Raw genomic sequence first — 288,358 nt, 5'->3', positions numbered from 1 at the left:
CCGTGAACACTTGCACTACACTCCCTCGGACAGAGGGGAAGAATGCCTTCAGTGCTAGACGAATCGCCAGCAGCTCCAAAAGGTTGATATGGAGCGGAGACCAGAGGCCTCTGATCTCCGCCTCTCCCATGTGGCCTCCCCAGCCCTGGAGGGATGCGTCCGTCACAACCACGTGCTCCGGGTGGGGTAGGGAGAAGGATCTGCCACTGACCCAGTCACGGTCCGTGAGCCACCACTGCAGTTGTCTCGCAGTGCCCTTCGAGATCAAGACATGATCGGACAGGTTGCCCTGATGCTGGGCCCATTGAAACTTCAGGTCCCACTGCAGAGCTCGCATCCGCCACCTGACAGTAGGCCAAAAGCCCCAGAAGCCGCAGCGTCAACCTGACTGAGACTCATGATAACGGCTGAAAGATGGGAATCAGAGCCTGTATATCCCGAACCCGCTGTTCGGGAGGGTAAACTCGAAACTGCGCCGAGTCGGGAACCGCTCAGATGAAGAGGAGCTTCTGAGAGGGACACAGGTGTGACTTCGGCACATTGATAGAGAACCCCAGCAAATGCAGGAGGTCGGCCGTAGTCCGGAGGTAGCTGACGACTGTATGGGGCGAGCCCGCCTTCAACAACCAGTCGTCTAGGTAGGGGAAGACTGACACCCCTAACCTGCGCAGATGAGCTGCGACCACCGCCATCACCTTCGTGAACACCCATGGGGCGCTGGTAAGGCCGAAGGGGAGCACAGTAAACTGAAAGTGCTCTTGGCCTACCGTGAACCGCAGGTAACGCCGGTGGGCCGGCAGGACGGGGATGTGGAAATAAGCGTCCTGCAAGTCCAGCGCTACCAGCCAGTCTTCCGGGTCCAGGGAAGCTAGGACCTGAGCCAAAGTCAGCATCTTGAACGTCTCCTTCCGTAGGAAGCCGCTGACATTCCGCAGGTCCAAGATAGGGCGTTATCCCCCTTTGCCCTTCTTGGGTACCAGAAAGTAGTGGGAGTAACATCCACACCCTACTTCTGGCCCAGGAACGTGCTCTATGGCCCCCTTGGCCAAGAGGGCCGTGACTTCCTCTTGCAGAAGTTGCAAGTGATCCCCCGACCCGCGGTGGCATTGCGGTAGCATGGATGGAGGGGTCGCCTCGAAGGGGAGGGAGTAGCCCCTTCGGACGAGCTGCAGCACCCACCTGTCCGACGTGATAGTGCGCCAGTGGGAGAGGTGATGGCGAACCCTGCCTCCCACATGCGTCACATGGGCCTGAAAACTCGGACTAAGAAGGTTTTGAGGCGGGTGCTGTGGAGGGAGGTGTGGACAGGCCTCGCCGTTGTTCCCGACCGCCGCCACGGCGGTTTCCACAGCCACAGCCGCCATCTCGCTGTTGAACATTTTGCAGCGCGTGGCTGGCGGCACATGTGGGGGTGCCCCTTCTGTGGCCACGAAAGGAGCGAAAGGCACCCGTTTGCTGGCGTGGGGCCGCGAGGCCCAAGGACTTGGCCGTAGCCCTGGAGTCCTTAAAACGTTCCAGCTCATGGTCTGCCTTGTCGCCGGAGAGGCGACGGCCATCGAACGGCATGTCCAGAAGTGTGGCCTGGACATCAGCCGAGAAGTTGGCGGACCTCAACCAGGCGTGGCGTCCCGCCGCCACCGTCGTTGCCATTGAACTGCCCAGTAAGTCCATTGTATCCAGCCCACACCAGATGGAATAACGCGCTGCATCTCGGCCCTCCGCAAGGGTTTGGGCGAGTTTAGCCCGGACCTCCTCCGGGCATTGTGGCAGCACCCCCGCAACTGTGTCCCACAGAGTGTGGGAGTAGCGGCCCAAGAGACAGGCGGTATTTACAGACCGCAGCCCTAAGCTTACAGACGAAAACACCTTCTTCCCGAACTGTTCGTATCTCTTGGATTTCCAGTCGGGCGGGGCCGACGGGAATGCGGTCTGGGAATTGGAGGCCTGGATGACCAGGCTCTCGGGGTGGGATGGGTGGACAAAAAGCATGGGTCGCCCGGGGCCGGGCAGTAGCGTCTGGCCACGTTCCTATCCACAGGCGGGCCTGTGGCGGGCTTGGACCAAGTGCCCACAAGAACGTCACATAAGGCCTCATTGAATGGCAGCAGATGCTCGCTGGAGCTTGACTGCGGTTTGAGGACCTCAGTGAGGAGGTTAGTCCTCAAGGCCGCAATGGGGAGCTCAAGGTGTAAGGCCTTGGCTGCCTTCGTCAACACTACACTATATGTAGACCCCTCCTCCGAAGCCACAGTCGGAGGGGAGGCAAATGGCAAATCCAGTGTCTGGCGATGTGTCAAGACCACTGGACTCCCCAAGCTCATATGTCCAGTCCTGTTGAGACTGGCACTCCATTGCCAAAGGGTCCTCAGACCCCTCCCAATCCTCCTCGTCACCCGTTACCTGTAAAACAGGATTAGTAGACTGGGCCTCCTCGTGGAAATAAAAATCTTCAAAGACCGTCGGAAGCGGCACCCAGCGACGCCGTTCCGGCACCAGAGTCGGACCGTAGGGAATATTGGAGACAGCGCCACAGCGGGCGCCGGGGGCAACACCCATGGGGCCAGCGCCGGTGAGGTCGTGAGGTCGACCGGCGACGACCCGGATTCGGAAGCGGATCCAGTGAGGTCCTGCGGTGCTGGGACCGAAGTCGCCGGCGGCGCTGGGGCCGAAGCACCCGGCAGGGTCGGGGCCAAAGCACCCGACCCGCCAGGGCCTCCAGTCGGGACCGTTGTCCCAAAGGCGCCACGGAACCCGACTGAGGAGGGAGGGACCGCATGGCCATGCGGTACCGCTCGATCTCCTCCGGCGTCGCGCAGTGCCCAGGGACCCGAAGGTGTGGGACAGGCGGCGACGCTTGCGACTCCCGCGGAGCCGCGTGGGCGGTGTCGCCCGAGCCCCCGGCCGCATCGTGCGAGCGTCGGGGTGGGTCGGAGGAACGATGACGTCTCTCCGACCTCTCATGCCTCTTACCTGAGGACTTGGAGCCTGACGACCGGTGTCCACTCCCGGAGCTGCGATGACTGAGACGTCACGACCTGTCCCTCAACCTCCCGTGGGACCACGACCGGGACCTGGAGTGGCACGGGGCCGACTGACGGAGCTCGAGCCGCTTGCGGGACCGCTCCCGCCTAACCTTCGACGCCAGGGCCCGGCAGTCGGAGCAGGTGCGGTCGTCGTGATCGAGGCCTAGGCACTTCAGGCACCGGCGATGGGGGTCCGTGACAGACATCAGTCGGTCGCACTTTGAGCAGGGTTTGAACCCGGGCATCCCTACCGGCACCGATAGAGTCGAAGACTCGAAGAAAAAGAATGATCAAAGGTTTAGTAAAAAAAAAATGACTAGGGGTAGAGCTTATCCGGATCTGCGCTAGCTGGCGCGGAAAAAAGAAGAACTGACGTCAGCGCGCATGGGCGGCGTCTAAGTACTCCGACAACGTCATTCCGGCGCTAACGACGCCGACGACGGATGCGGAGCCACAGACGACGCCTACCGACGTGCAGGGGTATTGCTACAAAAAAAATTCCGGATCCAGTCTGACGCCTGGGGATATTCTAAGGTAAGGAATCCTTCACAAACGTGTCTCTTCCAGATATCGCAAAGCATATTTGTCTCTTACATTTCCTCATCATGTATTGTATTTGTATTTTGGATTTATAGAGCGCCTTATCACCCAGGGGTCTCTAAGCGCTTATCAGCGGATGCACCTGGAACGCACAAGGGGGCCACTAAAGCGTATCCCATGCTTCCTGAAACAAAACGGTTTTCAGCTTTTTTCTGAATGGTAGTAAACTCGTTTCCTTGCGCAAACTCGCTGGTAAGTTGTTCCAGACTATGGGAATTGTATTGGAAAACGCTTGCCCTCCAAGAGCAGATAGCTTGAACCTGGAACAAGTCAGAAATGCGGCATCTGCAGATTGTAGGGTCCTACTGGGAGCATAAGGAACTAAACGCTCCCTAATATATTTTGGGGCTTGCCCGTATAGGGCTTTATGCGTAATGCAGAGGCCCTTGAACTGAGCCCGTTGCCTGATTGGAAGCCAATGGAGCTCACGAAGGAGTGGGGTGGCATGTGTCCTTCTGGGTTTATTAAAAATTAATCTGGCTGCGTCGTTCATAACAGTTTGTAATCTAGCCAGCAGTTTTTGAGGAAGACTGGCATACAAGGAGTTTCCATAATCCAACCGCGCCAGAATCAAAGCTGACACCGCCCGTCTGTGCGTGTCCAAGTTCAGGAGAGGGGATAATTTACGCAATTGTCTCAGTAAGCCCACACAAGTGCCAACAACCACTGAGACCTGGGTAGACATAGTGAGTTTGGCATCTATGTATAGGCAGAGACTTTTCACTGCCACTGCTGGTTCCGGAGAAGGCCCTAGTTGGATGCAGTCGTAATCGCCAGCACCTCAGTCTTGTCCGGATTTATTTTCAGCGCGTTGGCCGTCATCCAATTGACAGTAATTTTTTAAATATTTAGCAGTTTCAGATGTGCTGTAGGTGAGTTGTCAATTTGAATAATCTGGGTATCGTCTGCATAATTGTAAATCCGGCAAATCATCTGATTTAATGCCGTAATTAGGGGCTGCAGGTAGGTGTTAAACAATAAGGGTGAGAGAGCCGAGCCCTGTTGGGACTCCACATGTAAGGTCCACAGGATCAGAGACCAGGTTCGCCAATTGTACTCTCTGAACCCGGCCGGCAAGGAAGAATGTCAGCCAGGCGTGGGCAGTGCCCTGGATATCTAGGTCCCTCAACCGCGACAAAAGTTGATCGTGATTGACCGTGTCAAATGCCGAGGAGAGGTCCAACAGCACCAGGGCACACGGGATTTTATTATCTGCCCTGAGTCTCAGGTCATCCAGCACGGAAAGCATGACCAATTCCGTGAAGTGATGAGCTCTGAACCCAGCCTGGTTGGGTTCTAGCAGATTGTTGTTTTCAAGATGACAAGAGAGCACTGGCAGAACATGTTGCTCAATTATTTTGGCTAAGAATGGCAGTTGTGAAATGGGCCTAAAATTTCTCAGGACCTTAGTGTCAGCCCCCCGCTTCTTTAATAGTGGGATCAAACGGGCCTCCTTAACGTTGGCAGGAACCTGTCCTGTTATCAAGGTGCTATTGTGGACAGAAAGTACATCATCCTCAAGCCCTGGCCAAGCTTGTTTAAAGATACTAGGAGGACAAGGGTCTGCTGGTGACCCAAACTTAACTCGACCCATCACTACTCCCAGCGTCTCCTTGGTGAATAATGGTAGTGCAGTTAACGGCTGCGTAACTACGGGGAGGGTGGGCACAATGCCTCTCGCACAGCTTAATCTAAGAGTACGCTGGATTTCGGTTAAGAGATCCGTTATTTTATTGGTGAAGAAAGACTGAAAAGGAGGGGGTCTGTTCTTTATTCTTCCTCAGCTCTGTCAGGACCTTAAAAATGTCTTTCTGCGGATTGATTGCCGCCGAAATTCTACCCTCATAGAACTCTGCTTTCCTAGCCCCGATTGCTTGTTTACAGATGGCAAACTCCTTTACATATATGGCCCGAGTGCTAGGATCATACCCCTTTCGTCAGGCTCTCTCACTCTGACGTAGGGAGCGTTTCAATATCCTCAGTGCCTCATTGAACCATGGGGCACTTTTGCCCTTGTCCACTATTTTTACTCTCCGTGATGGTGCAACTACTTCCATGACGTTTTTACGTTTGTGACCGCTTGAGGCTAGCACCCTCAATTTCATCCTCTGGTTGCATCTTAAGGTAAGAGGATTTTTCCCCCAAGGTGGATACTAGGGCGTCTGTACTGATTTTATTCCCAACCGGGGCAGATGTAATTCGCCCTGGGAGTGAAAGGCTCCCCTGCAGTAGGTGATGATCTGACCAGACGCAGGGAGAGATAGTAATTGGGCTCTGTAACGGAACGGATGTCCAGATCAAATCCAGGCTGTGACCTTTTTGATGCGCGACCCTACCACCCTCTGATGTAAATCTAACGAGGTCCTAGCCTCTTCTAGCTGTTTTGACTGGGTATCTTTAGGGGATTCCTCCCAGTGGAGATTGAAATCTCCCATTATTACCAGGCCTTCATACCGAGAGCGGAGATCATGAACTAGTCCCAAGAAGAGTTCAATAAAGCCTGGTGGCGTCCGTGGGGGGCGGTAGACTAACAACATCACCAAACATCTGGTGGCTGAGCAGACCTTGACCCCTAACACGTCCGCACCCTCCAGACTTTCTGCACAGATGGTTTCTGTCTTGAAGGAGCTGTTATAAACCAAAGCTAACCCCCCCCCCCCTTCCAACTGCCTTTCCTGTTACTAATGACAGAAAAATTGTGTGGAAGTGAAGCCACTAAGTCCGGGGTGGAAGACTCTTCCAGCCATGTTTCCGTAACCCCCTGCACATCTAGGTGGGCTTCTTGAAGCAGAGAGAACACCTCCAAGTTATGTTTTTGGAGGGAACGGGTGTTGAGAAGGGCAAAGCTCTGTGAGATCACCGTTTCTTCCCTCGATGCCACGATCTTGCCTTTTGATACCTTAGTAGTATATCTTAGCAACCCCTCCTGCCGGAGTCCCTCCACCAACTGCGGATCCAACTGCATGGTGTCATGATTTAGAGAGAGGAGGGTGTCCCTAGAAACCAGGCCCCCTGGCCAGGGGTCATGGCCCCTGGTCCCGGCAGGGCGCACGGACGGGCGCAGACGGGCTTGCCTCTGGCGCGCCTCCGGGGTGCCATCGGCGCGCCCGCTGCGCACGTACGCTGCGCGCCTGCATAGCCTTGTCTAAATAGGCGGGTGAATGCAGCCAGCCAGCCACTAGAGTGCGATAGCCAATGGCGCTCACTATTGGGCGGCAAATCCCCACACCCAAGATGGCGCTGGATGGCTATCGTGGGCCTTAAGGGTGTTCGAATCCCGCCAAACAGCAGGTGAAGTGCAATATTTTTTATAGTGCGGGTAAGTGGGCACAAAAACAAAGCAACAGTTTTCAATTAAAAGCGTATTTTAAAAAAAACTCTTCGCCCTGTTTGCTAGCAAGTATCTGGAGCCTACCGCAACTTCCCCACAATCGGAAGGTTAGCGAGATGTTTAGCAATTCCAGTCAGCAGCAGCATGAATGTGATCAAGCTTAGCAAAATACAATAAATGTGTCTTTGCAAACAAGAGAAAAAGGATGGAGGGATGAAAAGAAAAAAGGCTCACCGTTACTGGATGATGTTTTTCAGCACAGCTTCTCCCACCGTCGCATCTGACTCTGCGGCTGCTTCCAAGCAGTAATGCCTGATGAAGGTGTGCGTAGATGCCCAGGTCGCTGCTCTGCAGATATCCTGGATTGGCACTCCTCCAAATAACGCGGTGGATGTGGACACTGCTCTCGTAGAATGGGCACGAACGCGTGCGTTTAGTGGTTTTCCAGCAGCCTGATGACAGTAGACAATCGCACTGGAAATCCACCTGGCAATCCCTCGTTTTGATAAAGGGAAGCCTTTTCTGGGTGCGCTGAAAGCGACGAAGAGCTGTGAAGATTTACGAAAACTCTTAGTCTCTTTTAAATAGAATTTGAGACATCTAGCGAATGCAAAACTCTTTCTGCCGCCGTTGTTGGTTGAGGAAAGAAGCGTTTTAACACCAATGGCTCATTCAAATGAAAGTCAGTTGGCACTTTAGGAATACATTTTGGATTAGTCCCAAGAATCAGTGTGTCTTCTTTAAACTGTAGAAAAGGATCTTGAATTGTTAGAGCCTGCAGTTCTCCTACTCTTCTTGCTGATGTTAGAGCGATGAGAAGCGCCACTTCCATGTTTGGAATTTAAGGTCCGCCCTGTGTATAGACTCGAAAGGTTGTTTCATCAATTGTGACAGCACTATGTTGAGATTCCAGAGCGGTGGTGGAGGCTTTATTGGAGGAAACACTTTGAATAATCCCTTCATAAATTGTTTGATGATCCTTGAAGACCATAAGGAGGGACCTGAGGCAGACCTCCTGTAGCGGGATATTGTGGCTAAATGCACCTTTAGAGATGCATGAGCCAATTCAGACTTGGCTAAAAGTAAGATGTAGGGAATAATTTCATGAGGTGCCGCAGTCAGAGGATGGATCTTATTCCGCTGACACAGAGACAAAGTCTCTTCCACTTCCTCCTGTAGGTTTTGTTTGTGCTATCTGCTCTAGCTTTAGAGAGGATGTTTCTACATTCTGTTGAGATATTCAGATGTCGAAATTCACAGTGCTCAGGAGAAAGGTTGCTAAGCGCAAGGATTTCGGGTCCGGATGGAGCACTTGTCCCTGGGACATTGTCATAAGTGATGGCATCGATTGGAGGCGAATTGGTTGATTCTCCGACAGTAGCAGAAGCTCCGTAAACCAGTGTTGCCTGGGCCACCATGGGGCTATCGGGATGAGCCTGCACTTTTTTTTTTATCTTCGCAATCACTCGCGGCAGGAGGGGAATTGAAGGAAAAGCGTAGGCAAAGACACCGGACCATGCCATCGTAAACGCATTCCCCCAGGACCCCCACTGGGGAAGCCAGCTTGCGAAGAACTGGCATTTCTTGTTCTCCCTTGTGGTGAAAAGGTCTACTGTTGGTTTTCCCCATGTTCTAAAAAAAAAAATGTTGTCCACGACTTCTCGGTCCAACTCCCACTACTGGCAGGATGATTTGAGCCTGCTGAGAGTATCCGCTTTGGTGTTCTGATCCCATGGGAGATGTTCTGCTGACATGGATATCCCTTGCTGTAGAGCCCATTCCCATATTTTTGGGCTTCCTGAGAGAGGGAGAGCGATCTTGTTCCTCCCGGTTTGTTTAGGTAGTGCATCGCAGTCGTGTTGTCCGTTCTTATCAACACTGACGAACCGCTTATCCTTGTTAGGAAAGCCAGCAATGCGAAGCGTACTGCTCTGAGTTCTAGCAAGTTTATGTGTAATTGCTGTTCGTGCAACTTCCAACCACCGCTGACCTGAAGGTACTGAAGAAACGCTCCCCATCTTTCTAGGGATGCATCTGTAGTCACTACCAATGGGGCTGGCGCTACGAGGAATGAGAGCCCTTGAGAGACATTTAGTTGTTGTGTCCACCATGATGCTGCTTGTCTTATGGCCGGTGTTAATTGGATCACATCTTCGAAGGATCCCTCCGCTTGACGCCATTGTAGGTCGAGTTGCTCTTGCAAAGGGCGCATTCTTAGTCTGCAGTGAGGCACGAGGGGGAAGCAAGATGACATTATCCCAAGTAATGATTTGTACCTGCGTACTGAAAGATACTTTCTTTTTCGAAACTCCTGGAAGTGAGATACAATCTTTGGCTGTCTTTCTTTGGAGGGAAATGCCTTGTTTCTCTCGGTGTCCAAAATTGCTCCCAGAAAAGTGATCCGTTTTTTTGGTTGAAGGGATGATTTTTCCTCGTGTAGAGTCAATTCCAGCCTAGTGAACAAGTCTATGCAAGCCCTTGTTGACGTTATGGCTAGTGCTTCTGATGGTGCCTTGACTAACCAGTCGTTTAGGTAAGGAAAAACTTGATGTTTTTGTTTCCTTAAGACATCCGCCACTGGAGCCAGGCATTTTGTGAACACTCTTGAAGCTGATTTCAGGCTGAATGGCAGTACCTTGAATTGGTAATGTTCTCCGGCAACCATGAACCGAAGGTACGGGCTGTGGGAAGGATAGATGGGGACGTGGAAGTACACATCCTGTAGGTCTAAGGTAGTCATATGATCCCTCGGGTTCAATAGTAGAAGGATGTCCTGAAGAGAAACCATCCTGAAAGATTGCTTCTTTGAGATAGGTGTTCAGGAATCTGAGATCCAGAATAGGACGCCATTTGAAGATGTTCTTCCTGACTAGAAAAACTCAGGAGTAAAACCCCTTTCCTTTTTGGGAGTTCCGCACCAGTTCTATTGCTCCCTTTCGGAGCATTGTCCGAATCTCCTTCCGGATTTGATGCAAATGGTTGACCTTGTGATGCATCAGTGGCGTACAAGGGGGCGTTTGGAAAAATTCTAAAGTATGGCTGAATTGAATAATGTTGAGGACCCATTGGTCCATAGTTATTTCCAGCCAATTTTAAAGAAAATTTGCAATCTTTCCCCCCAGGGGAACATATGATCCCAGTAGAGTTGGTGTAGCCGGAACTGTCGTTGGAGGTTGTCTTTCCCCTGAAGACCTCTTCTACCTCTTGGAGTAGATTTGGTATAACCTCAAGATTGTCGCTGTGTATACTGCTGATGGCAGGGTTGTGAAGAGGTGGTGTAAGAGGAATATCTTCCTTGTTGATATCCTCCTCTGTAAGATGGCTGGCCCCTACCCTTAGAACCTCGAAAAGGAACCTTCCTGTATTGCAGAGTTCCCAATGCTTTAGCAGTATCAGTATCTTTTTTGATACTTTGTAGCGTGTCATCCACATGCTTGCTAAATAAGTCTTTGCCGTTGAAAGTAAGATCCAAGATTTTATTCTGGACCTCTGGTCTAAAAGCTGTCGCTCTTAACCACCCTTGTCTGCGCTGCACCGCAGCTCCTCCTAGAGACCTGAAAGCGGTTGTTGCTATATCCATAGTGCAATCTATGACTTCAGCCGAAGTCCTCTTCCCCTCCTAAAGAATCTTTCTGGCTTCCTGCCTCTCCGCTTCTGGCACACAATCAATATATGGTGACAGGTCGCACCACATTTGCCTGTCGTATCTTCCGAGGATGACCAGGGCATTTGCAGCCTTCACTAGCAGAGCTGACATCGAGGAAAATCTTTTACCCGCGTTGTCCAGCCTTCTTCCTTCTCTGTCTGTGGGTGCCGTAATCAGAGCAGACTGGTTTCTCGACTTTTGCTGCACCCCTTGTGTAATAACCTAATCCGGGTTGGAGTGACCCAAAAGACAGGCTAGAGCATCTGCAGGCGCTTTATATTTTTTATCCAGTCTTGCGAGTACTGGAGTCACTGTAGCCGGTGTTTCCATCACCTTTAGGCCTTCTTCCCAAATATGACTTACAATCGGCAAGGACCAAACAGATCTACAATGGGTTTCTTTAAAGTCATATAGGAAACACTCAGTTTTATCCTCCATCATGAAAAGTGCAAATCTTTTAGTGGCCCTTTCCATCAGGTTATGAAAACCACCAATGTCCTCTGGTGGGGAATCCACAGGTTTTGGTGAGGGAGACTAAGGAGAAGGAATGAGGTAATCGTCCCACTCCTTGCTAGGATCCGTAATCTCCCCCTCTTCATGTTCATCATCAGTAGTGTCAGGATACTGCTGAGGTCTTGGTGGCGGAGATTTAGGGAGAGGCTCTGGCAAGATCTCCCGCAGACGCACTGGCATACTTGGTGTAGAGCGTGGTCGAGGTGCAAACTCAGGAATTTCCTTAGAGGCCTGAGGTGCAGGATATCTTTTCTTATAATCTTCTAGCATGAATTGAAGATACTTTAATAAAGAAGATGGCACACTTGTCATCCCCTGACGTTGCTCCTGGTGGTGGTGTTGTTGGGGAGGATCCTGAAATCCTTCATACTCATCCTGCGAGTCCTCCTCCTGGTATTACACCCTCAGTTGGGATGGGCTACTAGCATATCCAAAAGGACCACCATCATCTTCGTCCTCTGAATCTTCTTCCTCCAGAAGGTGAGAAGGAACCAATGGCGACACCTTACTTGGAGACGTACTTTCTGGCATAATTGTTCTTTTCCAGACCCAAAAACGCTTTTCCTGGGTTTTTTCCCTCGTCGACAAGCCAGTCGACGAGATAGTCGTTGCGGCCGTCAACAAAATCATAGTCGTCGACGCTACCGTCAACGTTGTCGTCACCGTCGGTCCTGTGGTCGTTGCTGACGATCCAGTCAACGATAAGAGTAGTCATGGTCGTCGTCAATGCCCTCGTCGTCGGACTCGTCGTCGACGGTGGAAGTGCTGACGGCGATACAGCTTAGACACAGCCTTTACCTCAGGCTTCGTCAACGCCGTCTTCGTCGACTATGATGTGATTTTCCTCATCGACTAAGCAGATCTTTTCTCCTTCTCCTCAGAAGGTGTAGAAGACGACTTCTTGATGGTAATTTTGACTTTGGGAGGAGATTTTGAGGGTTCTGAGGCAGTTTTCTTTTCCTGGTTCACCTCAGAAGCATGACCCTTCTTCTCCTTAGCTTTACCTGAAGGAGATTTTGAGGGACTGCACCCCGAAGACCCTGGTGTGGTCTTTTTAGGGGTCTTCTCAGGTCTCTCACCTGAGGTATGGGCCTGAGGAGATCTATTCCTTTTCGGAGATCTCCTGGATGAGGCCGACTCCTCCTCACTATCACTTGAGAGGATCTCCTTCCTGGCCTTCACCTTCTGGAGCCAAAGTAGAAGCCTTCCTTCACGATCCCTCAAGGTTTTATTGGAGAACGTGCGGGATACCTTACAATCCTTCGCCTGATGGTCTGGATAAAGGCAGTATATGCAGTCTTTACGGGGATCATCTGTATAAAGCCTTTTCTTGGAGTTTGTGGCACAAGCTCTAAGTAGACCTTTCTTCTCCTGGTAAGCCATGTCAGAAGAAAAAGGAGCGTTAAATAATTAAATCTGGAAAAAGAGACAACCTTAAATCCCAGTCAAAGTGAGCAGATTGAAGACTTTGAAGAGAGCTCAAAGGAGACTCCCTAGCACAACGTGGAGTAGAAAATCTAAGGGGCAAAAGGTTCTCAAAGGAGTGATCTAGAAGGTGAGGAGCTCTGATTGGTTCAGGGAAAGGTTTGGGCCTATTTACATAACAAAGGCTATGGGTTGCAAAAGGGAAATGGGCCTAGGCCTCTTTTCAGTTTGCTAAAATGCTAAGCATTGCTTTTTTATGTACGGAGACTCCCGTCTCGACGACGGGGAATGATTCAGGCATGTGAATAAGTATACAGACCATCAAGTGTATGGACATAATGTGGGACTGTAGAGCAGCCATCTTGAGGTGCTATGGTGGGGTAAGGAGGGGGATGTGTTGAGGTAGTTTGCTGCCATAGTTGACAAAGCTGGTTCTGCAAAAGGGCAGACTCAGATTTGCTTCTGATCCATCTGGGTGAGAATAACCTGGTTTAGTTATCAGTTTTGACGCTGCTTCAGCATATGCCACAGGACTTGGAGGAGATCAAAAGGAATTTTTCTGGTTGGTTTGGACAAAGTCTGTATAATGCAGACACTGGAGGGGGGCCTTGAAGCACGCTGCGATTGATAAAGCTTGGAGGAAGCTTAACAGGGCAATGAGGGTTTTCTGCTTGGCAAAATACATTAACGTAATAGCTCATGAGGGCACTAAGGAAGAGGAGCAGTGTAATTTTTGGGATGATGGGACGCACCTTTCATACTTGGGGCATGCATATTATATGATGGAGTTATAGGACGTGGTAAGCAAATTGTGAAACAAGACAATCTGGTGCAGAACAGTTAAATGAAGAGAAAAAGGTGCATGATGGGCGGGGGGGGCAGAAAAACACCCTATGGAGTTTTCTTGGTTGGCTGTATTTTGGGGTGGGGTTGGGAGTCATATGCGGGCATATCCTCCGCTCGGGGAGGGAGATGGAACCACAGGTGTCTGAAGACGGTGAGCAGGATGCGCCGATCAGGGCAAGGATTTTCATTGGAGGATGTTAGGCAGGACAAGTGAGGGAGTGACTGGGCATATGAATCAAGGTCAGTAAGTGAAAGGGGGCAGAATGAAGCAAGGCTTCCGGGCTTTGGGTTGGAAAGAGGTGTGAAGTTGAATAACTGTTGCAAGAAGCGCGTCCTAATAAATAGCCTATTACGCTAAGTTAACAATACGGCGTGTGGTTATTGCAGGATGGACCTCATTGAATTTCAGAGAGACACAGGAGCAGGAAACTAGCATGAAGCGGACGAACGACATGGGAGGCAACTGTTTACTGCCCAAGGCCTCCTGCTAGACACGGGGACAGGACCTGTATTAGGCTCCCACCGCGTTCCCGGAAAAATGTTGTTCAGCCAGGTGGGTGCCACGGTATGGGTGGTGCTGTATATCTGAGACCTGGGCTTGCTCCCATGTATCGGAGTACAGAAGATGCATGATATACAGTAAGAGTGGGGGATTCTCAGCAGTTTAACTCTCCACCCCCCAGTTTCACCTGATCAGCTAGCATGAAGGCTGATAGGACGCCCTCTAAACAAAGCTTAACCAATCGCTCCTTGGACCTCTGCGCATCCTGTTGCAGTGATCATTTGTAAAAGGACTTACGTGAAATTATCTTAAACTCAGAAGACTAGCCATTTAGAGATTCATTGTGCAAAAACGTTTGTAGTGGTGTCCCTAGGCTCTGCTCAACCAGGTCCAGGGCCAGTGCTGTGGTGAAAACTCATTTAGAATACAGTGAAAACACCTATATACACTAGGGTACATTATAAGTTAGGGTACCCCTATGATAGGCATGACCTCCCTTAGTCATGGTATTTCCTCACAAATCCGTCCCCGTTTTTCTCGCTACGGGGACGGATTTGTGAGGAAATGCCATGACCTTAACTCTTGTGTAACAACTTATCATGGTTGCTGCAATACTAACTTCATAAACGCTGACTTATTATCCAGTGTTGGTCCACATGATAACTACGTAAATGACGTCTTTGCTGAATCGACCCACATATAGCTAGCAGACTAGCTGTACCGTAATTGACTGTCTTGATTATTGGACAGACTTGGAGGCATTCCCCACTCCCCACGTCGACTTACTACTATGCCATCAAATTAAATGGTTTTGCTTCATTCTAATTACAGTCTGCTTCTCTCATTTTGATGATGAATATATGCTGCGCTCCGCCTTGTTCATGCCTTGAAAAAGTCCTTGTGTAGGACGAAACACGTGTTGGTGATCTTTGTGCTGGGAGTATCTGTTTCACGAAATTGAAAATAAAGAAAAGACTGAAGAATACAAATTAATCGGACTGTACTTTGAATTTTCTTTGGAAATCCCCAATGAGTCCAACCTTGCTATTTGTCTCTCTGGAATCCTCTATAATAAGTAGTGTGTGTTACTTTTAGGGCCCGTAATAACCTATTGCCCAGACTGTTAAAATTGTGAACTCTCAGGAGTGCTGTAAATAGATTCTCAAATCTTCTCAAATTCATGTGACACACACCCAGTGTGTACTGATGGCACCTTTAGGTGGTAGGTGCCTTGAGTCTCTTTAGCATCCTTGCATTTAAAAATGTTCTCATGTGATTCAGACTATGTGTACGAATTGTCTGTAAAATAAGATTGCTCTGTAGAGTGTTGTGCGGTCGTTTCCCTTTGGGAACACTACTACCTATCTTTTTGTGCAAGCTTCAAAGGAAGAAGTGGACAGGCAAAAGAAGCGAGGTCAATCGCCAACCGTCCCCTCTCAACCCAGCCAGATGGCAGGCTTAAGGAATGAATGTGCAGATGCCAGGGGGAGGGGGGGGGGGACTATGAGAGGAGCCATCCAGGCAGTCGGTTTAGCTAGCTCTTGTCTCTCTGCTGAGACTTCGGCCATATTGAATTTTGGAAGAATAGTGCTTTCTGGGAGACCATTGTGCCACATTTTGGGGGAAATGGTGATGTTCTGGGGTGTTGTCCTGCACCTCATTGGACAGGAGTGCCACCCTGCTTGATCACACTAAATAAGTATCTGAGAGGAGCAGAGCCGCTCAGATCTGATGCTGGAAACAAGAGAAGAAGGGCCCATGCTGGAAGTTTGATTGCACCAACCAGGTCCTACATCTGTTGCACTATCTGGAACTACAGTCCTGTGGACCGAACTGGTTTCAAGAGGAAAGAAAGTGGACTACCTGCAAGCTACAGGTTAACAGACCTCACCTGGACCATATCCACCAATAATCCCGAACCTGGAGTGAGTCAAGTCGATTTGTAAGGGTCTTGTCCTAGGGGATTTATGAGAACTGAAATCCCAAACATTCAAGGACCATCTTGGAGCTTCCAGACCCTTGGAGTAAGTTTTAAACACGTCGGGACCTTCCGAGGAACTTCAGGAAGAAGTTCCAGAAGTTTGGAGCAACTTTGGAAAAAAGCTCCATATGTGGACCGACCCAACCTGGTCAGCCAAGCCGGCGACCCTCAACCGCAAGCCGGCCTGCCCTCCAGGTTCGTCCCGCTGAAAAGCTCCAGAGGTCTGAATTCCAGAGTTTGACCAGGAGCTGGTTGAAAGCCACGTAGGCGAACCCTAACCGAACCGGCCTGGTGAAGAGCATAGAGAGACCCTGTGCGAAAAATGTCTGCAAATGTTTCTAAGTCCCAAGGTAAAAGACTTGACCAGCTCTAACTGCAAGAGTCAAGCGTCCCACCTTCAACCGTGGTTCATCCCACTAGAAAGCTTCAGAGGTCTCACTTCCATAGTTTGACCAGAAGCTCGTCAAAATGAAAGCTAGCGCTCACTCACCAAATTCAAACTGGTAGAGGGCATTGAAGGACCCTGGCAGAAAAACCTCCAGAAAAGTTTGTAAGTTACAAGGTAACAATTTTCACAGTACCTAGAAACCCCAAGGGGTGACAAGCCACACTATAGAAGCCCTGATGATTGATTAGGGGCCTGGAATAGTCAGAATTGTCACACTTGTAAGAGTGTGACGGTTATTAGTTGTGTTGGTACTATCATTTGCTGGGGCAATGGGTGGGGCAAGCTGCAGTGGCCTCCTGACGCGGGTGCTAGCAGTTACTTGCTTTACAAATTAAGCACTACATAGGGGAGTTGTTGTTTTTCCATGGCAGTTATAATTTCCAGAAGACAGATTTCTAAGCAACTAGAAAGGAAATGGCATGCCAGCAAGGAATATTAAAACTCAACAAGGAGTCACCCCCAATATAAAGAAAAGGGATGGGATGTGTTTGAACTAGAAACAACAAAAATTTCCTTCTCTAGTCAGGACCGTAATTATTGATTACTCAATCGGCAGAATGGAAGCTTTATATATAATCACCCGGATCTAGTAGTAAAACGGCTCTTACTGTCTCCAAAAGCGACTTTAAAATCATGCGCCAGTCCGCCCCAACATTAATGGGCCAACCAGCACCCTTCTTTTTATAGAACAAATTATATTTACATGGATACTCGCATCGGTGGGCATTGTGACGAAAACTCAGCAACAATATATATAGGGATGACGGTGGCCATTTTGTAGTGGGGACCTGGTCAGCCCATCCCTCGTAAATCTCAATAATAGTTTTCCAGAAGAAAACGAGTTTTAAATAAACTGTAGGCATCTTGCATTTATTAACTCTTTCTCATAGTTGGTGAATTGCGAAGCTGTGGGATCAAGTATATTCCGAAGGGGACCCATTGTCAATAAGAACTGAGTCAAAAATGATTTCCTCCTGTGCTGACCGGGTTTTTGGTTCTATTTCTGAGTGATGGTGACTTTAAGCTTGCTACCATCCTAGATCCCTATTCTTAGCTTGTTTTGGTCCTTTTCAGGCCTTTTTCCAGACCTAGAAGCATAAACTAGAGGATAGCTGCTTTATATGATGATAGATCCCTTATTTCGTACTCTAATCCATCTATTGCCTATTGGCTTTGACATAATTATGTGTCCTTTCATCATTCTACATATAGTAGAGGGTGGATCCTGTAGTTCTGACTTTATATTACCTACTGGTAGGGTTTGTGTGTGGAGCTAAGTGTTTATTTCATCCTTTTCGGGCCAACAAGGCCCAGAACCAGAGAGACTCCATTTTGCTTTCTGCCTCTGCTGACTGAGGAGCTTGCAGGGTAAAGGTGATGTTTATAGTTAATCCTGTTGTGTGCTAGGGGAAAACCAGCGGAGACTGGATCTTATCGAAAGAATGTGTTTGTCTCTTGGGCCCAGACGTACCATGCAGATGGTCACTGCGGCTGCGCAGAGAGCCTCGGAGCTGGCACAGGAATTCGGTGGGAGGCAGCTCTCTGTTGGAAATTTCCATGAGGAGAGAGCATTCCATATTAGCGAAGTGCAGAAGAGGCGGAGAGGTCAGTTGGTTTTTGGAACAGTTCAGGTCAGTTGGTTTTTGGAACAGTTCAGGTCAGTTGGTTTTTGGAACAGTTCAGATCAGTTGGTTTTTGGAATGGAGAGAGAAGGCAGATGGTGTTTGGAGCTGAAGAGAGAAGTCAGATGATTTTTGGAGCTGAAGAAAGCAGTCAGAAGCAGTTACTTGTTAGAAGGAGTTGTGATCAGTTGGAGCAGGCAGTTAACAGCTGGAGTTTGGAGTGATGCCTTTTCGAAGAGACTGAAGTTATATCGTGGATTAGTCTGTGGGAGCAGCTGGAGTGAGTTGGACATTGGAGCTGGAACAATCAGACAGAGTGAAGAAGCTAGTGGAGCGAACGGTTATCAGAGCGGCAGAAACTATATCATTAGACTGAAGTTGGAAGGTGAAGACAGTTCGTGGGGGAGAGGAATCCAGTGCAGAGTGATCGGCGCAGATGTGTGTCCAAGAGTGCAGGGGAGAATCTGAGATGAGCCAAGGCACAGACGAGAGAGGAACCCAGATGACAGCTAGAACAAGACTTCATATTAATCAGGTGATATCTGTCCTGTTATATAGTGCCCATATACATTAATCTTGTCTTTTATTTCCTAGGCTAGATTCCCTACTGTATTGTTATACTGATTAATCCCTTTTCTTTCAGCGGTGTGCAGTCTGTTATAATCCATTTCCCTTTTTAGCTATCTACAGTTCCTGTCAGCTATATGTGGATGTGTTAGTAATAAAGCTTTATTCCTTGGATGTGTCTATTCCCCTTTACTTTTCAGGCTATGCCTAGATTGCTAGTTATTGTGATGTTACAATCTGCTATTTTTAATAAAGGAACCCCAGTTCTTAGTGAACTATTGTGTAACTGTTGTTTTCTTATAATAAAGTTAACCTTTCTTCTAGTCAGATGCTGTTATGTGGACGGATGTGCCTCCCGTCCGGGTAAATGGTAACTGAGCAAGGGAGTAGAGGAGCACTTGAATTAGGAAATAACCTTTGCATATTGTAATTTGGCCATTCTTGTGTACCACATAAAATATAACAATTGTATATGAGACATTCCCAGTAGATATTAGATATATAGAGAAACTTCCCAACAGAGAGAGAGAGAGCTGAAGGTATTCATAGGACAGTGATCGTCGTTGTGTAGCGGCGTTAATGAGAGCATTGATTGTGATCAATGTGTATACCCACAAGATTGTGGCTTGAGAGAGCACTGATTGTGGTCAGTGTGTAATTAAATCGCCGCTAGGGAAAGTGGCGTTAATGAGAGCATTGATTGTGATCAATGTGTATACCCAAAAGATTGTGGCTTGAGAGAGCACTGATTGTGGTCAGTGTGTAATGAGATCGCCGCTAGGGAAAGTGGCGTTAGTGAGAGCATTGACCGTGGTCAATGTGTATACCCACAGGATTGTGGCTTGAGTAAATACCCACAGGATAGTGGCTTGAGTAAATATCCACAGGATAGTGGACATACCCACAGGATCGTGGCTTGAGTAAATACCCACAGGATAGTGGCTTAAGTGAGCACTGATTGTGATCAGTGTGTAATGGTAAGTAATCGGAACTGCCCCCTTCACTATGAGTAGGAGGGTAGCATAGTCTGGGTCTGAGTTGCCGCGAGACTATAAGGTATGAGTGTGGTGTAGAGCATGGAAGTCCTTAGTAATCAGTGAGTATTCCTAGTAATCCTATACATTTAGTGGTGTTTTTGATGATATGAGCTTGTATATTGCTAATTCCCCATCCTCAGGTAGGTACCCAGGTGCCTTGATAAGTAGGTCCTGAGGAGGGAGGTGGTTACGTTTCGGCTGGATTGGTGGTGTCTTGGTGAGCTGATTCTATCTGGTCCGAAAATCCGGTCGTTACACCTCCTTATATAATTCTTTCCCATTTGTCCCCGTTATTCAAACCCCTTTTATGGGTATTGAATTTAGACATGTAATATTGTTCTCTTTCTTTCCTCTTTGTATCTATATTCCCACTTCTGGTACTTGTCTGGATTTGTTCTAAACTGAACCTAACTGTTATTAAATGTTTGTTTACACAATGATAGATAGTTTCTTTATAGATAGAAAGTCCTGTTAGGAATAAGCCACAGAGAATATAATCCTTTTTTAAATATAAAAACTATAAGTATTTTATGAATTTATATTATGTGTTAGTAAATTGTTTTGATATTTGATGTATAATTTGAATTGACAAATTGTAATTTGTGTACTGTGTGCAAATGCTTATATATTTTTAAATTAACTAATGATTTTTCATAAAGAGAACAAAAAGAAGAATATAATAAATAAATGTTTCTCAAAAAACAGTTACAGACTTGTAGATGTTAGTTATTATGGCAAAAGAACTGTTCTAACCCAGTGTTTGTGTAATAAAGTAGATCTATCTATATATTTGAACTTTATCAATTGTTTCAAATGTAATGTTTAATATGGTTTTTAGGCTCTCTGGAGATTACATATAAAGCTTCAATTTTACCGACTGAGTAATCAATAATTATGGTCTTAACTAGAGAAGGGAATTTTTGTTGTTTCTATGCCAGCAAGGAACACACAGACCGCAGCACCTTAAAGACATTGCTCAGCCACTACCATCATCTCCTGAAAAAGAATGCCCTAGTTGACCGCATCGTAGCCATCTCCAACCACAGCATAGACTTCTTCAGCATTGTCAAGGAGTTGTCCAACCCCCCAGCAACCAAAAACATTATCAGCCCTTCCCAAGATCTCTGTGACACCTTGGCAGATTTGTTCCATGACAAGATCTCCATCATCTACAAACACTACGAACCCCAACCCGCCGGCAACACCCTCAGCCGCATAACTCCGAGAGATGCAAGCTCTGACCACTGGCTCACTCCGTGGGTCCAGCTCCCCACAAGAAGCATGGGGTTGCTGGTTGACAGAAGAATGTACCCTGTCCAAGCAGGAGCCACCAAGGGTAAGCTAGATACGCACTAAGCAGTCATGCTTATCTAAAGAGGCACTGTGTATTTGTGCAACACATGCACACAGTAACACAATAAAAACACCACAAAAATACACCACTCAGGTTTAGAAAAATACATATTAAAACATGACCAAAACAATAAAAATCCAATACCTACTTTATGGGTGACATGCACAATAAAAGGGGAATTTAAGGCTTGGCAAGTAGTTTTAAATGCTAAGTGAAAGTGGTAGTAAACTGCACACACAGGCCCTGAAGTGGCAGGCCTTAGACAGGTTTGCATGGCTACTTGGGTGGGTGGCACAATCAGTGCTGCAGGCTCACTAGTAGCCCTTTGGTTACAGGTCCTGGGAACAAGGCATACCACTTTACAAGGGACTTACAAGTAAACTAAATATGTCAATTGTGTATACACCACAGTTGAAATGTGTAGGGGAGAATCGCAGGCACCTTAACACTGGTCAACATTGGTAAAGTGCTCAGAGTCCTAAGGCCAACCAAAAACAATCAACAAAAAGAAGAGGTAAGCAGGCTAAAGGTTTGGGAACTGACCACCCTAGGGTCATTTATATGTCTAACACATGCACCCCGCAGCTGAAAGTGGGGAGATCTACCCACCTTCTAGAGAGTTCTCATCACTAAGGTAGAAAAACCTGGATAGACCATTAGCATTGGGGTAGTCTACCCCTGGTCTGTGTTCCACCCTGAAGTCTATACCCTGTAGGGAGATGGACCACCTCAACAGTTTTGGATTCTCGCCCTTCATTTACATGAGCTACTTAACGTGTCTGTGGTCAGTCTGAATCAGGAAGTGGGCACCAAACAGGTATGGTCTCAATTTCTTCAGTGCTCAGACCACAAGAAAAGCTCGTCTTTCTATAGCACTCCACCTTTGTTCCCTGGGGAGTAACCTCCTGGAGAAGGCTACACTTTGGTCCAGACTCTCTTCATTTAGCTGTGATATAACTGCCCCTATGCCTTGTTCTGAGGCATCTGTTTGAAAGATAAACTCCTGGAAGAAGTCATGGGCTTGAGCACAGGGGCTGTAAACGGGCCTTCTTAAGGGATTCAAATGCCTTTAGGCATGCCTCTGTCCAAATTAAATTTCTATGCGGTTTCTTAGAAGTTAGCTCTGTCAGGGGGCAACAATGGTGCCATATCCCGATTTCCTGGAATACCCAGTGAAGCCCAAGAATGCTCGGACATCAGTATTGGCTTTGGGGGGCTCCCAGGAATGGGCTGCACCTTACCCCTGCCCACCAGGTGTCCCAAGTACACCACAGACCACTGCCCTATCTAGCACTTACTGGCCTTGATAGTCAGGCCTGTCTATGGCAGAGCCTGAAGCCCTTCCTGGTGGTGAAAGAGGTGGTCCTTCATGCTGCTACTGTAGACAGCTAGGTCATCCAGGTGGGCAGCTGAGAAGTCCCCCAAATTAGCAAGGACCTATTTGCTAACCTCTGGAAGGGACATTTTTTAGTTCAAAAGGCATCACACAAAATTGATAGTGGCCCTCTAGTCAGGCTTGGTCCTCTCCCGGCCGGGCCTGTAGCAGGGGTGGAGCATGGCCAGTATAAAACTGGTCTTCCCGGGCGGGAAAAAGCTTCGCATTCCAGTTGACGCGAATGCGATTCTTCCGCTCTCGCTGACTTACCTTTTCCGCTTCCGGGTTCTCCTAACGTTACATTCGACGTCTCCCCTGGGCTGCAGTTTGCCTGTCCTCATTGGATCTTGCTTGCAGTCCTCCTCCTTTTTCTCCGCTCTGGATCCTGTGTCTGAAACTACCTGAAAAACAAAAGGACAAGGCCATTTAAAGAATCACAACTCTACAAAGGCGGCGACACGCTTTGCGCCTAGACACCTTTTTATACTACGAGTCATGTGCCTATACTTATCTGATGTGCTCTTCTGGCTATTGGAGATCCCACTCTTTTGCTTTTACTTGCATTCTGGTAATAGACGAGAAAGAAAAAATATTGTTTTAGTACTCAGTTTCTCCTTTACTAAGAAACATATACTTAAAAAGACGAAAAGGCCCTATGCCTTTTTTTCTGTCCATTTTTGTTTAATTGCTAGAGAAAAAAATACAAGAAGTCATTGTATACACTATTCCAGGATTTGCAATTACTACATTTTTGGGCCTTACTTTATTGCGGATTACAGAAAACATTTAGGTATGTTTTTACTTTCTTGATTTTCTGTATAACACAATAGACAAACTGTTTACCACTCAAACCTATGCTCTCTATTTCTGTTTCATAGACTGTGTACCACTCCAGTGTATGCATTCACTTACTTAATTTACATAAGAGGGGATTGTTACAGGTATTACTATACATTAAAGAACCCCTGTTAGCTCTGTTGTATAATTCCTGTAGGCTCAACACATACACTGATGTCCCTATGCACCAGACATCTTTGCGCTGACTCCGTGGGACCTTGTGTTTTTCTCTTCCCTTTCCCTCTTCCCCGTTTCACCTCAACTAGCTTTGACATTTTTGGGCAGTTTTGGTGGTAGGAGGAAGCTGGGACCTTGCTTCAGTTTATTCCTATCACTCCTGCGGAAAGACCAGTGAGAACTGACCGAACGTGGAGCCCAGATCTAGTTTCCACCTGCACAATATGGAAAAATTCCAGATTGCCCTCACAGATGTAGCCCACTGGATAGGGAACTTTCAGAAGGAAACTCAAGCCCTTACTCTTAGACTTAAACACAGACACTATGCAGCAGAGTTGGATCACTAATCTGGCTACTGAGGCAACTCAGGGGGCAGCTAGAAACCTGTTTTCTCCCATGGGACATCACTCCAGTTATTCATGTTACTACCACTTCTGCTATTCCATTGGCACCTCCTGAACGGTTTATGGGAGAATCGCAAAATTTGCTATGTTCATTATTCAATGCCAGTTGCATTTTATGTGCAAGCCTCGTGTTTCCCTATAGAACAGGCCAAGGTAGCATTGGTCTTAGCATACTTTTCCGGAATTGCAGCGACATGGTCTATTCCCTAAGTTCAGAGGTCTTCAAACTTTTGGATGCCAAGACCCCCCTGTAAACATGTTCAGGTGTGAGGACCCTCTCCTGACAAAAATGTCTAAACCTGTAGGCCGGGCTACTGGAATTATTAGGCAGGTGAGGACCAAATTACGCAACAGGTTTGACTAGATTGCGTGGGAAAAAAATGTAAATAATATTATGTTATGCCACGTATTTTGGGATAGCATTACTTCATTATTTTGACATTTTTTACACACAGTAACACAGAGGAACGATTTCACCACATCAGTACCAGTTTATAACCAAAATACAGCAATTAACATCAGAAAGAGATCTAGTCAACCTTTGTGAAGGGCACTCCACTCTGCAGGAATACGTGCTACCACATTAGATGCTCACCTGGCCCTGGCCATGAGCAGCAGGGGTCCCTTAAAACCCTGGCGGTCTTGTGCAGAGTTAAGCAGTTTACCCATGCTGCTTTCCTCTCACCCCCTCCCATCCATGCCTCTCTTCTCTCGGCTCCCAACCCTGGATCCCTCTCTCACTTTGCAGGCCATTTTCTTTCACCCCTTTTTAAAACTTCTGAACTCTCCCCATGCAACCTCTCACTTCACCTTTAATCACCTCTTGCCATTCTGTATTTTCACTGCCCTCATCTCTAACAGACTCTTGCGTTTATCTCATCGTCTCTCTGGCCCCGTCAACTCTTGTGCTCCTCAGCACTTCCCATTCACCTCAAGTCTCTCCATTCAAATTTTTGTCTATTTGTATCTTACAACTCTCCAGTCCCCCATTCATCTTTCACATCTCCCCTTTGTTCTTCCACACCTTCTTGAACCAACCTCCCTCTCCCCTGTTACCTCATCAGCAGTGTCTAATTTGAGCCGGTGGTTTCCGGTTCTCCGTACTGGCACCTAACTGTGCGCACTGGCACTATGACAGACTTCCGCATGGTGGCTCTGCTCTGTCTGTGTAATTTAGAGATGAGCAGAACAGCTCTTTATTAATTCAATATACATTTAAAACTATAAACTCCTGACACTAATGCCATTCTAATAGCTTTCGGGGCTTGCAATAGTCTGAATAGTCACACTTGTACAAGTGTTATCGTTGGTAGTTGCATAGGTATTGTCATTGGTCACGCAGGCCAGGCAATGGGTGGGTGGTTAAAGTTGCAGTGACCTACTGGTGAGGGCCCTGGCACATGTTTTATTACAAATTAATCACTGCTCAGCACCCACCCCAGTACTCCCTATCATCCCCTATCACTGCTGTCCCTCAACCATGTTGCATCAAATTAACTTTTTAGGTCACAGATCATCTCTCGGCTATCTTCTCTCACGGTTTAACAGTAGCCCCCACCTTTCGCTCACACTCACTTCTTGCGTGTCCACACTTCCTTTCAGCACTTCACATTTCTCGATTCCCTGACCTCTTCAATCGAATTCTCTCTCTCCTTTGCCGTCCTCTCTCATTCTCTCATCTCTCCTCACAGAGCTTACGGGTCGGACCGGTATGCTCCTCCCAGCCTGTGCCACTCTGCTTATTGTTCCCTAATTCAGGAAGGCATGAATGGTCCGTCTCACTGCTTTGGTGCAGGCTGTGCAGTTATGGAACTTGCACCCTCCTTTGTTTCGCTCCACTAAGAATCTATATCTAAATCTGCATATTCATAAAAACTCCAGCTCTGGTCCAGGCAGCACAACAAGTTTTGGACCCAGAGCAGGAGTCCGCAAAAAGCCTGGATTCATGGCTCTACCAATGCCACAGGTTAACAAACGGTTCCCTAAGCCTACATACTCTGTGCTTTAACATTTATACAACTCCAACACATCCACAGGACCAAATTCTCACAAGTTGGAGTGCCGAGATGCAATGGGACTTGTAAATAATGTTTTTATAAGATAAATTATTCTTATAATAGAAATTGGCAAAAGTGGAAAACACTTTGTGTACAGAAAAAACCTTTTAAGATATATGAAGCCCTGGGAATTAGATGAAAGGTGGGATATTGGTGCTTTACAAATACACGGATAAATTGTTTCATTAAGGGACAACTTGCTTATGTGCCGTTTTCAGACAAGCAGTATCAATAAACACCATGTAGAATAAGTGTTTCTTCACACGATCCCTGCTAAATGGCTCTCTTTAATGCCCTCAGATTAAGGAATGTTGTGCAATCCCTCCGTGATTTGCTCACGAGACTTGAAGTCTGTATGAACATTTATTCACTTATTTGTGCAGCGCTATTCCACGCTTCTGTCACTTCTGAGCGCTAGGGAGTTTAACGATTTTTTTGTTCTTGGTTAATTCATTTGTTGTTGAATAGTGACATTCTTAACTTCCTGGAGTTTTATTCACAGCTGCATTTCATAGAACTGTTTGAATGTAAGGAATAGGCAGATGGGGGGGGGGGGCTCAGGGGGTACTGGAACCAGAAAAAAACTAAGCCTTCGTAAACAGTTTAAAAAGGCATGTAAATATGCAAATGGTCTTTAACGACATGTCAAAAACTCGGGACTGTCGGAGATAAGACTCCAGACACTGCCCAGCCAAGCCCACAGCTGCAGCAGCCTGGGCTGAGACACACCACGGGAGCAGGGGTGCTGAAGCCATTAAAGTTCGATGGGCCTGGGCAGCAGTGTGACTCTGAATGCGCAACTCCCTTTGTATCACTCCACACCCCTCCTGGGGGTCGCGCCCCACAGTTTGAAGACCCATGCCTTAGTTGGATATAATCACCCAATGTTATATATTTACACTGCCTGAAAAGATGAGGAGAGAAGACTTTGACCGGCATTCGTTTACACTGCCTGAAAAGATGAGGAGAGAAGACTTTGACTGGCATTCGTTTATGCAATCTGTAGACACAGAGTTGTTGAACTTTAAGCAAGGCACTAAAGACCTTATGACTTTTATATATAGTTTCAATAGACTCGTTGGAGAAGCCGGTTGAACAGAAGCCAAACGCAGTGCTTTGTTTTTTATCAAGGACTTAAAGATGACCTAAAAGTTTTATTAGCTCAGGTTGTAGACCTGCCTGAATCGTGTAGTGCTCTAATTGGTATAGTAGTAAACTGTATCACTAAGTGAGTGAGAGACGTAGAGAAAAGGTGCATACTGGCAGAGTTCTACTATATAAAGTAAAAAGGACAGATCCTGAAAAATCAACAGAAGAACCCGAACCAATGCAGATTGGTAACATTCAGGAGCCTTTAAGTGAAGAAGGGTGTCAGAGACGTAGAGACAAGAAGTTATATATATATATTTTTGGGGAGACAGGGGCATTTTTTACTCGACTGTCCTGTGAAACCTAACAGAAGAGGAGACTCAGGAAACTAGATTGACCGAAGCCTGTGGGACAAGTGCTTCAGGTAGTTCTGGTCGAACAGTCTCCCAAACTTCGGCACAAGACATTTTCTTGTCCCCTCATCACCATTTTTTTGTCATATGAGGTGAACATTCAGATGCACAGATCATGATAGATTCAGGAGCAACAGGGAAGTTCATGGACTTACAGTAGGCCAAAAGAATGAATCTCCCTTTTATGACCAAGGAGTATGTTGATGAAGTTAAAACCTTTATAGTACCATTAAGTCCGGTGCCATAACTCACCCCTCTGGTGATTTAGGTCTCATTATGCAAGGGTCTTATAGAGAACATGCGTGTTATGATTTGATTCAGTTGCCACAGTTTCAGGTCATACTTGGCATGCCGTGGCTGGTAAAGCACAATCCCGATATTGATTGGAGGAGTCACTCTCTTTCCTTTCATTCTGCTGAACTGTACATGTGGGATAATAGCAACAGTCCTGTGCAAAGAAAGTCAGAAGGAGATAGCTGTGATAACACAAAAGGTAATTCAGGTACAACTGTTTCAGTTATCAGGATTTGGCAGAGGTGTTTGACAAAAAAAGGTTTCTTCTCTTCCTCCTCATCGCCCATATGATTGTCGTATTGACTTAATTACTGGGGCACATATTCCCTACAGTAGGACGTATGCATTTACAGAAAAAGAAAACATTTACCTTCAGGATTACTTGGATGAAATGCTTCAAAACCAGCTTCCTCTCCTATTTTTTTAATTCCAAAAAAAGGGCAGTCTTAGATGTTGCATTGACTATAGATCCCTTAATATTACTATAAAAAAAGATACACATTGCAATTAATTCACTGCTTCATCAAGTCAAAGATACAAAAATCTTCACCAAACTAGATCTAAGAGTGATGCACCAACTGGTATGAGTACAGGAAGGCGACGAATGGAAACTAAGTTTGGGCTATACAACTACCCAGTTATGCCCTTCGGCTTTTGTAATGCACCTGATGCTTTCCAATTCTTCATTAACCCCTTCGCTGCGGCGGGAATTCCGCCGCAGCGCTAAGGGGGCGGAGGGGGGCCGAGCGGCGCTCGTATGCTCGTGATGGAGCCGCTCCGTCACGAGCTGCGGTTGAGCTGTGCTCATGACGGAGCGGTTCCGTCATGGCCCCACCCACTCAATGGAACGTCCAGCGCAGGCGCGCCGAGCGGGCGATGACGGAACCGCTCGGTCATGAGCACAGCTCAACCGAGGCTCATGACGGAGCGGCTCCGTCAAGAGCATAGAAGGGGTTAATGAAGACCTGAGAGTAGTGTTAGAAATATGTGCCGTTGCTTACGTGGACAATATTTTAATTTACTCGACATCTGTAGTAGAGCATACATAACATGTTGGAGCTATCCTACAAAAAATTAAGGGACAATAGGTTGCATGTAAAATTGGACAAATGTGAATTCAACACGTCTGAGGTTTTTGAGGTTTGTGGTGTCCCCAGAAGGGGTGAGCATGGTCCTTCAAAAGGTATCAACCATTACCCAATGGAAGTTACCCCAATCTGTCAAGAAAAGTACAACGCTTTCAGGGTTTGCTCATTTTTACAAACGCTTCATTGATAGGTTTTTCACTAAGCTTCTACATGAGGGAGTAAAATTCCACTGGACTCCCGAAGCGGAAGTGGTTTTGCAATAGTTATTTTTTTTTTACCAGTGCTGGCGCGCCGAGCAGGTCATGTCGGAACTGCTCGGTCATGAGCACAGCTCAACCGAGGCTCATGACGGAGCGGCTCCGTCATGAGCATGAAGGGGTTAATGAAGACCTGAGAGAAGTGTTAGAAGTATGTGCCGTTGCTTACGTGGACAATATTTTAATTTACTCGACATCTGTAGTAGAGCATACATAACATGTTGGAGCTATCCTACAAAAAATTAAGGGACAATAGGTTGCATGTAAAATTGGACAAATGTGAATTCAACACGTCTGAGGTTTTTGGGGTTTGTGGTGTCCCCAGAAGGGATGAGCATGGACCTTCAAAAGGTATCAACCATTACCCAATGGAAGTCACCCCAATCTGTCAAGAAAAGTACAACGCTTTTCAGGGTTTGCTCATTTTTACAAACGCTTCATTGATAGCTTGTTCACTAAGCTTCTACATGAGGGAGTAAAATTCCACTGGACTCCCGAAGCGGAAGTGGTTTTGCAATAGTTAAATTTTTTTTTACCAGAGCATCCATATTGAAACACCCAGATCTCTCCCAAACATTCATTGAGGCCGATGCTTCTCAGGTAGCAATTGAGGGGGTACAATCCCAAAGAAGTCATCAAGTCGTTTACATGCGGTCTCTTTCTATTCCCTTAAACTCGCTCACAGAACAAAACTATTCAGTGGGGGATAGAGAGCTACTTTCCATAAAAAGGACCTTTGAAGAATGGTGCCAGTATCTATTAAGAGCATTACACACTGTTGCAGATCTTAAAGACCACAGGGATCTGTAATTCTGAAAATTGCTCATTTTTACAAACGCTTCATTGATAGCTTTTTCACTAAGCGGCCTCTGACCCTGTTTACCAGGCAGGTCGCTCCCCTCACCGCCATGCAGCCCCCTGTGTGACCACTGACAGCTGCTGCATTGTGTCTGCCTGCGTTAAGATTGACTGTGCCCTCCTTCTCTTCTGTACCCACGAGTGAGTGATTCTCCCCCACTGTACCTGTGTATGTTGCTGCCTTGATTGTTCCCCTTTCCTTTGGTGCCCAGATTGTGTCCCTTTTTTTCTTCTGTCATTCCCCGCATCTCCCCCTCGCCGCCCGTTTCCCGCCGCCGCGTCCCGTAGCTCCGCCCCCTCACACCCTATTGGCCGCCGCGTCCCATAGCTCCGCCCCCCTCACACCCTATTAGCCGCCCCGCTCCCACCTCCCAGCTGCTCCTCCCTCCCTCTCCCACTCATATGGAGGCCGCGCAGCCCGCCCCCAGCGCCAGGACCCCTGTCTCCCGCAGACACCAGTCCACCCGCCGGACCTACGACGCCACCGAACTCTACTCACTCAACGCCGGCCGAATCCCGGGGTGCTATCGAGCCAGCCCGAGACGCATCCACGGACCCTTCTGCAAGTTCACCTGCTTCTGGACCTGCACTACACCAGCACCGACCAAGCCGAGCACCAGCAGCAACCACCGGAAGTGCATCCTGCTCAACACCCGCTCCATCCACAGACACGCCGTCGAGCTCTGGAACCTGCTCGACACCACAGCCCCAGACGTCGCCTTCCTCACGGAAACCTGGATGAACGCCTCCTCAGCGCCAGACATCGCCATCGCCATCCCGGACGGCTACAAGATCATCCGGAGGGACTGCGTCAACCAGACAGGAGGAGGCATCGCCATCATCCACAGGAACACCATCCGCATCACGACCAACACCGACGACACCCTCGCACCCGCCGAACACCTGCACTTCCAGATCCACATCAACCCCAAGTCCACACTCAGAGGCACCCTCATTTACAGACCCCCAGGACCACGCACACAATTCAGCGAAGACATCGCCGACTTCATCAGCCCGCACGCCCTCCTCTCCACTGACTACATCCTCCTCGGGGACCTCAACGTCCACCTGGAGAACAACAACGACCGCAACACCACCACCCTGCTGGACAACCTCGGTCTCAAGCAGCTGGTGACCACCCCCACCCACTACGCCGGACACACACTCGACCCTGTGTTCTCATCCAGCAAGGACATCACCTTCAGCCACGCCACCGGACTCCACTGGAACGACCACAGCTGCATCCACTTCAGCTTCAGAAGGACCACGATCCACCACCACCAACAACAGGTGGCACGCAGAAGCTGGAACAAGATTACAGCCGACCAGCTCACGAACTCCCTGAGCATGAACCCTCCCACCAGCGCAACTAACCCAAGCCAGGCGGCCACCAACCTCACGAAGTGGATCAGCAACTGCGCAGACAACCTCGCTCCTCTGAAGACCCCGCCTAGCAGACCCGGCAGCAAGAAAGCCCCATGGTTCACCAACGAACTCAAGAGCTCCAAGAAGAACTGCCGAGCACTCGAGAAAGCCTGGCGCAGAGACCCAACACCGAACAACATGACTGCCCTCAAGCTCGCCACCCGAAAACACCACCAACTGATCCACGCCACCAAGAAAACTGCATTCAAGGAACGACTGGACAACAACGCACACAACAGCAAGGAACTCTTCAACATCGTTAAAGAGCTCTCCAACCCCAACGCCGGAAACAACGACATCACCCCTTCGCAAGACCTCTGCAACTCCCTCGCCTCCTACTTCCACAACAAGATCGCGGACATACACAATAGCTTCAGCACTCAACCGACGCACGCCCCGACTGAACCACCGCCCCCCAATACCACCCTCCGCGCCTGGACCCCGATCAGCTCCGAAGACACCATCCGCACGATGAACTCCATCCACTCCGGATCTCCGACAGACCCCTGCCCTCACCACGTCTTCAACAAGGCCGACGCTGTCATCGCACCCCACCTGCAGGACATCATCAACACCTCCTTCAACACCGCTACCTTTCCCGAATAGCTAGAAGCACGCCGAACTCAGCGCTCTACTAAAGAAGCCATCAGCCGACCCCACCGACCTCAAGAACTACCGCCCCATCTTGCTGCTCCCGTTTCCTACAAAAGTCATCGAGAAGACCGTCAACAAGCAGCTGGCCGCCTTCCTCGAGATGAACGGATCCCTCGACCTCTCGCAGTCTGGCTTCCGGGCCAACCACAGCACCGAGACCGCCCTGATCGCAGCCACCGATGACATCCGAGCCCTGCTCGACAACGGAGAAACAGCGGCCCTCATCCTCCTAGACCTCTGCGGCCTTCGACACTGTCTGCCACCGTACCCTAGTGCGGCGCCTCAGCAACGTCAGAATCCAGGAGAAGGCACTGGAATGGATCATTTCGTTCCTCGCCGGAAGGACACAGAGAGTCCGCCTCCCCCCATTCAGATCAAAAGCCACCGAAGTCATCTGCGGCGTTCCCCAAGGCTCCTCGCTCAGCCCAACCCTCTTCAACGTCTACATGAGCCCCCTCGCAGCCATCGCACGCCAACACAACCTCAACATCATCTCCTACGCCGACGACACCCAGCTGATCCTCTCCCTCACCAACGACCCCGCCACCGCCAGAGCCAACCTACACGAAGGGATGACAGACGTAGCCAAGTGGATGATGAACAGCCGCCTGAAACTGAATTCGGACAAGACGGAAGTCCTCATCCTGGGATCTTCACCCTCCGCCTGGGACGACTCCTGGTGGCCCCCCGCCATGGGCAACGCACCCAAACCAACAGACCACGCACGCAACCTGGGCTTCATCCTGGACTCCTCCCTCTCCATGACCAGACAAGTCAACGCGTCTCCTTGTCGTGCTTCAACATCCTGCGCATGCTACGTAAGATCTTCCGGTGGACCCCCACCGAGACCAGGAAGACGGTCACCCAGGCCCTGGTCACCAGCCGTCTGGACTACGGCAACTCCCTCTACGCCAGAACCACCGCCAAACTCCAGAAGAGACTCCAGCGAATTCAGAACGCCTCTGCACGACTCATCCTGGACATCCCCCGACGCAACCACATCTCCGGACACCTGAGAGATCTGCACAGGCTCCCGGTCAACAAGAGAATCACCTTCCGTCTCCTCACCCACGCACACAAAGCCCTACACAACCAAGGCCCAGGATACCTCAAAAGCCGCCTCAACTTCTACGTCCCCACACGCCAGCTCTGATCGACCGGCCACGCCCTCGCCTCTGTCCCCCGCATCCGAAGAGCCACCACAGGAGGAAGGTCCTTCTCCTACCTGGCCGCCAAGACTTGGAACTCCCTGCCGACCCACCTCCGCCTGACCCAGGACCACCTTGCCTTCAGGAAGCAGCTCAAGACCTGGCTGTTCGAGCAGTAGCGGACCCCCCCCCTCCCCTAGCGCCTTGAGACCCTCCGGGTGAGTAGTGTGCTATATAAATGCTTTGATTGATTGATTGAAAATCAGTATGTGCCTTGTTTAAAAGACAATTGCGCTGAAACCAATATTTCAGTGAGTTTGATTTTGGAATTCAGTTTCAGGCTGGGAGGACCTACGGGAAGGTTGATGATCTCTCAGGTTTTGGTTATGATGTTCTTAAGACTCCTAATGATCATTTACCCATTATAACCAAAGAACACATTCTAGGAGTATTGTATTCAGAAGAGCAGTGCTTAGTTTGCAAATAATAAGTACCAGGACCCTGGTCAGAAGGCCACTGAAGTTTATATCACCCATTGCCTCCGTCATCCCTGCCAATGGCGGTGCCAAAACAACTGCTAAACATAACTCTCCCCTGCATAATGCGACGGTGCAGATTATTCCAGATCTCCAAAGCTAAAGGAATGGCTGGGGAGGCAGGTAATTTTCAAAGTATATTGTATTAATAAACAACCGTTGTTTTGCTCATCTTTAAAGTAGATGAGCTGTGCAACCATTTGGCAGCCTGTCATAAGTGAGGTTTTGACAAGTGCCGGTGCCGAGCACCCGAACCCACCCGCTCAAATTAGGCACTGCAGAAGAACAGTTTACAAGTGAAGTATTAAAGGCTCTACAATTCAAAGAAGTGGAAGTCCTTCAAAAAACACATTAGAAGCTGAGAGTACAGAATCTCCTACACGTACAAGGGTGTTTAGTTATCCCTACCGTACCTTTGCAGCAGCAAGCTTTAGCATGGTGCCAATCACATATACTCACTAGTCATCCAGGGAACAAAAAGACTATCAAACTCCTAAGTGGGTATTTTTGGTTGCTCACACGGTCAACTGGTGCTAAATAATATGTACAAAAAGTTCATATCTGTGCACAAAGCAAGAGTTCCCATCAGGCACCTGACCGCCTCCTAAATCTCATGCTCATTCCTCCTGCTCCATGGCATTTTATTTCTATGGACTTCATTGTAGAACTACCAAAAACTGAACAGGGTTTCACAGTTACTCTAGTGGTGGTTGATATGTTAACTAAGATGCCCTGCTTCATTCCCATGAAGGAATAGCCTACATCCAAGGGTTCTCCGCAGTTTTCTTACAGCATATTGTGTGCCTACATGGTCTGCCATCTGTTGTTGTTTCTGACCAGGTTGCGCAGTTTGTGTCTACATTTTTGGATAGGGTTGGGTGCCATGCTAAAGATAGACACCCATCTATCATCTAGCCATCACCCTCAAATGGATAGCCAAACCAAGAGAGTGAACCAATACATTGAGCAATATTTGCGGTGTCAGTTATTACACTTCTCCCTAGATTATTACATCTCTACAGGCAGCTGAATTTGCCTTTAACAATGGTATGCATTCTTCCACAACTTTTTCTCCTTTCTACTGCAACTATTGTTTTCATCCTCTGCTTTTTCACCCTCTTGTCACTTCCACCATTCCAGCAGCTCACGATCTAGTAGATCACATACATGATATACAGAAAACGTTACGGAAGAGAAGGATTGTTACAGGCATTACTATACAATTATACAGATTCAAGAATCCCTGTTAGATCCGTTGTATAATTCCTGTAGGCTCAACACAAACAGGGACGTCCCTATTCTCTTCTTTGCATGCAGGAGACGCATAGAAATTTCCTGGGCACCACAAATCTCCTTGCGCTGACTCAGACCATGTGTTTAGGGCTTGCCTAGGCAGCACGCATGCGCTTCTCTAGGAGATAACCTTTAGCAATTGGTCTGCTCCTTTTGAAGCACACTCATGCTTGTGGCGGCATCCACCTTGCGGGAGCGAGCAGCGGCGTGCATGGGCCATATGTTTGTAATTAACGTGGCTGCGCCGCTGCGCGCTCCCGCAAGGTGGATGCCGCCACAAGCACGAGTGTGCTTGAAAAGGAGCAGACTGCTTGTTCTAATGAGCTTTGACGCAGGCGCTTGTTTACATTCAGCGGCGCGCGCAGGGGCCATCTATTTTGCACTGTTTTCTTTAATTGCTTTTGTCCTGCCTGACAAGCTCATTTGCAGCTGAATGGGCCCATGCTGGCTTAACCCTGCAGGTTTGGTGAACCTGGTCTCTACAGCAGGCGCTTAGATCACGGAGTTGCATTGTCACAATATAATAGTAGAGGGACAGATCCGTGGGACAGTCGTCTGCGTTGGAATAGGGTGCCATCCTTCCGTGGGTGTTGACACAGTCGGCTGCGATGGCACGTGTTGTGTGTTTGCTGTAACCTGCATAAGCTTCACGAAACTGCACACATTCTGCCGATTAGACTAAAACTGAACCCAAACAGACCATACGGTGTCTTTAATCGGCTGCACCAGTCTTGTAATCTGCAAAATAGGCAGTAAATTAAAAGCCTGCCTGGTTCTTGGCTCAGATCCTCTTGTTTAATCAGTGTCTTGAGTGCTGTTCCCCACGACTTGCGAAGGTTGTGTTCCTTCCAAACTGTAGCTGAGTTTTAGTAACAGCTCAAACGTCACAAAGCCAGGAAATACACCCAACAATGTGTTTTCTAACTGGCTTTCACTTTCGTGCTGGTGCTTTTTCCGAGCAACACTGAATTCTGTAATGTTAAAAAAATGTAATTTTTTCAGGTTTAAGTGTTGCATACATTCCTACATCACCATGTGTGAAGATATATATTTGTGATTAACTGTTGTAGCTTTGCATGCTCACTTTGTACACAGATCATTCATTAAGAGGGCTTTTATTGCCCAGTGCACGGCTCGGAACTGAGACTGTGTCTGACACTGGGCCCAAGTTGTGAGACAAACAGCGGACTACAGTTCACAAATACTTCTAGAACTGGATATAAAAATCCAGCATAGATTTGGAGAACCAAGTCGCTGGAGAAAGAAGTTTCTGGGGTTTGCGTTTTTGGGGGACAGAGGTTTCTGGGCCTGGGGTTTCCGTTTTGGAGGGTACCACAGCTTTGAAATGTATTTGAGCCTTGCATTGGTACAGCTTCATTTAATTAATGTTGGGAATTATAAAGCAGCGGTCACATCTGTTGATGGGTTTACAGCCCCCCCCCTTTCATCCATGTACTATGTTCTTTCAGTCGGTGGTGGTTTGCTTGTATTACGTCCGCTCTGCTGCTCAGGTAGGATGTTATTCCTTTTGCAGTTTCAAATATGATTTGACGTGGTTGCTGTCTGCAAAGTTGCCGTGACAACCACAAACTCGTCTGGGTTTGTCTAAACAAGCAGTATATTTTTGAACGGGCTGCTTTTAATCAGTGTTTACCAACATGGCTCGTAAATACAACTGTGGCTGGCATTTGGTGTGGTCTGTGAGCTGAAGGGGAGGCAGAGATCAGTGCAGACCTTCCTTCAGTTTGTTCCTATTGCTCCTGTGGAAATACAGATGAGAACAGACACCTCTAGAGTAGGGAAGGCTGACCTCTCCTTGGAACCTTCTGTTAGGGTGATCTGTCAGTATTCTGACATAAGGTCAAAGGTACGCAAGTACTGGGCAGCCACCAACCAGTCATTCAGCTCATCAGCCCAGGGGATTGGAGGAGCATCAGTTTTTGTAACCGGGTTGAGACCTCTATAGTCCACACAAAAAAACAGTACAGGTGTGGGACCTGGTAGGGCAGCTTTAGGTACCAAAATCACAGGACTGGACTAGGGACTACTGGAGGGTTCGATCACCCTCAATTCCAGTATTTTAGAGACTACACTCTTAATACTGGATCTCACCTTATCGTACAACCTATAAGATTTATTCTTAACAGGGATTTTTGTCCCATGTCCACATCATAGGTACACAGGTGGGTAGTCCCAGAAATAAGGGAGAACAGAGAGGAGTACTGTCCTAACATTTGGTGGCAGTCTCTCTGCCATTCAGAACACAGACTCAGGGGAAAGGATTTCTCCCTCCATAGAATGATCTTTCTTCTTGGAGTCTAAGAGGTCTGGGAAAGGTTCACTCTCCTCCTCTTCTCCATTTGTTACCAACAGCATGGTGAGCTCAGGCCTCTCAAAGTGGGATTATTATCTTCTATCACCTCATAGGGCCCAGTCCAATGGTCCTGGAGAGCCCTGGGCTCCAACGGTTTCATTACCTACACTTTCTGTCCCAGAGTCAGTTCCACCATGGTAGAAATGTGGTCATACCACTGCTTCATTTCAGGCTTCTAACTTGTCAGAAGCTTACTTCCACAACTAGCCATTTGGCTTCTGAAGTCTAGCATGTAGCTCACTACATCCTGGGGAACCTTCCTGGAAGCTTGCTCGCATGCCTCCTTCACCAAACTCAGAGGTCCTCTGATATGGTGCCCATACAGAAGTTCAAAGGGGCTGAACACCACTCCCTCTTGCACTACCTCCCTGTAGGCATGCCAATGTGTCCCATGCCCTTCAGTTTCTTGTTTGAATCTCTCAACAAGCCCATTTGATTGGGAATTGTAAGGAGTAGAGAAAGCAGACATGAAGTTGGTGGCCGTGTCAGACACTGCTTCCTTGGGGAAACTCACTCAGGTAAAAATCCCCATCAAGGCCTTTGCCACTGCAGATGCAGTATGGTACTCTGGGTAGCTAGTGGCATGACCCACCAGGATAAACCTGTTGCTTGAAAAGTCTTGGGATCCATAGGCCCAACAATGTTGATGCGCACCTGCTCAAAGGGCGTGCCAACAACAGGCAAGGGATTGAGGGGAGGGGGCTTGAAGACTCTGCCCGGTCTTCGCATTGGCCTGGCAGGTCACACAAGTCCGACAGAACGCATCTGAGGAAGTTTTGATCCTATGCCGATAAAAGTGTGAAACAATCATAGACCATGTGATAGCACAGAGCCACTTAGATAACGCCAAAATATCCACATAAGCCTTGAGCTCTACTTCCTTCCAGGTAGTGTGCTCAAGGTCATTAATTACCAAGCAAACAGTCCACAGACTCCAGTGGCTCCTTCACACCTTCCTGTACACCACCAGCATGTTTTATTTTATGTTTTATCACACATCTTTCTTTATATCAGGAGTCCTAATCAGTTATTTCACATATTCCGGTAGTTCCCCAGGTTTATCTTGGTCTCGAGGAGAACCTGATAGCCACAAAGGGTCAAAACGCAGTCAACACCAAAGACAGACCTTATTTTTGTATAAATGAACACTGGGACACTTCCCGCTGTGTTTGAAAAAGTTGCAATGTTATTTGGCTGTCTTGCATGAAAATAACCAATATACTATTTATGCTCACCTAGATAGTCTCTTCTTTCATGGTTTTGGTTCTGGTCACTTGGGTTTTTTGCAGAACATCTCTTCACTAGTCACTAGACTTATTTTTTGCGATTCAGGATTTTATCAAAAAAATACAATTTGATTTGGCTGAATCAAATTTATTCCAAATCCAGGTTGGTTTTTCTTTCAGGATTTAATCAAAACAGAAATTATTTTCTGCAAAAATATTAGTGTTCTTCGTAAGATTAAGTCCATCCAGGATTTCCTGCATTACCATGGTGTCTTTTAGAGAATGAGTTCTATGTGAACACTTGTCTTAGGACATAATGTATATTCATGTTCACATGGACATTTGCATTGTGATCTTGTGATTGTGAATTTACTTTCTAAAAGTGGCATTTCTAAAACAGTAATGTTAAATCCAACCTTACCAGTAACAAGCATTGGAAATGCAATAGGTCTCGGATTTATTTGAGTTAGAGCTAATGGCATTGTAAATGGCAATGTCTTTTAGCCATGTGTTATGGAGTGTATGCATGTGGTGTGTAGTGGAATTACGTGGGTTGGATTGGAATTGTAGCAATGGTGGCATGCTGCGCTTTAGGTGAATATGTTTAAAAGTAAGGTGCACCATACTGCGATTGCTACAATAGTTAATTGTGGATGCGTTAACAATTGATGTGTGCACTGATGGCTGGTGGTGTGTGTGTCTGTAGAAGTTGTGCACTGATGGCTGGGGGTGTGTGTGCCTGGTGGAAGCGTGCACTGACGGCTGGTGGTGTGTGTGCCTGGTAAAAGCGTGCACTGACGGCTGGTGGTGTGTGTGCCTGGTGAAAGCGTGCACTGAGGCTGGTGGTGTGTGCGCCTGGTGAAAGCGTGCACTGACGGCTGGTGGTGTGTGTGCCTGGTGACAGCGTGCACTGACGGCTGGTGGTGTGTGTGCCTGGTGAAAGCATGCACTGAAGGCTGGTGGTGTGTGCCTGGTGAAAGCGTGCACTGACATCTAGTGGTGTGTGCCTGGTGGAAGGATGCACTGAGGGCTGGTGGTGTTTGTGCCTGGTGAAAGTGTGCACTGACGACTTATGGTGTCTGTGCCCGGTGAAAGTGTGCACTGACAACTTATGGTGTCTGTGCCTGGTGAAAGTTTGCACTGACGGTGTGGTTGTGCATGTGGTTGTGTGTGTGGTGGTGAGTGTGTAGTGGTGAGTGTGTGGTCTTGTGTGTGTGGTCTTGTGTTTGTGTGAGGTGGACTTAGTTTGAGTTTTCATACCCTGCACACTCACACACTGCTCACCCTACACACTCACACAATGCTCACCCTACACACTCACACAATGTTCACCCTGCACTCACACACTGCTCACCTTGCACACTCACACACTGCTCACCCTGCACTCACACACTGTTCACCCTACACACTCACACACTGCTCACCCTACACACTCACACACTGCTCACCCTACACACTCACACACTGCTCACCCTACACACGCACACACTGCTCTCCCTACACACTCACACAATGTTCACCCTGCACACTCACACAATGTTCACCTCTCACACTCACACACTGCTCACCCTACACACTCATACAATGTTCACCCTGCACACACACACACACACTGCTAACCCTACACACATCGCTCACCCTACACACACACACACACTGCTCACCCTATACACACACACACTGCTCACCCTACGTAATGCGAAAAGACCTAGCTCTGCCCTTTGAGCTGTGTTGTAATCGTACAGTAGGTTGAGAGTTGGGGCGTCCCCTCCTTGCTGCTCCCCTCACCGAGGGCCGGCTGCCTCCATGAAGCTCCCAAGACACGTGTTCAGCTGTTCTTTGTTTTAGCTCCAGTGTGTCAGTGCACCGTGTAAGCGCACAAGCACACCCTGCTCTCTCTGGAACACTCACACTGCTGAGTCACTCTCACACTGCTGAGTCACTCTCACTCTGCTGTGTCTTTCACTCTGTCTGCTGTAATTCTCACTCTGTCTGCTGTCACTCTCACTGTCGGCTTTCTCTCTCACTCTGCTGTCACTCATGCTGTCTCTCACACTCTGCTGTCACTCATGCTGTCTCTCACACTCTGCTGTCTCTCACACTCTGCTGTCTCTCACACTCTGCTGTCTCTCACACTCTGCTGTCTCTCATGCTGTCACTCTCACTCACTGGCACAACCCTTACCCACCCACCCCCAACAATGTGAGGGATCAGAAAAGGTGCGTTGAACGAGGATGATCTGGTGGCAAAGGCTCGATGACTTGTGTGCACAGGAGCCAATAAATGTATGGTTTAATTGCCCCAGTTTCCAGAGAGGATTCTCCAGACACAGGGGACTGCATAAACATAGTTATACAGTATATCAACCTCACTCCCTAGCTCAAACACATACATCCCCTACTGCCATTAAGATCACCTGATCAAATCTCACGCGCCTCTGAGGCGACCCTCCCTCCTACCCGCTGTGTTAAGTATACCAAGTGTCAGAGTGTCAGCCTTACTCTGAGGCACTGGCATCCGTGTGCCGTGTCCTTATTTTCAGGAAAATGAACAAAGGCAGTGATTTTGGGGCCATTGACACAAAGTGTGCAAGAGTAAGTGTGCATCGCACAAACCCCTAGCTGATCTGCGCGACTGCGAGACACGGAGTGAGGATACTTTCCGATGGTGACAAAAAGTTTACCTAGTGCATACAGGAAAGTAGGCTCCCGAAACACCTGCGTCACACATCTCCCCCTACAGCACAAAGTCAGCACCTGGGACACTTTCCTGCAACAACAAACTGTATGTGCGTGTAGTCTTGCCCAGCCCCTCGCTGCTGCCATGCAATGCCCATGGGTGTCTGTCGAGTGAGGCTGCACGGGTGCTGTGGCGGGTTTCCGTGTTTTGGATGTCATCTCAGCGCTTTAAAAACAAACCAAAAACACCCATGCTTCTTCCTGCTCTCCGCGGTTGCTCCTACGAGTGTGCATCGCCCCTCCCTCCTCCACTGTAAGATCACCTGATCAAATCTCACGCGTCTCTGGGGCGGCCCTCCCTCCTCCCAGCTGTGTTAAGTATAGCAACTGTCAGAGTGTCAGCCTTACTCTGAGGCACTGGCATCCGTGTGCTGTGTCCTTATTTTCAGGAAAATGTACAAAGGCAGTGATGTTGGGGCCATTGACACCAGTGTGCATCTCACAAACCCCTAGCTGATCTGTGCGACTGCGAGACACGGGGTGGGGATACTTTCCGATGGTGACAAAAGTTTACCGAGTGCATACAGGAAAGTAGGCTCCTGAAACACCTGCGTCACACATCTCCCCCTCCAGCACAAAGTCAGCCACGGGGACACTTTCCTGCAACAACAAACTGTATGTGCGTGCAGTCTTGCCCCACCCCTCGCTGCTGCCATGCAATGCCCATGGGTGTCTGTCAAGTGAGGCTGCACGTGTGCTGTGGCGGGTTTCCGTGTTTTGGATGTCATCTCAGCGCTTTAAAAACAACCCAAAAACACCCATGCTTCTTCCTGCTCTCCGCGGTTGCTCGAGTGTGCAGCGCCCCTCCCTCCTCCACTGTAACACAAGCCCCCCTCCCCTGCACGTCCCATCAGAGACTGGCAGAGGCTAGGCAGACGACAGGATTCACTTTAGTAACTGCTAGTGAATGCCCCGTTGTGTCCTCTCCAAAGCCACCCTCCGTGCGTGCCCCGCTCACGGTGGCTGTGAGTGGCGGTGCACTCCCTGGCCGCCTGGAACAATCTTCCAGATACTTTACTTGTGCGCCCTGGAGGAGGAGGGTAGAAAAATTGTGAGGGAGCTGATAGTGCTTGCCAGGCCTTCGGCGGCAACCAGGTGATCGCGAACTACAAAAAAAAAAAAAAGCCAGCGAGTGGTGAGCCCTCACGCGCCACTGCGAGCATATGTTTTGAATTATTGCGGCTGTCAAGCCACAGTAATTCAAAACATATGACCTCTGGTGCGTGTAACAGACACCAATAGGCCATGGGCGGAGCTACGCGACCGCCCATGGCCTATTGCGTGTTCTGTTAAAAAACAGCACGCACGCCAAGGCCAATGAAAATGGACCTTGAAAATAATATGCACGAACTTCCTGGAATTTCCAGGTCTATTTTCAATTCCCCGGGAAAAGGACTTTCGCTGCACGACACTGCATGCACAGTGTACGGCAGGCCCGAGCCCTAAAAAGGAATTATCATTGACATTCCAAAGATATAAAACATGATGCAGCTACTCCCTTCTATTCAGGAATTATAGCTTAAAAATTTATTAATTTCCAATGCTAACCTATGAGAGGAGTAGACCTCAAAGTAGTGAAAACAAATTTGGGTGTGTGTCACTACCAGGACATACAAAACATACCAGTACATGTCCTATGACCTAGCTTAGGGTTGACTTATGAGTAATATAAGGGGAGTTTAAGTATTGGCAAATAGTTTTAAATTTCAAGCCAAAGTGGCAGTAAATGGCACAACCAGGGGTCTCTAACGAGTAGCTACTACCTCTGAGTAGCCCAGCTTATTAAATTAGAAAGCTGTTGCTTGGTTGAATTAGTATACATACACAAAAATAAATTATACAACACTAATAATATCAGTAGCTCTCAATATGTTTCATTGAACATAAGTGGCTCTCAGTAGAGAAGGTGGGAGACCCCTGCTGCACACACAGGCCTAAGAGAGGTTTGAAAGGCTACTTTTGTGGGTGGCACAATCAGTGCTGCGGGCTCACAAGTAGCATTTAGGTTACAGGCTCTGGGTATATGGTATACCACTTTACAAGAGACCTAAACTTAAACCCAAAATGTCAATTGTGTATACACCAATTGTACCATGTTTAGGGGAGAACACGTACTTTAGCACTGGTCAGCCAAAAAACAGCATCAGCAAAAAGAGGATGTATGCAGGCAAAAGGTTTGGGGAAAGACCACCCTACGGAGGACAGGTCTAACGGAGAATTACAGCTGTCATGCACTCCGTCCACTCAGAAGCACCCAACGACCCATGTCCCCACCGCAAGTTCAGCCTTGGAAACAGGACTATAAGCAACAAGCTCACCGCCATCCATTACCACAGCCACCTTCCCAGAAGAATGGAAATACGCTGAAATCAAAACCCATCTTAAGAAACTGTCCACGACTCCCAGCGAGCCCCAGAGCAACCAGCCTAGCCCCATGCTCCCCTTCCCAGTCAAACTCCTCAAGAAAGCCATCAACTACCAACTCATGGAATATCTGGATAACAACGTCCTTCTGGACTCATCCCAATCCGGATTCCACATTAAATAGCACTGAAACCTTCCTGGTCGCAGCCACTGACATCAGAACCCTCGTAGACCAGGGAGAAACAGCCGCCCTAATCCTCCTCAAACTCTCAGCAACCTTCAACACAGTGATCAACTTCCACTTGTGTATGACCAGCGCCGCAGACTAGATGCATTACAACTGCCTCAAACTCAACAAAGTCAAAACAAAAGTATTTATCTTTGGGAACAACACCTCACCATGGAACGATTCCTGGTGGCCTGCTGAATTGGGACCCTTACCCACTCCTACAGACCACGACCGGAACCTCAGCATCATCCTAGATGGCAAACTCACAATGAAAAACCAGATCAACACAGTCTCCTCCACCGGATTCCTCACTCTTCTAATGCTTTGAAAGATCTGCAAATGACTCCCAGTCACCACCAGACGCACAGTCACTCAAGCCCTCATCATGGCCACTAGGTCTACAGCAACACACTACATAGGAATCACCACAGACCGCCTAATGAGACAACAGACCATTCAGGACTCAGAGGCCAGACTCATCCTATACCTTTCAAATGGACCCACAACACCTCACCCAAAGAAATTCCATTGGCTCCTCCTACACAAAAGATGGCAATTCAAGATGCTGACCCATGCCTACGAAGATCTACACAACCAAGGACCTGCATACATCAACCACTGCCCGAGCTTCCACCTACCCTCAGTGAAACCTGCGCTCAGCCACCCTTTCCCTTGCGTACATCCCTCGCATCAGCCAAAGCAATTCAAGAATTCAGAGAGGGGACTCAAGACCTGGTTGTGCAACTGATTCCACACTAGCAGCTTGCCTCTCAGAGCCTGGATACCCTCGTGGGTGAATAGCAGCGCTTTACAAATCCTGGTTCATTGATTGACTAAGATGCCAAAGATTTACTTAAAAGAATGTATCCTTACCTAGAGGTCTGTGGACTCAGGCAGAGAGGGACTAGGAAGTAACAGTGTGTGCTTACTCTTCTGTAATAAAGTTGCTTATTCAGCAACAGGCCAAGTGTCCTGAAGTGATTGTTCTCGCAAGTGGTGTAGGATTAGTCCCTGAAGTTCACTACTGCAAAGATGTTTTAAGACATAGGCAAAGTGGGCAATTTCCCAGGGCCTCACCTTCCAAGGACCCTTCAAGAAGGAGAACATGGTCTCTAAATTACTTCTGTACGTTTTTGTATCTTAACCTTTAACATATAAACCACTATTGTTAGGCAACATAGGGCATGAATTAGCAAAAAAAATTGGTAATAAAGTTCAAAGTTGTTCCAAACAGAGCCCCCCAAAATTCCTAAATTGGCACTGCACCACAATGGGAATCCTGCTGTGCAGGTTAAATGAGGGTCAACAATTGTTAAACAAAACCTCTCATATTCACTCTCAAATTCAGCAGGCCCATATCAACTTTCAAGCTCTACAACATTACATGGAAGTCCACATAGATTGTCAAGTCACTGAGAATGAAAAGTAGCAATAAGTCAACCCAATGCTTATAATGTGATTGTAACATCAAAGTTTTAACCAATGTGCTTTTCTCTATCGTTACAAAGGATGATCATTACATTTGAGAGAGCTACTTGTAATACTGTCTGGGCACGAGAGACGTTATAGTATATTGCACCGTAACCCATTGTCAACTATTGTCGCGGGTTGAGGATTCTGGGATCCAGGGTACGGCCCTGGCCTGGCTGACTTCTTTTCTAGAAGATCGCTCACAGCGAGTCCAACTATCTGACCATGTGTCAAGTCCAGCCAAATTGACATGTGGGGTGCCCCAGGGTTCAGCTCTATCACCCCTGCTTTTTAATATATACCTACAGCCACTGATTGCAGCCCTAAATAAGTTGAACTGTAGGGTTTACAATTACGCGGATGACACACAAATTCTGATCCAGACTGAACACTCTCCGAACGCCTATCTGAGAATGCAAGACATTCTCAAGTTTACGATTAACTGGATGTCGGATAATTGGTTGAAAATTAACCCAGACAAAACTGAAGTCTTGGCAGTCAACACAGCTACCGATCCATGGAACGATTGGTTCTGGCCAGCTGAATTGGGGCCATGTCCAGAACCTGCGGTAGCAGTAAAAAGTCTGGGAATCAAAATTGATGCTCTGCTGTCCATGACACTGCAGGTGTCGGCAGTGGTGGGCACTTGTGTCGGTCTACTGCGCCAGCTTCGGAAATTCTCCTTATTGCTGTCCGTCTCCACCCTTAGGCTGGCTGTTTCTGCCTTAATTTTGGCACGGCTGGACTACTGTAACTCCTTGTATCTGGGCCTACCTAACAATCTTTTAGCCAGACTCCAAGTAGTGATGAACGATGCGGCCAGGCTGATTTTTAATAAGCCTCGGCGCACAAGGGCAACGCCTTTACTTCAGGACCTACACTGGCTGCCAATAGCTCAGAGAGTTAAATTCAAGAGTCTATGCATCGCTCATAAAGCGGTCCATGGCTCAGCCCCTATCTATATCAAGGATCGACGGACTAAATATGTACCAAATAGGACCCTTCGGTCTGCTGACGCGTGTAATCTGACATGCCCTAAGTTCAGCCTAGTATCCAAGGGTGGCAGAGCCTTTTCCAGCATGGCCCCCCGAGTATGGAATTTGCTCCCAGTCAGATTGAGGAAAGAAACTAATCTCCTCATCTTCAGAAAGCACCTGAAGACGCTGCTCTTCTTGGAAGCTTGGGGTTCATCGTAGTGGGAGGTTGCGTGTTCTTACCAGTGTTATGTGTCCATCGTGAGCGCTTAGATACCTCGGGGTGATATAGCGCTTTATAAAAGAATAATAACATAACATAACATAACATAACATACATCTCAAACCCGATGGCCCCAATGATAAAACAAAACTGAAAAGAGCCACGATGGAACGTAGGATGTAATGAAGAAAATAATCACAAACATTTCTGTGCCTTTCGGCTACAGAATGGCGAGACTCCAATACAAGTTTCCTATCAGTTTAAGAATCTGTTCATCAAGTGGCTGCATACATCCACTCCCACAGTTGAAAATATGGGGACAAAATAGCCCTAGATCTATTTTTTGAGTCACCTTCAGCTATGATGCAACCATGGGTTAAACACTTCAGTCCACATCTCAAAAGCGCTATACAGGTGGCCCCAGGGCTTAAAAGAGACAGTATCTCTAAACCCTTAGAGTGTACCTTTTCAACCAGGATCACAACAACCATTATCTGTGTTAGGAGTTCATGCCAAGTCAATAGAAGTGAAAGCTTTAAGTGGTTGAAATCAAGGACAAATTGCGGAAGTCTCAAGAAAGGTGGCGGATTTGGAGCCAACCTGAAGGAGCAAGACTAGGAAAAAACCCTCATACGAGAACACCAGTGTTTCAAATGGGAAAATTGAGGCCACATCTCATACTTTATCCCTAGAAATACTCTCAAGAGCCAATAAAAGTGGGTGTAGTTCATACATATTAGACGGGGAAATAATCTTTGTAACATGTTAATGGTATCTTACTAAGAAACTGGCATATTGTGGGTGTTCGAAGACCATGGCGCCCTCAGATTTGTGTAGGGAATAAAAGGCTGTTCCTTAGACACCACAAGATTTTGCAGCACAAAAATGGAGATTTTGTAACTCCAAAATAGAAATTTAGCAGTATTTTATTTTACCTATGTTTCTTGACTTTTCAAAGCCCTCCGACTCACCATCTCCTGCCATTAACCTACCCTACCATCATTATGTGCAATTACCACCATTCCCCTTGCCATCACCATGCTCAGCAATCACCTCCATTGCCAATACCCTCCTCCAATATTCTGTTCCTCTGCCACCAGTCATGTCTTTACCTTCCTTTAACATCACTGTTATGTCGCCACCCCCACTTACCACAACCCTTTCCTCTCCTTCCTCTGCCATCACCCGCATGCATGTAACAGTGGACTATGACAGTATAGAGCATGGTAACATCATAAATGATAAGGTGAAGGTGACTGCTTTTGTACAGCAGCAGTACCCCCGCTGCGGACTTAGGGCCATAATTTATGTTACCTGAAAGTACTTTTTATATCACAGGCAACATAAAAACGTGTTTGATCTTTCTATTGGTTAAAAATCAGTAACTAACTGAAATTACCACCTACCCATTAATTACAGTACATAATTCACTGGTATGATATCATTTCTGTTTAAGGTGGACTTTTGAAATGTTTGTGAAGTAGCCATTGCGAAAATGGGATATTCTTTAACTTATTTAAAACGTATGTGCAGAATGAACCCTGCCAGGGAGTGCGCCAGAGCGAACCAGTCCCAATGCTACAAGTGTCCAATATTCTAATAGAAGGGTAGGGGTGCCAGTGGGGGGGGATACAAAAGAGGTATTAAAACAGGATACAGGCTGAGAGGACAGCGGATTTCTCACATCTAGTCATTAGAGTTCTGTAATATTAAAAATATCCTGGGTTAACCCAATCCAGCCAGGACAAATGCTCACTGTGTACGGGTGGTATAATACCTGTGGTGCCTTGGAGGCAGGATATGCCTTGAATTTTTACAGCCCTGACATTGGAGAAATCCCCAAGTGTGGAAATTGCTAGCAGCATCGGTGCATGATCCTTATAAATATGGAGCAGTAAATGCGCATTCATGCTGTTCACGTGTTGGTAAACGTCACAAATAGAAAATGAGGGGTTTACAGAGCCTGGCTAAGGGCTGAAAGGTGTGCTTGCTGGAGTCATAGGTACTAAAACTGACATAGCACAGGCAAGCGCTTTTTAACCTGCCCATAGGAGCAGTGGCAGAATGAAACTTGAGGGGGCCCCCTGCAAAGTACATGGAAAAAAGTGCTGAACAGCATGCTTGCTGGCGTTGTAGGTACTAAAACTGACATAGCACAGGCAAGCACTTTTTGAACCTGCCATTAGGACGCTGTGGCAGAAGAAAACTTGAGGGGGCTCCCTGCAAAGTATATGGAACAAGGTGTTGTCTCACCGGCTCACATAAGAACAAAACATTTTAGAACAATGGCATTATCATTGGGTGCTAAAAGCCATCACAAATGTGCCATAATGAATAGTTCATTCTGATAAACATTCTATTCTGGTTTATCACATAAGCTTGTTTAAACAGGCATCGGTAATGCCAATAAGTCTGACATTTCATATTTAAATTCTGAGCTATTGGCCTTGTTATTGCATATTTGCTTTACTGTATTAGATGGCCAAAACCATCATCTGGGAAGTCAGTGTATTTAAATGTCTTACTGCTTTATTTAATTAATAGATTAGGAAAATGTTTATAAAATGTAAAAGTGATTTTATTGTATAAATAGTAGCATAACGAGTAGTGGGTGCTAGTTTGTTAAATTTAATGCATGATAACAGAGATGAATGTCTGGGTGTGTGTTAAAAGGACAAAGGGCCAAATGTAAGGGCCGTTTGTACATAGGAAGAAGAATTTTTGCTGTCTCAAACATCAAATCGCAATTAGGTAACCAAATCACAATTTGTGTTTATGACCCAATTCAGATTCAGTATTTGGAAGGGGAGTGTTTAGGGCATCCCTTCTAAACACTGAATTGGACTGGTATGTATCATTGTTTGAAATCAGAATCCTGTTGTAAAACAAATTCTTCACAGACTACAGAAGTGTAGTGGTAATGCATTAACAAAAGGGAAACAGTACCAAATAGACCCCATCCCCTTTGAGAATGTTAATGAAAATATTTTTAAGGATAGGCAGTGGTTCCAGGAACCCCAGCCTACTCCTAAAAATGTAAGCTAAATGGGTTGCTTAAAAAATGCTTTATTTAAAAACAAATCGCACACATGGAGGTCTGCTGTTCCCAGCAGGTCACCATCTCAGTTATGGCTGGGAATCTTATTGGGTTACAAAATTTGAGACCTATCTTATTATATTCATAAGGTAAGTCAATTTGCAACCCAATAGGAACTGGTAATTTACAAATAAACCTAATATTTCAAAGGTCAGTTTGCAAAATAGCACTCTGGTCGCAAAATGCTCGTGACAAATTGTGACCGGTATTTTAGAACCAGAGTTTAGTACATCATGCCCTATGTAATTAAATCTAAATAGACATTTAATTTTGTATTGTCATTTAATTTGGTAGAGAATACTTGCAACTGAGAAAATATGAACAAAACATTTTAACCCCTTCAGCGCTGCGCGAATTCCGCTGCGGTGCTGAAGGTTCTAAAGAACCAATGGAACCATAACGGAACGGTTCCGTCATAAGCACAGGCCAACCAACGCTCATGACGGAACCGTTCCGTCATGAGCATGGAAGGGGTTAAAATGATCAAAGTTACATTTTCTAAATAGTAATAAAAAATGATTGTCAAATGTGTTAAAATGTTTTGGGTCCATTACAATACATAATGTATTTACAAATAAGTACATTTTACATCAAAGGATAGATATTTTGTAATTTCAATTGTGAAAAGGGTAATTTCTTTTATATAATCAGTGTAATTTTATTTTACATTTGTTGACTTTCAGATGTATTTAATACATTTTAACAAATGTAAGTGATCCAGCTGTTGCAACAAAAAACATCACTAGTAATGGCTAGATGTTTTATTAGTGCATTTCTACATTCTGCAACGGTAGCATCAGTGAGAAACCTATTCATGAGAATTTTGTGTTGATGTTTAACGATTAATGCATTTCTGAATTGGTATCTTGTGTTGTTAATTTAATTGTCTCCATACTTTCATTTCCAATCTCAAAAATGTAAAATTTTAAGTTGCTCAGACAGTGCTCTACGACCTGCAAATATAAAATAGAATGTTACTTAGGTCTTTTTTTATGTGTACGTTTTAACCTCAATTGGCTGCATTTTGTTGAGTTCAATATGTTGAACATTGTACTCAAATTTTTATATGCACAGTATTTATCCAATTTTATATTTTAAAGCAGTGGCTTGTCTCCATAGTGTGATTGTTATGCCATCACTTGTCTCTTTGAATTAACGGAGTCAATCCCAATTAGTTGTCCTCCAAAAGTCATCATTTTTGTTATTTCTTGATAAAAGATAAATGAGTAGTTGTGCGAATACTGTAATTGTGACATTGTGGTAGCTGAGAAAAGTGTTACACGGATGAATGAAATAAGACAACTCGATGTGGTATTTTTTAAATGTCATTACATGTATAAACACAACTGGAAGAGGTAAATTATGTAAATATTGCTTTAAATGCTCAGTGAATAATTACATGTACAACAATATTTTATAACAAATTGACTTGATCTTTGCCTTTTTTGCACATGCATGCCCATTGCATTTCATATATGCATAAATCTGAGTGCACATTTTTCATTTTTAACATGTGTTGCATCTAGAATTGAATGCACAAGTACAACATAGTTTGCTTTATTATAGGTTAATAGGGCATCAATTACTAATATAGACGCATTAATGCGATTTATAATGGGAGTTATAATTTAGTGAAGTTGTATCAGAATTCATATGCAGATTCTTACATTTTAGATCATTCATCACAAGGTCTGGTCTTTACAACATAATCAGAATATTGTATTTAAGCCTGCTAGAGACACATTAAGCGGAGCCATCATTAGCTTTCTGGGAGCTTTGAGAAAACTGTGCTGCAAACATCCTTAGCCAAGGCCACCAGCTCCACAGAGCAAAGAGGTGCTTATCAACTCAGGAATGCCATAATTAAGCCAGAGAGCGAGCTCCTGAAAGTAAAAAAACGAACTAAACAATTTGGTTGTTCAGCTATGGACCATCTAAGAAACTTGGAAAGGCACTTGGTGCTATGACAATTTAGTTCTGGGCTATAAGGGAGGAGTTGGTTACCAAAGTCTGAATTTCATCATTCAATGCAAAGAATTTTTGTAATATCAAAATGTTGCAATTTTTTATATTCTGTTATTCACCACTTATGTTTATTTTTATAGTTACATATTTTCGACTAAGACACTCATCTTAATAACGTCTTTAAAAAATATATAGTGTGGATTTCTTATGTGTTTCCATCCATGGGGAAAGGAGTTTTGGACTCACTAATACAACAAATAATCCTATAGACTCCTAGGACTGATCATTGCCTGGAATGCACAATCCGTGAGTAATGCATAGGTTATTTGCAGGTTACAGTTTGTCAGATTCCCTGGCTCCAGTTGGTAACGTGACGCATCGTAGCTTCAAACAGGGTTGCATCCAAGGATCTCATTTGTGTCCAATAGAGGATATGATTTATGGACACTCATGAAAAAATATAATGAATTCCATGTGGAGTAACTGATCAAGGATGTTACTATTAGCATACACTGTACTTTGATGTCTCTTTTATTCATGTGTTTCCTTTATTGTTTATAATACTGTGTTCTTACTTAATTTGTATATTGTGGAACTCCCCACAAAAAAGTTGTAACTGTTTTTTCTGGTGATACAAATATTTTTATTAAAATGCATTTCTTTTTTTATATATAAGTTGCTTAGGAGTATTGTACGTCATATTTGACTAGTAGGGTCCTAGATTGCTTATCGACTTAGTGATTGGTGATTATATCGGTGACTGAATAAGTGTGCATGGGAAGGACCAGGGTGAATGGTACATATAAGTGAATACTATTGATCTCAGTGTGTCGGAACTGTTCCCAAGAGAACATTGCTCTCTTTATTTACCTCTGGTACCCCTTCTCTTTGGCTTGGGGTCACTCCCCTTGTTTTTGAACCAAGGTAACTAGGATCAGCCTGCGCTCTGTGAGAGGATTTAAGGTTTCCAAAAGTTGGGAGGTATTTTGCAACAGTGTAAAAAAAAATGTATCAGTGTCAACAGAATTCATTTTGATTGTTTGAACAAAATATAAGATATGTACATTAGTGTTTAAAGGTAGCAGAGACATTAGTGTTCTAAACATTTTTTGGTTATTAATACGTAGATGAAATTGTCTAGTTGCAGTGTCGAATTGAGAGGCGGGCAATAGTTCATAGTGTTAATAGTGTTGGTTTTGAGTTAATGTTGTTTTCGTATATTTGCTAACCTGAATTGTATTTCCAGATACACTAGCAAGTCTTTGTTAGAACTAAGTGATAAATATATATTCACAGTGTTTTCTCCAGCTTGTGTATTGTAATATTGTACAAGAGTTTGATGCAAATCAGTAACTAGAAAGAGTTTTCCAACTAAGCCACCACCGGTACATAATGTATATCTTTTGATATGAGCGGTCATAAATGAAGAGCTAGAATGCTTAGTAGTCAGATTACGCATAGCATAGTATTGTATTGTTAATTTATAAATAAATTATTTGTTATGTTTTTCATGTATATTTGTTGGTTGAAAAGTAATTGGTATTTGTAGTGAGTTATGTGATGCTTGATTATCATTTGGTATTGTGAGAGAAAGGTTTGCTCATAATATATCATTAATATATTTTAAAGGAGTACAGATTACAATTTTAAAATGATATTCATTATGATAAGACTCCTAGATTTCTAGTATTTCTTTTTTTAACATTTCCACCTGTATTTATCCATATTTATTTTTTGACCATTCCATTGGTACTTATGCAGATTTGTGTTTTGAGAATAAATGGAGTTGCAAAATGGTACATTTCCACATTTATTGGATAAACATGTACTCATACATCAATATCATTCTCATTTTAGCACATAAAAGCATCCAAATATAACAAAAGCCTACAACCACAGGTAATTAACAGTATGTACATATTAACAGTATATACAAATATATGTTAACATATGTCTGTATTTACGAAAATCTTATCCTTTCCTTAATTCCCCATGCTGTCGATTAGTTCAGCTCTTACCCTGGATTTCACGATAGACAATATGGAGAGTCAAAAGAAGCACAATTGTCTGTATGTTTTCACTTTTAAAAGTAAATACAGAAGGACACAGTTTTCGGTCTGTATTTTCCTGTAAACACTGGTAAAAACGGAACAATGGGAGCCTTAATTATGATAGTGATAAACAGTTTTCTTATCTACATAAATTGTGAAGCATTTATGATTTCTATAGGAAAATTTTCACAGTCATTGACTTTATTGAAACAGATGTAGCGAACAAGTTACTTACCTTTGGTAACGATAGATCTGCAAGAAACATTAGTTAGTGATAGATTCCTTTCCTTAACTTAGAATAACCCCCAGGCGTCAGACTGGATCTGGAAAGCTTTCGTCACCAGTACCCCAGCGCGTACGGCTCCCCGTATGTCGTTGGTGTCGTAGTCTCCGAGATGACGTTGCTGGAGCTACTTAGACGCACCCACGCCAGCTGATGTCCGGTCTGTACACGACTTCCCACGCCAGGATCACTGACCACTGGTGCATTGAAACTAGGGCCCTGAAAGGGATGACCTTAACCCTAGAAATCAGCTCGGAGAACGGGGAGGATGGGTGGGGCAGTAAGGAATCTATCACTAACCAATGTTTCTTACAGATATATCGTTACGGACGGTAAGTAATTTGTTCATCTGAAAGAAACACGTTAGTGAAAGATTCCTTACCTTAGAAGAGATACCCCAGCAATACTAACCCCGGTGGTGGGTCTGCGAACAAAGATCACATCAGAAAGTCACGGATAACAGAACGACCAAAGAGGCCCTCTCCCCGGACTGAACTGTCAAGGCAATAATGCTTAGTAAAAGTGTGCAGCGATGCCCAAGTGGCTGCCTGACAGATGTCTTGCAGGGGGACACCATGTCCCAATGCAGTAGTAGCTGCTGTCGCCCTGGTAGAATGGGCGTGCAACCCCACTGGAGGTTCCTTTTTAGCCAAAGAATAACAGGCCTTGATACACAAGACGACCCAGCGGGAGATAGTCCTCTTGTGTACAGCCCGGCCTTTCTTGGCGCCCATGCAGCCAACAAAGAGCTGGTCATCACCCCGGAACTGTTGTGCGCGATACAGATAAAAGGAGAGCGCACGTTTTGGGTTCTGATGGTGGAGCCTCTCTTCCTCTCTGGAAGTTTGCGGAGGCGGAAAGAAAGTGGGCACGGTGATATTTGCCCGATGTGGAAGCAGTGACAACCTTTGGCAAGAAGGAAGGATGAGTGCGAAGCACAACAATGTCCGGATGGACGGACAGAAAAGGAGGCTTACAAGAAAGAGCCTGGAGCTCACTCACGCACCTAGCGGAGGTGATGGCAACCAGGGAAGCAGTTTTCAAAGTTAATAAACAAAGAAAACAGTTGTGAAGCGGCTCAAAGGGAGCGCACATTAAATAGGTAAGAACCAGATTCGAATCCCACTGTGGCATTAGAAACGGAATAGGAGGGTATAGATGAGTAATGCCTTTGAGAAATCTATTCACAACAGGGGACCTGAAAAGAGGGCTGATCAGGGAGCTTGAGAAAAGCTGAAATTGCAGAAAGATAGCCCTTAATAGTGCCCAGAGCAGAGCTCTGCTGGGACAGAGAAAGAAGGAACAAAAAGACTTCTGAAAGAAGGGCAGAAAGGGGATCCACAGACTTTGCTGTGCACCATGCCACAAATTTGTTCCACCTGCAGGTGTATTCAGATTTAGTGGAGAGACGCCTGGCTGCCAGAATGATATCACAAGCAACCATCAATTATTCAGTTACAAAATTCTCAAATAACTGATCCATCAAGCTGCCACTTCATAGACAGGCCAGAGTGGAGCATTTATCCGAACCCATGGATGTAAGCACATGGAAGTACTTTTTCAGTCTTCGATGGGGCACCAAAGAGTTGAGAGGTGAGCAACTGTCCACCCAAAAGTCTGATTGACGCCATTGGAGCTCTTATAAGAAATGTCCACATGGGATTCAATCTTGAAGAGTCAACCCAAATGTACTGAATGAAAATATTAGCTAGAAGAGCTGTTAGAAAAAGGACATGACTATAGTTTTAGAAGACTGATAATTAATAGCAAATTGCAAATGTTACAATTCACTCCTACAGGACTAGCCACTTGGGAAAAACACTCATGTACGTTTGTTTTTTTGCTATAGATATGAAGCGTCAATCCTTATGAAATAAAGGAATGTTAGCATCACACAAAGTAGTGGCTCCAAATACGTGGAGGCAAGTCAAAAGGAATCAACTGTCACCGCTTAATCTCCATGCATGTAGGTGGAGGCTGTACAGGTTCGGGTGGAGGACCGTCCTCTGCTGCTGCGACAGAAGATCTTCCAGTAGAGGCAGTTGGATCGGGGGATCCATGCTCATACTGAGTAGCTCAGGATACCAAACTCTTTGAGCCCAGTCCGGAGCCACAAGAATGACTTGGGCCCAGTCGCACCTGATCTTCTTCAGCACTCTGGGTAGAAGTGGTATAGGCGGGCCGAGCGAGTGCCGCCTTCGAAATTCCAACACGCAGAAGTGACGACATTGCGCGTTCTCTTCGGTGGCGAATAGATCTAATCAAGGCTCACCCCCACTGTTGAAAGAGACCTTGCGCCACTTCTGAGTGAAGACGCCATTTGTGATCCATCATGTACCTGCGGCTGAGTCCGTCCCCCCTGGCATTCAAAGAACCTGACAGGTGTTGAACAGTCAAGGAAATGCCTTGACGTTCCAGCCATGTCCAGAGGCGCAGAGTCTTTTGACACAGGGTCCACAACCCCACCCCGTCCTGTTTGTTGCAATATCACATGGCGGTGGTGTTGTCTGAACACCTACACCACCCTCCCCTTGACAGAGGGAAGGAATGCTTTTGGTGCAAGAAGGATCGCCCGAAGCTCCAGAAGATTGATATGGAGCCGGGACTCCGCCGGAGACCAGAGGCCTCTGATCTCCGTCCCTCCCATGTGGCCACCCTATCCCAGGCACCACTGTGTCACATGGCTGGGGAAGGGAGACGGACCTGCCGCTGACCCAATGCTGATTTGTGAGCCACCACTGCAATTGTTGTGCAGTGCCCTCCGAGATCTGGACGTAGTCCGACAGGTTCCCCTGATGTTGCGCCCATTGGAACTTCAGGTACCACTGCAGAGCCTGCATATGCCTTCGGGCATGGTTGGTTAGCAGGATGCAGGAGGCCCAGCAGCCACAAGGTCGTCCTGACCAAAACCCAGGACAAGGGCTAAAAGATCGGAATCATAGCCCGAATGTCCCGGACTCGCTGTTCGGGAGGATAAACCCGAAACAGGGCCGTGTCCAGAACCACTCCGATGAAGAGGAGTTTCTGAGAGGGAATCAGGTGCGAGTTCGGCACATTGATGGAGAACCCCAGCAAATGCAGGAGGTCGGTTGAAGTCTGGAGGTGGGAGATGACCATTTGCGGCGAGCCTGCCTTCAATAACCAGTCGTTGAGATAGGGGGGACGACTATAACCCCTGATCTGCGCAGATAAGCTGCAACCACCGCCATCACTTTCGCAAACACCCGAGGGGCGCTGGTAAGGCCAAAGGGGAGCACGGTGAACTGAAAATGCTCCTGGCCTACCGTGAATCGCAGGTAAAGCCGGTGGGCCCGCTGGACGGGGATATGAAAATACGCGTCTTGCAGGTCCAACGCTACCATCCAGTCTTGCGGGTCGAGGACTGACAAGACCTGAGGAAGTGTGAGCCTCTTTAACTTCTCCTTCCAGAGGAAGTGATTGACGTTCCGAAGGTCTAAGATGGGACGCAAGCCTTTGTCCTTCTTTGCCAGGGATATGAAAATATAGTCCTGCAGGTCCAACGCTACCATCCAGTCTTGTGGGTCAAGGGTAGACAAGACCTGAGGAAGTGTGAGCCTCTTTAACTTCTCCTTCCGGAGGAAGCGACTGACGTTCCGAAAGTCTAAGATGGGACCCAGGCCTTTGTCCTTCTTTGGAACAAAGAAGTAGTGGGAGTAACAACCACGACCTACTTCTGGCGTCGGAACGTGCTCGATGGCCCCCTTGGCCAAGAGGGCCGTAACTTCCTGCTGGAGAAGTGTCAAGTGATCCCTCGACATGCGGTGATACGGAGGTGGAGGTAATGGTGTATCCTGCCACCTACTGGCGTCTGTGTGCCTGAACCACTGGAATAGGAAGGTTTGTAGGCAGTGGCAGCAGGGGGGGTGGTGGACTGACCCACATGCTGGCCCCCTGACCCTCCTCTGGGGTCCCACGTCCGTGTCTGTGCTAAGACTGTGGCTGCGCAGGCCTGTGGCTCTGAAACCAACGTGCTTGGGTGCCCCTTCCTTGACCCCGAATGGAGCAAAAAGCAGGAGTACGTCTGGCCGAAAAGCCTAAGGACTTGGATGTAGTTCGTGAGTCCTTAAAACGCTCCAACGCGCAATACGCCTCATCGCCGAACAGGGAATTGCCTACAAAGAGCATGCCAATCAATGTGTTCTGGACAGCCCTAGAAAAGCCAGTTCTCAGCCAGGCGTAGCAGCTTAGAGCCCCTGTCGTGGAAATCACCCTGCCCAGAGAGTCAGCAGTGTCAAGACCACAACGCATCGTGAACTGGGCTGCATTTCTTGCCTCAGCAAAGCTTGGGAGAGTACTGTCCAAGCCTCCACCGGACACTGAGGCAGCACTTGCGCAACGGTATCCCACACAGAATGGGAATAACGGCCCAAGAGACATGACGGACCGCAATCCTGAACTGGCAAATGAAAAAAATCTTCTTCCCAAACTACTCCAGTTTCTTGGATTCCCTGTCCTGTGGTGCAGAAGGGAACACGCTCGGGACGCAGAGGCTTGGACAACCAAGCTCTAAGGGGTAGGGTGTTGGGAGAGGAAAATGGGGTTGCCCGGGGCTGGGCGATAGCGTCGGGCAATGTTCTTATCCACAGGAGCACCTGTGTTGGGCCTGGACAAAGGTGTCCAAAAGAACGTCAGAGTGCATCATTGAAGGCCAGCAGCAGCTCCGTAGAAGAAGACGCCGGTCGAAGCACCTCTGTCAGGTGGTTAGTCCGGACGGCAGGAAGCTCAAGGTAGAGAGCCCCGGCCACCCTACGCAACACCATAGAGTAGTAACCACCCTCCTCCGTAGCCACGGTAGAAGGAGACAGGAGTTCAGGAGTATAATCCTGGTCACCTGCATCCCCCAGATCATCATCCCAGTCCGGTTCTAACTCGCATTGTGCTGCGAGAGGGTCCTCGGACCCCTCCCAGTCCTCCCCAGATGTCGGTGGAGGTCATACTGGGTCAACCGACATGGACGGGGATCCGTGCGTGGATCAAGGGGGGTCTCTCGGCATTGAGACCGAAGTAGTCGTCGACAGAGCCGTTGAAGTATGAAGACCCCCAGTCATAGGGTCCGAAGACATGTGCCATGGCTGACAGGAACTCCTGCAGCTGGGCTGGAGTCGTCGATGGACCCGGAAAGGGCTGACAGGCCATCAGCAACTGCTGAGGCGGCGCCAACCTCAGCCGCGTCGTGCGACCAGCTAGGGGGAAGGCGAAGAGAGACAGCGCTTAATCGACTTCTTGTGCTTCGCCTTACCTGACTCCGAATGCGGAGACTTCGAATGGTGGTGATGGCTCTCCGGCCGGTCCCTCAACCGCCCACGGGACCAGGACCTGGAACAGCACGGAGCCGACTCCCGGGCCTCTAGCCACTTTCGGGAGTTTTTGGAGCCATGGCCCGGCAGTGGGGGCACAACTCTGAGTCGTAGTCGCGCCCCCGGCTGTAGAGCGACTACGGTGCGGATCTGTCACCAACATCGTGCGGGGACAGGCCGCACAAGTCTTGAAACCAGGCATCCCTATGCATATGGAGTGTAAGTACTCAAAAAACAGAGACATAAGTCCCAAAATAACTCGGTCAAAAAATTACTGGGGGTACCACTCTCTCCGGATCTGCGCTTGCTGGCACGGAAAAAGAAAGAACTGACGTCAGCGCGCGTGGGCACATCTAAGTAGCTCCAGCAACGTCATCTCGGCGACTACGACACCAACTACGTAGGCAGAGCCGTACGACGATGCCTACCAATGCGCAGGGGTAGTGCTGACGAAAGTTTTTCAGATCCAGTCTGGCACCTAGGGGTTATTCTAAGGTAAGGAATCTATCACAAACGTGTTTCTTTCAGATATGTATTTTTTCACGGTTTTGGTTTGAATGTGTTTGCATATGGTAATCTTTTTGTATACGGTTTTCATCAGCGCTGTAAGTATATATTCCGTGAATTCATTTTATTGTCATTCTTCCCCTTTTTGTGTATTTGGATTATGGATATAGAAGGATGCACAATCTGCTAATGTACTGCGTTATAATGTTTTAGGCCATCTATCACATTTTTCAATCATTTGGTCACATTTTAGGTTAGTTGAGGAGTTTGGTAACAAAAAAAAGTTGTATCTAAAGTTTATTAAATGCATTGTTTTTTTAGAGTATTGGTGCTGATAAATACGAAGAATTATCAACATTGTCGTAGGGCTATTTACAAGATGAGATTCACTGCTTCTTGAGCACTGATTTCTGTACTATGGCAAAATGTGTTTTAAAATTGCTCTTCAACACCTTCAGCGCGGCGCAGATTCCTGCGCTGTGCTGAACGTTCTAATGAGCCAACGGGCTCATGACGGAACGGTTCCGTCATGAGCACAGGCCAACCGACGCTCATGACGGAACCGTTCCGTCAATAGCATGGAAGGGGTTAAAATGTGGTTTGTGGAGTGTTTCTTTTGTACCTTTAACACTTATTGATAAGGTTTGTGATTTACTTATGTAAAAGATTATGGAAACTGCACAGGCACCTGTAATAAACTTTAAGTCAATGTCTGCCTGCCAAGCTTGTAGAAGTATAGGATTATAATTGTAAATGAACATTTTGATGGCTTTATTATACACGGTTTGCCATGTCTTTTTCCCCAGTAGATAGGCTCTTTGATATTGAAAACAAGAGAAAAAACATCCAATGGCAATGCTGAACATACGAACATCATAGATTGTACAAATCCAAAGTTCTTATGGTCTATCCAAACAGGCTACTGGATACCCTGACAAATAATGGGGCCAATGGACAACTAAATCTTCAATTGCCATCAAGTCTTGACATCATAAATTGTGTAATTCTGTTCCGTAGATGTCAACTTGATGAACCGCTTCAGTGATGGGATTTCCCTGCAACAAAAATACACCTAAAGCAAAGGATGAAGTATCCAACCCCGACAATGAAAGGCAGTGTGTATGCAGCATGCTTCAAAACAGGGACCACCGTGAAAGCTTCTTAACACGCCGAAAGCACATTGTCATTCTGTAACCCAGCGAAAAGTGGAACTTTTATTATTAAAATGTACAAAGGTTACCACAATCATAGAAAAAGCTTCAATAAGGTGTCTGTAAAAATTGGCAAAACGCAGGAATCTTTGTATCTCCTTCACACTGAATGGAATTGGCTATTGAGCCACAGCCGATACCTTTTGAGGGTTGAGGTTGAGAATCTTATCAGACAAGATAAATCCTAAAAAATAAAGATACTGTTGTAGCTTCAAAGAGAAATTTGTTTACCTTAGCATACAGAAAATGTTCCCGTAGTGTACACAATACTTCTCCAACATGTTGTCGATGTTCCTCTAAGGTCTGTGAAAACAATTGTATCTTTTCCAGGTAGATTATAATAAAGGTATCTGATATGTTATAGAAGATGTAATTGACCAGGTGTTGGAATGAAACTTTTTCCAGTCCTCTCCGGAGATTATATGCTCCTCTGAAAAATAACTTAGTGAACGCTTGGCCCTAATTAAGAGTTTAGCAGTCCAAGCGCCGGCCAGCCACTGCGGCAGTGGGGAGTAAGCCGCCAAGCTGGTGGCATCCAGACCACTACATTACAAGTTAACCGCTGCGCTGGCAGTTTTATGGCGGTGATGCCAGACGCAGCATTCTTCAGCTCATGGAAAAGGTTGGCGGAAAGGAAGGTTTAATCGCCATGGCAGTGCCGGCATTGGCACCGCCTCAATAGCCCATCACTTTCCCGATCGATGCCACAGGATTCAGGATCCAGGTGGTTGTGGCGATCTTGTGGCATTTCAACCACCTTTCTTGCAATCTGCCGGTCGCACCAATGAGGAGGTCACAATCGGATCGACAGTCTCAAGACCGCCCTACTTGTACTCCGTGCCAAAGTCGGATAATTCCAAAGTTCAAGGTAATGGATGCCTATTCTTTACTGTGACAGCAATTCATTTTCTACTGGCAACACAGTCTCTAAGATTTTCATTCTTCTTAGGGATGAAAGAGATCGGCGTTCGGTATAAACGCAGAATGACAGCTAAAATCTTTCTCCAAGTTCTTATCAATATACTCTGAGATGTTAATCCTCTTTCTTTGTTAAAGGATACAATTAAACATGTTGCATCTTGGTATCAAGTCTGTGGCACTATTGTATTCTCTATGAGGTGGCAGTGTGTCCACAACTTTACCAATAAATTAAATTCATCCGTAAGCTTCAGAAATATTTAAGTTCTTTTCTGGGCGAGTCAAATGTTTGTCACTCAATAAAGGAGGAGTTGGAATAGTGATCCTTTAGGTAAGCATCAGTTTTTACATTACTCAGTAGTAAAGTGAACCTGAGACGTCTTCCAGTCCACTTGTGGATCATGCTATTGTAGCGAAGATGTTCCAAACCTAACGTGAAATTTAGGAGTATCTGTAAGATGAAAACAAATATACTCACAGTATCCGAATTTAATAGCTATGACTGTTTTATGTTTCTTTGGACACTTCTTTTAAAGTAAGCGGGGGTACCATCAATCCCATTGGATGTCTCATGCCTTTTCTTTCCTCAAATTGGTATAACATGGGGTTCACCAATTTTAATGTCCATGAAGCAAGTCACTGTTCCTGAATGTAATAGGACACATTATTCAAATAGCCCATTTGGAGTCGCCAAAGTAACTTTCACCACAAAATGGACTTGACTTTCTCAAGACACTAGAAATCCATTCTCTCCTGGTCTTTTTTATGAAGCTTAAGACCGGGCTTGTGCATATCACTCCAACTTGAGGGCAGTGTCGTACAAAATGACGCGTTTGTCCAGAGTGCATTTTCTGACTCTTTTCAGTGTGAAAGAGGCTTGCATACATTGCCATGCTGCATCAGTTCTTCCTTGAGTCAAAACCAAAGGAGGCTCCAAGGAGCACTTGTGATCCACTGACAAGATATGTTTCCTCTGTCTGATTTTCTTTTCTTTTGTTCATGATCAATCTGGAGCACCAAATCAATCAATGAGTTAGTGAGGAGGAATGATTAGTGACCAGTGCAAGTGTGTCTTTTAGATCATCTCAAAGTCTGCAATAAAACATGGCTGCAGAGGTATCATTTGTCTACCCACTTCACTTTTAAGCTGGCTGAAGCAGCTGATACAAGAGCTATCATATTTGGAGCCCTCTCGTAATGATGCCAATAATCCGCCAGGTGCCATTTATGTGGTCTGTCTTCATCCAAAGACAGGTATAAAATGTTCTAAAAATACATTGCATTCTTGCAAACAAATCTGTGTTTGAGAAACCCAGGGCAGTCCCCCCTCCCCTGCCCCCTTCTCAGTTCTTTTCTTGTCTGTGGGTGCTAATTTCCAAGGATGCTTAGTTATCTGCGGACTGATAAAGACTATGGGCAAGTATCCATTCCCATTATAAGGATTCCATGGCCACAGGGCAGACAGATACCTGCCCTGCCTGGGTTACACTACAGATCTGTCCTGACCAATACTGTTTTGAGGAAACTAGCCTTACTGCACCATGGTCCGACACAGGTATCCCATAGAGCAGTAAAATAGACCCCATTCACTGCCCATATTTGGGTGGCTTCATGGTACATACAGAGTCTCTACTCATATGTCCTGTCAGTAGATAGTCATAACCTGAACCTGGTGTTATGGCAGCAAGGACTTCTCCCCACCAAAACTCCTTCTCCTTAGAAGTTGTCTGGGAAAGCTTCCCCTCAAAACTCTTGAGTCCTTTGGGTGAATTCTCTGTATTATCCAGGTCATCCGGTTCCCTCTGCAGACTTGAACCTCAGCCATCCTTCTTGGGGTCACTGTTGTGCATTTTCTTGGATATTCTGCTACTGAGCCAGAGGTTAGCTTCATTCCTAAGCTCTCTGGGCACAATGAACTTGGACTCGATGCGGTACTGCTATAACTCTGTAAAGCAATTACTCAAGAAGTGCTTCTTCATAATGTAATTATATTGCCCATCATAATCTTTTACTGAGCTGGACGCTGCAATCTTTGAGCGCAGGCTATGTGCCATGGCGTTTTAAAAACAGCAAGTCTCTGTTTGCCTCATACAATATGACAGAGAAACAGATAGGAATGGCACAGAGGGGAGCATAGTATACAATACTGCGCATTGGAAGACGGGACAGATTAGCATTCACAGTGGCAGAATCATCATCCACTGAATGGTTAATCCATGGACACATAAAACTGTTACTGTCACAACCTTTTAATTCCAATATTGCCTAGAACAAATGCAAGTAGGCAGATATGAAGAAATAGGTAAGGAATTCATCAAAGAATCTTGGAGATTGCCGTACAGATTTCGATGCCAGAGTGGGGAAAAAGAAGTGTTTCTAAGGGGTACCAACTGCAAAAATAGCGGGGCTTGAGTCAGGGTACCACGCGGGTGGACTGCATCCCCCCACTTATTTTACCAGCTCGATTACTGGAGCAAATGGAGCCACACATTCACTCTTTGGCCTCTCTGGGGCGAGATCAGAGCTCATTCAGAACGCTGCTCACGCGCTGGATTCTCTGATGCAATTGCATCTATGGGGGTGAGCGAGGGGAGACAATGAGTCTGATGGTGCAAGCCATCTTTCTTGACGTCACTTCATGTTGTGATGTCAGCGTCCCCCCCACTTCTTTTTTTAGGACTTGTTCCCTGGAGAATACCTTAAGTTGATCACTTATATGCTAGGGTATCATGCTTCATGGGTGTTGTGGAAGAGGTGTGGCGCAACGGCGAGGGTGCCTGACTCTGGACCACGGGTTTCACAGTTTGATCCCCAGTGCCGGCGGCAGGTTAGCCCAGCACCATGTGACTCTGGGCAATAGCTCGCTTAATCTTCCAGACGACCCCCCGCGCCAGGACACCCATCCGGAGGTAGCTGTGCACTTTACAAATGCTGGTATTTCATTTGTAATGGTTCAGTAGCAAACGGTCACGCAGAGGGTGCCCCATCTGCCGAGATCACTCCAGTATTCAGACTACTTTTGAATGGGAGTTACTTGATGTAGAATGATCAAGATTGCTGTGGGATGCTTCCAGGCATCGCATATCTGGTAATTGTAAGCTCCAGGGTTACTTGCTGTATTCAAGTATTGTTTCCTCCAACACATACACTCAGGGAGGCAAAAGCTATGGCCTTCATTAAATATTTCACTAATACGGCTTGATATTTAGAGCAGAATGAAAGCCATGCTTACACAGTAATCTGTGCCCTTAACCTCCGCTCGAGAGACCTTGCTACTCTCCAAGTAGCAACGTCTGATGGATAGTAGAGGAATTAGGGAGAGAGTAGTTGGTGGTTACAGCCTCTCCGTTAAATTTTCTTCGTATCGAAAAAGTGGTTTTAAAAAGGGCTTTAAAACCACCAGCGAGTCCTCCAGGGCCCTGTAGGCCCATATCAAGTCTTACTCACTCCAGTAGCGACAAAGCTTTCAGCATCTCAGCAGGTACCCCAACCGTGGACACTCGTGATGCTCCAATCCTGCTTGGTGGAGTCAGACTGCATGCAGGGGGCCCAGTAGCACCCAGCAGGTACGGGCACTCCATCAGCTGCAGTTCACGGGTGGCAGCCAGAAACCCAAAATTAAATTAGGCTGACCCATGCAGTGCAGCATCTGTCTCTTCACACCAAGAGTCCTCTTAAGAGTGCTCCCCACTAAACATCACACACTCCAACACTCTCCTCTCACACTGGTCTTGGTAAGCAGGCAGGTGGTCTTTGTTTCGCTGGGGGTTATCACCTTGCCCATCAGGGAGACTAGCAGGCATTGTCCCCTAGTCTTGGTTGCAGGCAAAAATCTTGCAGATCATCCCCTCCAGACACACCCATCCGACTGCTAGGCTGAGGATACATTTTTGGGATCTTAACCTCCCCTTCTTGTAGTCCATTTCCAGACACCAACTGTGCTTTAAGTTCTGGCTCTTATGTTTTATGTTGGGGGTTCTGCTTTTTACTTTTTGAAATGGCACACTTTTCTTCTCTCTTCTTCCTCTTATAAGGTTGTCACAGCAGGAGAGACTACGAAGTGTATACTCCCACAACACAGGCGATAACAGTGAATAGAGTTCACACTTCTATGTCAGTCACAGTGATACGTGCATCAAAAGGTTAATCTCAGACTACCAGCCCTACTCTTATTCCCTTATAAGACCCATTTCCTTTCTGAGATATGTCCAGGGCCCTTCCTTGTAATCTCTCACTGAATCAAAGAGCACCCTTTGAAGTGAACAGAGGGAGTTTAATCTCCCTTGTCCAGTGTGTCCTACCTAGCAATATACACATGTCTGGGGGTCCTTTACTCCTGTCATCATCATCATCATCATATCTTTATTCGGTTGCCATCATTTTTTAGGAACCACAAAAAGTACATATAGCAATCAACATACAATTGTAAAAGGAGAGCATAATTAGTTATAAAATCCTTAGAAGGAATATGAAACATTATATGTTAAAATGCAGACTGTACATAAGTCAGTAAAGTGCTAGGGTTAAAAAAAAAAAAAAGACAGTTTAGTCAAAATTACAGCTATATTTTATACACATTTTAAGAAAACAAGCGATACATTTAGCACTAAATTCGTAATCTAAATATTGTAGAGCAAGAAAAGCGGGGCGACAGCTTCTCAAGCCCATAGATAGCAATAGTGGAACACTCCAACGCTTACGTGGCGAATCATAGAATCTACAAAATAGCGTTACATGAATTGTGGACTGTTCCGAAATGTCTTCACATGGGCACCTAATAAGCGTTTTTGATCAATCTTTCTTCTTCGGAAAGGTGACAGTGCGGAAAAATATTTTGAAACGGAACCGGGTCAACAGGTGTTTTTCGTAGGAGTTCAGATAATATGTGAGATACGGTTGAATACCTGGTACAGTTTGGACAGATAGCATCTGGCAATTTGTGATTTTATGGATTTCTTATGATAGACGCAACTCCCTTAGATGAGATAGGCATAACATTTTTAGCTTTTTTCTTGAGATGGTTACCATAGTTAAAGGCTCAAGAAAGTAGGGAAAAAGGTCTAGGTCCTTCAGGAAGATGCTCATATATGTCAGCCACTGTATTTTTATCCAGTTTGCTAGGCCCAAGCAGCCTTGATTAAGGAACGAGTCAGTTTGCACTGTTCAGTCGTCCAAACACGGTGCCACAAAAGAATGGGCTGGATTTTGATGTTATCCATTATATAGTCCATACCCAGTTCGATGTGGCAGCCGTATGTCGGAGAGTTCTGCGGAACTGCCAACATATATCTGATGAAACCATTCTCTACTCTCTGAAGAGCATCTACGGCAACGTGGCCCCAAACCCCTGCACCATATACTGCTACGCTATGGCATTTTGCAAAATATATTTTCATCAATTCTTCAGGATGAGGCTTCCCTAGTTTTTGAGCAAAAGCGACCAGGGCAGTCGAAGCTCTTAAAAAGAATAGTTTCCTGCTGCAAATGGCCTGTTTCCAACATAGATTATTGTCAAATAAAATGCCTAAATACGGGTACGTATTTGTACATTCCAGCTTAGTATCTGCTATAAAAATAGGTTTAGGCGTCTTTATCCTTTTACCACAGTGCATAACAAAAGTCTTTTTAATATTCACCATAAGGTCCAGAGATGCCATGAATTTACAATAGCTATTAAGGAGGTACTGCAGTTCAATGGGAGTTCTCGCCATGATCACCGCATCATCCGCATACAGTAATGCGGGGATGGGGCGGTGATCAATAACCGGCAAGTCCTGGCTCCCTTCCAGCATGGCCAGTTCGAGACCATTGGTGTAAAGATTAAAAAGAAAGGGAGCCAGGACGCAACCCTGTCTGACTCCCTTGGTGACGGCGAATGGGATGGTAAGTTCACCATTCACCCCGTATCTGACTCTGGCCGAAGCATCGGAGTATAATTCACGGTGAAATAGAACCAAAGGAGGATCAACACCCAGTTCCGTGAGAATTGACCACAGTACTGAGTGTGAAACGCAGTCAAAGGCTGCGGTCAAGTCCACGTAAACTAAGTGCAGATTACCATTCTTTGCCCCAGCATATTTTCCGATTATAAGGGAAAGGTTTAAGGCCTGCTCAACAATTCCCAAACCCTCCCGGAACACATATTGCAAGTCGGTCAAAATGTTGCTTGCTTCGGCCCAATCCTGCAAGCGTTCGAGTACTAGCCGACCAGCGACTTTGCCAAGGGAATCCAGGAGGGAAATGGGCCTGTAACATGCAGGGTTGTTACGATCTCCCTTTCCAAAGATAGGAAGCAGATTGATGTTGACCATGATTTAATAAGCCCTTGCAATTTGGCAGCCTGAGGGGGAAGATCTAAATCCCCACTCAGCGTCATTGCACTCACGTGACTCGGGGCCCCACCCACATAGCCACGCCCACTCCAGGAAGTAGAAAAGCGCCGCGCTCGCTCTAAGCCGGTGTTGACTAGCTAAGTACCCTGAGGCGGAAGCCGGAGTGTCTGTGTTGCTGTTAGACTAGCGTTTTTAATATTTGTCTGCTTGCACTAGCGTTTTATGTTGATCTTAAAAACTTAAAACCTGATTTGTTCTTCGCTTTGCTCATTTGCACAATAACAGCGCCTGAGGGGGAAGATCTAAATCCCCACTCAGCGTCATTGCACTCACGTGACTCGGGCCACGCCCACCCACGTAGCCACGCCCACTCCTCTATCTCCTCTTTATCATGCTCATTTCTCAACAGCGCAGCGGTCGAGCGCAGCGGGCACACCATCAGCACGCCGAAGACACGCCAAAGACTAGCCCGTCTGTGCCCGTCCGTGCCAGGACGGGGCACGAGGCCGAGGCTCCCAATCCTACCTCACCCCCTAGGCTGGTAAGAACATCATCCGCTTTGAAAGCGCTGCGCCCTACCCCTAATCCGAGTTGCTCTATATTTAACCTCCACAAAGTCGGAACTCATGCTTGCTCCGAATGTAAACTGTCTACTACCATATATCAACCCCACCCGACCCATCTAGGAGACACAGGAAAAGTAAACTACTACGTAAAAACGAGCCGCCGACTTATGTTTTTTATAGCACAAATTGTCGATCACTGCCCAAGCATAAGCATGATATATTTAACCTCCTTATCGAAAAAAGTCCTAGTGCTGTTTTCTTAACTGAGACCTGGCTGCACGACAGCGCCTGCCCGGATGTTGCTACTGCCCTCCCCGATAACTACGCCATTGTCAGAATAGACAGGGAAAAACAGGTAGGGGGTGGGATAGCCATCATCTTTAACAGAGAACTAAAATGCACTTTGGAACCTGTATCGATCCCAGACTGTGAAGCGGGTCTTTTTAAAATCTCTTTGAACCCCAATTTTACAATGTCAGGCCTTCGGATTTATCGACCACCAGGCAACTCTTCTCAATGGGTATCCAATTTTGCCAATCTTATTACTCCCTACTATATGTCATCAAGCAATTTTTCCTTGCTGGGTGATTTAAACTTGCACCTAGAAGATCCCACCATCCCCTCATGCTCTAATCTGTTGGAAGATCTAGCGGCACTAAATTTGTTCATAATAAATTCTAGCCCTACTCATATAGCGGGCCACCTGTTGGACCCCCATAATATCCAACATCAGGGAACTTACGTGCATTGCCACCTTGCCCTACGGCTGGTCAGACCACCATCTTATTAATTTTAGCATTACTTTTCCACCCTCCCCCAGTTTGGAACAAAACACTGACGCCTCATACAGAAAAAATTGGAAGTCAGTAGATATTGATGCATTAAATGCAGCACTAAAACAAAACCCTCCAAGCCTTAACTCCAACATGGACTGCGTAGCAACTGAAACACATAACTGGCTAAGTAATGCAGCAAACAAATGTCTGCCTTCTACTTGCACCAAAGGGAATAGGCATCGCCCTCCGGCCCCATGGTTTAATGATAACCTTAAAATTGAAAAATCAAAATGCAAAGTACTAGAACGCAAATGGCGCAAAAATTACGACCCCAATGCTAAAAGAAGCTATCAAGAAGCCAGGAATCATTATCACGCTGCCTGCACAAAAGCAAGAGCTGCTTTTGTCTCAACGACAATTATCGAAGCAACTAACATGCCAAAAACTCTCTTTTCCAAAGTCAAGGAACTGGCGGGCGCACATACCACAGCTGCTGCACCCCCACTAAGCACACAACAGTGCCAGGCGTTAGCATGCTTCTTCACTGAGAAAAAGCGATAAAATTATCTCAGACATTAAGACAAAAAATTCTGATCTAGAATTTCCCCCTCTTTCTGACTCAATACTGACTCAACCCACTTCTCTGGGTGAAAATCTACTGGAATCCTGGCCTGCTCTTTCAATAGATAAATTGAAAGGAATCCTAAAAACTGTTAAATCTGGCTCCCCTAGGGACCCCATCCCCATTAAAATCATTAAAAAATTGGATGACCATTCTTTGGAAATTATTGCTAACCTCCTAAACTCATCCCTCGACCTCGCCACTGTCCCAGCCTTATGGAAGCATGCCATGGTGACACCCCTTCTGAAAAAGCCAACTGCTAACCCAGAAATACTGGCCAATTATAGACCCATATCTCTGCTCCCAGCTTTTTCTAAATGTCTAGAGAAACACGTACACTCTACTTTAGCCACTTTTGCAGAAGAAAATTCCCTACTCCATTCTTCGCAATCTGGTTTCAGGGCTGGTTTCTCGACTGAAACCGCCCTGCTAGGTGTCACTGAACACATCAGAAAACCTCGACCAAGGCCAGACTGTCGCACTCGTGTTATTGGACCTAAGTGCGGCGTTCGACACCATCTCCCATGAAACGCTTATCAAAGAGCTATATACTAATGGTGTAAGAGGAAAGGCTCTGGATTGGATCAAATCTTTCCTGGCAAATAGAACCTTTCAGATCGCATCTGCACAAGCCGTGTCAGACACCCTACCTGCATCACATGGTGTGCCTCAGGGGTCCATCCTGAGCCCTCTATTTTTCAATATTTATCTCAAACCTCTGGCCGAAAAGTTAGGTCTAACGCTTATGAACTACGCCGATGACACCCAAATCATCTTTTCCCTATCTGAATCTTGTCCCCACTCCCCTTCGTTACTTAAGGAAGGACTATCAAAAATTTTGAACTGGATGACAACAAACCAGTTAAAACTAAACGGCGACAAGACGGAAATACTGATTTTGGGAAAAGATCAAGATCTCTGGAATCCCGTACATTGGCCGGATCAGATGGGTGCTTTTCCTACCCCGGTGTCCCACGCTCGTAATCTGGGCTTTATACTGGACAACGCCTTATCCATGAACAAACAGGCCAGCAAAGTAACCGGCCTTTGTCTCACCATAGCTAAATGGCTGAGGAAGATCCTGTGGATGTTGCCAGTGTCAACGCAAAAGACCATAGTCAATGCCCTTATTACATCAAGGCTTGACTACGGCAACATTCTCTATTTGGGCGCTAACAAATCTGTGATCGGACGATTACAGGTAGCGCAAAACGCTGCGGTCAGACTCCTCTGCAATATCCCGATAAACGCCCGATAAACGCCGGAGTCTCGAACCATCGTCGAAATCTTCATTGGCTCAGGATCGAGAGCAGAATCCGTTTCAAGGCCCTAAATTACATGTTCAGAATAAAAGCAGGAACAGCACCAAAATATCTCCAATCTCTTGCCTGCCTCTATACGCCCAAGAGAAACCTCCGGTCACAGACAGCAGCCTGTTTCTGCATACCAAGGTTTAAACGAGCAAGAACAGGTGGCAGATCTTTTGCCTATCTGGGACCCTCCCTTTGGAACACGCTCCCCCCTTGTATCCGGAAGGAAGAAAACTACTGTAGGTTCAGAAAGCTTGTAAAGACCTGGCTGTATGAACAATAACCACTTAACAGTCACCTCCCTTTCTCTGCCCTCAATCTAGCTGTGTCTAGGCGCCGGGAAACCCTTTTTGGGTAGCTGTTGCGCCCTATAAATTGATAAAATAAAAATAAAAATATTCAAGAACACAGGTTAAAATTGGTGACCATAACTCCAGATTGTGGGTAAAAATATCCAGGGAAACCCCGTCCGGACCAGGCGCTTTGCCAGTCTAAGAAGTTGATAGGGCATTGATTACTTCATTATGGCCAAATACTAGTTGAATGGGATAAGTTTGAGGTTTGGGGGGGGTAAGCCCTCCCTGTCTTTACCACTATCATTCTGGGTTATGTTTTCTCCAGAGAAAATTTTCGAAAAATGATTAACCCAGCCCTCTGCAGTTATTGCCACTTCGATTCGATGAACAGAGTTTGAATACGAGAGGAAAGGAGTTTAAACCACTCGCCAAAAGGTGGAGCTATCCTTTTTACGACAGCTCTCGTGGAGCTGTTCCCACAGACCTTTTTTAATTTCCTCTCTACATTTATTTATGGACAGGTTATAAACCTTTCTCAAAAAAATGTTAACAAAAGGGGAGAGAGAGAATTACCTTGAAATGGATTTGTTCTCTCAGAGTTAGTTTTATAAACAAAAGGAATCCATTAGGAAGTGGGAAGGAGGTGTCCCTACGGTGGGTGGGAACACACTAGGTGTTTTTGGGTACCCCTCACACACCAACAGGCCCCTTGGTGTCATGCTTCATCATTGGGGTCCTCACACCCCTCTACGGGATGCGGCGTTCTGCGACCGACGGTTACATAGGAGCACTTATATTGGCTATGTGTGGTGCAGGTGAGGGAATTGTAAGTGAGTGCTGTGGTGGTGTTAGATAGTGAGTGGAGTTTAAAAACGTGCCTGGCTCGTGGGGTAGCAAAAAAACTTTAATTGGCCCCCGGGCTGGTACTAGTAAAAGGTGAGAGAGGAGTTATTGGCGTAACCTATGTGCGCCACCTCCTAAGTGTGTGTCAACATGTTTCAGTGTAAAAACACCTTCAGGACTGGGGTACACAAATCCCCACCTTACTCACGTTTTTCTATTTTTTAGATTTGTCCTGAAGAAGGTGTTTGGTGTGCGAGGGGTACCCAAAAACACCTAGTGTGTTCCCACCCACCGTAGGGACACTTCCTTCCCACTTCCTAATGGATTCCTTTGGTTTATAAAAATATAAACCTTTCTGACTTCGGCTTGATCTCTGATGGCTTTACGTAAAGCTGCCTTTAAAGACGTCAGGGCCTTTCGACATTCAGGGTTAAACCAGCCTTTATCAAGAATATTGTTACGCTTCTACTTACGGAATAGCTCCTCTCTGATTATATTAGTGATGTTAATAAAACTAGTTAGAATCAACTCCTTAGGTGACTCCAGGTTTAAACAGATTTCCAACAAGGGAAGAGCTCTTTTTATTACCTTAGCTGTTAAAGCATCAGGGTCTACTTAGGACCATTTGACCGAATATCCATTCGTCTTGTCTATTCTCAGGGCTTGTTGATTTAATAGACGGAGTATACCAGTTTTCCTAGTTGCAGTCTGGACTGAAACGGTAAAACTATTGGGGAAATGGTCACTACCAATATCGTCTCCAGTTTTAAATTTAGACGGCTGATCCTTCATATTATGTGATATCAGTATGTAATCAATAACACTAGAACAACCCCTTCCAAAAAATGTGGGAGAAAAAAATCAGTGGGTGGATCTACCAATTCATTTGCGAAACCCAACTCTAGGGAAAAAAGATGTTCGATAAGACAATTCCCATTAATAGAGTGTGAAAAATGGGTTAAGGGACATCCACATTCATCTAAGATACCACAATTGACATAGTGAAATGTTAAAATCACCACCCCAAATCAAGTTAAAAGGGATAGTGGAGTGTTTAATCCACTGCTCCATTAAAAAAACGAGATTTCATTTAAAACATAAACAGAGTCCGGTTGTGACAGGTTATTATAAAAATTAACCAAAAAATAAGTAGACCCTTTGTTCACTAAAGTCTTAAGGATTTGATAGTTCATGTTTATTCTTAATTCAGATATCTCCTTAAATGGGAGGTCATTTGATTATATATATATATATATATATATATATATATATATATATTCAGAGAAAAAACCATAGGTTATAGACCATATATAGTTCGGGATTATCATTTACAAAACCTTAATTTACTCGCACAAAACCATTGAAATTCGCATATATAGTTAGATGCAATAACTATATATCGCGCACCCGCAATCCACTGCTGATGATGTCACAGATTACATCATTCATGACATGGTCAGTGACATCACTGATGACATCATCCAGTGTTTGTATGTTTCTGTAAAGTTAAAATATGTCTTACATATTGAAGAATGAGTGGATGTATAAGTGTCTGGATGAAGCATTTAGTAGGTGCATGACTGACTGTATGAGAGAGTGATTAAATGAGTCTCACTGAGTGCATGGGTTAGTGACTAAACTGTCTTAATATGTGCATCATTATATCTGTTCTGTAAACTGCTACATATGTTGATCAGTAGCTATATGAGTAACTATATGGGTTATTGATTGGTTGCCCAAGTATTTGTATGGGAGACTGAGTGTGTGTGTGTGTGGGTGGCTGGGAGGTGTGCGACTCTGTGCATAGATGTGTGAGCAATTGATTCACTAGATGTATGGGTTCAAAAGTGAATGTGGAAACAGCTGCATGGGCGGTTGACTGTGTGCATGAGTGTATTGGTGAGTGAATGGATATCTCAGTGCTACATGTCAAAGTAAGTACATATGTAAAACACAGTACATGTGAGAGTTGACATATATAAATAACTGTGCATAAGAGCCAGTGAATGTGTGAGTGGCTGTATGGATCATTGTGAACTTGTATCAGGGATTGTATAAGAGAGTAAATATGTGTTAGTATATGTTTGAATATGTAAGGTGGGTATAACTGTAAATTTGAGGAAATGGAGGTGTGATTGATTCTTTGCATGACTGACTAGGTGTGTGAGTAATTCCATGGATGAGTGACAGTCTGTGAGTGTCTGTTTACACTGATTGTATCTAAGGTTATATTAGAGTCGGAAGAGGTTCATTGTATTATCACATGAATGATGTCATCAGTGATGTGATAACTAATGTCAAATGAGATGTCATCAGTGATGTCATTTGAGATGTCATCAGTGATGTCACTGACCATGTCATGAATGATGTAATATGTGACATCATCAGCAGTGGATTGCGGGTGCGCGATATATAGTTATTGCATCTAACTATATATGCGAATTTCAATGGTTTTGTGCGAATAAATTAAGGTTTTGTAAACGCTAATCCCTAACTATATATGGTCTATAACCTATGGTTTTTTCAGTGAATTTCATTGGTTTTTTAAAAGCTAATATCTATAGCTGTAAGATATATTTTTATTCTAACTCACAAATATATTTTATATATATTTGTATTATATTTTTTTAATTCAACTTATATTATAGTTTAAATTATTTTTCTTGTTTCGTTGCCGGTCCGCGAATCGGTAAACGTTCCGTTAGTGCAAATACCGCGTTAGAAAGGCACATCGTGACGCGTCCCGTAAACGCAACATATCGCGTTACTACGTAATGCCCCTTATGACGTGCTGCGTTAGCGCACCCGGAAGCGTTCTGGAACGCGAACCAAGGCGCGAAACGTAAAGCCCCGGAATTGATCCGAGGCGCGGCGCGGAACGTAAGCATAACAGGTCATGTGACTAGTTAATAAAACTTTTCATTGGTTGATTTTACTTTTAGTTTCCTAATGATGGAACGCTTGATCATATGACGTAAAACAAACACTTTTCATTGGTTTAGAACATTTTCTTTTCTCAAATGATGAAAGTCTCACCTTTTTTCCTCACTCCGACTTTCATTTTTATGAGAGAAAGACCTGTTTTTGTTTGCTAAGACATGGCATTTCTATTAGCTGCAGCTGGTGGATCTCCACCACCACCAAAGAAGAGAGGACCGACTAGCCAGGTCATCTTCGACCAGGAAGAAGAGGAAGAAGAGGAACAGGAGCAAGGGACAAGTGGCTTTCTGAAAGAAATGCCAAGAACGTCCCGTGTGAAAGTGAATTTTATCTGGCAATTTTTTTCTTTTCCTTCTCATGAAAAGAAAGTTAATGCCAGGTACGTTACCTGCCTCATCTGCAAAAAAACTCAAGAGGGACCGAAAAAAAATATAGCTTTGGTAATCATACCATGCATCGGCACATGGAGACTTGGCATCCTCTTAATTATTCCAAAGCGCAATTTCGAGATTTGGTGGATAACCCCCGACCGGCAAAAACATCCACCAATGACTTAGCAATAAGTGAGTCAGAGGCAAGGGAAACGGTTCCAAATCTGCAAAAGAACTTTGGGCAGATGAGATTGACTTGTGTAGAGTGTGGAAAATTAATTTCATGCAGAGAAATGAGTATTACTTTAATAAATAGATCATTTGAAAATCATCAATGTCCAAAACGTCCTAGAAAGTAATTTTTTTTTTGTTGCTCCTGTTGAGCCCTTTGTAGTAAATCATTTTTGTTTCCCTTCCTCAAAAAAAATTCAAAAAAATATAAAACATCAAAAATAATAAAAAAAAGTTCTTTTCAGAACTACCTTCCCTTTTTAAAAAAATTGTTAGAATGTTTAGCACTCTAGCATCCTCTATTTCTTTTGATACGCTTCCCGGTTAGCGTTCGGGTACGCGAACCGGGAGCGAAGTAAAAAAAATATTTTTTTTAAAAAGACGAATTAATAAACAGAGAGTAATGTGAAAAGAAAGAAAAATAGAGGGAGTAACACAGTTACTGTTGAAAGAGGGACTGATAAAAGAAGTGAAAAGAGTAGTATAAATAAGTAATAGAAAAAGAAATTAAGGAAGTAGCAGACAGGAAACTAAGGGTTAAAAAAAAAAAGAAGCAGAGGAACTAATAAAAGGTAAATCTGATAGACATGTAACGTAAAAAGTACTAAATGCTTACCTTATAATTGTCATTACCGTACTGTATTATCATTTTCATACTTTTAATCTGTGTAAGAAAGAACAAAAAAATTTAAATTAATACAAGATGGTAAAAAAAGAGTGAGCATAAGACAAAATGAATGTTAAATGTGGTATACTAGTAAAGCGTACAGCTGACCCAGCAAAGAGGCGTCCCGGCGCTGTATACCGCTGGGGAACCCATCCTGGCTTTCCCTGTGAGATGGTCCCTCCTGAGCATCCCCAAGGTGATGCCAGGCATCCCCGGCGCTGATGGGGCTGTTAGTTGAGATTAAGCAAGCTATTACCCAAAGTTGCTGAGTGGGACCCATGGTTGGAGTAGGCACCGAAGCGAGAATTATCGAGTCCGCTGACCAAGGCCCAAGATCCTGCCACGTCAGGAATTGAACCCTGGTCCCAGGCCGACCTCTGCTTCTGGGTCTGCCGCCTCTAATCAGTGAGCCACACCAATCCATATACATATTAGAAATCACAATTCAAAGTAGAAAATTAATTAAACATATTTAATGGTTTATTTTTGCTGTTATCAGAAAAAATCAAATTTCACTGAAAACAGTGAGTTGAAGGTATTCATCATATAACAGCGGGGAAAAAAAAACACAATCAAAATGATTGTGTTTAAAAAACCCAAATAATATAAATAAGCAGAAATAGGAACTTCTCCAAAGTAACTTACTTTCTATGACATCAAAGGATATCCTATGAACAGCTTATACTCAGTTGTGCTGTTACTATTTTCTGCCCGCAACTTTCTGAAAGATAAACTCAATTGTTTTAAGAAAACTGAGACATACAAAGCAATTTGAAACAGCACACTAAGTTATAGCAACACCTAGAATCATTGTAGTCCAATTACCTACCCTAAATTCTGACTTCAAAAATCAAGTTAAAAGGCAACATTGCTTCATACTCAATTAGTAATGTTTGCTGAAAGAATAGCCATTTTTTAAATTTTAAATAAGCTGTGTAATATCCAGATGTTGTCAAAGGACCAGCATATTATTTAATAACTGCAGTTGCAAATGTTCTTCCTGAAATCGATGACTGTGTAGCAAAACCATTTTTAATTAGACTGGACAACTTATTTATTTTCTTCCAGTTTATGTAGTTGAAATTGTAAAATTCATCCATAAGTTTTCAAAATTAATGTGGACAGCATTGCAGACTTACATTTGCTCTACTCCTTATTTTGATCTGCTGCTTGACTTTGCTTATAAAAACAAACAGTTTTCGCTCTGTACTACAATTATCCACAAGGCCATATATAGTAGGAGCCATTAGAACCTCTGTAAATTCCTCTAAACAAATCCCAAGCTTCCTTTCTTAAAATTTTGGTTGTAAGAACACCAGGTAAGAATTTTGAAGGTGAAAAGGCAATCTTTTTTTAAAAGTTAATACAGAATCATTGCAGAATGACCAACCGTTTCCAGATTTCAAATAAGCTGTGTAATGTCCTGAATTAGTTGAAGGACCGTTATGATATATATATAATTGCAGTAGTTTTAAAAGTCCTTCCTGATATTGACAACTGCGAAGCCACAAAATTATTAATTAAAGTTGTCAATTTAGTTCCATCAGGCCTACATCGTTGGAACATTAAAATGACATATTGGCCATAACTTCGTAAAATTAACGTGGACAGCATTCCAGACTTACATTGGCTGCACTCCATGTTTTGATCGGCTGCCTTTACTAGCTTATTGAAGGATACTGATTTACTGTCAGGCAAAGTTAAATATATAAATCTTTGAGTCTACACTATTAGTACTTGATAGCCTACAGTTCTCGCAGTCATGCTGCCATTGATAAGAAAGGCCAAATAGATAATCTACATCTACACCCTCATCTTGCAATACATCAAGCATATACATTAAAAACTCCTGACAATCCTGCTGAATATTTTCAGAGAATTCTGTTTGACCTAAACATTTGTCAAACAGAAAACGAATTTCAGACACACTTTCTACTCTCGTTTTATCAGCACTACATTTCTCTAACACAGAATTCAACAAACAGCATAAACTTTGTTCCGAATTGATCACAATCTGTTCTTTGAAAGTCTCTAGTGAAAAGAGAACATTAACAACTACATTAGCATAGCAGTTGACACCAGAACTAATTTTCAAATTTAAAACCAACAACATTTTCAACAGAATTCATTGTATTCCTGCTTCCACTTTTGGGTTCATCGACTTTTGGTCTTTTTGCTACAACCTCCCTACTATTGCTGATATTTCTTCGTTTCCGGCCTACTACACGTTTCTCAATCAAAGGATATTGAGGCAAATGTGGCGCATACTCTCTTCTTAACCTATTATATTCCTTAACACAATCTAGATCTGCACAAATGTTTGTGACATCACAGTCAATCAAGTACAAACCCGATAAAGTTTTGACTGGTGACAATGCTACATAAGCCATACCCTCTTTGAATACAGAACTGCCAATATTCAGTAAAGCAGTGTCTACCCTTAAACCTTGCGATTTATGAATTGTCACCGCATATGCCAAGCAAACAGGAAACTGCTTACGGCGAACATATAAGTCTTTAACAAGCAAAAACCTAGCAGAGCAACGACCAATTAGCTGTACTTCCTCAATGCCATCAAATTTAATTTTTAAAAATTCAATTCCATCTCTATTTCTGTATTTCTCAAAATCAACAACATTACCCATTGATCCATTTACCAGACCTCTTTCAACATGTAAATTCCTTCTCAAAATGATTCGGCAATTTAAGCACACATTCAAAGTCTTTTCAAAACCTGCAGTTTTAGATATAGTCTTCTCTAATGAATCCAATTTAGATTTCAAATTCTCTGACAAAATAATTGTTGCTCCCATATGCTCTATTTTGTCAATAGCTTCAAGTTTCACAATCTCTTGTTTTTCTAAATTCAACATTTTGTTGTTGAAGATGGAACATTCTGCAAGAGTTGGCATCAAACATATTCCAGATTTCTTCACAGTAATTTTCTGAAAAATATCCTCTGGCAAAACGTCTTCTTCTGGATATAAATTTGACAGTAAGCGTGCATGTAAAGCTTCTTTACCACGCTCAGTCACTCTCCCGATTCTAATATCTTGTAGAATATTCTTGTAATCTTCGTCCTTCGCCTGACGCATATTTTCACGCAGCTCATCATAACTGAAGTTTAACCATATGTTAACGTTGCCAATGCTCCCTAGGCACTTCTTGGTATCTTCATGTGTAAGCAGTTTAAACACTGGTTGTCCTTTCACTGGTGTCAGCTGCAGAAGATCACCAAAAACAATGATGTGTTTGCCACCGAATAACACATCATACTCTGTTTTAAGAACTTCCTGCATTCTTAAATGCACAAAAGCAAGCATGAGATTGGAAACCATGCTTACTTAGTCAATGATAAGTTTCATCTTCTTCAAAACTCGAGATACTTCACAACAAGCATCTCCAGATAACTTGTGGTATTGTAATTTGTTATCATGCTCATCTGGCAGCATCAGTAACCGATGCAAAGTAATCCCTTTAATGTTATGAGCTGCCAGTCCAGTTGGAGCGGTCACAACACAAGACAGCGATGAATCAGTCCTTTTCTGCATATAACATGAAATTGCTTTAATAAGGAAACTTTTTCCAGTTCCTGCTTCTCCACTCACGTACAGTCGGACAGGCTTCAAAGACGTACATGAGCACTCTTCCTTCTCATGATTTAATCCATGCTCAATTTGGTTGGTAACTTCGACATATATTTTCCTCTGCTCAACATTAAGTTGTCTTTCCAATTCTTCTAAGTTAACCGCATCTTTCTGAGCATGTGCCATGGCTCTTTCCACTTCAATCATGGCAGTGGCAGCTTCATTTTCAATAACTGGTTCTCCTAGTGGATCCTGACTCAATGAAACAGAACTCTGACTGTCCTGAGAACTGTCTCTAGCAATCTCGGCTGCAATTGTTGCTTCCTGCTCAATTTCTGCATTCAACATTTGTAGATATTTTGGAAAAACAGGACATTCTATGGACTCCTTGGCTGCATTGAAAGAGTCTTCGTAACAGAGGAAATCCCCAAGCAGTTCCTCTTCTGCACGCCAAGGCTTGAAAAGTTGAAAGAGCTAAATAGAAAAACTCTTTTCTTTCGGGAGATTCGCAATCCAATTTTCGATGATTTATCAATTGACATTTTTTTTGCTTGACCAGACATCCCTCACTTCCAATTACAGCATACACTCCTTTATCAATATCTTCTTTGATGTTCCTCTTGAAAACATCATTTTGAAGAACTTCATACAGACAAGCATTCTCCAGGTGACTGCTTCTATTTGGATAATATGTATCCAACATGTTGCTCTTTAAAATATCTGTACTGTTTGGCTCCTTCTCCGCCAAATACTCAATTTCCCGTACAGGTTTCAGAACTCGATTACGCGTTGCAGAAAGACCAAGACTCGCCCAAATGATACTCCTTGATTTGGCATAGAGACTTGTTGAAGATAACCGGTCAGAACATTCGTAAGCTCCAATTTCTCGATGCGACAACATCTTCAGACTGAAACTGTACAACTTCTTACTGAGGCTCTTTTCATGGGAAATATCCTCCCACATATCCTTCAGTTCTGTCTTTTCTTTTTTAGTGATGTAAGACGTCACATACCGAGCCACAACCATACAGTTGTCAGCCACAAACTGTATATCCATGTTAGCATTCCACATGGACAAAATCACTGGGTTGTAGTCGTTGATGTACTTGGACTCTTCGTTTCTTTTCAAATTGTATGTGTTTTTGGGTGATTTCCTCGTCACATTATGTCGCAGCGATGACATCAAATTGTTAACTCTTCCTTTTGATAACACCGACCGTGGAAATGCAAAACGACATTTGGTGTAGTATTTGTCCTTGTTTCTGAATTTACGACGACAGTACTTTCCACAACGATGGCTTTGAAACCGTAAAACTTGTTCTCTTAGACTTTTGTCTTCGTTTGTCTTTGGAACAGCACATGTAGCATACTGTTCTATGAAACTCATCACTAAGGCATCCGGATCTGTTCCAAATTTGGGTGCATCTTTGATCCATAGTAGCATATGTATATGAGGAGCACTTCTTGCTTGATACTCCTTTCTCCAGAAGAAATCCAACACCTCTCCAAGAGGTGGATTTTTCTTGTTCGTGATGAAAGACATCATAGCTTCAAATCTATGATTGAAGTACCTGCGAACATTCACAGGATCCAAAGAGCACAGTTCTCCGGGTGTCTTGAATTCAATATTTTTAATGTTTCCATTTACCTCTCGTAGAAATTCAAGTAAGTCTTCCCAGCCATACTCAGCACAGCTGAGAGTGAGGAACCATGTGGGAGTTCCTAAGTTCCTCAGCATACATTTTAAGTCACCATGACGGCGGTACCAATACTCATTAGTACCACGCTGACAAGCCATGAGATTAATCAGGTGAGAATCCAAAATACTGTCTTGCACATTGACTTTATCCATAAAGTCCCTTGCCAAGATATTTCGCAGTTTTATACCACTTTTCAAGATGTGGTTCACTGCATAAGACAATCCAGAGAGATCACTTTCAAACAATAGATGAAATAAATAGGGAATGCATTGTCAAAACCTAGGATCTTCTGTATACAATCGTAAAGTCCGGTATTCTGAAGCAGGAATTTGAACAGGTCGCTCATCATAACGTCCTCCTCTACCTGTGGGAAATAACTGTGGGAAACACCGAGCTTCGAAACTTTCCTCCCAAACACTAATAGGACTCCCTTTGGCTTGTTTCATTTGAAACAACTCAATAGCATTCCCCATGACTTCCTTGGAATGCAAAGGATGAACACTATAATGTTCATATATTTCTTACTTTTTAGAGGCTTCTACTTTCTCAATTTGACCAGGACACAAATCGCTGTCCTCTTCTTCACTTAATTCCTCTTCTGCAACACATACATTCTTGTAGTACTTAATATTTTTTATCAAATACAATGTTGCCGTTTTAACTTTCCTAACATCCACTAAATCTTGCCAGATTTTCTTACTCTTTGTCGGAACACCATTAACTATGATAACCAGAGGTTCCTCTTCCACTTTCTCTACTCCAATTGTATTAATGTTTTTCTTCAAATCCAAAGGCAAATAAACAACCCTTCCCTTTAATCCTCTCTGTAAATCTGATGGAGGCAACTTCCCTGTCTTTGGCTCCATTCGTACAATAGCCTGGAAGGGATGGACACTTTGAATCAAAATAGATTCATAAGTATTTAAATCCTTCAATTCAGAAGGAATGTCATCTAATTCCAGATTATTTTAAACCGCTCTAGCAGGCATCTGGTTTTGGTTTAATTTGTTATAGCAATAAGTACACATACGTTGGTCTGCTCCCAAATCAAAAAAATGTTCTACCATCAAGTATGTGGCAAAATCCTTCCATTCACTATTGTTTTCCATATCACTCTTTGCATATATATCCACTAACTTAGTCTGAATCTTATAATAAGCCCGTCGACAACACACACAAGTGAAATTAGGCCTCTCACTTGATTTCACCATAAACGTGGAAATTTCCTTTTGAAACTTATCTGTACTGAAAATCTGTTCACTGTCTTCCACATTACCATCTTCTAGTGGTTCAATATCAACATTGTTCTCTTTACCAGCAAAATAACAGAACTCAATTTCTTGACAAATATTCTTCACATCTACTTCAGAACCATGCAAAAGAGCTTTGCTTAATTTTTTAAGCATAATTGCTGGACTCTTAGCATAATACAACATTCTAACTAATTTCCTCACTTTATTATGATGCACTGCTAGCATCCTGAAATGATGAAATACACTCTGGCATACTCTCCTAGAAAGACAAGCCAGTGAATGACCACGCAAACCTGTCACTTGTCTCACTCTGCAAGGATCTAATTCTTGCAACAACTTTATTTTTTGCTTTACACTTTTCTTATGAAATGTCCGTATAAAATCACAAAGCAAATTGATGGAATCCTGTCGCACACTGCAAATAGAACTACACTTCCAGGTGTACACTGGTCCCTTAGGACGTCTCCCTAAAACCTCATCACTTAGCGCCTCTTCTGCATCTGCAGACACAAGTATTTCTTTTTCAACCGGATGACCATCTTTTACCTCATATGCTCGACCACTGCTGTCAACTGCATGCACCAAAACATTGTCCTGAAAATAACTCTCCTCATTAAAAAATGCCTCACTATTTGAACTATGCATCCATTCTCCTAAGAAAACTTCACAAAAATTATTTCGAGTAACTTCTCTCTTCCATCTACTATTAGATTTGAAAACATAGATTACCTTGTTTAGTTTCCTAATTCTATTAATTACCAAAATAAATAACTTTCGCTTGATTTCGAAAGCCTGATCAATAATTTTCTCTACATTTTTCTTTTTCTTATAAAATGACACTTTCTGTTGACCTTTTTTATATTGTTTTACCAAATTGACAATTACCCTGTTACGGAACATTCGCTTATGAATGTCCCTGAAAATATTTGCCCTTCTACTGCCATGCACAGAGTTATCTCCTGCTCTAGCACAAACTTTTTTCACGGGCCTTTCCTTTCCATTTAAATTGGCTCTCTTTTTCTGGACTAAAACTTGTTCTGTAGTTATACTTTTGTTTCTACAAATGTTTTTAAGGAATGATTTCGTTCTCTTACCCGGTGTTCTCTTCGTCCGTTGAGATAATACTAATGTAGAGGACTGCTGCAAAATGTTAGGTAACTGCTGTCTTTGACGTTTCGTAGCCTTTCGAATTCTATCCTTAGACGGCATTGTCTAATTCCCAAATAATCTGCAGTTGAATCTGTGGTGAAATATAATAAAAAATGTTATTAACCACTATTACCAAACAGTAAATCAATAACAGTAAGAACTAGATTCAACAATGCTATAAAAATAAATAAAATAAAAAGTATTCACAAGGGTGCAGGGGGTATCACTGTGACACCCTCTGGCACCCTCAAAACAGGCACAGGTGCCATGTGGCAGGCAAACCAGCCCCAAGGGCAGGTCTGCCTTTCACATGACATAGGTGTGCGAGCACACATGTGCATGCACATCGGAATCGGTATTTTACCATGAAGTTTGATTTCATGCTAAAATACAGATTCGTTAAGGCCTTTGGGACTCAGATGACTCCCCCCTACATAGCAAATTTACAGAATCGGTAAAATTACCGATTCGGTATTTTACCGAACAAATAATTTTTCCGATTCTGTAAATGTAGATTTACCTACATGTGGCCTTGGATTTAAGCCCCTACATACCGATTTGCCATTTAACGGTCGGAAACGGCCGAAATCAGCCGTAACCGGTCGGTAAATGGCCTGAAACGACTACCTACATCTGGCCCTAAGTGTGCATGCATTTGATTTCAAACAAAGTTTTAAAACATTTTATGTAAAACAATAATACACCTACATTCAAGGGGAACAGACTTAAAATGCCTTAATACACATGAAAACGTTTTTTTTAAGGAACTTGCACCTTTTTTTCAATAACTTTTAACATGGCTATGTAACTCAAACAATCAAAATAAAAATTTGCCAAGCACACATGGGGGCGTATTTACAAGGGCCTTGCACTACGAGGAAAGTGACTTCAAATGACCAGACACACATGGGGACGTATTTACAAGGCCCTTGAACCCGGGGGAAGTGACTTGAAATTGCTAAGCACACATAGGAGGGTATTTACAATGCCCGTGCAACACTTATGCATCATTATTTACATATACACCGTAACATTAACAACACAATTGCATCATATATCTGTTCCGCAAAAGCGACGCATTGCAAGAGTCACATCATTTTACCATCAAAAACAATTTCACCGATTCTGTAAATGTAGATTTACCTACATGTGGCCCTGGATTTAGGCAACCAACATACAGAGTGGCCATTTACCGGTCGGAAACGTCCGAAATCGGCCGTAACCGGTCGGTAAATGACATGGAACAACCACCTACATCGGGCCCTAAGTGTGCATGCATTTGATTTCAAAAAAAGTTTTTAAACCTTTTATGTAAAACAATAATACACCTAGGGTCAGATGTAGGTAAATCACATTTACCGATTTTGAAATACCGAATATTACCGATTCGGTATTTCAAAATCGGTAAATGGGATGTAGGTACCAACATCTGATTTATTACCGATTCCTTAAAAATTCGGTATTTACCGAATCGGTATTTGCTATTGAATCCTATGGGCCTTGAAGCCCATAGGATTCAATTCAAATACTGATTCGGTATTTACCGAATCGGTAAATACCGAATTTGTCAAGGGTGCAGGGGGTATCACTTTGACACCCTCTAGCACCCCCAAAACGGGCATGTGTGCAATGTGGCACACAGACATGCTCTAAGGGCACGTCTGTCTGTCACATGGCACATGTGTACATGCACAGATGTGCATGTACACAGGAATCGGTATTTTACCATGGATTTGTATTCCATGGTAAAATACCGATTCTGAAAGCCATGTGCCAATGGAAAATTAGCTACCCACATTTCAATCTTGCATTTTCGGTAAAATTACCGAATCTGTAAAATTACCGAATCTGTAAAATTACCGATTTGATAAAATTACCGAAAATGCAACATTTAAGGGCCCCTACATGTCAATGGCCATTTACCGGTCGGTAACGGCCGAATTCGGCCGTTACCGATCGGTAAATGGCTATTTTCGGCCACCTACATCTGGCCCCTACATTCATGGGGAACAGACTTAAAATGCCCTAATACACATGAAAACATTTTTTTAAGGAACTTGCACCTTTTTTTCAATAACTTTTAACATGGCTATGTAACTCAAACAATCAAAATGAAAATTTGCCGGACACACATGGGGATGTATTTACAAGGCCCTTGAACCCGGGGGAAGTGACTTGAAATTGCTAAGCACACATAGGAGAGTATCTACAATGCCCGTGCAACACTTATGCATCATTTTTTACATGTACACCGTAACATTAACAACACAATTACATCATATATCTGTTCCGCAAAAGCGACGCATTGCAGGAGTCACATCATTTTACTATCAAAAACAATTTCACCAATTCTGTAAATGTAGATTTACCTACATGTGGCCCTAGATTTAGGCGCCTACATACCTTTTCGCCATTTACAGGTCGGAAACGACCGAAATCGGCCGTAACCGGTCGGTAAATGGCCTAAACGACCACCTACATCGGGCCCTAAGTGTGCATGCATTTGATTTCAAACAAAGTTTTAAAACCTTTTATGTAAAACAATAATACACCTACATTCATGTAAGGGCAGGTCTGCCTTTCACATGACATACGTGTGCATGCACAAATGTGCATGCACACCGGAATCGGTATTTTACCATGAAGTTTGATTTCATGTTAAAATACCGATTCGTTAAGTCATTTGAGACTCAGAAGACTCCCCCCTACATAGCAAATTTACAGAATCGGTAAAATTACCGATTCGGTATTTTACCGAACCAATAATTTTTCCGATTCTGTAAATGAAGAATGCAAAATCGCCTTTGAAAGCAGAATGCAAACACTTGACGCAAAACATCATTTTAAATACACAGCTGACTTTCTTATTTACGCAAAAAAGCATACTACTCTTTAACTAAAATATATAAACGATAACTCACCTTTACAAATTCTTTTTGAAATTTAAAACAGTCTCCGAAACACATCAATTATTCTGTACCAGAATTAAAGGTATGCACTCCAGAGGCTGGAACCATCAAAGGCACCGAAGCGCTGATATTCAACACACATATCTCTCATGTCAGCCAATAAAAACTCTTCCCTCACTTTTTTCAAATCAACACCCTTCCCCCCCTCTGCCCTTTCTACCTCTTTTCCATAGCAACTACCGCCTGCCTGACCTGTCATGGCCACAAGTTCACACAACAATGTTTCAAATGAACTCTGAACTCTCAGTACACCTGCTAATCCACTGCAATCTTTCATAACAACATTTTTAAATAACCATTCAAAATACATCTTTCAAAGAACACATCCATGCACCCTAACTTTCTGTTTTCAGCAATGGAAATACACCAATCACTGCTAATGAATCATTTGCACTTAAACTCCACAGTTTTTTACATTACAAACATCACTATTTCAACTGCCATTTCATTCCCACACTTCATCTGACTGCAGCAAAAACTCCTCTAGCTATGTTTTCAGTCTGGATTCTTGGACATAGCTACATCCACTGGGCTCACAGGTATGCTGATAACAGAAATTTACACAAGCTCGATTTACAAAATGTGGAAATCAAATGGATTGGTCGAAGAGGATTGAAATGTCACCAATTGATACCATTGGTGAAAACCTTTTTACATTTGCCAACCCCTGACCTCATAATAGTGCACTGTGGAGGAAACGATTTGGGCACTTTGACTGGGATAGGTCTGGAAATGCTTTTAAAGGACACCTTTGAGCAATTGATGACACTTTTTCCTCAAACTGCCTTGGTATATTCTAATATATGCCAAAGACAAAAATGGAGGTGGTCCAATCAATTTTGTCCACAAATTGAGAAATCGAGGAAGCATGTAAATAAGTCTGTTTCAGCTTACATGAGGGACCATGGAATGGGCTGCATCTACAACAATAACTTGCGTTACTACATGCAAGATATCTACAGAGGAGATGGCGTGCATTTCTCAGATGAGGGAAACAGAGTTTTCATACTAAATTTAAGAATGTGTATTGGTTCCTACTTATAAGTTTCTACAACATACACAGAACCCAAAAGCTCTTTTCAGAGCTACCTTAACTTAGTGTACTCTTTTGAAATTTCGAATGTACATTTTTTTCACTTATTTTCACCTATATTTGCTTCCCGGTACGCTACCCAGTTCGCGTACCTGCAGCTAACCACGCGAAAAAAAACAATTTTTTTTATCGACATATATGAGCCTCCTCAGCCACCCTCAGAAAACTTAGGGAAACAGCATACGTCTAAAGTACCCCAATCTACCCATTCTGAACATTATTTACCCTCCATCTTATATCTCAATTCTACCGAAACACAAAATGGAGGACTCCCGTAACACTGCAAGTTCGCGTACCGGGAAACGCACTGACAAGCACTCGTTTAAAAAAGGTGGGAAAGTAATTTACAGAAAAACCACTGGAGACACTTTCACCAATTAAACAGTAGCTCATACTACATACCAATCCCTACCATTTTCACAAATTTAGTTGAAATACCATTTAGCCATTTAGCATGTAGAACTCTCTAAAATCCCTGAGGTAAATTACTTCACAAAACATATCGGAAGTGTTGGAAATGACAACCAATTAAAATATTACTTTCAATTTCTACTATTATATCATGACATTTGATTGGTTATGTACCTGAATATATATAAACAAAGAGAGAGAGAAACACAGCCATTTTGACTACTACTTCGTGAAGTGCAGAACAACAAAAAATCAACTGATAACTTCAAGTTATATTTAAAAGGTAAGATATAATTTTTAAAACTGAAGTATGTTCTGTACTGAAAGCTAATTAAAAAACATTTTCAGACAGTTTTATTCTTTCACTCTGTAATACTTATAGAATAAAATAGACTTCTCTGTTTTAGTTATGGCAGAGCCAGTCCAAGGATTTGCGAGGCCCTGGGCTAAAAGGGAACGTGCGCAAGGCCTCCTCCAAATTACATAACTGGCCACTTACAAGGAGAACATGCACAAACACTGTGGGGGCCCCATTGTCCAGCATTTTGACGCCCCCACAGTTTGAACTTTTACTCCACACGCATTTCTCACACCTTCATAGGTGTGAGAATTGATTGTGGTCTAAAAGTTAAAACTGAGGGTGCGCCAAAATGCTGGACAATGGGCCCCCCCCAGTGTCTGTGAATGGTCTCCTTGCAATTGAAGGAGCGTCTCCTTCTTCCTCCCCTATACCTCCTGACACCATCCATGAGAGGCCCAAAGAGGGGGCCCCCGCCAAGGGACCTTAATTGCAGGCGACACCTTTCTTTGTGATAGATCTCCAGGAAAACAAAAAGGACACATCACCAGTGCGTGGCCCCATGCTGATGGGCTGAGTGCCAAGCCCTGAGCGGCAGCCCACGCTGCCCATGCCTAGCGCCGGCCCCGAGATAAGGTTAGAGTTAGACTTCTCTAGTATAATTCAAAATTGACTGTACTGAAACCCAACAGTGTGTGGAATTTTAATTTGCGATCTGAACATCATCTGCGCCAGCTTGTCACCTATGTACTACGTGCACGGCAGCCATTCTAGGTCACCTATGTACTACGTGCACGGCAGCCATTTTAGATATCATGGTCTCCCTGTCCACGATCGATCGCCAGCACGTCCCTCTGACCCAGCAAGCATCCTCCGCGCACCCCGGCTCCCCCTCCCTCCTCCTCCTTATGAGCATGACCCTTCTGCATGACCCTGTCCTTGGAAGTCACGCCAATGCCTGACCAACACCTCCTCTCCTCCCATGAATGCCCCTCTGTTGATAAACCTCCCTCCTGCGCTGGATTATCCACGCCGCATGAATACCACCCCATTGATGGCCCCTCACCCCGTGTCCGACTGTCCACACAGGTCCGAGGCCATTGCCTAAGCCGGGAGATATCATTTACTGCCCTTTATTGTAGGAGGTCGCTCTCCTTCAAGGGTCCCTCTATTGATCCAGGCCTCCCCACCCCCTGTGACATGATCAGGCGCACACATCCTAAGACTCGACGGAACACTCAGCTGCGTGATGACCCCCTCCTCTTATCAGCAGGTTGAGGACCTCTATTGTGAAGGTATATGGGGGTGGGATTAACACGAGGATGTCTTTTCCATGCTTTACAAAGTTCTGATTGTGGTGAAGGAAGGTCACATGCCATAAACCAGTGTATAAGAGGCCAGGCCTCGGAGAGGCTGTTAGAGCACCTCGAGACGATACCTTGTTGTCTGATCTGATGTGTTCTGCTCCGTCGGAATAAAAACTTCTGTTTCCTGCCTTCTGGTCTCCGGGGCCTGCCTCATTGCTTGGTAAATTTGAATGGTACAAGGGCGGTTAGCGCCGGGCAAATCTTGAGAAAGGTCCTAGCCCTACCTTTTTCCACAATTGGCGTCCCAAAGCGTGGGGCCCATCAGCGACACGTGGATCCAGTGGGAGAGGTCCCGATGACAGAGTGAACGACTGCAACGATCGGGAAGAGCTCGTGTCCGATAGACCCTCGTCTGACAGCCGATCATCCGACCTTCACTAGTTCTGAACAGACCTCTCTCGAGTGATCTACGGTCCTGACTGGGAACCATCAGGAGTGCCACGAACAACACGAAGGAGAGAGGACGATCGGGCGCTGGATCCAGAGGACAGGAAACCGTCCATGCGGTCCGGGTAAGGTCGTGTAAACACGACGAATTGAGGAAAATTGTTTTTGTTTGGATAATACTAGTATTACGCTTTGTTGAAACCCTCTGGAGATTCACTGTCTGCAAACGGGGAAAAACAAACAGGCTCTCTCTTTGCAAGCAGTGAAGGATAGGTAACGCAGACTTTTGTCCCCATTGTAATCCGTCGTGCCTATCTTCCTCCCCCACTGTTTCCCGAACTGTCGTTCGTGGATTATTGCCTGGAGATTTTTTGTCTGCAAACAGGGAAGAACAAGGTCTCTCTTTGCAGGCAGAGAAAGAGTGGGTAACGATAATTTTTCGTGCCCACTTATTCTCCCCACTGGATTGTTTGATTGGCCGATTATTCGGTATTGGTTCTTTTGAGGTATTCACGGCCTCCAAATAACGTAGAATAGAAATATTCTGTCTAGTCTTTGTCCGCCGTGATAAGATAGGTAGTGCAGACTTTTGTCCCCGTTGTAATCCGTCATGCCTGTCTTCTCCCCACTGGTTGGTAGCCTGTTTAGCCCGGACCGCTTATTAGAGATGAACCATCCAGCTCCACTGGAGGGCACCCCTAATAAGGACATGTTCACTAAGTATGGACTAGTCGCTATAGCTTACACTAAACTATGGCATAAATATACGAAAAAGAACCCTGAAAGTCAGTGGCCACTGATAGGTTCCTTTGACGAAAATAAAATAAAAACATTAGAAATAGCGCTCCAGAAGAATAAGACTACGCCCACTATGCTCGACAGTATCGGCATGTGGCGCAAAGAAACGGAACAACGAAAGAAAAGAGAAGAAGCAAAAATAGGGAAAGAATTACGAAAGGCAGCCCACCTAGCCGCGAAGCAACTAGAAGAAGAAATAAAAGAAAGAAAAGATACTATGCAAAACCAAGAATCAGGGTCGACAGGCCAATGTCCTGTTAGGACCCCCTCTGCGCTCTACCCTGAATTGCCCTCCAAACAACGGGCGAACGATGAGTTACTACTAGGTCCCCCAATCATCTACATGCCCCCTCCATATGCCCCCTGCCGACAAAGCTTTCACGCTCCGAGTGCGAGCGAAAGCGATCTCAGTGCTAGTGCACCAGCCCTCACGGCCTTTGCACCAGCCACATTAACAACCTCATCAGACGACCCCGAGTCTAGCAAACAATCATCAACCAGACTAAATAGGTTGAGCAAAGATGAGCGGGATGGGATCGACAAAATAGCAAAGACATTAGTAGAACGAAGGGAGAGCGAAGATTATACAATGAGCGTATATAATTCACATGCCGACAGCCACAGACGGCATTTCATCTTGCGATTCAGCTACTATACCCTGAACGCGTATGAAGATAGGTATCAGAGTAAGGGTCCCGCTAAACTAACAACACTGTATAGGAAAATTGATGTTGGAGATGGGACTGAACGTGAGGCGACGGAGCTCTTCATGCAGATGCTTGAGGTCTTCCGCCACCTCACGGAACAGAAACCAGAAGCCAAGGCTACAGTCCCTGAAACGACCTCGGTAGAGGTAGCCAATACTATGATGCCTATCAGAGAAGCAGCCCCTTACTGGATCCCGCCACGGGGCCAGGGAACGAGCGATGATATTAATAACGAAAATGCAAAGGGAAGGGTTGTGTACAATTGGGTTTACCAACCATGGGACCGACAAGATATCCTAACCTTTAAGCAAACCCTGCCCGACTTAAGAAAGAACCCGACAGCATTTTATACCGAATTAGGCACAGCCTTGGGTTCGACAATAATGACTTTAGCAGATATTGACTTGTTCTTTGGGTTATGTCTGCCGGCTGACGTGTGGAAGCAAATCCGGAAGGCTGACCACACGGATCTGTTTGGACATACCTGGGACCAACTCGGTAAACTAGATAGACAGCGAGAGCCGGGGAGTAAACCAGTGAAGGACATACTGGAACTCCCAGATAAAATAGTTCAGAAATTAAAAACACTGGTCCCGGAAAGAAAAGTAGACTGGTCGATAGTCACGGCCTGTCGACAGAAACCCCAGGAAGATGTGTCAGAATACTTCTCCCGATTTGAGACAGTGTTCTCCGACTACAGTGGCCAAGACATGACCACCGCAACCGGACAGCACCTGTTTGTACAAAATTACGTAAAGGGTCTAACGCAAGAGGTCTCCCAAAAGCTGCAGACAAGTGAGAGTAGTTGGGGGGCCTCCAAACCCGCAGCTATCCTTCAGATGGCTCAGTATTACGAGCACCAAAAGAATGAGAATGATAGGGCGTCCGAGAAAAAGAAGAAAGATTTAAAGGAAAGGGTAATGATAGCCCAGATACAGGGTATAGCGCTAGGACGGGAACATCAAAGGGGGAACTACCAATCAAACACCCCCAGAGATCTACCTCCTAAAGATCACACCCCAACATCCCACACTGGACGGAGAGACGTTAGCAATGACCAATGCGCCTTCTGCAAAGGGCTCGGCCATTGGAAATTCCAGTGTCCGGTCTTGCTAGAAATGAATAGAAATAGGGATTCCAGGGATGTGGCAGGTGGTCCGAGAAATAGAGTACAAGGACGAGGGAGCTCCAACGACACCAGCAATGACAGATCAGGGAGACTGAACACGTTTGACCGTCCCCGACAGAATCAATACCAGCTGTCCGAAGGTGAACATGCCCCCGACTTTGCATAGGACTGCCAGGGGCAAGGGAGGGATCCAGTCGAGCTCTGTGTTGACCAGCAAGGTCCTTATGTCACCGCTAAGGTCTTGGGTACAGAGTCTCCATTCTTGGTAGACACTGGGGCGACACGTAGTGTGTTATCAAAACGACTGATTCCAAGGGCACCCTTGTCTGGCTCACACATAACGTCGATAGGTTTCGATGGAACGCCCTCCACTAACCCCCTGTCCGTGCCTATTTCCTTTGATCTAGAAAACAACACCACTGACGCAACATTCCTGCTTTCCTCCAACTCCCCTGACGCCATTATGGGCATTGACTTACTGAAACATTTTCGAGCTACCATTAGGTGTTCCCCAGATGGAATACGAGTCATCCTATACGACAACCCAGACATGCCCAGATCCCGTCCCCCACGACACATGTGCCCCATAACTGACGCTGACATGTCCTTGCTTGACGCCCTGCCCCCGTACTTGTGGGCCAAAAACGACTCTGATGTGGGGCGAATGATGATTGATCCTATCCACATAACTGTACGACAGGACGCTATGCTCCCGAAACTCCCTCAATATCGGATATCCCCAGAGGGTGAGAAGGCACTGGTAGCGATCATTCAGTCTCTGGTAGATGCAGGAGTGGTTGAAGAGGTGGTTAGCAACGTCTGCAACAGCCCAATCCTACCTATTGTTAAGAAGCAAGGTGAAGGAGATGAGAAAGCGTAACGCTTCATCATCGACTTACGAGAGATTAACAAAGTGGTTGTACCCCAATATCCCGTAGTCTCTGATATCACCACCATTTTGACCCTCATCCCGTCCACCGCCACCACCTTCACTGTTATCGACCCTAAGAACGCGTTTTTCTCTATCCCCATCCATCCAGACAGCCGTTATCTCTTCGGCTTCACTTTAAAATCCCGCTCGTACCGATTTTGTAGAGCTCCCCAGGGGTACACTGAAAGTCCCAGCATTTACAGCCAGGCCCTCAAAAGACAGCTGGATGCCTTCCAGCTACCAGAGGGAGTGGTGTTGATCCAATATGTCGATGATATCCTTTTGGCGGCCGACACCACCCCACTTGCAACGACAGCCACCCTCCAACTCCTACGCTTTCTTGCAGAAAATGGCCATAAAGTCTCCAAAAAGAAGTTACAGTTCTGTCAGCCACAGGTGACTTACCTAGGCCATCTTCTGTCCAAAGAAGGGAGGAAACTTACACCCGACCGAATCCAAACCATCCTAGATACCCCCATCCCAAAAACACAAAAACAGGTCCGCTCTTTGGTTGGCCTAACCTCTTTTTGCAGACAGTGGTTGCCTAATTACAGTCTCATTGTGAAACCATTACTTGCCCTACTGACCAAAGATGTCCCCTCCCCGCTTCCTTGGACCGCTGAGTGTCAAGCCTCCTTTAAGGAATTACGGGATGCACTCTGTTCAGCGCCTGTCCTAGGAACTCCGGACTACTCCAAACCCTTCTCCCTCTTCACCCACGAGAGGGAGGGGTGTGCATTGTCTGTCCTAACTCAATCAATTGGTCCTAAGCAGCGCCCTTGTGCCTACTTCTCCGCCACTCTTGATCCTGTAGCCAGAGCTTTGCCTGCCTGCCTTCGAGCAGTAGCCGCCGCTGCTGTCTCTATCCGTCAGAGCGAGGGAATTGTGCTTTCCAACTCCCTCACAGTGCTAGTACCCCATGCAGTCGACAACCTCTTGAACCAGACCAAAACCCAGCACCTGACTAGCGCACGACTGACAGGGTACGAGTTGACTCTGCTTGCACCCCACATGACACTAAAAAGATGCACGACTCTGAATCCTGCCACATTGTTACCCCTGCCCGAAAACGACCCCGACGTTCCTCCCATACACGACTGTGTGACCCTCACAGACGAACAGACTAGGAGTAGGGTTGACCTCCGAGACACTGCTTTTCCTGACCCCGATGGAGAGCTATGGGTAGACGGCTCATGCATCAAACTCCCAGATGGCACCACTTCAGCTGCCTATGCAGTAACGACAGCCCGAACAGTAGTCGAGACAGCCTGCATCACACAACGATCTGCCCAGGCAGCAGAGCTGATAGCCCTCACCCGAGCATGCATCATAGCCGCAGGGACCACCACGAACGTATATACGGACAGCCAGTATGCCTTCGGAGTGGTCCACCATTTTGGGCTCCTGTGGAGGGAGAGGGGATTCCTGACGTCCCACGGCACCCCAATCCTCCACGGAGATTTAGTCTCCGCTCTGATTGAGGCAGTTCTCCTCCCCAAACGATTAGCGGTGATCAAATGTCAGGCACACAAAAGAGTGACAGACTTAGTCGGACAAGGGAATGCATTAGCCGACATCACTGCACGAACCACAGCTGAGAATAGGACGGTGACACGCATATATGTGACCAGGTCACAAGCAGAAAAATGGAGTGACACAAGGGAAATGATCAGAGACATACAGTCGGCCAGCACCCCTCACGAACTGACTAAGTGGGCAAGGGTGGGTTTGAAGGACGAGGAGGGTTGCTGGCGAACGAAGGATGCAAACAAGTGGTTGCTGCCCGACTCATACCTGATCCCCATACTGACAATGGCACATTCCCCCGCACACATAGGATCTGCACCCATGATCGAACTCATTTCCAAAGTCTGGCACAATGACAAAATCCCCGACTCAGCCAGACGCCTAGTTCAGCAGTGCCTTATCTGTCTGCAACACAACCCCGGGAAAGGAACTGTAGTACCCCGGGGAGGGTTTGGGACCCCCAATTACCCCTTTGAGGTCCTTCAGATGGACTACATCCAACTAGAGAGATGCCAAAACCTGAAGTATGTACTAGTCATCGTATGTGCCTTCAGCAAATGGGTGGAGGCCTATCCAACCCGTGACAACACTGCCATGACTACTGCCAAAGTACTACTGAAGGAATTCTTCCCTCGCTATGGCCTTTGCCGAATTTTATGGAGCGACAATGGCCCCCACTTCATAGCTGAGGTTATCCAATTAATCCTAAAGGGGTTGGGGGTGAAGCAACGATTTCATGCGGTCTTCCACCCCCAATCCGCTGGTCTAGTGGAACGCCATAATGCCACACTGAAGCTGAAACTGGCAAAAATAGTGGCCACCACTGGACTTAACTGGCCGGATGCCCTCCCACTGGCCTCGTTATCGATGCGCTCCACTCCCACCAAGCACCATCTGACCCCCTACGAGGTCGTGTTTGGGCGGCCGATGAATCTCTGGACTGCTCCCAAACCGACCTCCATTCATGACGTCCCGGACGTCCTACTGTCTGATTATTTGTGCAAGTTAACTAAAACGTTGTCTGTCATTCATCAACAGGTGCAGCAGGCCATCCCCGATGCTTCCAGGGGCCCCGGCCACGACATCCAACCGGGAGATTTCGTATTGATACGAAATTTCCAGCGAACCAAGAGTCTGGAACCTCGGTGGACGGGCCCCTGGCAAGTGCTGATCACCACCCGAACGGCACTCCGAGTGGAGGGGAAGAAGCACTGGCTGCACGCGCATCATTGCCGAAAGGTCTCTGCAAACCTGGCCACGACAGAAAACGTCAGCACCCAAGAAGAGCTCCTGAGCAAAGACCGACCGATATTGGACTGTTATCCCGATACTGAGGCACTCGAACTTGCAAAATTCTCTGACCCCACTGTGCCATCCAGAGAAGGGTATTTCCTGCGTCGAAAGGAGGGAGCTTCGGCTAAGTAGGCCACGGACTAAGTTAAATCTCAGAACGGTGACCTAAACACAATCAAGGGTTACCGGGAGAGAAGCTAAACGAAGTCTGTGGTCCTGCCCACTACCGAGCCCCTTGAAGGTGATGGAAGCGCCAAATAAGAAGATGATGGAAGCGCCAGATAAGAAGATGATGGAAGCAACGGGAAATACCCAGTATAGAAATCCAAAGACTGACAACCTGCACAAATCAAAGACAATTGCACTCTTCATTGTCTTCCTTTTCTGCCTCCTCCTCATGACCTCCTTCTGGATTCTGGAGGAAAGCACACCGGCTCATGAGACATTGCTACCTACTGCACAGCCAACACCCCTGAAAGAGCATCACCTAATCTCTCTGTCACCTCAGCTCCGAGAAAGGCGCAGGGAATTCTGGAACAATTCCTTCGTGCAACTGTTGCACCAACACAACCTTGCTGCGAATGCTACGAACTGTTGGATCTGCGGGTTGCTCCCGCATGCCACTGGACACTCCATTCCCTTCATCCCTTCACCCTTCTCAGTTCACGGCTCTTGCCTCGCCTGGTTGATCCTCATGCAAGAGAGCCACAGGGACAACGCCACCTCCAGCCGGACAGTGTCACACTTCTACTCTGGGTTCTGGCTGAACAAAACAGGAAAGACCCCAGCTGCCCTGTGTCCTGCGCTCGCCGGCGCCACCTTCCTCAAAGACATTCCAGCCAAGGAACGAGTCGAAGTACAGGTGCTCCACAATCCAGCCAGAACCACCTTCTCTCATCTGCAAAAACAAACTACCGCCACTCTGACTGTGGCCCTGTCTGTTATCAATGTCACCGGCCTTGTGTGCCTAGAAGGCCAGGGAACGCAACTGGTGGGTCACAGCGCCTGCCGAATCCCCAGAACATTGGACTCAGCTGACCCCCCTTCCTTTGTTGCTTCTCCGAACATGTACTTTGTGTGTGGCACCAAAGCTTACACCTGGCTCCCGAGAGGTTGGAAGGGCGCCTGTTACATTGCCTTCGTTCTTCCACCCACATATGTAGCCCCTGCCAACCATCACCGGCAGAGGCGTGCAGACGACCTTGGACAAGCCGACTCCACCGGAGCACAGTTCCTAGATGCAGCAAAGGGACTTGTTCCTCTGTGGGGCCCAATGGCAAACAGCCGTGCTATCCGGCACCTGACCCAGGCAGTAGAAACAACGATTAACATCACTGCTGGTATCCTCGCCAACAACACTGCGGAACTTCAGGCGGTCCGCCTTGTGACCCTTCAAAATAGACTTGTCCTAGACGTGGTCCTAGCCCACCGAGGAGGAGCATGCCGCATCATCGGATCCAGCTGCTGCACATATGTGCCTGACAACTCGCCTTCAGTCTACAAAGCCATTGAACACCTCCACAGACTTTCCTCAGAGGTTCACCAAGAACAAGAAGGATGGTCGCTTGGGAGCTGGTTTTGGGACACTTTGAAGAATTGGGGTTGGAAGTTGTTTTCCTTCGTGCTGATACCTGTTGTAATATTATGTGGGTGTTGCTTAGGTATCCAATGTCTGCCACCTTTGTGCGGCCTTGTTTCTAACTGTATGTGCCCAAAGACTTTGGACTTCCGAAATGAGCACATGAGCCCCCTCTATGAAGTAGAAATACGTGGCCTTATGGGGATAAATCCAAACTGACAAGTTGGCGAGACATGTTAAAAGGGAGGACTGTGGAATTTTAATTTGCGATCTGAACATCATCTGCGCCAGCTTGTCACCTATGTACTACGTGCACGGCAGCCATTCTAGGTCACCTATGTACTACGTGCACGGCAGCCATTTTAGATATCATGGTCTCCCTGTCCACGATCGATCGCCAGCACGTCCCTCTGACCCAGCAAGCATCCTCCGCGCACCCTGGCTCCCCCTCCCTCCTCCTCCTTATGAGCATGACCCTTCTGCATGACCCTGTCCTTGGGAGTCACGCCAATGCCTGACCAACACCTCCTCTCCTCCCATGAATGCCCCTCTGTTGATAAACCTCCCTCCTGCGCTGGATTATCCACGCCGCATGAATACCACCCCATTGATGGCCCCTCACCCCGTGTCCGACTGTCCACACAGGTCCGAGGCCATTGCCTAAGCCGGGAGATATCATTTACTGCCCTTTATTGTATGAGGTCGCTCTCCTTCAAGGGTCCCTCTATTGATCCAGGCCTCCCCACCCCCTGTGACATGATCAGGCGCACACATCCTAAGACTCGACGGAACACTCAGCTGCGTGATGACCCCCTCCTCTTATCAGCAGGTTGAGGACCTCTATTGTGAAGGTATATGGGGGTGGGATTAACATGAGGATTACGGGGATGTCTTTTCCTTGCTTTACAAAGTTCTGATTGTGGTGAAGGAAGGTCACATGCCATAAACCAGTGTATAAGAGGCCAGGCCTCGGAGAGGCTGTTAGAGCACCTCGAGACGATACCTTGTTGTCTGATCTGATGTGTTCTGCTCCGTCGGAATAAAAACTTCTGTTTCCTGCCTTCTGGTCTCCGGCGCCTGCCTCATTGCTTGGTAAATTTGAATGGTACAAGGGCGGTTAGCGCCGGGCAAATCTTGAGAAAGGTCCTAGCCCTACCTTTTTCCACAAGTGCCCTATCTGTACTGATATATTTATTTTTTATGCAATTTACAGCAAGAAAATGGAAGAACAAAATGAAAATAATATTTCATTTGAAATTAATATGGAAAACAATCATAAGGAAGACAAAGAGGAAATAGACTTTATGGATCACTCTCTGGACCAAGACTTAATTAATTGTGTAGAAGAAATTGAATCATGGAATGAAAAGGAGGACATACCTGATGAATTAATGTTGGAAATTCTTTTAGATTTTGAAAAATCACAACAATAAATTTTTATTTAAAAATTAAAAATAGTTTGAGACATTGTTCTTTTTTATATGTAAATTATGAAATAGTACCAAAATAGATCTAATATAAAGTGAGACTTAAAATATACTGTGCAACTTTTTTGTGTTACATACTAACTTTGTTCATAGTTACTTCCTTTCTCCCACTATATAATCCCCAATGTGTATTTAACATCTCTTTATCATCTCCTGCCACCATGTTGTTTCGGCTTTCAAGACAGACTATGGTATGAATTCCATATACCACAATAACTTCTTTAACAACAAGCAAGATATCTACAAAGGAGACGGCGTTTATTAAATTATAGACTTTACATTGATACCTACATGTAGCTACGTAAATAAAAACAAACAAAAAAAAAACCAAAACGAACAATCAATAAACATACAATAAGTTAAAAGTCAATCATTCTTGTTTCCTTATAGTACGCTCCCCAGACCGCTTTCTGGTACGCGAACCGGGCGCACCCCACGAAAAAAACATTTTTTTTTTTGGCCCCGCGGGGCACTTTAATATCCCCCTCATCAATCCTAGGGGGTCAGAAGGGGTCTACCTTGCCCCCTTTCCTTCATTTCCCCCTTCGTTTTGCCCTCCTCTTGTCTCTCGATCCTACCGAGAGACAAAATGGCGGCCGCTACGGACTGTTTAGAATGTTGACAGACACCGGAGAGCCAATCAGCTTCGCAAAGCTCCGTTACGCGAAAAGTACGCGAACTAGTACGCTGTCACAGATATATCTGTTTTTTAAAACGTTAATTTCTCAAAATCCACTGGAGCACATATATTGAGACCCAGCAAAGGCACATCGGGCTAACTATCCCTACAATTTTGCCAAGTTTCGTGTAAATCCATTCAGCCTTTCGAGCTAAAAGTGAGGCCAAACGCCCTATGGAAAAATGAATGGGAAAAACGCGTTTTGGGACCCCCTTTTTTCTCGGCCCCCCCTTGACGAAACCCCCCAAATTTTGAGGGGCTGATCAGAAACAAAATGTGCCATTTTCCTGAAAATTTCAGCCGATTCCGTCCACAAACGCCAAAGTTATTAGACATAGGATTTTTTCTCTATGGAACTTTTGAAAATTCTAACTATATATACCTACTGGCGACCGCCAGTAGGTAATATTCACTGAAAAAAACCATAGATTATAGACCATATATAGTTAGGGATTAGCATTTACAAAACCTTATTTTACTCACACAAAACCATTGAAATTCGCATATATAGTTAGTTGCACTAACTATATATCGCGCACCCGCAATCCACTGCTGATGATGTCACATATTACATCATTCATGACATGGTCAGTGACATCACTGATGACATCTCATTTGACATATGGTGCATAACCTATGGTTTTTCAGTGAATTTTCAAGGTTTTGTAAATGCTAATTCCTAACTATATATGGTCTATAACCTATGGTTTTTTCAGTGAATTTCAATATTTTTTTATAGCAAATATCAAAAGCTGTAAAATGTAATATTCTTTTAAAGGAAAAATATATTTTATATGTTTTTAATATAATTTTTTTATGCATCTGCCAAACCCTGACCTCTTAATAGTGCACTGTGGTGGAAATGATTTTAGGACTATGACTGGGGTTGGTCTGGAAATGCTTTTAAAGGACACCTTTCATCAATTGATGACACTTTTTCCCCAAACTGCCTTGGTATATTCCAATATATGCCAAAGACCGAAATGGAAGTGGTCCAACCAATTTTTTCCACAATTTGAAAAAGCACGGAAACATGTGAATAAATCTGTTTCTGCTTACATGAGAGACTTTAGATTGGGTTTAATATACAACAATAACTTGCGTTACAACATGCAAGACATCTACAGAAGAGATGGTGTGCACTTCTCCGATGAGGGGAATAGAATATTCCTCCTTTATTTAAAACTGTGCATTGGAACCTACTTGTAGGTACCTAAATTAGCCACAGAACCCAATAGCTCTTTTCAGAGCTACCCTACCTCTGATCATTCAAAACGTTAATCTTTTTCTATTTTTTCACCAAAGTACGCTCCCCGGTTCGCTTACCGGTGCGCGTACCGGGCGCTCCCCCCGCGAAATTTTCCAATTTTTTATTTTTGCATATATCAGCGTCCTAAGCCTCCCTCAGAAAACCTAGAGGGTCACAAAGTTTCTACCGTGCCCCCTTCTACCCATTCCGAACATTGTTTGTCCTCCTTCTTGTGTCTCAATTCTACGGATACACAAAATGGAGGACTCCCATAACGCTGCCAGTTCGCGTACCGGTGAGTGCTCGATAAAAAAAAGGTGGGAAAGTAATTTACAGAAAAACCACTAGAGACACTTTCATCAAATATAGAATAGGCCCTACTACATAGCAGTCCCTACCATTTACCCAAATTTGATGGAATTCCATTGAGAAAATTATGCTGTAAGCCTGACTAAATATCCTGAGGTAAATTACCTAACAAATACACTTATGAAGTGTTAGAATTGACAACTAATTAAAATGCTACTTTCATTATCTTCTATTATTTCATGACATTTGATTGGTTATGTACCTGAATATATATAAAGAAAGAGAGAAACACAGCCATTTTGACTACTACTTCCTGAAGTACATATCAAGTGCATTTCAACTGAGAACTTAAACTTCTTTTTGAAAGGTAAGATGGTATTTTAAAAACTGAAGTATGTTCTGCACTTGAAGTTAATAAGGAAAACATTTTCTGATAGTTATATACTATCCCTCTGTAATAGTCATAGAATAAGATAGACTTCTCTGTTTTAGTTATGGATGGAGTTAGCCTTGTCTTGTATAATTATGAATTTACTTAGGCTTTATCACATTTTTTTATATTTCTACTTCCAGTCTGATACCATACACTGCCTAAAGATAAAATCACTGTTTAAAAAACCAAACTACCTGTCTGTACTTAAAACCAACAGTGCCCTATCTGTACTGATGTATTTTTTTTTAATTCAATTTACAGCACAAAAATGGAAGGAGAGCAAAAAAATACCATCAAAATTGTTCTGGAAAGCAACATAGATACAGAAATTGAACCCAATGACTGAATTCTTTGATGAATCACGGGACTTTGAACGTCTTCAATCAGTAGATTACCTGATTGAAAATGAGAACATTTCTGACAATCAATTATTAGAAGTTCTTTTAAATTTTGAAAACGAATCATAGAAATAAATGTATATTTAATAATTAAAAAATTGTTTGAGACATTATTCATTTTTATATGTATTTTTTAAACTAGTACCAAATTGATTATAAAGTAAAATCAGACTTTAAATATACTGTGCAACTTTTTTGTGTAACATAGTAAGTTTGCTCATAGTTACTTCCTTTCTCCCACTATATTATCTCCAATGTGTATTTAACATCTCTTTATCATCTCCTGCCTCCATGGTGTTTCTGATTTCCTGACAGACTACGCTATGAATTCCATATACCACAATAACTTCTGAAACAACATGCAAGATATCTACAAAGGAAACGGTGTATTTTTATTTTTAGACTGCATTGGTACCTACATGTTGGTACTTAAATAATAAAAAAAATACAACAAAAAGAACAATCAATATACATACATTATTTGAACATTCTTTCATTCTATTTTCCCTATATTACGCTTCCCGGTGCGCGTACCGAGCGCTCCCCCCGCAAAAAAAAAAAATATATTTTTTTTTTCCCCGCGGGCCCTTTTAAAGCCCCCTCATCAAACCTAGGGGGTCAGGGAGGATGTACTCTGCCCCCTTATGCTCATTTCCCCCTTTGTTTTTTCCACATCTTGTGTCTCGATCCTACCGAGACACAAGATGGCGGCCGCTCCAGACGGTTTAGAATGTTCACAGTCACCAGGGAGCCAATCCGCTTCTCCTAGCGAAGTTCCATTACGCGTCAGGTACGCGAACCGGGGCGCTAACCGGGACGCTGTCACAGATATATCTGTTTTTTAAAACGTTAATTTCTCAAAATCCACTGGAGCACATATTTTAAGACGTAGCAAAGGCACGTCGGGCAAACCATATCTACAATTTTGCCAAGTTTTGTGTAAATCCATTCAGCCGTTCGAGCTAAAAGTGATTCCAACCGCCCTATGGAAAAATGAATGGGAAAAACGCGCTTTGGGACCCCCCTTTTTCCTCGGCCCCTCCTTGATGAAACCCCCCCAAATTTTCAAAGGCTGCTCATAAACAAAATGTGCCATTTTCCTTTGGGTCTGCCAAAACAAGTAGGGCGTGCGCATGAATTATACGATTTGTAACCATGAAGATGGAAACCATGTTTCCTGGAGACATACTATATTATGTTTTCTAATTGTTTCTAGCCAGGAATACTGATCAATTTTAGTGAGTAAACCTGCTACATTCCAGTATATTGTATTGAGGTTTAAACAACGGACTGGTTGAACAGTTGGGGGCGGTAACAGGAAGAACTTGGTCAAAAGAGGGAATATTTGACATTGGATTCAGAAACCCAGTCACCCACTAAACAACCTTCTGGTTTCAAGGTTAGTGAGTTATAAGCTATGAGAGTTTTGCAGGAATTAGCTTCCGTGATAAGTTCTTTATGTGGGTCAATCATCTTGATGGATATGGGGAAAGTACAATCAGCCAATTGGATAGAATTGTAGGTTAGTCATTCTAGATCATCCAACCCTGACAGGATGCTAAATCTACTCCTGTCTTTTATCAGACAAGCCTGGGCATCCCATAATCGAACCCAGAGTTCTCCATGTAATGTCTCATTACAGGCACACTTGCACTCAATGTATGTACACAGCACACACACTGTCAAGTACTATTAACCCCACGTTTGGTGCCACCCCAAGCACACATACATTCAGGACACAATCACTCTGCTCAGTACTGTATCTTTTCTGTATTGTGCCATGGTGTGCTACATGCAAACACACACTGCCAGTGCAATCAATTCTCCATGTGCGCACTGCACAACACTTCACTCTTTATGTACTGTACTTTTTGCCACCACAGATATATCAAATACATGCTTTCATTACATGCACACTGCACAGCACTACATCTCATGTAATGTAATGGTCTCTGGTCTACATACACCCATTACACCCACTCACCATGCATGTACAGCAAAGTACTGCTCTATTCCTGTACTGCACCCTTCCCAGGCACACATTTACCGAGCGCCGTCCCTACTCCTGCGCAGTAGTCTACATCTAACTGATGTAGGTCAATGGTGAGTTATTCACATACCAGCTGAACTAATCTCGGTGAAGGCAGCAGCCTTCCACCACTATGAGGGTAGCGCTTCAGGCACCCCTACCAGTCCAACAAGATCACAATCCATAAGAAAGGCATGTCATGGAGCGCACAGATTCAGAGTTTTCTCATGACAACAACAAAATAATAATAATCAGCATTAGGGGTCCAAACATCAGTACAGCTGTCACTCACAGATGGGATACACACCCATAACCATACAGAGAATGTTCTTCCCCCGAAACCCTTCCAAGCTATTTTGCACTAAGCATTGTTTGATTTCATCTTTCTGGCTTAAATATTCTATGCTGCATACATCCTCTTACACTTGGCTGCTGAAAACCATATTATTCCAGTCCTGTGTCCGAGGCAATCTGTCTTGGAATTTTAACCATGAGCTAATCCGATAACAAATAGGGAACAGACAAACTGTGACTGTCTATTCACTTAACACTGTGCTAAATGCATACATTTATTTAATTGGGGTATTTATGTATTGTCAACTTTAATGATATCTGCACCAGGGAAGTTGCTTCTTACTAGTCACTGCAATAAAATCAAAGAATATACATTTTCCGGTGAAGCCACATTTCACGAAAGTTAGCCGACCTCCAGTACCACTTTTGTCAAAGGCCCCAAAAATCCTAAGACAGGTACAGATCATAATCCTACTTTTTTTTTCCTTTTAGAAATTCTGGGTTGACTAGAATACACACATGAGTAACCCGCAACAGTAACCCCTAACTGCATCAGCACCTGGAAAAATGCCTCGAAAAAGAAAAGTTGTCTCTGGAACCCTGTAGGAGGGCAAGTCGTCTCACTGAATAAATACGTCTGTCCTTCAACAAACATGTCAGCCCCTTCTTCATGAATTTGGCGACGAGTGGGCAACCGGAACCACTTACTAGTGTACCAGCCAGCGTGGAAAGAAACCGAGACAGGAGGTTCAACGCCGAATGTTATCTAAGAAAGGAAACTTGATCATTAACCGCCATCCAATGTATGAAATACGGTGAACACGTCTATGCTACATGCCACAAGTCATCTTGCGGTGAGAAACACTTTTTTTTTTTACTATATATTGGCTTAAACTCTCCGCTTAATTTGCCGGTAGAAACAACAGTTCCATCACGAGACGAACGAGGAACCAGCTAATCTTGCACCGCACTCAAAGGAACGGAGACGTGCAAGACAGTCTCTCGCTCGATTTACAATAAAAAAGCACTGGCAGTTCCTTTTTCAACAAAAGTGTCATCTGTCAGGGGACAAACGTGCTTACTTTTTTCTTTTTTTAAACACGGAGACCCTTTCATTATCGGCAGGTTTTCCTGTCAGTTACGGAGGGTCGGTTTTGAGCTACCTGCCAGCGGTCATCTGTGCTGACGGGACCAGCTTGTTGCCATTGTGTACTGCAACGGAGTGAGAATCCGGCACCGCCCCCTGGGTTTCCTCAGAGCAGTCTGCCAGCTGTCCTTCACGTCCACACTCACTTCCCTCTCACGAAATGGTTCCTGGGTAATGTGACTTAACCCAAGAGTTAGCAAAAGAGAAGAAAGACTAGGACTGGAGTGATGAATAAGAAAGAGGACAACTATTCCATCTCTCATTTACTCATTCTTTGAAAGGAACCAAAAGAAACCAACTTTTTCAAGTAAACTAAAGCTATCCATAAATTTTCTTTTGTTGGGCAAATCACTCCACAGCGATTTGCATGCTTTATTCTTTTTATGCAAATTTGTCATCAGTGATTTGCACACATTTTGTTTTCTGTGAATGTCTCTCTTGCTGGTCATTCAGTGTATGGTGCAAATCAGAGCGAGTTGCACGCTTCTCAAGCATTTGTTAACTAAAACATCAGTGCATTTCACACTACAGAAGTCTCCTCCTCAATATGCAGAGTTTTCAAGTTCCAGCGCAGTTTTTACAAGCGCCTGGAGAGCCTCCTTTGGAATGGAATCTGTGGCTAAGACCCTTCAAAGCTTATTTAGAAGCAATTGATGGACGAAAATGTAGACCTGAAAGGCGTGAAAGTTTAAAGCACTATCACTTAAGTGTAGAAGGACAAAATGAAGATGAAGACTTAGACAAATTAGATACAGAAGTGGCACAACTAGAAAAATATTTCTCCAAGACTATGGTAGTGCACAGATAAAAAATTCACAAGAACACAATGAGATCATAGATACGTATGTTACAGCTTTGAAAATGCGAACAACTAAATGCAAGTTCGACACCTTCACTGCAGAATTAATTTGTGTTCAACTAGTATCCAGGTGTCATTTTCAGAAAATACAAGAACGGTTGCTAGCATGCAACAACCAGTCGTTAGACAAAGCTAAGTCCACGATTCCAGGTGCAGTGGTTAGTAAATCCATTACTAAGACTCTTTCAGGAAAGCCAAGACCTAAAGTGTTTTTAGATCGAATAATTCACCACAACAATCCCAGAGTGTAGTTTTAGATGTGGTTCCTCATCAAGTGTACTCTTTCAGGTTCTGCACTGCACTGGGTAAACAATGTAAGAAGTGAGGAAAAGTGGGTTACTTCTTAAGTGTGTGTAGAGGAGGGAGAACAACAAATGTTTGCTGGGTCTTGAATGAACACTGCGGGGATTATGATGAAGAAATCTATGGAGAGAGTAGTGCATTACTTCTGGGTGTAAGAACGAATGATGAAAGAGTGGTTGTAGACCCAAACATCAATGTCTTCATTGAAGGACACACAATGTATTTGTCAGTTGATACTGGTGCACGCATAACAATTATCTCTTAAGATTTCTTGAAAAAAACTGCCATAGTAAAGTCTTGGCTTCTCCAGACATTTTAACTGTAGCCTTTGAAGGTAGTAGAGTAGATCTCATTTTTTTTCTGGGCCAACATCAACATTTTTGAGGAATCCATTAAAGGTAATATATATATGTGGCCACAAAACGAATCAATGTTTTAGGTCTAATTCACCAGTCGGAATTTGAAATCACAACAATAAGTCCCGGCTTAGATCATCCTATCATTCAAAAAGAGATTGGATTCAGTGAGCGACAGTAACAATCTGCGGGATGATAGATATTGCAATGTATTTCAAGATAAATTGGGGAAGATTTCGGATTTTGTCTATACCATTAATGTTAAGTAAGGCACTTTACCAGTCAAGCACAAGCTACGCAACATTCCACTGAGTGTAAGGGGAGATCTTTCTATGATGCCAAAAGATATGTGTGCACAGGGCATCATTGTGAAAACAGAAGCAACTCTATGGTTGTCTCCCATAGTTCTGGCAAAGAAAAAATCTGGTGAACTTCATATGTGTGTAAACATGAGAAGTGTCAACAAAGCCATATGGGTTGATAACTATCCTCTGCCTAGAATTGAAGATTTAATAACCAAGGTTGGTCCAGCTTGTTCAGCACACTGGATATAAGACCAGCTTACCACCAAGCTGAACGAGCTGAGAACTACCGTCATCTAACAGCCTTTGTGACTCCTGATGGAGTATTCCAATTCTGAAGGATGCCTTTTGGCAAAGCTTCTGCTGAAGCAGTATTTCAGAGACTTATGACAGAAATGTTCAAATGGTATGAAACATGTCTTTCAAGACAATAATTTAATATTCTCAAATACAGAACACAAACAGGATTGTGCATTAAGCGATGTATTGGAAGTGTTGGAAAAAAAGAGGTGCCACTCCACAAAAAGATAAATGCATAGGGGGCGCTTGGAGGCGCGCGACCATGATGGCTGCACGACTGTGAGGCTCCGTCCCAGCCGAACCTATAAAAATACATAATGCCCATCCTGACCTAACTTTCTATGATCCACTGCTCACCACGCGATTCCCGATCCTTGTCTGCCACTAACGATACCTGTATCACAATGCTGGCCTGCGGAGGGACGGTGGAGGTGCCTGCTGAACTCTGTGGCGGGGAGTGCTGCGCGGCCCCTGGTGCTGTGTAGCACGACTCCGTGGCGGTGGAGGCCGTTGAACCGGTGCGGTAAGAGCCTGCTGGCAGGGTGATCCTATCTCGCCAATGCTTTGAGGATTTGTGGCGGCGGCTCTCGGCTTGGGAGCGCGTGTGCCGACGCTGGGATATACTGCTCCTGCCCCCATTGACCCTTGGTGCCCGCAGCTACGCATTACGCATCAGGAGGACGTGATCAGACCCATTTCGGACCGAGAGTCCACCCGATGCTGCGGCTTATCTGGGGGCCACACACCCATCTGTTCTCGCGGGCCTTTGTTAACTGAGCGCAGCTGGACCTCCCCCCTCGCCCATCATTGGGGGCACATTGAGGGAGCCATCACTGATGCGGTGGCTCTACTGCTGGCCGCCATTTTACTGCTGTCACGCTCGGCGCCTGGTACCCTGTGCCGCCCTACATCCTGCATTAAACACTTCCTGTGCTGCGCTCACTGCAGGGCTGCACTCGAGACAGCTGGTGCATGCAATTTAGGATTGAGAGGGCACCTTTGCTGAAGCTGTGTGCACTGCTCTACGTTAACTTGATGACGCTGCCCGTGGAGTAACAACACTGTGACTGTCATGTGTTGCTTGACCCAACTGCCTCTGGTTGCTCCTCACTGCGCCCCCCCCTCCCCCCTTCTGAACTGTCCTGGGTTTCTGGGACTTTGTCTTTGTCAGTATCTCACCCTGTACTGCTGGCTGCACACAGGGAAGGGCCTGAGTCTTTTTGACATTGGGGACTCTGGACTGCGTGACAATTCTGCTGCTACGCACGAGGCGCTAGGTTGGATAGTCTCTGGCCTCTCGATCTTCATCATAATTGCCTGCTCTGTGAGGTGGAACCCTCTGGTCATTTTCTTGTGCTCTTCTGTTTTTACTCACCAGTCGGAGATATGGGTCACACTGATGCAAAACAAACCAAAATCCCATTTGAGGCGCTTAAGCCTCCCAAGTCACGCTCGGAAGAACAAGAAGATACAGATGTCACGGAGAGGATTGAAAAGCGATCATACTAGGAATGAGGAAGAGGCAGTCGTCCATTGATGCTAAAATAGACATGATGAACACACAGATGGACACAGTAGTCGCAAAGTTGGGACAACAGGACCAACGTCTGAAAGTAGCAGGTTCACTATGACAACACAACGCTGGCCTTCTTCCCAGTCTTTGCAACTGCGGTGCAGCATGCCAGTTACGGAAATTCGCGGCTGTTAAGAAAAAACTACAGGCACCACAAATCCCCTACGTCATGCTGTACCAGGCAAAGTTCAGGATAACTCATCATGGATCGCAGCACTTTTTCCTGAACCCGCAGCAGGCTGAAGCCACAGCCACTCGGCTACCGCCAACTCGGGCCCACGAGATCAGTCCAAATCCCTGTCACTCCGATTGGACTCGACCTGAACTACACACCTGTCATTGGTGTTTGCAGATCTCTCCATTGCTACTTGATTCCTAACGGACTGAACTATTTTGGTGATGTATATGCACATTTATTGTTAGATATGATGTTTGGTTCGGCTACTCGCCTCTGTCCTACTGTAGCTGCCCACCTACTGGTGGTGTAGAGGGTTGGTGAGATTATTGGGGCGAGAGGACGGGTCGTCTGCCCCTAGAGACTTCCCTTGTGGGCTTTCCCCCAAAAGTTACGTTAGAGAGGTTATGAATAGTTCCATTATGAAGCTCTTTAAGGGAGGGGGTTCTTCTTAGGGATGCCCGTGTGGGTGGTTCTGCTTTTATGAGTCAATGTTTGTCGAGTCTACCGAGATTTTTACCATGAGCGTTTCCATTGACTATTGTATAAGGTGAAATGACGGACACTACATGCGATATAATTTTTTATTAAACACATTTTATTGAGTTTTCAAACAAGGTCATACAATTCATCAATACATGCAACTTCATTCCCTCATTCTCACAACACTTGAGCAATGATGACATCCCCACCGAGACTTTGCTGCTTCCAGCCAAGTCTGTGTTAGTCTATCTGAATGTTCCACATACAGAGTGAGGCCTTTCTAGTAGTAGAAGTTCTATCCCGGAGGCCTTGTGACACAGTTCTACAGGGCTAAGTTATGGCTCTCTTAGCCTATTCAGGCCCTGGCAGTCTCGGTGGGTCAGCACGGGTAACAACAAACCAAATCTCTCCCCCCCCCGCACCCTCCCCACCCCACCCCCCTCCGACATGTCGCTTTCCCTAACCGCGTGTGTAATGCTCATAATGTGTTCTGCACCCTCCATCCGAGTCCCATGTCAGTAGCCCACTTCTCTGCTGGAGGGACGCTCCCGCCTCCCCGATCACTCCTCCCAACTCCCTATTTGGTGCTGCGGTCTCATGTGACAGAGTGCACTCATAGCCGACTAGGTCAGTCATCATCCTCAGCCGGGTTCTTGAGCAGATCCACCATCACCACCCAGTCCCACACTTTGTCATTGTCAGTCCTCCGAGCTAATTGGAGGCGGAGTGTCCCCTCGCAGTCCGCCCACTTAGTGAAGTCGCATAGCCTGCGCGCAACGCAACGCTAGGGGCCGTGACAGCCTTCCAATGGCTAGTGATTTCACGTTTGGCTAGTACTAATCCCAGGTCTAGGAACTTACTGGTAATTTTGTTGCGGGAAGTGTGGGGGAAACTAGTGTAACAGGCACACGCCTGGAGTATTCTGCAGGTCCCTCTCCGTCTCCTCTGTCAGTTTGGCCATTACCTCTCCCCAGAATCCCCGAAGCAGCGGGCAGTCCCAGAACATGTGTATGAATACTGAGTCTTCCAGTCAGCACCGTGGGCAGGCAGCGTGGAAGCCAAAGAACTCATTAATTTTGTGAGGCGTAAGATATGCCCAATGAAACACGTAAAATTGGATATACGTTGAAACCTCGAGTTTCGGGAACACTTCGAGGCCCGTTCCATTAACACGTCCCAGGGTTTCTCCTCTATAGGCGTTCCCAGCTCAGTTTCCCACTTAACACGCAGTCCCTCTAGGGGTGTCCTCAAGCCCTGCGTCAACCTCCGATATAAGCACGTCACCGCCTTGATCCTACCTGTAGAGGTGACCACATATTGGCAAGGGAGGAAGACCCGTGGTTCTGCCAAACCTTTTTTCCAGTGCTTGCACACAGCAGCCGTTACGCCCGTGTGTAAACAAAAGTCCTGAGCTGGAAGGTCGTGCCTCTGCATGAGGTCTTGAAATGGAAAAAGTGCACCATCCTCATACAGGTCTCCAATCGAGGAGACCGCTGCTTCCTCCCAGTCATGTAGCCGCTGCCAGTCTCCTCCATGGGGGAGCTCCACACAGAACCACACCGGGATCTCAGAGGCATACACTGGGCTCTCTTTATTGTGTTGCAGGGCCCTATACCAACATTGCCTCAGGACCCACAGATCAATGGATACCTCACGTTCCCGCATCGGGAGCTGTAGCAAAATCCGACTCAAGTGACTAAGCTCAAGGTCCTCAGCTCTCTGGTTTGCCTCCACTCCCAGCTTCCCGGCCAGCGTTGTGTGAACCATTGGAAGTGGGCCGCATGATAATACGCCTCGAAATCCGGCACTGCAAGGCCCCCCCCCTCCCGTCGCATCATGGTCGGTAGGGCCACCCTCCTCGAAACCATGGAGTTGAGTTGGTTGAAGCACTTTCCAGGTATCCAAACCGGCAGTGTGACAAAGTAATAAAGTAAGGTGGTCTATCTCTACACTTGTGCACCTTCGGTAAGAATAAACCCAATATGAGAGGTGATAACTTCTCTAAGGGTGAGAGCAGCTTTGAAAGAACTTTGTAGTAACAAGGAGGTTACTTAAGTATGGCAGACAAAGGGGGTAACATCATAGTTCTGGACACCAAAGCATATAATGATGAGGTATATTCACAACTCGATAATGTACTGTATTATGAACAATTAACGGGTAACCCACTGGAAGCACTAACCAGAGATATTAATCAACAGCTTAAGACATGGTATGATCAGATGTTACTGGACTATGACGAATACATGTACTTGTTGGTTGTTGTTCCGAGGGTGCCTTGCATGTACACATTACCAAAGGGGTGTAGAGATAGACCACCGGGGAAACCAATCATCTCGGACATTGGTGGCCCAACAGAGAGACGGTCTCAATTTGTTGATAATTTTTTGAGGCTGCATGTACACAATTTGCCATCATTTATTGAAGATACCAAGCATGTACTTAATATCATGAGTGACATGAATTGGGAGGCTGGGATGATCATGGTGACACTAGAAGTGGGGTCATTGTACACTAATATTGACCATCGACTGGGGGTGCATGCTATTGATTACTTTTTGAGTAGGAGACCAGCAGAGTATTACGAGCACAGACAGATGATTCTCAAGATGACAGAAATGGTATTGAAGAATAATGTGATTTTATTCAATGGTAACTGGTTCAAACAACGCCTTGGTACTGCTATGGGCTCCAGATTCGCTCCGTCTTTTGCCAACCTCTTTATGGGATGGTTTGAGGCGGAGTGGATCTGGGGCCATTGGGGGCATCAATGGATTGCACATATACACTACTGGGGTCGTTTTATAGACTACTGTTTACTAATCTGGACAGGATCTGTGGATGAACTGAAAGTTTTTTTTGATTATCTTAACGACAACGAACTGATTTTGAAGTTTACAAGACAATATGATGAGGATCACATAACATTCCTAGACATAGAACTATTTGTGGATAATAACAAATTATGTAGTAGGATGTATAGGAAGGCTACGAGTTGCAACGCATTATTACATGCGAGTAGTTGTCACCCAAGCAGCCAACTCAATGCAATACCATACGGCGAAATGGTAAGTGCCAGGAGGAATTGTACTAATGAGTGTGACTTTGAATATAACCTGAGAGATATGTCACAGAGATTCTTGGTGTGGGCTATGAGAGGAGGGTGATTGATAAAGCAGTCACTAGAGCTAGGAGCCTTAAACGTATGAAGACTTTGAAAATTAAGAAGCATGGTACCAAGAGTAGGGAGGAAGATACTATACGGGTAATTACCAACTACAGTTCTGACAGTGAGAGACTATATTCTATCCTCGGGAAGCATTGGCATATACTTTGAACAGATAATGATCTATTGCCTTACCTCACAGTTAAACCTAGTTTGACATTTAGGAGAGGTCTGACATTTGCTAATCTAGTGAGTCCTAGTTACCCAAATAAACCTGAACAAGTGACATGGGAACAGACTGAAAGGTTTTCATAAGTGTGGGAGATGGAGCTCATGCAGATGGGCTATGAATAAAGAAACTACTTTTAATTACAACGAGACAGGGAACCATTCTATTAACGTTTATTACTTGTGATACAACATATGTAATATAGGTAATTGTATGTTCCTGCAAAATGATTTACGTAGGTAGTACGATCAGGAGACTTAGAGACAGGATGATGGAACACTTTAAAACCTTGAATAAGGGGGGACACACTACCCTATTGCATGTCATGCTATACGAAATCATGAGAATAGAGACCAACATGTCTTCAGCTTTCACGGAATTGATCATGTAAGGCAAGACCCTAGAGGGGGCAATAGACAACTTAGATTGAGGAGGCGCAAGGTTCTTTGGCTGATGAAACTTAAAGTTGTGCAACGGCGAATGAACATAGATAATGAATTTCAGTATTTTCTATGTCAGGACGGATGTACTCCCTGGCTATGTACAATCTTGATGTATTTTTTATTAAATTAGATCTATATAGTACTACGCGCTGTAGGAAATGACTATGATGACTAGTGATGTATAGGATAGCTTCTGTTGTCTATGTTATGTATTAACTATGTGAATGCTGGCTGCAATATTAATTTGTCCTGTTAATATTTTACTGATGTCAGGAGTGAGTTATTGATAACTATGTTTTGGAAAGAAATGTTAACATTATTTCAATTTACTGATGATGCATCTTTCTCTCTGCTATCTTTCCTTTCTGCTTCCCTTTCCCTAACTCTACTTACTTATAATGGGGGCACTACTGACGGAGAGCGTACTTTCTTACTGAATGACAGCATCAGGCATTAGTTGCCTGATGTGAGTGCGTATTGAGATACCTAATTATTCAGGTGGACTTTATACATTCTAACTGGCAGAACTGACATCTGCACGTGATGGCTGTGATTAATTGTGCTCACCTCCCCAATGGTTTACCTAACCTTTGCATTACATATCTTTTAGTATGGTGTATGTGGGGGCAAGAACAGTGCCCCGGATTAAGTTGACTTGGAAAACAGTAGCTGTATTGGATTGGAGTACCTGCGAATAGGATTGGATATTTAAACTTGTACTGATGGAATCCCGTTTTACTCACATTAATCTGCGTGACGTAGGACTAAGTGTAATTTTTTGACGTTTATTGTGTAAGTACATTAAGTGTACTTAAACAGTAGTTTGGATAGAACTACGAGATGAGAAGGAGCATGGACTGTCTATTGCGATACTTCGTTTTAGTGAGGATAGTTATTAGTGATTGATTATTAGGATTTAATTTGACAACTGCATTGGTATACTGATGCATAACATTATTTGATAGAGTCATTATGGAGTAGTCTGGCGCATAATATTGTGACCAGTATAAGACGTTAAGGATTGGTTCGTTTGGAACTACAGGACGAGACTTGGTTCTGGTCAGGTATTGCAGGACTTAGTGTTTGGGATGATGTTTACTTACTAAGACTTATTACGGAACTAGTCTAAGATGGCGCCCACACGGAAAGCATATAAATAGCCATTTAAAGATGGCGTCTACGTAGAACGCCGGTGTCCGTAGCGGGACGTTGCTACAGATTTGCGGTGTTTGCAGTATGGGGGTATCGCTATAGCGGTTGTGTATATTTATTAGTGCTTATACGCATTACTTAATATTTTCAGATCACATACTCGTGACCTTTGCAGAGTGATTATTGGGTGCTGAGCGACACGATGATAATGTGAAGCATCGACATTGCTGTTATCATTGGAGGTGAGTGTGATGCTGACTTGGGAAGTGTAGATTGCAATAACGTTTAAACGGAACTTACAGTGTTACGTAAATTTGGTGATATTTCAGGTGACTTATTGCCATATTTCGGCTGAAGATTACAGAGAGATTGCAAGGCTTTTTTGCATTCACTCGATTATATGCACACTTAGGTGAGCATCTAGTGTGCATGGCTTGAAGTATCATGATATTTATTTCTTTATTCAGTCTCACGGGTGGAAGGTGGTTCTGTACAGTTAGCGGTGCCTGATATCTTGAACTTAGTTATTGCACACTGCATATTTCGACTACGGCATAACGTGATAATGAGACTATGGTGGCCATGTGTACAACTGGCCCATAACCAATGAATAGATGGGTGTTAGATTTTACTGTTAAACTAACGCAGTTTTGTATTACAATTACTTGCAAAGAAGACTTATTGTTAATAAGATGACGCAAGCTTTTATTCATTTTTCGCAGTGACCTTTGTTTTGATTGGAGGAAAACTTATTATTATGATTTGAATTGAATAATCAATGTGAGGAAATATTGTATTACCAGAATTTAAACAAGGTTGGTAGTGGCCTCTGGAATTAGAGAAATATGGGAATGAAACTCACTTTATGACACACTATTTAGGTGATATCTTGTTGGGGAACTTAGCTCTATCCCTCTATTCTGATTACACTGGTTGGCTTGTGGGTGTGTTATTACTTTTGATCTTAATTACAGACTTTTTAGTATGGAACAGTACTTTGATGTGTAAACAGTGCTGAAGGTTGCTATTTTCTTATTTACTGTTATTTGGGTTTCAGCCCTAAGGAAGTCAATTGCTATATACTGGCAAGACGAAACATGTTGGCTACGCTTATTTCTTTTGAATTGGAACGGAGTTCTTTGGACTTGGAATTAATAAATCCATTCTGGAAACTGTGCCGACTGGAGGGGGGGGAAAAAAAAAAAAGAGAGAGAGTGCTCGGTAGAACTCTTGTTTCAATTGTTTCTCCACCAGTGTGGGGAAATATTTGGAGTTGTGGTAACAAACTCCTGATCTTCCTGGAGCACCACTGATGAACTATTTGCTTGTTACTTTCTTCTGATTTGCTGTGCGCCTGTATTGCTAAACTGGTTACCGCATCTTAGTTAGTGCACTTTTAAAGCCTACTACAGTATTTTAACTCCTACCAAAGAGGCACTCCTCTGGACTTGCCTGACTATTTTAAAGACACTGCCCTTGCATGGTTGGGGGAAACCCAACAGAAATTTCTTAATCTAGACCTGGAACTAGATGAAATAACTGAAGCCATCATGCAGATGAAGTCTGGGGGGGCCCGGGGTCAGACGGGCTACCAATAGAGTTCTATAAAACCTATGTTTCTGTCCTGGCCTCTATCCTGAAGACAGTGTACTACACAGCGATGGAAGAAGGTAGTTTGCTGGGGATGATGCGAGAGTCACTTATTACCTCCTAATTAAAGCCAGGGAAGTCTGCACTCTACTGTGACTCATATCAGCCCCGGTCTCTCTTAAATTGCGATACTAAAATATTAGCGAATGTTTTGGCAACCCGGCTAAATTTGTTAATGCAGCGATTGGTGCTGCTTGACCAAGCGGGCTTTATACCAAGTCGGGCCACATCGCACAACCTTAGAACCTTGGCTGCGGTAATGCAGGACATCGACCCTAAGTGCTCGGCAGTGGCTGTATTCCTCGACGCTACCAAAGCGTTCAACTCCCTGGAGTGGGATTACCTGCTAGGCACACTGAGCTATACGGGGATGCCCTCTTCTTTCCTCCAGTGGGTCCAACTGCTATATCAAAGCCAGATGGCCTCCGTGCTCCTGAACGGAGCCAAATCCTCTCCCATCACAGTATCTAGAGGCACAAGGCAGGGCTACCCGTTGTCCCCTGTCCTCTTCGCCTAGCCATTGAGCCCTTAGCATCTAAACTGCGGCAACACCATAACGACAAAGCATTCATTTACCTGTCCAGACAACTACTTATCTCCCTCTATGCGGATGATATGGCACTTTACGTTAAAAAAACCTCACGACAATCTCAACCCCATTCTTCCCGAGATAACGAAATTTGGGGCCATCTCGGGGGTGCAAATTAATTGGTCCAAGTCTGCTGTTTTCCCCCATACAGATAATACCCCAGCTCACGAGTTGGACTATCCCCTGGTCTGGGAAACAGATGAGATAAAATATCTTGCAATACATGTCAAAGAGACAGGGATGCACTCCTGCGTCTAACTTATGGCACAACCATTGACAAAACTTCGGATACCATCACCAAATGGTTACGCCTCCCGCTTTCCATGGCGGGTAGAATCTCCTTATTAAAGATGGTCCTGTTGCCAAAACTGTAGTATCTCTTCATTAATATACCCTATCATCCTGGAGCCTTCTTCTTCAGTACCCTTAACTCGCAGCTTAAAAGGCTGATATGGGGCGGGAAGCAGGCACGACTAAACCTAGCCACGCTGATGCTGCCATATCACCAGGGCGGATAGGACGTCCCGAATGTTGAAATATATTACTGTTCGCATGCTCATTTTGCCACGTATTGGTTTCACCCGCCACCCTTTATGCCGCATTTGGCGGTGGAAGACTGCTATATGGCCCGACACCCACAACATGCTATCTCTTCACCGCAGTGAAGGTGCGGGATCAGGATCAGTCTACTGTAGATTGCACAATTCAGGCATGGCACCACATAGCCCGTTAGATTGAAGAACCTATGCTGTACTCCCCTAAGATGGCCCTGATGCGAAATCCTTTAATACAGGTCACCTATGAAGGGATCTGTTGGAAGATGCTTGAGAAACTTAGCTATAGTACCTGGGGGGGACCTTTATGTGGGTGGGCAGTTTCGTACTAAAGCGCAATTCTTTGAGACTTGTGTAACCAACGACAATGGACACATTTTATATACACGCCTACGGCAAAGTGTAAAGGCTGTAACACCCGCTTTTCCGGAGGAACCAGATACATTAGCCCCGCTACACGCCTTGTTACAAGCTGATGACCCTCAACATGTCGTCTCCCTTCTCTATCAGCACACACAAAATTCACCACCCTCGCGCGCCAGACAGGAATGGGACACAGATCTGAACATGACCCTGACAGATGAACAATGGGAACTCTGCTGCAAACTGAAGAAATAACTGTCAACAGTAGATTACGTCTCATTCACTTTAATTTTTTTGCACCGCCTACATCATACTCCAGCTAAGCTTCATAAATTTCACCTAAGGGACACTGATGCATGCACAAGATGTGATCAAGAAGGGGCGGGTTTTCTACACTTGGCTTGAGAGTGTCCTTCGGTGATGGCATACTGGACACAGACATTTCAGGAATTATCGGGTATGATTGGCACCCATATGTCGCCGTGTCTGCCTGGGCCTGACCCAGGACGTCAACACAGTACACAGAAAGTTTCTAACAATGGGGTTGCTGAGGAGACAGGTGGCGTGTAAGTGGGGGAAGAGGCCGAGCCACTAAATTTAAAGATCTGCTGCATACAATGTCCACATGGCAGGATTACATGCATGTAATGTAATGTAATGTAAAGTTTTATTTATATCGCGCAGCAATCGCTCCAATGGAGCATCTAGGCGCTACCTCCGGCAAATTACCAGATGACAAGGTGACTCAGAGTTGGACCAAAAACAGAGGCAAGCATCAAACTAGAGTTCTGGCCATGCTATCTTGCAGTTTAAATATCCAAGTTTTTAATTCTTTGCGGAACTCTGTTTCTTTATCCAGAGTTCTCAGGGCAAGAGGCACAGTATTCCAAGCCTTTGCACCCAGTACTGCCAGGGACTTTCCTCCACGGGTTTTTAAACGAAACCTAGGAATCACCAGAGTATTGGAATTTGATGATCGTAGGCTTCTGGTTGGGCAGTATCTCTTGAATTTTTTCTGTAGATATATTGGTCCTGTTTTGTGCGTTGCTCGAAATGTTATAATCAAAACCTTGAACAGGATCCTTTTTACAATGGGAAGCCAATGAAGAGCTTTTAATGCCCCTGAGGCTGACGATCTTTTTGGCCATTTTAGCACCAATCTGGCAGCAGCGCTTTGCACTAGCTGAAGCCTGTAAGTTACTTCTTTATTTGTGCCAGCATACAGACTGTTGCAATAATCTAAGCGCGATGTTACCAACGCTACTGCAACAGTTTTCCTCGCCTCCAAAGGGAGTAAATCAAAGAATTTCCTCAGGCTTTTGATTAAGCCAAAGCACATTCCTGCCACTTTTATTGCCTGCTGCTTGAAGGCGAGATTGGAATCAAACGTGACCCCCAGGTTCCGAGCAACTATGGTTGTATGAGGCGGTATTTCTGCCCTTTCTGGCCACCATTGCCTGGGAATAAAGTCATTATTTGGGCCTAGCGGAATGATCTCTGTTTTTCCTGTATTACATTTTAGGTGATTCTTCCGCATCCAATCAAAGGTGGCAGTTAAACATTCCTTGAATGTTTCTTCCCATGACTGGTTGTCCCTATCCGTAACCAGTATTAACTGCGTATCATCGGCATATGCTACTACCTCTATGCCAAAAGATGATATTAGTTTAATCAGAGGTGCAGTGTAGACATTGAATAATGTCGGGCTGAGGCTGGACCCCTGGGGTACTCCCATCGTCTGATGTTTTTCCGTGGAGGTAAATTCCCCCAGGGTTATCACCTGTCTCCTGTCCCTTAGGTAGTTTTCCAACCACTCTAGTACCGTCCCCTTCACGCCCGATGTTTTTAGCCGATCTAATAGGATGGCATGAGAGACCGTGTCGAAGGCCGCCGACAGGTCTAATAAAATCAGGACTGCCTTCTTTCCTTGGTCTAGGGCAGTACGAATGGTGTCTGTCGTGTACAGTAGAGCCGATTCTGTTGAATGCTGGGCTCTAAACCCCGCCTGATTGGGATGCCATATCTCGTTGACTTCTAAGAACATGGTCAGCTGTTTGTTAACCAGTGATTCAGCGATCTTACATAATGCTGGGAGAAGTGAGATAGGTCGCAGATTGGAAAGAGTCGCAGGGTCAGGAAGGGGTTTTTTCTGTAAGGGTTTCACTGCCGCAAGTTTCCATTCCAGTGGCACATTGGCCGTGGAAAGTGAATGATTTACGATTTCGTTAATCATAGGATTTACTTCATCTACCATGAGATGCAGGAGTCTTATGGGACAGGGGTCAAATGGGGACCCAGATTTTGTGGTTAAGATTGACTGCCTTGTTTCTTCCAGGCTAATTGGGCGGAATGTTGCTAACTGGTTCATAATTTCATCAGCACTTCCACCTTCTCTACTGGGTTCCAGAGAGGGAATTTCAAAATCTTTGGTTAGACCCTGTACTTTGTCCTCAAAATAATCAGCTATATTTTCGCAGAGGGCTTTTGAGGGTGGAATTTCCTGTGTTAAAAATGTGGGTTTATTAAAATCATTTACAATGTTAAAAATACATTTTTGTTTGTTTTTTGCAGCAACTATGGCGGATTCGTAGAATTTCCTTTTTGTTGATTTAATTCGCGCATGGTAGGTGCTTATAGCCCTTTTATATTTACCCCGCTCTTCCGTGCTATAGTTTTTTCTCCATCTGCGTTCTGCTCTACGGAGCTCCCCCTGTGCTATTTTTAATTCTTGATTGTACCATGGAGCTGATTTTTTCTTAGTATTCTGTTTTCGAGTCCTGTTTGGCCGCCCTGTCATATTTTTTAATTCAACCATCCATTCTCTGAAAGTGCTGGGGTCTGAGAACCCTAAGCCTGACCCGGTAGGCTTACAATCCCTAGCCATCTCAATCAGATTTGGATTTGCCATTAAGGCCCTCCATTCTTGTAGGTCAGCCTGGTCGTACTTAACCTTATTGTTACATTCCTTAGGGCTCTGAATGGGGAACATGAATGGTACTAGAGCATGGTCTGTCCATGTTTGAGGTATTGGGCAGTTTGTCTTAAGCGATTGCAGATTGGTGGCTATGCAGTCAAGGGCATGACCTGCGTCATGGGTAGCTTGAACTGTCCCAATCTCTAGTCCGAGGACTTCCATTAATTCTTTAAAAGAGACAGCTGCAGTATCGGTGGTAGACTCCAAGTGTATATTCACATCTCCCAATAATGTAAAGTTGGAGTATCTGAGCACCAGAGGACTCAGTGCCTCTCCTATATTTTCCAGGAAGTCTTTACATGTACCAGGTGGTCGGTAAATGAGGGCCCCCGCAAATGTCATGGTCTCGCTGATTTTAATGCAAAAACCCATCCCCTCCGCCTCCTTTAATTCAGGGAGTTCAATCACCGAACATATATATGCCTCCTTGTGAATTATAGCTATTCCTCCTCCTCGTTTATCTCCTCCTCTGTCTCTCCTTTGCATACTGAAACCTGGTGGCAAGGAGTGTACCATGTCTGGGACACAGCACGGATTTAGCCATGTCTCCGTAATAAATAAACAGTCCAAGTTGTCCTCAACCAATAGATCGAAGACATGCTGGGCGTGTCTAGGTAGAGACCTAACATTAAGAAGACCTCCTTTAAAAGTATTATTTAATGCAGGTCTAGGAATAATCTGTGACCAAAGGAAAGTATGGCCACAGTGTAGGCAGGACTCTGGGCCAGTCCCTGAGGCGGGGTCTAACCTGTGACAATCATTGTAAGCTGGCCGTAGGGCGAGTAGTGCCTCTCTGCTATAATTTTCTATCCTGTCCTCACCTGCTACGGTCCAGCCCGACGGCCCGTCCGAGGCACGGACGGGCGCAGACGGGCTGGACTCAGGCGTGACTCCGGCGTAGGTCCGGCGTGTCCACTGCACGCGTCCGCTGCGCGGAGACATGGTTGACCGTTTAAATAGAGCGACTAGAGCGCTCCACCAATGTCAGCCCTACTCAAGATGGCCGCCAAACTGCTACCATCCGGGACCCGGTGAGTTTAGCCCTAAGGTCGGCCAAGCACCACCTGGGGAGCGGGGAAAGAGTATTAAAGTGCAAGTCTGCAATGATTTTTCTATTTAGCCCCTGTATTTGTGCAAAATCCAGCTCGGGGGGGGGGGGGGTCGGACACAAGGGATAGTAAAACGATCAAAAATCGATTTTAAAAGCTCTAAAATGTATGACTGCTCGTAATGCAGCCTCTGGAGTCTGTGGGAGGTTATCATCATTATGCTAATACACTTCCCCCTCAAATCGCACCCGAAAGACCTCTTGGGCCCACTCGCCTCATACCTGCTTGCAAGAACAGTGGACCAAGAGGAAATTGCACCTGGGACTGATACACACTGATACACTGATTGCAACATATTCAGCAAAATTGAATGCTCTGTAATAATTGACTGGGGTCTTTCATAGGTATCAGTATACACAGAAACCTACCTAGCTACAACCTACATCTTCTTGCACCTACAGCCTAGAGCTGCGTTTCATTCTTGGCTTAGGGGCTCACACAACCCAGTCTTATCGGTGGATCTAGAGTGCAGTGTAGATACTAAGAGAAGACATCACAGCTTTGTGGCACCTTCCCAGAGGATCACACTAGCTTATTTGGTCACACTAACCTAAAGGAACTGGTGTAGGGCAGGCGGCATTGCTAAAACAACAACATTTGAATTGCTCGTTTATGGCTTTTTTGTTCAGAAAGTGTGGTCCAGGATCACGTTCATATCTACTTTACTGTGAGTAAAAAGGAGTGCAAAAGGCACAAGAGGGCGCTCAAACAAGTTAATGCAATAGCAAAACCATAAGATGCGGATCCAGCCACGCCACCTCTCATATGTCCCCCTGTTACCTCGCAGCGCCACGGAAGGCCATCGGCTACCAGACAAGCAAAGTACATTCACCCGGCCAAACATATATACTAAAAACTAAAATAAACAACGCCTAGAGCTTTGCAGGTGTGTCGGGAGAGGTGATCAAAGACTGAGAGGGCACAGAGCGACCTCTGTTCAGAATCCTACTAACAGGCTAGATGCAAATGCAGCCGCGTGTACAATTTGGATCGTGATTTCAAGCAAGATGAGAAAATAAACACGCAAGAGTCACAAGTAATGCAACAAATCCCCACCCATGGAGAAGTCAGAATGAAACTTAACCTGTTGGAACAGATCGCATCCTGCAAACATCCGGCTGCGATTTTAAGCCAAGTGAGATGAAAAAAGTGTGTGGAGACAAATAATGGAGAGTGTCACGCCGCCAGTAAACGATCCAATCCCGGTAGGCATGGCCAAAAGGAGATAAGGCGGCAACAAGGAGGGACTAAGAAGCCTGCCAGCCAATGAGAAAGATGGGCATAGCTTCAACTCCACCTCCGAGAGCTTCGGAATCTGAATTGATTCCAAGAAGCTCTTGAATGCCGAGAGCAGCGCATGCGCTGCTTTCAACAGCCAAGACCTAAAAAAGGGGGAAGAACTGATTTGTTCCGAATTGTGTCGGAGCACTTTGGAGAGAGCTAAAAAGGATACAAACTCTGAACCTGCTCTGCAGTCGTTTGTAGAAGGCAGAAAGACAATTGTCACTGTAGATGCATCTGAATATGGGTGGGGGCAGTACTAACCCAGTTAAATGACTCGTGAAACCAACTATCTGGCTCACGAGGAACTAAGGTTGGACCATATAGCCGATCTAATTGAATTGAGACCCCTCCTGGTTTGGAGGTCTATTTGGCTGAAGGATGAAACAAGTTTCACAAAGTGCATTATTAAAGATAGTTTGGTTCTGGATAAATTTGCGAATATACCATGGATAAAGTATGTGATTAGTACTTTTAAGGAACTCTTACATTTGGATGTACATAAAGATCCCGAGATTGCAACTTCTTTATCTAAAAAGGGGTTGAAAGAAGAATTCATGAGGGTAAAACTCGGTAAACGGAAAGCAGATACACGTAACTATTCAACCCATGCTTTCTATTATTCCAATGTAAATGATGGTCTTGGTTTGCCGACCTACCTTAAAATAATCTATAGACAATCCCACCAATTCGTACTATCCAGACTTAGGCTTGGTATTGTCCACAATCTTGTGGCCTTCCCAAAGATGAAAAATTACCCAACCTCTGCTTGTCCATGTGATGGACTGACCAAACAAAGTACCCTTCACTTCATGTTAATTTGCCCCCTCTATAAAGCCCTACGAATTGTTTACCTGAAACCGTTGTTTAAAAAATACTCTGTGTTCTCTACTTCAAATGCCATGAAACTGTTATTTTCGCTTGCTAGCCCGGATTTGTGTTTTTTTACTGCAACTTTTATTCTGAAATCGGTTGCTCTAAGGAAGAGTATGGTTTTTTAGCTGTTTTACTGTGTTCCCCATTTATTGACCTTTGTATGTCCTTGAAACATCATATGATGATACGTACTCTTCCTGCGTTATGATATTTGATATTTGTACGATTTTATCTTGTGTACTTTTATGACGTTTTTTTAAAACTGTCGAATAAAGTTTACAAACTGAAACTGACTCGTGAAACAATGTGGGTTTTACCTCCAGGACACTATGTCAAACCGAACACACATTCTGTCAGATCAGGAACTTTTGGCTTGTGTGTGGAGTGTAGAAAAGTTCCGAGCATTTTAGTGGGGGAGGCCATTTATCTTGAAGACCGATCATCGTCCTTTGGTAGACATTTTAATCAGGGAGAAAATTGAAGAGTACAACTGCTCGAATTGCTAGACTATCTGCCAGACTACTAGTTTACACTTTGTCGAGTACATACCTGGTGGGAAAAACACTAGAGCAGACTGCCTCTCTAGACTACCCATTGAAGATTCCAGTGAATATGATTGGGAGTCAGAAATTGAGGAATGTTATAATCGCCCATATTGGTGACGTCAGCATATGCAAGAAAGAGAAAGAATGGATTCAAGCGGTGAATGATGATGTTGTTCTAAAAGAAGTCTTACAAGTGATTGAATCAGTTGGCCGAAAAGAGAAAAACTTGTCGGAAGAGTTAGATATTTTGGAAGGTTTAAGATGAATTGTCAGTAAAACCTGGTAAATTAGTGCATGCTTATGAATTGATTCCTCCCTATTGTTTACGCCAATGCATAGTTGAATTGGCGCATTTGGGGTCGGCAGCTACCAAAAGAAGAGTGAGAGAAGACTTTTGGTGGCCAAAAATGGATAATGAAATTCATAGTTTTGTTCAAAGATGTGAGAAATGCAAGTTGACCGACAAAGTGTTGAGAACTGAATACACAGTCGAGTCAGCTGCAACTTGTCATGCTAGAGCATGGCAGTGTGTGGGTGTGTACTTTCTAGGACCTTATCACGTTCATCCCAACTGTATGAGATACTTTATTGTCATGATAGACCATCTATCCAGATGGGTGGAGGTTAGAGGTGTTAAGGAACCTAAACCAAAAGTGTGACCAAGTTTTTCAAAGATGTTTTTGTCAGAGAAGGAATTCCTGGGGAGATCTTGACTGACAACGATGTTCAGTTCACTTCTCTGGAGATGGTGTCTTATGAAAAATGTAGTATTAAACACATAAGGACACTGCTATATCACCCACAGAGCAATGGTAAAGTTGAACGTTTTAGCAAAGTTTTAGTTAAATGTCTACAGTCCACATTGAGATGTACCATGGAGGTCGAAAAAGAGATCAAAGAATTAATTTAGAGTTACAGAACAACACCCCACAGTGTCCAGACAAGGACTCCTTTTGAACTAAACAAGGCAGGAAGGCCGCCACAGAGTTGAATCCTTTTTGGAGGACTAAGCTGTTCCCAAAAGGACAAATGCAAGCGAGTCTTGGAGTATTGTGGAAAGCAATTAAAATTCATCCCGTGCCAAGAGGGTAGAAATTGGTGAAAGAAGTATGAGCAGACTAAAAGTTGGTGATTAGGTACATGTCAAAATCCCTGTTTAGTTGGGAAAGGTTGTTCCAAGTTTAAAGAACCTACACAAGTAGGTGAACTAAGAAGGAATGTAGCCAAACAGTCGACAGGAATTGGTGGAATACTTCTCATAGCACTAGACCTGTGTTTGCAAGGATGACAGACGCAGTTATGAACGGGCACACAACAAATTAATGGAGGAGACATGCATATAATATCTAAGAGTGTTCGACTTAAGTTTCCACCTAAAAAGTAGCAACATTTTATCTGTGATTAAGTTCATAATAATAGGGAATCTTGTAGAGCGCCTGGTTACGCACACCGGCGTGTCCCTGCGCTATGGAAAGTAGAACAGGCGTGTCCCTCACTGTGCTCATTGCGACAAGTTATTGCACAGATAAGTTTTAAGCTTTCCTCTAAAGTTGATCTCCGATGATTCCATACGGAGCTTTAGGGGCAGCTTATTCCAGCTCTTCTCTGCGAGGAGGCGAAAGGACCTTCCCCCCATCCGAGCCTTTTTGATTTTGGGGACAGTCAGCAGACCAGTGCCAGCAGATCTAAGAAGTCGAGCTGGTCTGTACGGTGTAATAAGGCTCTGTAGAGGCCTGGGTGCTTTTCCCCCCAATAATACGGTGACACGTACAAGGGTCCTTTAATTCAATTCTTCTCCTGACCGGGAGCCAGTGCAGGTCCTCCAATGCAGCCTCCGGGGCAGATCTTTTAGAAAGCCTCAAGACCAGTCGAGCTGCTGCATTTTGCAGCACCTGTAGACCGTCAGGGCTCCTAGCCGTGGCACCCAAATACAGGAGGTTACCATAATCTAGTCGCGAGGTCACGAGGGCGTGCACCAGTGTCCGCCTAGAATCCGTTGGAAGGAGGTCTAGGGTTTTCTGTAGACCCTTAAGGACACCAAAGCACAGCCCCACCACACGCCTAATCTGAGGTGTGAAGGTCAAGTCCGAAGAAATCAGCACACCCAGATTCTTAGCCTGCTGGCAAGGTATGGGAACCGGCCCCAAACAGGAAGGCCACCATGCTGAAGACCATACTGACGGGGCCCCCTCCCACCACGAGCACCTTAGCCTTGCTACCATTCAGCCTAAGGCAGTTGTTGGACATCCAGGAGGCAAGCTCCAGCATGCATGCTCTGAAGCTGGATGCCGCAAGATCCGGTGCCTGAGACAGGGAAATGACCAGCTGCGTGTCGTCAGCATACAACACAATTCGCATGCCGTGACTCTCGACTATAGTTGCCACCGGGGAGACATACAGATTAAATAGAGTCGGACTCAGGGCCGAGCCCTGGGGCACGCTCTGATCCTGGTTGATCACTATAGAATAGTAGCTGCCCTGCCTAACCTGGAATCCCTGATTCGTCAGAAAGGACTGAATCCACTTTAACGCCGCGCCTGAGACTCCACCCTTGTTCAGACACTGCAGCAAGGTGAAATGCGCTAGTGTCAAATGCTGCGCTCAGGTCTAGGAGGATGAGGGCCATAGTCTGTCCCTCATCCACCCCTTGTCTGATGGTCTCAACAGCCATGAGCAGAGCTGACTCTGTAGAATGGCCTGGTCTAAACCCAAACTGAGTCGAGTGGAGCAGATTAGCTTCCTCCACATAGGTCATAAGTTGGGAATTGACAGCCTTCTCTGCCACTTTGGCCAGGTAAGTTAGCAGCGATATGGGGCGGAGATTCTCCAACTTCTCCCGGCTAATGTTTGGTTTTTTCTGAAGAGGTAGTACAGCCGCCTGCTTCCACCCTACAGGCACTGTGTGCGTACTAAAGGATGTGTCTAGCACATGCCTAATATAGGGCTCCAGGATGTCATGACTCCCGCCTCGAGTTTCTCTGTTCAACTTTGGAGGGGTGGGAAGAACTTGTTATTTTGTTTGCTAGTCTATTAGCTATTTTTCTGTTTGTTATTTTCACACATTTTATTAAGTTTTTGTAAAGAAATTTGTTCAACGAATTTCATTGTTATTGTATTTTCTACAGCATTTGTTGTTTGCTCTTCTTTGTAAAAAGAAGGGGAGAAGTATGGTGATGTATGTCTAGAGCGCTATGCCGTCATGGAATGCTGGAACATCTGTGGGATTCCATGACAAGTAGTGGTCTCTGGGCCCCTGTAGGAGACACAGATCATCTCATCTCACTGAATAAATAAGTTTGTACTTCAACAAACGTGTTAGCCTCTTCTACAAACTGTCTCAACAATCATAGCTCCTCCTTTTCTTGCTACAATGACTCCATGAAAGTTCAATGTCTCCTGAATGTTAAGGATTCTTTTTTATATGGAACTGTAATCAAAGTAGATCAGTAATACGGTCTAGAATGGTTTGTCAGCAATTAATGGAAGGGAGCATGACCAAATGATGGACTACAGACAACATTCATAAATGCTAAAAAGAACATATTACAGGACATGCAGGCAGAGTAGGATAATGCTTACCTCCATGTTATTAATAAAATTGAAAACTCTTGTCCACAAATGCTATAAATATTGATTCTATGACGGGACCTGTGACTTTGGATAATCCAATATTAAAGCTCTTCAATTCACTACGGAAAATGTCCAACTTACTCGCTTGGAATAAAAAAGCTTGAAGACAGATTCGGGTGTAATGTATATTATGTCTGTAGACTGGCAAATAGGATTTAGTAGCCATGATGCACACCAAGTAGTGGGCCTTTAAAAAAGCGGTATCAATACCAGTCTACGAGAGAATCCATTTTACCCACCTAGCCCCTGGAGCATACGTGATAACAAAAAAGTATTGTGCTGTTCTTCGAAGCACAAAGGCACACCACAACATAGTTTGGCATCTGTAAGAAAACATGCATATGAAACTGGTCTTGAAGTCTCAGTTTTTTGGACCAAAGTAACACCTTCGGTTGAAAAGAACCAACCTGCTAGATTTAGGGCTTTGAGTAAGATGTTAGAATGAATAATATATGGTCAGTTTTGAAGACAATTCTTTGCAAGACAAAGAATTGTCATATGGCCACATTTTCAAAAATCTCAGTACTATGGATACATCCTTATTTATTCATCAGTTACTTGAACTAGGGTGGGTGAAGTTGCCATTTGCTGAAACTGCAGAGAAACTGGGAATTCCAGTCCACTACCTGGTTCTACCGCCCAGGAAGGTGAACCGCTAGCACTGAAATAATGTTGGGGAGGCTGAACGTCCAAAACTCCCTTACTTCGGTTGCTAGAATGCTGTTTGTCTGCCTGCCCATTCCTTGGCCCCCTCCCCCAAAAATTAGTTGATATACCAGACTTGCAGTACATCCATCCTGAGGCAGTTTGCAACAGGAGGATGTCTTTGGAATCAGAGCTAGGATTGCGAACAACCCTGCGAAAAAGCTCAAGGCAGTTGGTGTGAAGCATCAGTTCATCCGTACCCTGATGAGCTCTCTCTGCATCTTGCTCCCCATCCTATGTGATGCATGCCCGGCTCGATCACGATGTCTGGCATGAGATAGAAAATGGCTAAGTCAAGGTTATCTAACCATCACTACCGCTCTAGTCGCATCTCCTGAGATAACAGAATTGACTATGCTTATGAGAGGCCCCTGCAAATATCTATTCACGAGTTGCAACAGATGGGAAATGGCCTGGGAAAATTACTTTAAATGAGGCATACAATAGGCCAACCAAATCAAACAATCAAGCGTAGAGTTGTTTTTTACCAAGACTCTGCAAATCTCTTTCTAGATTGCTTGATTGGAAGTGAGAGTTGTCAAGGCGTCTATTACAAAACCCAGGGATTCTCGAGGTGGCTGGGGTCGAAAGAGCTTAATATTGGTTTAAAACAAACCTCAGATCTTGGAGAAGGGAGATTACCATCTGTAGGTGGAGTTTTAGAAGGATCAGGCATGGAGCCATTAACTAGATATTCGTGAGATAGAATGGAATCAGATCAATGATCGATCTTGGTAAAACACTAAAGGTCTGATGGTAACCCAAATGGAAGCACCAAAAACTCATAAATTGAGATTTTCCACAAAACAGATTCAAATGGTCCTGAAATTGGGACTGAAAGGTAGGTGCCCTTCATGTCCCAAAATACCATGAAGTCTCCTCAGCATGGGTGGCAGAAAGTGAATCCCCTCGACTTTGAAAGGTCTCTAAAGAATCCAGGCATTAAATTCTCAGAGGCTCGTAATCAATTGACAACATCCTCCTTGCTTGATCACAAAGAAAAACTTACCTGTAAACCTCCCAGGTGGGGAATGTCTGGCAAATTCCTCCTTTTGAAGAAGAGTGAGAATCTCCTCTTCTATAAGAACTTGCTTCTCTGTAGAGAAATGAATTGATGTTTGGGATGCTTTTGATGAGGTTCACCCAAGCACCATGAATCACAAGTGCCCAATTTTGGCATATTAGTTCAGTTTTGCCTCCCAGTTCTAACAGCGAAGAAAACTGAAATTCACCTGTTAAAAATAATAAATTTAAAAAAAAGTTGGAGGGTACTCTGGAAGGTTCCACCATATATCTTCCATCTACCCCTCCCGGCAGGGTCAGACATTCCAGCTGCCTCACCATCTGGAAAAAGCTTTGAAGGAATACTTGAAAGTGGGATGGCCTCATCTCTACTGGTCCTGGTAAAAAGGAAATGTTGGAAAACCTCCATCAAGACTACCTGTGCAAAGAGGTAGCTGTCTTCATGAATCTAGTCCCCTTCTTAACAAATGAGCCCTAAACAGTAAACCTCCTGCTGAGGTGCAGGCTCATTTGTGGTAAGCTGCATGCTGATTCTTAGGAGAATGGACCTGCGCCTTTCATCAAGGGGGCGCAGTTTACATTGCTGAATAAACTAATAGCTCTCTGTACCAAGCCAACTGAGACTTCTGGGTCAATACTGTAATTGTTCTTTAGCTGCCAAAGCAAAGTTCACAATCTTAGAAAGTAGTCCTGAAAAATCCAACAATTTATCATGACAGGTCCACCAGGACCTATCACTACCATTTTCAGGTCTTCAATACATTTCCTCTTGCTGATGGATAGTTTAGGATCAACTTCTGGGGTACCATGACCATCCACTGAAGGTGGAGGCTATTTTGCTCTTAAACGGTTTTGTACCTTCTTTAGGAAGGGTTTTCGTCAAGTTAGCCTGGACAAAGGGTGCCATTCTAACTGAAGGGATCCAGATTCCAGGATCCATACCATCTCCTCCGGATAAAAATCTTCTTTTAAAACTTTGGATGAAAAACATATAGTGAAGGGCCTCTCCTGAACTCTGGTCATCGTATATCTTTTACCGCAAATGGCACCAGAACAATTTACATTTTCCTAAGAGGCACCAGTCTCACCACCATCCTTGTGTATCCTAATCAGACAGGGCTTTATCACAATACATTGCTTCAAACTCTTGCGCTCTCCTAGGGAGGGAGTCCAAATAAGCAGTTTTTTTAAATTTTATTATCTAAGGCAGATTACTTCCAAATTATATTTTTCGGTTTTGACAAGGAATAGTCACTAAGACTGGGTTAGGTGGTAGCTCAGGAAAGGAGAAAGGAGTTTTGAGGTCAAGAGGTCCAGGAAGACAAATGGATTTTTGGATTAATCTTTAAATGGCCTAATCCACTACAAGTTGCCCCCCCCCCCCCCACCCCCCACATTACTTCACATCATCATGCATGACGGCAATATAGGGAAGTACTAAGACAATAACCATATAGTACTGAAACATCTCTATTGGCAGTTATAATAGGTCACAGAGCAGTGTTGACTCAGTTTACTCCCCGATTTAATGAACATGGTAAAAACCTCTGTAGTCAAAGCCTCATTCACAAGGCAGCGATACCAAAGGTGATGATATCGCTTTGTTCGCCCTAAGTTGGCAGGGTACGCCCATACGTGGGTCCCTTGCTCACTTTGCCACTGGATTCAAGCTAGCCTGTGCTTATGACTGCAGATTAGCCAGAAACCGGTCCCAGGATGCTTGTTTACGGTCCAGGGAAGACATGGTTTGGCAGTTTGGGCTGGACTGTTCCCATGAGGCACAGGGTCAGACTGATTTGCATATAGCCATGTTTGAACTGGGGTGGTGGAGTGAGCTAAAGAATGATGGATTAAACCCCGATCAGTTGACTGGGGGTGAGTGTTGGATATGGTCAAATCGCTCCGTCCATCATCCCCTTTGGTATCGGTTCGTTCACAAGGCAGACAGAAGTAGTAGAACAAGGGTTACATTTGATCAAGACAAAAGAACACCATGCCATGCATGTCTCGGTTTATCTGATGCGGAGGACGGGACCATTCTGAGAGGGACTACCTCATTCAGGCTAGATCAGCAGCAAAGCAACATGCACAGAAGGAACACTCTGAGGCAAGCAGGTTTCCAGGTAAGAGTCTGTCAATAAAGAAAATGGAACGAAGAAAATAAAAACTGAAAAGGCGGGAGGGGAAACAAAGGAATGTATCATGCTCAACCACACAGTGAAGGAGTAACAAGCCCAGAATTGGAGTACTGGTGCCGCCTAATATTCATAGGCACCGTTCTCGGTAGAAAAATCATGTGGAAAGGACTTTTCCCCCCTTTACAATACAAAAGGTAATGTCAACTCTAAAAAAAAATGTATAAAGTCATTTTTACAAAGTGAGGGTAGATATGGTCGCTGAGCAGCAAGGAGTCAGCGCTATGACTGCTTAGACGGTGAGCATATGTCTTCTATTGGTGCTTAACTATATCGATGGGACTTCTCTTTTTTTTTCTCACAAACCCATGGTCGTTGCAGTTTTGTTTTGTTTGTTTAACTTTAGGACATTGCGGTTGTAAAATTGCTACCGTTTAATTAAAAGTAAGAACGAGAAAACGTAATCTGAAGTCTCCGGTCCAGTCGTAAGAATCTATCAAAATGTATTTCAAACGTTTGCTCCATATTAGGAGACGCTGATCCCCACAGGCTCAAATTTTAGAAAAATCGTTAACCCAGTGGTAAAAAAAAAAAAAAAAAAAAAAAAAAAAAAAAAAAAACACACCCAGAACAGGTTTTAAATTAGTGGTCCTAACTCACAGATAATCTACTTTAGTAACCGAAAATGCCTACCCCACGGTCCTGTTCACTTGGCAAAATATCCACCCAGCCCAGTAGATTCAATTGAACGATGAAGATGAACCATGCGTTGTAGGTCGAGTCCAGGAAGAAACAAGCGGGGGACGGACGGAGACGCTTCTCTTGGTCCCCAGCCCTCAGGGGGCTCAATCACCTGCAAGGCTGCCCCCGGAATACACACCGAGCTCTCTGCCGCCTCAGGCCCCCACTCCTGGCGCAAGGCAGCCACTGTCGAGCACACATGCGGGAGTGAGGGATTCTTCCTTGGAGATAGAAAGCGGCAGGCAAAAGCCCGTTGTGTCCAGCAGTACAGACCAAAGCTCCTTTCCTCGGCTGCCTACGAGGGCGGCCGCAGCGCACAGACCGACGGACACTCACTAAAGTCTACCCGGCCTCAGACACTGGGCATCGGCGTCCAGTAACTACCTCAGACGGGCGCTCCCGCAAACGCACCTCAGCCGCCAGCAGCTCAGTCAGCACCCCACCGCCGCCGCCTCTGCGCTGACTGACGTTCCTGCTGTGCGTAAAGGGGCGTTGTTTATGAACGTAACCGAGCGCCGCCTGCAGCCGCACCACCGCGACTCCATGTTTAACTTTCCCCACCTCCCAGAGACCCAGAGCCGGCCGGGAGCGGGGGTGCCCCTTACTCACACCTAACACACCGCAGCCTCACCATGCCTGGCATGATGGACAAGGGGATAGAGTTCTTGGGGAAGACCCGACCCAACGGCGCCAAAAGCCCCTCCAACGGGCTCATGAGCGACGAGAGCGGCAGCGACGACGAGCACGGTGGGAGCCTCGAACGCAGAGAATGAGAGGTCATGGAGGGCTGTGTGGGGGTGAAAAGAGAATGGCCATCAGACTCATCCCTTTGTTTTTGTTTTTTTAGATGTCGGGATGAGAGTGGGAGCTGATTACCAAGCTCGGATTCCGGATTACGATCCCGGTAATTAATGTTCGCTACCAGACTCTTGCTCCTGTGGTAGCCTCGGTAGCAGTGTCTGCACTGAGATATTTTGGGGACGCTTAAACTGTTAAAAAGTCAAACTTTACTATTTTATTCATTGTCTGCTTTTACTGTGAACATGTGCATGTTTTATAAGATTTTTTGTTTCGCTGGAGAAAAATAAATTTAATAAAAGGCGAATCCAGCCCACTCGTTAGGAACGGTGAGCTGGCCAGGGTCATGTTGTGTTCAAGCAGCATCCTTGGTGAGCGCATTTCTGTTTCTAATCCCCAGCATCCGTGGGGTTTTCTCCTTTCTTGGTCTGATAGGCAGACCATGTTGTTTTAGGCGCCTCTGCTCCATACTGCGGTAGCCTCGAACGTACACAATTGAATTCACAGTGAATGCGTGTTTCATGCTTTCATGTGGGAACGCAGCTTACAAGAGAACACCTAGGACTTAATTTCTATGGCACTCGTACATTTTCCAGCTCGCGCTACCTTTGTAAGTGTGTGATTGAACACACCTGCCGGAGGTATTCTTGCCCAGTGAACATGTCAAGTAGGCATGTCTACTGTGCTATGGCAGACCTCACATGAGGCCAGTAACCAATGGGAGTCGGAGCGCGGATCACGTGACAACCCCATGCAGTGGTTGCTTTCATTTCAAAAGAACAGCGCTGACTATTGTTTGCAGTCCATGCGCCTTGAATCTGCGACCAGCTGGAGAAGTGCCGCATCAATTGTTATTTCGGACAGAACGAGCGCTAGAAAAGCCAATAAGTCTTTTTTTAAATATGATTTTGTATGAGTCGTTGTGTCGATAGGTGCCTGGGTGAATGCGAGAGCGTATCAAGGTGCGAACGAATGCAAGTATACGGAAGTGCATGGGCAAATGTGTTATTGACCGAGTGCAAGGCAGAATGAATGCGCGAGTCGTAGGGTGCGTGGGTGAATAAGTGCACGATAAAGTGAGTGTATGGATGAATAATGTATGCACAGATGGATAAATGAGGGTGGATGAATGAGTGAAAAATAAGTGACCGTGTGGCTGGATGAACGCTTAATTAAGGCTGAGCGCATTAATGAGCGAGGCCAGTATGTTGTAGGTTGCTGTCATCTGCTGGTGAGAGGTGCCTGCTCTCTGCCAGTACTTAATACTTTAGCCTTGTGCACAGTCATTCATACATCGATGTACCTACTCATGCAGCTATTCATTCGCCAATTTACTAGTTCTCATATTCTCCTATTTTGCGTGTGTTGGCCTCGGATAGGTTGTCTTGTGTAACCACATGGGCCATTGTTTCAGAATCAACATGGGCCAGATTTCGGAATCTGACATGTTTTTCATTTATTTCCCACCTTTCTTGCAGCTGAGCAATATAGACATAATTTTTTATCCTTCTTTTGAGGGCAGGTTAGCGTTGAAAATTTGGGAAATAAAACAAAATAAAAACTCACGACGAACCCCTTCAAATGGCCATTTGCTCGTTGTAGATCTGTCTAGAGCTAGATTAGCCTGTTTGTCAGTTTCTTGTAATTGTGAAAAATAATGGTGCATAAAAATACATATACAGACTGTGGGTCAGCCCGTACAACAGAGTTACTCAGTTAAGTTAATCATATTTGGATGCAGTTTGCAGCAGGGAACACAAGTTAGAACAGGAAAAGTTGCCTGAGATGTTCCAAGTAACGTGCATACTAAACAACAACGGCAACAATTGTATTTTAAAGTCTTCAGCTGCCAAACTATAGTCCCGATCCCAAAGTAGCTCATTGGTGAAGTGTCAAGTCTTGAGCTGTTTCCTGAAAAAGCTACTACATCCTTTTGTGAACGTGTAATAAATTAATAAGACAATGTCCAAACACTCAGTTTCTTTCAGTCAAAGCTCGTTTAGAATAGCCACATGTTTAGCATTCTTGGCTTGTTTCTTTGTGCCTTTGACACACATTGCCCCTTCCGTTCTGTTTCATATTTTCAGTGGCTTGGTGTAGTACACAGGCCATCGCTACTGCTAAGGCCTCCACTTGATTCTTTCATCCTATTTAGTCAGTGCTGCACAGTGATCTGATTGGGAGTGAATGGTCACAAGACAATGTAAATCGCCCCACCTCTTTCATTTTTCCACAGGTCTCAAAACAAGTAATTTAGAGTTCTCTATGGAAGGATGAACTTGTTTGTGCCTTGTTATCTCTCCCTATCTTGAATTTAGAGTTCCTACAACCTGGCATACCCAGCTTCTTCGATAATCTATCGGCAGACTTGGCACTGAGGCATATCATTGGCAGCAGTACGTTAGCGAAATTTGGATAGGGCCACATGTACATCAATAGACCCCTCTGTTTGTTGGCTCTTCTACAATGGCTCTCCCCTGCAGGCTAGACAGAGTTCTGGGAGTAGGAAAAAAAATTGGGGGTGTGGGAGGCGAAAGTCAGTGACGCTTACTCATCTTGTCGTAGTAATAAACAGTGTTATTTATAACCTTGTTCACATTGTTATTGTTACACAAGTAAATTTAATTAGTCCAATTAAGGTAAACACTATACACACGAGCTTTGTTAAATGCAAATTGATTACATACTGGGTTTATTCCATCTCTTATGTGTTCCGAATTTTGGCAGGCATGTTTTTTAGGCATACAGAATAGCGAGTTCCTAACAGTTTGCTTCTTTCTATTGAGTGTAATTGATAGGCAAGTTAAAAGAAAGTTTTCTGAAACAATATAGCTAAGGGCCGTAGTAAAATGAACTGTGTTGCACTGTTGTTTTTGTTGCATTTTGCCCCAATGACTTGGCCTACAACCATCTGGATCCCACCAATTCCGGGCCTTTCTCTCCTCCATGTGAACATGAACTTTCCCCTTCATCCCCACCTACCCGTCATCTCTCCAGTAGGCTGGTCCACCTTTGGACTCTTGCTTCTCCACCTTCCTGTGCTTGACTCCACTCAGCCTATTATGACTTGCATCAAAGTAAAGGTTAATGGCGTCTTCCAGAGGTGTCTTTCTTGTTTGGGCTTGTTGTGTCACTGAGGAAATCTGAGAGAGAGAGCTAAACGTTTGGAAAGAGGAGGATAGCCCACCTGTCGGCACACCTTTGTGCAAGTTTGTTCTTAAAGGATGTCTCTGCATTCCTCCCGAACATTGTGAAAGTATCTACATTGGTACAGGTCTTTGCCGTTTTGATTTAGTGTGCAGGCTGAGGAATAAAATGAAATAAAAAATCAGCTACACTGTTTTCAGTCGTTTTGTGAGTTTTGTTATGATATTTTCACTGCAATTATTAAATCCTTTTAGCAACTGCAAACTGTTGCCCATTGCTGCGATCTGAATTTGTTGCACCTGTGTGGTAAACAATTGCAACGTGTTCTCAACAATTCATTTTGGCTAATTTCAGACTTTATTTATCAACATATAAGAAGTTCTTGGTGGCAGTGAAGACTATAAAGGCCCAGGGAAATCAAAAAGGGGGGAGGAAGAGGTAGTGCTGCGTGGCACTGAGGTGGGCACGTCCTCCTCTTGCAAAAGTAACTGTAATCAAAAGGGTCCACCTCAAGGGGTTTTAGTGTGTATCTTGATGACTCTGGAATACACACACTTGTTTAAAATACCCCTCACACACCAAAAGGGCCCTTGGTGTCATGCTTCATCATCGGGGTCTTCCCGCCCGGCTGCCGGACGGGGCAGTGCTGCGACAAGCGACTACGCTGGAGCACCTTTTTAATTGTGGGTGCTATGTGAGTGAATTGGAGTGAGTGTCAGTGGGGTCAGGAGTGATAGAGAGGTGATGTTAAAAAATACCTGGCCTAGTGATAAAAAAGACTATTTAATGAACACTGGCTGGTATTGTAAAAAAAAGTGGAGTTGGAAAGAGTAAGCGGGTTTATGAGCTTACTTTCCTGTGTGGGTCGACATGTTACGGGGCGCCATGCCCCTTCGTCAGGACCGGGGTAAGAGATCCCCCTGTCACTCACTAGTGTGTCGCCACGATGGGTGTATTTGCAAAAAAGTGAAGAAAAGATCTATGTGTATGGATATATACTTTATATTCTAATACACATCCCTTTCTAAATAAGATACTCATGTAGTATGCCTGAAAAGACAAGAGCACCGTATTAATTATGCGCGTATCCCAAGGCGCTATGTCCTAAATACCTGTAAGAAAAAGTGGACAGACATACATGTAGCAGTTGTCCATCCCTAGGAAACCCAGGGAGGTACCTGTAATTTTACATTGATAGTCACACACATAAACAGAAATCACACATTATATACGTATATAGTGCAGAAGGATTGGCTGGATAGTCTGTACCAGGTATTTTTTAACATCGCCTCTCTATCACTCCTGACCCCACTGACACTCACTCCAATTCACTCACATAGCACCCACAATTATAAAGGTGCTCCAGCGTAGTCGCTTGTCGCAGCACTGCCCCGTCCGGCAGCCGGGCGGGAAGACCCCGATGATGAAGCATGACACCAAGGGCCCTTTTGGTGTGTGAGGGGTATTTTAAACAAGTGTGTGCATTCCAGAGTCATCAAGATACACACTAAAACCCCCTTGAGGTGGACCCTTTTGATTACAGTGACTATAAAGGCCCACCATCCCCAGACGTATTGTATTGTAATTTATTTATATAGGGCTTACTACCCCTGATGAGGTGCTGAAGCGCTTTTCCGGCCACTAGCACGCTACTCTGGAACCCAGAAAGGATTAGTGGTGAATTAGTATAGTGAAATAGGAAAGTAATTGGAGTGGTGGGTATGTTAGTCAGTTAGGTGGATTCAGATAGTGGAGGGATAGAAGAGGGAAAAAAGTTTGCATTTATATAGCGCTTGCTACCCCTGGGATGGGATGGGATGTTGAATTGCTTTTTCGGCGAATAGCACACTACTCCGGAGCCCATAAAGTATTAGTGGTGAGTTAATATAGTGAAATATGAAAGTAATTTGAGTGGTGTATATGTTAATTTGGTTTGAGAAGGATAGCGGAGGGATTGAAGAGTTCAAAAGGTTTGCAGTTATATAGCGCTTGCTACCCCTAATGAGGTGTTGAAGCAAGTTTTTGCGAGTAGCACATTACTCAGGAACCAATAAAGGATTAGTGGTGAATTAGTATTGTGAATCCCTCTGTCTCAGTCAAACAAGGGAATATGGCCAGGTAATGCTGAGTCTCCGCCCCCTAAACACCCCAATTTGAATAGCAGCCCGCCGACCATTTACACCCGGGATCCCCCACCCTTATGATGTCTCCAACTTTTGGGTTAGGGGTCGTAACAACCCTTGGCCTGATTTATTTACAAACCACACATCATAAAAATGATCATTTCACATTGATAAGCAGAGACCCACATAACACTCCATACAATATTATATATATATTCATGGATGGCTAACCTTAACAGAGACTCCAATACATAGCCATTCCTAACCATAAACTAATAAACTATACATTGTCTCTGCATATCTTGCATTGAGCCTACACGTAAGATCATGACTGGTCTAACTACCTCTGAGGTTCCCCCGCCTCCCTACCCAGAGTAACCTTGCACAGGAGGCCTGTTTGACCAGAAGGTTACCCACCTCGGGCACCCCCTACGCTCTCAAATACCACCCCCAAGGGATTGTGCTGCTAGCTTGGCGCCAGAGCAGGGATTTGCCGTACAAGCCTGTTGGAAGTGCGCACTTCCCCATCCTCTACATCCTCTTGCCGACTTGCCTTAAGCACCCACTTGAGGTCCTTGAGAGACCGCTGTCCCCCCGCCTATCCCCATTAACATTGGAGAAGCTTTTTAAGGACTGTAAATGCCCTACCAATCATAATCTTAGCACCACAGGCGAGCATAGTTCCCAACTATCTGCACCCTTTTCCCAAGGTCATATCTTGCCTTGCCCAAGGGTCAACCAAGGCAACAAATTTTCTAAGAAGAACTTGTTCCCTAACTTTGAAAGGTGGGCACCATCCTGTAAGAAAAACCTCTCCCCCCCTCATGGTCTGGAGTCTTAGGAACCTAAACAACGTATCCATCTTTTTATTAATTCACTTAACAAAATGATTCAGGGACCAGACGACCCCTGACCCCCCCCCCTCCCCCCATAACTGCAACCCGGGATGATGTGGAGCTATGCTAAAACTGACTGCGAGCATCTCCTCGCCAACCACCCCATCTCGGTGATCAGTGCCTCCTGCCAAGATGTACCAGATCTTTGACCCACAGGTTTATTACCACTACTGCCGGGGGGAATACGCTCCATACCTAACCAGGACTCCATCATTCTCCTTAACTCTCCCATCCCCCTTGCCCATGAAAGAGATGCTAAGTCAGTCCTGGCAGGCCCGCTCCATATAATTTCTTGTGGAAAAAACACCCTTCAACCTTTGTACAGAAGAATGACCTACAACCAATACTTCTGTTTCCCTCGGCGAGCACCTGGGCTGCACATGAATCCGGTGACCAGAGCACATTAGCAAGCTTCCTTCCTTCATCACAGGACATGAAAACTGTGGAAAGCAAAAAGAAAAAAACATTATTGACAAAACACCAGAGCCTAAAGCATGTGCAGCATAACATATTGCTTGTAGCATTCCTTGGACCACTTGCCAGTTTTCTGTATCGCCTGTCCCGAAAGTCCCATTGCAGTGGCCTCTGGGGCCACCTCAATTCTGAAGGAATGGGAACCAAATTCAGTAGAGTCAGTCCCAGCTGCCTTGAGGGCTAGTCTAAGAACCCTGGTGAACTGAATCTTGATGAGAGGGGTGCCGTCTGCGTGTGTTAAGAGAGGGCTCCCTGTCCTGAGGTCTATGAGCCAGGAATGCCTCGAGGTTGCTTGTGAGACAGCACAAGTTCCCCTGCACCGTCTGCAGTAAGATGTGGTCCCCCCTGCCACGTGTCCTTTTTTGAGCGTGGAATCGATAGGGACACCGAACCCCCATCCAACTGTATGTGCACTAAGTGTAGCTTTCCTTGCCAATCCTTCTTATTGCTTGCCACCAGTTTCCCTACCCTGAAAGCTCCATAAAAGGCTACCGCAAAGGCTGCCCTTAACAGATGATCCTCCCCGGTGGACCTACAGATGCACTCCAGCGACCCCAATACTTCTGATAGTGTACCTATGCCAATAGGGCACCCAGCATCCACCTGTGACCCCTGTAAGCATTGCCATCCCTTCAGACCCCTCTGTACTATGAAAATGCCCATTGGATCCTGCTGGCCCGCATTTTTGCACAAATTGAAATTGCCACCATATGGCGCAGTGCGCAAGCTGTGGAATGCCCTCCATTCCTCAGTACTCCTAAGAATGATAGGATGGTGGAGGATTCATGCCACACCCCCTCCCAACCTTCCACAAGGAAAGAATAATAGGCGAAAAGCCCCTTCATAAGCCTGTCTCGTCCTGGGTGCTAATGGGAAAAACAACAAACGGTATGAAGGAATAAATACTACACAATTTTTCATGAAGGTACTTTTAATTTAACTTCACTGTGTTTTTAGTTCACAACGAATATATCATACAACATTATCTCCTCTTAGCCAATAATACCTAATCAATGAAATACAAAAATGGCATATCATCACATTCTGTACATGGACATAAACTCTACATAGAAAAACAAAGTAACCCTAAAGAATGATAAAGTTTTGATAGTGGCTTCTATACACATCTGGACAGACCACTCAGAGGTAGTCATAAACACACTTCTGAGTCAAACAACTACTTCAGTTTGTTTACAGTGTGACACCCTATAATTTAGAAGCACACTAAATTTCCATTGATTCCTCCTTAACAGTGTCGTCGACGTGACCACGTTTCAGCCTCTCATCTCCTTAGGCCTCTTCAGGAGAGGGTTAAAACTTTACTGCACAAAACATAACATAAACCAAGGCTTTACTCACAACATCCCCAACGTAAGAAGCAGGCTGGCTAAACAACAAGGCTCCACTTTAGCCCCGGGACGTGCACAGTGGTAGATGGAAGCTTCTAAAGTGCCACTAACTAATATACACCAAATGCACACCAACAAAACCCTGCAGTGAAGTGATTCTTTAAAAAGGAAGATCTGGTGATACTAAAACGTGTCAACACAGGTGACTACCTTCTACAACCTACTAAGAGCTGCACAAGTAGCCACATACATTTGTACCTGTATGAATACAGCTGAATCGTCGAACTCTATGCCCAAGGATTAGATCCTTTGCAGGTCGATAGGACATCTACAAAACCAGAAATGGGACAAAAATTTAAATGCCCATTATGCAAAATAACTATCTCTCAAATTTCCAACATAGGAATCACCCTCATTCCTTAGAGGTTTGTGTAAGTGTGCCAACACTTACCCGTGCCCCGCTGCCTCCTTTTATGGAAATTAGTCCAAGGTCGACCCCTCAAGGTACCAAAACACCCGAGGTGTCCTCTCCTCCTTCGTTACCCGCTTGAATCACTCACGCGAACTTGCTCTACAAAGCCATATTTCGGAAACAAACAGGGCAATAATTTGCACCGTATGCGTGATTTATGCTGTAAAATCCGCATCCTGTTAGGTTGTATCATTTGTCCAATATATGTTTTCCCACATGGGCATGTCACAGAGTACACTAAGTTTTTTGTGTTGCAATTAGAAAAAAAAACTGCTTGTGTTCTTTATTGTTTATTTCCACGACTTTAGAGTCTCTCGTTTGTTGACAGACTGAGCAACTCTTTGAGGTGAGAGCGTTGGGTATTGCAGCGCTGACCCAACGAGGAGCAGCCCAGATGATGAAGCATGACACCTGCAAAGGTGTGTGAGGGCATTACATCCAACAAAATGGATGCCCAACTGTGAGCTTACTGAGACAGTGGCACCACCACACTAGTTCAACCCGTACGTTTCTCCTTCACAGGAACAGCTCAGCACCTTTTTTGTCTTTATTCTTGGGGCATACGCTGGTGCTGGACCTCCTACTCTTAGTGAGTGGTAGTTGCCCCTCTCCTCTCTCCCCCTTGTTGAATACCTATAATGTCCTACCACTGGTGGCAACCCCAGCATACCTCTCAGGTCGCCTGGCGTGGATTGTTCGCTTTTACTAAATAGTTCCTCAAATTTTTCCCTCTTCGGTAGGCAAACGCCTGTTTTGGAATATCCGAATGTTCTATTAACCTAAGGTTTCTGGGGATGATTTGTTTGACCTTATTAGCTTTAGGATTGAAGGTGAGCACACACACCAATTCCTCAGCTTCTTGTTTGGACTTCAGGGTAAGCATATTTTCCCGAGGGGTGTACCATGCTCTATTAAGAGCTCAACTGACCAATTTTCTGGGATATCCTCTTGTTACCAATTTGTGTTGTAATATCTTGGCATTTGTCTAAAATAATCTTCCTTCTCGATACAATTACGGCGCACCCTCAGGAACTGCCCAAAGGGTAAATTATGTCTCAAGTTCCGTGGGTGCCCTAACGTATACTACAGCAATGTATTTCGGTCGGTAGGTTTGATGTATAAATCAACCCCAAGCCTGTCTTCCTTGTCCATAATCCAAACATCTAAGAAATTAATCCGTTCATTGTTTGATGTTTTTGTAAAATTCAAATCTGCAGACCGAGCATTGAGCCAAAGATGAAATTGGTCAAGCTCCCGCTGTGTACCCTGTCAAATCATGAACACATCGTCAATGAAGCGAACTCACTCAAGGATGTGACCCCCAAATGGGTTCGCTTCATGGAAGATGTGACTCATTTCAAAATAGTCGATTACTAGATTGGCTATTTAAGGTGCGAAACAGCAACCCATCCCTACGCCTTTTACCTGCAGGAACAAATCACCTTTAAAAGAAAATAAATTGTTTTTCAAACAAATAAGGGCCAATGATAACAAAAAATCAGTAGGGACCTGATATGGTCTTGGTCTTTGATCAAGCACCAACGACATTACCATGAGTGCCTCACCTTGTGGTATATTTGTAGAGAGACTCTCGATGTCCAAGGTCACCAACAACTGTTGGGTTCCATCGAACACCGAGAGCTCCATCTTGGATATAAAATCCATTGTGTCTCTGATATAAACCTTGGTTTGAGCTACGAAAGGCTTGAGAAATACATCAATATATTTAGGTACAGGCTCCAAAAGTGGTTGGGATACATTTTTGTGTACTTTCGGAAGTACATATATATTGGGTATCCTCTGGTCAGTGACATTTAGATACTCATATTCTTTCTTGGCTTCTGTGGTCAAGTGCAATATCTGTGCTCTTAATCTGGCTGTGGGGTTATCTGTCAGAGAACGATAATGGTCTATGTTGTTAAATTGGCGCATAATCTCTGCATCATACTTGTCACTATCCCATAGCACTATCCCCCCTCCTTTGTCTGCTGATTTTATAACAGTAAGGGGGTTGCATGATAGTTCTTCAAGCGCCATTTGCTCTTGTTTAGAGAAATTAGATTTGAACCTGATTTGTTTGGAATTCAACTGATCTATTTCGCATAAGGTCTGTTCCTCAGAGAACAAGACTTCACCAAGCATAGCCGTGCTCTGTGGACAAAAAGACGACTTCTTCTTCAGTCCACTGATATTCATTTCGCTGCTTTCACTATACTCAGAAAAGAACATTTTTAACCTGATTTTGCGTAGGAATTTAAAAACCTCTGTTTTCGTGTCGACTGGGTCTTGCACCACAGTTGGAACGAAAGATAGTCTTTTTTTAAGTATTTTCATTTCAACTTCAGTTAGGGGATGTTTCGATAGGTTATATACTGGCTTAAGGTCTGTTGTGGTATTAGGGTCTATTCCAGTAAATGTTGAGTTATAGTGTGGCGCCAACTCATTGCAAATAAGCTCGGACACACTCATCCTCTGTTCTAACGTCTGTAAACCCTGTGTCGTGTCCTGAAAACCCTTGCTCCTGATTCTGTTGTATTGGTGTGCTCCACCCTTCTCTGAAGCCCCTTCCCCTGTTTCCACCTCTGTCTAAAAAAGGCAGGGGATGTGTTCGTGGATATTGGTAATAGGGTTGGTAGATTGAGTATGGTTGAAAAATGACCCTGTTCCTTGGTCTGAGTCAGAGGAGGAATCTGAAAAGGTCAGGTACTTATTGCGCGATCTGCCACTGTATTGGAGGTTTAGGCTGCTGGGATTATTATTCTGGAAGAAGTCACTCGCTGCCGTCACCAGCCCCACCCCTTCCCCCGGGGACCTGCACACTGCCATAGGCATAGTGCGCCCGAGGTGGTAGGCGCCTTAGCATCCTTATCATTCCTGAAGGCGGTAGAGGTGCAATAAAACAAGGCTGCACAGTGGAAAGCAATAAAGATGGAAAAGGAGCTGCAAAATATAACACCAAAAAGTTCTCAAAAATAGTGTCCCGATTTTGATACGTTTGTTAAAGAAAATAACTCCCTTCAAATTTACCGCCTTCTCAAAGTCCAAAACATAACAAGCTGAAATGAAATGTGCACCTTCAAATCTTATGGTCCTGGCAAAGAAACAAGGGCCAGTAAAGATCGATACTGCGTAAAGGGTTATTATCAGCTGTACATTGACTCATAATAGCAGTTTGTAAATACACCTCTGTGGGTCTTCAGATCTCTATACTTTATAGAGTGCGTATGCATATTAGATGTGATGGGTGCACCCTTCACACTGACGTCCTGTGTGTGACAGCTTTGGGATGCAAGCCAATGTATGTATCCACTATTTCTATAGTGCAAACCCAACAGAGAGGCAGCAGAGTGCAGTTCAGGGTTGAAGGCAAAGATCAAGTTAAAGAGTGAGTGGAGGAGTAGCTTGCTTTTGAGATTAGAAGTGGACTGTTACTATGTCGTGAAGTAGAGTGTTTTTTTAAAAAAAAGCTTCTTCGGCTCTTTCCTTAATTCAAGAATTGTTGTTGCAGTCCTGATAAGTAAAGGAATGTTGTTCCAGATCATGAGTGCATATATGAAGAATGCCAGTTGTCTTGCCTTTCTTTTTTGCACTTCATCTCCAGTCTGATGGTGTCCTGGCTGCATGTGCCGAAAAGTACTGGAGTTGGTGAGAGAGTGCCGATTGTGATGTCTTTTTAGGTGAAGCAACTGGCTTTGAAGATGGTAAAAACCTGTAAGGGGAGCCAGTGGCATTCCATCAGGGTGGTGATCATGTCAGCATATTTCCTCATGTCCTTGATGAGGTGTGGTGAGACATATAGGGTGCCTTTAAGTAAGGCCGATGCGGAATCTGGGAAACCATAGAGTAGGGTACAATCTGCCCGCAACCTTGGCTTCATATTTGACAACACCTTGTCCGGGAAAATCCAGGTCAATAAAGTTACGGCGGCTTGTTTTAATAAATTGCGTATGATCAGGAAGATCTTTCCCTATCTTCCCCAGACCTCCCGTAAAACGGTGGTCCAGGCACTCATTACGGCACACCTTGATTATGCCAATAGCCTATATGCCGGCGCCCCCCAATATCTCATTGACCGACTTCAAATTATCCAGAAAGCGGCAGCAAGGCTCATTGGTAATATCCCCTCCCGCAACTCGGTCAGAGCGTACCGAGATGAGCTACATTGGCTCCCCATAGCCCGTCGCATTGACTTCAAAGTTCTGATCCTTGCCTTCCGGGCAATCAATGGCACTGGCCCAGGCTATCTGAGCAAAAGGCTTAAGATATCTTCCTCAGTAAGGCATCTGAGATCCAACAGTCTACGCTTGCTGATCATCCCCAGATTCAGGCTCACGCGAAGTGGCGGCAGAACTTTCACTGTTACAGCCGCCAAGCTCTGGAATAGCCTACCTTTAGACCTTAGGTTCATCAAATCTGAGCAAGTCTTCCGTCGCAAATTGAAAACTTGGCTGTTTTCCAAACACTAACTAGCAAGGTCCCCAGCAGCCCTTGCTCCTCTTTCGGATGGACATGAACTAGGCAACCCTCTCTGTGATAAACATGTAGTCTTAGCGCCGGGACACCCCCGCTGAGGGTAGCCGCGCGCTCTATAAGCTTCATAATAAATAAATAAATAAATAAATAGGGTGTACTGCCATTTTTATGGGGTATACAACGGCTTAAACAACAGTTCTTATGTCGCTTTATGGGAGGATCCGTTTCACCTTTTTTTAGTTACTAGAGAGCTGACACCAGACAGTTTTTTTTCTGCTATATGGTCCTTGAAGGTGAGTTCGATGTTCAGGTAGAATTCAAGTGACTTGGTGTTGAGTGACATTTGGTGTTTGAATATGGCCAGGAACATGTGATTGGAGCTAGGTTTAGACTCGTTGTTTTTTGTTCTTGGAAAATATCAGGAATTCTATCTGAGGGTGGGGTTGACTTTTAGGTAGGTGCTGGACATGGAGGTTTGAATGAGTTCCAGGCAGTGCCGGAGGTGTTGCATCTACAGCACAGAAGAGGCTTTCGAATATAGTTGGGTGTCAGTGAAATATAATGCTGTTATTGAGTAGGGCCCCAAGGAGCTATAATGCTGTTATTGGTGAGTAGGGCCCCAAGGAGCTACATTCAGATATTGAAGTTGGCTGAGGATAAAGTGGGACCCTGGAGGATTCTCTCAGTGATGGGGATGTCCTGCAACCAGGAGGTACCGGTGTGAACAAACTGGTGTCAGTTGGATAGCTAGGAAAACCAGTGAAGAATTTTGCCAGTGAATCTAATTTGCCACTTCAGGGTGTGAATGACGTTGGGATGGTCCATGGTTTCCATGGTGGCTGAGAAGTCCAGCAATAGTGACAGGCAGGGGTCATCTTTGTCTGTGATCAGAAGGGTGTGTCTAAGATTAGTAAATTAGATGTCTCCATGCTACTGCAGGGTCTAAAGCTAGATTAGCAGTCAAAATAAGTGATGAGAGTGTGTCTAGAGAGCGTTCTGAGTAAGAGTAGGACTTCCTCTTCAAATTAGGTGGATTTGGGATAGTTGAGTATGTCAGCGAGATCGACGAGCAATAGGACTTTGATAGGTTGGCATTGCAGGATGCTACATGGGGTGGTCTAAGGAGAGATACAGGCGTACAGGAGAGATACATTGTTGATGTATTGTCTGGTATTCCCTAGATTTTCACTGAAGAAATGGTTGATGGCATTGCTTTAGTCTGTGGAGTGTTGGTCAGGGCATTCAATCAGGATTGATAGAGTGCTTGATTGTCTTGAAGAGTCTTCTACTGTTGGGAGCTTAATTGATTGCGTTGGTATCTTACTTGGTTTTGCCTGATTTTTTTTATTTTTTTATTTTTTTTTGAAAACCCATTTTATTGGTTTTCTTCCACCATACAGATTGAAACATTTATCACATCATCCATATCCATCAAATATGTCCCCATGTTTAACTCCCAACTCGCCCCTAAGATCCCTCCCCCCTTTCTCTCGTTGGTGTGGGCACTTTCAGACTCCCATATCTCATCACATTATCAGCTGTACAGATAATTATTCACAACACTGTTCACTTATTGATGATCACATGCACGATTATTACTTATTCATCCCTCTCCTCCGATTGTGATTCCAGCAAAACCTGGACCAGTGCTTCCCAAGCTCTTGCCATCTCCAAAGCCTTTTCATTTTCCACTTGTTTAGCTTGTTGGAACCTGATGTCACTCTCGCTACTCGCCCACATACAGAACTCTGTGCGCCAGCGCTTGCTTGATGGTCCTTCCCTTGATTTCCAGTGCCAAGTTATTTCTCGCTTAGCTAATAATAGCCCTAGATCAATAAACTTGCTAGTTATTTTGGTTTTAGCTGTGTGTGGGAACCAGTGCAGCAAGCAAGTTGCCATGTCGTATTCTAGTTGTCTATCCATTATAGCATTCAAGAGTTCCCCCACTTCTGCCCAATAACTCCCCATAGTCGGGCAGTGCCATAGCATATGCTCCAGTTCCACATCCCTCTCCAAACATCTAGGGCATGCCACGTCCTGGACCTGGAAATATTTCCTAATCTTTCCCGGAGTCAGGTAAGCTAGATGTAGTATAAAGAATTGTACCTGTTGGAACCACGCATTTCTGCTTCCCTTCCATGTTCTCTTAAGAATGTGGTCCCATGTTGCATCTGGTATTGGTCGGCCTATACCCGGTTCCCACTTTAAATTCAGGTCCACTAACGGTCGCAATCCTTCATGTAACATCCTGGATTGAAGGCATGTGACTGCTTTAATGGTTCCCGCTGCCATAACGACATATTGGCAGGCCATTGTAGTCACTGGCTCCGCCTGCCCACCTTTCCAGTGCTTCCGAATCGCCGCTGTTACCGCTGCATGAATCAGGAAGCTACCCTCAGGGAGACCATTCATTTCCTGTATCGCCTGAAAGGGCATCAACTCCCCATCCATATACAAAGCCCCCACCATTTGGATTCCCAGTTGTTCCCATTCCAATAGGGGGGTCCATTCCCCTCCATGCGGAAGTGCTGTCCGCATTCCCAGTGGAATCTCCGGTGCACATGGGTGGGCTACCCCGGCCTTACGTTGGCTCCTATTCCAGCATAGCCTCAGCGTCCTCTCTTCCATTGTTAGGTCCCGCAGGTCAAGTTTTTGCTGTAGGACTATGTAAGATAGGACATGTTGTTGTATCCCCTTTCCTCGCATAGTTTTAGGGCCCCTAAATTCCACTGCAATACCTTGTGTTAGAACCTGCAGCTGCGCCGCTAAATAATAAAGCTCAAAATCGGGTACAGCCATTTCGGCCTCTAGCTTAGGTCTCATCAAAGTAGTCAGCGCTACTCGCCTTCTCCCGTTACCCCACAGAAAGCCTATGGTCAGGGACCTTAGTTCTTTAAATTTTCGCGGTGGTATCCAAATTGGTAAGGTACGGAAATAGTAAAGCAATCTGGGTAAAGCCACCGTTTTGAGCAAAGCCACTCTTCCCACCACCGATAGAGGGAGTGTTGACCAGAACGCCATACACCCTTTCAGAGCCTTTATACAGCGCCCCACATTCCCTTCCAGCAAATCTGTGTTGTCATGATAGATTCTAACCCCCAGATAGGTGAGGCACGTTGGTTCCCATTTAATCTCCCACACTACCATCGGTGGATTCGAACAAGGCCGGATCGGGAAGAGACCCGTCTTACGCCAATTTACCTTAAGGCCCGATATCTCCCCATATCGCGAAAGAAAAGATATTGCTCCTCGCAATGCTTCCTCTGTGTTCTCCAAGAAGAGGAGCAAGTCATCCGCGTACAAAGATATATTCTGCGGTATGCCATTGAACCTCAATCCCTGGTAAATCTGTCCTAATCGCGCTCGGACCACGAGGGGCTCTATTGCTAATGCAAATAGCAGTGGGGACAACGAGCACCCCTGCCTCGTCCCCCTCAGAACTGGATACTGGGTGGATATTACCTCCCCCAGTCGCACTCTGGCCGTTGCCGAGGAATACAATACTCTCGTCCAGTTTTCAAATTGTTCGCTCAACCCGAACCGTTCCAATGCCCTGTGTAGGAATGCCCACTCCAGGCTGTCAAAAGCTTTCTCCATGTCTACAGAAAGGACCACTGGTAATCGTGAATCATGGTGGCCTTCACCAATAACCCGTAATAACCTTCGTATGTTTGAAGCAGTGTTCCTAGTTGGAATGAACCCCACTTGGTCTGTGTGCACCAGCGTAGTCATGTGTGGCAGGAGTCGGGTCGCCAGTATCCGACTCAAAATCTTATAGTCCGCCGTCAGCATGGATAATGGCCTATAAGAGGCCACATCTACGTCCGCTCGCCCTGGTTTTAGTAGAGGGATAATCAGCGTCTTTCGCATCGACACTGGCAAGTGGCCTAGCTCCCCGGCCTCTGTGAAGACCTCCAATAAGCGGGGTGCCAAAATGTCTATGTATTGTGCGTAGAATTCTATGGGTAGACCATTCACTCCCGGTGTTTTGTTCCGGGCCATGTGTTTAATTGCACTCCGGATCTCAGCTAGTGTTATGCCCTGCCCCAATAGCTTTGCCTGTTCTTCTTCTAATTGTGGGAGCGGGACCTCTGCCAGATACTCTTCTATGTCGGTATCCTCTGCTTCCAGAGCGCTCTTTTACAGAGATTCATAGTAATTTAAAAACTGTGAAAGCACCTCTGCCTGTGAATGAACCAAAGCTCCTGTGTCTGTTTCTATTCTCATGATCGAGCCTCCTTTCGGTACTGGGTTCGCTAGCCGTGCCAAAAGCGTTCCCACTTTATCCCCTTCTGCATGTACTCTCGCTGTATAGCCCTTATAGTCAAAGCTTCGCAACCGCTCAACTTCAACCGCTACCATTTCCTTTGCTTCTAGTAGCCCAGCTTGTAGTGTCGGCTGCTCCGGCCTTCGTCTTTCCATTTCCCTCAGTTTATCCTCTGCTTTTGCTACATCATTAAGCACCACTTTCCTGACTCCTAAATATTTACTGATACATAGCCCCCTTATGACTACTTTAAAAGCGTCCCTTTCAACTGCCGTGGGAGATGCGTTCCCTGATTTTCCTCAAAGTCACGTTCAATGCCCCCTTGTATTTCTGTACGAAAGACTTGGTCCTCCAGTGTTTCCGGGCGGAGCCGCCATGTAGAGATCGTGGACCGCACAACATTAACTGCGGGTTGGGAACAGATATCGTTCTTGCTTGGTACTCAGAGTGTGCTGCCACATGGGCAATCGAGTGAGAGCATAAAATTGTGTCTAACCTGACATGTAGCTCATGTATTGTCGAAAAGAAGGAATAATCTCTATCTCGGGGATGTTGCCTGCGCCATGTATCTACCAACCCCCATCTGTCCTGCCAGTCTGATCTGCTTTTGGCTAATCTCCGAACTGGAGAGTCGACTAGTGGAGGATGTGACCTGTCCAGCTCTATGTCCGTTATTGAGTTAAAGTCCCCTACCACTATTGCTTGACCGGCCAAATAGTGCGCAAGTGCTCCCGATAGTCGACCGAGAAAGCGTGCCTGATCCACATTTGGGGTATATACACTCCATAGTACTATGTCCCTACCGTACAGCCTTCCTTCCACCGCTACATATCTGCCCTCTGGATCTAAGACGTGTCTCGTGGCCTGCAAAGGCATACCCGCTCTCACCCAGATTAGCACTTCCCTAGCGAATGCCGAGTATGCTGTGCTGAAAACTTGTCCCCCCACCTACGCTGCAGCGCCTGACACTCTGCTCTGGTACGATGTGTTTCTTGTAGTAGGGCTATTTGGATTCCCCTCCTCACTAGATACGCATGAACCTTGTGGCGCCTCGTCATTGTATTCAGACCCCTTACGTTCCATGTGATACATCGCAGTTCAGGTAATGTTCCCATTGTGTTTACCTCTCAGCTTCATGCTTCTCATGTTACGTTCGCCCACACCACCGTTACCCCCCATGCATCAACACCCCATACCACACCCTCATCCCTCCCCCCCAGAACAGGACCTAATATCAATCTATCAGCCCCCATCCAAACCTTACAACAATTCGCTCAACTATCTCCTGTAGTAGCCACTACAGGTTGCCTTAAGGGCAATTGAGGGGTAACTCGGTTCCGACAGGCAGCGGCCCTCGCCCCAGGCCCCGCTGCCCTTGATCCCATATTTTAACTTGTTGCATTTCCCCTTCCCCCTGCCGCCCCCAGGCGCAATTATATGCTCAACCAGTCCATGTTGGCGTGCCAACTGCTAGAGTCGACTCGGGCAGGTTATTCATCCAGCATGCCTTCGCTGTTCTGGGCGTAACCGCCGGACCCTTACTGCTGTCCGTTTCTGAGAATTCAATGTCCGATCTCATCTTGTCTTCCTCTGATTCTGTCCCCACCGCTGATTCAGTCCTCTGCGATCCAGTAATCTCTGCCGTCGCCGCCAATGCCCCTTGTCTATCCGTAGCAATTTGAGTTGGCTGCTGTTTCCGCAGGCTCTTGTTTCTTTTCCTCAGCCGTTGGGATTTACGCATCTGGGATGTTTTAGGCGGTTCGGATTGTCGGTGGCCTTTATGATCTGTGCCCGCTCTGTATGTTTCAAGCCATGTCCACGCTTCTTCGGGCGCAAAAAAGAACTGCGTCGTACCATCTAAAATAACTCTTAACTTTGCCGGGAATATCAATGAATACTGGATCCCTTCCTCTCTGAGCTCTTTCTTAACTACTAGATAAGAGGCCCTGCATCTCTGAATCTCCTGTGTGTAATCTGGAAATATTGTGACTTTACTATTTCCTACGGTGAAGGGCCCAGCTGTACTCTTTGGATCAGCATATCTCTATAGTGGAGTAACTTGGCCACCACCAGTCTAGGTGGACGGCCAGGTAGTGGCTGCCGAGCCGGGACCCTATGCGCTCTCTCAAGCATGAAGTAGGAAGACAGTCCCTCTGGTGCAACCTCCGTATTGAGCCAGTTCTCCAAGTAAGCAATCATGTTGGCCCCCTCTATTTTCTCCGGCAGGCCCACTACGCGTATATTGTTGCGTCGGTTTCTACTTTCGGAGTCTTCTGCCCTCTTTTCCAATGTCGCTATACGTTCCAGAGCGTTCCCCAGTTTGAGCTCCACAGCTGCATGGGCCGGCGTCCGGTCCTGAAGGGCCATCTCGTTCGCTTTCACTCTATCTACCAGCTTCGAGTGGCCTGCACGCAGGAGCCCCAGCCCAGTTCCCACCTGCGCAATGTCCTGATGTAGGGCTTCTTTCGTTGCCGCAATGGCTTCTAAGATCTTATCAAGATGTTGACGTAGCCCTGTTTCCGACATCGCCTCCTCACACCCTCGCTCTGCTCCACGAGTGTCATCCTGCCCCGCAGCCTCCTCTTTCTTATTTTTCGGTTTCATATCTCTCAACAGGTTGCCCTTCTGTTCCGTAGAGTTATGCGGCGTTGCTCGAGGGCTCACTGGTTCTTGCTTCTTTTCCCAAGGCCCTGATTGTTATGAATCACCCTGATCGTACATATAACCGCTCTTAAGGGTCCAGCAGTATGCGTCACACAGAGTCTAATCCTTGATGGTGTGGTCACTGGGTATCTCACCACCTCAGCGCGTAGGTCCTGCAGCCAACTCCTGTAAAGCCCCAACCGCCCGTGATCTCCTGTTTCCGCTATCACTTATTGTCACAGGCCCTATTGCTTAATCTGCCTTGCCGTGTGTCTGTGTTATGCCCAGGTCTCAGTATTTACATTGTCGGCCCCTCAGGCATTCTCGTGACCCGGACGGCTGCGCTCTCTGCTCGGCCCCCAACAGTGCTTTCTCCCTACAACAGGACACCGGGCCCCTTCTTCCCGCTTACAGAGTCTCTTTCCTCCACGAGACGCTTTAATTCGCCTGCCACGTAGGTCGTGGGCCCTGGCGTGTTCTCCTTTTCCCCCGATCGTACTATGTCCTGTGTCCGTTCCCAGTCCCCTCGGTGCCCCTTCCTCGTATCACTCTGGGTCCGCACCCTCTGCCTGTCGAAGCTGTCCTCGCACCCTCGCCCTCGCTCATGCGGTGTTGCGTGCCTGTCTCCCACTCCCACCTCCGTAGTACAGGGCCCAGGCACACTCTGTAGCGTAGTTCCTATTTTCCCAATAGGCCCTGCGCATTGGAATAACATAAACAGTAGTATCGACGTAGAAGTGCGGATCTTCCAGGCCTCCACTGACTATGCTAAACTTAATTGGGTTTGTTACCAACTAGCTCAGAGGTCACTGGAAACTTTCTTGTCTGAAATAGGAAGTGATCAGCTTCCCTGGTACAGACAAGAAGGGATTCAGTTTTCCAACAACCGTGCAACATGACAACTTTGCTCCTCAGATCAAGAGTCAATCTCTAGGGTCGTGTGAAACAATAGACAGTTATTTTACTCAGTCAGGTTGGTGCAGATTACTTTCACAATATGTAGAGAATAGAGAGACGGGCGTTTGTCAATAAAAGGTTAACATTTATTGAACAGTCTTTCTTCTCGTACAAGAGAAATGAATTGCCACAATTGCAAGACTTGTTATTATAAAAAGTACGTACAGTAAGATAAGTATTGCGAAATAATACTGTAAAAGCATTGATATGGTTTCTTAGCCATACAATGGTTTAAAAGTAATAAAACATATATATTCATATATACATTAGGCTAAAATACTCAACTGGTGCTTCTAACTACGCCTACCCCAGTGTACCTGACCTAAGCCTAATACTTGGGAGGGGAGTAAGTAAGTAGCTTTAGTTTAAGTTGGTTTTGCCAAGGTTTGCTTCAAGAATTCTCTCTCAAGGGTTTAGTCAACACCATACCTCTGGAATAGAATGATGGAGGTCTGGTATCTCCCTCAGGGCTCGATATCCCAGTCACCCGCAAGGGTAGACCAGAAACGCCGGAGCTGGATTTCTCGGCAGGAGAAAGGCAGCGTCTCTTCTTCAGCGCGTCGAGGAGGAGAAGGAGGGGGGACAGCGTCCGCGGGCAGCTTGCATCTGCTGGGCTCTTGCAGGGGGACGGCTGTTCAGCTCCTAGGTTCACCACACCATCGTTCGCTAGTTAGCAGCATAACAGCAGCTTCAGGCGACGGGCAACAGGGGACTTGCTTAAGGCCACGTTGGTAGTATTTATACCTGAAAGGTGCCTTGTTTGACGTAAGTTTGCTGGACATAAGACGTCAATAAGATGTCACTAGGAAGTGATCGTCTATCAGTGCTCATTAGAGTTCTATTACTAATCAAAACACAGCAAGCGGGGGTTTCCAGGTTTGCTGAGTTTTTATCTTGTTGAAGAACTCAGAGTGTTAATCTAGGAATCTCAGATAGTGACTTCTGCTCTGTCATTGCACTAATTGGTTGCAAAGGAAGTGGCAGAGAAAGCTATTCTGGAATGTGGCTCTGTTCGTGTGAGGCCAGAGATGAGTTTCTGAATATTGCACTTGAACGGTTATGCCAATATAGGGAATACATGGATTTATAGCCGAATAGGGGCATAAGGTCACAGTATCGATCAGGATCCTAGATTAGAACGCCACACCCACTCCACGAATTCATGTCCATCAAATTACTAAAACTAGAGCAATAAGATGCATTTGTAACATTGCCCACCCCAAAATACATAAATGCATTTGAAATAGGCGTATTTATTTTATTTGCGTGCTTATATAGCGCTATGAATAGACTCCCGAAGGAGTATCTCCGCGCTTTTGACACCTGGGATAAAAGACTTAGAAGAAGCCACATGGAGGATGATTTAAAATCGAGGCCTCATATGCGCTAGCAGATAGTTGTTTAGCATGAGCTGAACAGAAAGGTTTTCAGGCATTTCCTGAACTGAAGGTGATTCCTGCACTGTTTTAGGGAAAGCGGGAGGGAGTTCCATAAACTGGGGCCTACCACAGACAAAGCCCTACCTCCTTGCCTAGATTTGGTGATTCTGGGAATTTTTAGCAAAAGTTGTTCGCCTGACCTAAGGGTGCGAGTAGGAGCGTATGGAGCAAATTTTGTAGCTAAATACTCTGGTCCCAATTCATTAAGGCCTTTGTGAACAATACAGCAGGTTTTGAACTTTACTCGTTGCCGAATGGGCAACCAGTGTAGTTTATGCAATAAAGGTCTGGAGGGAGACCTTGGAGGTGCATTAAGCACCAACCTCGCTGCTGTATTTTGTACCACCTGTAGGCGGTTAAAAACCTCTTCATTAGCTCCTGCCAGGAGACCATTGCAGTAATCAAGACGGCTGATAATCAGAGCCTGAACCAGGGTTCTCCTATAAGTATCAGGGAGGAAAGGAAAAATCCTCCGAAGGAGACCTATTACGTGAAAGCATGTTCCTACAGTAATGGTGACATGATGTTTCATAGTCAACTCTGGTTCCAATCTGACTCCTAGATTCTTGATCACTGTTTTGGGCTCAGGAACCGGGCCTAGATCGGGAGGCCACCAGTCAGGAGACCATTGGACCTTTACATCACCGAAAAGCATCACCTCCGTTTTTCCAACGTTGCATTGGAGGAAATTGGAGGACATCCACCTTGCAACTGCCTTCATTCCATCGGAGAAAGATTGTATTATCTCCGGTGTAAGATGTTTAAAAGGGAAGAGCAGCTGCGTATCATCAGCATATGATACTGGGTGGAATCCATAAGCTCTGGTTACAGCTGCCAAGGGGGCCACATAGGTGTTGAACAAAGTCGGGCTCAAACATGAGCCCTGTGGAACCCCCTTGGTGATGTTGACCTCCTCCGACCTAAAGTCACCCATGGTGACAGATTGGGTGCGGTTGGAGAGAAAGCTTCTGATCCATTCCAGTGCAGTACCACCGATTCCACTCTCAGACAGGCGTTCGATAAGGATGTTATGAGAAATGGTATCGAACGCTGCCGATAAATCTAGTAGTACCAGGATTACAGAATAACCTTTATCCTGGTACAGCCGGAGATCGTCTGTTATTGACAGCAAGGCCGTTTCCGTGCTGAATTTTGGCCTAAAGCCTGACTGGGATGGATCGAGGCAGCCTGATTGTTCCAAATAGGTGGAAAGATGTTTATTAGAATGTTTTTCGGTGATTTTCCCCAGGAAGGGTAAAAGGGAGATAGGTCTAAGATTAGACAAGTTGGTCCAAGGAATAGATGAATTCTTCCTGATCGGTCTGACAAGAGCTTTTTTCCAACACTGTGGAACTACTCCAGATGTTAATGAGAGGTTTACTAGCCTCTGAACGTCAGGGCCCAGAGTGCTCCCTAGTGGACCCATGAGTCTTGCTGGAAGCCGGTCTGCCGGACTTCCACTTTTAATATCCATAAGTAGTCTTTGGACCTCACTCAGTGAGATTTCCGGAAAGTCATTAAATGAATAAGATTTTGTAGCTTTAATGGATGGCATATACACCAGAGCAGAAAGATCCTGGTTACTGCCATCCGTATTTGTCATCTCTATTCTCCTATATATAGCGTCAATTTTGTCAGAGAAGAAGCTCGATATACTGTCACAAAGATGTTGTGAGGCCATGTCTGCGCTCTCGCACGCTGCAGGTTTCAGAAAAGTGTTGACAATCTGGTACAAGGTCTTTGAATCATTACCAGCTGCCTCTAACTGGACGGTAATATGATGCTTGCGAGCAGATCGTATGGCTTTATGATAAGTATTAAGAGCCATCTTATAATTAACCTTATCTCCTTCTAAGTGAGAAGTTCTCCATGTCTTTTCAAATTTCCTGGCTATACGTTTAAGACTACGCAAATCTTCTGAATACCAAACTTCATGTTTCTTAGTAATGCTCGTTTTGAAGGTCTTTATTGGGGCAAGTTGTTCTACTGTATCACCAACAGCTAAATCCCACTTTAGAAGAGCACTATCAATGTCGTCTTTGCATACGACTAGGGGGGGAAGATATTTTTGTTCAAAGGTGATGTTGGTGATTTTGTGCCACTGCCTTCGTTTAGATGGAATATGGGCATGTACAGTGGCTCGCGGAACATTTATTGGCATGAAAAATTCAAGCATAAAATGATCTGTCCAGGGATATTGTTTGGGTACATTACATTCAATACCGGAAAAGTTGGTTATAACCATGTCCAAAGTATGTCCCGCTTGATGTGTAGGTCCGCTATTAAGTTGTTTTAGACCCAGAAGAGAGATATCTGTCTTGAAAGATTGTACCTCAATGTTATTTTCCTCCTCACTATGAATATTAAAATCCCCAAGTAATAAAAAGTCTTTTTCAGGGCTTATATGTGGTGCTATAGTTTCTACTAGCAATTTTGACATATTTTTCAAAGGGCCAGGCGGGCGGTAAACCAGGGCTCCTTTCCTACTACATTTAGTGGAAGAATCAATTCTAAATACAATCATCTCAAAATCAGATGTGCAGCATTGATCTAAGATTGCGACCGAAATCTCGTCCTTAAATACAATTGCTATCCCTCCACCAGTCTTTTTCGGTCTGTCCTGTCTAACAATCTTATAGCCCACCGGTATGCCAAGGGTAATGGCAGGGGTGGTATGAGGCTTAAGCCATGTTTCGGTTAAAAAGCACATATCTGGCTTGTGGGTAGAGATAAGGTCCCAAACCTCGGTTGAATGCTTCACTAAAGATCTCACGTTACACAATAGGTTGCTACCCCCAAAAGGCTGAGTAATCGTAATGTTATCAGAGCATTGGTGATGGCAAACACTATGCGACACAAATTGTGTATGGCAGGAACAACACGAAAATGGCCCTTCAGGGCAGAAATGCAATGAAGGGGAACACTTAGGTGAAAACAGAGTGGGACGTAGCTGACGTAAAGAATAAGAGGAATATACCAGCCTAGTACCTGTAGTATCACCAGGCGGGAGTGCCATAGCCCCTAGCCACGTCCTGTCGCGGACGGGCGCAGACGGGCTTCTCTCTGGCGCGTCTCCGGCGCTTCGCTGCGCGCGATCGCTGCGCGCTTACTGTGACGAGGGGGCTAAATACCCTCAGGTTACAGCAACTAGAGCGCTGACCGCTCAGGCTAATGCGGAAGTGACCTGGCTCTGCCTGACCCGCCCTCCGCTCAACGGCACTGGTTGCCGAGTCGGACCGGGGCGGTCAGGACGCGATATCGAGCACAGGCTATGCACAAGTTGATTTAATCCTTTTTGACCCAATAGCGAGTAGCGCTTTGTAAAGCTAACAGAACAATTTAAGTTTAAAATGCAGCGTTAGTGGAATGCGTACATTTAAAAACACAGTTATCATACAAAATGGTATGCAAGCATACAAGATTAAAAATCATTAGCTGCAGTGTCTGCTTCTGAATACCAGTGCGCCAGCGGGTCGGGAAGACGCTCTCACAGTCCCCGTACTGTAATACGTGAAAATTTAGGTACTGTACGTTTTAGAAGCATAGAAATCATTCAAAAATTATAGCATATGAAATCAATGAACGATTATGCAAAAAGAATTACACATGAAATATCTCTGAAACAGAAGAAGGGCGAGATAAATCATCACATATAAATGCATTGCAATAAATGTGCTAGAGGCTGGTGTAAAGTTATTATGTCTCTAGATGTATGTAGAAATAGAAGTTTGAAGCTTCTGTTCTCTATGAATAGTTTTTACCTTAAGCAAAGAATTTTTCGTGCCAAAAAGGGTAAATATTAAAAAGTGTTCAATTCAAAAGAATTATTGCTTGAACGGGGAAATTAGAGTTCCAACGCTTTTAGCAGTTTTTGTTGTTCAAAACTGAAGGCCGAATTCAGAGTTCATGGGAACGCTGTGTGTCGGAAAGCTTCTCCAAAGTTATTATTTCTGTTCGGGTGAGAACATCATAACAGACAGGCTCTCAAAGAATTGGTCTACAAAATCAGGTGACCGTAAAAATCGTCTTAAATATGCCTGGGATGCCTGTGGCACTAGACATGTTAAGGAGTTGGCTAAGCATTTCTACGAAATGCACGGGGCAATTTGTTGATAAAGGGTCATGAACCTCCGTAGCTGTCCTTGCAACTAGAAGATCATACGTCTCTTTTGATGACGTTATGGGCACTGTTGTCTGTAAAAGCACAGACTTCATTTTGCTTAAAGTATCAATTCGTATAGAATAGAGATTCAGACGAGGCCAGATGGGAGTCTGTGTCTACAGGCCCGCTCGGGAACAATGCTTGCATACAGCATTTGACCATGGATGTTACGCTTACTAGATAACTTTTCCCTGGAACAAGGCCACAACATCTGTGATTCGTTCTAAGAATGTAACTCCCATTCGCAAGTTGCATAAAGAAGGGCTCTATCTGAGTTGCAGGTGTGACTAGCTGGTGGCATGAAAGGTTGTTAGAATTACCTCCACAGGCTCCGTGTAAATTAATACTGTGGCACAAAAGTATACCGCTTAGTGAATGTTTACAATTTTCCCCACTAAGAAATACATTTTTGTCGCTGTCACTATAGCATGAATGTGTGTATGGTAATTTCCATTCTGATTTTATGTATCCTTTACCCAATCGTTCATACTGGCCAGTAGGTATGTATTCAAGGCACTTTTTAAATCGGAAAGTTGTTATCGGAATAGTGATAATTCCGTGTATTATCCATTCAATGACCGGACTCTCTGACATTGTCAATGGTAATCTCTCAAGTTTTTCGATGCTCAGGATTGTATAGTCTGCTCCTTTCTGTGCCAAACTGATTTGTTTATCAGTAAGGTTAAAAATGGAAAATAATGACGTTGTGTTGATTAAACGCCAAGGCACATAGCCTGAACGAAGATTTTGCAGCGTCCAGCCTAATTGTACAATAGAACGTAATTGTGACTGGCCATGCTGTAACATTAGCAAGTCTCTGTCTATTACATCAAAGGCAGAGGATACAATATTGTCCAACAAATATATTCTGGAGGACAGAGTCATTAACCCATTGTCCACTACAGAAAGTGATTTTTCCAAATTAATACGATCAATTTCTCGTATTTTTTCTGCTGTTTCAATTTGTGTGACTTTCCAAGCCTCGTTGTACGCAGCATAGATGCTGGCCGCTATGAAACGCTTTTGACGCTGTTTGCGTGGTCCAAGAATGATATCGCGCAAATCAGCACCATCTTTTAGTAAAGACAAGTGTTGCTTAATTTCAGCCAGTGTGGATGTTCCTAGCCATTCAAGGCAGAGTTTCCCTACACTGTATGTTGTTACTATCCCTGGATGTTGTCTCTGGGAGTATCTAGGGTCTTGTCTGGTCATTTTTAACCCCTGTGTTTTGTTCAGGAATCTATCTTGACAGCTGTTTGTGTCAGTAGGCCAGATTAACCACTTTTTCCAATCAGGATGTGTTCTTTTAAAATGTAAAATTTGTGATACGTCTATCTCAATATCTGTTGTTGCATTCTCAGGTATTGGCTTTGGAATAGACGGTTTGTTAAGGTCTTTGATCTTAGCTAGGCCAAGACAGGATGTTTGGTGAAGTGTGTCATTTAAAAACATCATTTGTTCTGGTATCATGCAGGTTCTGAATAGTGCTTCAAGGCCTTGTACCTGCCAATCTTTTGTACCCCAAATGGTTTTTGTTTCAATGTTATTTTTCCAATAATCAAAACCAAATGTCATCATTTTGTCATAAAATGCTTCTGAATATATCAATTTAGAATTTGTCAGCATTGTTTTCATTCCTGTTTTATCTAACAGTTTGTAATAAAACGTTTCTGCATCACTGGTGTTAAACCCTGAGAAGTAGGAGGCGCTAGGGGGCGCACGGCGACATGGCTGCCTGAGAAGCAGCTCCGCCGGGCGATCACAAACTGTGGTGATTTACGCCGCCCCCGCCCGTGCAACCGGCCCCTCGGCAGCCTGAAATGATGTGGGAACTGGTCGTGCACAGATCGGGATGAGAACCGGCCACCGGCAGACAACGGCAACCCGATAACTGGCGATTGAAAGTGGCGAGGAACCCGGGCGCCTGACAAGATGGCCGCCGTGTTGGGACATCCACGCATCGAGCGAACGGAGGACAGGCACCCCACTACTATCAAGGAGCAGGGGCGCATGGCGGAGGTAGGATTCTGAGAGATATCCCCCCGCTACCCCTACGTGTTGAATTGTGGCGCTGCAAAGCCCCAGATAGCCATACTACAGCGCTGGGGTCATTGCCTGACAAAATGGCGGCGGCGACCCGAAAAACGCGGGCATAATCGAATGCTCCCCGTCTCCTGTGGCAGTGGCTGGATACTGGCGGTGGCCTGTTACAACGGAGGGGAGGTCAACTAGCAGGAGAGTCCACAGCGTTATGCACAGGGCGGACCACTAACGAAGAGGTGGAGGTACCCGCGCTCCTCTAGGGTGGGTGGTACTGGCTGCTGGAGGTGAGCGCTGTGAGGAACGAACGGTCTGCAGTGGCCAGTGCTGCCAAGTCAACTGCGGGGGCTAGCCCATGGCTGTGAGAACTGTGGCCGCCGCTGCCGGACCCCATCTGCCCATGTGAACGGATCGCTGCATGCCCTGGCGCCGGGGTTGGAGCCTGCGGTAAATAGCGTATCCTCGCAGACGACCACGTGCGGGGCGACCTCTCTAGGTGGGACGCTCACGGACCCCGAACCTACACGCCGGCACGAGCCACACGGAGAGACAACGCCTGGCATATGCTCACCCTGCGGAAGTATCGCACCAACGTGAAAGGCTACCTACTCTAACACTGAGTGGGGTGGAGAGTGTTGGCCTTAGAACAACGCCATACCGGCTGTGGGCCGCGGAGGGCCTGTGACATCCTCTACGAGATTGGAAAGTCTAAGATTCACCAAGTGCAGGGGGTCTAGTAGGAGACATTCGCCCTAAGGGCGGGGTTCAACACGGCGTCAGCGACCAGACAGACGAGGGCTTCGGGGTCCACGTACAGAAAGCCAACCTCCCCATCTGCGAACATGGGCAAGCCGGACAAGCACCAACAGAAGCTGCCTTTTGAGGCGAAGAAAACGCAGAAATCCACTGACGGGGTACCGGAAGAGGAGGCAGGTCAGGCGCCCAACAACAACATCGAGAAGATCCTGCTAGCAATACAGTCAAACCTGCAGGATATTAATGGCAAGTTAGATAACTTAACTTGTAGAATGGACACCATGGCAGCGCGACAGGAAAAGCATGGGGAAAGACTGGACGAGGCCGAAACTAGGATATCTGCGGTCGAAGATGAGGCGCGGGCCTCCACCTCAAAGTGCGCAGATATGGAAAGGCTACTGGAGGTTATAAAGGCGAAGGAGGAGGATTTAGAAGCGCGCTCGAGGCGCAACAACGTACGGATCACGGGCCTGCCGGAGTCCACAAACACAGGCCGCATGGAAACCTACGTGGAAACATTGTGCAGGGACCTGTTCGGAGCTGAGGCCCTGTCGCCCCTCTTTATCGTGGAACGTGCTCATAGATCGCTGGCCCCGAAGCCACCACCCGGGGCCACGCCGAGACCGATTGTTGCGCGTATCCTTAACTATCGCGACAGGGACACGATCCTTCGGCTAGCAAGAGAGAAAGGGAAGATCCAGCATCAAGGGAATTCCTTGGAATTCTATCCAGACCACACTGTTGCGGTCCAACAGGCCCGGAAAGAATATACTACAGTGAAATCTAAATTGCGTGAGTTGAACATTGTCTACTCCATGATGTATCCAGCGCGCCTCAGAGTGATGTGGAAGGAGAAAGCGACAATACTACCAACTCCGAAAGCAGCACAAGAATTTCTCAAAAGAGTTCAACGGGAGATAAGAGACAATTCGCAACGTGAACAACGACAAGACTCGGACTAACAATGAAGGGTTCTTTCATGGTATGCCACTGGTGAGTGTCCAATTCAGTTACTAAATCATGCGTTTTAGCATGGCCTTTCCTCTCCACACTTGCTAACCTGCTGAGATCTTGTTTTCCGGTTCGACCGGTGGTGGGACTGACTCAAACTATACAAAGTGCCTGAGTATAGAGACCCAGTTGGGGATAATAGGACTCTGTTTGGAGATGCGACTCACTACTAACTTTGCACTGGGAGTACATTACAACTCATGCACATCCCATGGGGCGGTGTGGGCATACACAATGGAGTGACGCTATCACCAGGTGGCAACATCTCAATGCAAGCAAATGCGCGACTGGCGAGAGACTGCCCCTTCGTATGGTGTAATATGCTCGATATAGTTGTACTATGGGTGGCCTCCATCGCTGTTTATGGGAGAGATCCAATGCACTTTGTGTGGTTAGCAGGGAGAATATGGAGGGAGGAATAATGTGCCTTGCTGACGAACTGTTTGTATTGCAATTGGGTCACACTATGCCAGTCATGTCACTTAGCCGGTGGCTTGGTTGTTGGTTGTTCGGGGGGTGGAGGGGGGAAGGGGGCGGCGGGTATGCACCAGAACTGCGATTCATACAGCTGTTTTAGCATCGCCCACGCCTGTACACCGGGTGGAGAGTTGTGCCCCTGGCGGACCTCTGCGAGGGTATTACCCAATACGAATTTAGTTCTGGCACTATGTTACTGTTTATGGGAGTTCTGAGTTGGTGCACGGGACGGGACTGGCTTCGGCAGGTTGGGGTTGCTGGAGTGGGTGGGTTCTGGGGGGGCGGAATGTGTGTTTGTATTGTTAGGCCAACGGAATATGTAATGTCTTTTTGTACTGGTTCCGAGTTGGTCCCCGCTACTACTGGATCGGTTGGAACACCTATTGGGGAACTGCTCATATTCATTCTGCAAATGCTTTGTATTGAACGCTCAGGCATTATGTCATTGAAAACTAATGGGGACTAGAGAGGTGGGCGGACGCAGTTTAAACATACTAACCTGGAACATCAGAGGGTTCTCGCAGCCACGTAAAATACGACAGATTTTTGCGAGCCTGACGAGGTGGAATGTTGATATAGCCTTCCTCCAGGAATCTCACCTGGCCCCACACTCACAAGCACAACTGGGGGCAAGATGGGCGGAGGAGGTTTTCAGGGCCTCGTACTCTTCTTACTCTAGGGGGGTGATCATTTTGGTGAAACGTGGGGTGGGTTTTGTAAGTCACACAGGACCCAGAAGGCAGGTTCTTAATGGTTTCAGGGACATTGAGGGGACAGAAAGTTACATTGCTGAATGTGTACGGTCCTAACACTGATGCCCCGGATTTCTTCAGGGGGGTATGGGGACACTTGCAGGAACACAATAACGCGCATATATTATGTGGTGGGGATTGGAACATGACACTCCGTGACGGTTCAGACCGTTCAGCTAATTCGGTGGAACAGCACAAGCAATCACGCACGATGGTGGGACACATGATGAAGGATCTGGGTATGGAGGATCTTTGGAGATTGAGACACACTGATGCACCTGGGGCCACGCACGTTAATGCTTCCCACAATAGCTGGTCCAGGTTGGATTACTGGCTAGGCTCCTCTGATCTGGCACTATGGGTGAGACAAATACAGGTGCTTCCTCGCACGCTGTCCGATCACAATCCTGTCCTACTACAGCTAGACGTTCCACTATACAAACCCCCCCCCCTTCCAATGGCGCTTTAATGCGCGTGCTCTTACTGATGCTATTTATGCAGACACGCTTCAGAAGGCGATTAAAGATTACTTTGACCTTAATGCCCCATCGATTGACGATCCTGGCATCCTCTGGGAAGCTTTCAAAGCCACGATAAGAGGGGTCTGTATAGGCACCACAGTGGGGGTTCTGAAGGATATTAGAACTCAGATACGCAGATGCGAACAACAAATGAGAGACCTGGAATCCCTATATGAATCCACTCAGGACACCTCGCACTTGGTCAAGCTTCGCGAAATACACACAGAACACGAGACCTTTCTAGACTCTGAATTGAAATATTTAAACCGCACACATGTGGCTAGAGCTTTTGGGGAAGGAGGGCGGCCAGGGGCTGTACTGGCTAGGAAAATATGCACAGGTAGAGGCCAGACTACGATACTTAGGGTTAAGAGTGATGAGGGCAATGCACAAACCCATGCCAATGACATACTGAAATGTTTTGTACACTCATTTGGATCCCTATACAAATCACAACCCACGGCTACGGCAGAGGACACTTACACATACCTGCAAGATGTAGCGATAGGGTGGCTGTCAGATGCACACAGGGAGTACTTAGCAAGGCCTATCACGGCAGATGAGGTTAAAGAAATAATAGGCTCACTTCCGAATGGCAAGGCACCTGGCCCGGATGGGTTTACCCCGGAATTTTATAAACAGTACGCGGACATGTTAGCGCCACACCTGGTAGATATGTATGGCACCGCCTTTGAGAAAGGCATACTTCCCCCCACGCTACGCGAAGCCATGATTATTGCTCTCCTTAAACCATCTAAGGATCCGGAGGAGTGTGACTCGTACCGACCGTTATCTTTAATCAACGTAGACTCGAAAATTCTGGCTAAGCTTATAGCCAAGCGGCTATCACCACTGATGACTAGTCTGGTACTACCGGATCAGTCCGGCTTTGTACCCACAAGATCGACAGCACATAACACACGGACTCTATTTGCATTATCGCACTACCTACAATCTTCAGTTAAAGCCGTAGCGGTCATGCTAGACGCAGCGAAGGCGTTTGACTCTATTGAATGGAGGTATATGATAACAGTCCTCAATAGAATGGGGTTCCCCAAACGCTTTGTGCAATGGGTCACCCTGCTTTACACGAAACCAAATGCTAGGGTCAGGATTAATGGGTATATTTCGGACCAATTTGCGATTGAGCGAGGGACGCGGCAAGGCTGCCCACTCTCGCCACTATTATTTGCATTAGCGCTAGAACCGTTGGCGTGCCTGATACGTCAAAACTACAGAGAATCGGCACTGAACTTCATAGCCAGGCCACTTCACATCTCCTTATATGCAGATGACATGTTGCTATACGTCCGGGACCCGGAGACGCATTTGAACGCCATACTCAGGGAATACATAAGGTTCGGGGGACATTCGGGCCTAGCCATAAATTGGTCCAAATCATCTATAATACCCCTCACGGACACCACATCTGCGTTTGCGGTGGACTTTCCACTGGGTTGGCAACAAGATCCTATACGGTACCTAGGGGTCATGTACCACAGAGATCCGGATGAGGTGCTCAGGGCAAACTACGGAGTGGTGCTGACAAAACTGGAGGAAAGTGTGCAACGATGGATACATCTGCCCCTTTCATTGGCGGACAGGATAGCGATTGTTAAAATGAACATACTACCCAAGCTATTATACCTGTTTAACAACATACCTATCACTCCACCGCAGACTATCTTCCGACACATTAACTCCTTGGTGCGGACCCTGATCTGGGCAGGTAAACAGGCACGTGTGGATCTGCGAACTCTGCAACTCCCACTTGCAAGAGGCGGTTTCGGGGTACCTGACTTTCTCCTGTATTACTTGTGCGCGCAAGCACAGTATGCGGCTTATTGGTATCACGCGGTTCCTTACCTCGCCCACACCGCTATAGAGGAAAGCGACGCGCACCCTATTCCACTCACGGCAATCATCTCGCACACCCGCCCCCCGCTACACGCTAGGGACATAAACACGATAGATACCACGGTCAAAGCCTGGCATAAATTGGGGCAACTAACTCACAAAACGCCACTGTATGCGCCAGCCATGATGCTACACCACCACCAGGAGCTCTCGGTGACTGGGGAGAGCGTCGGAATGTCACTACTGGCCAAAGTCGGTATCGATAGGATGGGGGACGTGTTCCGAGATGGGGAGTTCGTGGGCCTAGACAACCTAGATTATGTTAATAACCAGACAACCATGTTTCGGTTCACATATTACAGACTCACTAGAGCCCTGAGGGAGCACTACCCCACGTTCCCTTCAGAACCGCAATGCCTTGCACCGCTGCAACTATTAATCACAACTAATGATTTATCACACCTGGTGTCCAGGCTGTACTCGGCCGCACAAATGGACCTGGACGGGCAAGCGTTGAAAGCGAGAGGGCGGTGGGATGCACTACTAGAAGAGCCATTATCTGATGAGGAATGGGCTAACACATGCGCTTTGACACAAATACTCACACCGAATGGTAATCTGAGGCTGATTCACTTTAAATTCCTCCATCAAGTATATTACACACCAGAGAAATTGTTTAAATTTGGGTTGCAAGAGGAGGACAGATGTAAAAGATGTAACATGGAGGGTGCGGGCTTTGCGCATTTAGCGTGGGACTGCGCAAAGGTGGCAGGATACTGGGGGCAGGTGACTACTACTTTATCTGTCATGCTGGAAGAGGAGGTACACTGCACACCCAAGCTCTGTTTACTGGGGATAATGCCGCAGTTAAGAGCCTTGAAGAAGAAGTTCTGTGCGATAGCGCTCTTACTGGCTAAGAGACAAGTGGCACAATGCTGGCATAGCCGGAAAGTGCCGAAGTTAAAAACATGGTTGCATGACATGTCCACATGCCGTGACAAGTTACAAACTTTCGAAGAACTGCTGCCAGCTAAGTCTAGACCCAAAAACATGTGGGTCTATCTAGAGGATTATCTGACGTCATTGCAGGATAATGAGGAACTTCCACACATGGACTGAATGGGTTGCATGATTGCTTGAGTGCTGATGGGACAGGTGTGAGATGGCGGCGGGGGGAGAGGGACCCTAGGTAAATTGTAGCGACTGCTGGATAGTACAATGAGATTACATGGTAAGGCCGAATTGGGATATGTTGTTCTAATGTTCTTGTTATAAAAAATGGTAAAAAAGTGAGACTCAGTTAGCATGCCAGCTATTAACCATACGTGCAACAATCTGCAATATTCTGAAGCCTGTGTAACATTGGATCACAATGATGGTTAATGGAATAAACGTAGCGGGCCGGCCTCCGGGTTGTAGGCTCATGCTGTGTCAAATGCTTGATTGTCAATAAAGGTCTTGCGAAAAAAAAAAAAAAAAAAAAAAAAAAAAAAACCCTGAGAAGTATTTGAATTTCTCAAAAAATGCTTTAGAACTGCTTTTAGGTGGTGTAGAACAATGTTCCCATTGATTATACTTAAAAACATTTCTAGGCTGTGCAGATTTATGCAAATAATGATCGCCATAATGTGTGTAGCAGAATATCTGCTCATAACTAGATGAACCTTGTAAATAATCATGTTCTGTGAATCTAGCTGACATTACTAAATCAGACATCTTGTCATTAATACTGTTAAAGTCCCAATCATCAGAGAATGTGCTAGGTTTTACAAAGTCACTTAAGGAAACCTTCAGTTGATGAGGATACTTCAGGATCTCGACCGGACCATAGATCTCATAGTCAGTTTTCTCCCATACTACCCCACCAGGTATTGGAATGGCTGTGACATTTACTGTTGACAGTTCTCTTTTCTTCACATGTGATGATCTGTGTGGTTTCAGGACTAGGTTGATGTTCTGACTTGCTGTGTCCATTGTACTATATTTTCCCTCAATGAATTTTCCCAAACAAAGTACCATGATGAGCCAAAGCAGGAGGAAAAATACACCTAGACCGAACCAGAACTCTAACCAAGGGGAAATAAGGTAGATTTCCTTCAGTTGATGAAAGAGTTCAGTTGCTTTTTCTTTAAAAGTCTTTTTAGTTTCTGGCATCACTTCGGGGTCGTTTTGATCTTCAGAGAAGTTGTCGAAGTTGATGAAATAACCAGAGGCAGTTCTGTCAATTGTTTGGATTGTTCCTTCAATCTGTCTCTCGGTAGCATTTTCTGATGCCACATTATTGTAGACTGGTGTTTCTTGACGAACTGTTTCAATCTGTGTCTCAAGAGGCACGAGTTCCATGGCATTATTGCATAGTCCTTCTCTGTGCACTGCAGGCTGATCGAATGTGATTAGTCTTTCAGTTTGAACCTCTTGGATTGTTGCAAGTTTGGGTATTCTGTTGTTTCTTGGGAGTCCACTGGGCCTACTGTTGATTATAGGCCACATGGTTGTGGTTTTACCAGGTCGATAGACACAACTCTGTTCTCCTTTTTACCAGCAAGGGGCGGTAGTACTACTGATCTTGTTCCGGTGACTGCCAAGACAGGTACTGCTTTTCTGTAAGAAGGCCCAAATTCCTTCTTCACCGCGATCTTTTCTCTGGCTAGATCCCCAATCTTTGGAATCCAGACAGGCCTTGCTGGGGCTGTTGCTTGTGGTGCCTCGTCAGTGGTATCTGGCTGTTGCTTTAACTTTATGTTGCTTAAGGATTTTCTTGTTTCATTCAGTTCCTGTAAAACAGCCAAACGATCTTTGATGTCAAAGTCTGTTTTCTTATCTTGTACCACTGATACCTGACTATGTAAGTCCTGAATTGTCATTCTAATTCCGAACAATAGCTCGTGTGGGCTGAAACCTTTTAGAGATTTTCTTGGCAAATTGTTAAGACTGGACTGGACACTTATTAAATGTTTGACCCACCCAGCGCCTGAACCTAATACCTTCGCTGTTATAGATCGCTTTATGTCCCGGTTTTTTCTTTCAACCACACTATTCCCTTCGGGGTGCGACGGACAAGAATACCGCAACCCAATTCCCATGCTGGCCATGGCCTCCTTATAAGCTCGAGAGCTGAAAGCAGGACCCTGGTCAGAATGGAACGTGGTAATTGCGTATGTGCTGATAAAGACTCGCAGATCTTTTATAACCGTTCTAGCGTCAGCCGAGCGCTGGGGCCTCATTTTCTAAGTGTGTTTAGTCTTAACTGATTAATAGGACGCTGAATGGCTTGCGGACATCATTACCCTTTCTATAAATGGTAACTGTGCAACAGGCAGGACCGGTTCATTACTGCGATCCCTATCACAGTCCGGACAGTTCTTTACATATATCTGATGTTGCACGCTCATCCCCGGCCACCAGTATACTGATTGCAATTCAGTCAGAGATTCCCTCATCTGAATGTGCCTTGGACCTTCACCCATGTGTGCGTCTGCTATTAATAATATTCTCCTGTTCGTGTTTGGAATTACCCTATCCCCCACTCCAGGAATTCGAGCAAAAGGAACGGAGTTTGCATCGATTATGTATGCATAATTGAGTGGATAGTTCACGGGTAGTGCTGCACAGTCGCCTTTTACGGTCGTTTTTACTGCCAGCATGGTTCCCCGTCTATGTATTTTTCTGTACGCTTTTTTGTGGCTACGGAAGCCGGTTTAGTTGCTTCCGCTGTGGCTGTATTAGCCAATGAATTCCCTACAACGTGAACGCCATCACGTTGAAGACTCTGTGCATGTATCACGTGAGTCTTTTGTAGTTCTTTATGTAAAAGAGCTACCTTTTTCCAGAGCAATTTATGCTTTATTGTGGCACCTGTGTCATCTTTGTAATCGTTTTCAATCCAACTCTGCAGTTTATTATTGTAAGAGTTGACGCAAAAATGAGAATCGCACACGATAAGTGTGGGGAATTCACGTTCTGCATTTTCGAGCGCCATCTTTAAACATCTGATTTCAGCTCTCTGAGCCGAACAGTTTCTCAATGATTCTGTTTTTGTTACTTTTGGTCTGAATTTACCGCACAGCCAACGACCTTTAATAATCGCACATGCTGCATCGTAGGATTTGCTCTCTACGTTGAAATGCTGTACAAATCTATCTGTATAGATTATACAGGCGTATTGTGGGAGAGGCAGAAGTTCGATTGGCAGAGGATATTCTTCATATTCTAAATCATTCAGTTCTCCAAATTGCGGAGCGAAATAGTATTTCACATCTTCTGCTCCTAGAGAATCTACATACTGTATCCATTTCGGATCCAGTGACACTGTAGGCAGGTTTACTGGGCTGAATAGCGCCTCGAAGGCGGATTCCGCTGCGAGGATATTAATCCTTTTACCATGTGCTAATTCTCGTTCATTTGCGAATGCAATTTGTACTGCTTTCACAGTTCTTTCTGTGTGACTGAATGTTTTTTCTGCTTGTGTGTACAAGTGAGATTTAATTGAAATTGGTACCTTTTCTCCCTCATTAGAGGTCAGGTACGTGAATCCGCATCTTCCTGGGATGACTCGGAATACAAGACCGCGTGTATTGTCACGTGTATCTAATTTAGTTTTAGCTAACATGTCTGTTTGCAGTGATCTCAAAATTTCTGTGTGTTTTTGAGTCCAATTGATTTGTTTAAAATCAGCTTTAATTAGTTCGTAGAGAGGTTTAACCCTCTCTGCGTAATTTAGAATGTAAGTTCTTCCGAAATTCAGAAAACCTAGAATGGATTGTAAATTCTTCAGCGTTTTTGGAGCTTGGAGTACAGCGCACTTCTCTAAGAAGTTGTCCGCTAGGCTTTTTCCTTCACTTGATAATTCGTACCCTAAGAATAGTACTGTCAGATGGGCAATTCGAGACTTTTTAAAGTTGAATTTGTAACCCTCTGCTGCGAACCCAAGTATAATGGTGTTCACTCTTTTCAAGTGAGTATCCAAGTCGTCGTCTGTGAGATAGATATCATCTACGTAAGATAATGCCTCATCATCATATATTTGTAGTAACTCTGTTACCCTAGCTGAGAATAGTCCTGGGCTGTTCTTGAACCCCTGTGGGAGTCAACAGAATTTTTTCTGCGACCCAAATGCTGAGAAAGCGGTCAAATATCTGCTTTCTGGTGCAATGTTTTGACAAAAGAAACCATTAGATATGTCTGTCGTTTTATATTTTTTCCTAACTATGTTATTCATTAGGGCTGCACTATGCGAGTTTTGTACTGCAAATGTTTTACAACATGCATTAAGATGTCTGTAATCCAAAACTAGACAATATGAATTGTCTGGCTTGGAGACAGGAAACAAAGGATTGTTCATTTAAGAGGTGCATGTTTCAATCACCCCCTGGTATTCAAGTTGATCTAAGATCTCCCTGACTTGTTTTTTAGCTTCTTGCCTAATGGGATACTGCCGTTGGGCAGTTGGTTCACTTTTTAACTGGATTTTGTGAGGAGGAGAGTCCTCATCCCATCCTACATGATTTTTATATAATGCCGGTGCTTGGGCTACTGCCCATTTCCTTGCATATGTATATTTTTTGTGAATCGGAATGTGATTCGAGAAGGCAGGCATAATCACTTCTTCGCCACGAGGGCACTCCCTGACAAACTCTGGGGGCCAATCTTTTTCAGCTAACAGAATATCATAGCCTTTTGAGAGTTTGTCCCAAAATAGACCTCTTATTTTCCTTGTCTTATCACCCTCTATACGCAATGTTATTTCGTATATTTTATGGGGCTCGCTAAGACTGGTGTCGGCAGTTTCAACCTGAATGAATTCATTCGTGTCCACTGTCTCCAGATGACTCATCAAGATCTTGCGGGCTATACTGATTTCTGCTGCACTGTCCAACATTGTCAATGCCCACTCCCCGTTTTTCAACTGTGTCCTCAGTATTCTCGGCATGGTTGATTACTCTAATACTGGCTACCTTCTTTTTTGGAAATTTAGATTTTTTTACTCTGAGCAGGTTCCTTGTCTTTGGACTTGGTGTGCTCTCCTGGGTCTGACCGTCCTCTTCTTTCCGATTTCTGCGAAAAAGATCGAGAGGGACGTGTATCAATACTTTGATATCTATCAGGTTTTTTCAAATTATCCCTATTTCTGAGGTTATATCTTTTCTCAGAGGGCTCCCTCTGGGGAGACTGGTGTTCTCGAGTCGGAGTTCTTTCCCTCCGTCGAGGAGACCTTCCTCTGGACTGGAAAACTTTTTCCTTGGGAGTGGATTGTTTATTTCCATCCCAGCTCTTTTTAGGAGTGTTTAAATTATTTTTAATAAATAATTTTACTAACTCTCTATATGCTTTTGTTAGTTCTCTTATGTTAACTAAGAGTTCTTCACTTGACATTTTTTCAATGTCCGGATGTGGTGTGTAGCTGGCTAGAACCGGCCACGTTGCTCCTGGTCTACCTAGTGGACCGAGCCTGGTAATATGATCATTTATGTTTTAGGGCGCCATTAAACCAGAGCAGGTGCTCTTGGAATTTTAGTGGGATTTCAGTCTCCTCGAAAGGAGCGTACTCTTCCGGAGGTTTCTCTATTTTGTAATAGTGAAACTCTTTTGTTCTAGCGTTTGCCGCTGGAAAGTTTATCCATGAATAGAATACCTCTGTCTGCCGATATTCGTGTGCCTCTATCACGAAAATTGCTGTACCACCTTGTGGTGTCAGTCCGTTTTCTATAAGTTTTAAAGTTATAGACTTTCTTAAGTGGACCGGGATGATAATTGCATCCGGATCTGTCTGTAGGAGACTCGAGTCTTCCTCTATTAGTAGGGTTGCCAGCCTAGCTGCTTCCCTTTCTTCTTCACTGTCTGACATTTTATAAATGCAGGCTTTGCAGAGTAGGTCTCCAAGGAGACAAAGATTAGGTGCACAATATTTTGGAACACTGTATCCTTCAACGTTGAATAAACCAGAGCTTTACATAGGAATCTCTTCCTACGGAATGGTCGGGCGGATTTTAACCTTTCACCCACTCCAGACGTCTATTGGAGTATTTACGGGAGAAAGGGGTCTGTGTGAAATATGCACGACTGAGTTACTCTAACGTCTTGCGTTAGTTTATCGCCTTACCAAACGTTGGGCGCCATGTAGCGTAGTTCCTATTTTCCCAATAGGCCCTGCGCATTGGAATAACATAAACAGTAGTATCGACGTAGAAGTGCGGATCTTCCAGGCCTCCACTGACTATGCTAAACTTAATTGGGTTTGTTACCAACTAGCTCAGAGGTCACTGGAAACTTTCTTCTCTGAAATAGGAAGTGATCAGATTCCCTGGTACAGACAAGAAGGGATTCAGTTTTCCAACAACCGTGCAACATGACAACTTTGCTCCTCAGATCAAGAGTCAATCTCTAGGGTCGTGTGAAACAATAGACAGTTATTTTACGCAGTCAGGTTGGTGCAGATTACTTTCACAATATGTAGAGAATAGAGAGACGGGCGTTTGTCAATAAAAGGTTAACATTTATTGAACAGTCTTTCTTCTCGTACAAGAGAAATGAATTGCCACAATTGCAAGACTTGTTATTATAAAAAGTACGTACAGTAAGATAAGTTTTGCGAAATAATACTGTAAAAGCATTGATATGGTTTCTTAGCCATACAATGGTTTAAAAGTAATAAAACATATATACATTCATATATACATTAGGCTAAAATACTCAACTGGTGCTTCTAACTACGCCTACCCCAGTGTACCTGACCTAAGCCTAATACTTGGGAGGGGAGTAAGTAAGTAGCTTTAGTTTAAGTTGGTTTTGCCAAGGTTTGCTTCAAGAATTCTCTTTCAAGGGTTTAGTCAACACCATACCTCTGGAATAGAATGATGGAGGTCTGGTATCTCCCTCAGGTCTCGATATCCCAGTCACCCGCAAGGGTAGACCAGAAACGCCGGAGCTGGATTTCTCGGCAGGAGAAAGGCAGCGTCTCTTCTTCAGCGTGTCGAGGAGGAGAAGGAGGGGGGACAGCGTCCGCGGGCAGCTTGCATCCGCTGGGCTCTTGCAGGGGGACGGCTGTTCAGCTCCTAGGTTCACCACACCATCGTTCGCTAGTTAGCAGCGATAGCAGTAGCGATAGCAGCTATGATATCTTCAGCATAACAGCAGCTTCAGGCGACGGGCAACAGGGGACTTGCTTAAGGCCACGTTGGTAGTATTTATACCTGAAAGGTGCCTTGTTTGACGTAAGTTTGCTGGACATAAGACGTCAATAAGATGTCACTAGGAAGTGATCGTCTATCAGTGCTCATTAGAGTTCTATTACTAATCAAAACACAGCAAGCGGGGGTTTCCAGGTTTGCTGAGTTTTTATCTTTTTGAAGAACTCAGAGTGTTAATCTAGGAATCTCAGATAGTGACTTCTGCTCTGTCATTGCACTAATTGGTTGCAAAGGAAGTGGCAGAGAAAGCTATTCTGGAATGTGGCTCTGTTCGTGTGAGGCCAGAGATGAGTTTCTGAATATTGCACTCGAACGGTTATGCCAATATAGGGAATAAATGGATTTATAGCCGAATAGGGGCATAAGGTCACAGTATCGATCAGGATCCTAGATTAGAACACCACAACTCCACCACACTTATCCGGGCACTGCTGTCGGGTGCTGCAGCTGGCGTTTCGTTTCCTCTTCCAACGTGTTGGTCTCCGCTCGTCTTCTCCCGCCGCAGCGTCTCTCAGGGTCCCTGGGCCACTCGGTTATCTCCTTCCAGGCCTGCGATCTCCGCGATGTGTTAGCTGACCCCAGGCGCTCCGCCGCAGACCAGCTCCCCGCTTCCTTGTCAGCGCTCACAGGTTTTGCTCGGCTGTACTTGCTCTCCTGCCTAGACCACTGATACCATGTCCCATAGCTCGTGTCTCCACAATCCTGCCCCTCAAGTGTCGGGCAGCCCCCCGGCCGCCATTTTGGTGCTCCCCTTCAGTCCGTAGGTTACTCCGGGCACTGAGGCGCTTGGCTCATTGTGTTCGTCTTCTCCTCTGCGGTCTCAGCATGGTGATTCTTCCCGTTCCTCGCGTTCGTACTGCACCCCCGCACCGGCTTTCCCAAGGGTTTCCGTGTTGCGATGTCTCTTTATCCGCTATTCTCCGACGCCATCTTGCCGTTCCTCACAGAGCCGCTCCACTACCACAACTCGCGCCTGGGTCGCGCAGGAGGCTCCAATTGCGTCGAGGTTGCTTGTGTTTCCTTTCCTTACTTCTCCAACACTCAAAGCATTAATTTTTGCAGCCTGGCATACGTTAAAACAGGATATTTTAAGGGATCGGGCACGGAGCCACCAGCTCACGCCGCCTCCCCCATTGGCCCTCAAGCCACGCCCCTCTTGGTTTTGCCTGATGTGATGAATTGTCTGTTTTTTGCACAGAGTGACTGAAGTAGTTTAAGATCATCTGAGTTACTGTTTTCTTACATTTTCTTTCCTCTCTGTAAATTGAGCATTTGTTGTTGGGTGGTTTTCAGAGGTTGCTGAAGAAAGTGAGTGTTCAAATCTCTTTACTTAAAAGTACTGACGTTGTTTAGAGGGGTATTGACGTTGCATGGGGAGATGGTTGGCGAGATATGAGAATCTTTTTTACATTGTCGATGGAGAAATCTTTGAAGAATCTTATGGTTTGTTTCCACAGGAGCCCACATGTTGTAGCTTTCAGTGGCATGTCCGTGAAGGAAGTGCCTCCACAACAGTCAATACTTCAGCAAGCAAAATGAAAGACTTCAGTAGAAAATGCATATGTACCAAACCATTTGCCTGACAGACAACTTTTCTACACATACCTGCATGTTAATACACATGATCAACGTGCAAACCCTGAAGACACGCTAAATAGCTCTATATGTTCCAAATCACACACCAATGTGACAGGGAACACATAAATAGTATGACTACGAGGAGACCTAGTTTAACAGTCATTGTCCGATGCTCCGGAAGCCACCCTGTTGAAAGTGGTAGATAAAAAGCATGGAGAAATGTAGTTGTCCATACATCATCTCTCATTGAGCAACATTGACAAACTCGCCAGCCATGACATAAGTATCCCTTAGCTGTTACTTGTGGCATTTGCACACCTTGTCCAAGTTGTCCCTCACTCAACCATTGCCAAACATGGCATGATAATGTCTGCAAAACCAATACACATGCACAAGTCTTTACATGGCAGAAGTAACGGAGGTACCTAAAGAAAGACAAATGGGAGCTGCTTACCATGTCAACAGTTAACAACTCTTTCTGTCTCTCTCCTTTGGACCGGACCTTAGGCGATGAGCATGTGAATCGGTTTCAATTATTTGCGCTAGAAGCAGCAGTTTTGACAGGATTCATTATATAACATGGACAGCCAGCAGTGTTGGCATTGCCAATATTGGGGATAGTAGTACGCCACAAGTGCTAGAGCAACAATTACTTACGCTAATACACCAACCATTATAGGGAATAAGTTGAGAGCTTTGCGGCTGGTATCACCAGAATGATGCATAGAATCCCCAATACATACAATAGCCGCGTGTTCTAGATGAGGAGAGCCCCAACAATACCCAATACAACAAACATTGCCAGTCTTAAAAATTATATAAAAAATAGTTATTGGTATTGATGGCACGCTTAAGCAGGCATCCCTCTTTCCTGTTTTATTTATTGTAAGTATCAGAAGACATTTAGGATGATGTGGTAGATTACATTGTAATTTATTTTTTCATATATATTGGTTGCATCAATAAGTTAACAGATCAGATATTAGGGAAACACTTTTATTTCTACATTAATTTTCTTTATCGCTTGAACACTTAAAATCTTTACATATAGGTTCAGCCAACATGAGTTTTACCCTATGGCCAATTAGTCCTTAGGTTTCTTCAGGGAATGGCAACAGTAACCTATGCCGCTTCTTAGTGTAGCAGGCACAAATGCACAACGGCATGGTTGTAAAGATGTGTTGGCCACAGGCAGGAGGAACACGTGCTGGGGGAGATATTGAATGGAGTAAGCAGTTTTAACATATGTGATCAATAACTTTGAGTTCTAAGATAGGTTTATTATAACTGTTACATCTTAGACATTTTTACTAAATAGTGTCATACTAAATGTTACGTCGCCGATTAGTGCTCATTGAGTACTTGTCTTGACCCTTATGTTTTTTATTGCATTGCTTTGCATTCCAGCATAGTAAATGTCTTTTCAGGCTCTGTAAACTTGTACTGTATGTATTTTTGTACTTGTCCTTATGCTCACCAATAAGGGAATGGCGAATGACACGGAATGAGCATTGCTCATTTGACGCTCATATGAAGTGAAGCGCATAGGGAGGATGTGCAGTGCCCAAGTATGATGACTTCTTCTAAAGAGAGCTCGGCCCCACTGAGCTAACATTAGCCAAGATGACTCATGAATTGTGTCCTACCAATGTTGGGCTTTGCCACTTCCTGTTCGTGACCTAACTGTTGTTGCTCTGGTGTCCTCATATTGAGCAAATGGCCAAATCACTTTCTTGCATTGTGCGATTCTTTCTTCACAAATATGTTATTTTTGTGAGTCTTCTTTGCTTTTTCATTGGGGCGGTGGAATATATTACGGGTTAATAGCCTTACTTCTCCAATTTTTCAGTTTTTCTGCATATGGACCGGGATCATCATCAACTAGTTCATTTGTAACCATGGCTTTAGTACAACAAGCATTGGCATAGCCAATAGATCTCGCCTTTGGGACCTTATAAGTGTTTAGCGAGAGCGATTGCCTTTGCCAGTGTGTTTAAGCTATGGTGTAGCGTAGTGTGTCTGTTGTACAGTACATTAAAAAAGTTATAAGCACTTTTGTTACCTTTTATATAATTAGGATGATATTATGTATTATTGAACAACTGTATTAAAAAAGAAATAATATAAAAAATGCTGCAACACATGTCTACCATGAAGACAAACCTTGCGGGATGTTTCCGGGTTATGTGCACTTGTGTCAGTGTGGGACTCCTTGAAAGCAAATGGCAATGATGATATACTCGGGCTTTAAGTCCCTTGCATGTGAATAACAAGCAAGCTCCTATTGGGAGATTACCATACGCTTACACGCTCTTGGCAGGTGGGGAGACACAAATAGGGGAGCCCATTTTCTAACATTAATTTTCTTTCTGAGTGCAACAGAGCTAAACACAAACACATACTTCCATGCATCCAAATTCTGAAATGTACCTGAAAAACCGGGGCCAAATACTAAAAAAGTACTGGTAAGAGTAACTGCAGAATCCACTTAGCCATAACGCCTCACAGAAGCCAAGAATATAAGCAGCTTGAAGTAAATATATTGGCTCAACTCTCTCAGAACTAATGCCCCATTTAGTTTAACAAAAGACGCAAAAGCTTACCTTTTAATCATACAAAACATCAACGCTTTTGTCAAGATTGTCTCCCTACTCTCACAGCATGTTTGCTTCAGCAGAAAAGTGGCTCAGTGTGACACTGTTTCTTGAGGTAGGGCCGTACACCATGCCGAAAATAAGATGGAGCAGTGCAGCAGTGGAGGAACCAAATCCTGGCCCTCGATACTCCTGCTTCAAAAGCAGAGGTTAATAATAATAATACTGAAGTTTATATAGCGCAACAGCTACCTCCCACTGAGGTGTCCCGGCGCTTAGTGAGCAAGTGGAGCGGGGGACCGTGAATCAAGTGCCACAGAAGAAGTTTAGTGATTAAAAAGCCAGGTTTTTAACTGTTTCCTGAAAAACACTTCTGAGCTTGCATTGCGCAGTTCAAGTGGTAGGGCATTCCACAATCTGGTTGTTGCGGCTGAGAACGTCCTCCCTCCAAGCCGAGCTCTTGAGACGCGTGGGACCAGGAGCAAACTTTGCGCATTTGATCGCAGGGAGCGTGTCTGTTTGTAGCGGGGGAGTCTTAGTTTGAGATAGTGTGGGCAGTTGCCCTGCAAAGCACGGTAGGCAAGTGTCAGAGCCTTAAACTCAATTCTGCTTTTCACTGGTAACCAGTGCAGCTCCCGCAGATGTGGCGATATAGGTTGTTTGAACGGTATGTGTTTGATCAGCCTTGCCGCTGCATTTTGCACCAGTTTGAATCGCTGGATAGCATACTTTAGGCAGGCCCAAGTATAAGCCATTGGCATAGTCCAGCCTAGATGTTACTGTGGCATGGATTACAAATTAGCGGAAGTCTTTGGGTAATAAGTCCAGGAATTTACGTACATTTCTCAATTTATTAAGGCAGCCAGCCATTACTTGTTGAATGTGGGCAGAAAAGGAGACGTCGTCGTCCCACCTCACCCCTAGGTTTTTGGCACTCGTACTGGGAGAGGGGGGAGGCCCCATTTCAGTGGGCCACCAAAGATCCGGTGAGGGCGCGGGGTTTTTCCCAAAAAAGATCACCTCTGTTTTCCCTGCATTTAATTTTAGTTTGTTCGTGTTCATCCAGATGGCGACATCACGGAGACATCCCTTAAAATTTCTAAAAGCTTCCTTCGTCAGAGCTTGGTAAGGGAGCACCAACTGAGTATCGTCGGCGTAAGAAATTGCTTTAACGCCACAGTTGGCGATTAAGGTGAAGAGAGGGGCCAGATACACATTAAAAAGTAAAGGGCTCAGGGCAGACCCCTGGGGAACACCACATCGTATAGGTTTAGGTGAGGATGAAAAAGGGCGAAGGACGATTTTCTGAGATTGAGCACTCAGGTAGGATTAGACCCAGGCCAGCGCCTTCCCACCAAGGCCGATACATTCTAGTCTCTCAATCAGCCTAGCATGATCGGCCGTGTCGAAAGCCGCAGATAGATGTAGGAGCACCAGCATTGCTGATGCTCCTGAATCTAATGACCATCTGACGCCTATCCCGCAAAGGAACTCCGAGCAAAAGACAATCTTTGAAGCTATGAGATCATATCTGCCTTGTAAACACGGCCATCGTGCTCATGTACCATAAAAATGGAAAAGGTATTTTAAGTAAATAAACAACTCTCCTTACGTGAGATGTTGAAATGCCATATCTATGTAAACGAAAATGGAAAAAGAAAAACACATCAAAAGCCATATGAGTAAGTCACTATTAATTGTCCGTGTTGAAATTGCCATAAAACTGTGAATTTTAATTAAATGACTGAAGATAGAACAGCCATTTGTAAACTAAGTAATAAAAAACACTGCCTGTAGCTAACTGCAGTGAAAACGAATGAAGTGTAAAAGACGGAACAAAAGAATCACGGGTGGCACAGACACTTAAAAACTTAAAACAAGTCTATAAATAGCCACGTTTGATCCATGTAAATGTCAGATTTGAAGAGGCAACTTGGTAAATAAAGAACGGTGGGCTACCTGAGGTTTGTGTGCGCTACATTAAGCAAAGAAGCTGCGAGGCGTGGGAGGTGGTATGGGCGGCTGGGAGATTAAGAGAAGGGAAATCAGCACTGTATGCCGGCAAGCAGAGGGCTAAAGAAAAGTAGCTGTGAGGGTTGTGAGGGGGGGGCAAAGGGAGATTAAGTGAAGCGTGGGTCAGGGGCAGTCGTGACACATGAACGTCCTCAGCCCTCCCTCAGAGCAGCTGCTCCACTCAGTACAAAGAACCTGTTTGCCTTGACTGTAGCCGGAAGAATTAGAAAAAACGTTTTTGAACTTTAGTGCCAAGGAGCTTACATAAAAAACTCTCAGCTGCAGCGGGCTGTGTTGTCGTGGATTTAAATAAGGTTAAAAGTACTGATATATTCAAATATTTGAAGTCACTCCACAGACTGGTTAGTGGATGCATAGGCTTAAGCATGCACACTCACAGACTCGCTCCCGCACTTGAGGCAAGTTTAGAAAAATAAATGCAGCAACCAGTGTTTGGATGCGAAGCACAAAGTCAAAACCTACCAGCAACAGGTTCAAGCGAGCGTGCAACCACGCTCACACATGTTGCCCCCTGCCCCCCTCAAAAGTATTCTCGAGCTTCATTGCGTCACAGACAAAGCGTGCCTTAGGAAAAGAGGAGGAAGGGCAACGTTCAAGCAGCAGCTGTTTTCAAGCACTGGCGCTTGTGCTGGCTGCGGGAGCAAGCAGCGGCGCGCTGCCATCTGTTTTCAATTGGCGCATGCACCGCTGCTCGCTCCCGCAAGGTGGATGCCAGCACAAGCACAAGTGCTTGAAAAGAGCTGACTGATTTCTAAAGGTCATCTCCTAGAGCAGCGCTTGCGCGCTGCCTGGGCTAGACCTAAAAAAATTGCTGCATACATCACTTTATGCTTGTTTTACACAAGTACCCACATACAGCAGAGTGCAAATTATGCCTAATTGCGATTTGCACAGTTCCATTAGCAACAGCCTTTTTTCTGGTGGTAATTGCGCACACAAATTCTGTAAAATGTGGGAAATAGTATGTGCAAAACAGATGGCGTTATTCTCATCTATTAGTGCCTGTCTGTAAATCATGGTAAAAAACATTGTGAACGCCTCACCGCAAAAGAGTTTGGATCTTGGGGTTTTTCTTTCCAATAACGCAGATACGGTTTAAGGGATTGTCTAATCTGGATCCACACTGATGTACACAGCAAATACCTTGCTTGCTATCACTAATTGATCATTATGTCTGGTTCAACATTGGCTTTTTCATTTATGCACAGTGATTATTTGTGGATCCTAAAATGCATTTAGAGTTACAAATTCGCCATCCAGTTGGTGCATCTGGTCTCCTATGGATTGTATGTAAACATTGTGCTGCAAAGCATTGTTTCAGTTCCATTTGTTTCTGTCCCTAAATAAACTGGAAAGTTGCAGCATCATCCTGCGTTATAATGAAACAAATATTCCATTGAGGATAGCTCCAAATAGTAGCATTGGGCCAATGCATGACAAATATATTGGGCCTGATTCATAAAAGTAAACTGAGACAAAAGTCTAACTTCATGTCTTTCAGTATTCACAAAGGGTATTTATGGGTAGTAAAGTTAGATTCTGTCTCAGTTTAGCTTAAGGTTTGGTCTCAGTTAGACTTAAGAGCAAAACTTAGGTTAACTGAGACAAAAGTCTAACTTTACTACTTGTAAATGCCCTTTGTAAATACTGAAAGTCGTAAAGTTTAACTTTAGTGTCTATTTACCTTTGTGAATCGGGCCCTGTGACACGGGGGACCCGGATGAGGGGCCCCCTGGTATGCCTATTAACGTGTCTGCCCTTTTTGTCCAGCATACAGAGGCGTGGAACACCCCTGATGTCGTGCGGAGACGGCCCGAAGCGGAGATCCGACAGGACTTCACCTTTAAGGGGGCGGAGTTGGAATGGCGGCACGCCCTCCCCGAAGAGGTAAAACCCATCCCGGAGTCCACCCAGGTGTGCGAGACACCCGGAGGCGGAGTAGGAGATTGGTGGAGCGAGTGGCGAGTCAGCGGAGCGGAGTGGACGGAAGAAGACGTCGAGAGGAGGACGGAGGAAGATCGGAGGACGAGGAGGACGGAGAGAGTAGTACGGAGGCGGAGGAGGTGCAAGATCATCGCAGGCACGACGAGGGAAGCGGAGAGAGACCTAGCAGGAGGACGGGGAGAGAACTGGAGGCGAGGCGGAGCTACGAGGCGACTCCAGGAGGGAAGGCGAAGGCAGGACCGGAGAACGAACCTGAAGGTGACTACCGCGGGAAGCCAGGAGGCTCTGTGGAACGCGCATCGCCCAGCCACACTAACACGGAAGTGTGGCTCAACCAGGCACGGTCCAAATCCACAGGGTGGGGAGGCACTAGACGAGGGAAGCCCCCTTAAAGACACGAGCACACCCCTTCACACCCTTGCTGTTATTTGGATTGGCACAAGGGGTCACGTCACGAAGTCGGGGTAGGAGGTTGCACGTGTGTTTTCCCTCACTCCCTTCCCTACGAGAAGTACTTTGAGCACCTGTACTGAGACGGACTTTCCTTTTCCTTTTTCGGTGTACCGGCGCAACGAGGTCAGCGAGACGGCGGGGAAAAGGCCTACAACTCCCAGGAGACCTTGGGACAGACGATCCGGAGGAGGAAGATCCACGACGGAGGAGGCGGAACCACCCCTACCATTTTACCGAGTGCCTGTACAGAAACGCCGATTGTATAAAGTAATAAAACCTGCACTACCCCGACAACCCGTGTGTGCGAATCTGTTCGAGACCCCCTCTGTACACCCACCGACCCAGTCCGAACCCCCACAGGCCCCTAGTCTTTTATATTCTCTGATCTTTGAACACGAGGTAAGCTTACCCAGTGAATCTGCTAGTTTTCTGTAAGAAACAGAAAAACATTGTTCCCTAGTGGTGAGAAAAGGTATGGCTATACTGTAGTAAATTGATAAAAACAAAGAGGAGCCCCTTTTAAGCCAAAGGAATAGGGCACTAAACAGTAGAGAAAAGACAGGATCCTTTGGACTCGGTACAGTAAAATTATAACATTCAGTCAATCAGCATTATCCATACCATCTACTGTCTATTCACCCATCCATCATATACACATTCAACAGGATTGAACCATGTAATTCACAAAAAGAGTCACTAACCCTAGAGCAGAGTTCTTCAATCTGTGGGGCGCGCCCCCCTATGGGGGCGCGACACCATCCCAGGGGGGGGGGGGCGCGCACTGCACTATCTTATCTTTGTTTATCTTGTACTGTGCCAAGATCGCAAGTCGTGATCCATTTCAAATGGGGATTTAATGAATAGGAGAACTCCGTAGCAGCAGCAGCTAATCAGAAGGTCGGAGCATCACCAATGAAGGGACAGCAACAGCGAGTGCAGGAAGTGCCGCGAAATTCACGTCCATAAAGTTCCTGTATTCCACAGCTTGCATGCATAGTTGTCTGAAGACCGAGGGTAGTGTTTCTTATATGAGCTAGTTACTTGATTAATCTTTGTGAAAGGGCATACATCCACATATTTTAACCTGAAAGTTTGGCTTTGCATGTACTAAACCCTACTGTTGCCGCATGGCGTCACCTGTGCCGCTTAGATTACATCTTCGCACCTCCTATGAGGCTTCTGCACTGCTGGCCCCCTTTCACCGGACTTCAGGCAGAAAGCAGCTCCGACCCCCTTCCCTGAAAACCGATCCCAAACCTGGAGGTGCCCGTGGTGTGCGGGACCGAGGTACATGTGTGCTTATTACCATGGCTATTTCCACTGTAGCGCCCACAGATCACTTGCTGGCTTCTAGTGGGTTTTGTTCATTTTAAGTGGTTAGCTGCGCCTACTCCGCATGGATGTAAAATGCTGCATATCTAATGTACAACTAAAACCACAAAATAAGTGTTATTTGTAATGAAAAGCTGCTTCCCACCTTCTTAGCGATGTGAAAAAGCGTTACGTCATCAAACTGCTTGAATTTCAATGTGTGCACTGCACTCTGCGGTTATTTTGCACTAGATTTGTAGAGCATGTGACCTCTAGATCAGAGTCAAAAGCTGGTGGTCCTGCCTAGTTATCTGGTAATGTAGATGCTTGCGTCACGCACACAATACCAGATGCCACAAGCATGCTAGGTTAGTTGGTAGCTTCAGCAGAGAGGCCAAGCATTGAATGATCCAGCACCCACCTGAGAACATTGAATGTGTACTTATACATGGTGTTCATAGTCCTGTGCGGTGCACCCCCTGCTTTCATACATGAGAACTGTACACTTGAAAACATTTTGGAATGGTTTGCTTAGTTGTTAGGTCGAGCCTGGGAACACGCATCCGAAGAATGCGGTCCAGGTGGAGAACTATAGCTAGCTGACTCGGGGGAATGAAGGACAAGAAACTGCCACGCGCTTCTCTCCGGCTGGATTTTACTGCGTGCACGCGCACCCAGACTCACGCATGCGCACATACACATACACAGCCACACGCATACACAGGCCCACCCCGCCCCCGCACCTACACACACACTAGCGCACCTACACGCACACACAGAGACCCCCCACACACACACCAGCGCACCTACACACACGCATGCACACATACAGAGACCCCCCTCCCCCCGCTGCCGCTGCAATCGCACACATACACATACACACACACACACACCAGCACCGAACCCCACGCACCGGCTATGCAGGATTTCTCTTCTCTGGGGCGGCCCCGGGGCTCTCCCTAGCTCACGGGAGCTTCGGGCCGCTGGAGGACTCTGCTTCTTTGCTCCATCCCGGCAGGCAGCCAATCATAGCCCAGCAGCAGGCGGGACTTCCTTCTTTCTTCTGGCCCGGCCTACGTCTTCTCTCCCGTTGCCTGGCTTCCTGCCTCAGGGGTCCGCCAATGGCAGCGCGGCCCCGATCAGGGAGGCGGGCACAGCGTTTCCTCTGGAATCCCGGGCCCGTCGGCGGTGATAATTTATTTGGGGACACAACCTGCATTAGAGTTGTTTGCCAATATAAATTTTTTTTGTGCCTCAAGTCTACTTTGAGGCCGGGGACTGGGAAAGGGCTGACTATCATGACACATTTTCCTCGCGAGCTGGACACCATGTGCTGTGACTCGAAAAATAACTCACACTGAAACTGTGCAAGAAAATCACTAGCGCAACAATGCTCCCCTTTGTTATCCCTCCAGTTAATGCTGGTTAACCAATTACTTTACCAGACTGTGGGGCCCCCGACTCAATCCAAACACACTTTTAAGAATGGGTAATTTCAGAGGGCGGGATAGGCTGCGAGTAAACCATTCGCGCGCTGGAGGGAGGGAGCCATATGTTACCCACACAACATAAACCATGTGACGTTTCATAAATCCACGGCGTCTGAAAAGGCTGTCCGTGAGTGGCTGACCAGCCTGCATCATATCTGAAAAAGTCATTAATAAGCCCCGTCTGAAACTTGAGATGCGGACTGTACGTTACCGCGTCTGGGACAAGGAGAGGATGTTTGGTCTGCACTAAACTAAAGGGGGCGGGAGGGGGAGCGAGAGGCGGTGAAGGGAAATACTGCGGGAGGAGAAAAGTTCAGAGCGAGAAAACACACGCGAGAAAAAAATAACAGAATCACTCTGCCAAGCCTGGACTCTGTGCTTCATGGAGGGCTAAGCATGCCTTGAAGAGCGAAGCATGTCCTGCGTGTAAAACTCCCTGATCCAAGCGGCTTGTTTCATCCCTGCATCCGCTCGACGTTGAAGGATAAAAGGTCAGTCACTGCCAGTGGCGGGTGGGCACCCTTGGTGGGTGGGCAGCGGGCACTGTGTGGTCTAAGAAACAAAAGCAGTTTCCGCAGAGCGAAGAATTGTATTTGCCCAGACAATGTGCCCTGATTGACTGTGGTGCCTTTGTGATGGAAAAGTTTGCTGGCTGGAAAATGTCTTATTTTTGCTTACTTTGTGAAACATCGGTTCCTCTCACTGTCTGTTTGTGGTGAGATGTACTTTTGGGGGCGCCCTTGCTCCCCCACAGGTAGCGAACCGAAAACGCAGTTAGCACAATAGGGAACGGATGTGCGGTGCTTTAATGCGTCTGGTGTGAGTTCCTTGCAGCACTCTGAGTCCTTGGTATTCTCCAATTGTTACCGGCGGGGAGGGTACGGCCGGAAGAGGGCATTGTCAGAACGCTGAGAGAGTCCTGCCAATAGACGCCGCGGTCCCCTGTGCCCTCAGAGGGGGTAGGGTCGGCTCTTATAGGGCGCTGATGTTTTATGGCACGTAGTTTTGTCCTCATCCGTGAAACCAGCGCTTAATAGGACGGAAGCTTACAATACCTCGGGCTCGTGAGCTGTTAGTGACACATTCCCGAAAGAATGATTACAGGGTGACACAGAAAAAGACAGGGTATTAGCACTACTCGAGGAAGCGTTTAGAGAAAGAAGCACGCGCTTAAAGGTTTAAAGTCTTTAATTAACGAGCACTAGAGATTATTTAGTTATCGAGACTGGTCAAATGATGTGAATAAAAAGCCATGGCCGGTTAAGGGCAGTTCCCTACTCGCACGGCATTGGTAAAGTCCCAACTCTTAAATGACTCTCACTTTATCCCCCTTAAATAAATACGTTGAGCATTATTAAGAAGGGCACGTGGGAAGACAAAATTAACATGTCACCCATTGGGAAGGACCTGCCAGGAAACAGGAAAGAACAGCAGAATATGTTCTATACACTCTATGGAATAATCTAAAATGTGACCCCCGCAGTACCAAAGACAGAAATGTATTTTTTCAAACTGAGCAAAAAAATCAAGTACATTGTAAACCCACTAATTTGGCAGTGAATGAACAGAGGCGGGGTTTGCCACAGATGTTGAGCACGTGGGCCGGAGAAAGGATATCCAGTGTTCGATTTCAAGTACCAAAGGTTTTAAAGGAACATTAATGAGAAGCCCCCAAATATCAGGGCGTGAACCAGCTGCGGGAATTCAGTTGAGATATTTCACGCTATTATTATCAAGATATACATCCCTGAGAAAGAAAGCCGGTGCCACTAGAATTCCAGGGATAGCTTTAGGATGAGTCACTGAGCTTTTGTCAGCCAATCAGATCAAAAAGTATATGAGTTTCTATACAGACGATAAACTTGCTAAATAGTTCAACAGATTGAGCGTTGAGTCATAATTAGCAAATGGTCTAGGTTGTGTGTAACTCTTACTGCTGGTCATGGCTTAATCTTAACTACCAGCACTTTGCACTCTGGGACCCATTGGCCACGCTTCTGATGGGGCAAGGGTGGGTGGGTATCCTCAACACATGTTGGGTGGTCGGAGCAAGCACCTGGCAGTAATATATAGAGTGAGGGTCAAATGGTATATGCTGTAGCCTGCAACGTCCATCCATCCATCCGTCCGTCTTCCCGTCCGTCCATTCATCCATCCATGTATTCGTCCGTCCGTCTTTCCATCCATCCAGCCATCTATCTGTTCATCCAGTATGTAGTATCCTTCCAGACAGTTTGTCTGCTCTTTCTACAGTATCCATCTAGATGTCAATAAGCTGCACCAACAAACCCACCACATCTGGTACCCTTTGTTCAAACTACAAAACCCATCCGCATAGCCAATAAGCAATATACATCCACTCTGTCTGCTCTCTGGCCACTCCATCTATCCATCATCCCATCCATCCATTTACTCATCCTATCCATCTATCGCCCTCACTCTATCTATAGCCCTCACTCTATCTATAGCCCTCACTCTATCGCCCTCACTCTATCTATCGCCCTCACTCTATCTATGTATCGCCCTCACTCTATCTATGTATCGCCCTCACTCTATCTATGTATCGCCCGCACTCTATCTATGTATCGCCCGCACTCTATCTATGTATCGTCCGCACTCTATCTATGTATCGCCCTCACTCTATCTATGTATCGCCCTCACTCTATCTATCTATCACCCTCACTCTATCTATCGTCCTCACTCTATCTATCAAATGGTTAAAATAAGTTCTTCAATGTTTCAAGCTTTATTACAAATTTCACAAAAAAGATGTTAATATTTCACTTCTGTTCTTGTATTTTCGTCACAATAAAATACACTGAACATAATCACAAAAGTTGTTTACAACAGTTTAAGCTATTGCCATTACAAATTACAATAACTTTTATTTAAGTATTAATTATTAAAAAAAATAAAAGCCATTGTTATTTGTAATATCAATACATCCAAGTCACGTAAATACAACACATATTGCATTACAAATGCTATAGGTGTCACATTTGCAAAAGTTAAAACTATTGCCATTGTAAATGCCAAAGCTATTAATTTCGCTATTTTCAAAACCAACACATAAATAAAAACATTGCCATTCACAATACCAATAGCTCAAACTTTCCTAATGCGAGACCTATTGCATTGTAAATGCTTGTTTTTATCAAAGGCTTTGAGCCCGGGGGTCTACTTACGTAGTTTTCTGCCAATATTGAAGAGCTGGGCAGCGAGTGGAACCAATGCAGCACACTTGGCTAGTGCATCAGTGCTTTTGAATTCATGGATGAGGCTGTCTTGTAAATCAGCAGATATAGCCCGGTGATTCAGGTAGAAATTACTAAGGTTTTTACCTTTAGCATTTCTATATATGCAATTCCAATGTTGATGCTTTCATAAAGTTCTTGAAGCTTCTGTATACCCAAAGTCAATATATTCACCATAAAAATGATATCAGTTCGACGAACAATGCACTGTTCCTTGTGCCAGCGTATACATTCTTTAAACTGTATTGCTACCAAATTACTTGCGGGAATACATTGTACTGGTTGTCTTGCATTGGTGCATATTTATGACTAATATGCTAAGCATGCCTAACAGAAAGTCTCAAATGTGGTCCTTTTTATGTTGTATGATTTTTCTAAAGTAAAATGTACACTGTTCGGATTCACGAAACTTTTAAAAAATAAAAATAAAGGTGCAATCAAATTAAGGGGCATTTATATCACTCAACCTGCACTCCTGTTACACTACACTCACCTGTCCCCCTCACTGCTCAATCTGCAATGTCACTCAAGCAAGCCCATCACTAACCATGCATTCATTCGTCCCACTCTCCACTTACACCCGCACCCAAATTCATATGGTTACCTCACGCACCCTGTAGTCACTACTCTCACCTCACTCTCACACTGATGCGTCGCTCACTGTGCACTCACATGGGAACTCCTGTCACCCACCCAGCGCAGAGGGATGATGTGCCTGCTACAAAGAACGTGTACCATGCAGATCAAAGGACTTAGTCTGAGTAAACTAAGAGTAGTGCTATAAAACATGAAATGTTTGTCAGAAAGGTGCTACAGAGAATGAGGTGCACTGTTGGTGAGTGGTAGTGAGGGAATTCATGGAGAAGGAGGAAATGAGGGAGGGGTGCCAAAAATACTATTACACTTTGTGCGACCCCTGTTATGGCCATCCCTGGCTGAGAGAGGTAGCCCTTCCCCATAACTGAAGTTTGGGTCTAGTTGCGCCCCTATACACAAGTATGGACATGTCGTGCCTCAACAAGTTTTTGTCCTAAAGTACAAAAGTACACATTTACATCCACTGCAATTCAGCCTTTCAGGGGGCCCCTTGATCGAGACAGCTCTATTGTTTTTGCCCTGATGGCCTTTGATATTTCCCAAACAGATTTTTGTGAATACCGGTTTTTTCATTTATTTTGAATGTGATTGATGTGGGAGAGTCTTACTATTTTCAGAGAAATGTGTTTGTTTCATGCAACAAGCATAGAAAGTTTTTTTTAGATCAAAACGGGCCCTTAAAAATGAGAAATTTGAGGATTTCACAGATATTATTCGATGTCAAATTAGTAGATGTGGAGCGCAATCGGAGGATGGCAGTAGCAAACATCCATCCACGGATTGACCGTCTCTGTGGCGAAAAATATGCACACCTGTCACATTAATGTTGGTGGTGTTATGATCAATCTATTTCTTGTGTAAAATAAAGCAACCTGGTGAAAATAATTTGCACACATTTTATCTTGGAAAATTGTTTTTAAGCTGTGTAAAAAGCCTCTGTCATTTAACCACACCCACTCGCAAACCTGCAGTTTACTAAACACTCTTATTGTGTTGAACATTATTTGTCAGATATGGCCCGGGATACGCAGGTGGCGGTCGAATTTATAGTGCCCAGATTCCAGAAATTTCTGTCAGGTGATGGGGGGCCCGACATCTAAAAAAATTCAGATGGGTAGCTCAACCTACAAAAGTTTGAAGACGTTTGGAGTTTGGAGAAGTGTGGCTCACTGGTTAGAAGCGGCAGACTCTGAAGCAGAGATCAGGCTCGGGACCAGGGTTCAATTCCCGACGCGGCAGGGACTTGGGCTCAATGTCCGCGGACTCGATAATTCTCGCCTCGGCGCCTGCTCTAATCATGGGTCCCATGCTGCAAAAAGGACATACGTATTTTAGAACCAAGAGAGTAAATACTGTCTGGTCTTGAGAAAGATGGTTTAACAATTTCCACCGTCGAAACGCGTTGATGCTCTTCACAATATACTATCTGTTAAAAGGCGTGGGTCATTGAGTAGCTGATACCAGGATCTATGCCCAAATTATTGGTGGAAAACAGATGTGTAGAAAACTAATGACAAATTGAATCTGTCTATGCTATGTACTCTCTCTAAGTTTGCTATTTTGTGTCTTTTATTAATTGATTTTCAATTTGTGATTGTTTAATGGTTTTTTGTGATTATTGTTAATTGTATAACATTATGTACTATGTACTGTGTTTATGAAATATAGGGTCTATGTTTTTTCCCTATTTTTAAGATTATTTTTATCCAAAAAGGAAAAAACTTTCCTCAATAAATCGACTGATATAATTTTGGTATCTCTAGGGTTAATGACTCTTTTTGGGAATTACATGGTTCAATCCTGTTGAATGTGTATATGATGGATGGGTGAATAGATAGTAGATGGTATGGATCATGTTGATTGACCGAATGTTATAATTTTACTGTACTGAGTCCAAAGGATCCTGTCTTTTCTATACTGTAGTAAAAGCACCCCCAAAATTGTAACTTTGTGGGGTATTCCTAATCCGTCCCAGTGATTTAGCACACCCATTTTATGCACCTACACTTAGGGCCAGATTCCGATCTGGGTCGGAATGCTCTCCGACCGAGCCGGAACCGGAGTGTTTTCCGACCGAGCCGGACTCCTGCAGTCCGACCAAGCGAGTACGATGCGGCCGCATTCTGCCGGCCTCGGTTGGGTCGGAGTCCCATAGAAGTCAATAGGAGCTGGTCGTACGATGCGTACATGTGTTCCCATTGACTGAATGAGCACGTCTCGCACAAAGGTGCCCCCTAAAGTGGGTACGCGTCGGTGCCATCCGCACCGTACATGCCTGTGTTGGGTAGACCCTTGAGTCTCCCCCTGTGTCTGAGTTGTAAGGCTGCGGGTGGCAGGGGCTCCGACGCGGACCGCCAAAGGCAACGTCCCGGACGTTTTGCGAGCTGGAAACTTTGCCTCGAACCAGCTGTCCGACGCGTGCATCGTACTGGCTCGGTCGTAAATAGCATCCATTGCACGGCTCAGTTTGCTTACAGGCGAGACGTGCGGAGCGGTTCGAACCCAGAAACGATTCGGTCGAGTATTTTTGCGTTGCTTGCATCGCACTTGCTCGCTCGTACAGCTGTAGGAGTCTGGCAGAAAACACGCGTACGGTTCGTACTTTTTCCAGACGGATCGCGTTCGGTGGCCTTCCGAGTGAGATCGGAATCGGGCCCTATGTGCCAAAAGGCTACACTAAAGTTCCTCTTGGGCGTAAAAAGATATCCAGTTACCACATTTTTCATGGGAGTATAAATAGGGATTTGTTTACCCATAAAAAATATTTTCCAAGTGGGCAAAAAAATATAAGCTACTGTGCACTTGCACCTTGAGCATAACAGACTTATGGATTTTTCATCAATGATGTATTCTCTCCTCAGAAATCTTAGATTTTTTGTATCCACTTATTTGTGCACCTCTTGGGATTGTTGCGATTGACAAAAAAAGAAAGAAACGTAATGGAAATTCCCAGGTGTAACATTCATTACTTTCTTGGTGACTTAAAAAAAAATGGCTTGCCCCTTTTTTGAAAATCATCAAGTTTTAAGAAGTGCTTGCTTCAGCATTTATTTTTCTTCATATTCTATTTCAGTACAAAATAATGGTCCGCTCGCTAGTACTAGGTTTATCATCCATTTACGGTGAAAGGTGGAGTCAGTCTTTCCATGGTGTAAATTTAAGACCCAGAGCTTAGAGAAAGATATAGTCAGCTTGCGCATAAATCATTGAGTTAGTGTGAGGACTGGTCTATTATTTCTCATTTGAGACGTTAATTCTGCAGGCACTCTGCTTTACATGCTAGAAAAGACTACTGAAGGCAAGTTTCTTTTTTGCGTGCATAGTAGCTTACAACTTGAAACTAAATTTACCACAATGATATTAAGAAGTCTAAATACGTTTGCATCTGTATATGAGCTGTTTGTAATGTGAAAAGCTCTTTCATTCTGTGGCTAGTGCAAGTTTTTTTTTATTTCCACCTTCCTGCCATCAGGAATTAATTTACAAGATTTGTAGTTGATACTACTCTTGACCCAAAGAAGCCAGCTCCTTACTTGCCATTGGTCTTTCAGCTGATTAAGATGCTGCTCTCCATCCCATCTCCCACAGCATATGTTGTCTGTTGTATGGAGGTGATCCGCTTGATGGTTGACTAAGGAATCAGAAGGTAGCTCTCATGCCCTTCAGGTCACCCGCCCTGGCATTTCTCCTCCTCTTTCGGTACCCTGCCTTTGATTTTTATTGGTGCATGTCTGACTACAGAAGCGGTGGAGACAGCTGGTGAGTCCAGCGTGAGGTGGGGAGGGGACGGAAGGGGTGCTGTTCAGGGAGGGTTGATATTAGTGTAAAGGCGGTCCTCGGTGCAGCTTGCGATCTTATAAGAACTCTAGTTAAACAGAATTGGACTGTTGTCCTTTAGACACTAATTGTGTCCAGTGAGAGCTTCTACTTTAATTCAGTGTCTGAAATTGAAATTGACACTAATCCTGAAAGTGCCATATTTCTGCATGCAGGGAAATCCTGAGTAATACTAGGAAACATATTGTGCCTTGCAGAGGTCTTGATACTCCTTGCAGTCAGTGGCAGCCGGCACGGATCAGGGGTGGCGAGGGGAGATGGGGAGGGGGATTAAGGGAATTGAAAATAAGAAAAAAAACATACCTTAGCACCGCATGTCTCTTCAGCATTGTGATTGGACTGAGCGCCGCGGTTTGGCGCTCAGCAGGGGAATGGGTCCCTGGGCAGGTTCTCCAATCAGGCTGTAATGCAGTTTGGGTGGAGAACATGCTAAGTGCGCATGAATGTTTGCCGGCACTAAAGTTATGTTATGTTATGTTATAGGCTGATTTATATCGCGCACTGTTAGTCGAGACTGTCCTGGCGCGAAGAGGAAACAATGGCAGCGTACAACAGTAGTCTAGAAAGCTTGTTTAAACAGATGTGTTTTTAGTAGTTTTTTAAAAATGGTTAGATCCGTCGTATGCCGTAATTGGTTTGGCAGGCTGTTCCACATAATGGCCGCTCTGACAGCCAAGGATTGGCCCCCAAGGCGAGTTTTGCGAAACCTAGGGACAACCAGGTTATTGAGTGCAGCCGAGCGTAATTGTCGCGATGGCTGGTAGAGTTTAAACCTGGCCCTCAAGTAGGCTGGACAGGGTCCATGGAGAGCTTTGTGAGTCAGGACTAAGGCCTTATAACATACTCTTTGGGTCACCGGAAGCCAATGAAGTTCGCATAGTTGTTTGCGGACACTTAGTCTCCTAGGGATGTCAAAAAGGAGCCTAACCGCCGCATTTTGTACCACCTGCAGTTTTCCTAAGAGAAACGCCGGGGAGCCAACATACAAAACATTGGCATAATCCAATCGTGAAAGTATGAGAGCTCTGGCCACAGCCTCTTTAGCTGCTCTGGGAAGGAGAGGGAAGAATTTCCTTAGGGTTGTAAGGGTGCCAAAGCATGTTCCCACTCATTTTTAGGTCGAGCTGATGTGGCATTCATGCGAAGCATGAATGCATCAGCTCGACAACTTATGCTGCCCGTATTTAGGAAAGTGGACAGCAATCAGACGCGTGCTTTCCCATTGTCAGATTTCACCTCGGGAGCACGCGTCTGATAGCTGCGCATGCGCGGTGCAAGCCCTGGCTCTCACACAGACACAGGCAGCCCCCACCCCCTGCATGCACGCACGCACTCACACACACACACACACAGGCGCGCGCATGCACACGCAGGCACACGGCACACATACAGGCACACGGCACACTATCCCCCGCCTCGCATTCTCTCTCAATCACACACAGTCACGCATGCGCACACACATTCCCTCGCGCACACACGCACGCACACACTCCCCCCCTTCCCTCCCCTCCCCTCCCCCACAGGCATACACACAGGCACGCACGCACTTCACATCAGCCCTGGGCCCCACTCACCGACTGCGCTCTTCCGGCGGGGCTCCTCTCGCGCTCCGCTCCTCGCGTCTCCTCTTCTAAATCGGGGCTCCCTCAGGTCAGAGGAGCCCCGCAACAGGCGCCACACTCCTCCTTCTCCCGGCCCCCTCCTGGGGGTTACCCCGGACCGGCAGGGCGCTCCATGCGCCGGCAGCTCGCGGACCTCGGGAGGCGGGACTTCCGGTCGGCCGCGAGCGGATTGGCCGGCCGGCCAAGAGCTTCCGGGTCGCCGCGGGCAGCGCGGCGGCACCCTATCATATGAACTTGTCCTAGAAAGTGTTCACATTTCGCCTATAAACACGGGATCAGGAACAAAACCCTGGCATACTTAAAGAAACTGGAATTGGCGGGAAAACGAGTCCTCCTTTGACATGAAAATGGTTTGTTTTAGTTTCACAGAAACACTGGTGAAAGCAGAAACTATATCAGACTTTCTTCTCAAAGCTATACTTATTTCAAGAGGGCACACGAAGAATCCCAAACATGTTGCGTCTCTTGGGTTTGTTTTAAATACAGAAACGCCACCCGATAAGACACTTGAACGTGATATAGATGAACAGTAACATACTCCTTAGAGTTACTTGGAAAGACCCACTGTGTGAACACAGAAACCCCACCAAAACTGAAATAAAGGTTTACAAAAGAAACAGTATTTTGATTGCTAGGCTTCCTGCGTGTTGGTGCTTCTGTTTACAAGGAGATGGCTGCTTTAACCTCATCTTTGACCACCATGCGCCTCACTAATAAACTACCGGGCATGTATCCCAGCTTGAATTATTTTCGTGGCACTTCTCTTCTCTCTGTAGTCTGTCTTCAGCCTCTATTACTCTAGTTTTTTTTTGAAAATCTTTTTATTAGCAAAGTTGAAGAGCAACAACAGAATATAGGTGTGCTTATACAATACCAGTGTTTAACTCCGTGTTACATGTATACGGTTGCTCATAGCAAATATACAAACTTGGTAAAGTCGATTTTTCATTTTGTCGATGAATCATAACAACTAACAAACCCCGTTCCTTCCCGATCCCACCCTCCACCCCTGCGAGTTCCCACCTTTCACTCTCTAAATAGGCACATGATCTAAGTATCGCTATTTGGGTCACACTCTAGTCATTTACACATAGTTGAGGTTAATACACAGACTGGTTAGGTAACGGAATGCGACAGACGGGTTCGATCCACCCGTGTTACCTCATAGTGCACCGCAGGTATTGTTCGTGGCAGTGTATAGGAGAATGAGTATGGGCGTAACCGCACCCCAATTGGCTATTCACTAATATCCTCTTCATCACTGTCACTGCCAGCCTCGAATACCCCCAAAGTGTCAAACCATTCCAATTAGATAGGTGTCTTGCGGAGGCCCCTACTCTCTTCCCTTTGTAGTGCCTCGCCCTCAGCCTTACCCCAGCGTACAACTTCCGCCCTCCACAGGTCAGGGTTGGGCGGTTTCGATGACTTCCACCGTATCGTGATGGCACGCTTCGCCAACAACAGGGCCAGATCCGAGAAGCGCGCCGCCACGGTCCTGGTGCGGGTCGATGGACCTAGCCCTAGGAGCATGTGTTCCAGTGTAGGTGATCGGGCCAATGTACCAGCCTTCTCAAGTGAGTCATGGACAGTGGTCCAGAAATACCCCAGTTTGGGGCATTGCCACATCATATGTACCAGAGATGCGTCGTCTGCATCACATCGGGGGCAGTTGCTCTTGGATTCAGGGAACATCATATGTAGGCGGTGCGGTGTTAGGTAGGCTCTATGTAGCAACATCAGTTGGATGAACTTGTACTTGGGATTTCTAGCCACCTTTCTGGGGAATTGCAGTATGCGCTCCCACTCTTTATCTCTCAATGGCCTCCCAATATCCGCTTCCCATGTCGCCCGTAGTGGTGCCAGTGTAAGCGCCCTCCCCGATTTAATGCTAACAGTGAGCCACTTAGTTAGATGGCCGCCCGTTCCCATGAGGTAAAGCATTGTGACTAGAGGATTTGCAATAGGCTCCCGTCCGTCGGGTGACCAGTTGCGCAAGATATAGTGTCGGAGACCGGCATGCAGGAGAAAGGAGCCGCCGGGTACGCCCTGCGTGGTTCTGAAGTCTTCGAAGGACAACAAGTGCCCCTCCGCAAACAGGTCACCCACATGTGTCACACCAGCGTCATGCCAGGGCTCCAGTAGAGTCGTTGTAAGTGTGCCCGGGCCCAGTGGTATGCCCAAGAGTGGTATTGTGGGGGCATAAGGTGTCCCTGTGGACGTATATTTCAATGCCCTTCGCCAAAGTGTGATCGCCAATTTGAGGAGTGGCGTAGTGTTTCTAGGTAGATCCGATCCAGGTAGGAGCAAGATGTGTATTTTCCCCTTAGCATGGTCATCTTGGGTTAGATTAATCTCATGTAGATTGCGGCCCGCCACCCAGTAAGCCAACCATTGTAGCTGACATGCATAATGATAAGCCCTAAAGTCCGGTAAGCCCATGCCTCCGGAGTTGGAGGGAAGCTGCAACTTAGCCAGCCCTATTCGCCTGCGGCCATGTCCCCACACAAGTTCTGTGAGCAGGGAGTCGAGGGTCTTGAATGTTACCGCTGGGATCTGGAACGGCAGGTTGGTGAAATAGTAGATAAGACGGGGCAACATCACCATCTTGGAAATTGCCACTCTACCGGGTATGGAGAGCGGCAATGTAAGCCAAAATTGAACTTGTGACTTCAGTGCTCTAATGGCCCTCCCCAGGTTGCCGTCTATCATCATGCTCGCCTCTCTATATATCTGTATTCCCAGGTAACGGAAGGTGGTTTCCGCCATCTGGAATTCATGTGGGGCAAAAGACAGGGGGGTCGAATCACCCGCAGCTACAAAGGCGAATCCGTAGGACTTAGACTCGCTGATGGTGAGGCCAGATATTTCTCGAAAATCCTCAAAAACCTGGGAGACTGGGCCCAGCTCACCCCTCAAATCTCGGAGATATAATATGATATCATCCGCGTACGCAGAGACAATGTGGTCCGTACCATGCCGCCGTATACCGTAACGGGGGGCTAGCAGCCTAAGTCTGCAGAGCAATGGCTCGAGGGCAAGAACGAAGAGGAGAGGGGAAAGTGGGCAGCCCTGCCTGGTGCCTCTGGCAATGGCCATGGGGCCCGAGATTTGGTTGGAAGTGCGTACCCTTGCCGTGGGGACTGTGTATAATAATCTGACCCAAGCGAGGAATTCCGGCGGGATCCCAAATTTTGATAATGTGGCAAACATATAGTCCCATCTCAAGGAATCAAAAGCCTGTTTCAAGTCCAGAGAGATGCACCCTTCGGAGCCCACGCCCGCATCGGTCCCAAGCATGAGTTGGGCCAATCGCCTAAGGTTCATGGCCGTATTACGGCCTGTGACAAAGCCGCATTGATCCTGGTGGACCAAATGTGGCACGTATTGCACGAGCCTTGATGCCAGTACCTTGCTCAAAATTTTTGAGTCAGTATTAAGAAGGGACAGGGGTCTGTAATCGGCCAACTGCAAACCTTCTTTGGCCGGTTTCAAGAGGGACGTAATCAGAGCTTGCATGGTTGATTGTGGTAGAGAGGCTGTGCGTAGGGCTTCCAGATAAACAATGTGTAGTCGCGGGGCCAGGAGGTCCATGTAAGTGGCGTAGAAGTCGGTTGGCAGGCCACCCGTTCCAGGGGCCTTACCCTTAGGGAGGGATCTGATTGCCTGTCTGATTTCTGCCAATGTTATGGCACGCTTTAAGTCTTTATTCTGATCTGCAGTAAGCTGCGGGAGAACCAGTTCCGCCATGAAGGTCTCTAATGCGGGTTCGGACAGGGGTAGTGGAGGGCCATATAGCGTGGTATAATAGTCCTTAAATGCTGTATTAATCCCTACTTGGGTGGTAGCCAGCTGGCCAGAGTGGTCCAAAACCCGCAGAATGGGTTGGCTGATCGGGGAGTCCCGCAGGATGCGGGCAAGTAGGGGGCCGGCCCGGTCGGCCTGTGTATGCTGCCTATTCGTGTACTCCCTATAGTCAATAACTCGCAGCTCTTCCAGCAGCTCTGCATGTCTAATACGTGCCTCCTGCAGTGGCGGAAAGGGAGCGTTGGTGCCCGCTGCCTCGTTCTCTAAGGATGCAAGTGAGCCCTCCACCTCCGTAAGCTGGCTAAGTACCTCCCGTTTCCTACCCACCCTAGTAGTCATAGCAGCCCCCCTCAGACATACTTTGAAAGTGTCCCATTCTACCTGCCGGGAGCTAGCCGTGCCCGCATTCGTGGAGAAGTAGGTATCGATAGTGTCGGAGAGGGAGGACCGGAAAACCGAGTCCTCAAGGAGTTCAGGGTTTAGTCGCCAGGTCGGTATGGGGGCCAGCCTCCTACCCCACTGCCATGTAATTTCCACGGGGCTATGGTCCGAGAACGTTTTCCCCATGTGTTGTGTTTGGACAATCAATGCAGTAAGGGACCTTGAGCAGAAAACATGATCGATTCTGGTGTGAAGCTGGTGGGGAGGGGAGAAAAAGGTGTATTCCCTGTCCATGGGGTGAATGCTACGCCACACATCTGCCAAGTCCCAACCCTCAGCCCAACTCGCAAGCGCAGCAGCCTGTTTCCTGCTCTCAGTAGCCAGTAAGGGGGGGTGTGACCTATCCAGCAGAACATCAAGTACAGCATTAAAATCTCCCCCTATTATCCAGCGAAGGTCAGCCCAGTCTGCAAGCACCCCGTTGACACTGGACAGAAATTCTAACTGGTTCGTATTAGGCGAGTACATGCATCCCACAACAACTTCCTCCCCATCCAACAGACCCCTCACAAATACATAGCGACCCTCCTTATCAACCCGTTGCTCCAACAACTGGAAAGGAAGAGACCCACGCATCCAAATTGCCGCCCCCCTTGAGAATGCGGAATATGAGGTAGCATAGAGCTGTCCTCTCCACTTCTTTCGCAATTTCACCGCTTCAGCAGCGTTCAAATGTGTCTCCTGTAAGCAGGCAATTTGTGTCCCCCTCCGGTTGAGTTGTGCAAGGATTCTATGACGTTTATGCACTGATCCCAATCCACGAACATTCCAGGTGCACAAGTGGTAATTGTTAAGAGGTCCCATTCCCATCTGTGCGGTGTGGCAAGGTGTAACAACTGGGCGACCCCACATGTCCTGCTGTGCTAAAATAGAAGAGTGTCTCGCAAACAATAAACCCCCAAACAAAAAGGTCCCTGAGCCAACGTACCCAGGAGCCAAACCATGGTGTCCAACGTGGGCACAACACAGTCAAGTACGTGTGCATACCGGGGGGTGGTGGACCTCCGACGGTTGGCACTGAACTGTCTGCGTGGGCGTGAGAGCCCACAATATGATGGATCCCTTCACACTCAACCCACCATATGTGAGGGAGGGGAGTTGACATACGTTACCACCTGGAGAGAAGTAATCGTGTCGTGGCTCAGAACTCTGCTGCCATCTGTGCCGTGATCTTCGGGAAAAGTTGCAGGCTGTCAACTGAACCAGACACCTCAGTATGAGTGTCAGTGGTAACGGTGAGTCTGTCTCCGGTTGCTCCCGCGTCGTGGGCAGCCAGGGCCGCCTCAGTGAGACGCTGATGTGTGGATGATGACGTTTGGTCTGTCGCCTGGTGTCCGAGAGTATGCGCCGCCTCCGATGCTCCATGAGATGAGCGATGTCCAGGGCTGTGATCGTCGTTCCGTCGGTCTGGCGAGCCCCTACGGGCGTCGCTGTGGTGGTCTGTGAACTGGTCCTGCGACGTCGGCGGAGTCAGGGCGACCTCCATCCATTCTGACGCTTCCTCAGGCGAGTCAAAAAAGTGGGACTTGTTGTTATGCAGGATTTTTAGCCGAGCAGGGAACAAAAGGGCATATTTCATGTTCCTGTCACGCAGTTTGCGCTTCACCCCCATGAAGGTGGACCTGGCTCGCTGTACAGTGGGCGTGAAATCAGGGTAGACCGAGATGGTCTTGTCCTCGAAGCGTATCGGCGCTTCCTCCCTGGCCGCCCGGAGAACAGTGTCACGATCTTTGAAATGGAGGAGACGAGCGATCAGTGGGCGCGGGGGTGCCCCAGGTAGTGGGGGCCGTGATGGCATCCTATGCGCCCTCTCCACACTGTAGAGAGCGGTGAGATCTCTCTGGCCCACCAGCTTCCTAAGCCAATCCTCCACAAACTGCGTGGGGTCTCTCCCCTCGCTTCTCTCCGGAATGCCCAGGATGCGGACGTTGTTGCGGCGGGCCCGTCCTTCCGCCTCGTCCACCCTTCCCCACAGCTGCTTCAGTTGCTTCTCCACGTTTTCTAGTTTCGCGGAGTGTTCCGTTTGCTGCGGGATAATGTCGTCTAGCGCTATTTTCTGCTCCGCCACTCGATCCGCCAATTTGTTGTGGTCCGCTTTAAGTAAGGATAGGCCGGTCGCCATATTGTCTATGCGCAATTCTAGAGCTTCGCGCGTCGCGCGTATTTCATTCAGGATCAGGTCTAGCTTGGCGTCTTGAGACCCCTTACCGGTCGGCGGGATGATGTCCATATTGGAGGAGGCCAGTGGGTCCTCCGAACTGGTGGACTGCATGTCCGTTCGGGTGCTCTGCTCCTGACGTTTGCCCTTCGTCCTGCCCATAGATCTTGTCAGCAGGGTGGCGCTGTAGTAGAGGCAGCAGCCCTCTGTGTTCCCTCTGAATGTACGGCAGTGGTTATGGCCTGTCCACTCGGTACTGTAAAGAGGTAGATGCAGCGTATATCCCAGTGCTGGCAAGGGTGGTGTAGGATACCCAGATGAGGCGTCAACCAAGGATGGGTCGGTGCGCCGCCTGCGCCTTGGTGAGGTCCGCGTAGGTGGCAAGGGTGATGTGAACCAGTGCGCTTCAAACTAAATGTATCGTGGCTGACGAGAGCTCAATGATGTCTGGGCTGCAGCGCTGCATGAAGGCGCCAATGCGCGAGGCACACCACCTCTCCACAGTCCCCCACCTCCGTGTGCTGCCGGTCTCCAATGTCCGCCACCCTGTTTCACGTGGCCGGATTGATCAAGGGTTCAAGAGTCTCCACTTAGCCCCAACGTGATGACAATATGGCGCCAGAGTGTTGGTAATGCCAGCCAGGTCTGCTCCTTGACTCCGGTATCCCGTGTGGGACAATGCTGGTTTGCGGCGCCGGCTATGCCTTGTGTGTCGCCCTTCCCGAGTTCTTGGACCCAGTGGTGGCAACGCCGGAGTCCCGCCGATCACTTGGACGGGCTGTGGGGGACTGCACGGAGGCGCTCCCGCGCTTCGGTGGGGCTGCGCAGTAGCGTGGACAGCCCGTGTTGCAGAAGTCGAGGGGGGTGGGGGGGCAACAGAGCCTTGGTAGGGGGTGTGGGCACCTTGTCGCACCCCGCGTCCCTGGTCGGCAAAGCGGCAGCAGCCCGATCCTGGGTCCCGATTGGACCGCGAAGGAGTATGGGGGTAGGCCGGCCAGGCCGAGCACGCAAGTCCGGGGCTTCACTTTGAGCAGCAGGCCGTAGCAGGGTCCGTCGGCAGAACTTCCCACAGGAGCGGTTCCAGAGGGGTAACGTGGCACCGTTACACGCCGCTTGTCCCCGGAGACAATCTGGGTATGAATCAGGCGGGTTGCAGGCAGGGGATCACAGGATAATTTAGCTGGTGTTCAGGGCACAGGACGGAGCTGGCAAACTACACGTCCACCATCAACAGCTCCAGGCCACGCCCCCCCTCTATTACTCTAGTTGAGCCCTGCCTGGCTATCGACTTTTGGCCTGTGACCTCATCCCAGGCAACTATTGGTTCTTAGGTCCTCCCATATGTGTTAGTTGGGAGCTTTGCCCCATCCCCCATCTGTTGCTATAGCCACCCCAGCTGTTTAGCTTTTTCCACAGTCCTTCATTTTGGCTTGAGTTGTTCCCATTGTTTGGGTTGCTGCTGTTAAGCTTCTCCCACTGTTGATTAATTGTGGTGGACTGTTGCCTTATTTGTTTTTTTTGGTGAGAGGGGCTCAGCTGCACAACCATTCAACAATAACTGGTTCAAATATGTTCTCTCAATGTTTCAAGCTTTATTACAAATGTCACAAAAATATGTTAATATTTCACTTCTGTTCTTGGATTTTCGTCACAATAAAATACACTGAACATAATCTTCATAAAAGTTATTTACAAAAGTTTAAGGTATTGCCATTAAAAATTACAATAACTTTTATTTAAGTTTTGATTATAAAAAAAATAAATATAAGCCATTGGTATTTGTAATATCAATACATCTAAGTCACGTAAATACAAAACATGTTGCATTACAAATGCTATGCGTGTCACATTTGCAAAAGATATAACTATTGGCATTGTAAATGACAAAGCTATTAATTTTGCTATTTTCAAAACCAACACATAAATAAAAAATGTGTCATTTACAATACCAATAGCTCAAACTTTCCTAATGCGAGACCTATTGCATTGCAAATGCTTGTTTTATCTGCTCTCGGAAACACATATTGACCCCAAACCAAATCCCTAAGTTCTTGGCTATCCCACAGTCACCAGTTGGACAAGGAAAGCCTGTCGGCCATAATGTTTCTTTAAAACCTGTCGGGAATTGTCCGTAAAGAAGTATTTCGGAATTCATTACATTTCAGGCTGGCCTGGGCCAGCCAGGCAAAAACAGACGACAGACAGTGCTGAGCTTTCCCAGTCTGTAGATCATTACCTTTCCAGGTAAAGAGTAGTTGGGTGTCATCGGCGTAGGCCATGGTTTTGGCACCCAGACTTTCTGCCAGGAAGATCAGGGGGGTCACATATATATTAAAAAGCAGGGGGCTGAGTGTTGAGCCCTGAGGGACCCCAGTTTCCACTTTGTTGTCGGATGAGTGGAATGGAGGCAACCATACTTGTTGGAAGCGGTCTTTAAGAAACGATTCCACCCATCTTAATGCCGTGTCTGCGATGCCGATGTCCGACAGCCTGGAGAGAAGCTGGAGATGGGGCACTGTGTCGAACGCGGCAGAGAGGTCCAATAAAATCAGAGCCGCTCTGCCGCCCCCATCTAGGCATTCTTTGATGGCTCCGAGACCTCTACAAGCGCCGTCTCGGTGCTAAAAGATGATCTAAAGCCAGATTGATCCGGGTGCAGGGCCCCTGAAGCCTCCACAAACTTCTCAAGCTGTCTGAACGCCACCTTCTCGCAGACTTTCGCCAAAGCAGGGAGAAGGGAAATGGGGCGATAGTTCGAAGGGAGCAGTGGATCAGCCGTAGGCTTTTTGATTAGAGGAAGGAGTTTAACATGTTTCCACTGAGAAGGCATTATGCCAGACTGCAGTGAGTCATTAATCAAAGTCACTACTATAGGAGGGATTATGTCAGCAACCCCACTAAGAACTCTAGCGGGACAAGGATCTGTCGGGGACCCTGACTTAAGGGATTTGAGAATAGTCGTCACATCCTTCACTTCTGCTCTTTCAAAGCAATAGAAGAGCTGGGATGGCTCGATGTTATCCTGAAGTGTCACAGTGAGAGATACGTGGGTAGGAGAGGGACGCTTAAGGCTGGCCTGTATCTTTAGGATTTTGTCAATAAAGAAGGAGGACAACTTCTCACACCAGCTGGGGGATGTGGGTGCGGAAGAGTTCTCTGCCACTGGAGAAGTGAAGCTCCGCACAATAACAAAGATTTCTCTGCTATTGTTCTTAGCTCTGGAGATTCTCTCTGCAAAGAAATCACCTTTTGCCAGCTTGATGGCAGCATAGTACTCACATTGTGCCTTACGAAATTTTGCCTTGGCTATGGAGCAATACTCACGACGCCAGGTTCGCTCTAGCTTTTTACAACCTAACTTCAGGGTTTTTAGGCTGTCAGTGTACCATGGATACGAAGGAGAGACTCGAGGTCGAATGTTCCCAGAAGGGTTGGGAAGTGTTTTTATGGCAGTATTCATCCATTCCGAGAAGTTGTCTACTGCTACTGAGTGTGCTACTACTCCCCCTGCTCCAGTCGTCAGAGCAGCCCTGCCCTTCCCGCCCTGCAAAACTGCAGCAGCAGGGCAAAGTAATATGATAATAACCTCAAGATATTCGTTTATTTTTCCTTTATTTCACTGCTGTACAGCAGTGGGGCGACGCTCCTCCGCCTTAGCGGAGGAGCTGCCTCTGCTTGCATTGTTGGAGCAGACTGAATCAAGAGCATGCGACAGGGTGGAGGGAAAGAGAGTCTGTCTTCTATTCTCAGCCTCTTTGCTCATGCTGCTTTATCAAAGCATTGTTTGCCTCTACCATCTACTGCTTATTGCCTCTGCTGCTGTTAGATCGAATTGTTCCTGGTAGGGGTAGAACAACCTATCTAAACTATATCTTCCTTTTCAATCGAACGAAGGTAGCGGCCTGGTAAACTTATCACTAGAGGAGGTATAAGTTCTTAGTATCTAACCCTGTCTTTTCTAAGTACGATGGTGAGAAAACCTCAATCGGTGAGAATGTTTTCTAGGAGATTGTGTAATAAAACAAAATCTAATCCTGTGAGAAATAAATGTATCACATTAGAGCCTTAAAGGTTTGTCATCTGTTCGTGCCTATGAGAAGAAAAATGAAATATCTTGATTTAAAGTCGCAAAGCCCATGCATCGAACAAGAAAAACACGTTCTCCGCCTTAAGGACATAAGAGGCAAACACTGTTCTCAATCAGCACAAAAGAACTTGGATAACTCACCCTTGTCATGCTTTGAAAACTTTACTCTGCCCAGTATTGATATTTGAAGGCATATTTCATAACCATCCTTGTGGAACTAATAGCTATAAAGCCACATTAATCTCATTAGTAGCATGCCAGGTATGAAATTAGCATCTACACCAAGCTATCAGTAACTCCATAGAGCAATTTGCAGACTTCCTGTAATCTTCCAGGAATTAGCGTCCAGTATTCTGAAACTCTTCATGCTGTAGAAATAATTTTGTTTTCTATTTTAACATTATTGGAAAGATCCAGCTATAATACTGATCACATTTTTAAACACCTTTCTACAATTCTCCGAAATCTGCTGCCTAGAGTAGTGGAAGGCTCTGGTAAAAGACCCACAGGTGACACTGGTCAAAATTCTGACAAACAAGATAATTTACCCCAACAAGATCAATCTTGTGTGGAGTCGAGATGACTTATTGTCCTGGAAAAATGTCCCCCAAAGCCTTCTTTTTTCCGTATGGGTAATCATACTTGTTGCCCAAATTCAATGGAAATGAAAGCTACAGGATCAGTAAGGAAAACTCTTAATGATTCCAGAATTTACTCACTTAGAAAACCTTTCAAAGTGGCTCCCGATGATCATGCCATCGCAACCATACAGTGGATCCTGCTGCTCCTCTGGCTTTTTTCCAATTTTCCAAAAAAGGGTTGTAGAAAGAACAAGTAACAGAAAGCAACAACTGCTGTGGCCAGGAAAATGAAGGAAGCACAACATTCAACGCATAAATTGCTGAATGAACAAAAAAGTACAAGAAAATATAATCTCACCATACCTTTTAATGACTCAAAAAGCGATTCAGACACCTCAGTTCACAGTATGGGGCTCTTTATTTTGGATAACAGGGAAAACAACTGCCCAAGTCAGTCAGACATAGTAGTCATGTTCTCAGATAGATGAGTTAGCACACAGGAATATTAAGGAAAATAACTCCGGGTTCAGTTTAGAATTAATCCCTTATGTAAAAGTTTAACACCTTTACCTGCTGAATTGAACTAACTATTACACTCAGATGCTATTCCTATAACACCATCTACATTAGATTTAATTCTCTTCAATGATCAGAATATCTTTCTGAATATTTATATTGTATTAAATTGTCTGAAATCAAAGCATTAAAAATGGTGAGAAATAGTGACACATACTCTGTTATAATCTTGAAATCTTATTATAGTAATTCATCTAGAGTCACCTTCAAAGGTAATTGTGAACTTGATTTTAGAAAATTGCAAATATTTTTTAAGTAAAGGAATTGATATTCTGCCCTTTTCTACTTCATTAAAAGGAAAAAGTTCTGGCTTAGAGTTTCACAGGGAAGACGATCAACATGGCAACAACTATGTCTCAGAAAGTCTATTAAAAGGTATGAAAGCAATTGTACTTTCTTTAGAGCTAGGTGAGAGATCTGTCTCTGATTTACAGCAAAACAATGCACTACGATCCTCCACTTTGCAGAATTATGTGACACTCTAGGATTGGCTAGCCAGAACCCTTAATTATAAATCTAATCCAGGTCATATGACATACCATGGAATTTAACACTGGCATAAATATCCTAACCTGGCATGTTAGGCTATAGATTTTAATTCATTTTTCCTAGATAGTTTAGAAGCATATATTATAAATATTGTGTGAATCCAAGAAACATGGGGCACCACTTACATACAATTAGACAATTATTATGTGTTAAGTTGTTCTGCTAAAAAATCTAGGATGGAACATGGCAATTCTGTTGTGTACAAAATAAGTATGGACCTATCATCTTTTCAACCATTCTTCTAATTTATCACAATGAGTAATTGTTCAGGACTCCTGATCAATGTGTACATGCTCCCAGATCTAAAGTACTCTTCCCGGGTCAAATTAATATTGTCCTTTGTATCCAAAATCATCGAATTTGAGAAATGTTGCTTCTTAATTATGTTGGGTGATCTCAATGCTCAAGTATTGAACTAATAAGTAAGGGCCTATACAGATAAAGAAAGAGAGGAAGCACTAAATAGCCCCCTATATTTCCAGCTAATTATAGAATAGTTAAACACTGGCTGATAATTCAGGAATTCCTGAGAGAACACAAATATATTATTTTAAATGTTTGATTTGAAAAGAATATCCCTGATCATTATACTTATTACTGCAACAGGGGATTCTCCAAAATTAACTATGTAGTTGCCTCCTATTCTCCTTTTGGTCTTCTGTCTGATATGAACATCATAGACTACACCCATATTAACCATGAAATATTATCCTTTAGAATACATTTTCTATTTGTGGATGATTCATCTTGGAATATGAAGGCTATGTAGTGTATTGTCATTAATCTTGTAAGCGAATGCACTCGGATACAAAAAGAAGAGTCAATCTGAGCCAAAGGCTAAAGGTGCCCAATGATGAAACTTTTGACTCTGTACAAAACCCACTTAAAGAAGAGTGCAAATCTTATGTGAAGATTTTCCCAGGGGAAAAACAGCACAAAGGCATTTTAAGTCAAAGGATTCCTGATGGACGCTCAACTGTAATCTCTGAAAAGAAATAAATAGATTGCTTAGATATCAATTTATATGCTCTTTCACAGCCGGAGGAAATGCAATTAGTATTCTAAAGAGAAGGAGAGCTATACATCGAGTTGCCATTAAAAAGCTGCAAGTGGATCACCTATGAATCTGCGTTAAGCTGCAACATAAAAAAACACAAGAAGGCATTTGAAAATAAACGCTGAGATTAGCGGAAATTGAGTCGAGCGACATCCAATCTCCATCAGAAATGAAGCGTGGGTTTATTATATGACAGCCTTGTATTACTCATAGTCTGTTTATTCTACCAATACCATTGTGTCCAAATCCCCTTCTTTTGGTATTAACAATGAATACAGCCGTTCTTCAGACACACAGATTAAAGAATTTATCTTTAAAGCCAGACAAGCTGGCCCTTTGGGACCTGATAAAATTGCATTATAATTATAAAAAAAATATACAGCTCTTTCACCCCTATATTTATTTCTGTTATTTTGTTATTGTTATTTTCACAGAGAAGTTCCAAGATACTGGACAGGTAGCACTGTATTACCTAGATTTTAAAAAGGGCTGCTGCAGTCTCCCCAATAACTATAGACAAATAAGGCTATAAGATTTAGTGGAGAAATCCTTGTAAAAATGTATACTGGAAAATTTCCAAAGCTGGGTTACTAACCATAATAAAATACCTGTAGAGCAAGGGGATTAGCACAACATTTGATAACATGGCTTTATTGCAATTTATCACCGGAAAATATGTAATCGCATGAGGTCAGTTTGTATATGTGGCCTTTATATACTTTTCTATCTCTTTCGACCGCATAGGCAGACCAATTCTCTGGATAGAACTGCAAATCTTAGGGGCCCTTCAAATTTGCTGCAGCATATTGTAGCTCTACATACCTCTACTAGGTGCCAGGTGTTACTTGGAGGAAACTAAGGCCTTTCATCTAGAATCTTTACAAAAATAGATTAAAAAAGGGCTTTTTACTTGCACTGCTATTGTTTTACCTTCATACATATGATTTACCGTTTTCAATATCAGTATGTGATTGTGATACTCCAAGCGATAGGTGATTGAAATTTACCATGTCTGTTATTCTGAGGTTCCGTGACAATTGTAAGTGGTGTTTCCGACTCGTACGAATATGGTCGAGTCTGGTATCTATGAACCGCAAATGAATTGTTTAGTAAGTGTGCGCAGTTTCGCTGTGCTAACTTAAACCGTTCGTTTGTTACGTGGGCTTTTTCATCCGTACCCACGGGTTCCATCTTAGATACGGCATCCATTTTGTCTCTTGCCCTCAAGTAGTCAGCGAACGGACGCTGTCCGCTTCGCGACCCTGGGACTCCCAAGATATTTGCGAAAAACACATGTCTTTTGAAAGTGTCTTTATGACGAGGGGGTTGCTACTGTAAGGCAGGTGGCGCCGCTCGAGGCTCATCTTGCCGCACGGACTTATTGTCTCAGCCGTGCATCTCATTAGGCACGTCCCTTTGATGCCTGTATCTCGTGTTTTCTCGACACCTCCCCTTTTACACCCTTTCCGATCTCCCCACTGTCTCCGTCTTCCCCTGCACCTGTCTTCGTTCCTGTTTCGATCTACTTGATTGCTGATTGGAATTTGCTAATGGTGGGAAGATGGGTTTTTACAGTTGGGAACCGCCAAATGTTTCCGCAGTTATGTTCCGGACCTTATGTGTTTCAAACCGACCAAAGCGACCCCTCTGGGAGCTAGATGTGGGAACTAAGTTGTAAACCTTTGTGTTCAATGTTAGCCTATGGGTAAAAACTGTATAAAAGGAGCGATCCACAGAACCAATTTGAAGCAGTCTCCCCGAACTACACTCGATGTACTTCCTGTGACTTCTGTGTTCCCTGCAGTAAATAAACCTTGACTCTTTGACGCCGAAGGAAGTGTCCCGTGTCTCTGTGACTTGTACGCCGGAACAGGTTACCCACGAAGGTTTCAGGTGTTGTGCCCTGGCACCGCTGGGTCCAAAAGAACCCAGTCCTTCAGTTGGCGCCCAACGTGGGGCTGCATCAGTGGTACCGGTCCAAGCCCGACGATCGTGAGGAACTTCGTGTGAAATCTCCGAGGGAAGGTGCACCCCGCTTCATCGATCCTGTTGTCGAAATAAGTGGCCCGAAGACTTTTCCCGCGAAGATTCCCGCCTCCTGACGGCTGCGACGGACTGCTGCCCTGACTGTAGACCTGTTTTGGCGCCTGGCGTAGACCTTGGTATAGCGAGACGATTGACGGGCCTTCCTGAGGACGCCATTGATCTTTGAGTTAAGTATTTGTGGGTCGCTCCCAGAATCCTTTGTTGTAGACACTTTAGCGAGTGTCTTGGTTGTAGACACTTTAGCGAGTGTCTTTGTTGTAAACACTAGTGTTGTTTTGTTGTACACGCTGTGTGAGTGTTTTTTTTCGGTGACACTTTGCTAGCGTACTTTGTTGTTGTATTTGTTTGACGACTGCAGCCGCCAAAAACCGAGGGTTTTGTTCTTGCTGGGACTTGGTAAATCCCGTAACCCTTGAAGTTTGTGAAACTCGGCTAGTGTGCAAGATGCCTGGTCGCAGTACTTTGTTCAGTTGTTGTAGACCTTGTGGTGCGGATTCCCTGCTGGAGGACTCGTGTCCGATACCTCCGGTTGGAACTCCTACTTATGACTTATATAGCAAACATGGGCTAGGCCCGATTGCTTTTAACGATTATTGGATAAAATATACAAAGAAAGACGGCGATCTTCGTTGGCCACCTCACGGTAGCTTCGAAGCGTCGATCTTAGATAATTTGGAAATAAAGTTGTTCGAACGTAAATCTAGGCCGGCCATGTTTGATGCCTTTCGGTTGTGGCGCAAAGAAGCCCGACAGAAAGAAATCAGACAAAATAAACGTAGTGAGCGAGATAATGTTGCTACCATAGTAAAGAAAGCTGAGCAGTTTCAGCGTGATAAGGAGGATAAGGATAAGGAAGTGTTTGAGAGGCTACAACGTATGACCATAGATAAATGCTATCCTGCTTTGCCTGCGGAGTCGGATACGAAGGAAGAGGCAGTTGAGGATCCTTTAATGTCCTATCTTATGAAGTCGCCACCTCCGTACGTACAGGGTACCGCAGTTCCTGTGGTCCCTGCCGTACCTGTTCTTCCACCTGTTATTCCTCCACCAGTTCCTCAACCTGCACCCGCTCTTCCGACTGTTCCTGCTCCTGTGTCTGTTTCTATTCCTACTGCTCCTCCGCTTCCACATACTCCCACTCACGCTACTGCTCCTGTGTTGTTAACCCCTGTTGTTGCTAACGTTTCTACTCCTTCTCTTGTTAGTCCTGTGTCTTACTCTTGTCCCTCTACTCGTAATCGTAATTCTCCCATTGCGGCTAGTTTCTTTCAGTCGCTCGGACCTGTTTTTGGGTCCGCTGGTTCTGATGGTCCACCTCAGAGACGTAGTCAACTTCCTGGTAATAGGGAACGCGCTGCGCTATACAATATGGCGATGGGTTGGATGGACAATCCGCAGAGAAATCCACCCCGAGTTGTTCTTGAAACATTTAGTCAATTCAACATACCGACTCAGAGATATGTGTTTGACGAAATGTGTAAACTCCTACATGATCAGATAGCGGCCGTAGCGCCTGACGAGGTGCTGACCGCCCTGTCTAATCTTCGGCTTCAGTTCGCAACTGGACTGATAGTCGATACTAATGTCCGACGTGCTATTGAGCAGTTGCTGTCTTTTCGTCTCGCTCCTATTCCTCACGCACTGTTTGTTGAGGATATTGAACGCCAACAAGCAGAGTCTGGCCAATATCCTATGCGTGAAGTTCCGCCGGTTTGGATACCAGCTGATAATACTAATGTTAATGCTCCAGTGCCAGCACATTTTCAGAGAGTGTGGATACATCTCCCATGGAAACGATCGGAAGTGCTTCAGGTGAAACAATCTTTGCCCGATCCTCGTAAAAATCCTGCTGGGTATTATAAGGAATTATCGCAGCTCGTAGATGCTACGATAATGAATCTTGCCGATATCGACATGTTGTTCGGCAACGTCATACCACAACCGGTATGGGCTAAGATTCGTCACCAAGACCACACAAATGAATTAGGTGGTGATTGGGCTGCCATTACAGCGGCAGATGTTGGACAAGTGGCTGCTGCTAAACCCGATCAGTTGATTGAACTTCTTCCCCAGCGAATCATTACGTTAATGAAAACGCTTATGCCAGCTATGAGGGTAAATTGGGACAAGTTGTCAGCCTGTAAGCAGAAGAAAGATGAGAGTGTATCAGACTTCTTTACGAGGTTTGAGGAAGCATTTGTCGATCATAGTGGACAGGATATGGGTACTGAGGGTGGACAGAGGTTGTTTGTGGATAAATTTGTATCGAACTTATTGCCCGATTTGTGCAATAAATTGAAGAATTCAGAAAGTGCATGGGCCGTTTCTACCTCAGCTCAGATACTGGCTACGGCACAATATTATGAAAATAGAGAGAAAGAAGAAAATGACCGAGCTGATAAAAAGACAAAAGAGCTGAAAACTAAAGTGTTGTTACAACAAGCGTATCCGCCGCGTTCTAATCAGAATGCGTCTCAGCAGAATAGATCACAGTCGCAATCGAATCGATCGCAGTCGCGTAACGATTCCTCTTTTCAAAGATCTTCGTTGGGGTACAATCAATGTGCTTATTGTAGACAGGAGGGACACATTAAATTCAATTGTCCCGCTTTGAACGAACGTATTAGTGGTAATTCGTCTAGTGGAGGTCGTGGTGGTTCACAGAATGCATCACGTGGTAGAGGTCGTGGTGCTCCAAATGATCGCTCTGACAATTTATCAAATTCTAATAATTGTTTCGATCAACGTGGATCATCGCAAGGACGATCTGCGCAGTACAATGTAGACGATTATTACGTCGATCAGGGGACTGACGACAGTAATTACTAGGACAGCCAAAGACAAAAGGAGGGAGTGGTATCAGTTCCGGTTGATCAGAGAGGGCCTTACGTCGCAGTTGCTACATTGGGCGTCGTTGAGCCTTTTCTGTTGGACACTGGTGCAGCGAAAAGTTCTATTATGCATTCGAAACTCCCTGGCGCACCTTTGTCTGGCTTAACAAATGTATCCGTTGGATTTTCTGGCGCCCCAGTTAGCAATCCAGTTTCGCGCCCTTTGCCCCTTCAAATTGGGCCTTGTGAGCTCGAAGCTCCGTTGATTTTAACCACTGGTTGTGGCGAAAATCTTTTGGGTCTGGATTTGCTTAAACGTTTGTATGCGACTTTGTATTGTTCTCCTGCGGGTGTAAAGCTTACGTTAGGAGAGAGAGTAGTCTCTCCCATGTATTTGTCTCTTGATAAGCTTCCACCGGAATTGGATTCTCTTCCTGCGTCTTTGTGGGCGACGGGTCCCAATGATGTAGGCCTACTTGATATCTCCCCTTATGTTGTTCAGTTGAGATCGAATGTGCGATTGCCACGTATTCCCCAATACCGTATCTCTCTTGATGGTGAACGAGCTTTGTTAGCGATCATCTATGATTTGATCGAGAAAGATGTTATTGAGGAGACTCGGGGAAACGTGTGCAATAGCCCTGTACTACCCATTCTTAAACGTACTGATCCTACCAAACCACCTGTTTATCGTTTTGTTATCGATTTACGGGAGGTGAATAAAATTGTGGTTCCTCAATTCCCTGTTGTGCCTGACATCACGGCGCTACTGACTCTGATTCCAGCTACTGCTTCATGGTTTTCGGTGATTGATTTGAAAAATGCCTTTTTCAGCATCCCGATCGCCGAGGAGAGCAGGGACCTTTTCGGTTTCTCTCTTGGTGGACGTAGCTTCCGGTTCAAACGCGCTCCTCAAGGCTACTGTGAAAGTCCATCGATTTACAGTCAAGCTTTGAAGGGTCAACTAGATGCGTTTCGGTTGCCGGTTGGTGCGGCTTTAATCCAATATGTCGACGACTTATTGGTGGCTGCTGATACTCAGGACATTTGCAAAATTGCTACGGTGTCGTTGCTGCAACATCTCTGTGAGTTAAATCACAAGGTGTCACCTTCTAAACTCCAATATTGCTGTCAAGAAGTAACCTATCTAGGTCACTTATTGTCAAAGGAGGGAAGGAGATTGACCCCAGAGAGAATTGCAGCGATTGCGCGAATGGCTGTGCCAAACACCCAAAGAGATGTGCGTGCCTTTCTAGGTATCACGTCGTACTGCAGGCAATGGATTCCTAATTTTTCATTGCTAGCGAAACCATTGGTGGCTCTTACGTGCAAGGATGTTTCAACTCCTTTACCCTGGACGGATGAATGTCAGAAAAGTTTTTCTGAATTACGTGATTCATTGTGTTCGGCTCCTGTGTTAGGTACCCCTGATTACAGCAAGCCGTTCACGTTATATGTTCACGAGAGAGAAGGTTGTGCGTTGAGTGTCTTAACGCAACCTTTTGGTGGTAAGCAACGTCCATGTGCATATTTTTCCTCGACCTTAGACCCAGTAGCTAGAGCATTGCCGAGTTGTTTGAGAGCAACTGCGGCAGCTGCGGTCTCTATCCGGCAATCAGCAGGACTGGTCATGGATAATATGCTTACGGTGATGGTTCCGCATGCAGTCGACACTCTTTTGAATCGAACGAAAACTCAGCACTTGACGAGTGCGAGGTTGTCTGGGTACGAATTGACGCTCTTGGCAAGCCATATTCAGATAAAACGTTGTAATGTCCTAAATCCGGCAACTTTGTTACCAATTAGTGCAGAGTCAGATGAAGTAGCAGAACATGACTGTTACTTGCGTACAGAAGAGGAAACAAAGGGTCGAGTGGACCTTAAAAACACCCCATTGGAAAATCCTGACGGCACTTTGTATGTGGATGGGTCATGTTTTAAATTACCGAATGGTGATGTGACTACTGCTTATGCTGTTGTGACGTTGAGTACTGTTGTTGAGACTGCGAGATTGAATCAGAATTCTGCCCAGGCTGCAGAGCTGATTGCTCTTACTAGAGCATGTGTGTTAGCAAAAGGTAAACGTGTGAATGTGTATACCGATAGCCAGTATGCTTTCGGTGTAGCGCATAGCTTTGGACGATTGTGGCGAGAGCGTGGTTTCTTGACGTCACACGGCACGAAAATACAGCATGGCCAGCTTGTGAATGATCTTTTGGATGCATTGACTTTGCCTGCTCAAGTTGCGATTGTTAAGTGTAGTGCGCATCGTAAAGTGACGGATGATGTTGGTCGTGGTAATTCGTTTGCAGATGAGATTGCTAAGGAGACTGCCCGGAACCTTAGCACTCGAATGTACGTGACGAGTTCGGTTAGGTGGCCTACAGAATCGAGTATGTGTGAGAACACTATAGAGAGTGTGAAAGCAATTCAGAATGAGGCCACCGATACGGAAAAGATGAAGTGGAAAGAAAGTACGGGAAAGTTGGATGCGAATGGTTGCTGGATTGATTTGTCGGATCAGAAAAGATGGATGTTGCCTGATGCGTATGTACTGGCCGTTGTGACAATGGCACATGGGTTAGCACATATTAGCGCGAAAGGCATTTGCAAATTGTTGTCGCCTGTGTGGAAGAATGATGGAATTGCAAAATGTGCTGAACGTCTGGTGAAGAATTGTATGATGTGTCTAATGTACAATCCTGGCAAAGGAACCCCAACTCCCCCTGGCAGTTTTGCTCCTCCTTCGTATCCCTTTGAGGTGATCCAATTGGACTTCATCCATATGGAGCGATGCAATAACCTGAAATATGTTTTGGTTGTGGTTTGCGCGTTCTCCCGATGGATCGAGGCCTATCCCCTCAAAGACAATACTGCTTTGTCTACTGCGAAAATCCTACTGAAGGAATATTTTCCTCGGTATGGAATGCCTAGAGTCGTGTGGTCAGATAATGGAAGTGAGTTCGTTGGAAGTGTGATGAAGAGTGTGTGTAAGGGCCTTGGAATTAATCAGAAATTCCATAGTGCCAATCATCCCCAGTCAGCTGGATTGGTTGAAGGGTACAATGGCACCCTTAAACTAAAGCTTGCGAAGATTCAGGCTACGACTGGGCTTTCGTGGCCTGACGCTTTGCCTCTAGCATTACTGTCAACTAGGGCGACTGTACACTCTCGAATAGGGCTTAGCCCCTATGAAATAGTGTTCGGCCGTCCTGCGAATGTGTGGGGGGTTCCTAGGCCAGGTATATTCGTTGATCTTGAGTATCCGATGTTGATTGACTACTTACATGACTTGACTGCTAAACTGAGGTTAATTCATCAACAGGTTTACGACGCCTTGCCGACGCAGACGGAGGGTCCAGGCCACCAGCTCCAGCCCGGTGATTGGGTAGTTACCCGTAACTTCTCACGCAAGAAGAATCTGGACCCCCGTTTTGTTGGACCTTACCAGGTGCTCCTGGCCACGAGGACTGCCGTTCGTCTTGAGGGACGGAAGAATTGGGTACATGCTACCCATTGTAAGCGAGTCCCTATTCCTTTGCCGGCAGACCCGTGGGTAAGGAAAGGCATTGCGTCAACAGAAGCAGAGACATTGCCGGCGTTTGTACCTTTTAGCGACGCACAGCTTGTTGGAGAACCCTCAGCGCAGCAGAAAGCCATTGTTGGAACATTGTCAGCAAAAGACTCAAGACCAAATCAACAAATTGATCAGCAGGACGCTGTCTCTTCAACGGATCCTTTGTTTGACGAGCAGACACGTCCCGGGAAACATCGATATTCTTTGCGTTCTCGCATTAAGGACTAATAAAAATTCCTTGTTTTGTTGAAATTGATAACTGCAATATTTTCGTTTCCCATGATCAACTTTGAACATTCGTATCGTTGAAACTTGTTTTGTACATATATCAAGCTTTTTCCTTGTATCTTTTTCCTTCCACAGCAGAGAATTATTGTGCTAAATAAATACATATTGTGTATTGAGGGCCGTAGGGCCGCGCGCGTACTTCCTTCTGGACAGTAGGTCTTGACGTTAGGTTAAAGACCGTCGGTTCCTGGGAACTCCTGGGGATTGACTATTGCTGCACAGAACGAAGTGCGTCAAGAAACGTTGCGGACGGTCATAGGGAAATGGCATTTTCGAAGCTGAACGATTTGGAAGGAGCTCAGGCGTACAGAGTCAAACTGCAGGAACTCAGTCGTACTAAATGTGTTGTATTCCAATTGTTTGTATTGTTTTTAACTGCTTCTGCATTCTTGGCGGGTGGGGTGTATTACACTATGTCTCACTTCTTACTTGCTACCCCTACTCCTACTCCTTACCCTAACCTTACTTTTACTACTACTACTGCTTCTCCCCATTCCTTTCATATTTTACCGGAACACGAACAGGCTAGACGTGTGGAATTCCGCAACAATTCCTTTATCCAGCTCCTCCACCAGCACCAGTTAGTGGTTAACACTACTAATTGTTGGGTGTGTGGGTTGATGCCACATACTACCGGTAAGGGAATTCCATATCTGGTGTTACCGTATAGTTCCCAAGGGTCAGCTCGAGCATTCCAAACAATGCTTCGAAGCGCACTGGGTTTCCACCCCACTCCAGAACAACGTTCCCCCAACTCTGGTTCTACCTCGTATCAGTGGGTGCTGTCGATGGCAATAGAGGATATGGAAGATGAGATCCATGATGCTTTTCTCATCCCTAAAGAAGAGGTACAAGCCTATAGGGTCCTGAGTAGAGGGGAATATAGTATGTTCATCAATGAAAAGCAGCTTAAAAGCTCGCCTCCAATATGGGTCGTACCCCACACTGGTAATCTTTGTCTCGTGGGTCGTGGTTCGCAAGCCTCACTTGGAGTAAGTGCTTGCACTGAAAGTTACCTTCTGCCCATGTCCCCGACCCCTGTGTTTCTGGCTGCCAAGGGTACGTACTTCATCTGTCATGATCGTGCATACACATGGTTGCCCGTAGACTTCATGGGCTCATGTTTTGTTGCAAATTTGTTGCCTCCGACGTTCACTGTAGATGCCGATTACCATAAGACTAGAGTTGTACGAGGCGTAATTAGCGAAGAGGATACTGCCGGTCAAGAGGCAGGAGACTTTTTCAAGGGTTTCCTCCCGTTTTGGGGACCTATGGTTAATAGTAGGAACCTGAGACATTTGACTCGAGTGGTAGAATCGACAGCTAATGTTACTGCCAGTGCCCTTGGTAATATCACCACAGAACTTCAGGCGGAGAGACTTATGACGTTGCAAAACCGTATGGTTTTGGATGTTGTTTTGGCAGATCGCGGTGGGGTATGTAAAGTGATCCATTCGAGCTGTTGCATTTTCATTCCAGATAATGCTCCTACTGTCTATCAAGCCATCTCGAAGTTGCATAAGATCTCCGAATCCATACATGTGGATGTAGGGGATTGGACGCTACTTGGTTGGTTTTGGGGCCTGATGTCGACTTGGGGTTGGAAGATTCTGATGATCATCGGAGTTGTGGTAGTGTTCCTGTTCACATGTTGCCTTTGTGTGCAGTGTGGTCCTGCCTTATGTGGCCTCTGTGCTACAACGTGTATGAGACAACCACCTGTTACCAAGGGGACTCGGTTGGACAGAGCTATGCTACAACGACATCTTGATGGTCTGATGAATATCGAATATGACTCCGACTAGTGCTTGCCTACATGAGGGCAAAAGGAGCGTCTGAGGTTCCGTGACAATTGTAAGTGGTGTTTCCGACTCGTACGAATATGGTCGAGTCTGGTATCTATGAACCGCAAATGAATTGTTTAGTAAGTGTGCGCAGTTTCGCTGTGCTAACTTAAACCGTTCGTTTGTTACGTGGGCTTTTTCATCCGTACCCACGGGTTCCATCTTAGATACGGCATCCATTTTGTCTCTTGCCCTCAAGTAGTCAGCGAACGGACGCTGTCCGCTTCGCGACCCTGGGACTCCCAAGATATTTGCGAAAAACACATGTCTTTTGAAAGTGTCTTTATGACGAGGGGGTTGCTACTGTAAGGCAGGTGGCGCCGCTCGAGGCTCATCTTGCCGCACGGACTTATTGTCTCAGCCGTGCATCTCATTAGGCACGTCCCTTTGATGCCTGTATCTCGTGTTTTCTCGACACCTCCCCTTTTACACCCTTTCCGATCTCCCCACTGTCTCCGTCTTCCCCTGCACCTGTCTTCGTTCCTGTTTCGATCTACTTGATTGCTGATTGGAATTTGCTAATGGTGGGAAGATGGGTTTTTACAGTTGGGAACCGCCAAATGTTTCCGCAGTTATGTTCCGGACCTTATGTGTTTCAAACCGACCAAAGCGACCCCTCTGGGAGCTAGATGTGGGAACTAAGTTGTAAACCTTTGTGTTCAATGTTAGCCTATGGGTAAAAACTGTATAAAAGGAGCGATCCACAGAACCAATTTGAAGCAGTCTCCCCGAACTACACTCGATGTACTTCCTGTGACTTCTGTGTTCCCTGCAGTAAATAAACCTTGACTCTTTGACGCCGAAGGAAGTGTCCCGTGTCTCTGTGACTTGTACGCCGGAACAGGTTACCCACGAAGGTTTCAGGTGTTGTGCCCTGGCACCGCTGGGTCCAAAAGAACCCAGTCCTTCAATACGCAGATGATATTGTACTGTTTGTGCTTACTTTGAAAGGCCTACACAAACATTAAGATAGTTTACAATCCCACACACCATTTTTTAAGGATAAACACCATAAAAAGTAAAGTCCTCATTTTTAAGTGTAAAAGAGATTTGAAAGAAATAAAACATAGATGGTTCCTTGAAAATATCTTGCTCTAATTTGTACAAACGTACCCCGTTCTCGAGAAAAAAATGTTTCGTCTAATTTGAATGATCAGCATCATCCTTTGTATTGTCCTGAAAAGCAATATTACTTGCAAATGGTCATAATACTTTTCCTAATGCACCAGGATATAGACATTTTGACCATCTTCTGACATTATGTCGCCTGAAAATTCCCCCAGTCTCATGTATGAAACAACAAGTATTCATAACTGATCTTTTATTAGCTCCATTGAAGGGAAATACGTAAACTGTTTAAACGGAATTCCCTGGCTGGCACACAGGCTACCCGATTGGAATTCGGATTAATAGTACCTTTCTGTTGGGTCAGGCAGTAGTCTTACATTGGATATTTCTTTTGATTCACTGTGAAGAAAACTCTTTGCGAGGCTCTTTGCTTGTAGAAATATTTGTTTGAAAGAGAGTAGATGGTACATTTCGAGAAAACTTTCTATTCAGTTTGAAACTTGTTGCGATCCTGCAGGAACAATTTGAGTATAGAATTGTCATAATTACATTCTGGCTCAAGTCGCTTTCTCCTATTGTCAGCTCAAAATTAGAAACAGAATACTGTACTAAAATGGATTAATTCACTTATGTCTTGAGGGGGGAAAACAGTCTTACTGACATGGAACTTAAAACATTGGGTTTGTCGTATGATTTTACTGTTAAGAATGAACGTGTTACCTTTAAGATAAATCACAAGCACATGGTGAAAACTTCCTTTTAAAAACAGAAGTTGTGAAATTTGTAATAGTATTGTTCATGATTTTGATCGTTTTATTTTTATTTGTCCCGCTTTGTACTTTTAGGCTTCAGCACTTTCTTTTATTATTAGGTTTGGTATGTTATCAGTTGAAAACACCGGCCGATATCTAATGTCTTCAGATCATGAAATTATATATATTTTTTTAAAACCAATATTAAGTTTTTTACCTTTGTAACAAACTTGATATTATGATTGTATGAGGTTTCTACTTGGTACAAACAATATTGTTGTACATATGGATCTCTGTGGAGTTGTTTGGGGCCGCGGTTGCCAGGTAAAAATATTTTGCTAAAGCGGCCAGCACTTGTTGTTTTTGTTGGATAAGGTGAATTCAAGGCAGATCAAGGTGTTTCTTGTACAGGAGGGTACATGGAATAAGTTTTTATATGCTGAGCATTGTATTCTTTCCAGAGCCTTAGCTAGCATACTTGGGAATGCCTGCTGCTCGTAATTGACAGACGGAAGCAGTTTGGCCTATAATTCCCTTCGTATTGTTTTTGTTGATGGGCTGTCAAGGGCAGTATGTAGCTTTATAAAGGGTGTACGTGACCATCTTTCCTTTCTTCCTAATGTTTTGTAGGTGGAGAGAGGGACGGCCTGTTTCTCTCATCCAAGTACCTATATAGTTATAGCCTTGCCCAGGTGCAACTAGGTACGCTTTTTTAGGTCTCGCGCCTGCGATGCATATGGCGAAGCCATATGCCATCGCGCAGGCGCGATACTATTGCTGCCGGGTCTGCTTCCCAGGAGACAGGAGATGTCACGCGCACGCTCTGGAAAGTGATCGGCGCCGGCCGCGCGCGCGCGTTTCCCAATCTCCTGTCTCTCTGGGAAGCACACAAGCAAGCCCAGCAAGCCCCGCCAAGGTAACTTAGAAATAATCTGACCGGCGATATTATGGAGACCAGCATCCGTCGGGGGACGCGCCGACCTCCGCCACCCACCGGGCTGAATATCCGTGTAAGATTTGATTTGCCCGTGCGTGTCACGTCCCAGTGAGAGAAACGTGTTTGTAACTGCTACACAAACTATTTCCAGAGACAACCCCCGCCCCCATCTGCCATCTAAAGTAATCCAATACTTGAGTGCGATGTCTCGAATGGGCTCTTTCATTGCCTTCCATTGGTACCTTCAGAGGGGGGTCCTTTTGATCCCCGTCAGGCTCCTCCTTGTGTCACATAAACGCACTGACCTCGGCAGGTGGTAAATGATGGGCCCAGCTTCTCCTTCCTGTCCGGGAACCTGGATTTGCCGCCCCGTTGTTTTAGTGATGCCTCGAAAATTCGAAGGCGGTGGTGTTTACTTGTTCGTCTCAACCCCCCCCCAGTCCCCCCCCCCCCCCCGACCAGGCTTCCTGTGTTAAACGGCACCTGAAGTGCTAATCTGTCTGCCTGCAGTGTGGCTGTTGACCCACGGGTGTTAATCCAGCTGCCACAGGAGAACTTTAATCAACCCTGGACAGCTGAAGGGATGCAGTTTACTTTTTTTACCCCGTCTTGGTTGACAGTTGCGCTGTCTGCAAAACATGTTACCGATCTTTGTATATAATGTAGGGGGTTCACTATACACGGGAATATTCTAAATCCCACTTCCTGCGCTTTGTCGCCTATTGATTTAATTTGTATTCCACCTTCCAGGAAATGCTTATCTTGGATTGGGCAAGGGACAATTACTTTTTACAGTTTAATCAATTATCACGTTGTTTGCCAGATTACTTTGTCTCCTACATGCATTTTTTTGCTACTCCCCCGGCCTTGGTAACGCCAATAGAACATATTTATTATGATAACCATGCAGGACTCTGCTTCCCCCTAAATATATACACTAATGGGTTGGTATAATGAACCCCGTGCAAGAGCATTCAATGGGTACCGCTGCTTCCAGGTTGGGTAGTAAGGCAGTTCTACTTGTTGGGACCCGCCAACCCGTTCCTGCTGCACTAAAAGCTGCACCCAGCCTATAGATGTAGGTCTCTGAACGCTTAGGTGTCTACATAGGTTTTCTAAACCCTAAAGCACTTAACTGTCTGTAAAGCTGCTAGTGTGCTGAAAACTACCCCCTCCTCTGCAAAACACTCCAAAGTTATACAAACTCCAAGTTTGCGAACACACATCAGCATGACCATAAAGGCATCTTAAGGCACGTGGCTTTGTGCAAGACTGTCCCAACGAGTTTGCCTTAATTCCCAATGTTCTGACATATTTTAACATATTCCGAGGTGGTGGTGAATCTAGTTTTATACAGACATCTATCTGGCTTGGTTGTTGCTGTCATGCTGATGGTTGGGGCCCAGCTCATGCTCCAGGGATACTGCTGCTTCTGGAGGGCGTGCTGGCTGCGGTGCGATCATAGGGACCGAGGGCCTGTTATCTGTGAAGCAGCCCGATGCGGTTCGGGGAGGAGAGTCACGCCCGCACATGCCTAGTTCATGCAGAAAGGATGCTGCTGTAACCCCTGGGGAGAGCGTTGATAAATAAATAAAGCGTGGGCCTCAACAGCCTACCGGACCCTCGTGTTGGGGCGCTCTCCGTGCGTGCTGCTGACGTTGTGTGCCAACTAAGCCCTCCCTTCCCTTTTATAAAATGCTTCTAAACAGCATGCTCCTTTTTGACATTCCCCAAAGTGATAACCAAATGCCTCGTAGAAACAACGCGGTAATTTTCACCATTAATTATTTGCACATGGCCCAGTCTAGCACTGGTGTGCGGTGTACGGGCACAATATAAATGCATTTAAATTCAGGATGTGGCGTAACCAGAGCTGCCGACTTTGAAACTGAGGAATCAGGTTCGAGTCTCGGCAACGGCTCAACATCCTGTGTTTCTGTGCAAATTACTTAATCTCCCCGTAATGTAACTGGTGCTCATGTAAAGGCACTCCGATACCTTCGGGTCAAGTTTGCACTATATAAAACTGCTATTTTTTTTAACTGTGCAGCAATATATCCTCCCATCCCCCCACCAACTCTGGAACTGGCTAACCAGGTTAGGGTCTTGGCGTCCTCTGGTTTTGGGCAAATCACTTAAAACTGTGCATTCCCTCCACCCCCAAAAGAAGAAAAGAAAGTGACCTTATTTTATGACCATTGCTCACGGAGAATGCTCCAATACCTTCGGGTCATGTTCGAGCTATATAAAACTACACAAAACATTGGTTGAATTGGTATGTAGATCAGTTAGTTATGGGAAATCATGGGCTCTTGTGCTCCTTGAAAGGGATGCACGGTGGGCGTTAGTGCACTCCTGTAGTGGCTGCTCCGGTTTCACTCCCTTCCCCCCCCTCCCTTTTGGCTGCAGACGGTCACACCTCATGCATTCCTCAGCAGCAGGGTTTCGGTGATAGAAGCTAACTCATCACTTGCTGTGCCCACACTGTTCTTTGCCCTGTAATGAGTGCTAAACATGATATCTTCGGGCACTCGGCGAACTATGCTGAAGTTCAAATTGAGTAACATTTATTTGCATTCCAGGCATAGATTATCATTTAAGAGATGGTAACACCGGTTTACACGTTCTCATTATTAACTTACGAATCATTAATTATGAAGATTTGATTCTCGAAATCCATCTGTAACAATGTCTTTTGTGCATGTTGCACAACAGAGTGGCGTGGGATAGACAGACTAGAGTGACGTACAGCAGAATAGAGTGTAGTGGCATTTTGTTCAGTGGCTTGGAGGAGAAGCGAGGACTGAGGCGCCGGAGTGGCATGAGGGTCTGACTCTCTACTACTCACTATACTCACTACTACTCGCTCTAGTACTCTCTAAAACTCTTTACTACTCACTACTACTCACTCTACTACTCACACTCAACTAACACTCTACTTCTCCACTTCTCACTCTTTACTATTCACTCTTTACTACTCACTCTTTACTACTCACTCTTTAATACTCACACTATTCACTCTACTACTCACTCTACTACTTACTCTACAACTCTAATACTCCCTACTCACTCTCTACTACTCACTCTACTACTCTACTCACTATAGTCACTACTACTCACTCTAGTACTCTCTACAACTCTCTACTACTCACTACTACTCTATTACTCTCTAGTACTCACTCTAGTACACACTCTCTACTACTCTACTACACACTCACTACTACTCACTCTACTACTCACTCTACTACTCACTCTACTACTCACTCTGCTACTCTCTCTACTACTCACTTTCTACTACTCTCTGCTACTCACTTTCTACTACTCTCTACTCTAATAACACTCTGCTAATCACTCTTTACTATCTACTACTCACTTGCTACAACTCTAATAACTCTATAATACTTGCTCTACTACTCGACTACTCTACTCACTACTACTCTCTACTACTCTACCACACTCTACTACTTACTCTACTCTCAAATTACTGCACTACTCACTCTCTATCTACTACTAACTCTATAACTCTTTACTACTCACTCTATACTACTCTCTACTACTCACTCATTACTATTCTCTATTACTCACTCTTTACTACTCTCTAGTACACTTTACTAACTCTTTACTACTCACTCACTACTACTACTCTCTGTTACTCACTCTACTCCTCTCTACTCACTCTCTACTCCTCTCGTACTATTCACTCTCTACTACACATTCTAACTACACTCTACTATCTACTACTCACTCTACTCACAACTCTATTACTCTCTCCACTATCTACTACTCACTCTCTACTACTATCTACTACACTCTAGTACCCTCTAGTACTCACTAACTACTGCTCTCTAGTCTCTACTCAATCTATACTACTCATTCTCTACTACTCGCTCTACTAAATCTAATCTCTACTACTCATTCTACTAATACTCACTCTCTACTACCCTCTGCTACTATCTAGTACTCTTCATTAATCTCTTCTACTCACGCTCTGCTACTCGCTATCTTCTACACACGATCTCCTACTCACTGTATAATACTCTCTACTACTCTATACTACTCACTCTCTATTACTGCTTACAACTCACTACTACTCTACTCTCTACTACTCTACTCTCTATTAGTCTACTACTCACTCTCTACTAACTACTACTCACTACTACTACTATTCTACTGCTCACTCTCTACTACTCACTGTACTAATCACACTACTAACTCTCCAGTACTCATGCTCTAGTACTCTCTACTCAACTCTGTACTACTCACTCTCTACTACTCGCTCTCTAATCACTCTCTACTAATCACTCTACTACTCAATCTGCAAAAGCAGCCTGACCTTACTCCAACCCTTTACTCTTTGCCTAAAGACACTAGTGAACAAAATGCCATAGGTCTCATCTTTATTACACATAAAGCAATTCTATTTGTAATCAGGTGGCTTTTTAGCTTTAGCTTTATTGGTGTTTTTCAAACTTTCATGGATATAACATGCATATATATATATGCGTAGATATATGCGTATATATATATGTATGTTCCAGACGTTTAGGTTTGGCGGAGAAAGGCACTTCCCATCCAGGCGAGCCGGGGCTCGTGAAGCGGACGCCGCTGCTGTTACATTCCACAAAGATTTCGCCTATTTCTGGGCAGAAAAACGAGCCACACCAGGTCTGCAGGTAAGAGTTCCACTGGTTTATTCAGGCAAACAGATTACAACGCGTTGTATATATGTATGTGTGTATATATATTACCTACTGGCTATCGCCAGTAGGTATATATAGTTAGGATTTTTTCCCTATGGGATTTTTGAAAATTCTATGTCTAATAACTTTGGCGTTTGTGGACGGAATCGGCTGAAATTTTCAGGAAAATGGCACATTTTGTTTCTGAGCAGCCCTTGAAAATTTGGGGGGGTTTCATCAAGGGGGGCCGAGAAAAAAGGGGGGTCCCAAAACGCGTTTTTCCCATGTTAATTTCCATAGGGCGGTTGGACTCACTTTTAGCTCGAACGGCTGAATGGATTTGCACGAAACTTGGCAAAATTGTAGGGACTGTTAGCCCGATGTGCCTTTGCTAGGTCTCAATATATGTGCTCCAGTAGTTTTTGAGAAATTAACGTTCAAAACAAGATATATATCTGTAACAGCGCTCCAGGCTGCGCTCCGGTTCGCTTACTTTTCGCGAAACGGAACTTTGCGTGCAGAAAGCTGATTGGCTCTCCGGTGTCTGTCAACATTCTAAACAGTCCGGAGCGGCCGCCATCTTATCTCTCGGTAGGATCGAGAGAGAAGAAGAGGTGAAAAACGAAGGGGGAATTTAATGAAAGGGGGCAAGGTATACCCCTCTTGACCCCCTAGGAATGTTGTTGGGGTTATTAAAGGGTCCCGTGGGGAAAATTAAAAAAAAAATGATTTTTCACGGTAGAAGCGCTTCACGGGCCGCGAACTGGGCCGCAAACTGGTAGCGAAACGGGAATTCGCCATTTTGTGCTTCGTTAATTAAATTACTAGGTATAAGGGGGTGCGGGAGACGTATCCTAATCCCCTATGTTTCCTGAGGGTGGCTGAGGAGGCTCATATATGTTGATACATCTCTTCCAGCGGCTGTGCGTGAGCTTTTTTTTTTTTTGCTGCGTGACAGTCCAGAGCGGCCGCCATCTTATCTCTCGGTAGGATCGAGAGAGAAGAAGAGGTGAAAAACGAAGGGGGAATTTAATGAAAGGGGGCAAGGTATACCCCTCTTGACCCCCTAGGAATGTTGTTGGGGTTATTAAAGGGTCCCGTGGGGAAAATAAAAAAAAAATTGATTTTTCACGGTAGAAGCGCTTCACGGGCCGCGAACTGGGCCGCAAACTGGTAGCGAAACGGGAATTCGCCATTTTGTGCTTCGTTTTAATTAAATTACTAGGTATAAGGGGGTGCGGGAGACGTATCCTAATCCCCTATGTTTCCTGAGGGTGGCTGAGGAGGCTCATATATGTTGATACATCTCTTCCAGCGGCTGTGCGTGAGCTTTTTTTTTTTTGCTGCCTGACGTCTGTTAACGTTCGATTCGATGGAAATCAGGAAGTGTTGACCGCCAATTTGTCACTGAGATAAAATATTTTGTTATAAATGAATCCTTATTGATAAACATTGTCTGCGCCATCTTGCCTTTTTTCCAATGCCACAATTTTGTCGTGCACGGCAGCCATTTTAGATGCCAGGCTGGTCCCAGGCTATCACCTACCCCTGCGGATGTAGTTTATGGCCCCAGCTGTAGAGAATCCAGACATGCCAACCCTCCCGATTCAGGCGTGAGACTACTGATTTCAGTGCTAGTCTCCCGCCTCCCGATTTCTGCAAGCAAAAACCCGGGGGCATATTACGAACATCTAGCGATAATTTTTGTCTCTAACTTGTTTAGAGACAAAAATTATCGCCGCACATCGGCGATTTTTATCGCAGATAAACCTTGCTATTATCGCAGAAAAGTCAGCGATATTCATGTATTATCGAGCAAATGCTCTTAGCCATGTTATCCACCTCCCATTGGATAACATGGCTAAGAACTGCTCAGGGCAGGTGTTAGCTTTTGGAGATATTCGCGCTTAGCGCGAATATCTCCAAAAGTTGGTAATAGGAGATAGCGATGTTAGGGACTGTTTCCAGTCGCTAACATCTTGGCACGCCCACTTTGCATGTCATTAGTGATAAGTATCACTGACATGCAAAGCGGGGCCCAAGATGGTCGCTATCTCCTTTTAGCTGTCACTAACTGGTGTTAGCGACAGCTTGGTAATAGGGAGATAATTTTATCTCTGCTTTCATGGCTTTTAAAGCCAAAAAAGCGGAGATAAACCCCCTTGATAATATGCCCCACGATTCCTCGGGGGTTTCAGCTGACAGGGCTTGGTATTGTGTTACGTGGTAATTTTTCCAGGAAACGTCAGAGGGTCGATGCAGGGGTTCTAGAAGAGGTGATAAACCATTTAAGCCTCATGAACAAGCGCATGGTCTTTTAAAGATTTGTGAAGTACTCGGGGCGGCGGTGTGTGTGTGCCCTCTTTCAGGAGCGGGCGGGGGGGCACTGCCAGCAACTTGCCAGGTCAGGTAGTGTTCAACACGTGCATCACCCTTTCTCTGCCTGCTATTGCGCTCCATGCTTCGGAAAGGTAAGAAAAAGAACGTGCATTTGAGTTTGAAATGTCCGATCCTGCAGCAGCACACTTCCAAAGCCCACACATGACAATAACCCGATTCAAGGCCCCATTCACCCGTTTTAAAAAAAATATATAACACTCCAACAAAGTAAGATTATAAAACTTTATTAACTTTTAAATATAATGAACGGAACAAAAACTGTAAAAACATTTAAACATTTTTCACCCAAAAAAGCAACAATGGTCAGAAGCTGTCTTTTGTGCGAATAGTCCCAAGGCAGCACAACGTGCAGAGTTCTGGACGGCACCCAGGTGATGTCGCCTGGGTGCCGCACTGGTTTTGGGATCCTACAATGCTGCTCCGAAAATTGGCGTGGGGCGTCCCGGGTGGTGCGGGGGGAGGCCTCGTCAGTAGCGGTCTGTTGTGCGAATAGTCCCAAGGCAGCAGAACGCGCTGAGATGTTGATGGCACCCAGGTGATGTCCAGTAAACTGCCGCACTGGTTTTGGTATCCTACAATGCTGCTCCGAAAATTGGCGTGGGGCGGCACGGGGGGGGGGCCTGGGGGAGGCGGCGTGAACGGGCCTCCCCAGGTGGCGGCCATCCAGCTGAGTTGCGCCCGCTCTTGCGGCTACAGCGTCTCGCTCACCATGTTGTTGAGTTGCTCCCACTCTTGCAGTGCAGCGATAGGCGGCTGCCACATGACTCTTAAAATGGCGGACGGCTCTTCGGTTTTGGGCCTGGTCCACTGAAATGGCCCTGGGACACCTTGGAACTCGGACGCTTGCCTGCTAGGGCTTGGGCTCCATTCTCGAAAAGCGTCCCCTCAGCCGTGAAGATTCTACAAAAGTCTTGGGGGCCCCCGACTCCCGCAGGCTTCCGGTGGGGAGCGGCTGCCATGATTGCTCGCGGAATGACCACGACGGAGCCACGAGATGGTGGTGCTCTCATGCTGACGCCAGCTTCAGTCTGAATGATCCAGAAACAAGGTGGGGCTTTCATCGTTTGGGAAAAAAAAATGTTCTAAACCAATGAAAAGTGTTATTTTTAGGTCATATGACCAAGCCTTCCATCTTTAGGAAACCAAAAGTAAAATGAACCAATGAAAAGTTTTATAAACAAGTCACATGACCTGTTATGCGGCATAGGGCTACAAAAAGCGTAGAAAATCCTTTGGCACGTGAGGCGGCGTCAGTAGCGGACCGATGTGCGAATAGGCCGAAGGCAGCACAACGCGTCGAGATCCGGATGGCACCGAGGTGGTGACCAGCAAATTGCCGCACTGGTGTGGCCATCCTACAATGCTGCGCCGAAAGTTGGCGTGGGGCGCCCCGTTGGCCTGTGAGGTCGCGTCAGTCAGTGGGGGCTGTGCGTCTCCCCCAAGATGGAGGCTCCTCGGCTGCAGTGCGGCGCCCCTTAGCGTTTCACTCGCCGTCCAACTGAGTTGCGTCCGCACTTGCGGCTACAGTAGGCCAAAGGCAGCACAACGCGCCGAGATCCGGATGGCACCGAGGTGGTGTCCAGCAAATTGCCGCACTGGTGTGGCCATCCTACAATGCTGCGCCGAAAGACGGCGTGTCCAGCTGAGTTGCGGTCACTCTTGCGGTACAGTGACTCGAACGCGCCGAGATCCGGATGGCACCGAGGTGGTGTCCAGCAAGTTGCCGCACTGGTGTGGCCATCCTACAATGCTGCGCCGAAAGACGGCGTGTCCAGCTGAGTTCCGGTCACTCTTGCGGTACAGTGACTCGAACGCGCCGAGATCCGGATGGCACCGAGGTGGTGTCCAGCAAGTTGCCGCACTGGTGTGGCCATCCTACAATGCTGCGCCGAAAGTCAAATGAATTCAAGTGAGAGGCCTAATTTCACTTGTGTGTGTTGTCGACGCACTTATTATAAGAATCAGACTAAGTTGAAGACTGTCTGAAGCTTATTTGCACCTGCTGCAGCTTCACTATTGCCCTGGTGTGGCCAAAGGTCGCACATGACATAGGCGGCCGGCTCCCGAGGTCCGACGGAACTTTTTTCCTTTTCCTTTTTGCTTCTTGTCCCACAATCCGTTTCATCTGAAGACATGACCAGGTCCCTGAATGTGTGCAGGGGGACGTTATTGATTGAATCAAAATGGCGGCTTGACACAAAGCTGACTCAAGCGTTGCTGTTCATGCTATACAGACAAAAATTGGTTTTCAGTTTGTACATTCTTCAGGATTTTTTTTTCCATCCAAGGCTGATTGAGAGTTTGTAGAAAAATGGCTTCAGATTTTCCACATACTACTCTTCAACATTCTTCCTAAATGTAACAATGTGAGACTCACTAGGAGAACGGCTGTTTATGTTTCCTTTCAAAATGCTGCCAACAATATTTTCTGAATGGAAGACACCATCTTGTAGCATAAAGGGCCGAAAGGGGTTCTGGTCTGGCCGATTGTTGGTGGAGACATTTTGACTATATCTTGGACCTGCCCGGCCTCGCCCAAAATGGCGCCGGTATAAATGGGACTCGTAACTCATTGTTGTGTACTGGTTGAACAACCTTGATATCACGAGATATGAATGCAGTTTTGATGCTCATGGCGGGCGGGGACGAGAATTGATTGAATATTTCGACATCCCTATTGATATTAAGTTCTGATGTGTTATTGATTACTGTACTATTGAAAGTTCGAATTTCAGTTTGCTCCGTGGCCGGCCCACGTGGTTATAGGCCCGTATTTGTATGCTGACATTTTCACAATAAAGGTTTTTAAAACAAAACATGGTAGTAGTATTTACATTGGTAAAGTTTTTACTTTTAGTGACTGTTTTCGAATCAGTAAAAGGCAAGTGAAATAAAGCAGTCCAATTACATGACGGATAAAAGGTATAATATGTAGGAACGCAGTAAAGATAAATGGTCAAGGGCAGTTGTGTTTTCCTCTCCTGCAACATAAAGTGATCGATAAGAATCTGATAATCAGGCGTATCGGCGACTAAGACAGCAGGCCGAGTCTCTTTTACTCAACGGCTCCGTCATGGAACGAAGAAACGCCCTTTTTCTCGAAAAAGGAATATATTTTACTTGCAGGACAGTTGTAAATTTTCGGGGAAAGTACATTAGCCTGGAATATTATAACATATATGTTTTAAAAAAAAAAGTTCGAAATCAATAAAAAGCGTATTTTTTAGGTCATATGACCAAGCTTTTCATTATTAAAATAACAAAAGTAAAATGAACCAATAAAAAGTTTTATTAACAAGTCACATGACCTGTTATGCTTACGTTACGCGCTGCGCGCCGCGCCCCGGATTACTTCCGGGTGCGCTAACGCGGCGTGTCATATAACGCATTACGCGACAACGTAGGTCAAGAATATAGTCAAAATGTCTCCACCAACCAGCGTTCGGAACACAACCCCTTTCAGCAGTCCAAAAAGTTCTGTAAAATGACAACAGAGGGGACAGGCAACAAGAACCATCAGTCAAAGAGGGGAGGGCAAGTTCTTCTCTACCGGGTCATGTTGGGGCGCTACCGGAACTGATCGAATTGGTAGTCTACAGTGTTTCTGGATGTTTCAGACTAAAGCTGGCGTCAGCATTAGAGCACTACCATCTCGTAGGTCCGTCGTGGCCATTCCACGAGCAAACATGGCAGCCGCTCCCCACCAGAAGCCTGCGGGAGTCGGGGGCCCCCAAGACTTTTGTAGAATCTTCACGGCTGAGGGGACGCTTTCGAGAATGGGACCCAAGCCCTATCAGGGAAGCGTCCGAGTTCCAAGGTGTCCCAGGGCCATTTTAGTGGACCACGCCCAAATCTGAAGAGCCGGCCGCCATTTTGAGAGTCCTGTGGCAGTCGCTTATCGTTGCATCGCAAGAGCGGGAGCAACTCAACTACATGGTGAGCGAGACGCTGTAGTTGCAAGAGCGGGCGGTAAACAGCTGAATGGCGGAAGAGGCACAGTGTAGCAAAAGCGGGCGGAATGGCAACTAAAACGGTAAAGGGGCGCCCCACTACAGCGTGTCTTCAGGTCAAACGGATTGTGGGACAAGGTCCAGAATAGAAGAGTCATCAAAAGGCAAAAAGTTCCGCCGGACCCCGGGAGCCGGCCGCCTATGTCGGGGGCGATCTCAGGCTACACCGGTGCTATAAGACTTGGGGAGGGGGTCGGAGCCAAGCGTCTTCTCCGAGTCCATGGCCATCACACCGCCCCTCGGGGGCCTCCGTCAAGCAGTTTAGGAAGGTAACATATCACATTGTTTTCAAATGCAGTCAGGTCCACAAACAACACTCACTTACTTTGAGAATAGTGAAGCTGCAGTAGGTGGAAATAAGCTTCAGACAGTGTTACAAGCGCTGCTCAGAATTCTGAACTATGGCACCCAACATCCAGAACTTATGCCATTTGAGAATGGCAGTGACATTGAAGCAACTCAGGGACCAAAACCATTAACGTACTTTCACGTATGAAAATCTTACTTGGGGAGGGGGCAGGAGCGAAGCGCCCCCTCCCAGTCCGCGCCACCACACCGTATGTTGAAAATCTGAAGCCATCGTTCTACAAAGTCAACCAACCTTGGATGGAAAAATCTAGAAAAATGTACAAACTGAAAACCAGTTTTGGTCTGCATAGCATCAGTAGCAACGCTTGCTATCAGAGTGCATGAGTTTCATGCTCGATCGATTGAGCTAGCCGGATCGGGCAATAAAAAGTATAAAATAGTTATGTAAATAGTTATTTAATAAAATGTTTTACCCTGTTACTTTGCTGGTGTGTTGTCTATATTTTTAATATTTGCATAGGGTTTGTCGTTATTTTGGGCGGGGTGGGTGGCGGAGCCGAGCTGTCTTGCAGCCCTTATGGTGTGGAGCTCAGTTCATCTCACTATTTTCGTATTTCTCATGAAGGGTTGTTCCTAATATTTCTATTTTAGCGAGGTCAAAAAGAGATCCAATTAGTGGCCTACTGATTTTGCTTGATTACTTTAATTTTTTTACACGATTTTTCACGATTTTTCACTATCTGCAAAGACTAAACAGAGTATTGCGACTTTGTGCTTGTTTGTAAATAGAGAATGAACCAAAGAGAATCAATTGTAAAACAGTAAATGCTTGGATAACAATCAATCAAATGGAGAGACAAGCAGGCACGACGGATTACAACGGGGGTAAAGGCCTGCGTTAACTACTCTTCACTATCTGCAAAGAGAGAGTACTACTAAGAGAAAAGAGGGGAGGGGGGCAGCGTTCAAAGCACATCAGCGTGCATAAACACGAAAACGTTTTTACCTATCACGTACTTGACATTTTACAGCTTTTGATATTTGCTATTAAAAAACCAATGAAATTCACTGAAAAAACCATAGGTTATAGGCCATATATAGTTAGGAATTTGCATTTACAAAACCTTGAAAATTCAATGAAAAAACCATTGGTTATAGAACATATATAGTTAGGAATTTGCATTTACAAAACCTTATTTTACTCGCATAAAACCATTGAAATTCCATATATAGTTAGATGCGCTAACTATATATCGCGCACCCGCAATCCACTGCTGATGATGTCACATATTACATCATTCATGACATGGTCAGTGACATCACTGATGACATCTCAAATGACATCACTGATGACATCACTGATGACATATCAAATGACATCACTGATGATATCATTCATGTGATAATACGATGAACCTCTTCAGACTCTAATATAACCTTAGATACAATCAGTGTAAACAGACACTCACAGACTGTCGCTCATTCATGGAGTTACTCACACAACTAGTCAGTCATGCAAACAATCAATCACACCTCCATTTCCTCAACTATACAGTTATACAAACTTTACTTATTCAAACATATACTAACACATATTTTCTCTCTTATACAATCACTGATACAAGTTGTCAATGATCCATGCAACCACTGGCACATTCACTAGCTCTTATACAGTTATTTATATATGTCAACTCTCACATGTACTGTGTTTTACATATGTACTTACTTTGACATGTAGCACTGAGATATCCATTCACTCACCAATACACTCATGCACACAGTCAACCACCCATACAGCTGTTTCCACATGCAATTTTGAACCCATACATCTAGTGAATCAGCTGTTCACACATCTATGCACAGAGTCACACACCTCCCAGCCACTCACACACATACTCAGTCTCCCATACAAATACTTGGGCAACCAATCAATAACCCATATAGTTACTCATATAGCTACTGATCAACACATGCAGCAGTTTACAGAACAACAGATATAATGATGCACAAATTAATACAGTTTAATCACTAACCCATGCACTCAGTGAGACACATTTAATCACTCCCTCATACAATCAGTCATGCACCTACTAAATCCTTCATTCAGACATTTATACATCCACTCATTCTTCAATATGTAAGACATATTTTAACTTTACAGAAACATACAGTCACTGGATGTTGTCATCAGTGATGTCATTTGAGATGTCATCAGTGATGTCATCAGTGATGTCACTGACCATGTCATGAATGATGTAATATGTGACATCATCAGCAGTGGATTGCGGGTGCGCGATATATAGTTAGCGCATCTAACTATATATGGAATTTCAATGGTTTTATGCGAGTAAAATAAGGTTTTGTAAATGCAAATTCCTAACTATATATGTTCTATAACCAATGGTTTTTTCATTGAATTTTCAAGGTTTCGTAAATGCAAATTCCTAACTATATATGGCCTATAACCTATGGTTTTTTCAGTGAATATATATATATATATAACATGTAAACATCTGCATATCTATATGAATAACAATATTAATGCATGCTTACATATATATAGATGCACACATATGCATGTTATCTACATGGAACTTTAAAAAACACTAATAAAAGCAAAACTAAAAACCCACCTAATTACAAACAGAATTGCTTAAATTTACTAAAGACGAGACCTATTGTATTTTCAATATGTGTGTTTGTGGCTCTGTGTGTGTGGCTCTGTGTTTGTGTGTGTGGCTCTCTGTGTGTGCGCATTGTTATTCGCAATGTCAATAGCTCAAACTCGCGTAAATAACGCGACCTGTTGCATTGCAATAGGTCTCGCATTTGAGAGAGATTAAGCTATTGGCATTATAAATGACAATGCCATTTATTTATCTGTTTTCAAAACCAACACATAAATACATATTTTGTTATTTACAATGCCAATAGCTCTAACTTTTGCAAAGGCGAGACCGTTGCATTGTAAATGCTTGTTTTTTTGGGTGGCTGCCAAAGATCAAGATTTTGGATTTGTTTGCGTTGGTAACCAGCTCATTCTGGATGTTGCATTTGATCAGTGCATTGAGCGCTTTTTGGAGACCTACCTTTGAGTGATCTAAAAGAACTAGATAGTCTGCGTACTGCATCAGGTGGATTTTTTTTATTTCTGATTTGTGTTGTGGCTAGGGAAGCCCCACTCAGCGCTTGGCCCAGGTCAGCAATATATAGGTTGAATAATAACGGTGCAAGGACACACCCCTGCATTAGCCCTCGATCTGTGGCAATTGTTTCTGTGGCGGAATCCCCAGTGAATTTTGATCTTTACCCAGGTTCTAAAGTATACTGATCTAATCACCTGCAGTAGCTTCAGACAGATGATCCACCCCTCCAGTTTCCGCCAGAGGATATTACGAACTACCCCATTGAAGGCTGCTGAGTAGTCAATGAAACAGGTGAAGACTGAGGGGGGCGCGGTGGTGGAGGGTTCAGGCTACTGCTTGTTGGGCTAGATACGAGTGGACTATGATGTTGTCGACTTTCGAGCTCCCTGATCTGTTATATTATGTTATGTTAGTAAACCCTGTCTGATAGAATGGTAAGAGACCATCTTTGTGTGCCCAGTCTGCTAGTTCCTGCAGGAGAGTGCTGGTGTAGGCCTTTCCCTCGATGTCCAGTAGGGCAATAATCCGATAGGTTTTTGGGTCAGTGCTTGCCCCCTTCTTAAATATAGGCTGCAGAAGAGAGCCCCTCCATGAGTCTGGTACGTCTGCATTGGGCGTACAGTGGTGTAAGGTCTGTAGCCCAAAAGTTTATGTCCTTCCCAAAGAGGGAGCCGGGCTGACCATTTGGCCCCTGGGCTCTGCCTTTTCGGGCTTGTGCCCGCATGTACTGTAGGAGACCTGAGAGCCTGGACACTCCTTTTTTTCTGATGTACTCTGCAGGATGTATCCATTACACCAATGGTTTCCTTTTCTCTTGTGTAAAGAGACATAACAAGTTCTACCAATGACTCTGCTGGGATCGAGTTCCCTCTATTTGAGGCCCCGTGGGTTAAATTGTTCAAGTATTGCTGGTGGCCAGCAGTTCAAAGAGCTTTATCGATTTCTCCTCATGTGCCTTCTGTTTAAGTGACCAGATGAGTTGTTTGTGTTGCTTTGCTGTTGCGTTTAGCTGCTTTTTTGAGGCTTCAGATCTTATTTTCTTATGTGCCTTTTGTTTGACTTTAGCAGCTGTGCACTTTGTTTGATTTCCACATTTGTACCAAGAGTGTGGATTGCCGTACTTAATTTAGTACTTTGAAAATGAAGGTGCCTATTCTAAACTGAAAACCTAACTTAGTGCAGTTCTAATCCATCCTTCATATCATTGCTGTTCACCGTTGTCTAAAGAGGACATGATGTCAATTTAGTATTTTCAGGAAATTCACTACTATGTAAATGATAAAACAAATAAAAAGTAAGTAAATTTATCATGACTCGCGATCCGAAAATATTGTCAGAAATCCATCCCCATACCTTAGCTACCGTTTTCTATAGGTATGAATGTAACTAATGGGGAGAGGATGTAGCCCTACGGCTAGATCGGTCGACGTCGAAGCTGGGGAACCGGATTGGAGTCTCGGCAACGACACTCAACATCCTGTGATTCTGGGCAAATCACTTAATCTTCCCATGCCTAACAAAAATTAACGTGTCCTCATGTAACGAAACTGGTACCATGTAAAGCGCTCTGATACCCGATATCTTTGGGTCTAGTTCGTGCTATATAAAACACACCAAAAAAAAAATGTCATGGGCTGAATGAGCTGCAGATTGTATAAAGTAATTTCTGAAGGGCATTCTCTTGCTATCTCAGTTTTAGGCACGGCTTGAGTCACTTGTGATTACGTCACGCCGCAGCTCATAATGCACTGGTACACGTCTCCACCACTTTTTTGCTTAGATTTCTTACTCACCTCTCCTTCCCTTTATGTTACCTTTTCTAAAGGTCATGAAGGCTGATGTAATAATGATATGCATAATGTAATGCTTGGTCTCTAGAAATCTGTTTTACTTATCCTAGTTTAGACCTAGGAAAATTTGGTTGGCCTCGAAAAGAGCAGAGATCAGATAGGTGCCAGAAATCCAGAAATACAGTTGCTGATGGTGATCCAGAAACAGCAAAGACTTAAACAGAATGTGTAATAAACCTTCTTGTAGTCTCCCACACAGGGCATTTTGAGCTAAACCAACCCTCTAAACAGGCTTGGACAATACGTACCCCAAATCAACATTAGAAACCCAGAAAGTAGACTTTTGAAGAGCCTTGGTCATCAGAATTTCATATCTTTCCTATTGACAAGAAAGAAAAGGAATGTGGTACAAAAGGAGCCTACCAGTGAAATAGAATACATTTTACCAGTGCCTCTTGTATCAGAACGTGAGGACCAATGTAAAGAGCAACGTTATCTCAAAGTGGAGGAGGAGGAGGAGAAGGTGAGGTAAATGACACCTGTGTAAAATATTATCTCCTACTCCTAAGAGTGTCTTCTCCAGGTGAAACAGCCTAGCATGCTGTTCTCCAATGGGAAGTGTTCCAGCATGGTGTAACCTTACAAGTTGTGGAACTACAGGATTTCTTCCTTGTAATATTCATGAGAATAAAGAAGACCTGCTCCTATTAAAGACCATACTTCAGTCAGCCCAAGACACTTTAGTTGAGAAGTTGGTGACCCCTTGTAAAGAAACAATGTAGGGCTGCCACAGAAGATCCTCTTCATATCCCCATTCACACTGAGCCGGAATAAGTGGTTGTTGATCCTACTTGCTATTGTTCTTTTAAAACCGTTGCTACTGTTGGATCTTTACCATACAAAGTCAAGAGCCTATTAATGCAACAGGATGTACACAAGCCACAGGAGATACCATGAGTTTATATATTGCCACTTCACAAGTCTTGTTGAGCAGCTATGATCGCTTCCAGTGGTAAAAAATGTAATACTTGTATCTTCCAGAATGAAATTGCAAAATGACACAGAAAATACTGCAGGTGGGAGCATGCATTGTTATTACGGGTATTCATTCTTTTTTAGATGCAATAGATTCTGCTAACCATCATCTAAACACCTTGCCTTGCTATATTACAATTCTTGGCTTTGGGTGTCAAATTTTTGCTTGCAGATACAAATGCTCCTCTTAAATTTCCTCTTTAATGGAGAACGTCTCTTTGACCCGAATGACAATAACATTTAAAAATAAAAATAAAGATCAATATACTGATGTATTGTTTAACTCTTCGGAGGGTCATAATCCACTTTGCTTTGTCCCACCAATCTGGATACTGAGAAAGGTAAAACAAGTGCAAACGTGGAGTGGAAACTAGGTAAAGTAATGAAAAAGTTAGCCCGCTCTTGTAATTTGGATTCTATTATTCATGAGGATGAGCAAATCATTTATAATCGACCTTGACTTGCTGCTGATTGAGTAGAGTATTGGCCTGTACTGACAAAATGTTAGTAGGGGTGCAATAAATTAGACTGACGTGGCCTGAATGACTTCGGGGGGAAATTGAGGATGGCGTCCAGCAGAGCAAAAGAAAGGGGAGTGACCCAAGGAGGAATGCAATGAATTCTTATAAGCTAGTCCTGCTATTCATAGCTACAAATTCCATTGTTTGTATTGATTCATAGAATGACACCTGAAAAATTGCTCAAGGCATTGATGAAGGCACTTAGTCTGACCACAGGTTTGAGGATGATGGCGAGTAGACTTGAAGTTAACTGCCTCCAACCTACTGATTAATGTATTTTGGGCACCTCTGTCCATGATTATTTCTGAAGGTAACCCATGTAATCCTTCTATCTTTTTCAAGAATGTTATACTTAGTTATGGTGCTGTTATTAATTTGTGCAAATGTATGAAATAAGTAATTTTAGTAAAGTACTCGACCACAATTAACACTATAGTGTCTTTCTTTGAAGAGGGAAGGCCGGTCGGAAAATTCAGTTTTTTTTCCCCATTGTCATTCACAAGTGATTAAGAGAACTAAAGGAGCGGCATGGCCTGACGCCGATGGAGTAGGGAGCGCCGAACTGCGCTTCCGGTGGCAGACCCCCATCTAGTGACATCCTGACTAATAACACGGAGCTCGGGCCCTTACCTGTCACGTTAGGTCCTGGGTGTAGACAAAACTGCTGCTCTGCCGAAAAAAGTGCTGCTAAACGGGCCAGGACAGGCCGGGTCGGGAGAGAAGCGTGGAGTGGTGCTGGAAACTAGATGGCGACTGGAGCTCCTGCGCAAGCTGTGAACTGGAATGCCCTGGAAGAGTCTGCCACGTGAAGTCCTCTGGGGGCCTTGTCTGGTCCGGAGAAGTCCTGGCGGAGCCAACCTGCCATGAGCTAAGGGGGTCTAGAGGTGCAACGACCGAGGGCCTGAGGACCGGCGGAGGCCCCTCAACCGAATGACTGAAGACCTGGACCGAGACAGTGGGCTGGTAGAGAACTCGCTCTACGATATAGCAGGCCATGAGGGAGGAGCCTGCGCTCGCCCACAGGCGAGGCAGTGGGCTCGCTACAGAGGTTGGCGGCAAATGACTCCAGCCTGCGGACAGCAGGTAGAAGGTGTGCGGAGGCCTGTGGCTGTCCCAGCACAGAAAACCAGAAAGCTTGAAGGCAGGCCCGCGCCGTGAGTGGGGGAGGAGGGATTGATGTGGAGCCTACCTCCCCGGCGGCCACGAGATCCATGGCCTAGATCTCACCCTTCCCCCGCTCATATACTACCAGCCCTGAGCACCAGAGAAGCGGTGGGCAGTGGAGTGGACTATTGAGGCCCGCGGCAAGAGACACTGATGGTAAACCCTTGGCCCATATGCTGCGATTGAATTCTACTGTGCACGCGTAGGCCGTAGAAGCGAAAGGAGTGAGGGTGGGATGGAAGCGGCCTGCATAACCCTTGGATGCCAATCTACCCTGTGTGGGGGGCTGGGAGGAGGGATACCTGGCAGGAGAGGCCTGGCGTGCGCACCGGAGGGAGAGGCGGAGGCAGGCCAGGAGAGAACACTCGGATGACACAGTAGGTCCCCCCTGACGGATGCCACGAACTTGGAAGGGGGAGTAAACCCACGTTCACCCACATGCTAATATTGAACAAAGAGATGATCTGGATACCTTGAGATGCTGCACTGCACTGCACTAATGAAATGTTGGGATAAGACTGCCTGGCCTAGCTCTATTACCTGATACTGGAGGGATTCGCTGCCTTTGGATCGCCCCAAGATTCAAGCAGCAGAGTCCGAAGGCAAGTAACAGCCCGTGGTTGCCGCCTGAGGGTGCCCCCACTGCGGATCCATTTCCTCTTAAGAGCTGTCAGGGTTGGACACTGCGAAATAGTGCCAAAGACCTCAGAGTGGACTGAACTTCCGCAGCAGGTAGATCCCACTCACGGCTCGTGGCATAATGGGGAAACCTGTCGGAAAACAGGATACTGTATCTACAGGCCAGACGCAGGAAGACACTGGGGAGACTACCCTGCGAAGCTCAGTCGTCCATCACAACAGGGTCCTCCCGACAGACCAACTCTGCAAGATATTTTCCAGGCAATAGCGGCCTCCAGGACAGCAGTTTAAACTAAAATAGACACCCTCAGAGAAGATCTGGGGCTCCTACGGGTGGACCACCTATGTCTGGCGAAACGGGTCACCACAAATGAGAACGCTATAGTGGATGTGGGACCGACATTGACTTCCACAGCAGACTAGCTGACCATACTGGAGGCGCAAGTTCGCAGTCTCGAACTAAGGGCCGAAGACGCAGAAAATAGGTCTTGCAGCGACAATCTGAGAATAGTTGGACTCCCAGAGAAAGTTGAAGGCATCAATATGGTCGAATACCTGGAGAAGTGGATCCTGGAGGAAGTGTCAGAGGAAGGCCTATCCCCATACATAGAGCGATCCCAGAGTGCCAGCGAGACCTCCTCTGCCAAGGGGCCACCATGTCCGGTGGTAGCAAGGCTGTTCTACAAGGATTGGGACCGCGTGCTTCGCCAAACCCGGCAGAAAGGACAGTTCGTGGTCGACAACAGCACAGTCAGGATATTTCCAGACTTCTCAAGAGAGGTCCAACTGTAGCGCTTGTCTTACCTGGCAACTAAGAGGAAGTGACTCCAAATGGAGATCGAATATCCATTGATGTTCCAGGTGGTGTGGGACCCCTTGGCCTCGGGGTCTTCTGTTTGCCATTCCCCTTCTCAGCAGGGTGTTGGCAAAGATCAGGAAGGAAGGAGTGGTTGTGCTGTTGGTGGTCCTCTTTTGGCCTGGCCAGCCATGGTATTCCTCCTGTTCCGTTTGCCTGTTGCTCCCCTTGGAGGTTCCCAATGTCCCCTTCTCCGCTCCGATTTCCTTTCCTGTCTCGCCAGGTTCTTAGCCAGTTGACTTTGAGGGTTTGGAAATTGAGAGTTAAAGGCTAGTCTCTTTGGGTTGTTCCTCTGAGGTGGCACTATCCATTTAGAATTCAAGGAAGGCCAGTACCCTGCAGATTTACGAACATCACTGGAGGAATTTCTCTGCTTGGTGATCTTTGAGGGGTTCATCCCTGACTCTTGTGATGGGGGGTTCTGTTCTTGAGTTCCTCTGGGGTAGTTTCTTGATGGGGCTGTTCGTTTCTACGCTCCGCAGCCAGTGGTCCACCATTAAGGCTGTCAGTGGGGCCTCGCTCCTCTTTTTTGAGTCCTTGGCTTCTCGCCATCTTCGCAGTTTTTTTCCTTGGCGCCCTGTTGTTGCTTCTCCTGTGCCCCTTGGGATCTCCCTCTACTCCTTCATGCCTTGCAGCTCTCCCCGTTTGGGCCCCTGCCTTCTGTGTCTCTGGAGTTTCTTACCCTGAAGGTGTGTTTTTTGTTGGCTATAACCTCTGGGAAGCGTTTGGGGGAGCTTGGCGCCTTACTTTGCCATCCTCCCTTCTTGGGTTTTTTCCTGATTAGGTGGGCCTTCACCCTGACTCAGGCTTTCTTCCCAAGGTGTCTTCTCTTTTCCATTTGTCCTTGGATATTGATCTTCCTGACTTTTTTCCTAACCCCTCTATGGTGGAGGAAATCCTTCAGTCGCTGGATTTAACAAGGGCTCTTGTAATTTCCCTTGTGCGGACCGCCTCCATTGGATTTTTTGTTTGTCCCTTTTGCTGTTGCCCCGCGGGGTCATCGCCTTACGGCAGCTACTCTTTCGCGTTGGGTTCGGTCCGGTTTTTCCTTGGCCTATCTTCATTTGCGGGTCTCTCTTCCTCCTGTCATTCAGGGGCGTTCCACCAGGGGTGTGGCTTCCGCCTGGGCTTCTTTTAAGTAAAGAAGAACAATGGTTCTCTCGGGAAACACATTTGCATTTAAAGTATATTGTATAGACAATTAAGAACCAACGATTCTAAGAAGAATTAATAAAAACTAAAAACATCTGACCACAAAAGAAGATATAAGCAATTTTTTTGTATTTTAACCTTCTTTACAATTTGAATCATTTGAAGCTGTCCAAAAACATACATTGGGTAACCAAAATGTACACTTAAGAAGTAAGTCCTGACTGGGTGCTCAACAGAAGATTGGACGGTGAACGGAATCATGAACATACATACATATATACAGTATTTAAATCACATGTGTCCACTATTAGTTACACTTGTTTCAAAACGGATCAATTATTTCTTTCCTTCGTTGAAACTTTGTGTGGACCGATACATAGACAGAACGTCGACGTTTCGACCCTAGATATGATATGATGCACTGATTTGTCTGCATCTAAAAGCCGGTCTTCATCAGGACTGCAAGAGGCTGGACATCGTTAGAAAGGAGATAGTATTTAAGAATTAGCTTTAACTGTAGTGAGGAGGATGTCAGCCGACACACTCCATTTTAGTTTTGGGTGAAGATGCTCGTCTGACTCTCTGACGAGCATCGGAGCACGATTAAGACGTCCCACGCGAGAACGCTAAGTTATTGCCACAGCAGCATAGAAAGATCTGGATCTTCACACCGCCTGGTGTTAAAGACAAATGTAAAACAAAGTAGGAATCTTCACCCAAAACTAAAATGGAGTGTGTTGGCTGACATCCTCCGCACTACAGTTGAAGCTAATTCTTAAATGCTATCTCCTTTCTAAGGCCGTCCAACCTCTTTCAACGAAGGAAAGAAATAATTGAAATGTTTTGAAACAAGTGTAACTAATAGTGGACGCATGTGATTTAAATACTGTATATATGAATGTATGTTCATGATTCCGTTCACCGTCCAATCTTCTGTTGAGCACCTAGTCACGACTTACTTCTTAAGTGTACATTTTGTTTACACAATGTATGTTTTTGGACAGCTTCAAATGATTCAAATTGTAAAGAAGGTTAATATACAAAAATGTGTTTATATCTTCTTTTGTGGTCAGATGTTTTGTTTTTGTTTTTACTAATTCTTCTTAGAATTGTTGGTTCTTAATTTTCAATACAAATGTGTTTCCCGACAGAACCATTGTTCTTCTTTAGTTAAACTACCCAGGTTCTGAGGGTTACTGGGTTACCCCATTACGTTTAATGGGCTTCTTTTAAGGGCACCTCCTTGAAAGAGCTTTGTGCGGCGGCGACTTGGTCCTCTCCTCATACCTTTGTCTATCATTATAAGTTGATGATGGGGGAGGTGTATTCTGGAGATTTTAGCTCTGCTGTCCGTGCTGCTGTTCACTGATTATGCTTGTCTGTGAAAAAATTTCCTTGGCATCCTTTTGGCTGTCTGTCTACTTTTTTTTTTCGTCTGGCGCTTGGGTATTCGCTCCTGGACTGTGACGATGAAGACGGAGGAGGAAGGTAATGACTCGGTTATTTACCGGTAATCTTCATTACACCGAGTCATAGTCTTCCTCGTCACAGTCATGTTCTCTCCCTCCTCTCCTTGGGAGTTGGGGGTTGAACAAAAATAGAACCTGTTCCTTCTGATTGTGGGTATTGCAGGATGTGGTCTGGGGTTGCCCCACTCTTATAGGTCAGGTGATAGGTACTTCCTGTTAGGCCACCATGTTGGGTGAGGAATTTTTTCTATGGGTGAATGCTGTTCCCCGAACACGTAGTGCTCCTGGGTGACTATGACGAGGAAAACTAAGACTTGGAGTAATGAAGATTACCAGTAAGAAACCTAGTCAATACCGTGTTTTCCACCCAGTTCCCACCATTCACCCTCCTTCGTAGCACCCCACCCTTTTAATTTTTAGACAATAGTGCATTAGTCGTTGTAGATGTGTATCCTTGTAATAGGTGGATATTGGTTTGTAGTTACACAAATGAAAACGTGAAAAGGGTGTCTGAAAACAATTGCTGTGGGCTGCATTTATAGTTGATTTGTAATGCAAAATCCTACAGTATGCGAGGCAATATCTCAATTCAACGCCTGTTCTGAAGTGCTCTCCACCAGCCAGCAAATAAGGTGGAGGAAATTTCGCTGCTAAACTCTCCTTTGGATGTACCCCTTTCTTTGCAAATAGGTGTTTTTAGGTCTCGCCTGGCATTAGCAGCGCACATGCACTGCTCTTGCCATGCGAGGGCCTCTTGGAATTGATACAGTTTCCGAAGTGTGCTTTGAGCTCCGCCCGTTATTTGGTTCGCTTCATAATGTATGCTTAACGGAGTGTGATGATTGTAAGAGAGTCTTTTTAGCCCTTCCTGGTCACCACCCTGTCCAGTTTTAGCCCCACGGACAGGGACTGGATGGTTTACTGGTGTAGTTACACAGTGTTCTTTAAAAGCCTGGAAGCGCTCTTTTTTTTTTTCATTGTCAGCGCGGACAGCTTCAATTGCACAAGCGTGGTCCGCTTCCGCCACCCTTGTAACATTGTGACTGGTTTAAAGAGGTTGATGTGCTCGCTGGGTGTCTTGCACCACCCCAGGTTGTCAGCTTTACCCCCGGCCGAGGCGGTGGAGCCCATGGTCGAAGTTTGCGTCACCCCCGCTCGATCATCCCGGTCCCGGAGTCGGACGATTCCCCAGCCAGCAGCGCCTCGGAGCTCTCGGCAGCAGCAGTGCTCTGCTGCACCAGGGTGAGAGCGATGTCAGGATTGCAAGCCGGGCTTAGCACAAGGGTGCAGTGAACAAGCGGAGGGTACAGGGGCTCGCCCAGTTGCAGTCACTTTACAATCGGTCATTTCAGGTTACCGGGTGGCAGAAGCCGACAATCAGGCATAGGACGATGGGACCGGCGTCTCATGATGCATCGGTGGCAGTTGCAGGCTCCCACGCCCTTCTCGAAATACCCAAGTAGGTAGACAGTTTGTGCAGAGATTCCTGCAGCCCAGGCCTTGGCAGTCTCTGTGCCTGACCGATTTGTAATGTGAAGTTAAAAAGAGAAGAAAAAAATCAATTCCACTAGGGCAGGATTTGTTTATTGGTATATTTAGGGGGGGGAATTTGCTGTGCCTGAGTAGGCAGCTCCTCAGGTGTGAGCTCTTTGCATGCACAGGATGGTGAGCTGTTGAGGTTGTGCTCGCCTCTACCTTTCGGTCTGACACAGAGCAAACTTTTTGAAAACGGGGCACGAGCGGCGGATGAGATTTCTGGGTTTAACGTGAGCCTATCTGGGGAGTATGGACGTCATCTTGGTTCTTCTGGGGAGGATGTACGAACGTGTTAAAGGGTGGGGGCGTGCTCTATAACTGGAGTCGGGGTGAAGGGAAGGTACTGTACATGGACTCTTGCCAGAGCTGGAGTGTCAGGCAGCAGTAACGGGATCCACATGCCCTTCTGCAGCCCTCACTGATCAAAAACAACAGAAGGACAGCGGTGTCGGCGACAGGGTAACACGCGCTGTCATACCAACTCCCCTGTTCCTTGGTTCTGAAGAACGTCCCGTTTGTTCTCTCGCACATAGTGACTGACGAGTTTTCTGCGCAAAACAGTGCAAACAGGAGGTTTGTTGCATGGGACGTTATTTGATCTGAGAACTCTTGACAATATGTTGACCCCTATCTAAAGTAGACTATACCCTCATCACACATTTGGAATCACATCCCACTTGCCCATTCTGTCCTCGTCGCAGTACCCCTGCTCTCAGCCAGCCCCAATGCAGAATAGTCCAGGACACGAGGAATGACACCTCTTGCAGCTGTTAGAATGCAGCCAGGCAGTAATAACATCCCCAGTAAGGTCCCGAATGGGTTGGGATAGAGAAACATTTGGTTTTGGAGCTTCCCAGGGCACCTCTGCAACCGTCAAGCTTAGATTGGGTTAGTGATCGAATGTTTTATTTCAGGAGAGGCAGATTATAGTCCCGCCGCGTATTCACCCACACTGCTCTACGTGACCCTAATTTGTGAGTCATGCCTTAACATGCCTCCATTTTCAGCCAACTCATGACCAGACGTTAAAACATTCATACAGCCCACTGCATTTACATAGGCAGGTGGGTACATCTGGGTGCTTTCGTGACAACTCTGAAACGTGTAGCGTCATGCTATTGCTCTGTGTGGACTTTTTATCGCACCTCTTGTCTCTTCCCTGGGCAGCCTTCCCTTTAAGGTGCCTTCCTTGCCTTCGCATCCCCAGGGACAGGTGTTTTTGTCGGCTGCCGCTCCGTACACTTCCTCCTCCGCGCGCGAAACATTCCCACTACAACATGGACGCCAAGCATGTGCTTGTTGATGTTTGACTCATTAATCAGTGCGCTACCCTCTGTCGGTATGGCACAATTGGCCCTGACCCTCAGAGATCAGAAACACAAAGGATATTTTTTATAAAACCTCCTGTGCCCCAGTTTCATTTGAAATAGGTAAAGTAGTTACTTTAAAACGTTGGATTAAAATAATAAAAAGCTACATCTTTTACTTGTTTTAAACGATAATTCACAGATGTTGTCACAGTTAACAGATCAACATTCGTATTTACCAATGCTTCATTTTATCTTGTTAACCAAGCACATAGCCCATAACTGCTCTGTCACAATTTGACTTTATAGAAGTGTAATAAAGGTGCGGGCGGATGTAACACTTAGCTGAAGGTGTTGCTAACCATAGGAAGAGAAAGCAAGGGACCTTTTGGGAAGTTAAAACAAGTAAAAAAAGATTAAAAAACAATACCATTCGCAAAACAAATTGCTTAAACTTAAACAAAGGTGAGACCTATTGCATTTCCAATGCTTGTTTACATTACCAACTAACTCTAGATCAGACGCTTTGTATTTTTATGTTTGACTTATTGTCTATAATAAGTATATTGTCAGTGTGGTTTCTGAATGCTAAGCAGTGTTTGTTTTCTTTGTGTTTTCAAGGTGCTACAAAGTACACTGAGAAAGACCATGGAGGCATGTTGGTTTGGTCGCCAAATCACAACATACCAGATGCCAAATGTAAGCTCAATTTTACATAATGAGGCTTCCCTTGTTGCTGTTGGACTAACACAAGATGGAATTTAAGTATGTTCATTTTCTGTGTAATTATATTAGCACAAAAAACCCTTCTCTGATTGGGGTGAGTTTTTATGTCAAACTTAGCAATAGTGCCTGATTAAGAGTTTGCAGACTTGTTTCTTCATCACAACGTGACAGATATCCCGTCCACCTTATTACCGGTGCCAGAGGATATAGTGCATTTGTAATAAGGCATCCAGGATATTAGTGACATTTTTGAAAGAGTAACCATTTTGCTACACTCTAAATCAATTCCCTCATTTTTAACTTTAATAGACAGTTGTTTCTTAATTTTAAAGGTGAATTTTTTTGTAAGCTTTTTAGTCCGTAGCTCTCAAAGTTAGAACTGGGCAAGAGGAACCATGTGCAGTGCAAAATCTGTTATACAGTGAGGTGGTACAAAATTTGAATGTTTACATTTTCTGCTCCCACCACAACAAGATTGTGATTCTAATGTTTCATAATGAGAGAAACGAGAACAAGATGTACATGTATAAACATAAATGTATCTTGTCATTTTATGTGTAGCCAACATCCTTGGAAGTGATGTTGGGAAACTTAGGCCCAGATAGGAAGCACACCGTTCTTGAGACCGCGTACCTTTAGTGGCAGTTTGACCGCCACTTCCTCTCGTGGTCTGACTACCCGAGGAGGACGGTCAGACCACCACAAGACCGCTCAACCCCAGGATCTTTGATCCTGCAGCAGTGGTTGGGAAAAATACGAATTATGGAGGTAGTTCCAATGGCAGCACTGCCATGGTGGTTATAACCTGCCTTTTTGCCGGCCTTTTCATAGCGAGGACCCCGCCTTGAAGTGGTTGGCAGATAGGTTGTGAAATGACCCCAAACAGAACCCCAGGACGATTTTGCCCAATGGGGACTGGGCATTGGGGCACGTGCCCCCTCTGCTTGCACTGTTATGCTTGCACTATGTGCCATGCACAACATGGTGCATGGTACACAGTGCCCCCGATGTGCAAGTGGCACTGTGGCAGCATTTTCTTCAGGCTCTCCCCGTGAGCCGAGGCATGTCGCCGTTGTGGAACCGCCGCAGTCTTACCACCAGCCCTTCAATCATTTCGTAATGCGGCAGTTGGGATGCCGCCAGCTTGTTGGCATTCTCCGGACCGCCGCCACTACGGGCTGGCTTTGGGTTGTAATCAGGTCCTTGGTGTGTAACTTAAGGTGGATGAAACCTACCTGTTAAGTCCATGGAAAAATGTTGAATTAAGTGCATTTAAATAGATTCATTGTCTTCCTTTACTTAAACTGCTGTTAGAATCAAAGAGAAATACAAGAAATAGGATTAAAATAATCTCTTCACTCTGTTCTTCTTAAACCTACACAAAATATGGAGGGATAGATGGAAATGTAATTGATGAAAACTTTGACATTTTAAGATACACAGCTTCCCATAATGCAGTTGTAGCACGAATCTCAAATGCTGTGGTGCTTGCTCTTCAGCATTGTTTTGTTTTGCTTCACTCAGTGTTCGTCTATAAGATCCCTTATTTTCTTACAGCTATTGAACATTTTTGTCCTTTTGTTCTCCATGCTTGCCTCAAACAACCACTAGATAATTTGGTTAGTATTTATTGCACAGAGGGAGGGTTATCTAGTGGTATGAGGATGTATGTCACACTGGGGGTGTTCTTATTTAAGTAATGTCTCTTAGTTGGCTTCCAGTGAGGAGAAGAATTGAACTTCTATTGGGGACTTTGGTTGGCTCCACTTGGAGGCTTCTGGTTTCCCCTCCAGAATGGAACTGGTCCACCAGCGGTCCTCCAGAGATTTTTGACCTTTTGTTCTTGATCACACTGGCTTATGTCATAAAGTTGTTGATGCTGAGAGTATATGGGCAGCTTGTTTGGGGGGGGGGAGGGGGGAGTGAGGGGATGGAGGAAGACAAGCCCTCCACATAGAGATGATCACAATGATAAGAGGCCTTGAAGAAGTCCCAATTTGGCTCTGTCTCAGACCACTAGGTCTAGTGAACCTTTTAAGACAGTGCACATCATGCTTAATCAAGATAACTCTCTTTATTACCAATGGGTAACACAGTCTCCTTTGAGTCAGCCACATTACCTAACTTGACACAGAGTTCCATATGGCGCCTCCACGACTCTATAAGATTAAACAGGCAGTGGTAAATCATAACACATCTCCTCCCCCCAACAATGCAATATAAACAAATGTAAAGCGGTTAAGGAACAAGGATAACAATGCAGAAACAAATTTCAGTTAAAGAACATAGGAAGAATGACTGACAAACTAAAGGTAATATGGAAGGCATAAACACCCTGGACAAACTTTGCAACCAATTAACCCCTTCGATGCTGATGACGAGCTCAGCTCGTCATCAGCCACGGGGGGCGTGTGCGGATGACGAGCTGAGCTCGTCCTGTAACGCGGCTTTTGTAAAAAAGCCGCTCAGCGCAAAAATGACCGCTGCAGCGATGCGGTTAAGCAGAACAGATTTACTGCCACGTTTCTCTGTGCTGCCAATTTCATTGTGGCAGGGTTTTAAAAAAGAAATAAACACGTTGAGGCCCAGATTTTGCACCAGGGTCGCATTACTTTTTTGGCACAATCTCATTTGATAAATATTGAAATTCGCCCAAATGTACTCATGATAGACCTGCTAAACTTATGTGTGAGGTCTTAAGATCTGATGTCACTTCTTTTGATGTCACTTCCTGTAAGGTGATGGGTTTTGATGCTACTTCCTGTGATTCCAGGTGTGATGTCACACGTCATGATGTCACACACTCTGATGTCACGCACCATGATGTCATTTGTGTACTGCCTAACTTGGTTAGTCCCTACACTTCTTTCTTTAGGACTTGTACCGTCGCTGCAACTCACTGAGAAGACACCCTTTCACAATGATCTTCAAGCTCTTCTTTACCAGAGTCTCACCTACAATACTCTCCGGAATCCTTTCAGACTTGCAAACCTATGAGGAGAAATCGTAGACAGTGACCTTCTAGTACAATGCAAATATCTTAGAACAGAACCATGTCACCCATAGTAGCAATGTAAATGTGAATTCTTGAAAAAAGGTCTGTACTATTAAAATGCTACAGTTTAAACTTGTGTTAATATTTCTTGTGCACGAACAATGGAGCCAGCCACAGTAAGGTACTGTTGCTCTTCTTAGGCAGAATGTGCATCTGAAAGTGGTACCCTTTATGGGGGAGGTGAGTAGCTTGTCTTTTTGAATCTCTTGGGGTGTTTGGTTCCAACAGGGCTTATCATGTGGTCTCTGCGGGTCCTATTTTCACGTATAGCCTACAGCCTTATCCCCCGCCCCCTTTGCCTCAGTTGAGGGAGTATGGGTGTTTTATATCCTTGTTTTAGATATAGCGCTTTATACCCCACTTCTTACATGGCGAAGTGCTGTAAATAACAAGCCTTAACCTGCCTCAATGTAACCGTGCTCTGTTAAGCATATTCTGACGGATGGTTTGCCAGGATTCAATCTTTTGAACAGCAGATCCCAGCATTGAGAGCGACAAGTGTTTAATCCACCTAGCCAGCCACCGTACCTGCTCTTTGTCTTTTGCCTCCCCAGTGGGGAACTGAATGGGCTCCTCACTCCATGCTTCTCGCCGTAACAAGAGTAGGCCTGCCAGGTACTTGTAAGGGCCTAGCAAACTGTGTCTGAACGGGACAAACCATGTAACAATTATTGCCTGTTATCTCTGAACCACAGACACAACTACAAGCTCACTGAAGGGACATCACAAACAGGCAAGGCTTATGCTTGGAGGGCGATGCAGGTTTAGATAGATTCCCAAGATATAAATACTTCAATCTTAGAAACGTCTTTGGTCCTCAATTGCGGGTTCTCATGGAAGCAGTCACAGTAGCAGAAATAGAAATTTGCTGTTCAACTGGATTTAATCTGGCTCTCAGTTTACAGGGCAGTACGCCTCTTTCTCCTTCGATACAGGTAGCAGTAGTATTTTCTCCGTAACTTAAGCCCCGGAGTCTGGTATTGAGACCTACAGGAGGGCAGGTAAAATTAGCCCAGTCTTTTTCTTTATGTTGGTTTATAGAGTTTTGATAAAATCAAACAAGCTGTGGCAAAGCCAGTACGTCTTGCCATTTTGGCCTCTTGGTATTGCTAATGCATGCACCCATACAAATCATGATGCGTCATTCTGTATGCACGCATGTGTCACCACCAGAGTGATGGGGAAGCAACAGGGAGTGGGCGGGGAGTAACAGGGGGTAGGTCGGGGAGCAACAGAAGTCTAGAGCTTGAGGCAGAGTAGGGGGAATCCAGGGATGGACTGGGGAGAGGAGGGAGCAAAGCAGAGCGCATGTTATGGGAGGCGGTATTTATATAGGGCTATGCGACAGAAGAAAAAATCAATGGCTTTAAAAAACAATTAATAATTAATACGTAAATAAAATGGATTTTATTTTATATTGCCAATAGCTTAAAGTTTATTAAATATACTTAGTGAAGATGCTGTGGTTGCGCTGAGTGAGGGTGAGGGTGAGTGAGGGGTTGAGGGTGAGTGAGGGGTTGAGGGTGAGTGAGGGTGAGGGGTTGAGGGTGAGTGAGGGTGGGTGAGGGGTTGAGGGTGAGTGAGGGTGAGTGAGGGGTTGAGGGTGAGTGAGGGTGAGGGTGGGTGAGGGTGAGGGTGAGTACCCAGGTGTTCTGCAGAACTCCTGAGGCACTCTAAACTGACCACACAAAATAGAGAGATTACGGTCAGAATTGTGAATGATAAAAGGGATATAGTGGCGTAAAACTGGACTGGGTGAGTGAGGGTGAGGGTGGGTGAGGGTGAGTGAGGGTGAGTGAGGGTGAGGGTGAGGGGTTGAGGGTGAGTGAGGGTGAGGTAATTTAAGATGTTATCAGTGATGTCTTTTGACAGGTCATGAGCAGTGCAATGTTGGTGCTTGTTATGGTTTACATAGCATGCCCTAATTGGCAGTCTTTTGGTCTTTAGGTTGTATTTCGTGTACAAATGCGCTGTTTTGAATAGGAGGATGGCTGCTGAGTTCCACGCCATGTAGCCACAGGTGATCGCTGCCCTGCCCCCGGCAATGGTGGATCGTTCCTGGCGTGCGGAAGGCTGGTGTCCTCTGAACCCTTTAATTGTGGCTCTACTCGGGAGCAAGTGCGAAAAGCAGCGAGGGGCAATCGACAATACTAATGGCAACGTGGTGAGAGACGGTAGCTGCAAATGCGGCGGCCGCTTTCTTTGAAGTGCTGCTGGTACCGCTCTCTGCTTGGGGGTCTGGCACCTCGCATCTGTTTGTAAAGAGTAGGGAGTCTTACCGGTGTTCTCTAGCGGCGGCTAGAAGAAGATCTCCGCAAAGAGAAAAGTTGCAGAAGCGGCAAGTAGCTCTTTCAAGCACAGCAGACGAGTTTTCCCTCAATGCGACAAAGTGGTGAAAAAAGGCAGAAAAGGCAGCAGCGGTATATGCTGTGGCTGCTTGTCCTGAAGTGCTGGGGGCACCGCTATCAGCCTGGGGGGGGGGGGAGGGGGGGGGGGGGTCCGGCGCTCTTTAGCAGCCTTCTCTAGCGCTTCTACCCCACGAGGCCCCGAGTTCAATTACCGGCATGTCCTCTTGTCTAATTATGTGGCGGCAAGAAGAGCTTTGAAGTTCTGGGATTCAGCAAGTTGCTCTCTCAAACATTTCAGACGCACTCAGGGCTGTGAGAACAGTAGTTACAGCAACTGTAACAGTAAAAAAACAGTGCTATATGGCAAAAGCGGCATGAAAGTACTCCTATCTATCCATTTGTGAGGAGTGTTTAGTGCTCTTCAGTAGTCTTGTTCCTTTTTCCTGTTAAATTACGTGGCGGCAATGACATGGCACTAAAACATCGAGAATCACCAGCCTTCCCATCCCAAAATGGCCGACACGATAGCATCACGTGATCGGTACTAAAATTAATTCATATAATGCCTCCAAACTAAGGACAAATTTATTTACAACTGAAAGGGAAGCATTGTTTCTCCGTCTTATTATATAATCTGGAATTAGAGAGCAAAATGTTAGCAACTTATAGGAGTCGGGATACTTGACCTCTGACCCCGAAGACGGGCCCTTTTAACCGCGACCTCGGTTATGGTAACCATCCATATCCGGAAGCTGTACCGACGAATGATGACAGGGAGGCCGTCCATCTAATCCAAGGTACGCTACTACCACGCGGTGTTCATGTTGTTGTTTTTTCCCGTTTGGTTGTAAGATGCCAACCCGGGAGGGTATAACTAGATAGATGCGTGCGGTATGCGCTTAATGTAGACAGGAACGCGTTTGGTCCTATTGGAATTAATCACGCCCCGGCCACCGCTTTTATGAAAAAAAAAATTCATTATGTATCTTTTTCGCACACGACACCACTAAGCTGTATATAGTGCGGGGCTAGATTGCGCCTAGAGATCAGTAGTGTAGACGCTCTAACACCGTTGTAGACGATTTGCAGTAGTTGTTTAATTTAAATATTCTAAACCCGAGGGAGATCGATCAGCAACCATTTTTTTTTCCCGCATGATAATACAAACGACGAGGCATCAGCAAAGAGCACGTATTTTTGTATTTTTGGCAATGACATGGCAGGCAGGGGAGGGGGCGGAGCGGGGGTGTGGGAGGAGTGTGGGAACAGACGGCGAGGGGAGGAGAGTAGGAGGAGGAGAGTAGGGGAGGCACGGCCTAGCGGCCGTGCAATCAAGAAGTGAGGGGGCGGGAGAGTAGGCAAGGCAGGCGGCTGGGGGCATGTGCACGCGCTTTTAAGCTCAATGCGCATGCGCATTGAGCTTAAAAGTCACGGGCACTGCAAGGAATCGCCACGATTCCTTGCAAGTTGGATAAAGAGTGGATGAGCCCCCATAGTCTCGCTTGCTCGATGCACATGCGCATCGACAGGCGAGACCTAATAAACATGATGTAGCAAGGAACAAAATGCAAGGGCTCACTTGGGTTACGTAGTTCCCTGCATATAAGTAGTGGAAGGACACAAGTCGTCCAAATAAAAGAATGATAAAGAAGCTATGTTCAAGGGGACGAACAAACGGAAGAAGAGGAGTAAAAAGCAATTGAAATAGAAGTCAGCAAATGTGAGTGACAAGGAAGACAACCAATTGTAAGCATTGAGCTGGGAACTAAGCAGCTGTGGGTGAGTGGTTGAAAAGCTTCAGCACTTCGTCCATCATTTTGTTGTGTTCGCTATGTTCACCCTAAGTGGCCAAGGGCATGCCCAGGCGGGGGTCCCTTGCTCGCTGTGCCACTGGATTCAAGTGAGCCTGGCTGATGAGGGGTAATACCCAGAAACCAGTCCCAGGATGCTTGTTTCTGGCCTTGCAGTTTGGGCTGGACTGTTCCCATGAGAAACAGGGTCAAAACTGATTTGCATATGGCTGGATCCAAACTGGGGTGCCATAGTGAGCAAAGGAATGACGGAATAAACCCAGATCTGCAACGGGAAGTGAGTGGTTGAAAAGTGTCTGCACTCCGACCATCATTTTGTTATGGTTTTTCGTATAGACTGTCTTGAGAGAGGTTTTCTGCCTCACACGGACAGCATTGAAATGGTGGCAGTGGGGGCCAGGCCAAGTGAGTATTTAGAAGTAGCACAGAACCGACTTGGAAGTAACCAGCCAAATCCAAGAGCAGCTTTCCAGGTACACTGTCTTGGCCCATGGTCTCCAGCTGTTTTAATGGTCACTCACAAACTTGGGTTTACAAAACATACATACATGGTAACATACAACCAGGGCTACTCCAACCCTCATTTACATGCAACATGCCACACATATTCATGTCACCCTCAGGAGGAAACGAACTGCCCCATTCATGACAGACTGCATCCATTTTATTTATTTTTTTAGGTCTCTCTCTTCGAGACATTTAGTAAGTGGCTTTTAAAAGTGCCACCAAAGGCTTTTGCTGGCCTACAGCTTGCGTTCACGAGCTTGTGCACATGCACAGCTACCATCTGTGTTTTTATTGCTGTAATCAGGCACCTCTGCTTGCACTACCCCCCTCCCTTTTCCCCCTCCCTCCTGGTCAGCTTCATTTGTGCCTTCTAACTGTGAATCATGCTCCTCTGCTTGCACTCCCCCTCCCTTTTCATCAGTTTCATTTGTGTCTTCTATCACTGTGAATGCTCCTGCTTCCACCAGGCACATACACCATCAGTCGTCAGTGCGCGCTTTCACCAGGCACACACACCACCAGGCGTCAGTGCACGCTTCCACCAGGCACACACACCACCAGCCATCGGTGAACGCTTCCACCAGGCACCTACACCACCAGCCGTCAGTGCACGCTTCCACCTGGCACACACACCACCAGCCGTCAGTGCACACTTCCACCAGGCACACACACCACCAGCCATCGGTGCACGCTTCCACCAGGCACCTACACCACCAGCCATCAGTGCACGCTTCCACCAGGCACACATACCACCAGCCGTCAGTGCACGCTTCCACCAGGCACACACACCACCAGCCGTCATTGCACGCTTCCACAAGGCATACGCACCACCAGCCATCAATGCACGCTTCCACCGGGAATACACACCACCAGCCGTCAGTGCATGCTTCCACCAGGCACACACCACCAGCCGTCAGTACACGCTTCCACCAGGCACACGCACCACCAGCCGCCGATGTACGCTTCCACCAGGCACACACATCACCAGCCGTCGGGGCACGCTTCCAGCAGGCACACACACCACCAGCCGTCAGTGCACGATTTCACCAAGCACACACACCACCAGCCGTCAGTGCACACTTTCACTGGGCACACGCACCACCAGCCGTCAGTTCACACTTCCACCAGGCACACACCACCAGCCGTCAGTGCATGCTTCCACCAGACACACACACCACCAGCTATCAGTGCACGCTTCCACCAGGCACACACCACCAGACGTCAGTGCACGGTTCCACTAGGCACACACACCACCAGCCATCAGTGACGCTTCCACCAGGCACACACACTACCAGCCGTCGGTGCATGCTTCCACCGGGCACACACCACCAGCCGTCGGTGCACGCTTTCACAAGGCACACACACACCACCAGCGGTCGGTGCACGCTTTCACTGGGCACACACACACCTCCAGCCGTCAGTGCACGCTTTCACCAGGCACACACACCACCAGCCATCAGTGCACACTTCCACCAGGCACACACACCACCAGCCTTCAGTGCACGCTTCCACTAGGCACACACACCACCAGCCGTCGGTGCACGCTTCCACCAGGCATACACATCACTAGACGTCGGTGAACGCTTCCACCAGGCACACACACCACCAGCCGTCAGTGCACAATTCCACCAGGCACACACACCACGAGACGTCAGTGCACACTTTCACCGGGCACACACACCACCAGCCGTCAGTGCACGCTTCCACCAGGCACACACCCCACCAACCGTCAGTGCACGCTTCAACGAGACACACACACCACCAGCTGTCAGTGCAAACTTCCACCAGGCACACACACCACCAGCCGTCAATGCACGATTCCACCAGGCACACACACCACCAGCCGTCAGTGCACGCTTTCACCAGGCACACACACCACAAGCCGTCAGTGCAGCAGGCAGGCTCTTCTCAGATTTTCCTTAAAACCATGCTGAGTATGCAGGTGCAGTGCATGAACTCCTGTGTGAGTGAGTTATGCTGCCTGGGGCTCACTCACTCCACACTTGTAACTTGCGCCTGCACCAGGCGTTTTCTCATTTGCAAAGTTCGGCGCATGCGCACAGCTAGGCAGCCCCCACACCCACGGGAATGACTGCTTCCTTGAACCAGAATGGAAACAACATTCAGAGCAATGAAAACAAGTTCATTTGATGCAAAGAACTGTTAACAAAAACCATGTCCAGCTATTGTAGATCTGGCAACTTAAACAAAACAGCAACAAAAAACAAACCAGCATTGGCATAGCCAATAGGTCTTGCTTTTTTTGGACCCTATAAGTATTTAGTTATGCAGCAGAATATCCTTGGTGCAACAACACCAACTGTTGCATGGCGAAACACTTATAAGGTCCCAAATGCGAGACCTATTGGCTATGCTAATGCATGTCTTTAGGGAGGGCATGTAGGCAGCATTCCCAGTCTGTGTTACTGGGAAGAAAAAGCCTACTCCCACTACTATTAAATGGAAACAGTTCCCCCTGACAATAAATGCAAGAGGCATTGCTGTTAATCAGTTTTTGGGTACCCAAAGATATGTTTTTCCATTCAGTAGTTTGACTAAATGAATGCACATAATTGTATTTTTAATGCAGTTTTAAATGTGTGCTTTATAATTAAAACACCACGTGGGGTCAAAATAATCAACATAATCTTTTGTTACAGTGGATGAATACATTGCTATTGCGAAGGAAAAGCATGGCTACAATGTCGAACAGGTGCGTAACTAGATTGATATACATGTTGCAACCCTCTTATTCTCTATCCAAATAATCTTTCCCAGATACAGCACTTCTCATTCAAACAATTTTCCATAGTAATAGTTTGTTTCTTAAAACTTACAAGAATACATGTCTTCTAGGTATATAATCTGATATATTTGAAGAACCCTGTGCAAACTCGCTTCCGTTTCCTGCCTATCATATTTTACTTTATCAACCTTTGTATTTATTTGTATTATAAGCAGGATGACTCCATCATATACACAGAAACAGAACTAATGGTTTTCATTGTGTGATTTTTGAGATTTCTTGAAAAAATGGTAATCCACAGTGAACCTCCCAACATTAGTTCTGTATTTTAGGACTTTAATTGGTAGCCATAAACATTAGAATAATACCCCACTGTGTGAATAGACTCATTTGTTCATTTCATTTTAATGATAATGCAAGATTGTCTACAGCAGTGGTCTTCCAAGTATTGAGTACTTTACACTGGAGGGCCTTTTCGGGGGTATATAGATTGTGCTGTGTGGCCAACAGTGCTTACTTCCTTTTCCAGCAACTACTTAACAGACTGAGAGCCTTATTTAGATCTTTGTGGAGGGGCTACTCCATCACAACAGTGACGGATATCCTGTCTGCTGAAATATGAATTCCATTCAGGGCCGAACTGTCCAAAGCAGGCACCGGGGGTTCCCCAGTGTGCCGGAAGTTTGGGGGCTGGTTTTGGAGCAGTGGGGGCCTTTTTTGTTAGTGGGGGGTATTTTGCAGCAGTGCTGCAATATCGGCTCCCTGTAACAAAAGCAGCAGCAGTGACCACCAAGCCAGTCCAACTTGATTGCCAGGGCTGGTTTGCGTTCTCAGTCCGGACGTTATTACATTATATCCTTTAGGATTTATATTTCAGCAGACAGGATATCCAACACCCTTGTGACGGAGTAACCCATCCGTTGAGATCTAAATCAGGCCCTGATTCAGTTGTAAAATAGAGCTGGGATTATTTAAAGAAAAGAGGACTGATAGAGGGTTTTAAATTTGGGAATTAAGTGAATTTTAAAAAGCGGCATGATAGAGAGTTTTACATTTTGGGAATCAACTGAATTTACCAGATTTGTACCTTTGATTAGGTATCCAGCAGCCAGGGACAGTGCACCCGAGTCAGTAGGCCATCAATGGAAACAAAATTGCACTCTTCCTTGTCACTGCACAAGAACACCAAGAGTAAAATCAGAAATGTGAAAGTGTTCTAAAAAAGACAAAGGACTTGAAAAGAAAAGGACAAGGAATACAAATGTGTGGGTGGCGCCAGAGGAACAAGAAATATAGACATGGAAAATAACATATACATTTTTGTTTTTATGCACTATGGTTCTGTACACTATCACTTTCAAGTTTTTACGTCATATAGGCTATCCATTTAACTGACGACACAAAAAGTGAGATAGAGCATGGGTATGAGGTATTATCCAAATGCTATAATACAATACAATATGTTATACTTTATATACATTAAGGTGTAGTTGTGTAATTATGCTAACAATGACTATTTATATAGCACACACAAAGTTAATATTAATGTTCCCAAAATGATTGAATTAGCCATGGAAGGGGTTCAACCTATGCCCAATCGGGTAAAGTCATGTTGCTTCAATTACTAACATATGTCAGTGAACTAGTTAATAACATACCGTCTTTTGACCTGCAAACTACACTTGGATCTCGGCAGCAGTTGCCAAAATCTTACAGTACTAGGATTTAACCTTGTAAGCTGAAGGTTAGGTCAGAGTTTCCATAGGAAGAGTGCTTTTGTTTCACTTGTAGCTTTGCCACCATTTGACGAATCTTCACAAAACTTGGGAAAAAAGATAATCCACCTTAGCTCCTTCATGGAAAGTTACCGCAGGATACAAGGGAAGTTAAAATGGTGGACTAGCGTTCCGAGAGTGCCCGCAGGCCCATCTAGTGTGTCCTCCCTCTTCTCTGCTGCAGGTTCACCTGCAAGACGGAGGAACCCCTGGCACTACCACCCTTTACTACATGATGTCATGCATGCTGAGACCTCTGTGCAGGGATGTACATTGTTACAACGCATGTTTTTACCCCGCATGCCTTTACAACGCGGGTTTTTCAACGCAAGTCGTTACAACGACTTGCGTTTGGGGGTGCTGGATAGTGAATAGTTTAATTTACTATTCCAACTCCAGTCCCCGTGGATAGTAGGGAAGGTGTTGGATAGTAAATTAAACTATTACCTATCCTACAGCGCCCCCAGCGCAATTCGTTGTAATGACTTGCGTTGAAAAATCTGGGTTGTAAAGGCACTGCGTGGTAAAAGTTGCGTCGTAAAGGATGTTTCCCCTGTGCAGTGTCCCACTCTTAAGGGCTGCACTCATACAGTTATCAGCCTTCGTTCACCCTGCACAGAGAGCACTCAACCCATTCTCCCTGCACCCATATCTGCTCCCATTCCTCTTATTATTAATCCCATAGGCGAAACCTAATGCATTTACCAATGTTTGCTGTAATTTGGTGTAAATCTGTTAAGTAGTCCAGAAACTATAACTCATGGCTTAAGGTAACTATAACCCGCGCACTCGCCATACACCGCTAATTACTCCACATAGCACATCACTTGTGACGTGATCCATGACATCATTGATAATATCAGTGCAACATTTTCTGTAAAATTATGGATGAGAAACCTGTGCCTGGCAGAGGGGCAATTTAGGACACAAGTTATAGTTCATTGACGTGACTTTAACTGTAACTGCTGAATTTCTATGGTTTTATGCGTGTAAAAATCTGAACCTAACTCTAAAGTCCCTGTCCTTTTTTGCGTGAATATACACACACACATACACACACACACACACACCCACACACACACACACCAACCCCCCCACCCACCTCCCCCCACCACCCCCTTCCATTGTCACATGCAGACCCGGCCACGGTCCCTCCTCTTTGTGATTCAGAAAGAGTTGCCAAAGGTACTTTTCAAATGGAAAGTCTTTTCTGACTTGCAGTGTACATCTACTACATTTCAACTTGTGCTTTTGCTGTTGTACAAGACTTCGCACATGAGGTTACAAATTACCTTTTATGTGACATCACGAACTTGTTGCCTGCTAGTACAAACACAGTTTTCTTTCTGCATGAATCTTTTGCAAGTTCATAGAGATGCTGCAAGACTTAAGTCAGTGGCTATCCTCAGTAGGCTATGGGACAGGTGCACCATACATGGCTGAAGGCTTTGCTTCACAGGATCTGCAGGAGGTCATTCTGCGCTATGGTATTCAAGGCCTATCTTTGACTTCTTGAGCAGTGGGAGATCCTGTTTTGAAAGTGGCTAAGAATGCACCTTTTCTGAGGGAAGTGTTCACTCGATGAAGAAGGGGTTTGGGTGTTTTCTATGAGGGATTTCACGATTTTTGAGAGGAGGATTTTTGAGAGCTTGCATTAGGAGGTAGCTGTCTTCCCAGCTATTGACTGGGTGATTATCAGATTTAAAGGATAATGTGATTCTAGTTCACAGTGACTATTTTATAATGTACCACATTGTGCAGACTGGAACCATGTCAAAAAACAAAGTTTTGCCTTATGGTCTTCATGCCTTTGCTGGAGATGTTGAAGTGTGAGCGCGCTTTTCCCTAAAGCATGATCTCTTTTTTTTTTTTTGTATTCAAAGGTTTTTTTATTAGGAGCTGCAAAGAGATACAACAGTACAAGAAGACCAGTTTCAATAAAATTACGTACAGTGCTGTAATAAAATCATAAAAAAGGAAGTATAAAATTTGGTACTAGTATCGCAAATTGCATTCAGTAAAACAGGCAAGTCCAGAAAAAACAAATAGGGATCCACACATATTGTCTAATAGGCAGATATAGAAGAGTTGCATCCAAAGTTACACGATGACTTGTATAACATGACCTTTATAACATGACCTGAGGAGAAAAGAACACCACCACACAAGAGCCGAGGCATCATGAGCTATGCATTTGCGTAGATCAACCCTGTATACATAGGAAAGATGCACGTGACATCTATGCTGTGAAACGCTCCGAGTACCATGTGACCAAATTCATGGAGGTTTGAATGAGTCAAAGTGGTCGTCTAGTGAGGACCAGAGTTTCCTGAGCGGCGGTCTCCATGGGGTAGAAGTTAAGGATATGTTGTCCGCACCTCTTAAGTGGGAGACCCAATTCAACCAGTGGGGAAAAGAAGCTTTGTTCGTGCTTTTCCAGTTATTAAGTATGATTTTGACCCCAGCCATCAGTAACAGGTCCAGTAGGGCTTTGTCATCATCATTGAGTGCGACGGCTTTGGGAAAACCTAGAACAAGCGTTGAAAATTCCCTTGGTAAGGTGATATGGAGCACTGTATTTATGAAACCAAAGATTTTGTCCCAATAGGAGGTAACACAGGGGCATTTGAAGATTAGATGTTCCAGATCTCCTCCCTCACTCGTACAATTCCAACATGTGTCGTCGGGCTTGATTTTATGTAGAAACAACCTCCTAGGCGTCCAGAAGGCCTTATGAAGGAGCCAGAACTTGGTCTGTGAAAGTGTAGGGCTAATTTTGTGGCGAGTGGTGGATTCCCAAGTGCTGGCCCAGATAGTGTCCGAGTTAGGTGTGGAGGAGAATGAGTCCCAATACCTTTGGAGAGGTGCATTAAGGGTGGACGATTGTGGCTGCATTAGTTTGTACAGTCTAGAGACTTGGTGCCCCAATTTGTTAAGTGAGGTGAATAAACCTGGGAGGGAAGGAGTGACAGCCTTCAGGTTAGCCTTCGCTAGTGCTACTTTAATGTGTAAGAAGTTATAGAATTCGACGTTATGGAGTTGGAACTTATCCTGAATTTCCTTGAAGGTTAGTGGAAGCGAGTTTTCGACGAGTTGGTGTGGGAATATGATACCATTGTCTATCCAGGCGGGGTAGTTTAGAGGTTTCCCTTTGTATTTAATGGCGGGATTATGCCATAAAGACTCCCAATAAGAGTGACGGAATTGATGCGGGAGGCAATTACTGACCTTTAGCAGAGCCAATTTAGTATTTTTAAAGATCGGGCCCGGACCCAGGCTGGGACGGGGTTTGATGGTAAGTAGGGCGCAGGGGTTGAGACCCTCCAGAATAGACTTTTCCACAGAGAGCCACACTGGGGTATAGTCAGATTGGGAGGATATCCAATGTGACCCTTGTTTCGCTAAGAAGGCGATTTGGTAAATTTTGTAATCCGCCAGATTGACCCCTCCTAGTTTTTTATCTAGTCAAAGTTTTTTTAAACTGATTCTGGCTTTTTTGCCCTGCCAGAGAAATGCTGAGGTGGTTTTGTCCAATTTGGTGTGGAATTCCTTGGAAAGGAAGAGTGGGAGCATCGTGACAAGGTAGTTAACCAGGGGGGATATCATCATTTTTATAGTTTCAACACGGCCCCACCAGGTGATGAAGCGGGGTGACCATCCGTCCAACAGACTTTTGATTTTGTCTAGGGTTTTGTTCTCGTTATGTTTAAGGGTACTCAATAGCTCATCAGTGAACTCAATCCCCAAATATTTAATCACTCCTGTTTGCCAGAATAGGCCGGAATTGCCCAGCACTTCTCTCGAAGTGTGGATATTAAGAGGTTTTACTTCGGACTTATCTCTGTTTAATTTGTACCCGGAGAGGGAGGAGTATTTGTCTATTGAGGACATTAGCGCAGCAATGGAGTTGGCAGGGTTTTCCGTCGCTATCAGAATGTCGTCCGCATATGCTGCTAATTTGATGCGCGAGTCCCCAAAGGAGATACCCTCTATGTCCCTGTTATTTTTGATAGCTGTAAGGAGGGGTTCAAGGGCTAATAGAAAGAGAGCTGGTGAGAGAGGGCAACCCTGTCTGGTCCCCTGATATAGGCGGAAGGGATCCGAGAGGGTGCCGTTTATAGCTATCCTGGCAGAAGGGGCAGAGTAGAGGGCCATCACCATCTTGATAAAGGGGTCGCCAAGATTGAATGAGTACATGCACTGGCGTAGAAAAGACCCCGAGACTTTGTCAAAAGCCTTTTCTGCATCTAAGGTTATCGCCACCATTGGTACAGGAGTGGATTTTGCCTTTTCTAGAATATGACACAATAATCTCGTGTTGTCGTTAGACATCTGGTTTTTTAGGAAGCCAACCTGCGAGGGGCTAATTAATTTGTGAAGGATGGAATTTAGTCTGGTCGCCAATATTTTAGCATATATCTTACAATCTAGATTTATCAGGGATATGGTTCGGTAATTTTTAGTGAGTAGTGGGTCCTTCCCTTCTTTGGGTAATACTATAATTGTGGCCTCACTCATTGAAGGGGAAACTCCGCCACAAGCTGCAGTAGAATTATAAAGCTTAAGGAGCGGAGGGCTAATTTGGTCTGCAAAGGCCTTATAGAAGGGTGCAGTGAAGCCGTCTGGGCCTGGGGCCTTATTATTCTTCAGGGTGTTGATTGCTGCTTTGATTTCTGAACTAGAGATTTGGGAGCCCAGCTGAGATCTGTCAGCTTCGGAGAGTTGTGGAAGGCGGAGTGAATTGAGGTAGTCCGCGCATGCGGGTTCGTCTAATATCTTGTCATTTTTGTAAAGATCTTCGTAGAATGTTTTGAAAGTGTCGAGGATGTTTGACTGTTTAGTGTGTGCGACGTTGCATAAATTTTTGATGGACGATATGGTAGACCATTTCTGTTTGTGTTTGAGGTAGGAGGCCAACAGTTTCCCGGCTCTGTTGCCTTCGCATAGTTTCAGGGCCTTAAAGCGATTAATCCAAACCCCCGCCCGTTTGCTGGTGATGGTGTTGTATTCGTATTTTTTCTTGGTTAACATATCTGAAACACTTGAATCAAGCGGGTTGGATTTGTGCTGAGCTTCTAGTGTGCCAATCTGGTGTTCTAGAGACTCAAGTTCTTTATTAAGCGCCTTGTTTGCCTTGGCCCTAATGGTGATGATGACCCCGCGTATTGTGGCTTTCAGAGCATTCCACAGGGTTCTAGGTGTGGTGTCGGGGTGTTGTTTATGGAAAGGTATTCCTCAATAGCGTTTGATATTAGTAATTTGTTTGTGGGATCTGAGAGTGTCTCCTCATTAAAGCGCCATCTCTTCGGTGGGAGGATCGATCTGGAACCAGCCAGTTTGGTGCGGATACAGGCGTGATCAGAGACTAACTTGGGGGCTATATCGGTCTCTTCTATAAGATGCGTGAAAGGGCTTGAGATCAAAATGAAGTTGATACGTGAATAGGAGTTGTGTGGAGCAGAATAAAATGTGTAATCCCTACCGTCCGGATGTTGTAGGCGCCATAAGTCTTTCAGGTGGTACCTGTCACATAGAGGAAGGAGGGCATCATGCGAGCGGGAGGGGTGGAAGGCACACTTGGATTGTCTATCGAGAATTGGGTCAAGGGTGAGATTAAAGTCACCCCCCACTATCAAAAAGTCATCTGTAGGGATAGGTTCTAATGAGCGGGCGACAGAGTTCCAGAATTCCGGGTCGTCTGCGTTTGGGCCGTAGATATTTAGTACATGGATGGGGTCGTCTTCCCTGAGAAGGTTAGTAATGGATAGTCTGCCTGCATCGTCGTGGGAGTGTGAGACTAGAGTAAGGTTAGCTTTTTTCGCTAAGAGGGTGATAACCCCTCCCTTCTTGTGAGATGCTGGTGAAAATAGGATATGTGACGCCCAGTGGATGTTCAAGAAGCGGAGATCATCCTCGGACAGTTTGGTTTCTTGGAGTAAAATGATGTCCCCCTTAGATTTGGAGATATACTCAAGAACTTTCCTCCTTTTTACCGGGTGGTTGAGGCCCTTAACATTAAGAGAGACAATTGTAAGGTCGTCGGCTAGTGAGTTTGTCTTAGCCATTTGGGGTGAGAAGCATCGTTGAGAAAATGCGCTCTGATCTAAGGGAGATAATGAGTGACTCCCCCAAATGCTCAGCACGGTCGGCGTGAGGGCCAATGCGTGAAGGTACAGTGGACTGCAACGAAAGGCATTTGACAAATGTGGAATAGGTAAACATAGGAACAAAACAATACTTAACATAAAGAAAGAATAAGGCACTTTGAACTCTTTTAGCTCCATTTTCTCCCCTCCCTGCCCCCCCCCTCCCCCAACCTCCTCCCCCAGTCCCTCCCTCCCCTCCCCCCCTATACGTACATCGGGAGTGCGACGGCAGTCCCGTGCAAGGCGGAAATCAGGGATACATATGTGGTAGCTAGAAGCTTCCCTAGGCTAATGTAAGGTAATGTTGGTAATAGTTCCGGCAGTTTTACAAAATTCTTAACCAGTTCAAGCTGCCTAGGCGTTGAAAAGAGCGCCCCATTAACCATAACAGTGACATGGGCGGTGAATGGAAAGCAGTAGTGCGAAAAAGATATAACTATAGCACATATATCTATCTGTAACGGCGAGCCATAAAGAACAATACTGAACAATAATGATCGGCACTGTTGCAACAATATTTCAACGTTATATAAGAAAGAACAACAGATTATCGGGGCTCAAGGCCTACTCACAGTACCGACGTGGTTACCTGTTTCCACACGGAAGTGTCCAGCAATGGGAACAAAATGTCCGCTACTAAGCACAATTCGGCATGTTGCGCTGGAGGACGAACAATATGGCGCAGGACAACATTTGTGGAAGTAGAACAGTAAAGGTGGAATCGAAAGTAGAGTGACAATTACTCATGAAGTTTGGACAGACTACGAGTGAGGTCAAGTCTTCCTCTTGTTCGAGAGGCCGGACGCCAGGTCCATTTCTTGTTCCTGACGGTCTTCCAGAAGATCAGCAAGGATTTTGGGGTCCGTGAAGAATCTCGGGTGGCCGTTGAATACAACCCTGAATTTCGCTGGACCGGCAAAGGAGAAAGGAATGCTTTTGGACCTTAGCTTTTCTCTGAGTTCCAGGAAACATTTGCGGATTGCCACTGTGTCCCTTGAATAATCTTGAGTAAAGATGATTCTATGGCCGTCCCATGAGATGGAGTGGTTTCTTCTTGCGAATTGGAGGATCATCTCGACGTGTTGGAATCTGAGTGGTTTGCAGATAAGTGGTCTAGAGCCATTTGAGCTCTTAGTAGCGAAGGTGGGGATCCTGTGCGCCCTATCCAATTCAAGGCCGTGTGGGAAGTCCAGTTTGGTGATCATTGGGATCCATGATTCAAGGAATGCCACGCAGGAATACGCATCTTTTTCTCAATTCTCCGGAACGCCAAAGATCTTGATGTTACCTCTTCTATTCCTGTCTTCCAACTCCGCGTTGTGGCGTTTCAACTCTTCCGTGGTCTTTTCTAGGCATTTGATTTTGGAGACTGATTGTTTTGAGATGTCCTCCATGTCGCTTATTCGCTGTTCTGCTGCGCCCAAGCCTATGTTAATTACATTTATATCAGCTCTGATTGCAGTGAGTTCAAGTTGCATAAAGTCGGTATTGGATTTGGTGGATTTAGAGAGTTCATGTAGGTCTGCCAGTTTCCTGAGAATCATTTCCATATTGGCTGCCATATCGGCTTTACCTTTGATGGGTGAGTTCAAGAGAGAGTCTGGTTTCACCTTTTTAGTATTATTCCTGTCCTCTCTGTACGCCATTATTGCCTGATGAGTGTACTCGCTCGCTGAAAGCCTGCCTGACCCTATAGTGTTGGAGGAGAACACCGCTGGATGGCACGGATGAGCACCTTTGCGATAGGAGTGGGTCGCAGGATTGCTGACCGCGTCTGGATTATGCACGCGTTTGCCTGGAAACAGTCAGATCGTAGGCGTTGTAGGAGGACACTGCTGGCTGATGAGGGTGAGCTCTCACGCGAAAAGAGAGTCGGCTGCAGGACTGCTTATGCGTCTGGGAGCGCCTGAGAGGATGGGGCCAGGATCCAAGGCATGAATGACACTGGCTACTGCTTACAGATGGGCAGGGAGTGCATAGATTAGCGTGTAGCCAAAGGTCAATCACTGCATAGTAGGTGAGGTGCGTTGCTCTCTTAGAACAAGGGTGAGAAACTCCACTATGGGTGGTAGGATGCAGCCATGCGGCAGTGAGGTCGGTTTAGGAACACCACGTGGGCTCAGTGACTCAGGTGCAGGCATTACACAGACAGCAGTGTTGAGGCAGGTTGGGGCTGCACATACCTTCACTTGGAGGGAGGTCAAGGCTCAGGATGGCAGTGGATGTTCTTGAGGTGCATCTAGAAGCTCTCTGAGAGCCGGAGTATAAGATTCACGTGGAGATCGAGTACAGTGTCGCCGCCATTTTAGGGTCAGGTATTACGAGACGGTTGAAGACTGCACAGCTGTTCAGATACTTTCTTCTGACGGCAAATGAGCATTTAGGGCGGATTATCAGGGCTGGAAAGTCATTACCGTCGGCTGTGGACGACTGATGACATTCAGAGCACTATCGGTGCTCGCGTGGATCAGGCACACCGACCGCGACTAGGCGCCGCCATTTGGGGCTGAGCCCGGAGCGAGGGTCGCGCGGATGCCTTAAGGCCAGCAAAGTCCCCAAAAAGCACCCTCAGACAGCTCTCAGGGCATCGATGGGCGCAGTGAAGGTCCCGGCGCAGGTACCTTTCATTTGAGCCGGATCGCGCCGTTGGAAGCACTGGAATCACGGAGCTCGTTCTCCCTCTCCGCGGAGCACTCGGTTTAGGCGGCCATTCCTCCTGCCGTCCAAGCCACCAAAGCATGATCTCTTTAAGTAGAAGTGCACCAGTTGTCCGTGAGATTTTATGAGACCTACAAATGCTCGTATGGTGACACATAGAAAAGTGCTAACACTCCCAAACAGACTTCAATAATAGTGTTCACATGAAAAAAAACTCTTGTTTAAGAATGTTTGTAAATATGCATGTGATAGCATAAGACAAATAGTCTGTTTAATAGGATTCAGAGAGGGCATTAGATTTTCAGGATAACAGGGGGAATTTGCACGTTTCCCTGAAATGCCACTTTCAGGGAAACCTCAGTAGAGCAATTAATGTTGATCTATGGATAGCAGGTCAGGTGGATGGGGAGCAAGGGGTTTAAGATAGATTGACGGAAAGCTTTAAATGGAGTTGATCAAAAACTTAGTTTGCTGCGTAGGATAAGCATTCCTTTGAGGTGTTAGGTACTTTATTTAACATTTGTGCATGAAGGCATAATTCTCGGTTTTCAGAATTTATACATCAACCAGAACATATTACTGGACTCAATTTATTGAATAAATTCAAGATGCCACATATTAAAGGTAAATGCAAGCTGTGCATTGGAACGTTTTAAAAAACTGGTATGCCTAGTTAGCCAAACAGCATTTTCTAATATATTCCTTTACTTACATGAACTGGGCAACCTTTCATCATATAATTAAGAAAAGTGCAAGTGTTTTAGTCAAGGCCACCCAAATATGTTTTGTGAGTATTTGTAGTTCTTCTAAAGTGCGGTCCAAAGATCTTGGTGGGTAGGTGTGTGAGAGAGGGGAAAAGTCATGGACTCAAGCAGTGGTGTGTAAAAGTGGGAGGCAACAGAACATGGAAAATGACAGGCAGAGCCTATATATTCCTCTAAAGGGGAAAGTCTTGAAGGGGAAGATCTATGATATGGGTGGATGAAAAAATAAAAATGTTTTCTGATTGTGTATGGTATTTGTATTGAAAGCTATTTTTTTTTCAAAGGCACTTGGAATGTTGTTTTGGCATAAACATAACATTGAGAAGTCTCTGGCTGACCTGCCTAATTTCACTCCATTTCCTGATGAGTGGACTGTAGAAGACAAAGTACTCTTTGAACAAGCGTTTAGTTTCCATGGGAAAAGCTTTCACCGAATTCAACAAATGGTAAGCTACTGGTCACAGATAAAGAGGAAAATTAATATTTAATCACTAAAACACTCAAATATTACTTTATGGTCAAATATTAATGATGTTATTGTTAGTTGTATTTCAGCCATGCAGGTTTCTGGGTGTTAAGGAACATTCATCCAAAACCAACTAAATATACATTGCATTAGTGAAGTGGATAGATAACTAGAGTTGTTGTTTATACTTTCAGAATCGTATCGTGTTTAGACCTATCTGAGAGAGATAAAGTAGCCCATGCACTGTCCACCTTGCATGCTTTTCTGCTTGTGGGAAATGTAAGCATGTGGTACTTGGAAGTGGTGAACAATGTATGTGGTAACATATGTTTGAAGTTTCAGTGTGATGAAAGGGATGCTATTGATCTTGCAGTGCCTAGTGGACCACCGACTGGGTCTAAAATGGTACTCTAAGGCTAAAGCAGTGTAATGCATGGAGAAAAGCTGAGCAAGAGACATACCAAAGTCAGTATTAAAAGGATTTCTGCTGCTGTTCAGTGGACTTTCCAATTCGAATCGAGTATAATGGCAGAGGCCCAGATATCCTCATTTTCCTGATCCGGGCTGGAGTTGACCAATATCTGAATAGCTGTGACATCTTGTTGAATGTCTTAAGTACTTAAAAATAAGTTTTCGTGTTTGAAGGTGGAGCAAACAGCTTTGAATAGTTCCCATAATGTGTGAAATGAAAACAAACCTTTTCTCCAGTTAAATTCCTACATTTTGTTATACCGGCAATACTAATTCTAGTAGGAGGCTGAATAGTTTGTATTGGCTGCTGCCCAAAGATTTGGACCTGTATGCCTTGGGTCAAAGATAATCAGCAGCCCAAAGGTTGGCTTTATGTTTTAAGAGCTGTCTCCACTCTCCTAGCAGTCCATTTCCAATAACAAACTTGAAACTGTATCAGCAAAGGTCAGGTTAGTCTCTTGTGATTTCAATCTATAAATGATGTTCCTTAGAGAGTGTATGTAAGTGATACCTTGCTCAGAAAATGGTTTAATATCTTATTTCATATGTGTAACCCAACGTTTTAAGAGTGTGTCAAAATACTGAGCACTGTCTATACTTTCCAGGTGTTAGACGACGCATCTCATACACAGAGATTTCTTCTCTTGGTTAACCATGGTATCTGATAGAGACATCTAGCCGTAGATTACTTAACTTAGAAAATCCCCAGGCATCAGGCTGGATCCGGAGTTTTTTTTTTGCAGCACCTCTGCACGCCGGGGGATGGCGCCACACGACTCCGCCCTGATGTCATCCACGTACATGACGTCAGTGAGGTCATACAAGTCCCTCCCGGCGCGCTGACATTAGTTTTCCTTCTTTTCCGCGTGCAATGCGGATCCGGAGTGAACAGGTCCTCTGGCCTGTTTTCAGGCCTCCATTTCAACACTTTGCGTCAGGAACAGTGTGTGATGCCTTCGGGCTTTAAAACTTGTAATTCCTGTTCCCGGCAGATGTCCGACGAACGCGCATCTTATTTGTATGTGGTGTCTGGGCGAGCACCATGACTCTAAGGACTGTGAAGCCTGCCAACACCTGAAGCAGAAGTCTTGTCGGGAGCGCCGTATGAAGCTTCCCTCGACACAGCTGTCCCGGTTGGAGTCGTCTCACCCCCCCCCCCCCCCCCCCCGGCGACTCGGGCCCAGATGGAGGCATATGCCGTGGCTCTGCAGGCCTCCCTTGGGTCCTCTCCCGTTCCTGGGGCGTCCTCTGGGCCTACGCTTCTTGTGGGATCTCCGACGGACTCAACGGCGGGTTTGCCCCTGGCGCCAATTGAACCTTTGCCCCCCAGGAGCGTCAGAGATGTGGTGTCGTTGGGGCGCGGCCCAGTTGGGTCCCCCTTTACGGTCCTCATGGAGTCGTTAGGGCACGGCCCAGCTGGGTCCCCCCCTATGACCCACGGCGCCGCATAGCCCTTCTGGGTTCCCTGTGGCGCCACAGGTGGTTGCCGGTCCTCATAGCCCTGCCTTGAGCACACCCCGGGCTGCCTGCCCGGAGCCAGCAGAGGCTCGCCTCCCCAGCTCCGCCTCCGCTTATTTCTCCCGAGTCATAGCCTGTCATGGATGAGGCGGAGTCGGCACAGAGGCTGTGCCGAAAGCTTGCCTCGCCGGCTTCGGCGTCTTCTCCTTCTTCGGAAGGGGAGCTTGTCATAGTGTCGGCACCGGATGTAGCCCAGTCGGCGCCTGACGAGGCACAATCGGCGCCCACATGCGTCGCTTTGGCTAGTGCAACCCTACATTCCTTAAATACAATATGTGTTTTGGCTTGGGCTACCTGTGGGACTCTGCAGAGTCTTTGCTTTCTGCCACCTCTGAAGGTGCTGGCGTTGATCTCCTTCACCTCCTCCGGGTTGGCCGCGACCTTGCCGAATTCACAATCCGCTCAGCCTTAGATACTGAGGATTTTTTGGGCCCGAGCTATGGCAGGCTCTGTTGCCTTAAGGAGTCACGCTTGGTTGAGAGATAGCGTCTTCCCTGATAATATCCAGGAGCGACTGGTTGACTTACCTTTTGATGGGGTTTTGCTGTTTGATGCTCACGCCGAGTCGGCGGTTCACCGGCTCCTTGCTGGCTTTCGTCCTCCCACTTGGTCTTCTTAGGCCTCTCTTCCGTGGTGGTACTTTTTCATTTCGCATCCTTTAGATGCGCTCTGTATTCAATATGGGCAGTGAGCCTTACGTCTACCTATTCTGTAGTCAAGGGTGAGTACCCTTTTATTGGCATCCCTTGGATGCGTTTTGCTTTGAGCTGCCTGATGGCCTGCTGTGGCCGTGTTTTACAGGTTCTGTTTCTAGTCCTCTGACTGTGGTATTGAGCTGGTGGTTCAGCTCGGTAATGTCATACAGCTCGGAACTCATGTTCCCAGGTTCGGTTCGTTACTGCGCTCCTTTTTCTTAGCTTATTGCCCTAAGAGGTGTTCCCCGTTGTTTGGGGTATGCATACTCCATATGGGGTACTTGTGTGCTATTATATAGCTTTGCTTATCTCACCTGGGCCTGGAGATCCTGTGGACCCGATGCTCCGCCTGGTGGTCCGTTGTACGATGTTCTATGTTTTTTCCTGGGGCCATCTGCTTACGCCATGGTCATCCACCTCCTTGGGAGGTTTCATTGTGTCCTCTTCAAAAACGGCTCCTACCTGCCCTTACTGAACTAGGTATGATCCGTTATGGAGATGTTATTGCTCCTGGCTAGTTCTGTCTCTACATAATTTAATGTTCATACATTTCTGAATACATGCCGGTTGCCTTAGTATTCCTTTTCCTATGTCGCCCCCTCTTTTCGAGGCTGCGAGGTCTGGGCCAATATCTCCATGTATGGGGAGCTTTTCTGAGTTGTTGCAAGTTGCCCGTAGGTTACTCCTTGCATCTGCTTACTGGGGTGATTTCCCAATTTGCCATATGCTCCCTTTTTGGTGTCGACGCTGTACGTGTCTTTTCTGGGGTGTTGGTCTCGGATTCTGAGACTCTTCCCACATTCGTTCAACTTGACGTTTTTGGACACTTCTCGGGGAAGCTCTTCTGATGGCAGTGGTCCTTGACTATTGCCTGCAAGTCTATGTTGTGGTTGTTTCTCACTTTGGCTTCATACGGCCCGGTTGGGGACTCTTATGCTTCTTGTGTAAGCTACTTTACGGTCTCTATGGACGTTACTTGCTGCATGTTTCTACCTGCTTCAGCGGGTTTAGAATTCATGCTAATTGCCCCTAATGACCCTTTTTAGGGATTTTGTGTGCACTTGGCATGTTTCTTGTCCCACCGTCTTTTCCCAACGCATTGCTCAGGTTCTAGCTCTTGCCTTTGGGCTCTTGATACCGGCTCCTTCGGCTTCCTTCTGTGAGCTAGTATGTTAGGCTCTGGTTGTCTCTCTTCAAGTTCATTTCGAACTTGGGTCGGTGTACTTTTGTGCGCCATTAAGCAGAGAGTGGTTTTTCTCTCTCTCTCTCTTTCTTTGCTCTGGTATAGGACTCATGCCGTTCTATCATTTGTTTTTATACGGGTATGGTGTAGAGCCATTCTTGCGTTTTTAGAATATCATCTATCCTGTTATTTCTGTTCTTCGAGCTGCTTGGGTTGCTGTCTGGCTGTTCCGCCAGAGCTTTCCCGCTTTATCCGTCACTGTTGCCAGATCGGATGCTTGACGCTTTCTGTTGTTCTGTCGCAGACCCACCTCCCCTTTGGGGGATGGCGGTGGTATATGTTCTAAGTTAAGGAATCTGCGGCTAGATGTCTCTATCAGATGTATGAGTTACTTACCTTCTGTAACAATGTATCTGGTAGAGACGTTGTCTAGCCGCAGATTCCTTATCGCCCGCTCAGCCTCCCCGTTCTGCGAGAACCTTGCAGAGTGGTGTTCTCCGCTGGCCTCTTCAGTTGCCATTGGGTTAGCTCTCACAGAAGTTCAGTTGTGGCTCCCCTCTGAGTGTTTCCATATACAGTTAGCCTCTGCTTTGGGGCTTCTTCCTGTATTATGGCACAAGGAGATTAGTTTTCCTCTCCAGTTACCTTCCCTTCCTTCCGTCTTTTCTATCGACTCGGGCCCTGGTCTCTTCTTGGTTGTCGGTTATGCTCTGGTTTCAACCTCCGTTTTTATAGAGGAAGGGCCAGTCTTTTCATCTTTCCTACGGTGCACTGTTGTTGTTCTGTGCTCCGTTCTTAATAAACGACACAGTCCTACGTGGCAATATCAGTCTATTTCGGTCTGTTGAGATGCTCTTCCCTTGTTGCACTCAGGGAAGGGTCTTCACTTAGCCAGCGGGGCTCTTTCTCACAGTTTTTCACTTATATGTAGGTAGTGTCTAATTCTGTCTTTTATGATGGTGTCTCCACCATCCTCCTTCTTGTTCTCGGATTTTTCATCCATCACACACTGGTACCATACTTTCACAGTTTTTTGTTGGTGGCTCCATGTTGTGCTGCGAAAAAGTTTCACAGAAGAAAACTGACGTCAGCGCGCCGGGAGGGACTTATATGACCTCGCTGACGTCACGTACGTGGACGACGTCAAGGCGGGGTAGTGTGGCGCCAGCGCATAGTTGTTGCTGCAAAAAATTTGTAGATCCAGTCTGATGCCTGCGAATATTCCAAGTGAAGGAATCAGCAGGTAGACAACGTCTCTACCAGATACATCGTTACCGAAGGTAAGTAACTCATATGACCGGTGATGCCTGTTAGCTAAAGAGCCTCCCTGGTCCAGAAATGGGAAATGTCCTTAAAACAACTCACATCTGTGGAAGCTGAAGATAAGGCTGGTTCAATACCAGGATAGGCGTACAGTAAAAATTTACTGGACGGGAGGAGCAGACGTCTGAATGGGGACTCCCTCACATCTGAGCTAGGTGGCCTCTAGGGGGAGTAGGAAAACTCGTGCTTCCACTTCATTGGCTAAAGACAGGTGGATGTGCTGGTAAACAAACAGGCCTTTGGCTTTTTTAATACTTAATACTGCTGTTTAAATCTACTGGGGATTCCCAGCCTGACAATGGAAAAAATGATTCAAGCCTGTGAATATATGAATGAGTCCAATGCTGGTGAACTGGTGTTACAGGTAAGTAACTAATTTCTGCATCTTCACAATGAACAGCTAAAGTGCTAAAAAAGTATAGTCATGGCAAACTGATGCACTTCTGAATGCCATGGCTTTTAACGGGAGCTGTAGAGTTGAAATCCTCTCCTATGGAGGAGTCTGCAGTAGTAATAGTAACAATTTGGTAGACAACAATGGTTTTTTATTTTTATTTTAAATCTTCCCATTAAATGTGAGGGACGTTCAGGAAGCTATTTAAAACAATTTGTTTTGTGCTCCACTGGGTGATGAGATCCTCTCTCTGAGTGAATTGCTGTTTGAACATATAATTTATTCATTTTAGGGTTTTCACTTTCTCTGGTCAGGTGTTGCATCTACCTGCACAAATGTGCACTGGCTTAAAAAATGTTTTATCGTGACCTAAATATAAGGAAATAATAAGCCACATTTAAAAATATATAGTTATTGTGTACTTAAAGTATTGCTTTGTATAACGTATGCACTTAATTCAACTTTAATTAATTAAAGCATTTTAAAATGTGTATCATTGTAAAAAAGACAGAAAAAAGAGACTACTGTTTTAAAACACAGTGAAATAGTCATGAACTACACAACTACACAATTTTCCCAGACTCGGAGACTCCAGAAACCTTTAACACAGATAAATATTTTCATGAACATATCCTGCCTGCTGCATAGAAAAATGAATTATTATAAAGCTGTATTCTCCAGCCGCCTGTTCCTCATGCAGGCACATTCTGTGAGCTAGATGAACATTCCAAGTATTTTTTTCTAAGTAAGTGATGTTCACAGGCAGTTATGTGAATACGACATAGTAAGGTGTAATGATGCTTGTTTCTAGTACAAAAATGTATCTCCTTGGTAGATATTGAACGCCTAGGAGACAATGAAAATGCGGCATGTTTGGTAGTGTACATCTGTCTGATTTTACAACATTTACTTTCCAAGCAGGTTAAGTTCACAGATTTGTGACATCCTTCTCTCATAGCTGGGCTTGAATCTTTCCTCTGATGCAGTGCGTTCTAGGAGTAATTCATCTGTGTAAAGTTCTAAAGGCACTTAACTTTACAGCGTAGGGTGTCTGTCATAGTTTAAAATGTAAAGCCCCTACTTATGGTGTTTTTTATTGCATTCACAGCTTTTATCTCTGGTGTCCTGGGGTGGCCGCACCCAGGTCTCTCAATCTGGGAATCAAGTACTCTATTTAACACTTGTCCTTAATTTTGACAGGCAGAGCAGTTCAAGGTTTACTCGAGAAGGTACTGTGGCTAGAAACTCTGAACACATGAGTGCACACCATTAACACTCATTGAGACAATGGGCAGACAGTGCTTTTTCGTTAAAACTGAAAAGTTTCTTACACACAACTAAATATTATATTCAACATTACAAATGTTTACAGGATTTCTGGTGTAATTAGAGACTGAAGCTCTCCTATAATGGCCTGCAGATTGACCCGGGTGCAAATCATGTATCATAAAGGAATTTGGCAAGGGGCAACTAGCCTTGTAAATGTAGCTTTCTCTCATTATCTGTGAGATACTATGTGACAGTTTGCTCACCAGCAGATGGTCTCATGTGAGCCTATTGGAAATCATGACATTTTTCGCAATCAAATGGGGAGGTGTAAAGGCTTACTGGTTTTGTCACTATATTTAAAAATTAATATATTAAGCGAATTGGCTTTAACATAAACATGACCATGCAATTTTTTTACAAGAAGACGCATCAAACAATTACAAAGTTTACATTGACAAAAGCATAAAGTTCCACTCTGAAAAAAAAAACTAAAACTGTGGCCTGAGCTAAAAAGGTACATCTGTACTAAACCGCTTCCTATTGCATTTATTAGAGAGTCCCTCCTTTTGTGTTCGAGACATCTGATTCAGAATGACCCAGACGAGTCTGAAATTACTAGTCCCAAGTATGGAAATGGGGGTCTTTCACCTGTACCTCCGTGCCTAAAACTGACGAACATTCATTTTAACACTTGCCTCAAAGGGTAACTATGCAGAGCCTGACTCAAAAAGGCACTGTGGGCTTGAAACTCACAACACAAGCCTCGCACAGCATTGACACGGGGCATAATTCACAAAGGTAGGATTACAGTTTTGTGCAAGTCTACGACTGTTTGCTAGTCACAAAGGTATTTTACTAGTAGTAAAATACCTTTGTACTATTAGGACTGTCCTATCTTTTTATGTGTAGTCGTAAACATACTACTAGTAAAATACCTTTGTGAACAGCAAACAGTCGTAAACCTACTGTACTTACTTACTGTAAGTTTACCTTGGTGAATCAGGCCCTCCAAAAGTTCAGTGATCAACAAGTAATTTTTCTTCAAAACAGAAAATGTCTTTAAATGCATACACAACTAAGGGCTAGATGTAAGTAAATAGGTTTTACCGATTCTAAAATACCGAATTTTATCGATTCTATATTTTAGAATCGGTAAATGCTATGTAGGTAATTATTCGGTAAAAATTACCGAATTGTTAAGATTCGGTAATTACCGAATCAGTATTTACCGATTCGGTAATTGCCATTCAATCCTATGGAGGCCCATAGGAATGAATCGGAAAATTGGTAAATGATTTGGTAAATACCGATTCGTTATTTACCAAATCAGTAAATGTGCCCCCTACATAGGAAAAGTCTATTACCGGTCGGTATAGGCCGATTTCGGCCGTTACCGACCGGTAATAGCATTCCTACATCTGGCCCTAAATACTATAATCAAAATGACAAGTAGTTTCAAGCTTTGAAGTCGAATTTACACGCCTTGTAGATTACCGAGGGTTCAGATCACATTTCCTAAATACATTTCATAAAGGGCAACTAACCCTATACGTGTAGTCTGCTGCCATAATCTGTGAAGTACCATGTGACAGTTTGTGCACCAGCTGGGTCTAATTATAACAACCCGCAATGACCATGTATGGGCCTACTGGAAAGTATGAAGCTTTTCACAATCAAAAATGGCGTCTACAAGCTTTGTCTAGTCATTCTGATTGCAAATTGAGAGGCATGCAGTCTTTGTCACCACATTAAAAAATCAGTAAATTAAGCCTCTTGACCTTAACATGAACAGAAACAAGACCATGTGATCTTTTCCTAAAAAGAGACCCATTAAATACTTTATTATTAACTGTGGAGTTAAAAAAGGGCCAGAGTTATAACCCTCCGAGTTATAACCCTCCTATTTCATTTGTCAGAGAATGCACAATATAAAACCCACCTCTTTTGTAAAGCCCCCTTCCTAATTTATTTATCTCAGTATTCACAATGTAAAACTCCTTCTTACTGTATTTGACAGAGGGGTTATAATGAAAAATCCCTTGCTGTTGATTTGTTAGTGAGTTCACAATGTAAAAGCCTTCCAATTGTATTTGTAAGAGTTTACAATGTTAAGCCACTGCCTATGGATTTTGGCAAGCAGGAAACCCCCCTTCCTATAACATTTTTCAGTGAGTTCACTACACAAGACCCTTTTCTACTGTATTGGTCATGGAGTAACAACATGCAAAGATCCTCCCTCTGTGTTAGAAGTGGGTGGGATCTGCTTAAGAAAATGCTTGTCCAAGGGCCTTACCACCTGGTAGTAGCTAACTATCAATAAAGTCCCACTGGCTTTACCATATGCTTTTTACAAGAAATAATTTAAGGGTTGCTACCGTTGTCATAACCTTTCATAATAAACAGATCAGATCTGGGGCGTCTGATGTAACTATCCCCAATTACCCAATCAAGCCTACAGTCTTGATCATTGGGTTGTTACCATAGCCAATTCCTGTGTAGTGTATTGAATATAATCTGTGCAGTATAACCACTTTCTTTCAGCAGAATCATATAACTTCTGTTGATCTAAGATATATACATTGATCTTGGGTTAAATGGTGCCCCTTGGAAGGGTTTGAGGGCGCCCTTCACCACAGGGACTGCATGTGCCATCTGTTACACTCCTGCAGTGTAAATATGTAAAAGTGCAGAGGTGAGCGTTGCGTGAGTCCAGGGCAAGTAGTGTGAACAAAAGATGAGATGTTGGATCAGGGTGAAGGGAGTGAGAGCTGTTTCCATGGTGATTGATTTTGTAAGTGAAATTGTCTTGCTGCAAATGTGCAGGTTAAGTAGTACATTACTGTGCAAGGTGAGAAATGTGAATGTGTGCATGATAAGAGGTGTATGTGTGTGTGCAGGGTAAGCTGCCAGCTTTTGTGATCTTAGGGGTGGGGGAGTTCAAGGTGAGAGGTTTGTGAGGGGTGTCAATGCAGGAATGTGGGTGCAGCACAAGTGATATCTGCAGAGTGAGTGATGCTGCAAGTTGGGTGTGCAGGGTGACCGAGAGCGTGTGAGTTCAGGATGAGAGGTGTGTGTGTGTGTGTGCTTGTGTGCAGGGTGAGCAGTGTGTTAGTCCAATGAGTGGTGTATGGATGTGCAAGGTGATGTGTGTTTTTGCGGGGTGAGCGGTGTCTGTAGCAGGGTGAGCTGTGTGTCTGTGTACAGGAAGAGTGGAATGTGTGTGTAAGGGCGCTGTAGAGAAGAGGATGAGTGATGTGTGAGTTACTGGTAAGTGCACCCTGAGCGGTTGGTGAGTACAGGATGCGCAGTCGTAAATGCAAGGTATGTGGTGGTCGAGTGCAAGGTGAGAGGTGCGTGAGTGGTGTGTTAGAGCGGAGTGAGCGATGTCTGAGAACAGGGTGAGTGAGAGTTAAGAGAAATATGAGTGGTGTCTGAATGAAGGGTAGGCAGTGGGTGAGTACTGGGTGTGTGTTGTGTGTTAGTTTAATGAGCAGTGTGTGGGCGTTTAGGGTTAAGGGTTAGTGTGCGGGTGAGGTGCGTGCGTGCAGAATGAACAGTCAGCATAATTGGTGTGTTTAGTGTGTGAGTACAGGATGACATGCATGAGGTTTGTGGGTGCAAGGGCAAAGTTGTGTTAGAGTTGTCAGAATGCAAGAGAGCAATGTGGTGTTCAGGATGAGTGGTGCCTAAGTGCTAGGAGGGATGGCAGTACAGGGGGAGAGGTGTCCAAGTGTAAGGAGGGTTGTGTGTGAGTGTGCAGGGCTAGTGGTTTGTGTCATGTTGATCGGTCAATGTGAGTGGTGAGTAATTGCAGGGTGAGAGATATTTGAGTACAAGTTGAGTACTGGGTGAGTTGTATGAGTGCAGTTTGAGAATTAAGGGAGTGTGCAGGATGAGGAGTGTGAATACAGAGGATGAATGATACATTAGTATGCTGGGTGAGATGTGTGGGTGTGTGTATGGTGATAATTGTTTGAGTGCAGGGTGAACAGTCAGTGTGATTTCAGTGAGCAGAATATGATTGTACAGGGTGAATGGTATGTTAGTGAGCATTGTATGAATGTGCAGGGTGAACGATGTGTTTGTCTGCAGCGGGACCGATGTGTCTGTGTGCATGGAGAGTGGTGTGTATGTGAGAGTAGAGTGTATTTTGAGTACAGATTAAGAGTTCTGAGAACAGGGTGAGGGGTTTATGGTTGGTTTTCTAATGCACTGTGAGCCGTCGGTGAGTGCAGTGCGAGTAGTAGGTGAGTGCAGCATGAGCAGTGTGAGGGTGCAGCTTGAGAGGTATGTGGGCAGGTGAATGCAGGGGGAGTGTCTTGTGAGTAGGACTGAGGTATGTGAGTGTCATTTGAGAAGTGTGTGAGCTAAGGGTGAGCAGTGTGTGTAATTTGAGTGGTGTGTTTTTGTGGAGGGGAGAGGTGATTGTTGTGTGAGTGTATGGTGTGTGTCAAAAGTGGGTGTGAAGAGTGAGCGATGAGTATGCAAGGCCAGTGATTTGTGACTGCAGGATGAGAGATGTGTATGCCGGTGATAAGTGTGTGAGCAGTCAGCATGAGTGGTGTGTTAGTGTGTGAGTGCAGGGTGAGAGGTATTAGAGAAGTGTATTGCAGGGTGAGCATTGTTCTTGTGTGCAAGGTGAGTGGTGCTTATTCCACTTGAAAAGTATGTGAGTGCAGTAGCGGTCAGTATGAGTTTGGTGATATTGTGTGAGTCAGGGTGAACGGCCAGTGTGAGTGCAGAGGTATGTGAGCAGATGGGTGAGTGTTGTGTAATGGGAGTGTGAGGTGTGAGTGCAATTTTAGAGGTGTGTGACCATGCAGAGTGAGCAATTGTGTGAGTAGAGGGTGATCAACGCATGTGCGTGTAAGGTGAGCAGTGTTTGAGAGCAGGGTGGGAGGTGGATGAGGGAAGGGTGAGAAGTGAGTGAATTTCAGGGTGAGTGGTGTGTGGAAAGGTTGCAGTGAAAGAGTATAAGGTATATGGTGTCTCACTACATGGTAAATGCAGGGTGTATAGTGGGTGAACGGTGTATCACATGTCGGGTAGGCAGTTTGTGAGTGCAGAGTGAGAAATGTGAAGGCTGAGTGTGCAGGATGATGGGTATCTAAGGGAAAGGAAAGTGTTGCCTGTTTACAAAATGATGTCTGTCTGAATGCACAGTGAGCAGTGAATGAGTGTGGGGTGAACATTGTGTGTGTAAGTATAGCGTGAGCGGTGTGTTAGGGTGAATAGTGAGTGAGAGGAGTGCACGCAGGGTGAGCAGTCAGCAAAAGTGGTGTTATGGTGGTACGGATGATAAATTATTGAGCAATGTATGAGGGCAGGGCGAGTGGTGTGTGTGTAGGGTGCAGTGTAAGATTGCAGCATATGTAATGCATGACAAAATGGTAAGTGCAGGGTGAATGGTAGGTATTAGTATATCAGAGGCAGTTTGTGAGTACAAGGTGAAAGTTGTGCCTGTGATTGCAGGGTGAGTTTTGTGTCTGTAGAAGTGCAGGGTGAGAGGTGTGTCCATGTGAATGTAGAGTGCGCTGCATGCTTTTGTGAGTTCAAGGATATATATATATATACAGGTTCTTTATTGCAAGATTGTCGGTAGGCAAGAGGGCACTACGCGTTTCGGGCTTGAAAAGCCCTTGTTCACATGCAATATATATATGTATGAGTAGATGAGCACAGCTGCTTCCTAGCACACGGATGTACTTTTTAGTTGTAATGCGGAGAAGAAGTAGCCTTATGGCTAGAGCGGTCGACCTCGAAGTTGGGGAGCCGTGTTCGAGTCTCGGCAACGACGCTCAACGTCCTGTGATTCTGGGCAAATCGCTTAGTTTCCCCGCGCCTAACAAAAAAACAAATGAGAGTGTCCTCTGTAACGAAAATGGTGCTCATGTAAAGCGGTCTGATACCCGGGTCTAGTTTGCGCTAAATAAAACTCTCCCAAAAAAATGCACCTCACATAGAAAATAATTAGTTTTACTGGCGCAAAAAGGTAATATTGATTATGAATTACTGTAGCTAGAGAATATAGTTTAAACACACGAGTGACAAATGAAAAATATTGGCAAAGTATTGCCCCACCGGCCCTGGCACTGAAGTGCACTTCTCTTTAGGTAGATGTGCACAAACAACCAGGCAAAAATCCATCCTTCACAGTGCCAGAGACCCAATGGATGAAGTGGGCCAACGCATTGCCCACGCTGTGGTTGATGTTGGAATCAGATAAGCTGACCAATGGATAGAGGGCGGACCTGATATTTATATACGAATGTATTATTAATTATTATTGCTTTATTACAGGAGGCTGGCTATGTAACTAAAGCGGTCTCTTGCCAGATTTAAAAATCAGCTGCTTATCGTTTTGAACTTTTGAGCAGCAAATGTCAACATATTTCACTTTAATAGTAATGTGCCGTTCTTGCATCATGCTATTTACATTAATGTACCTATAATGCTTTTAGCCCTTCTCATATACTAATCGTAAAAAACTTTACAAGTGGCGTGAGCCCAGACCTTTTTATTATTTTGATGAAATAATATATGTTATATACTTACGTAGAAGTACTTTCAGCCAGTCCTCTTCATCCGATGGTTTGTTATTATGGCATTCACATTTTTCTTCAGCCCACTACATCATACAGCACGAGGCAATAAGTAAGCCTTCTTTAGCCATTGGCTAACTTCACAGTGAGTGACAGCATTCCTCCCTTTCTTTCACAAAGAGCACATCTGCACACAAAGTAGTTCACTTGTGTCCCAAGGGCTACTATGGCAATGTATGCTTTCTGAGACCGAAGTCATATGTTGGCTTTTAGCCAATGTTTGTCTTAGAGTGATATGAGCCCAACAGTCTCCACAACAATAAAGTTTGATGAAAATCGTGACAAAACAAACAAGCAAAGGGCAAATAAGTCAAAAGGCTGGCCGCCAACACCAGACTTACTGGTTTTGATAATGTAGATCTGGTGTTTGGTGTTGTATAATTTGAAGCTCTATAAATGTGGATATGTTTACTGTCCAGAAGACTGATACAGTTCTGTATAACTAATGGTCACCTTTCTCAGGATACATATTTTTTATTTAGAGACTTGCGTATTTCTATGTCTATCAAAAGCACTCATGTCAAAAGCCTATTGCTTGTAAAATGGATTCATAATGTATTCATATAAAATGGATTTGATAACCAGAAACAGATTTTTACTAATTGTATTTAAATGATTTTAGCTTCCTGATAAGACTATTGCAAGTCTTGTTAAATACTACTATTCTTGGAAAAAAACACGAAGTAGAACAAGTTTGATGGATCGACAGGCTCGAAAATTGGCTATTAAGAATAATCCAGGTGACAGGTAAGTTATATTTAGAAGCAATGACTACAGACATACATCTATATCCTGTTAGAATCAAGGTATCAATTTACTTTTAGTTTAATCTGGTCTTGTTAACATTAGAAAAACTTGGCCCAGATAGATTATTCATTTGCAGTACCAACAACTTCTATGTTTAAGATTCAGTAATCTAATTTGTTTTAAAAAGTGTGCAACATGTCCATGTCTAGATCCTTAACATTAGCTCGGACATGTTTCTTTTTTAATCCAAACTGTATAATATTACGATGTGCTGATGGTCCAATTTAATACGGAAGAAATCCAAAATGTGAATGGTTGTATGGTTGTGTGGTTGTGAAGATTACAGCAAAGACTGTAGATTAAACTCGTACAAGAGAATAGTTAATAGCAATGAAAATTTGGTACGGTAGACCCATCAAATATTTAAAAAGATGTTACTTCCATTATATGATTGTCACAAATAAATGCTGAATTTGCAGTGCTCATCTCCTTGCTACAGGAATGTGTATATATGAAAAGGACATTAATTTAACGTCAGGAATCCAGTAGAGATGGCCTTGCACTGGTAACAATAAATAAGTTCCAGATCTAGCTATATGAGGTATTGGAG

At 45.4% G+C, this 288,358-nt stretch overlaps 1 protein-coding gene across 1 annotated transcript; it reads left to right on the top strand.

Moving 5' to 3' along the window:
* Positions 1-134,936: 134,936 nt before the first annotated feature.
* LOC147662864 (REST corepressor 3-like) lies at positions 134,937-287,748 on the top strand (the record flags this gene model as incomplete). Its single annotated transcript, XM_086950844.1, has 6 exons — positions 134,937-135,168; positions 135,269-135,325; positions 251,166-251,243; positions 261,652-261,704; positions 273,365-273,526; positions 287,624-287,748. Coding segments are annotated over exons 1-6 (590 nt in total), but the record flags the coding sequence as incomplete, so codon positions are not given.
* Positions 287,749-288,358: the final 610 nt, after the last annotated feature.

The sequence above is a fragment of the Lissotriton vulgaris genome, unplaced genomic scaffold, assembly GCF_964263255.1.
Source record: "Lissotriton vulgaris unplaced genomic scaffold, aLisVul1.2 SCAFFOLD_2817, whole genome shotgun sequence".
Classification (NCBI taxonomy): Eukaryota; Metazoa; Chordata; class Amphibia; order Caudata; family Salamandridae; genus Lissotriton; species Lissotriton vulgaris.
The sequence above is the reverse complement of the archived record's forward strand: the minus strand, read 5'-3'. Positions and strand labels throughout refer to the sequence as shown.